Source organism: Ambystoma mexicanum, chromosome 8 (assembly GCF_040938575.1).
Source record: "Ambystoma mexicanum isolate Mex_15411 chromosome 8, UKY_AmexF1_1, whole genome shotgun sequence".
NCBI classification, from domain to species: domain Eukaryota; kingdom Metazoa; phylum Chordata; class Amphibia; order Caudata; family Ambystomatidae; genus Ambystoma; species Ambystoma mexicanum.
The window spans coordinates 1,043,513,403-1,043,801,760 of NC_090929.1; positions in this window are offsets into that span (position 1 = coordinate 1,043,513,403).

The window sequence follows — 288,358 nt, forward strand, 5'->3', positions numbered from 1 at the left end:
CACGACTTATTTCCCCCTCCTCACTGGCTTTGCTGTTGCTTGCTGTTTCTCTTTTTTCTGATTTGTCCGGTCTTTTTTCTTGGAGCGCTATCCCCCTTGTCCCTTCTGGGTCACTATTGGCAGTAGTAGCGTTACTCACTCCCGTCCGTCTCCTCTCTTTAGATGAGACTGGATTGGAGGGGGGAGATGTTGCAAGGCACTCACTTTTTTCATCAGGTTGCGCGTCTTTCAGGTCTTTCTCTCCACCGTGACTCAGCTGGCTGTAAGGATCCTGCTGGTCTGTCTCTTCCGCCACTCCGGGCTCCGGACGTACCTCTGGCTCCATTTGGCTTTGGCTTCGCGTCTGCAGTAGACTGGCTCACACCTCAGGCTCACAGCTCCGCTCACCGCTCCGCGGTGTGTCTCAGTAGAAATAGGCACTTCCTTCTGGATTAGCACAACGATGTGGGTAGCTGCAGTAGACTGGCTCACACCTCAGGCTCACAGCTCCGCTCACCGCTCCGCGGTGTGTCTCAGTAGAAATAGGCATTTCCTGCTGGATTAGCACAACGATGTGGGTAGCTGCAGTAGACTGGCTCACACCTCAGGCTCACAGCTCCGCTCACCGCTCCGCGGTGTGTCTCAGTAGAAATAGGCACTTCCTGCTGGATTAGCACAACGATGTGGGTAGCTGCAGTAGACTGGCTCACACCTCAGGCTCACAGCTCCGCTCACCGCTCCGCGTTGTGTCTCAGTAGAAATAGGCACTTCCTGCTGGATTAGCACAACGATGTGGGTAGCTGCAGTAGACTGGCTCAGACCTCAGGCTCACAGCTCCGCTCACCGCTCCGCGGTGTGTCTCAGTAGAAATAGGCACTTCCTGCTGGATTAGCACAACGATGTGGGTAGCTGCAGTAGACTGGCTCACACCTCAGGCTCACAGCTCCGCTCACCGCTCCGCGGGGTGTCTCAGTAGAAATAGGCACTTCCTGCTGGATTAGCACAATGATGTGGGTAGCTGCAGTAGACTGGCTCACACCTCAGGCTCACAGCTCCGCTCACCGCTCCGCGGTGTGTCTCAGTAGAAATAGGCACTTCCTGCTGGATTAGCACAACGATGTGGGTAGCTGCAGTAGACTGGCTCAGACAGACTTTCAACAATCGCAGGCACCACTTTTTGGATGCCGGTGTCAGCAGGACATCTTACACATGCTTTAGTAATGGAGTTTAAGGAAAGAAGAGCACTAGCACTATCTTACTTAGGTCTTTAAGTGGGCAGGGGCTAGCCCAGGCTCAGCCTCAGCAGGGTCCAGAAATCGCTCTTGAGCCTGGAATGAATACAAATATGATGAGTACTATTCTGATCTGGTAAATGTCACCATTAGTATATTTTCAGAATGATAAAAGTTTCAGTGATTTGGAATTTGTTTTTTTATTGTAAAAGCCTAAAGGGAAAATTGAATATAAAAATAAGTTTGGTCTTCACAACCAATTTAATTAAAATGAACTAATGCACAAAACTTGTTGATTACCTTCTAAAGAACCGAGGGGTTGGAACCTGCATTGACCTGTTTTGATTTAAGATACTATATTTGTACTATTTGTATATTTGTACTATATAGTTACTATATTTGAATACATTTATTTTTGTCTATTTTTTGCCAAATGGTTAATTTTATTATATTTAGAAACACCTTTTAAAATCAATTGTAACCCTTTATATGCCAGGTACGAATGCTTGACAATGTCTCTTGGGCCAGTCAGTTAGTTACACGGACCATGTGTCTTTTAAAGGTCACTGATCTCCTTGCACTTTAAGCTGCATCAGACACTTATTTCAGAAGAGGTGGTGCTAGCCCCTGACTTCGTGACTGTATATCCAGAGCATAATTTCTAAAATAAATAAGTGCTGGGGCTCAAATATTTTCTAACACGCCCATGACACGTCAGACTGGGCAGCTCCGCCTCCCACTGTTGCCACCACCCACTGCTGCTCCCCGTGCATCAGTGCTATGTGGATGATACCCAGCTCATTTTCAGGCTCCCCTCGGCCTCCTCCTCTCCTTCCCTTAACTCAGACTGTCTGTCTGCCATCCAGGAGTGGTGTGCCACCAACGACCTCTGCCTTAATGCCAGTAAGACTGAGATTCTACTCATCGGCACACCCACTCCCTCCTTCCCTGCAGCTCTCTGGCCGGCCTCTCTTGGCCCTCTTCCTACTCCCACCTGCAAGGCAAAAACCTTGGGGTCATCTTCGACTCTGCTCTCTCCTTCTCCCCTCACATCTCTGACGTCTCTAAGAAGTTACACTACCAGCTGCCCCTCCTTAGAGGTATTCTTCCTTTCCTCTCCTTCCCCCAGAAGCTCAGTGTCACCAGAGCCCTGGTCCTCTCTAGGCTGGACTATTGTAACAGCCTCTATCTAAATCTGCCTGCCTCTACTCTCCACCCTCTGCAACTTATCCAGAACAGGACTGCAAGACTTGTCCTTGGCCTCAAGCCCAGGGATCGTATCTCTCCAGGACTGAAATCCCTGCACTGGTTCCCAGTGGCTGCGAGGATTAAGTTCAAAACCCTCTGCATTGTACACAAGGCTTTCTGGGGTCTGGGGCCGAAATACTTTCAACTCTCTCTTCCTAAATATCTTCCTTCTCGAGCTCTTCGCCTTCAACTCCCTCAGTGTCAGTCGCTTCTCCAAGCAACGAGTTGGTGGCAGATTACTCTCTTCGGCTGGGGCCTCTCTCTGGAACAGCCTTCCTGCCTCACTGAAACTCAAGGAGAACCATCTCCGGTTCCGGAGGCACCTCAAAACCTTCCTCTTTGCCTCTGATTTCTCCCACCCCCTGCTGATTTCCTGACTGAAACTGCTTGGGTTACCTGGCCACCCTTTCTGATCTCTGGCCCAGGCCCCGTCATTTGCCCACTTGCACTGCCTCCCTGGCTACCCCTGCACCTGGGGACCGTTGTTCTGTATCCCTACAGTCCCCTACCAGCACTTTTGTCTGCACTTCCTTGCACTTGCCACTAGCTGGCCGTTTATTTATTTTCTTATTTATTCCACTTTTCCCATGTACTGCACTTTCCTCTCTCCCTTCCCCTGCACACTTTTCCTTTTTACCGCCTTCCCATGCACTTGCGCAATCTGAATGACACTTGGCCTAGTAGGATCGTTGTCTGTCCTACCTTTGTTCCCCCCCTTGCCTCGTCGCGCCTTGAAACACTTGTTTATAGGCGCATTATATATGCCATATCATATCATATATGGGGTTAAAGCTGCAACTCCCACTGGCTTAGTGTGCTTGATAGATGTACTCACTACGGCAAATGTGTGATTTACAAATACTGATCACCATACACAATAAATACCATACTCGTTGTGTCTTGACATGAGACAAATGTTTAAGTGTGTCTTCAAACAAAATAATAATTTACATTTTGCTCCGATTCTTTAGGTGTTTATTGTGTGACTAGCAGTTAAAATACTAAAGTTACCAAAACACCACATCATAATCAAACTGAGCCTGTGACAGTAAGTGCTGGGGCTCTGAAATAAGTGCCAGGGCTGAGCCCTGGCACACACCCCTGCAGATTAAGCAGTATATAGCCCTTCCAAAGAGTGGAGGCTGCAGGCAGACAGCATGCACTCTGCCGTGATGCTCAGCCGGGGGGATCCAGTGGGAAAGGTGAGCTACTGCAAGAGCATGTCACATTTCCCACTTCGGAGAGCAGAGTATTCACGATTAAATTATCTTTCAATTATCATTATCATTATACCGCCTATGATGAAACCAAAAACCGTCTCTATGCAGCTTTTAGATGATCCACGCCTCCAATGATTAGTGTGGTGTCACGTGACCCGTTAGTCCGGGGCACGTGACCATAGGAAAATAAAGGAATCACTGGAACTGGCGTCAGCGCGCCAGTCCTGGTTTATGCACCTCAGCAAGTGGTCGTGTCTTCCTTTCGGTCCTGCGTCCTGCGACGCACCCTGCACCAGAGCAGGCCTCCGCCGAGGCCCGCTCCTGAACACTGCTGCCGCCCACATCACCGGCGGCAGCAAACATCACACTGGCGACGAGGCCGTGGAAGAATCCACGTGAGACCGCGCCTAAATATCCTCTGACCTGAGGTGAAAGATGCATCTAATGGGCCACAGGAAGGCGTAATAGCTTTTCAGATTCCAGATGCCGGATTCCTGGGCTCAGAGGAACGGGGTTGGAGCCCAATGGCTTCATGGCACCACCCTCTAACAGATTTCAAAACTGTCACCTATCCGGCTTCGGCCCTGGACCAAAATATTGTTTTCTGATTCCTTATGCCCTCCCCCTGTCCCCCGCCAATTTTATTATCCAGCTTATAAAAATACGCGGATAAAAGCAGTTACTGCCAAGTGCGGTATTGAAGCGACATTTCCCTTAATCATATTATTGTGGATTCCCCCGTGGCTCCCACTTTTTTAATACTCTAATAATAGTGAAAGCGTATGGTATTTACTCTTCATTCAGACAGACGGCAAGAACTCCTTTTCTTTGTGAAGCTGCACGTTTGCCATTAACCAGCAGGCGGCGCTGTAACTTCGCGCCAGGTTCTCGAGCTGCTCCCGGTACGTTTCCGTGTGATAAGGGTGAGGGGGAGCTGCACGTTAGAGTGAAATGTGAGTCCCTGGCCTGTGCGTTTAATGAAGACTTCGGTTGTTGTTTTTAAAGATTAATGGGAAATTGGTACCATTTTTTAAAGATCGGCGTCGAGAGCGCTTCACAGATGAAGCATGCTGTCCCTTCAGGGGGCGCAGGATGGCTGTGAGAGCAGCGATGAAGATAGAGTCCCTACAGGAAGGCAGGCCTCATTTGCAACCAACATTACCGCCGCCGAAGCTAATGGCACCACCTCTTCTTGGTTTATGTACAATAAAGCAGGCCATATGCTTCTGGGTTCAGTTTTGCTGCTTAAAAAGACATGTTTTTCAATGAGTAAGTAAACCCATTTGTTCATAAACTGTCGCTCTTGCGTGCAATGCACAGAACATGAACTGAGATGGGATCCATGTGCTAATATCCCCGCAAAAATATCGCGATACAAAAATATTGTCATATTTTTGCGGCGATATTGACCCATGGGCCCTGCGGGAGACAAACCCGCAACTCCAGCATTATTTTAAAATGTGCGGGGCACACCCCCGCTCCCTCAAAATATCCTCTCCAGTGGCGAGACAAACGGCCATATGTACGGCGATATTTTTGGTGGGGATATTTTGTAGGGATACCCTGAGATGTCCTTGTGCTGTAGCCCTGAACATTCATTTTGAAGGGTTTAATTGAGACGGGCATTGCGACAAAACCATATTGGGGCGAAATACAAAAATAAATGAAGAACGGCTCTTGTGGTATTCTCTATGTTAGGGGCGTACCTGTCAACCTTCGACTTGCCAAGGTGGGTGACAAAAGAGGATTGTGTCTTACGCGGGTTAGATCTCCCTTAACTCATAAGGAGAGGCAAGGGGATTGGTGGGTGAGTGAACTGATTGACTCTAGTGCGATTGACACTCGCCAAAAGCAAGTGAGTTGACAGGTATTTAGGGGTAACAGGGTCATGTGTACTAGGTTTGCATTTCTGCCCACTCCAGATGTTGTAGAGTGCAAGGGCATAGAAGGGGCCATTTATACCATTACCATTGCAGGATAAACACACACGCATTCCGTGCGTGCTCTGCATGCACTCTGGAGAACATGCATGGGGGAAACCCCTTTATTCACTGTGACAGAGTTGCGTCACTCTATCGCGGGCATCACATGACTCACGTCACCATATACTTCCTTTTTCATAACAATGAAAACATTATCACATAACCAAACAGGATGGTGCAGTAACACATTGAAACTTAACATAATTGCAGCTAAACTTGAAGACGTCATACTTGTAACAGTCTGTGCCTTACTTCAGTTCAATGTTAAAACCTTAATCATTAAGCACATAGTACTTCAGGCATGATGAACGGCATCCAGACTCCCTCTGTGGATATCTCCTACCTGCACGTCCTTGGAACCCGTCCTCCACACCTGGGCTTGGATCTGGCACTTCTTCAGGGCTCCAGGCATCTTCAGGTTGCATGTCAATCTCACCGCGCACTGGACTATGGTCGACCGGGTGATTGCCCCCAAGCTCTTGAAGAAGCTGGAGTTGCGTGTCACTGTCTTAGTTCCGTCCGATGCCCACTTCTACCACATACAGAGGCTGAGGGTTTTAGGGCAGCGATATCTTTCCCTCCGGGTGGCGGTTCCTGATTAGTACATCGTCCCTCAGCGATTTATCGGGCGGCCGGAGCTTCCTCCGGATGTTCTCCCTCTCGTTCCGCCTCTGGCGGTCATCGGCTACTTGCTCCTCATCGATCACTCCCGGTTCTCTGTCTATGCCATCTGGTAGGAAGTCACGTGGGCATCTCTGGAACATGACCACTGCGGGCGCAACACCTGTTGACCTGTGTGGAGGCTCCCTTTACTCCCTCAGAAATTGTTAGAGGGATCGATGCAATGATTGCCCTGTCTGTGAGCTATCCTGAACACTTTATTCAGAGTCTGCATGAAGCGCTCAGCTTCTCCATTAGCTCTAGGTCATAGAGGAGCGATCTTCCAGTGTCTGACTCCACACTCGCTCAAGAAGGTTGCAAAACTCTCCCCTTGGAAAGGCGGGCCATTGTCGGTGCACACCTCCTCCGGGAACCCATGGGACGCAAACATCTTTTCCACCACTGGTACGATGTTCTCGAACTATGTTGACTCAATAAACCAATAAACTCCACTTCCAGGTATCAGCTCCATTCATCAATCGCCACGAGGAAGTGTGTCTATCTTCCTATCGAGCCAAAGTCCATATGCACCACCTTCCTTGGCTTGGTCCCTCTTGGCATCGACTCCATCTGGGGTTCCTTTTGCACAGGGGCTGCCGCCTGGCACCATACGCAGTTCCTCACAAACTCGTCAACTAGCAGTTCCAGATTGGGGAACCACACTTTTAACCTGAGCCGTGACTTGGTTTTAGCAGACCCCTGATGCCTGTGATGTGCCACAGCTATGACCTCGTCCACCCATGCTGACAGTACCACCATGTTCTGACCCCTTAACAGAAGTCCCAACTCAGAAGGACAACTCATTCCTCACCTTCCAGAGTTGTTCTTGCATGACCTTCGCCTCTTGAGTGCACCTGTCCAACCCCATGAGGGCCCCTTTCCAGTCTCCTTTGCTGAGAGCTTCCCGTAGTAAGCAGAAGCATTTGTCGTCGTCAGAGTGTTCTGCAATCTCCTGCACTGACATGGAGTTTGGTACATTAGACTCCACCACCATCTTCCCATGCTCCTCGACATCCTCTCTGCGTCCTCCGCATTGGACTTCCCAGGGTGCCTAGACAGATAATCAGCAGCGTTGTTTGCCCCTGGACGATATATCAGGGAGACATCATACTCGAGGAGAGCCAGCATCCATCGCTCGATGCGTGTTGGGGGCTTCAGTGACGACCTTGCTTGTATTGGTAGCAGCGGTTTGTGATCAGTCACCACTGTTACTGGCCTTCCCAGTATGTAGAGCCGGAAGTGCATGCACCCCCAGAGTCCAGCTAGGGCCTCCCGCTCTATTTGGGAGTATGGTTGCTCAGTGTCCATCAGCACCCTACTTGCAAACACTACTGGCAGGACATTTCCTCTTGAGTTCTGCTGGGTCAGTACCACTCCCTGTCCAAAAGGGCTTGCATCAACTACGATCTCAGATGCCATGGCCGGAATGAAGAATGCCATGGTGCTTTCAACCATCAGGGCTGCCTTGATCTCTTCAAATGCATTCTGTTGGAGCGGGCCCCACTGCTATGTGCATTCTTTCTTGGTCAGGTTTCGCAGTGGCTCTGACAGTGTCGCTAGGTTCCGGATGAAGCGCTGACGGTATGTTACCATACTGAGGAAGCTTCTGACCTTGGTGACTGACTCTGGGGGTATTGCTTTCTTGATGTCCTTGACCTTCTTGAGGTCCGGTGAGACTCCCCCTTGCTGGAATACAGAGCCAAAGAACTCAATCTTCTCTTTGAAGAACTCACACTTCTCCATGTGGAGAGTCAGCCCCAATGACCAGATCCTTTCAAGTGTCTTCTCCAATCTCTCCAGGTGCTCAGTTTCGGACATGTCACTAAGTGTTTTGGAAGATTTCCACAGCTGACGATACACCAAAACTAAGCCTCTTTTATCTATAAAGGCCTCTGTGGATTGTAAATGTTGTGATGTATCGCAACTCAGGGTGCAGGACCACCTGATGCTAGCTGGCTCTTAAATCCAACTTAGAGAAGAACTTTGCCTCTTGTAATTCCGCAATAATGTCATCCAGGGTGGGGGTTATATCACGTTCTCGCTTGATGGCCTTGTTGCAAAGGCACATGTCCACACAAATCTGGACGGAATCCGGTTGTTTTGGCTTGCGGGCCACCAAGATTGATGACACCCAACGGTTGGGCCCCTCCACCGTCTCAATGATGTCCATATCGACTAGCCATTCAATTCCCTTGTCCACTTGGTCCCTGAGATTGAATGGGACCCGTGTTTCACCGCCATGGGGCGGATGGATTCATCTATGTGTAGCTTGACGGGGTCCCCTTTTAACTTACGTAAACCAATACTTCCTCAAATCTCTGCAGCAGCTCGTGGATGTCTTCTACGTAGACCCCATACACAAAGCTGACAATCTTCATGGCCTAAACTGTGGCACAACTTAACAGAGTGTCTTTGCTGATGTTGGTTACAAAAAATCTCACCTTGATGGTGTTTGGCCCATGCCCCACTCTTGACATGAAGGCTCCTTTTAGGGGAAGCGGTTGTTTGCCGCCAAAAGTAAAGATCCTTACTTTCGCCTGTGCTAGCGGTGCTGGACTTGGTAGTCCCTTGTAATGTTCCTCTGCCATTACACCCACTGAGGCACCAGTGTCTATCAACACAGGGATTTCGAAGCCATCCACTGATACTGCACATCTCGCTGTCTCTTTTTCATATTTCTCAAGTCACTGAGACTGGAAATAAAGAAAGCATCTTCCTCCTCATCCTCAGGGTCTGGGTCATGTGCTTACTGATCCTCATCCTGTTCCACCTGTGCAAGTCTTGGGAAACGTCTCTGAGCAAAGGTGCTCATTTTGGCGGGACCTTGTGGTGTGGCAACGGACCCCGGATCTTTACACATGCGCGCAAAGTGGTCCATTGACCCACATCTCCCACACATGCACCCGTTTGCCGGGTACTCCTTTGCATGCAGGAGGTCTTACCCACACAATGTGCATTGAGCCGTTGTTTCCGGCCCCCTGTCTCTCCTGGGACCCATTCCTCGCCGACCCCCCCTGGCACCTTGTTGGAGTCCAATGACTCCAACTTCACCATCTCGATGGGTTTGTCCATTTTGGACGCTCTTGTGTCTGCCAAATCATAGGACCGTCCTATGTTAAGGATTTTCACCACGGTGAGCCCCGGCTCCCTCTGGATCTGTCTCCTCAGTTTCCCTTAGGCACTGTCAAGGACCGGTAGGGGGTGGTCTGTACTTCTGCTCTCTATATGGTAGAGGGGAGGCACAGAGGACCCCAGCCTAGATTCTCTATTCGGTAGCTATGGTCAAGCAATCAAGGCCTAGCTTCTCAGGAGGTGATGCAGGCTGGTTCTTAAGTACAGTGTAGTCCCCAAGCCCCCACAAAGGAATGTCCACCCACTGTATTGGTTAGACACAGTCTTTATATAATCAATATTCAAGGTTATGTACACTTATCATAATAACTCACTTTGTACTTAGGAAAATCAACAATGGCAAATATATACAATTCTAAAGTGGTACTGTTGGGGAGAAGCTGGACCCCTACCAGGGCAGTGGGGGCCAGCAGCCATACCCTCACCATCTATGGGAGACCCCAACACCTCCGATATGGCCCCCAGAAATGCAACAGAGTCCCAAGCAGGCAGCAGCATGTTCCAAACTGCGTTTATTTCTGGGCAGCAAAAAAGAAAAAAAAACACAGAGCATCGTGCACATCGCGAGTTCAGGCGCCATCTCCCCCGGGGCTGGCTTGCAAGCCAGCTTTGTAATCACACTGCAGGCTGACCTCACAGAATTGGATCAGCTCCCAGAAACCTATCTCCTCCTGCTACTGGCTGCTAAGTGATAGGTTACCTATGTAGCCCTTATAGAGAACTTGACAATTGGATATTAACCTTTTGCGTCAGTGGGTTGATTTAGCTGTGCCAGCCCCCATTACCTAATTGTAACTTGTTGCAATATGACCTTGTTCCCATAACTTTTTAGCTGAACAAGCAGTTCGCACCTGGGCTCTGGGCGCTGGGCTGCGCCATTCTTGTTACAATTTATGTTTCAAATGTTGTGCGAGTCCTTGAGAAAATGTCTTTCTTTCCCGGAAAGAAAAAAAAAGCACACTGGGTTGCCGTGATTTATTCGCATTTGTGGATAATTAAAAAATGTCTGTCTGCAGAAAGCAATCTTATCTTGAATGTGCGGCCTTGGCAGGTCGGATGTTTTGCTGAAGGCTTCTGCAGCCAGTGTTCAGTGAGGGAAATGAACTTGGCTGTAATTTTCCTGAAACATGGCTTTACACTGTGCATTTAGACCATGTTAATTCATATAGGCATTTGCAAGCCTTTAAACAGGGATTTTTGTGTTTGTAGATTCTGATATTGCAGCATTGATTCTAATGTAGCATGGAAGTTGCACTGTTGGTGAAGTTGGTGTGTTTCAGCATATTTGTCACCCATGGGTGCGCTGGGGCCTGGTTCAAATGATAAGTGCGCTCCTTGTTCTTCCTGCTGTTCTTCTATATATGCGCTTGGGGTGAGGGGGCATGGGTTTGGTCTCGATTTTCCCTCTTCAGTCCCCCCTCTGGTCGACTTTGTCGACCACACCACCAAGCAACATTCACCTCCTTCCGGTCTGCATATCTTTGTAAATTCCTTGAAGTGTCCATAATTTTCTGCATTGTTGTTGATGAACAGTACATATAGGAGTGTTCTCCTTCTGTGTTCCACCACACTCACTTCCCTTCGTACTTCCTCTGATCACAGGGAGTGGCCACCTTTATTACTGCTGGAACCATGTTGCACACCGCTATCTTAGTCCGGCTCTTCCTTTCACCATGTCTCTTATTTGCATTCCGATGTCTTCTTCTGTTGTTCTCTTGCAATGTATCTCTATCTGGCACAATGATGCTGTGCTTGGTACTAGTCCTTCCGTTATCACCTTCAATTAACCAGGCAGTCATGATGTCCTCCATTACCATGCAAGCGCTAGCTAGTTCTTTGCTTTCTCTTTTCAGATGCAGTTTTGCTGATCATTCTTTAGTATGCTGGTACTTCACCCAATCATTCTTCTGTCTCGCTCGAGAAGTAATTCCCCCCTCTTTTTACTCCTCTGTCTTTTTCTCTTCTTCCGTTGTTTTCCATCTTGGTGAATGTGTCACTCTTCACATCTTCCTTGGTCATCACCAACAAGGGCATGCTGATGCGCACCAATGAACACTCTCCTCCCCAATTCAGTGGTAGTTTCTCTTGATCTTTAGATGCATGTGCTCAATAGTAGTCCATAAGCAGTGATGTTCCTGCTTTCATCTCGCAACTTCTCTCAACCTTCTCGCATCCAGAATGATTGTCCACTTCTTGTCACTGTTGTGCTGGTAACATAACGATGGTACCTTAACAGTATACGTCCTTCTTCAGTGACCATCTTTGCTCTTTTGTCTCACTCCGTTAGGCACTTATCATATTTGTTGTCTCTTTTATTTTATTTTTTCTTCTCTCTTTTTGTTTTTCTTTCTTCTTTTATTATTTATTCATTTATTTATTTTTTATTATTATTTTTTTTAATCAATCTCAATGTTGCTGTCTTCCCTTGCAATCTTCTTCGCACCTTGGGATACATGGGCGTCGTGCTCTGCTGTAGTAATTTCTGTTGTAATCAATTCTCTTCCGGCATATGTTAAAGAACAGTCAGGACAGCTCTCTCCAGTGGTGTCCCTACCAATTTTGTACATGTGTGCATGTTGTTGGTCACTTCTGATATGTGTGTTATGTGTATGTTTTACTCCCTTTGTGTCTGCCCTTAACTCTCCTTACTTTAGCAGCAGCTTTTCCTCACCCACTGACGCCGTAACTCTTCCTGCTTAGGTTAGGGAATGTTAGCAGGGGATACAGCGGTAATGCTCACTATTACAAATAATTTTCAAATTACCACCCCCATTATTTCGTTCATCATTAATAGTCCCATCGTGAAGGTAAAAGTCCTTATTTGCTTGCCCATAACCACTTACGCTGCTGGGTCCTTGCAGTTGATGAGATGATAAAGTTGCCTGCCTGAAAATCGCAAGAAAGGCGTTAATAGTTAGTACTTGTTAGTAACCTCAAGCTCCGCGAACTAAACAATCACTAAGGGCAAAAATCAAACCTCCCCCTGGACATTTCGTGTTTTCAAAATTTCTCAATATGGGTAGGGAAAATCTTGGGCTGTTTATTCAATGGAAGCAAGGAAATATACTTCAGGGAAACATGCTCTAAGGGGTCTGAGGTTCTTGATAGGGTGGGCAATTGAGTGGGGAATGCTACACAATGTTTTAATCAGTAGGCCTCACAGTTTCTAATGGAAGATAATATTAAGGAAATTTCCTACACATTTCTAACAGCATACATACGCAACAACCTGCATGTGCGGGGAAAAGAGAAAGAACAAAACATTGTTACAGCTGTAGGTGCACAAAATGTAATATGAAACTCAATTAAACTTTGGAAATGCGTGTGTCAGTCCCTGTTCTAGTTGCTAGTGTGCGTTGGACCATAGGATGGCCATGTTTCCCTAACTCGGGAGTGTTCGTGCTATTTTGCAGTTCATGAAAATCTCTTGCGTTGGCCCTGTTGATCGTTGCTCCCTCGTTGCCAGGGTGGCCACCGCTTTGTAGGGCTTGACGCCTTACACTTCTAACAAAGTCTGTCAGGAGGGGAAAATGTCCCACTGTAGTCCATAGCCATTGGGTGTTGGTTGTCCGTTGTCTTCAGGCCTGCCCTGGGTCCTTTATATCTGGCGAGAAATGAAATGGAAGCGCTTGAGACCTGAGAATTTACATATTCTTCAATTTCTTGACCTAACCTCTCTGCACTACTCTCACACTATTCAGTGTCCTAGTGGGAGGAGCCAATGGTACACCTATGCACCATCCTGTCACCACCTGGTGGCGTTCAATGGCGGTCTGACTGTAAATTGTTACACAATTTGAAATGTACCCAGAAAATGGGTAGGCACTTAATTTATGTGAAGATACTCATTGCACACTCGGATCATATATACGCAATTTAGGTGCTAGTGTACAAATGGGCCTTTGGATCTTTATATTTACTGTGCTTTTGTTGTAAGCTATTTATAGTGCGTGCCTTTGTCCCGTGGGGCATCAGGCACTGACAAGCTAAATAGGGAAACATCAGGGTGGTAAATTTGTCATATAGGGTGGCTGTGTTTCTAAATTAAGTGCACCATGTTACTTAGTTGAGATAATCGCAGGGTTTTTAAATCTTTTTTTTTTTTTCTATGGCTCCTCTCTCACTTCTCAGGGCGTGCCTCGCAGTGAACTGCAGGTACTTTAAGCTGGTACTAATGAAATCCGCTACCAATTATTCGCTACCTGTCTCTCCCCCCTCTTTGCATTTATTTATTTATTCATTTATTTCCTCCTTTCTTTCAAACCCAACCCTCACAATTTACTCCCATTCTCTCTATCCCACCCCATGTCCACTTTTTAAACCCTACCTACTCTGTTAATTACTCATTTAGTCTAGTATTGTATTACTCCACTACTGTAATTACTGTTACATTTAAACAATATATTTCTCCCCCCAATATCTGCTCTCAAATTTTAATACAACCATCATTCTCCAGTTCGTGCAGCAATGACCTCTTTCCCTATGTGTGTTGGCTAATGCATTTGTGCCAGTGCTATTTTCAAAAGCGCTAGTGGCATTACCACTTGCACTGTCATTTTGTCGCCAAATTAATTCTGTTGGGAACATGGATCATCCACCCCTTACCCCTATTTCTCTCCTCCTGTGGTGAACTGTCAATTAAATGTAGGCCTCCCCCCTCAAGTGCACCTTCTTCCACCTTGTGTGTCTCATTTAATTGTTCTGTGTTAATCGTGTATTCATGAGCCCAGTCTCCTCACTGAAAGATGTGTGCTCAAAATGTAGCTAAATGTACTCTCTTGTGATGCGCTATCATTATGCACCCCCCTCTGTACCGTGTACCCCCATTATCCTTAAACAATCTTCCTTACTTTCAACATGTGTATGTCTGGTGTTTAACAAGTTATGGATTTCTCTGTTAATAAGGTGGTCATATCCACATCGCTCATGATGTCACAAATGTCTCTTCCCTAATGCATGGCCTAGTCGCCCCACTGTCACCCAGAAAAGAAAATGTTTTGATACCTATCACCACCCCTATGCAATTGTCCTCTGCATTATTGAGTGTGCGTGAGTGTGTGTGTCGGCGCGCGTCTCGCCCGCTCTGTCGGGGAGGTGGAGCATGAGTGTGTGTGGCAGAGTGAGTCAAATCAAGTTTGTCTTGGGCTGTCCTATTAGCGGTATAATGTCAATCTATGTCCTTTGAAAGGTTTGTTCCCCATCAGGAAGACCCCACCCAGTCATGTAACCGGTACCATTGCTATTGTGTCAGTGTGCTGTATGGGTGCTGGCTGCTGTGCAGTGCCCCTGTGTTGTGATTCTAGTCAGTCCTGGGGTAGCGGTGCTGTCATTTGTTGTGTCTGTACATGTAGTGGTGACAGTACCTGCGTTGGTGCTTGTGGTGTCTGCTGAAATGATCCCATCCTGCCCCATGTATCCTCCCCACATGGGCGGTGCATATTGTGGTGATTGTTGACACTGCTATTGTTATTCTTGTGCGTGTGTGTTGAAGCTGTTTTTAACTGCTCCTCCCATTGCATACTTTAATAATTTATTTTGTGCCTACTTGTCCTCATCTGCCTTTCTCTGCACCTGTGTCATCAAATATTACACTCCCGGAGGTTCAGAAGGGTGAGTCCCCTCTTACCTCTGCTCGTGCTGGTTCAGCATCAGCTGACCCCTCGCATCTTCCCTTTCCTTCGTGCACACAGTTCAACTGTAGCCATGTGCTTTTAAAGCTATTCCCGTGTAAGTGCTGTGTATGTGTGTCCTTAGCGATTGCTGCACGCTTCTGGAGAAGCCGCCTATGAGCAGCCATGGTCTTTTTTTAATTTACCTTCAGTACTTTTGAATCTTTGCACACTATGTTTTACTGACTTATTTCGGCATGGGAGCTGTGTGCTACACAACAGGTGAAGGGGAGTCATTTCTGTATTGTGTGATACATTTTACCTCTATTCAATTTGAAAATTTCGATAGTCCGCTGTTCAGGGAGCAAAAGTTAGAAGATAATTGAACATTTTTCAACTTCTGTGAGCCTTCTTGGCTCCGCACCTTAGCCAGTGCACTCCACGTGCAGCCCATCTTCACCAAACCATTGCCTTCTCCGGCACACCCCCGCAATCTTGCGCATGTGTCTTCCACACACCGCCTCTGGGTCACCTATTCTCCAAATCCAAAACCACACCACTATCTCCTCACCATCAAAACTTTGTGTCCTATGCATCAATCTGAAGGTGACGTCACCAAACTAAAAACACAGTGCAAATGAAAAGACAAATGTGCATACACAGAACAATAACCCATTTCTCCCAACCCCACAAAAATCCCAAAATAAAACCCCACAATCCCCACAGCTGTCTTCCTGTCTCAACTGGAACAAGGTAAACCACAATAAAACTCTTATAATTGGAATGCACACGCTGCGTCGCCTAACGTGTGATACGCTCCTCACCAGGGGACCTTAACCAGCCAACTATCTTCCGCACTCGGGAACAATCTAGCTACCTCCTGCGGGAAAACATCATCCACTCACTGAACTAAAACGCTCAATTAGCAGGGAACCTCATCTACTCATTGATCTATAACGTCAATTCATAGGAAATCCAGACCCCGTACATGAAATCACCATCCAGACCAATCAGCGCGGCACTCCTGTTCTATATGTGGGGAGTCACTACCCCACCCAATAGGCTCAAAAACACAAGAAGGGACCACTGCCACCGCCCCAATCCCAACTACAATCCACGTGCCGATCACCACCAATGCGCTGAATTTTGCGACAATGTACAATCACCCACCACCCAATTTACAATCCCTCCCTCAGTTTCTACCCAAACAAAATAACTTAACATTTCTGCAATATACTGATCAACAATGCATCATAATACTTTAAACATTTCCCCCCCTCAAAGCCCATGTTGCTAGTTGACTTACATTTTCCTATGCTGCACTGGCAGTTGCTCCGCTGCTGGACACCCCCTCAATGCGCTTCACCGGACCCCTTCTCCTGCAGGGCTCTCACCTGCCCTCAAGCTGGGTATTTCCAAGTGGCCCCCGAAGCCTTTAGCCGGTTACGCGTTTTCCGGTGGTCTTCAGGTGCAGGCGAGGGTCCCACAGCTTCCTTGAGTCGGCGGCAGGGAGTTCAGTTCAACGCAGGGCTTGCGCAGGCAGTGCTCATTTACCCATGTTACAATGAGCAATGAGCCTCACAGAGGGCACCAACTTGTTGGGGAGAAGCTGGACCCCCACCAGGGCAGTGGGGGCCAGCAGCCATACCCTCACCATCTATGGGAGACCCCAACACCTCCCATATGGCCCCCAGAAATGCAACAGAGTCCCAAGCAGGCAGCAGCATGTACCAAACTGCGTTTATTTCTGGGCAGCAAAAAAGAAAAAAAAACACAGAGCATCGTGCACATCGCGAGTTCAGGCGCCGTCTCCCCCGGGGCTGGCTTGCAAGCCAGCTTTGTAATCACACTGCAGGCTGACCTCACAGAATTGGATCAGCTCCCAGAATCCTATATCCTCCTGCTATTGGCTGCTAAGTGATAGGTTACCTATGTAGCCCTTATAGAGAACTTGACAATTGGATATTAACCTTTTGTGTCAGTGGGTTGATTTAGCCGTGCCAGCCCCCATTACCTAATTCTAACTTGTTGCAATATGACCTTGTTCCCATAACTTTTTTGCTGAACAAGCAGTTCGCACCTGGGCTCTGGGCGCTGGGCTGCGCCATTCTTGTTACAATTTATGTTTCAAATGTTGTGCGAGTCCTTGAGAAAATGTCTTTCTTTCCCGGAAAGAAAAAAAAAGCACACTGGGTTGCCGTGATTTATTCGCATTTGTGGATAATTAAAAAAAGTCTGTCTGCAGAAAGCAATCTTATCTTGAATGTGCGGCCTTGGCAGGTCGGATGTTTTGCTGAAGGCTTCTGCAGCCAGTGTTCAGTGAGGGAAATGAACTTGGCTGTAATTTTCCTGAAACATGGCTTCACACTGTGCATTTAGACCATGTTAATTCATATAGGCATTTGCAAGCCTTTAAACAGGGATTTTTGTGTTTGTAGATTCTGATATTGCAGCATTGATTCTAATGTAGCATGGAAGTTGCACTGTTGGTGAAGTGGGTGTGTTTCAGCATATTTGTCACCCATGGGTGCGCTGGGGCCTGGTTCAAATGATAAGTGCGCTCCTTGTTCTTCCTGCTGTTCTTCTATATATGCGCTTGGGGTGAGGGGGCATGGGTTTGGTCTCGATTTTCCCTCTTCAGTACCACCCTTTGTATTAGATCTCATTAAAGTGCATCAACAATACTGTAACAATGTCACACAGATCAATAGAGTGAAACCAGCAATAGAGAGAGGAGAGAAAATAAGATGGTTGAGCAATGGGCAGAATACTGGCCCCTACCACTAGACACAGTTCTGTGTGGAGACCCCCCCCACCTGGGCAACCTGTAAAATAAAGATATAGCACAAGCCCAGTCCATATATTGTTCTGCAAGTCTTATTCCCTCCTATAATGTCTTTACCCCCCCAATGTACGTGGTGGAGTCGAGTTCTTCGAAGAGGCGTCGACAGATCCTTCTTGAGCGACCCCCTTTCAAGCGGGAGTCACGGATCGTCGAGAGGCGTCGAGAAGCGTCGAGGAACTCGGCGTTCGGCGGCGGGGAATAAACGGCCCTTCTTGAATGCCTTCCCTTTCAAGCGGGAGACACGGGGCATCGAACGTCCGTCGAGGAACTCGGCGTTCGGCGTCGGGGAATCGACGGCCCTTCTTGAATGCCTTCCCTTTCAAGCGGGAGACACGGGGTGTCGAACGTCCGACAACAAACAGGGTAGAACGGCGTCGATGAGGCGGCAGCTTCGATCCAAGCGGTGCTCGTCGACGACGGAGCGTTGGCGTCCTGCAAGGCAGAGGCGTGCGGGGCACCTCGACGACAATTGTTCTGGACCGCAAAGATTCGTGAAGACGGGGGCCCAGCAAGGGCGTCGAGTCGTTCGAGTCTTTGTAGTCTTCGGGTGGCGGGAAACCCACCGGCAGGTTTCTCCTCGGCGCGTTGGTCGTCCTCGACTTTCTCCGGCAGGATAAAGTGGTCGACGGTGCAGACGAGGGAGTCCTTCGATTCAAATGTTCTTAGGCAAGGAGCAGACGGCTCCGGTTGTCGGCGGCACAGCGTCAAGTGGTTCCCACGGCTGGGCAACACAACTTCGACGGGCCTCCAGCAGTTACACAGACCTGCGAACCCTGGTCGACGGCAATGGACTTCGACGGCGGCGATGTCCGGGTGCTTCACTTCGATCTCCTCGGCGGTCCCGTCTCGGGTCGGCAGCCTTTCGAGGGTCTGACTTCCAGGGCGCTTCGGCAAAGATGTAGCGGTGCTCGATGATCCCTCGGAGCACGGGAAGAGGGCGCCTTACCAGGTCCTCTCTCGGGTTAGTCCTCGACGAATTCGCCAGCTTTCAGATCGGTCGAAGCAAGTGCAACAGCAAGTCTTCTTCTTCCAGCTGGGCGTCGAGGATCAGCAGTTCCAGTTACTCTTAGAGTGGAGACTCAGCTTCTGAACGCTTCTGAACAATTACCAGTGGTGAGAGGTCCCCAGATATACTATTCTGTCCCTCATCCACACTGCTGGCACACACTCAGCAGCCAATCATACAGAAGAGCATTCATGCAGTCAGTCAGCCAATCAGGCACACAGTGCATTCAGGCCACACTCCTCCCTTTCAGACACTCACAACAAGGAATGTGGATTGGGACAAGTACCCAGCCATTCAACACTACACACTGCATTCAGGCCAGTTTCGGGCAGGGCTGTCTCAGTCTTTGTCTCTCATGCCAGAAACCAGACAACCACAACAAGGAGTGTATATTGGTCACAAACTCCATTCACCCAGGTCCCACCCACAGGAGGTACCCATAACATACAGTCACTGGGAAGGCTCCAGTCAGTCTAGCTGGGCCTTCACAACAACACCATATATGGAACTTCTACCCAACAGCCAGTCAGGGGGAAGGGATAGAGTCAGGGCTTCCCAGGACTTTGGGAAAACAAGGTAACAGGCAATAAAAAGCAAGAGGCCACAGGGGCCATCTTGTTTCCTATCAGGAATCAACTGATCCCAATGGCAGGGCCTGGGCATCCCAAAATGGAGGACACCCAGAGCACCTGTCAAATTCAGCATGGAGCTGCCACCAGCCCATACCCTGCTTTGTGGGCCACCCACAGGTGCCCAAAAACATACACTAGGGGCACAGGGTTGTACCCCTACCCATGGGTGCCATAAGGGTATCCCATGGGTCTGTTCACCAAACCAAAAGAGAGAGCTGCACTGCCAGGAGTCCCACATGGACTCCTGGGCAGAAAACACGACAGAACACACGATAAAAAGCAGTAAAGGACAAGGATTCAGAGGCCCTGTCCCTCGGATGCATTTCCAGCATCACAGTCGCCCCCCCCCCAGACTGAGGTGGAGGGTGTCTAATCTCCCACGGGATAGACACCCTCTTCCAGACGGTCAACATACCTTCTGGAAAGGCCATCTGCATTATCGTGACTCTTCCCTGGTCTGTGCTCTATGGTGAAGTCTAGCCCTTGCAGGCTAATGGACCACCTGAGCAATTTCGGATTCTCACCCTTCATTTGCATAAGCCACTTCAGGGGCTTATGATCTGTTTGGACCTTGAAGGTAGACCCCGTAAGGTAGGGCCTAAAACGCCTAAGGCTCCAAACTATGCTAAAACACTCCTTTTCAACAGTAGCCCACCTAAGTTCTCTACCCTTGAGTTGTCTACTGATGAATATGGTAGGATGTTCTCTCCCTTTGTCATCTAACTGGGACAAGACAGCTCCAATTCCGGTGTCGCAGGCATCCGTCTGGACGATAAAGGGTCGGCTGTAGTCAGGCGCACACAACACAGGTGCCCTACACAGACTTTCTTTCAAGCCATCAAAGGCCCTCTGACAGTCTTCGGTCCAATTAACCTTCCTAGGCTGTTTGGGTGAAGTTAGAGCTGTCAGGGGTGCAGCTATGGCTCCATAGTCTGCCATGAAATTGCGATAGTACCCAGTGAGGCCCAAAAAGGCTCTCACCTGGGTTTGAGTAGTGGGAGTCTCCCAGTTCTGTACATCCTGTACTTTACTGGAGAGAGGTTGGATTTGACCCCCTCCTACCTCATGACCAAGATAGGTAACGTTCCCCTGAGCTATCTGGCACTTGGTGGCCTTGATAGTGAGGTTAGCCCTTTTCAAGGCCTGCAATACCTTATCCAGATGTGTCAAATGCTCTTCCCAGGCGGAACTGTAGACGGCAATGTCGTCTAAGTAAGCCACACAAAAGGCATCCAGCCCACTGAGCGCATGGTTGACCAATCTCTGGAAGGTGGCAGGGACATTCTTCAACCCAAAAGGCATGACCCTAAACTGGTAGAGTCCCTCAGGTGTTGAGAAGGCCGTCTTTTCCTTGGCATGGTCCGTCAGAGCTATTTGCCAATAGCCTGAGGTAAGGTCAAAGGTGCTCACAAATTTGGCAGCACCTATGATGTCCACGAGCCCATCAGCCCTGGGCAATGGGTGCGCGTCAGTTTTGGTGACGGCATTGACTCCTCGGTAGTCCACACAGAACCTCCAATCCTTGGTACCCGCCTGGGAACTTGCCTTGGGGACAAGGACCACTGGACTGGACCAGGGACTGGTTGAGGGTTCAATAACACCCAGATCCAACATCTTGGCGACCTCAGCCTGGATGTGGTTCTTGACGGTATCTGACATACGGTAGCACCTGCTTTTGACAGGCACACTGTCACCAGTGTCAATTTCATGCCTACACCACGGTGTAAGGCCTGGCGTCAGTGAAAACAGAGAGGCATACTGTTGGAGCAAAGCCCTGCAGGCCCTCTGTTGCTCTGTTGTCAAATCTGGAGAGAGATGTACTCCCTCTACTGAGCCATCCTGAGGGTTGCTATGCAGCAAATCAGGAAGGGGCTCACTCTCATCCTCTTCTTGCAATGAAGCTAGCAAGAGACATGAGACTTCTGCTCGCCGGTGGAAAGGCTTGAGCCGGTTGACATGGAATACCTGAGGGGCTACCCCAGAGGCTCCCATGTCAACCAGATAATTGACTTCGCCCATCTTGGAGATGATCCTGAAGGGTCCAGTCCACTTGTCTACCAAAGCTCTAGGCTGGGTAGGCTCCATCACAAGGATTTCCTGTCCCGGAGTCCAATCCACTTGCGAGGCTTTAAGGTCATGCCAGTACTTATTCAATTCCTGGCTGCCTTGAGATTTGCGGTTGCCTGACCCATCATCTGTGTCATCCTCCATCTGAGGCCTAACACATAGTCCCCCACTTGCCTGGCGGGACCTGGAGGGGTGGCTTCCAAGCCTTCTCTGATCAAGGCGAGGGGCCCCCTCACGGGATGTCCAAAGAGTAACTCAAAGGGGCTGAAACCAACACCCTCTTGAGGTACCTCTCTGTAAGCAAACAGCAGGCATGGCAGGAGGAGATCCCATTTCCTCCTTAGGGGTTCTTCCAAAGGCCCTAGCATGCCCTTGAGAGTTTTATTAAATCTCTCAACCAGACCATTGGTCTGGGGGTGGTAAGAGGTGGAGAACTTGTAGGTTACCCCGCACTCTTTCCACTTGGTTTTCATGTAACTAGACATGAAGTTGGATCCTCGGTCAGAGACAACCTCCTTGGGGAATCCAACATGGGTGAAAATGCCCAGGAGAGCTCTGGCAACCACCTTGGCAGTAACAGTCCGAAGGGGTATTGCCTCAGGGTACCTGGTGGCATGATCTACCAAGACCAGGATGAACCGATGTCCACCTGAAGTAGGAGGGTCAAGGGGACCGACGATGTCGATGACCACCCTCTGAAATGGTGTGCCAACCACTGGCAAGGGCTGCAGTGGGGCAATGACACTGCCTCCAGTCTTTCCAGACAACTGACAAGCTGGGCAGGTCCTGCAGTGGGACTCCACCTCTACTCCCATCCGTGGCCAGTAGAAATGGGCAGAGAGCCTCTGCTTAGTCTTCTTGGTCCCAAGATGACCAGCCAAGGGCACCTCATGCGCCAACTGCAGTAGGAAGGGCCTGTAAACCTGGGGTACCACCAACCTCTTGAGGGCACCAGGTTCAGGCTTAGTGGGCTCACTAACAAGGAGCTCACCCTCCGAATAAATCCGGAATGTCCTAGGCACTTCTCCTTGTGCCTGGGACAGGGCCTGTTTCCTCAGTCCCTCGAGAGAGTGGCACTCTCTCTGTCCCTTAAAGAAGTCTGCCCGGGAGGGTCCCCCTTCAGCTAACAAGCATTGAAGGTCTGGATGATCCTCCGGGTTGAGAACCTCTCCCACAGGAGTGTCTTCTGTCTCTTCTCCCACATGAGTTGAGTTTGGGTTTTCCACTGGACCCAGCCCGTCCGGAGCATGGATCCCAATGGGTGCTGTCGGAACAGCAGGAAGAGAAGGTGTTCCCTCCACAGAGGTGGCCTTCTTGGTCTTCCTTCTTCTTGCCTTAGGCCTCGCCTTTGGCTCAGGTACCTGACTCACAGCCAGACCCGGTGTCACCTGTGACCTAGTGACTGCAGCAGCAGTCATGGGAAGACCATCCGAGATCAACCCCAACTCTACTAGATCATTTCCTAACAGAATGTTAGCAGGGACATTGTCGTGAACCAGGACAGGAAGCTTTGCTGTCTTGTCTCCCATCATGAGTGTGACTAAGGCTACAGGCGATAATTTGGGAGGCCCACCAGCTAACCTGGTGGTTCTCAGAGGAGCACCTACATAGTCCTCTGGCTTGAGCACGGTCCTGTCCACCACTGTCATGCTTGCCCCAGTGTCTCTCAAACCAGTAGAAGGCTGGCCATTCAAGAGGACACTTCTCAAAAACCTACGGGTGTTCTGTGGGATAGTCGCCAGTACTTCTGCATACTGGTCCCAGGCCCCAAGGGACACTAAGGAAATCTCTACCGGAGCACCAAATGTGATCCCGGTAGAGGAGGGGAGGACAGTGGCCTCCACCTCAGACACGGGGTAAGGGTAGGTCAGGCTGACAGCCTGTACTCCAAGTGCCTTACCTTTACACTTGGAGTCACCCCTTCTGTGACCCAGAGCCCCACAGTCCCAACAAGTGCCAGGAGTGCGGGGTACGGTACTGGAACCACTGGGAGCCTGCTTTGCAGCAGGTGGACCACTACTCTTATTCCCACCCACAGATGACTTATCCCCACTAGATTTTTGGGTCATGGGAGAGGAATGTTTAGTTTTACCCGACTGTGACTGCTTGTGGGACTCCTCAGCTTTCTGAGAGGCCCCCTTTTCTTTGTCCTTGTCCTTCCCACTGGAGTCCTTAGGGGACACCCGGTGGGAGACCCACTTGTCAGCCAACCTAGCCAGCTTAAAGGGGTCCAAAATGTTCTGGTCAGCCACATACCGACGCAGCTCTGGTGAACAGGCTTCAGAAAAATGCTCAAAAAACAAGAGGTGGGACAATTCAACAAAAGTCTTAACCTTGTATCCATCAATCCACCCCATCATGTTCATGTGCGCAGCACTCACCCAGTCAACCCAAGACACATTCTCTCTTTTCTTAAAATCCCTGAACCTTTTAAGGTATTGGGTAGGTGTCTTGCCAAACTTGGCAATCAAAGCAGACTTCATACACTCATACTGACCCCTTTCTTCCACACTCAGCTTCAGAATACAGTCATATCCAGTTTGAGGCACTCTGCTTAACAAACACTTAGCCCAATCTCTTTTATCAACATCATGAATCGCATAAGCCATTTCAAACGCTTCAATCCATTGGAGGATATCTGAACCCTCCACAAATAAACCAACCAAATCTTTCATAAACTTGGTGGCTGGGGACCTGACACTCTCACTGGTTTTAGCTGAAGTCTCCACTCTAGCTTTCTCTAGCTGGATTCTCTGACATTCAGTGTCCTGGCTCTTGAGTTCAAGGTTCTTATTTCTGAGTTCAAGATCCCTATTCTTGAGCTCCATTTGTTGAGCCAACTCCTCTTTCTTAAGTTCAGCATCTATTTCCAACTTGTGGTATTCAAAGGCCAATTTCATCCTTAATAACTCAAGCTCCAAGGAATTGCTGGGGTTTGGAACAGAGGCAGCAGGAATGGCGGCATTCCCAGAAACAGATTCAGCAGAAACCCCAGGGGCAGAGTCTTCATTGGTTGCATTCCCCCCTCATCAAGAGTTTCACCATCAGTCTGGTAGTCCACCAGGGCAGCTATCAGCTCAGCCCTAGACTTAGCCACAAAGTCTAACTCCCTGGCTTCACAAGCACTCTGGAGAGCCTCCAAGCTCATCCGAGTCAATTTGCCATTTGCAATAGACTCCATTGTTTGTAATGCAGTTATCTTGTACACAACTAAACCTTAATTTAATAAAGTGCAGATATTTTGTAAGTGGCACGGTTATACACTGATTCTTAAAACCATAAGCATCCCACCGCTGCCACCAGTGTAAAGGACCGGTAGGGGGTGGTCTGTACTTCTGCTCTCTATATGGTAGAGGGGAGGCACAGAGGACCCCAGCCTAAATTCTCTATTCGGTAGCTATGGTCGAGCAATCAAGGTCTAGATTCTCAGGAGGTGATGCAGGCTGGTTCTTAAGTACAGTGTAGTCCCCAAGCCCCCACAAAGGAATGTCCACACACTGTATTGGTTAGACACAGTCTTTATATAATCAATATTCAAGGTTATGTACACTTATCATAATAACTCACTTTGTACTTAGGAAAATCAACAATGGCAAATATATACAATTCTAAAGTGGTACCACCCTTTGTATTAGATCTCATTAAAGTGCATCAACAATACTGTAACAATGTCACACAGATCAATAGAGTGAAACCAGCAATAGAGAGAGGAGAGAAAATAAGATGGTTGAGCAATGGGCAGAATACTGGTCCCTACCACTAGACACAGTTCTGTGTGGAGATCCCCCCACCTGGGCAACCTGTAAAATAAAGATATAGCACAAGCCCAGTCCATATATTGTTCTGCAAGTCTTATTCCCTCTATAATGTCTTTACCCCCCCAATGTACCTGGTGGAGTCGAGTTCTTCGAAGAGGCGTCGACAGATCCTTCTTGAGCGACCCCCTTTCAAGCGGGAGTCACGGATTGTCGAGAGGGGTCGAGAAGCTTCGAGGAACTCGGCGATCGGCGGCGGGGAATCGACGGCCCTTCTTGAATGCCTTCCCTTTCAAGCGGGAGACACGGGGCGTCGAACGTCCGACAACAAACAGGGTAGAACGGCGTCGATGAGGCGGCAGCTTCGATCCAAGCGGTGCTCGTCGACGACGGAGCGTTGGCATCCTGCAAGGCAGAGGCGTGCGGGGCACCTCGACGACAATTGTTCTGGACCGCAAAGATTCGTGAAGACGGGGGCCCAGCAAGGGCGTCGAGTCGTTCGAGTCTTTGTAGTCTTCGGGTGGCGGGAAACCCACCGGCAGGTTTCTCCTCGGCGCGTTGGTCGTCCTCGACTTTCTCCGGCAGGATAAAGCGGTCGACGGTGCGGACGAGGGAGTCCTTCGATTCAAATGTTCTTAGGCAAGGAGCGGACGGCTCCGGTCGTCGGCGGCACGGCGTCAAGTGGTTCCCACGGCTGGGCAACACAACTTCGACGGGCCTCCAGCGGTTACACAGACCTGCGAACCCTGGTCGACGGCAATGGACTTCGACGGCGGCGATGTCTGGGTGCTTCACTTCGATCTCCTCGGCGGTCCCGTCTCGGGTCGGCAGCCTTTCGAGGGTCTGACTTCCAGGGCGCTTCGGCGAAGATGTAGCGGTGCTCGATGATCCCTCGGAGCACGGGAAGAGGGCGCCTTACCAGGTCCTCTCTCGGATCAGTCCTCGACGAATTCGGCAGCTTTCAGATCGGTCGAAGCAAGTGCAACAGCAAGTCTTCTTCTTCCAGCTGGGCGTCGAGGATCAGCAGTTCCAGTTACTCTTAGAGTGGAGACTCAGCTTCTGAACGCTTCTGAACAATTACCAGTGGTGAGAGGTCCCCAGATATACTATTCTGTCTCTCATCCACACTGCTGGCACACACTCAGCAGCCAATCATACAGAAGGGCATTCATGCAGTCAGTCAGCCAATCAGGCACACAGTGCATTCAGGCCACACTCCTCCCTTTCAGACATTCACAACAAGGAATGTGGATTGGGACAAGTACCCAGCCATTCAACACTACACACTGCATTCAGACCAGTTTCGGGCAGGGCTGTCTCAGTCTTTGTCTCTCATGCCAGAAACCAGACAACCACAACAAGGAGTGTATATTGGTCACACACTCCATTCACCCAGGTCCCACCCACAGGAGGTACCCACAACATACAGTCACTGGGAAGGCTCCAGTCAGTCTAGCTGGGCCTTCACAACAACACCATATATGGAACTTCCACCCAACAGCCAGTCAGAGGGAAGGGACAGAGTCAGGGCTTCCCAGGACTTTGAGAAAACAAGGTAACAGGCAATAGAAAGCAAGAGGCCACAGGGGCCATCTTGTTTCCTATCAGGAATCAACTGATCCCAATGGCAGGGCCTGGGTATCCCAAAATGGAGGACACCCAGAGCACCTGTCAAATTCAGCATGGAGCTGCCACCAGCCCATACCCTGCTCTGTGGGCCACCCACAGGTGCCCAAAAACATACACTAGGGGCACAGGGTTGTACCCCTACCCATGGGTGCCATAAGGGTATCCCATGGGTCTGTTCACCAAACCAAAAGAGAGAGCTGTACTGCCAGGAGTCCCACATGGACTCCTGGGCAGAAAACACGACAGAACACACGATAAAAAGCAGTAAAGGACAAGGATTCAGAGGACCTGTCCCTCGGATGCATTTCCAGCATCACACTCTTCTCATGTGTCAACAACACATACACTTACATTCCAGCTAGGGTCCATGTGCCTTAACTCGATTGGGACTAATGATGTCCCCTTTACCCCCAGCAATGTCTCGAAGCAAAAGATCAACTTTCGAATCTGTGGGTCTATCCCCAGATTGTGATTCACATGTGCATTTGCTATCAGAGGCTGAGGTTCTAGCACTAACCCTTTCATTAGTGGGAGTTTGGGGTTTAGCTGCTGGGGGTTACAAATCTTTAATTAAACTATCATGTTTAGTAGTAAAAGGACTTAATCATACTTCTCAAGCACTAGAAGAGTTGCTCCTTGATAGCAAAGTTATTAGAAAAGCAGCTTTGCAAAACAGGGCTGGCGTTGATTATCTATTGCTGAAACATAATTTGGGTTGTTACGCAGTTGAAGGTATGTGTTGTTTTAATCTAAGTGACCATTCACAATCCATTGAAAGTCATATTCGAGGTTTGAGGGACTTCATTTCCCAAGTGTCTCAAGATCATACTGGGAATTGGTGGGATTGTTTATTTTCATGGATTCCTCATATTGGGGGTACACTGCGTTACACCTTTGCTTGCATTTGTATAATATTAGCTATCATAATAGCTGGTTATTGTATTCAATGTATTCCCAACTTAGTTCTGATGTTTCGTCGGTTTCAAAGACCTGCTCCTCTACCAATGGGCTATGGAAGGTAAATATCCAAGGGTAGTTTGTGATGCTTGAGCCAAAACATGACGCTGGTGCGCAGTACATTCTGGGGGCACCCGGAGCCATAATGGATATTTATTCCATGCCCCAGTGGAAGCTGCACTTGCTGAAAAACATGTTTTCAACGTTATTCGTTGCTGAGACTGGTATGCGTGCCTCAGCCAAGAACACGGCGCTGGGAGAGCTAGGATCCACAGGTGCCGGCTGGTACCCGATAAGAAGGTTTGTTATCGTTTGCTATGCCTGCGCCAATGTTTCAAGATGTGTTATGGAATTGTTTTCTGTGGTGCTTTAGAAGAGAGAAGCGCTTTGCTCCTTGGGGTTACTGTCGGTTGACCTGGCCGGCAACCAACGGTCACTCATCAATGTGCAAGCGCTAATGCCAGAAGGTTTGAGAAATTGCCACCCCTTTTGAGGAGGGCATATATGCAGAGCCCTGGAAAGGTCAGGCGGGAAAAGCTCAAAGACCTCAGTCGGAGGGGGATGCCTTGTTCCGAAATCCCTGTGGCTTGTTGTGCTCTCGGCCTGGCTGTTACCGGGGTCTTTCAGCCGCTTCTGGAGAGATGAGGAATTCAGTTACGCCCATGGTGATGTATTCTTGCTAACTTACTATCTTTTCTGTGATTTATTCCTGTGTTATCACTTATTGCTTATGTATGTTTAACTATGAATAAATAGCCGTATAAGTGCTCCTTATCCTCTAATTGCGCGTGTGGGTGTAAGTCATTGCTTCGTCTGCCTGCGTTCAAAGTATTTGCTCTGCAAATGTACTGGTGATAAATAACTGTCCGTGTACTCTTGGCGAGCAATACACCGCCGCAACTCCCTGCTCAATATACTTTAGAGTATAGTGAGCGGGGATTGTGGGGGAAACCCCTGCAGCCTTCCGCAAAAATAAAAAAAATAAAAGGACCCTGCAGCGCCGGTTCCTGATCACACAAGTGTAGGGGCTCAGGGTGAAGAAAAGGTAAGTAGGGTTTGTTTATGTTGGGGGTGGAGGTGGGGTGTGGGTGGGGGTGGGTGGGTGTTTGGTTGTGTAGGGGTTTTGAATGTGCGTTTGCATGGGAAATGTACGAACCTTTTGTGGTTCGTACATTTCACGTGCAAACTTTTCCATTGCAGGAAAAACAGCCGCCGTCGGATCACGTAGATCCTCCTAACACGTGATGAAGAACTCAAAACAAAGGCTATACATTAGAGCTTGAGTTAAGATAGTGGTGCGCTCACACTCCCTTGAATGTCCCAGAACAGTGAGCAGACTAAAAGGTGAACTACAAACGATAGACCTCGGCTAGGGATCAGATCGATGAAATGCAATGGACTAATTTAATTACAAAAACAAAGAATACGTTGACGCAGCTTGAAAGCCTAGGTTTTGTTCTGTTTGCATGCTGATAAGGAGCCAAATGTCCAAGGTTAGATAGGGTTGGCAACCATGCACTTTCATACACAATGTTGCAGTTATTAGCCTGCTGCCATATTCTCTGCTATAATCAGTATGTGACATACGTAGAAGTAGCCCAGGGTGTGTACTACGGACAAGAGGCAGCCAATGAGATATTAACCTGTATATAATTCTATAAGTAGATATGTTCCCCTAATCCAATCCCTCCCGGCGATAGGTTTTATAAAATGCTACGTAGGATGACGTCATAAATGACATATTTGAAAGTATATAAACTCTGTACAAGAAAAATTATGTGTGACCATTGAGCATCTACTTTGATGGCTGTCCTATCACCCTGCTTTCTTTCATTGAGATTAAAGCAGCATTTTATCATCTTCGTTTGGTCTGTCCGGTTATTTGGTCTGTGACATTTACTGATAATTCCATCAAGCACATAGAAGATGCTTCAAAGTGTGGTTAATGTTCCAGTCACTGAATTACCGAGTACTTGAAATATTCAGAGTCCTCTAGAATTAACTAACAACATGCCACACCTCGTGACCCTGCTCACCAACGACGCTGCTCAGAGGTCTCCCCGATGTGACACCCCTTCCCGTACACATCAGTCCTGGTCCCTCACAGAAAATCAGACAGAGGCTCAACAAATCAAACTACTTCATAATGAACGCCAGGTGGCGAGCAAGAGAACCTATGCTCAAATCTGGGGACAGTCGCTGTTGTTATGTGTGACTATTCCCATTCTATTGCTCTTTTAAGAAGGGTCATGACTGTCATGGCCTGAGATAATAAAAGGAGCCTCTGCATGCAGGTGAAACAGAACGGCTGCAGACTCCAACAATGGATCTGTTGTCTCCATCTCTCACGTTGGGCCTGCAGGCCCAGGGACCCACCATCTAGGTTGCTACCGACATCCATGGTGCCCCTGGTACCCAGGCTGTATCCCTATGGTCTAACAGGGTCCCGCCCTGTAACCAGCGTAAGTCCGAGTGACCCCGGCAACCCCAACAGCCGGCCCCACAATCGCTGTCAGGAACCAACAACCGACACCAGAAAGAAAACGAGCCTTCCATTTGAGCCCTTGCCCTCAAAGTTGCGCGAGGAAAAGGTATCACGGTGGCAGCTAGGGGACCATAGGGCAAAAACCACTGGAAATATGGCATACATCATAAGTCTGAAAGGCAGAAGGGGGGATAGGGGATAAACAAAGACCAACCCCCACAGATCTATGAGGAATTTGCTGCAGACAACAATATTTTCAACCAGACGAGGAGTATTCGAGTCTCAAAGACACCAGATCAGGGACGTCATTTGGTTGGCCGCCAAGGGTCACACCTGTGACCCCCTGAGGTCTCCATTGGTACCCATTTTGTTCTTTTTTTTATTGAAGCTCCTGGGCTGTGGCCAACGCCATGTGGCTCCTTGTTTCTGGAGTGGCTGGCTTTCTTGTTCAGGCCTCTTACAAAATACAGAGAGTTACACAAGTGTAACACTTTGACCAGTGACTCTAAATAAGAAAGAATAGAAATAACAAATAATTTGTCTTTCTGGAATTCTGTACAGTAATTACTAGACTCATTAAAGGTTTCTTCAGGCACACTTCAGGGGGTGAGTCACTGATTTAGTCTGTTCTTGAACACCTCAAATTCACAATGCAGACAAAAACGTCCAAAAAGCATTTGGAGTAGAATACGCATCCATTGCGGACTGTGTATTTTGCTTTTCGCAAGTAGCAGTTATACCATATGGTTTTTGCCGTTGTCTCTGTTATGATCATTACAAGGCATTCCATCTCGGTGTCCTCGATCACTTGACAAAATCCTTGTGCCTAAAATCTTGTGTACAGTGTAGAAATGTTTGACCATAGCACATAAAGTGGCCCTTGAAGTAGCTCCACGCATGCTTGACATGTGACAAACTTTGCACGAGACCTTCAGATGAACTGGCCTGCTGTTAAATCACAGTTACCAGTTTAATGGTATCCGCTACAGAGTGTAATTTGCTTTCTGACTTTGAGAACATTCAGACATGTAATTGCTTATTTTACTACAGCCAGTAAGATAGCTATAGCCGGTAAAATAGCTCATTGGGTTGAGCGCACGCTGCTGCCATGTGTGTGATCTGCTGGCTGCAGGTTCGAATCCCGGCAAGGCCAACTCAGGCTTACATCCTTCTGAGGTTGATAAATGAGTACCAACACATGTTGGGTGATATTGTATGCATATTTGTTTTATATAAAGTGCTTTAGCGTAAGTGCTATATAATGCATCATCATCATTTGGTCTTGGACGTCTCCTTGCATTCACAGTAATTTGGTAATATCGGTCTATACACACTGATATTAACGATGCAAATGGTGATCTATTCTTGTATGAAATGTATATCACATTAGAGTGATATCATAACCATATTTTTCGTAGTGTATTTAGGAACAATGCAATGTGATGCCACTTCCTGCTTTGCCAAGGGCTGAAAGGTTGTGATCCATCGCTTCCTGTGATGTCACTTCTGGGTGGGGTCAAATGACATCACTTCTTGCGATGTCATCAGAGGTCAAGGGTCGTGTGATGTCACATCCGCTACCCCTGGCATTTGGTGAAATGACGTCACTGCAGCAGGTCAAAGTCCTGAACAGGGAAGAGTGGGTGTCAGACCTGCCACCATCATCAAAGTCTTAAGATACAATCCACGGAAATGCAGTCAACCACCAGTGAAGTTCTAAAACTGGTTAGGTAACTAAATAGAACGTGGCTCTAGACACCCATGCAGTGACCAGCAAAATCACTACACTGAGAGGGCGGCCTAGTTTTCATTGCAGTGGCACCTGAGCCACAGGGAATGACAGTACTGTGTTGTGGTGACGTGAGTCACGGGATGTCTGCGATGAAGTGAAGCAATCCGTTGTGGTGAATAAGGGGGATTCCCTGTGCATGCGCTCCAGAGTGCAGGTGGAACCCAGACGGTATGCACGTGTGTTTGTGTCTATGTGGGAGTTGGGGGGTACCATCCTGCAAGGCTGTTGGGCCTCACAACAATGGCACCGAAGAGGTCGCTCTCCTGAATCCACATGTGCAATGCAATCAGCCGTGCTGCCAGAGGGGTTGGAGCACTGGCTTGGTTTGCAGCTGTGAAGGCACGCGGAGGGAAGGTGAGACAGGCCCTGTAATGCTGTGTGAAAGGAGGTTACGGCTTCCCAGTTAAGTAAGTGCATGTGCGCCTTCAACAAAGATTTTAGAGCACCTGAGGGTGCATTTTGGAGAACAAAAAGCAAATAAACAACAAAAAAAGAAAGGAAATTGTGTTCTCCTCTTTTTCTCCTAGTGGAAGAGGAGTTTTGAGAGTTTTCTTTACACCTTCATCCTTAATTTGTTTGACTCTGTCACTGGGCACATCTTGCTTCACTGTCACACTGTGTTGCGGCCCTTGCTTAGAGGAGGGTCCCTGTGTGCACAGGGTGACATCACAGTGCACAATTTTACGCCAGCATGGGAGATGAACCCGCAGCAGCCGCAGCTGCCCCAGCAGTGGCACTGGTACATCGCCAATGAGGGCACTGGCTCCTGTGCCGGAATTTAATGCCAGCAGTCCTCTGCCCCAGATGGAACCTGTGGCTGAAACGCCTGGAGATGTACTAATCTAGGGCTGAGCTGATAGCTGCCCTGGTGGACTACCAGACTGATGGTGAAACTCTTGGTGAGGGGGGGAATGCAACCAATGAGGACTCTGCCCCTGGGGTTTCTGCTGAATCTGTTTCTGGGAATGCCGCCATTCCTGCTGCCTCTGTTCCAAACCCCAGCAATTCCTTGGAGCTTGAGTTATTAAGGATGAAATTGGCCTTTGAATACCGCAAGTTGGAAATAGATGCTGAACTTAAGAAAGAGGAGTTGGCTCAACAAGTGGAGCTCAAGAATAAGGACCTTGAACTCAAGAGCCAGGACACTGAATGTCAGAGAATCCAGGTAGAGAAAGCTAGAGTGGAGACTTCAGCTAAAACCAGTGAGAGTGTCAGGTCCCCAGCCACCAAGTTTATGAAATATTTGGTTGGTGTATTTGTGGAGGGTTCAGATATCCTCCAATGGATTGAAGCGTTTGAAATGGCTTGTGCGATTCATGATGTTGATAAAAGAGATTGGGCTAAGTGTTTGTTAAGCAGAGTGCCTCAAACTGGATATGACTGTATTCTGAAGCTGAGTGTGGAAGAAAGGGGTCAGTATGAGTGTATGAAGTCTGCTTTGATTGCCAAGACACCTACCCAATACCTTAAAAGGTTCAGGGATTTTAAGAAAAGAGAGAATGTGTCTTGGGTTGACTGGGTGAGTGCTGCGCACATGAACATGATGGGGTGGATTGATGGATACAAGGTTAAGACTTTTGTTGAATTGTCCCACCTCTTGTTTTTTGAGCATTTTTCTGAAGCCTGTTCACCAGAGCTGCGTCAGTATGTGGCTGTGGCCAGAACATTTTGGACCCCTTTAAGCTGGCTGGGTTGGCTGACAAGTGGGTCTCCCACCGGGTGTCCCCTAAGGACTCCAGTGGGAAGGACAAGGACAAAGAAAAGGGGGCCTCTCAGAAACCTGAGGAGTCCCACAAGCAGTCACAGTCGGGTAAACCTAAATCTTCCTCTCCCAAGACCCAAAAATCTAGTGGGGATAAGTCATCTGTGGGTGGGAATAAGAGTAGTGGTCCACCTGCTGCAAAGCAGGCTCCCAGTGGTTCCAGTACCGTACCCCACACTCCTGGCACTTGTTGGGACTGTGGGGCTCTGGGTCACAGAAGGGGTGACTCCAAGTGTAAAGGTAAGGCACTTGGAGTACAGGCTGTCAGCCTGACCTACCCTTACCCCGTGTCTGAGGTGGAGGCCACTGTCCTCCCCTCCTCTACCGGGATCACATTTGGTGCTCCGGTAGAGATTAGTGTCCCTTGTGGCCTGGGACCAGTATGCAGAAGTACTGGCGACTATCCCACAGAACACCCGTAGGTTTTTGAGAAGTGTCCTCTTGAATGGCCAGCCTTCTACTGGTTTGAGAGACACTGGGGCAAGCATGACAGTGGTGGACGGGACCCTGCTCAAGCCAGAGGATTATGTAGGTGCTCCTCTGAGAACCACCAGGTTAGCTGGTGGGCCTCCCAAATTATCGCCTGAAGCCTTAGTCACACTCATGATGGGAGACAAGACAGCAAAGCTTCCTGTCCTGGTTCAGGACAATGTCCCTGCTAACATTCTGTTAGGAAATGATCTAGTAGAGTTGGGGTTGATCTCGGATGGTCTTCCCATGACTGCTGCTGCAGTCACTAGGTCACAGGTGACACCGGGTCTGGCTGTGAGTCAGGTACCCGAGCCAAAGGCGAGGCCTAAGGCAAGAAGAAGGAAGACCAAGAAGGCCACCTCTGTGGAGGGAACACCTTCTCTTCCTGCTGTTCCGACAGCACCCATTGGGATCCATGCTCTGGACGGGCTGGGTCCATTGGAAAACCCAAACTCAACTCCTGTGGGAGAAGAGACAGAAGACTCTCCTGTGGGAGAGGTTCTCAACCCGGAGGATCATCCCGACCTTCAATGCTTGTTAGCTGAAGGGGGACCCTCCCGGGCAGACTTCTGTAAGGGACAGAGAGAGTGCCACTCTCTCGAGGGACTGAGGAAACAGGCCCTGTCCCAGGCACAAGGAGAAGAGCCTAGGACATTCCGGATTTATTGGGAGGGTGAGCTCCTTGTTAGTGAGCCCACTAAGCCTGAACCTGGTGCCCTCAAGAGGTTGGTGGTACCCCAGGTTTACAGGCCCTTCCTACTGCAGTTGGCGCATGAGGTGCCCTTGGCTGGTCATCTTGGGACCAAGAAGACTAAGCAGAGGCTCTCTGCCCATTTCTACTGGCCACGGATGGGAGTAGAGGTGGAGTCCCACTGCAGGACCTGCCCAACTTGTCAGTTGTCTGGCAAGACTGGAGGCAGTGTCATTGCCCCACTGCAGCCATTGCCAGTGGTTGGCACACCATTTGAGAGGGTGGGCATCGACATCGTCGGTCCCCTTGACCCTCCCACTTCAGGTGGACATCGGTTCATCCTGGTCTTGGTAGATCATGCCACCAGGTACCCTGAGGCAATACCCCTTCGGACTGTTACTGCCAAGGTGGTTGCCAGGGCTCTACTGGGCATTTTCACCCGTGTTGGATTCCCCAAGGAGGTTGTCTCTCACCGAGGATCCAACTTCATGTCTAGTTACATGAAAACCATGTGGAAAGAGTGCGGGGTAACCAACAAGTTCTCCACCTCTTACCACCCCCAGACCAATGGTCTGGTTGAGAGATTTAATAAAACTCTCAAGGGAATGCTAGGGGCTTTGGAAGAACCCCTGAGGAGGAAATGGGATCTCCTCCTGCCATGCCTGCTGTTTGCTTACAGAGAGGTACCTCAAGAGGGTGTTGGTTTCAGCCTCTTTGAGTTACTCTTTGGACATCCCATGAGGGGCCCCTCGCCTTGATCAGAGAAGGCTTGGAAGCCACCCCTCCAGGTCCCGCCAAGCAAGTGGGGGACTATGTGTTAGGCCTCAGACGGAGGATGACACAGATGATGGGTCAGGCAACCGCAAATCTCAAGGCCAGCCAGGAATTGAATAAGTACTGGCATGACCTTAAAGCCTCGCAAGTGGATTGGACTCCGGGACAGGAAATCCTTGTGATGGAGCCTACCAAGCCTAGAGCTTTGGCAGACAAGTGGACCGGACCCTTCAGGATCATCTCCAAGATGGGCAAAGTCAATTATCTGGTTGTCATGGGAGCCTCTGGGGTAGCCCCTCAGGTATTCCATGTCAACCGGCTCAAGCCTTTCCACCTGCGAGCAGAAGTCTCATGTCTCTTGCTAGCTTCAGGGCAAGAAGAGGATGAGAGTGAGCCCCTTCCTGATTTGCTGCATAGCAACCCTCAGGATGGCTCAGTGGAGGGAGTACATCTCTCTCCGGATTTGACAACAGAGCAACAGAGGGCCTGCAGGGCTTTGCGCCAACAGTATGCCTCTCTGTTTTCACTGACGCCAGGCCTTACACCGTGGTGTAGGCATGAAATTGACACTGGTGACAGTGTGCCTGTCAAAAGCAGGTGCTACCGTATGTCAGATACCGTCAAGAACCACATCCAGGCTGAGGTCGCCAAGATGTTGGATCTGGGTGTTATTGAACCCTCAACCAGTCCCTGGTCCAGTCCAGTGGTCCTTGTCCCCAAGGCAAGTTCCCAGGCGGGTACCAAGGATTGGAGGTTCTGTGTGGACTACCGAGGAGTCAATGCCGTCACCAAAACTAACACGCACCCATTGGCCAGGGCTGATGAGCTCGTGGACACCATGGGGGCTGCCAAATTTGTGAGCACCTTTGACCTTACCTCAGGCTATTGGCAAATAGCTTTGACGGACCATGCCAAGGAAAAGACGGCCTTCTCAACACCTGAGGGACTCTACCAGTTTAGGGTCATGCCTTTTGGGTTGAAGAATGCCCCTGCCACCTTCCAGAGATTGGTCAACCATGCGCTCAGTGGGCTGGAAGCCTTTTGTGTGACTTACTTAGACGACATTGCCGTCTACAGTTCCACCTGGGAAGAGCATTTGACACATCTGGATAAGGTGTTGCAGGCCTTGAAAAGGGCTAACCTCACTATCAAGGCCACCAAGTGCCAGATAGCTCAGGGGAAAGTTACCTATCTTGGTCATGAGGTAGGAGGGGGTCAAATCCAACCTCTCTCCAGTAAAGTACAGGATGTACAGAACTGGGAGACTCCCACTACTCAAACCCAGGTGAGAGCCTTTTTGGGCCTCACTGGGTACTATCGCAATTTCATGGCAGACTATGGAACCATAGCTGCACCCCTGACAGCTCTAACTTCACCCAAACAGCCTAGGAAGTTTAATTGGACCGAAGACTGTCAGAGGGCCTTTGATGGCTTGAAAGAAAGTCTGTGTAGGGCACCTGTGTTGTGTGCGCCTGACTACAGCCGACCCTTTATCGTCCAGACGGATGCCTGCAACACCGGAATTGGAGCTGTCTTGTCCCAGTTAGATGACAAAGGGAGAGAACATCCTATCATATTCATCAGTAGACAACTCAAGGGTAGAGCACTTAGGTGGGCTACTGTTGAAAAGGAGTGTTTTAGCATAGTTTGGAGGCGTTTTAGGCCCTACCTTTCGGGGTCTACCTTCAAGGTCCAAACAGATCATAAGCCCCTGAAGTGGCGTATGCAAATGAAGGGTGAGAATCCGAAATTGCTCAGGTGGTCCATTAGCCTGCAAGGGCTGGACTTCACCATAGAGCACAGACCAGGGAAGAGTCACGATAATGCAGATGGCCTTTCCAGAAGGTATGTTGACTGTCTGGATGAGGGTGTCTATCCCGTGGGAGATTAGACACCCTCCACCTCAGTCTGGGGGGGGCGACTGTGATGCTGGAAATGCATCCGAGGGACAGGGCCTCTGAATCCTTGTCCTTTACTGCTTTTTATCGTGTGTTCTGTCGTGTTTTCTGCCCAGGAGTCCATGTGGGACTCCTGGCAGTACAGCTCTCTCTTTTGGTTTGGTGAACAGACCCATGGGATACCCATATGGCACCCATGGGTAGGGGTACAACCCTGTGCCCCTAGTGTATGTTTTTGGGCACCTGTGGGTGGCCCACAGAGCAGGGTATGGGCTGGTGGCAGCTCCATGCTGAATTTGACAGGTGCTCTGGGTGTCCTCCATTTTGGGATACCCAGGCCCTGCCATTGGGATCAGTTGATTCCTGATAGGAAACAAGATGGCCCCTGTGGCCTCTTGCTTTCTATTGCCTGTTACCTTGTTTTCTCAAAGTCCTGGGAAGCCCTGACTCTGTCCTTTCCCCCTGACTGGCTGTTGGGTGAAAGTTCCATATATGGTGTTGTTGTGAAGGCCCAGCTAGACTGACTGGAGCCTTCCCAGTGACTGTATGTTGTGGGTACCTCCTGTGGGTGGGACCTGGGTGAATGGAGTGTGTGACCAATATACACTCCTTGTTGTGGTTGTCTGGTTTCTGGCATGAGAGACAAAGACTGAGACAGCCCTGCCCGAAACTGGCCTGAATGCAGTGTGTAGTGTTGAATGGCTGGGTACTTGTCCCAATCCACATTCCTTGTTGTGAGTGTCTGAAAGGGAGGAGTGTGGCCTGAATGCACTGTGTGCCTGATTGGCTGACTGACTGCATGAATGCCCTTCTGTATGATTGGCTGCTGAGTGTGTGCCAGCAGTGTGGATGAAAGACAGAATAGTATATCTGGGGACCTCTCACCACTGGTAATTGTTCAGAAGCGTTCAGAAGCTGAGTCTCCACTCTAAGAGTAACTGGAACTGCTGATCCTCGACGCCCAGCTGGAAGAAGAAGACTTGCTGTTGCACTTGCTTCGACCGATCTGAAAGCTGCCGAATTCGTCGAGGACTGACCCGAGAGAGGACCTGGTAAGGCGCCCTCTTCCCGTGCTCCGAGGGATCATCGAGCACCGCTACATCTTTGCCGAAGCGCCCTGGAAGTCAGACCCTCGAGAGGCTGCCGACCCGAGACGGGACCGCCGAGGAGATCGAAGTGAAGCACCCGGACATCGCCGCCGTCGAAGTCCATTGCCGTCGACCAGGGTTCGCAGGTCTGTGTAACCCCTGGAGGCCCGTCGAAGTTGTGTTGCCCAGCTGTGGGAACCACTTGACGCCGTGCCGCCGACGACCGGAGCCGTCCGCTCCTTGCCTAAGAACATTTGAATCGAAGGACTCCCTCGTCCGCACCGTCGACCGCTTTATCCTGCCGGAGAAAGTCGAGGACGACCAACGCGCCGAGGAGAAACCTGCCGGTGGGTTTCCCGCCACCCGAAGACTACAAAGACTCGAACGACTCGACGCCCTTGCGGGGCCCCCGTCTTCACGAATCTTTGCGGTCCAGAACAATTGTCGTCAAGGTGCCCCGCACGCCCCTGCCTTGCAGGACACCAACGCTCTGTCGTCGACGAGCACCACTTGGATCGAAGCTGCCGCCTCATCGACGTCGTTCTACCCTGTTTGTTGTCGGACGTTCGACGCCCCGTGTCTCCCGCTTGAAAGGGAAGGCATTCAAGAAGGGCCGTCGATTCCCCGATGCCGAACGCCGAGTTCCTCGACGGACGTTCGATGCCCCGTGTCTCCCGCTTGAAAGGGAAGGCATTCAAGAAGGGCCGTCGTTTCCCCGCCGCCGAGTTCCTCGACGCTTCTCGACGCCTCTCGACGATCCGTGACTCCCGCTTGAAAGGGGGTCGCTCTAGAAGGATCTGTCGACGCCTCTTCGAAGAACTCGACTCCACCAGGTACATTGGGGGGGTAAAAACATTATCGGAGGGAATAAGACTTGCAGAACAATATATGGACTGGGCTTGTGCTATATCTTTATTTTACAGGTTGCCCAGGTGGGGGGATCGCCACACAGAACTGTGTCTAGTGGTAGGGGCCAGTATTCTGCCCATTGCTCAACCATCTTATTTTTCTCTCCTCTCTCTATTGCTGGTTTCACTCTATTGATCTGTGTGACATTGTTACAGTATTGTTGATGCACTTTAATGAGATCTAATACAAAGGGTGGTACCACTTTAGAATTGTATATATTTGCCATTGTTGATTTTCCTAAGTACAAAGTGAGTTATTATGATAAGTGTACATAACCTTGAATATTGATTATATAAAGACTGTGTCTAACCAATACAGTGTGTGGACATTCCTTTGTGGGGGCTTGGGGACTACACTGTACTTAAGAACCAGCCTGCATCACCTCCTGAGAAGCTAGGCCTTGATTGCTCGACCATAGCTACCGAATAGAGAATCTAGGCTGGGGTCCTCTGTGCCTCCCCTCTACCATATAGAGAGCAGAAGTACAGACCACCCCCTACCAGTCTTTACAAAGAGCCATCCTGTTGGATGTTTCACATGATTTAGATGACTGGCAGCTATCTCTGTATGATTGCAAGACATAGTAGTGTTCACACTGATACATGTGTTTGGAACTAGGGAACACAACCTTTTGTCAAATGCAGTTTGATTTTCCTGTTTCGTTAAATTCAGCTGTTGACATTTGCCAATTTCATTTGGTCGACAGGTCATAAAATAACACACATCGGCTTGAGTTATATTGTAGCTTATAATTTGTGTCAAGTTTCTCCACTTGCGATCTGTTTCCTGGCAAAACCTGCAGTACTCGTAGACAGAAAAGGACTGTCTGACATCAGAATCTTGTACCGCAGAATCATGGTGCAAGATGCCAAAAATGTGCTTTAGAACCGGAACTGGTGTGGGCACCGCTACTAAACATGTAGTCCACAAAGCTTCAGCATTGGACATGTCAGTAAGGCAAAAGTGCGTAATGTTGAGTACCTGTTGTGCCAAATATGTCCACGTATTCTCCATTTGGGTAATCATTGGGGAATATCTTTGTCTTCCTAAAGACATCTCTTGTATAGCTGGTATCAACGTTGTTTGCACTTGCACCTGACATGTTTGCCGCATTCCACGAATCCATTTCTTCGGTCTGGCTGGCTTTTCGGCATTGGCATAGGGCTGCTTTTGCACATCATTGCTCATCATCATCAGTTTCCCATGGATCGCTGGCACAGATGTGACATTTCTCATGGGTAGCAGCATGCCATTTGACTCTCCCAAACGGAGTACATTTAGTGCCACAATTACACCAGCCAGACACAGGATCTACAAGGCAAACCCAGAAAAGAGATATCAGTGTTGTAAATCACTCTCTTAGGTAACATTTGTCTGCAGGCACATACTGCCATTTTTCTTTGCCGGGTTCCATTACAAAGACTACCTGGTCTTTGCCTGATGCATTAATATCCGCGGGCACCGGTGGGCCACTTAGTCTTTCGACCCACACCTTTGCACCTGGTACCATACTGTCTGAAGAGCCAAAACCACGATCCCCACGAGTAGGTAACACTGTGGGAGCCTCACCCCTTTTGATTATGGACACCTTAACAGGAACAATAATCAACTGGGCCACCCAATCACCCTTATGAATCGGTAACACTTGGTCCCCACTATTCATTAAGATGACTTTGATCTTGCCTTGGTAATCGGTGTCAATGACCCCTCCCAGCACTTGAACTCCCTTCAATGCTAATCCAGATCTAGGGGCAATCCATCCCATATGCTCTGGAGGAATTTGTACTCCAATCCCTGTTTCAATCACAGCAATCCCTCTCGGGTCTGATCTGATTTATTCATGAGAATGCAAGTCTACCCCTGCTGACTCTGGAGTTGCCCGATAAGGAGCTAAAGAACCCGGGGTAATTTCCCAGTACAATAGAGTCTCTATAACTGAGTTGGGTTGAATCTGTAAAGCAGGAGTCATTAGTCGCAGCAATGGAGTCTCATGGTTATTCACAGGCCTATTGTTTAGCACTTGCACCGCATCAAACACACAATCACGCGAGCCTGCTAAACTGCCAACTCCAGATTTGCGCAGCTGTTCTTTCAACAAACCATTGATCCTTTCAATTAATCCTGACGCTTTGGGGTTATAGGGGATGTGGTAAAGCCACTCAATACTCTTTTCCTGACAATATTCCTGAATTAATTTGCCTTTGAAGTATGACCCATTGTCACTTTGTATTTCCAAAGGCACTCCGTAATGCAACGTGATCTGATCTAACAACTTAATGGTGTTCAGTTGTGTAGCACGTTTGCTGTGTAGCACGTTTGCATGGCAAGACAATCATATATCCAGAGTGGTGTCCAGTCATTCATTCGAAAACAAAAAGATCGAATGCAATACATTCAAGTCAAAAGGACGGAAAAAAAAGACAGAATGCCATTTTTTAATGTATTTTTTTTCGGGGTTTTGGTATAGGTAGAATGAATGGTTTTTGGCCTAAAAACAGGGGTTTTGGGAGGGACCCCCCAAAAAAAAAAGAAAAAAGAAATTCAGTCTTTTTCCCCCCAGTCTTTTTGACACGAATGTATTGCATTTCGATCCTTTGTATTCGATCCTTTCACCCATAACCATCCACAGTATGTATCCACAATGGTACATGCATACTGGCAGACTTTGCTGATTGGCAGAGGACCGATGTAATCAATCTGCCAAATTTGACCTGGTAACTTTCCTCTTCGCAACGTGCCCTGGACAATCTGAGGGATAGGCCTTTGCTGTTGGTGTTGGCACACCAGACATTGCAAAATGATTGTTTTCACTACCTCTAAAGGAATACTGATTCCTCGAGCTTGTGCCCACCTGATAGTAGCCTTTTCTCCAAGATGCCCACATTTCTGGCGAGCCCACTTGGCCAAACCCTCCAAATCGTCTTCCTGAGCATCCGCATACACAGATGAAATCTTGGTGTGTTCTTCTGCAACAGAATTTAACCAACGTTCTAATGAATCTGTAGCACAATAGCACAATGCGCATCCACATGATACGCAGTGACTTCACTTTGTGATAACATTTCCGCAATATCTTGCCACAGTTCTTTTCCCCACAACTCTTTTGAATGAATCTTCCACCCATTCTTTTGCCAGGTTGGCAGCCACACCGCCAACCCATTCGCGACTGACCATGAATCTTTGTACAAATGACATCGACCAGGGGTCTCTTGTTTCAATGCTTGGTAAACCGTGTAAAGTTGTGCAAACTGGCTGCTCTTCCCTTTCCCTAATGTTGTCAAAATATTTTTAGTCTTGGGATTCTATGACACCACTTTCCAGTATCGCTTGGTACCCACATATCGAGCCGAGCCATCTGTAAACCATTCATGCTCTGTCTGCTCTACGGTCAGATCGCCATAAGGTACTTCCCATTTCACAGGAGACTCGTGTTTCTCAGACACTTCCGGTGGTATGTAATCTGAGGGTGGTATGGTGCTTACTTGCTCATGTAATTTTGCAAGAGCTCTGTCTTGAATATCCATTTGATTATGCTGGCTTCTTGAGCGTGTCCCATTCTGTGTGTTTTAGGAGAGCTCAACACCCATTGCATGATCGGGATTTCCGGGCTCATCAATACATCATGCCCCCCTGTCATTTGCTCAGTATCGACCAGGGCCCAATAACATGCTAGCAACTGTTTCTCGAACGGAGTGTATGAGTTAACAGCATCGGGTAACTTACGACTCCAGAACCCCAATGGCACACATTTCCTGTCCTGTTTCTGCCACACACTCCAGTTAGCGTAATTGTCTTGCACAGACACATTCAATTCCACTTCGACTTCCTTCAATAGCCGTAAATCAAGCACCTGCTGCACTGTGTCTTTCGCCAAATCAGATGCTTTCAGCTGCTCCTCCCCCCACTGAAACTCATATTTCTTTCGTGTCACTTTGTAGAGGGGGACCAGTATCTGCCCTAAATGGGGAATGTGCTGTCTCCAAAACCCAAACAGCCCTATGAACTGCTGAGCTTGCTTTTTGTTCATTGGAGTGGTGAACTCAAGTATTTTCTGTCGGGCCTTTGGCACCATCTCTCGATGCCCATTATGCCACTGAATCCGTAAGAATATCACTGTCTCAGCTGGCCCATGAATTTTGTTCGAGTTAATCCCCCACCCTTCCTTCTTCAATCCTTCCATAATAACTTTTAACTGGTTTTGCACACTTCGCTCATCCTTGCCCAGAATCAAAATATCATCAATGTAGTGAGAGATTTGTATGTCAGGTTTACATGGTATTTCGCTAAGTGCTCTGCCACCAGCCGGTGACAGATGGTCGGGCTATGTATGTACCCCATAGGTAACCTCGTGAAGGTGTACTGATGCCCATTCCAAGAAAATGCAAACTGCTCTTGGCACTCTTCAGCAATTGGCACAGAGAAAAATCCATTGGCTAAATCTACCACTGCATACCAGGTCCCCTCAAACGTTTGGACATTCGCAATCAAGGTAATGGCATCTGGGACTGCGGGCACTAAGAGAGGAGTGTGTTTATTTAACTCACGGTAATCCACAGTCATCCTCCAAGACCCGCCCCCTTTTTTGACAGGCCAGAGCGGGTTGTTCCACGCAGTTGTAATAGGGCGTAAAACACCTGCCTCTACGTACCCTTTGATGGTGTCAGAAATGTCCTTATGCCCCCCGGGAAGGCGGTATTGTTTCATCGCTACCCGCTTGGTCGCCACAGGCACCTGCACTGGGGGCATCTTCAATTTGCCTGTGGTAATGGGTGTGCAGGTCAATGCACTCACCCCAAACTGATACATTTTACCTCCAAGTCCCAAAGTCAATCCTTCTAGAATGTCAAAGCCAATTATGTACTCGGGTATCGGGACAATCAACACTTGGTATTTTTGCCTAGACAAATTGCCTATTTTCATATCCACTTCTGTTTGTACTGCGGGGGTCTCCTTCCCCTCTAGACCTGTAATGGTAAAGTGTCTGCCTTTGAATCGTGTTGGATTTCCATGAAGCAGAGAGGCCTCCGCCGGGTGTCTGGCAATGCTCGCACCCCTTGCGTATTTCGCGCCCCCAAACATTTTTAACATTACCATAGGGCCGCATATCAACTTTTATGCGCGCGGACGCTGCCGGAGCTTGGCTGTAACCCTAGTCAAATTTTGGCTGTGTGTAACCTGCCTCTAACATTGCACTCACCACCTTCCTTAAATCAGCATATGTTGGCTGGTACGGGGAAGGAAAGAGCAAATACTTTGAACGCAGGTAGACAAAGCAATGACTTACACTCACACATGCAATTAGAGGATAAGGAGCACTTATACAGCTATTTATTCATAGTTAAACATACATAAGCAATAAGTGATAACACAGGAATAAATCACAGAAAAGATAGTAAGTTAGCAAGAATACATCACCATGGGCGTAACTGAATTCCTCATCTCGCCAGAAGTGGCTGAAAAACCCCGGTAACATCCAGGCCGAGAGCACAACAACCCACGGGGATTTCGGAACAAGGCGTCCCCCCTCCGACTGAGGTCTTTGTGCTTTTCCCGCCTGACCTTTCCAGAGCTCCGCACATATGCCCTCCTCAAAAGGGGTGGCAATTTCTCGAACCTTCTGGCATTAGCGCTTGCGCATAGATGAGTGACTGTTGGTTGCCGGCCGGGTCAACCGACAGTAACCCCCGGGAGCAAAGCGCTTCTCTCTTCTAAAGCACCACGGAAAACAATTCCATAACTCATCTAGAAACCTTGGCGCAGGCATAGAAAACCATAACAAACCTTCTTATCGGGTACCAGCCGGCACACGTGGATCCTAGCTCTCCCAGTGCTGTGTCCTTGGCTGAGGCATGCATACCAGACCCAGCAACGAATAACGTTGAAAACATGTTTTTCAGCAAGTGCAGCTTCGTTTTAGCTCAAGCATCACAGGGGGACAACCCCTGAGGCCCCTTTTTTGGTTTTTTTTCTCGGGTGTGCTGCGGGGGTGTCCCCCGCAATACACCGCTCACGATACCACACAGTATGGTGAGCAGGGTGTTGCGGGGGACACCCCCGCAGTCCCCGTTTTTTTAATGTTGGGTGTGCAGTGGGGGTGTCCCCTCCAAACCCCGCTCACTATACTTTATAGTATGGTGAGCAGGGTATTGCGGGGGACACCCCCGCAGTCCCCCTTTTTTTAATGTCGGATGTGCAGCGGTGGTGTCCCCTCCAAACCCCCGCTCACCATACTGCATGGTATCGTGAGCAGGGTGTTGCGGGAACAACCCTGCAGTCTTTTTTTTTAACTTACCTTCAATTAATGCTACCACGAAAGGTTCGAACATTTGGTGTTTGAACCTTTGGTGGTAGCATTTATAAGACTTTTTGTGCGTTCAGACTTTTTTTTCGGTCCGTTCGTACAATTCCTGTTAGAAGACCATTATTTCTTCCATTTCAGTCTCTCAATTACTGCTATTTGATAATATTAAACAGGGTGTCATTACCCCTTCTAGCCTTTAGAGACTTGCTCACTCCACTTCACATAGGATTTTGCCTTTATATTTGTCCAACACTTGGTATCTGCAAATGTCCTTGTCTTTCCTAATCTTAGCAGAAATATATCTGACGCACATGGTCTGTTCATTCGGCTTCCTTTGTGCCTTGCACCCATCTCTCGAAATAGCCTCCTTGACTGCAGGCCAACGTACTCCATTATTCTTCACACAAAAACAGCTTCTTCATTAATTCTTCAACTTGCAATCCTAGGCTAGTATTCTGAGGTAGCTGGGTTTATTCTTTAGTAGGCCGTCATCCATTTCCTTCCAATGGCCGTCCTAAACACTGTGTATATACCTCTTTTTTAGCAAGTTTCCATATGCTTTTTCTACCTTGTGATACAGTGTATTTACAGTTATTGAATAGCAAGTTACTTCATCTTCTTATTTGCACGATTACTTCATGCTTTAGTTACATCATCAGTCTTAAATATGTTTATATTGTTTCAACATAGGTTTATATATGTTCTTCATGACATCATTTTGATGTCGTCAGACGTTTACTTAGCGTTTATCCATAATTACCATAGCGGTATTCTGGTACTTTGGCAGTTAGCATCCTTCTTGGTAACTTCCTTCCACTGTCTCAACGTAAGGGTATCATCTGAATGGCTGTCTGAGTGTATATCGTCTTTCATGCAATCAACGCAGTATGGACATGTTGCATACGCTCATGCATGTGTTTTCCCGATTGTAGCTCTTCATCTGCTACTCCAACAAGAAGGTGGTGAGGGGGCGGGGACTAGAGAAGAGGCATTCACCTGCTCCTCTTCACTGCAAAACTAAAACTTTGCCAGTGAGGGTTTACCGATTTACCTCCAGCCATGTGCTGGAGGTAAATCAGGCCCCCACTGCTAAAAAACAAATGTATTTCCGGCACCGATTTGACTGGTGCCGGAAATACCAGCATTCCCCTCCATGGAGTCCGATGGGAATTCATGGAATGGGAAATGACCACCCTTTCCACCACCTCTAATATCCCGGAAATTCCAGGATATGAGGCGGCGGAAATGGTAGGTCAGTTTGCCGGTATACCGCCCAAATTACCAGCAGGATACCGGCATACTTGTAATGAGGCCCAATGGCTTTAGCTAAAAAGCACCTAAATATAACACAGTGGCTATACTCACAAAATGCAGTGGAGAGATGGTCCCTGGAATGCCCCTCTTGACCACTATAAGCATGACAGCCCCAAGAGTAAGAGATGCAAGATGCCAGTTGCTGTTTGGACAGCCCCCAGGAGGACCAGTGACAAATACATATGCAAACCGATATTCTCTCAGACAGCCATTCAAACCTTATCCAGCTACCTCATCATGGATACAGGTGCCCCAACACTGATTTTGGTTCCAGATGCCTCGATGGACTTGATCGACTAATGACAAATATCGAACTGCGCTGTTGTCATTAGAGACACCACAACATAGCAACATTAACCATGAAGCAAACTCACATCCATGCACAAAGTTACATGGACACACACGTGCACACATGAAGAACATGCTTACACAGTTCTGTAGATAGAGGACAGATACATAAACATACTGTTGAAAGCCTTTATTGTTTTCTCTCATTAGCCAAACGTAGAAACGCAGAAACGCAAGGCAACAAGAGATGCAAAGCAAGCTTGCAGCAGCTTATTGCAACTAAACACATGGAACTACAGGATTGTATTAGGAACCTGGAAGAACCAACATGCTACTAACCTATAAGAAGAATGGCACAATATAGACATTTGGAATCATAGTATAAACTACAGTAGAGTTACATTAAGTCACAGGCCAGCCCATTCCTAAAATCAAGGAGCCACCTGAAAAACAGTGGATAAAAATCCTCACTAATTGTAGAACAGAAAGCTCAATTTCCCAGTCTTCACCCACGTGGTGTAGCCGAACCGAACAGTGGCAATTTACCCGTGGTGAGAAGAGGAGCGGTTCACAGCGATGCAGACACCAAATGATACATATATTGTTTTACAATGATGCAACCCTCCAGGCACTCTCAAACGCAAAGTGGTAATGCTGACGGCAACAATGGGCCTAATTACGGGTCCGGTGGAAACAGTGCTGTTAAAACCGGCAGTTAGCTGCTGGACCCGTAATGATTTACCGCCACTTGACTTGCCGGAATCACAAGGACATTACAGCCCCGGGGGTCTGGTAAGTCTGGTGCCTGTAAAGTGTTGATCCCCATTACTGTGGCGTCCCATAGGACTCCATGGGAATGGGGACCACGGAAGCACTAGCACCATTAATAACGGTGCCGGTGCTTCCGTGAAACTCTGCGGACGGGTGCTGTTCTGTCTGCCAGGTCTGACCATGGAGGGCGAACGGCACCCGCTCGCAGACTCATAGTTTGCTGATCCGGAAACAATGATGCCGGTAAGCTTACTGGCACCGTTGTTTCGGACAAGAAAACTTGTAATGAGTGCTATAGTCTTTCTCATCACCTTAAGAAGGTGCACTGAGCGCTGAGAACAGAGCTGGGTCCCAGGCCTGGGGAGATCAGCTCCAGCCAATCAGGGAACACAAATCCAGGGGTGGATGGCAGAGGGCAAGGGCCAATCCTGTGACCCTGCAAAAATGTAACACATGGTTTTTGGGGAAGGTTCAGGCAAGCCACCTGACATGCGAGGGCAAGCTGAATAACCTCTATATGTGCCAGCTATAGGTGATACCACCCCACTCACCCAATCAGGTGGGCTCTTAGGTTTTTGGGGAAGAGCCCTGATTTGTGATGTCAGAAAGTGACAAAAGCCCCTGACACAAGCTAGCTCAGGGTTTGTGATTGCTGGATAATTATTTCCTGTAGGATCCCTGTCTGTTATGGAAAATAAAGGACAGTTCTTTGCTGAGTCCTCCGTTTGTATGCCGGTGGATGGTTTGTTGGGCCATGGGTGCTCTGAACGGTGATTGCGTAGTGTGAACCCTGGTCCTCTCTGGCATACCTAGCTAACAAGTGGTAGCAGAGGGATGGTTCCCTACACCCGTTCTGCATAGAGCTGCCTCTTCTGTCGCAGTGCCTGGAAGACTGTAAGGCGCCTCACAGAGCCCAAGTGCACATGAGAGGTGCACAACGTGCAGAGGCCATCAGGTGCCATCTTGGAAATATCTTGCCCGTGGCCCCTGAGGAGCCCAGCATACCAGAAGAGTGGTGTGGCAGCCTTGGGGAGAGCCGGTGGCCGAGCAGCATCAGTGGATCACAGAGTGTAAGTATTGACACAGGGCCACAGCAATGGAGGCGGATGGTAAAGAAATGTTGGGTGTGGGAATGTGAGGAGTATTGTTGAGTATCATGAAGTATGGTAGGAAAAGGAGTGGAGTTAGATGTCATTTCTGTGGTTAGGGAACATTCGGTCCTGAGGTAAAAGGTTCAGGTGAATAGCCTAGACTATTGATTTAAGGGTACGAATGACAGGAGTTATGTAAATATTGGGGATGAGTCTCAGTTCGGTGAGCATCGAGCCATTTACCCCATATCTTTCCAAATTTACGGGGGCAACCCCGCGCATTGTAGATTCGGCGTTCCAGAGCTGCGCATCGGTTCTGTTCATGGCTCCAACGGTTTGGGTTTAGTGGGTCTGCAGAGCCCCAGTTTGCGGCAATAAGCCTTTTCCCCACACCCAGCGCCACTGCAAGAAACATTTTTTCATACTTTGTCAAGTCCACTTCTCCCCAGATGACCCAGGAGTGTCATTTTAGGGTCTACAAGAATTGGCATCGCTAGGATGCTGGAGATTGTATTAATGCAGTCCCCCCAGAAGACTTGTAATACTTGACAGTCCAGATCATGTGGTAGAGGGTGGCCGGCTCACGCTTGCATCTAATGCATGTCTCATCCTCGGTCCCTCCCCATCTGGCCATGGCTGTACGTGAGTGATATGAGCGGTGGAGTATTCTAAGTTGTATTAGTCTGAGTTTGGCTTCTATCCCAATCTCACGGGGGGACATTAGTGCATCTATCCAGTTATCTGGTTCCAGATTACCCAGGTCTCTTTCCCACCTTTCCTTCAGCCTATCGAGTGGTTTAGCCCCAAAGGAGTTAAGGGCCTAGTAGAGGGTGGAGGTGACTTTGGAGAGGATTCATTGCGGGAGAACATTAGTCTCTATGGGGGGTGGTATGGTTGTTGTGTCTGGGAACTTGGTGCGTATGGCATTAGCTAGTTGTGCGTGTCGAAACCGGTCCATAGGTGCCAAGCTAAATTTGTCTTGCATGTATCAAAGCTTAGGAGGCGGCCCTCTAGGATCACGTGCGCTAGTGTGGTTATCCCTTTTGTTCCCCAGTGTTCAAAAGAGCCCATTTTCACTATTTCCGGGAGATATGCATTGTGCCATATGGGTTGGGATATTGTTGGTTAGAAAGTTAGTGTGCATCTCTCCAGGCATGACGGATGTGACGTGACATTCTCGGTAGTGTCGGGAATTGGTTATTGGTAGCATACAAGACCTGTAGTGGTGGGACTGAGAGCATGGTCTCTATTTTAATGCGGATGTGTGGTAGTGTGGGGTCTGCGTGCAACCAGTCATTTCACACCCCTATCTGTGACTCTAGGTAAAATGTGTGTATACAGGGTAGACCAATCCCTCCCTCCCATACTGATCTTTGGAGTGTATCGAGGGCGATTCTGGGTTGTTTCCCTCCCCATAGCTGTGTGCGGAGATTCCTGTCAATGAGTGTGAATGTTTCCTGGGGGATGGGAAGCAGGCATTTTGGAGAATGTATAGGAGTCTTGGGAGTGTCATCATGTTAAACAGCGCTGGGCCCATTAGTGATAGGGGGAGTGATTGCCAGTGGGAGACATCTCTGTTAAACCTCTCTAATACAGGTTGTAGGTTGAGTTGAAGGAATCCATCTAGAGTCGGGCCGATGCGTATGCCCAGGTATTTAAACTCCCTGATACAGACATGGTAGGGGCAAGTCTCTGGGATCGCAGACTCGCCTCCCTGGATCGGGAAGAAAATGGTTTTGGCCTCATTCACCTTTAGGCCGGCAAAGGTTTGGTCTTCCTTAAGGATAAGGGATACAGTCGGGCATGGGGTAATCGGGTTACTAAGGTACATAAGGAGGTCATCTGCGTACAGCGAGAGCCGATCCTCCCCTCTCCCTGGCCAGGCGAATCCAGACCAATTTCTGTTTGATCTAAGTTCAGTTGCTAGTGGCTCGATAGCGAGGAGGAAGAGAAGCGGAGACAGGGGGCACCCCTGCCTGGTTCCTCTGCCCAGAGGGAATGGTCTGGAGGATTTGCCGTTCACCCTCACAGTGGCTTCTGGGAATGCATAGAGGAGTTTAACCCACGAGATGAAGCTTTGCCCGAAGTTCATTCGGGCCATGATTGCCCATAGGGCATCCCACCCCACGCAGTCAAATCCCTTCTCAAAGTCCACCGCCAGGAGGGCCAGTGGCGACGGTATTTCCGCGGCTCTGCTCAGGGCAAGTTGAGCAGTCTGTTAGCTAGTGCCCTGGCGAGGACCTTAGCTTCTCCATTGATCAATGAAATAGGGCGGTAGGAGGCATATTCTTCTGGGGGCTTTCCAGTTTTATGTATGACTACTATGCACGCCCTCCTGAGGTCCGGGGGAAGTGCGCCTTGCTCTTTACTATGTAGGAACATGCGGTGCATGTGAGCCGATAGTGTGCCACCTAGGCATTTCCAGGTCACCTTTAGGAACCCGTTGGGGCCTGGAGTTTTCCCATGTTGGAGTTGTGCGAGCGCCTCCTGGATTTCGTTCTCAGTAATTTCGGTGTCAAGTTTGTTGCTGTGACAGTTTCGGGATCTCAATCTGGTCAAGGAAGCGAGAGGGCTCTAATGTGGGGTGTTTGGTTGGTGGAGTATAGAGTTTCTTATAGTAGAAGGCAAATGTTTCCACTATGTCAGAGTCTTCCATCAACATCGTCCCCTCCGGAGATCTGATAGCTCGCACATGTCCTTTGCTTTGTTCCCGTTTCTCTAACCAGGCCAGGGTTTTATTTGCCTTGTCCCCTTTTTCATATATTTGGCTCCGGACCAGCCAGTGGGCCGTTTGCGCATTATCCAGAGCTATGTTGCTGAGGGCTTCCTGAGCTGTGACCAGGGCTTCCTTTGCATCATGGGTGTTATGTGCAAGGAGTTGTCGTTCACGTTCTTGTACTTGCGTTTCTGTCTCCCTGATCTTTTGGGCGTGTCGTTTCCGGTGGGCAGATACTGCAGAGATGGCTTCCCCTCAGAGGGCGGTTTTATATGCCTCCCATATCGAGATCGGACATTCCACTGAGCCTTAATTTAATTCGAAGTATTCTGTGGTCTTTTTCTCAAGTTCTTCCGCGATTTCTGGAAGCCGCAAGTGGTATGTGTTCAGGCGCCAGTTGCTATCCGGGTGTCGGCAGGCATTTTTCATGGTTATCAGGAGTGGGGAGTGGCCCGAGATGCCTCTTGCTAGGAATTCAGCTGATAGAAGCCTATGGGTTGTGTTACGGGGGATGAAAGCATAATCAATTCTTGAGAATGACTTGTGCACATTGGAGAAAAAGGAGAAGCTGGCCTCGTCGTTGTGCGGTGATCGCCACGTGTCCGTTAGCCCTCATGCCTCGGTGAATGCGAAAAGCGATGTCGGGCGAGTCGGCTCCCAGCCTTCCTATGGGACCTGGCGACTGTGACATCCATCACTTCGCTAAAGTCCCCTCCTATGACCCACAGGTTGGCTTCCTACTCCAGGAGAAAGTTCTGCAGTTCAACCAGTAGTTCCTTCGTGAGCGTGGGTGGGGGTAGACTGCGGCCAGTCCCCATTTCTCACCCGAGATGTCCACGAGCAGTATCACATAGCGGCCCGAGGGTCGGTCCGTACTTTTCTGACCTGCAGGGGGACTTGTTTATGGATGAGTAACATTGTACCCCCGGCGCTTTTAGTGAATCCAGCTTGGTAGGTGTGCGGGTAATTGGATCTTCTGAAGAAGCTGTTTCCAGTGCCAATCAGATGTGTTTCGGTAAGGAGAACTATGTCTGGTGAGTATCGATTGAGATACTGGAGCACCAATCTTCGTTTCACACTGGAGCCGAGGCCATTGACATTCCAGGACAATAAGGAGAGCTTGTTGGTGTTTGCTCTATCTGCGTGGGTCTCGTAGTGGGGCCTCTGGGAGGATTAGTGGTGGTTTAGTGTGTTTTCGAATATCCAGGAGTATTCACCGGAGGGAGACATCTGGACATTGCCATGTGATTGTATGACAGGTAGCTGGATAGTGCGGGTCTCATTGGCCCCGCCAGTGGGCGGTTTATGATTCCTGTGCCAGTGTACGTAGGTGTCTTGCCTTCTCATCCTGTGATTCTGGTTGCCTACACCCATAGAACCCGGACTGGGGTAGTGCTTACACTGCATGCTGAGCGGCTGCCGCTAGATTAAAGTTCCCATGGTGTTACGCTGTAGGTTGGGCCCCGTGGGGTAGAGGCCTCATCCATTCTCTGTGGTGCTGTTGGCAAGATGCTCTGTGGTTTCGGCATCCGAGCCCACCGGAGATAAAGGGGGCGAAGGCAGCCCGGGCCTGGGTTTCTGTGCGGATGGGCCTGGGGGTGCGTGTCGCGCTCTAGGATCATTGAGGATTTGTGTTTCGAGCTAATCCCATGCATCTTTGGGGTTGTGGAACAGGTGAGTGGTGCCCTCATAATGGACTTTAAGCATTGCCGGAAAAGAACAGAGCATACTTAATTGATAACGACTGGACTTTCTTTTTAACTGAGTCAAACGTCTGGCAGGCTTTTTGGACTTCCTTGGTGTAATCAGGGTAAAACCCCACTCTGTAGCCGTTATATGTGATTGGGCCAGAGCCCGTGCTCTTTGAAGGATAGCGTCACGGTCTCGATAATTCAGCAGGCGTGCAATTATCGTTCTAGCTGGGGCACCAGGGGTAGGTCGTCCAGTGGGCACCCTGTGTGCTCTTTCTATGGAAAAGAACCTGGATTGTTTTTTTGGAGCGAAGACATGAGTTAGCCAGTCTTCCAGGAAAAGTTCGGCGCTGGGGCCTTCTTCCTTCTCCGGGATCCCTATAATCCTGAGATTATTGCATTGCGCCCTCCCTTCACTGTCCTCAGAGTGGTATTCAAGCTGGGTAACTTTTTGAGTGATTGCGGCTAGTTGCTGTTCCAGTCGGCAGACCGTGTCTTCTGCGTCTGATACTCTTTGTTCTGCTTCACCGACGCTAGCCGACAGGTTGCGTAGATCTTGGCGAATGGGGGCCACCTCTGTGGATAGGCCTCCAATTTTCAGTTCCAGAGATGTTCTCAAGTCCCCAATCGCTTTCATGAGGTCAGTCAGAGAGATAGGAGGGTTGTGGGGCTCCTCTCTGGCACCTTCCTCTTCTGGGGTCTGAGTTTCCCAGCGGGGGGGGGCCCAACAGTGTAAAGGTCCATTCTACTTTGGAGGGATTGTCTTTTGACCTTTTCTTTTCCCATATTGCTGTCAGTGCACCCGGTATGGCGTCAGGTCTGGGTATTTCAGTTGACGCCCCAAGGAGGGTTGGTGTTGGAGTTGGGGGGACCTTGCGTGGCTCTAATTTCTATGCCGCCAGCCGATAAGGGGTGTCCACGGTTGTGTCTGCATACAGGCGGTGTCCAAAGCTGTAGAGTGTGCACCCCCTGGGTATGGATCCCTCCTCTGAGGCTGCCTGTCTCGTTGGGATGGTGCTTAGTGTATTGGGGGGTATTCGACCCTTTAGTGATGTTGCCCCACAGGAGCTGCTCCACAGCCAGTCCTCGCAGCCTCCAGCCCGTGGCGCAGTGAGGGAGGGGGAGTCTGGGTGTCTGCCATGGTCGCAGGGTGGTTATGTTGGTTGGGAGGAGGGTTGGCCCCAGTCACTGCCCCCTCACCACACCCTGAATGTATATAGTCTCTATGCAGGGGGGGTGGGTCTCCCCGCCGGCTCAGGGTGATACCCTTCTTGCTCTCACAAGTGCGGCACAGTCCGGTGCTTCAGCTATGTTCAAGGAGGGGCGAGCCAGATGACCCCAGCCAGTCTTGTAGGCTTCGGTGTTGGTGCGGTCGAGGGGGGGGAAAGGAGGTGGCCCCCACCTCCTCTGCACGTACCTCCTCGGCACCGGGCCACCTCTGGCGTTTCCCTCACCGGCGGGGGAGCATGGCACAGAGATCCTGTGTCATGCCGCGTCTCGACGTCGGGTGCTGCAGTCTCGCTGGTAGGGGGGAGCCGCTGCGTGGAGGATATTGGTGTTGTGGGCCACCCGCGACCTTCGTGGAGCTCAGCAGCTTCAGCCGGGGGCACACTGCATACCAGTCGCTGAAGGGGGGTTGCGGGGCGCACGTGAGCACAGGATGTTCTGGTGTCCTGCAGGCGCCGGTGCCAGAGGGGAGCAGTCGCCTCCTGCCGCCTCTTGTCGCAGGGTGCACCAGTGTGGTCCGTCCCTCATGACCACCTCGTCCTCTCCGGAGCCTCAGTGCTGGTAACAGCCCAGGGGCGAGGGGCAGATCGACCGTTCAGCAATGGGCATGTGGCTCACGCATGCGCAGTCGGGATAAACCACTTTTGACGACAACTAAGGAAGGGATAGGCAGGCGGAGCAAGGGCACAGCAAGAAATGTGACAGGGAGCAAAGTTACTGAGGAGACTGAGCTTCCATGATGATTTTGGCAGTGACTTGGGAGACTCCGAATCAGATGATGGCTTGGTAGGGAGTGAGAATGAGGGAGTAGGGCAAATTGATCATCAGTCGGCAGGGAAAAGTGCTGATCGGAGCTCCACGTGGGGATCAGACAAAGACAAAGGGGGAGTGCGGGGTGACAAGGACGAGAGACTATGACAGTCCAGGGCTGCATTGCACAGCCTGGATGACGTAACCCCATATGTGCAAAGACTTAGGGACCTTCCAGCACGAAGGAGGGGAGAATTGGCAAGGACATTTGCAACCACCAAAGACACTGGGAGACTGAATGGGGCAGGGCTGTCACAGTTCCCCTTACTTGAAAAGGGAGGGGGGCAACCTCAGTAAATACCCTGAAAACTTTTGAGGTGTAGGCTACCTTTGTTGACTGCTGTTGTGGGGAAATGGATATACAAAATGGAAAGGATAACAGCAGGACAATAATTAGCAGTGGGGGATGTTAAAGGTTCACTTGTGGTGGTCCTCGGATAGTCTGCTGATGACGTATGGAAAAGAGCGGGGTAACCAGGACTATAAATACAGAACACAGCGCATGATGGTTCTCCATTTGTTAACTGCTGAGCAGCTGTATGGCAAGCTCTACGGACGCAATACCCAGACACAGCAAATATAAGTGCAATCATGGCATGCAGAATGGGGGAAGACAAAGACCCTTCCCAATATATTCAGGGTATTCAAGAGTTATGGTGCCTTGAAATGCGAGAACCGTGGGATAAAAGAGTGGCATTATTGTAACATATACTATGCAAAGGGTTACCAGAACAGGTGCAAAGGCAACTAAAGAGGTTGGTGGGGATGGAAGCAAAACCATGGTCAGAAATAGAGAGCAGGAGGAGGCAAAGATAGTAAAGAAGAAGTTGTCTAAATAAGCCATGGAAGGAGCAGTGTTAACAAGCGTGGGAGGTCAGAACACACTGCAGATACTGCGCACTGCCACCGGTGGGAGGAGGGTTAATGGGGCGTGGGGATGAGCAGCATGGGTTTCGAGGAAGAGGGGGCCACCAAGGGGACAGGGGTATGTTCATCAAATGCAACTGAGCCAAAGGGGATTTCCGGTAGGGTATGAAGGATATGGGCAACAAATGCAGCAGTGTCCAGAATGGTTCTATCAGAGACAAAAAAGAGGACCACCCCAGTGCTGGGTGTGTGGACAGCTAGGACATATCTCTAGGGTATGTAGAAGCAAAGGGGATGCTACAGAATGGGGGAATGCCACAGATTGGGGGCATGTAATACCAGCCAACATACCCAGGGGAACAGAATGAGGTATATGCCCCAAATCAGACTCAACAGCAAGGACAGATACCAAACGCATATCCGCAGACACAACAGCCCATGACACAGACACCACAAATGCAGGCGCCAGTGCCACAATATACACAGAGACCACAGATACCGGTGATGCAGAATAACACGCAGCCATCATACACGGCACAGCCAAATGAGGGGACACTGGCACGCACAGACTCCATGACGACGACTCCCATTAGGAAACTGGGGGTTACTGTAGTGGGGGGCAACCCATTCTTAGTAAATGGAATGTAAATATGCACTCAATAGGACATCCCACAGATGGACTTGATGTGTTCCAACCCAGTGGAGGAACCACGCATAGGGGTGACGATAGGTGACAACATTTTTTCCTTTCTTGTAGACACATGGGTGACTAGATCCTGCATCCAGGAGGGAAAGTATGTATGTCAAGCAACGCCATGAATTCTCAAGGATTCTCTGGCGTGACGGAATTGGTTCCATTAACAGACGATATTGCACTTTCTATTGAATATCATGACTTAGCTCTACCCTTACTGTATTCCCGACAGACAGCAGTAAACATAATGGGGAGGAATATCATGTGCAAACTCAACATGACCATCTCATTCACTGACAAGGGGATAGTGTGTTCCACACCAAGGATAAACCTTCTACACGTGAGAGAGATTATTCAAGCTTAATGTGGACACAAAGTACAGAGAGAGGTGCCAGCAGACGAGGAATTATTCCGATATGGGACTGAAATAATAATAGCATGGCTCCCAGGCATTCAGGGAAAAATGTCCGCATTCCAAATGAGTACTTGTTCACGCCAGAAATACCAGTTGATGAGATGGAAGGGATGGTAGTGCCACAAGAATTAGAGGCAGTAATAGTGTGAGACAACTGGATATCAGTACATGGCACAAATGACACAGGACGACCATGGCGATCCGTGATTGCTGTGGGATAGGGATACAGGTTGACTACTGTTACAGATGAAGAACTTTTCAAAGACAACCAATCGGATCCCGAGATAGTATTTGAAATCAGCATCACATACTAGGTGAAAATACATTACAGAGAGGTACCACAAAAAATGGTGATGATGCTACAAGCACGGCCGACATTTCTCGAGGAAGATTTGGCAAAGGTCCCCAGCATCTTATGGACCACAAGTCCCTATGATGTGGGGCTTTTGAAAGGGATAGGAGCAGTAAATATAAAGTTGAAGCCAGGAGCCATTTTACCAAGAGCTAAGCAATATCCCCTGTCAAGGGAGGCAGATGATGGTATGTATGAGACCATTACAGCACTAGTGAAGCAGGGCATCCTAGTACCATCAGAATCAATGTGCAACACTGCAGTGTACCCTGTCAAAAAGGTGACAGGGTTGTGGCATTTTATACAGGACTTGCAACCTCTGAACCACATTGTAGAAGCAGAGTTTCCTTTAGTTCCGAATCCAGCGACAACTTTGTGTAGCTTTCCCACGGAAGCTACCCACTTCATGGTCATAGATTTGAAGAATGCGTTCGTCTCTATACCATTACACCCAGACTCACAGGACTTTACTTCATTTCTATATCGAAATAAGAAGTGGAAACATACAAGACTTCCTCAAGGGTTCTGCGAATCACCTTCTATATTCAACAGAGTACTTCAAATGGATTTAAGAAATGTAGAATTAGAGAACACGGTTATACAGTACGTAGACGACAAATTGATTTGCAGCAAGACAGAGACATAGTGTAGAGATGACTCTGTGCACATGTTGGCAGTATTGGCAGACAAAGGATACAAGGTAGACAAGGCCAAATTACAATATTGCCAGAAAGAAGTGTTGTACATTGGACAAATTATATCACAAGATGGGCGAAAAGTGACACCAGAAAGAGCAGAAGCAATATGCAGGGCAGCCAAACCCACAACCACAAGACACATGCAGCAGTTTCTAGGACTATGTAATTACTGCAGTGCATGGGTATTCGAATACAGCACTTACACTAGGCCTTTATTGAGTGCACTGAAGGAAGCACAATGAGGGGAGAAGACAATACAATGGACCACAGAAATGAATGAGACATTTAACAAGCTGAAGGAAGCAATATGCACAGCTCCAGTGTTAGGGATCCCAGGCTATTAAAGCGATTTTGTCTTATCCTCACACTCAAATTGAGTGGTCATGACTGCAGTACTGACACAAAAGGCAAGCATGGGGCACAAACCCTTAGCATATTACAGTGGGAAAGTAGACCCAGTTGAGTTTATGACCCTTGGAATGTGCATTTATAGCTGGATGGGATTACAGCAGATTAATGCCGAGCCCAAATAACTGGACAAACTCAAAAAGATGGCAAGTTACTGTTTTATTAACAATGATATATAACAGGGAGGTTACAATGAACATCAGCAGACGTACACTGAGTCTTTCAGTTCTTTCTTCAAAAATACAATTCCTATACTTCATTATACATCAGAGTGATGTCTTACTACGTGGCAATAGTAAAAACCTATCAGGGTTCGGGATTGGTTAAGGGAAACATCTAGATATACAATCATGTAGGAGCTATGTTATTGGCTGTCCTTTATCAGGTGGAAAACATATGCCTACCTCTTCAAACATGTAATTTCAGCAAAATCAGATACACAGTGTTTCATTGGTCTCTTGAGCTATAAGGCCCTTTGTTATATGGACTAATACAACTGGTTGGCACGCTTGTTCCATGTCTGGAACATTTGGTTAATTTAGCAGCATGTACGCCAAGAGAAAGTTGCAGGGAGATAGGACATGAAGCTACCTCACTACCCAATTAGCCCATCATCTCTCATCCCCCATGCCTTCTGCCATGAAATTGTCTTTGTACTTGGCCTTGCAGAGTTTTCTCATCCTGGGAATGAACAGGACTGAGGGCACTCGCTATTGTGTCTGGAACTCCAAGTTCAAACTCTATTTGCATTCTTGAGTCAGAGGTATTCTTCCTTTCCTCTCCTTCCCCCAGAAGCTCACTGTCTCCAGAGCTCTGGTTCTCTCTAGGGTGGACTACTGCAACAGCCTCTTTATAAATATGCCTGCTTCTACTCTCCACCCTCTACAACTCATCCAGAACAGGATTGCGAGACTTGTCCTTGGCCTCAAGCCAAGGGATCCTATCTCTCCAGGACTGAAATCTATGCACTGGCTCCCAGTGGCTGTGAGGATTAAGTTCAAAACCCTCTACATTGTCCACAAGTCCTTCTGGGGCCTCAATACCTTCAACTCTCTCTTCCTTCTCAAGCTCTTCCCTCATCTGCCTCCAAATCCCTGTAGGTCAGTCGCTTCTCCAACCAACATGTTGGTGTTAGATCTCTTTCTTCCGCAGGGGCCTCCCTCTGGAACAGCCTCCCTGAAACTTGAGGAGAACCATCTCCGGTTCCGGAAGCACCTCAAAACCTCCCTCTTCGCTTATGCTTTCTCTCCTCCTCTCCCCTGCTGAACTCTTGGCTGACACTGAAACCGCACTGGTCACCTGGCCAACTTCTGATCCCGGGACCAGGTCACCTCCCTACCAGTTGTACACCTGCACTGCCTCTCTGGAAACCCCCACACTTGGGGACTGTTTTCTGTATCCCTACAGTCCCCTACCAGCATTTGACACCTGATGTCTGCATTTACCCTTTCACTTTCCACCAGCTGGCCGCACTTTTTACTTATTGCTTTTATTTATTTTTTACTGTCAATCCCATGTACTGCACTGTCCCATCATGAAAAAGTAAGTCAAGGAATCATTTTTAAAAAAAAATTAAATTTATTTTATTACAAACGCACCAAACATTACAACTTTGAGGACATTTGCATACAAGTCTGCTAAATTATGTTCATACATCAAACATTGCGGTCCTCCCCCCACCACCCCTTTAACTCGAGCCCCTATTTCCGTGCCGCCCGCCACTGTATCTCATTTTAGTCACTCGTCTCCTTCGTATTATCCTCACTGAGGCACGCCTGGGGGGTACCTGCCATTGTGGTCACCAGTTGCCTCCATTCTATCAGGGGTACCACTTCTTCCTCCCCTCCTCTGCTGATTGCTTCATACCAAACTGTTGTTTCTGCATTTGCCCATTTCAGGAGGTCCGCCCACCATGCCTCTATTCTGGGTCGCTGGGCAGCCTTCCAGCACATTGCAATTCTTCGTTTGGCCAGGATGTAGGCCAGGTCTTTCATTTGATTAATGTGCTTCAGGTTGCGCGGTCTGGTGAACACCCACAGCATACATGCCCATACTGACTCCACCTCCAATACAATCCCCTTCTCTGCTAAGCATAGCTTAATCTCTGTCCAGAATCTACCCACCTCCGGGCAAGCCCAGAACATATGTATCAGCCCAGCCTCCGCCTCCCCACACCGTGGGCACTTTTGTACCGTAGGGTTCCCAAACCTAGCGATCCTACTGGGGTTCATATATGCCCTATGGGTGACATATAGCTGTATCTGCTGGAGCCTTGCATTGCGGGACACCTTCTTGTGGTACCTTTTAACTCTGTCCCATTGTCCGTCTAGCAAGGGTTCTCCCACCTCCTCCTCCCAATCACGCCTCAGATGCAGCACCTCCTTACCCACCCTGGGCATCAGTAGCTTGTATATGCGAGATATTTCATGCCCACCCTCCGAAATATCGTACATTGGGGGTCATTACGACCCAGGCGGTAAGTACGCCAACTTTACCACCATGGTGTAAACTATGTTTACACCATGGTGGATGGCGGATTTACCGCCACATTCCAAGGTGAGTGGGGCGGTAAATCCCCATTTCCCATTTTACCCTTCCCCATTCCCATTTTTGCCCCATAGGGCATAATGGGAGTGGGGAAGGCGCTAATTACGCCACCGTAAATTACGGTGAAGTAATTAGCACCAAGGCGGTTTAGCGCCATGGATTTTAACGGCTGCTAAAAGCAGCCGTTAAAATCAGAATCAGGCGTTAAGGGTTAACGACGGCGTTAACCCTTAACGCCTGAGTTGTAATGAGGCCCATTGTCTCAATTGCCGTATCTGGTTGCTCGGTTAGCACTTCCGCAGGCCATCTGTCCTGCACCCGTTTGATGACTCTTGTATAAATAATATGTTGGCCTATGTGCACCCCGGTATCTTCCATCGACTTTCTGAAGTCTAGTGCCTCACCCTCTTGCCATACATCCCCAAATGTCACAAGCCCCATTGGTTCGCAATATTTATGGATCGCTATTGTCAATTGCGGGTCCTCCCCGCATACCGCTACCAACGGCACCTGCGGGGAGCATGGGGCTGGAATTCCCACCACCTGCCACGTTCTGTTCCAAATTTCCCAGCCCAGTGTCAAGAGTCTTGCCCTCCCCTGCACCTTAGATTTTGGCAACCACACCACTTCCCTCAAGTAGTAAGGGGAGGAGTCCTTGTACAAAAGCCTGGTTTCAGCGGTCTCCTCTTTGGACAAACATTTAGCCACATACTGAAGCTGCCCTGCCAGATACTAGCTCAAACTTTGGTAGGTTTATGCCCCCTTTGTCACTTGAGTTTTGCAACTTCTATAAGGCCACCCTATTTGTAGTGTTGTGCCAGATAAAGCCCCTGCATAAGCTGTGGAGTTTCCCGAAGAACCGTTTAGGGAGCATATATAGAATGTTCATAAAGAAATGCAGTAGTCTCGGCAGGACCACCATCTTGATGAGCGCCTCCCCACCCATCATGGCTAGGGGCAGCCTAGACCAGAACCCCATGCTGTTCTTAATGCCTGCCACTGCCGGCTCTGTGTTGTGTTTGTGTTCGTCCTCGGCCGAGTGGTATATATCGATACCCAGGTATTGAAAGGTCCTAGTCTGCCAGGGAATCGGCAGGACCGGTAAGTGTTTTGGTGGGGCCTTTCTGTATCTCCCCAAGGGGAACATGCTCGATTTCCTAGGGTTCACCGCTATACCCGAGAGTGTGGCATAATGTTCCATCACCTCCAAGACATATTGCAAGTTTTCCTCTGGGAAGCGCAGGTATAGCAGGATATCGTCCGCATATAGTGATATAAGGTGCGTCCCTCCCTTTGTGGGGATACGGATCTCCCCATACTGTTGTCTGAGGCAGATAGCCAGCGGCTCCAGAGCAAGGATATACAACATGGGCGACCAGGGGCATCCCTTTCTCGTGTCCCTACTGATCTGCCATTTGTCCGAGATTATGGCGTAGGTTTTAAACCTAGCGATTGGGGAGCTATATATTATTCTGACCCAACTCAGGTACCCCGGCCCCATGCCATATTCCCTCAGCGCCGCCAGCAACCACGGCCACCTCACTGAGTCGAACGCTTTAATGGCATCCAACGAAACTATTGCCATTTCGCCCGGGTCCCTTTCTGTCTGCTAAATTATGTGGTGGAGTCTCCTGTGATTGTCTGTTATATTCCTGCCTGGGACGTACCCTGTTTGATCGGGGTGGATCAGTTTCCCTATGACATGTTTAAGCCTGTTTGCCAAGGCAGCCGTAAGGATCTTGCTGTCTTGGTTAAGCATGGACAGGGGTCGGTAGGATCCGCAGTCTGAGCTTGGCTTACCTGGTTTTAAGAGTGGGATTATCACCGCCTCCCTGAGGGACTCCGGCAGCCTCCCTTGTTCAAACACCTCGTTTAACATGGCGAGCAGTGGGGGGAGCACCTCCTGCTTGTACGTCTTGTAAAATTCACTCGGGAGACCATCTGACCCCGTGGCCTTACACGTGGGTAGGTGCTGTACCACCATGTCTAGTTCTTCAAAAGTGATTGGGGCATCTAGGTCCTCCCGCTCCTGGTCACTAAGCTTACGCAGTCCTATGTCCTCCAAAGTTTCCTGGGTCTCCTGCCCCGTCTCCTCCCCCGTATCCTCATATAGGCACCTGTAGAATCTAAGAAACCCCTCGTTGACTTCTTCTTGGGTATCCTAGGTCTGGCCATCTTCATCCTTTATCTCCCTGATCACTGAGCCTGGCATTTCATTCTTGTATAGCCACGCCAGCAGCCTGCCCGGTTTATCTCCCCATGCCTGTTGCCTTTTGATGTATCTTTTGTAGTTTAACTTACAGAGCCTGTCCCAGTGCCCACTTCCAGCCTGTTGGAGTAGGTTTGCCCTTGCCGTATCTTCCTGTGAGGTACTCCCCTTCTGTATTATTTCTTCCAGCTTCCTCTCTGTCTCCTGTAGCTCCTGCTCTATGCCCCCTTGGAGCCCTCTGGACTTAGATATGGCCGCGCCCCATACTACAACTTTGAACGCCTCCCATAGGGTCCCCTCCGACTGCACACTACCAGTGTTAATGTCAAAATACTCGGTAATAGCCTCCCTTAGATCCTATCGGAACCCCGAGTCCTGCAAAGCCTCTGCTCTGAGTTTCCCCGTCGGGATTCTCGCCCTGGGGGCTGATGCCTCCACTCCGCCACCAAGGGGGAGTGATCCGAAAGCACTCTGGCCTTTTATTCCGAACTTATCATTTCCCCAGCTATCCCCGAGGTCAAAAACATATAGTCCAGTCTAGTGTATAGGTTGTGGGGGGGCCGATTAATGCGAGTACTGCCTGTCCTCCGGATGCAGCAGTCTCCATATGTCTTCTAGCTCAAAGTCCCGCAGGAGGGCAAATAGTGCCTTCGCTGCTGTGGTGGGCCTCTCTAGTTTCTTGTCGGACCTGTCCATCCTGGGGTCTAATGTACAATTGAAGTCGCCTCCCCAGATGGTAGCGCTGCCCATTAGGGGGCTAATTTTATCATACAGGGCCCTGTAATAGGCCGCTGTATCTTGGTTGGTAGCATATGTGTTTACGATGCTCTCCTCCCTGTTCTCCAGCATCCCCCGCACCACTAGCATTCTTCCATCTGGGTCTGGCATGGATTGAAGCAGCTGGAATGGTACATGAGGTGCTACCTACGTGACCACCCCCCTCGCATACGCTGAGTATGTGGCTCCCATGGTGGTCCCCCTCCACTTTCACTTGACTAACTCTAGTTTGTCCCTGGTAAGGTGGGTCTCCTGTAGTAATGCTATATCCACTTTCAGCCTTCTCAGGTACATCATCACTTTATTCCTTTTCAGATAACTGTTGAGACCTCTTACATTCCACGTTACAATTCTGAGACTATCCGTAGCCATGCGAGGTATGTACCGCCTCCTCCCTCCCCGGTCAGCATGACTAGCCCGCCCACCTCCCCCAACTCAACTGTTCCCCACTGCACACTTCCCCTTCCCTCCCACCCCCCAACCATGCCCCAACTAATGCCCAGCTCCATCCCTGGATCTCAGGCTCCCCCGCATTTGGTCCCGCCTCAAAGTGCCGAGGTCGGGAACCCGGCAGGGTGTCACCAATATTTTGGTGACCTAACTATTGGGGTTAAGAGTGCTTCCTATTTGTATCCTGTTAATTACCATGATACATTGTGCAACCTCCATAATCACAATAGAATTTGTCGCCATGAGAATCAACACATCTCTACACTGTATTATAATCAAGTCCCAGAGTCACAATATGTACAGCACCTCGGTCCCGGGATCGGGCATCATTTGCCCATGTCATCCTTCTTTCGGCCGTCCGCACCCTCCGGGCAATTATGGCCGTCCAACCAATCTGTCGCGCCCTCCGGACTCTCGAAAAACAGAACTTTGGATTTATGGATCACTTTCAGCTTCGCTGGCTACATCAGCATGTATCGCATCCCCGCCTCACGCAATCTTCTCTTCACAGTCCCATAGTTCAGCCTCCGCCTCTGCACTTGAAGTGTGTAGTCGGGATATGCCGAAATGGTTGCAGAAGCCCTTTGTATGGTGCCCCCTTCCGGAAATATTCCAGTATCTTCTCTTTGTCCCAGTAGTTCAGTATCTTGCCGATGATTGGTCTTGGGGAGGTTTCAGGGGGGGGTCTCCTCTTGAGCGCTCTGTGTGCTCTCTCCACTGCGAAGCCTTACGTGAAGACCCCAACTCCTATTTCCTGCAACAGCATGTTTTCAACATAGTCCGTCGGGTTAGGGCCTTCTTCCCCCTCCGGAAGGCCCACTATGCGCACGTTGTTTCTTCGGGCGCGCCCTTCGGCCTCCTCTGCCCTGTTCTCCAGGTTGGCCACCTGCTGCCTCAGGATGTGGATCTCCGAGGTGTGAGAGGCCCGGGCTGTGGTGTTTATGGTCACTTCTTTCTCCAGCTCGTCGGTGCGTGCCGCCATTTCCTGCACGTCCAATCTGAGCAAGTTGACCTCCTCCTATACTGCGCCAATTTTGAGCTCCAGCGCTGCCTTTAGTTCGGCAGTGGCTGCCTCTAGCTTGCTTTCCCACGTGGCCTTGAGGTTTGCAATTGCTTCTAGGATCTGCCGGTCAACTCGCGTCGGAGTGGTGTCCTCTGGTGGCATCTTTTCCTTTGGTCTCGCCCCCTCCGCCTGTTGCGGGGTCTTGGTGAAGTCTTTCATTGTGGGCTGCTTCCCCCTGGATTTGGGGAGTTTGGATGTCATCCTGCCGTCTGTCATCCCCCCCAGTTTAAGGTGAGATTTGCTGTCGTAGACCCAGGAGGCCCCGCAGTCTTCCTAACCAGCCACCGGGCTAGTTATACGTTGGGGGCCCTCTGTTGGCCTCAGCTGCCTCTCATTCTCAGGCGGGTGCTGCGGCCTTATTTACAGCTGCTTTCGGGGCCCCTCGGGGGTGTCCTGTATCTATAGCGTCGGATCCACAGAGCGCTTGTGCGCCGCCGGGTCTGTGGAGCGCACGTGCACTCCCGTTTCCATGGGCCCCCGTGTCCTATGCGCCGGGCACACGGCGATGAAGGGCAGGGCGAACCTCCCCCATTCATGCGTACCCGGTCCAGAGCCTCAGCTGAGGCGGCCGCTCCTCTACATTCCGCAGCAGCACAATTTGGGCGCTTCACGTTGCCACTTGGCCGCTTCCCCGGCTGACAAAGGATGCTTCCCCTCAAGGTGCGCAACAAGCCCTCCTTCTCAGTCTTCCCGTTCCTTTGTTCGGCGAGCTCGCACAGCCGGCATCTTTAATTCCGAGCGCAGTCCTCCACCGCCAGCACAATTTCCGCAGTAGACGCTCTAATACTTGATGAATTTTGAGCGGAGTTCCATCATTCGATGCAGCTAGTGTTCCCACTGGCTCCGATCTATCTCAGGTAGCAAATGTTCAGGGTTAAGGTGCCCATACACCCAAGGATCATTACGGATCGGCAGGAGACAGTCAGAAGCACGTTTTACACCATGGCTGCTTAGCCACGCCCCCGTCAAGGAATCATTGATATGATATGATATGATATGATATGGCATTTATAACGTGCCTATACACAAGTGTTTCAAGGCGCAACGATTCAATACTTGTAGCTAGCCTACATGATAACTTCATCTACCTTGCATTTCAGCATCTGTACATTCTTCATGCTCCTGTTTTCTGCAGCACTTTAACATGTAACCTTCTTCCTTTACACTTGAGAGTTCACTCGATTATTTACTCGATTATTTACTTGATAATTTGTCCTCTAGAATCTGCACATCATCTTCATTCAGTATCTCGGGATGTCATGCACACTTTCTTATTTCTTCATCAGTTCATTTTCTTAGCTCTTTCTCATATTCCTTCAGGGAGTTCCTCCTGTAGGCTGTCGTCAACTTGAGGGTACATTCGATATGGTTGTCTCAATGGATACCTTCTTCCTTATGCTCGCTGTATTATTGGTACAGTAGCTGAAGTTAGACAGGGCATGGTTTCATGACTCCAATACAGGGGACCTAGGGGGGTAGGATCTCCTGCTGAAGTATATGTCTGTACACAGTCATGAGAGGACACTATGCATGTGTACAGGCATTGGCTGCCACCGCATTCGCAGGAGACATATCAGTGAGTTTTACCATGGGATGAAGCACCACTCTTTATGTGTAGCATGCTCTCTTTGCAATACTGGAAAGACCAAAAAGTACATTGACGACACAAAGAGCTTCAGGTTACGAGGTGTAAGGCCACGGTGTAAGGCCACGGGTTGAGGTTACGAGGTGTTACCATGGCTACCGCCACATTTATCAGCACAATCAGCAGAATTAGTGGCTTTAATATTGGCATTGGCGCACAGCAAAGGAAAGGAAGTGACAGTGGCGGTCATTACAACCTTGGTGCTAAGTGCACCAATTTTACCACCATGGTGTAAACTATGTTTACACCATGGTGAATGGCGGATTTACCGCCCCATTCCAAGGTGAGTGGGCCGGTAAATCCCCATTTCCCATTTTCCCTTCCCCATTCCCATTTTTGCCCCATAGGGCATAATGGGAGTGGGGAAGGCGCTAATTACGCCGCCGTAAATTACGGCGGCGTAATTAGCACAATGGCGGGTTAGCACCATGGACTTTAACGCCTGCCAGAAGCAGACGTTAAAGTGGGAATCCGGCGTTAAGGGTTAACGCCGTCGTTAACCCTTAACGCCGGGGTTGTAATGACCTCCAGTGTATTCGGATTCAGCCTATATGACATCCCAAGTGCATTCTGGGCTGTCACGTTGGCTGAACAGGGGCTTCAGACATGCTGATGGGTCACTGGTGCAGCACGCACTCCTATTGGGCAGACTGATAGAAGCACTCCAGTACCCACGGCGCATAGCAGTGGCAAAGTGCCAAGCACACATGAGGGGGAGGACCCCATCTCCAGGGGTAACGTTGCAGCAGACGCGGAAGAAAAACACTCTGCCTACTTTGGGGACATTTTAGAAATGGATACTTCGTACCCGGTGCACAATTATGCATGAACAATGATACTAAAGGAAGGATACAGCACATTACCAGTGACACAGATTATGGAATTGCAGAGAGCTGCACCCAGGGAAGGAAAAGAGCTATGGATTAAGAGGGGATGTACAGTGTCTCTGACAGACGCCTTATGGTGGCAAAATAACACAGGAAAACTGATAATGACATTCTCGTTATTGCACACTTCACTGATACAATTAAACCATCCTACCCATATAGAGAAGCATGTGCTTGCTGCTCATATTGGAGAGGACTGATTCTGTCCCAACTTGACTGAACACGTGGCTGAATTCATGACTGATTGTCTAGTGTGTAAACAATTTACAGCAGGTAATATATTAAGAGTAGTGAGAGGAGCCATACCTTGCCCAATGGGTCAATTCCAGCACCTGCACATCGACTATGTCGACATGATCCAAGTATATCAAGAATACAGCTACATTATAGTGGTTGTATGCCAGTTTTCCCGGTGGATCGAAGTCAGTCCTTATTCCCAATCTGATGCCCGTACAGCAGTGAAATTCCTTATTTAGGAGATATTCCTACGATGGGGCGTGTGTGAGGTCCTGCTGTCTGACAATGGCCCTCACTTCGACCAATGAGATGATCCAGCGCATCACAACCTTGTTAGGAATACAACACAAATTATCATGTGCCTATCCCCGCAAGCAATATAAAGAGAAAGAAGAGGTCAGTAGAAGTGAGTAGAGTGAAAAGGGAGAATTACTTCTCATCAGCATCAGAAGCATCACTTGACAATTCACCACCTGAACGTCGATTGTTCAGTAGGACGGAGATGTTCCTTGCATCATTAGTTCCAGCTGTACAGACATGCACAGATGCAAAATGGCTCCAGATTACGAGGTGGGAGCTAATGCAGACAATGTATGAGAGTGGCTATACTCAAATATGCTATACTCAATATGCAGATACATATAACCCTGTGGTTATACTCACAGAGTGCAGGTTAGTAGGGGAGTGGCTATACTCAAATATGCAGCTACATATAACACAGTAGTTATACGCCCAGGCAGCTGGGTTTAGATAGCGATGAGTTTTAAGCAGGGCTTCAAAGTGGCTATACTCAAAGAATGTGGCTAAGTATGATACAGTGGATATATTCAAGAGTGCAGCTAGACAGAGGCTTTTCGAGGAATGCAGCTAATTATAAAACAGTGTCTATACTAAAAACTGAAGCTAAGTATGATACAGTTCCTGTACTCAAAAGGCAGTCAAATATAACACAGCGGTTGGCTATCCTCTCAAATGTTTTACATTGGCTAGACTCTAAAGTTCAGGTAGTTACAAGACAGTGCAAAGAAATCATGAATAAAGAACTGGCTATGCGGCCAAATAGATGCTGTCTCTTACCTGGAAGTTATTGCAGACAGTTTTTAGGGGTCTGGCTATAGCGCCCAGGGCGACCAGGCAAGCAGGCGAGGGAGGTGCCCTGGGGAGGTGCCCTGGGGAGGTGCCCTTTGCTTTTGGCCCTTTGCCGGCTACCCGGAAAAGGCAGCCCTGCGGGCTCCTATAAAGAGGCTTCTGTAAAGAGGAGAAGGATGGATTCTTAGCCATTTGAGTTAATTGGTGAACTCTCCCCATCGGAGGAATGGTCCTTTGCCTCTTTTAGGCTCACTGGGGATTCCTGGTGTTGCGATCATCGTGCCAGCTTTTGGCAACATGGCTTCTGTGGCTGTGAAGTGGACAAACATGACTTTGTGGTACTTGGACAAGTTGCCTATCATAAAAACCAATTTCAATTTGGTAAATTGCAGAAGTCAGCGTTCACCTATGGGAGGTGGCAATCTCTGGCACCAGTTATTGGATACATACCTGAGAGTCATATCTTTTTTAGATTGTCTTTCGGCTTCACCACATTCTGTAGGCCTTATACGCCAATTACCCTTTCAGACAGCGTTTTTACAGGTATTTCTTGGTACTTTGTGGGAATAATCCTTCTTATTTGGACAGCTGTTCCTGAACAGTCACAATGGCTGAAAATCGTGTTTTTGCTCTCGGAGTCCTGAGAGTGGTTTCCTGCAGAACATTTTCCTGCAGAACATTTTCCTGCAGTCCTGTCGCTATAACTCACAGGAGTAGTTGTAAGCAGTATTTTTTGGCTATTTCTTTAAACATTTCTGATATGTTACGGCTTGTGTGTTGTCACCTCTACCACCGTTTTCTCATGTTCCTCTGTGAGCACAGCTTCACAAATCTCCCCAGAAATGGCTTACCTTGGATGCATGGATGGAAGGTCCACCATTTTTTGTAGCCCAGGGCAGAATTCCAGAGAGAAGTTTTTCACCTGTAACCACAGGATCTATTTTCTAAATTGTGTGTGTGGGTGTGGGAGGTGTGGGAGTGTGGGGGCATCTTGGCCCTGACCTTTGTTGAACGGGGATGAGCAATTTGTGACCTATATTTACCTTGGGGGCATTGCCTTAGCCATGTGGGTGTAAATGTTTGATAAAAACCAGAAAGACTGTAGCCCGCTTTTCAATATCTGCGTACCTTTGTTGGTATGGTCAGTGCCTTGCCAGTGTATGCAACTGCCTTATGGTGACCTTTCATGCTGATTTGCACTAGGACAATACCCCAGCCACATGGACTGGCACCCACAAGGATTTCAGTGGACATGTGCATGTAAAGGTATGCCATTGTTATTTCATGGAGCAGTATGTCTGTAGTTGCTTGAAATGCTACATTTTAGTAGTCTCACCAACTACCATCCAGCGAATAACTTTGTCAGACTTTGCATTGGTTGAGTGTTTGTGGCCGGATGTGGGAAATTGCATCTGAAATAGTTGTCCTTGCCTAGGAAGTTCAGCAGTTCAAACACTGTTTGAGGGATTGGGTGCGTGCAGCTTTCATGTCTTTGACTTTTTTGGGTCAAGTTTTACACCTTCCTGACCAAAGACACACCTAAATAATTAAAATCTTGATTACACAGACTAACATTTCTTCCTACACAGCTTTAGAGTGCATCGGTTGGTTCTTCAGCCCTTAGCATGGCGGTCATCCTTGGACTTGGAGGACACTCAGATATGTTTGCTGACATTCAGGACTCTCACAAGCTGAGCTAATATACCTGTCACAACTGTCAATATTCACTTCAGTCTCTTCTGACCCACTGCCCTCCTCCAACTTCTCACCTGTGGAATTGGTATCCGAGTTGTAGTGGACAAGGCTCTCTCTGTACGGGAGCTGAGGTGTTGTCTGAAACCTGTCGCGATTGGAAGCCACAGTGGCCACCTGTAAGCTGTAGCCCTGTGGTCTCTCCACCGAGACAGGCGAAAGTTTGGGGGAAAAAGCCCCATTGCCAGTAAATCTTTGTCTTTTGTTCTTCGGTCTTGATGGTAGAGAAATAAGGAGGAGCTCTGGGGAGGACTACTCCATGCAAGGTAAGTTGTATCCGAATACAGCAATCAGGTGATAGTTGGCTGATTGAAACAGTCCCCAGTATGGAAGAAGGAGGGAGAAGTGACCAAGAAGAAAGTACTGGAAACAAAGAAGGAGGGGAAGTAGAAAAGGATAAGAAAGGCAATAACTAGCCGAGAGGGCGGTAGAGAGAAAGAACGGCGGCAAGAAAATTGCCAGAGCGCAGGGAAAGGCGAGCATAGGAAGAGAAACAAAGAGGTGGGGACGGAAAGAAGGGTACCCGCACTGGAGAGAAGGAAACACAGAGCGCTGGAATGCAAGCACAGGAGAGAGCGGAAGCGAGTCTCCGACGTTGCAATGCACGGCTAGTCGGAGGAAAGGGAATAATGTACCTCCCAGCCAGCCGTGTGCTGACAACGGGTGAGAAAAAGACTAGCCCGCCACCACACCGCGGGAGTTACGTGAAAGAACATTCAATGGCCGCCCCAGCAAAACCAGTTCCACTGCTTCCAGGACCCCGGGCGCATGACAGCACCCTTGATTTAACACCACCGCTGCTGCTGAGGAAATGGAAAAGCTCAGTGGGTAGTTAAAGTTGTGATGGCTCGCACACTTTTATGACGTTTCAGTTGGTCATAACATGATTTGAGGTCCAATTTTGAGGAAAGCTGTACAATATGTCAGCGATGATGTCCTCAATCGTCAGTGTTATGTGACAATCCTAATTGATAGCATTGTTCAGCAGCCTCTTATCAATGTAGATTTATACTTGTCCTGGCTGGTTAATTTGGGAATGAGAGGCCTCTATTATTCAGTAATCACATTCTATAAATAACTTCCTGAAGTCTCACAAAATGTCTTCTCAGTATCCCTCAGGGTTGATATAAGCCTCTCCATTGCTAAAATATGCACCAATTTACCACCCTATCATCCCTCAAGGCCACATTGTAAGCAGACATCTTCCTTGCATTCCCGCTCAAGACTCTTCGATTGAAGTACTGCTCCCTTACCTGACAATCATCAGCAGATTCCTGACTCAGGACATCTTCCCCTCAAGCCTCAAAACCGGACAAATCTTTATGCTTCTCAAGGAACTGACAGTGGACCCTAACGACCTCAGCGACTACTGCGTCATGCCCCATCACCACTTCCTAAGTAAGATAATTGGGAAAGCAGTAGCTACACAACTCCTCCAACACACCGAAGCCAACAACCTTCTTCAGTCCTACCAATCTGGCTTCAGACCCAGATAGATGACAGAAACAGTTACGATCAAATTGATCGACAATACCTTCAAAATCCTTGATAACGGGCATCTTTGCCTGCTAGTTCTCCTTGATCTCTCAGCAGCATTCGACACAATCGACCATCAGATAGTTGCTTACATTCTACACCGACGCATGAGAATCAATGAGATTGCCAACAGCTGGTTCAAATCCTACCTTGCTAATCGTCACCAGTTTGTACAAGTGGATTCTTCCAGACCACCAACTCTACCAATCACATGTAGAGTCCCGCAAGGATCCATCCTCTCACCTTTCATATTTATTCTGTACATGGAACCACTCTGATCCCTCCTAGCTACACACAACATCCACATTCACCAATACATAGATGACATGCAGCCCTCCCGTCAAGATATCCGTCATCAAAGACATCAAAGACATCCACAGGCTCAAGGCCTTGCTCACATTGATCCAGTCTGGATGTCCAGCGCTTGCCTGAAGCTTAACCCCTCAAATACCAATTCCTACTGCTGACCGACAACACCGAACACCCCGGCATTCCGACCTGGCTCTATGCAATGAACATTGAGGGCTTCACACTCTAACTGCCCACTTATGCCAAGTCTCTTGGATTTGACTTCTGCAGACAACTCTTCTTCAAGCAGCACATAGCAACAAAGACACAAAAAGCTTGATACCAACTTTCTGTTCTGTGGAAAATCAAACCATTCATCCCAGAAAACAACTTCAGATCTGCTGTCCAAGTTTTGGTCCTCTCATACATGATGGTGGCAATGCCCTTTTGGAAAGCCTTCCAGCAACTGCCCTGGCACTTCTGAGATGTGTCCTGTATGCCGCAGCATGACTCATCAAAGAACGCAAGAAACGTAACCACATTAACTCAATCTTCATTGAACTGAGCTGCAAGCACGCATCACCTTAAAATCCTGCTGCATCATCTACAAGGCTGTCACCCGAAGCTCCCAAGCTACCTCATTAAGAAACTTAGCATCTCCAGAGGCCTTTGGTCCTCCAGAATTAAATATATGTGCAGACTTGAACACCCCCACTGTAGGAAGGAAAGAACCAAAAGACAGGCCTACTCTGTGTATGCCAGACTCAAGAGCCTGCTCCCCATCAACACCAGACTCGACCCTTCACTTCTACATTTCAGGAAAAATGCTCAAGACCCTCCTCTTCAAGAAATGGCTCCTCCCTAGCACCTAGGTCCACACATCCTCCACTCCCCACCCAACCTGAGACAGCTGATCTACTCCCCTGTTTCCTCTCATGGGTGTTTATAGACTACTTGCTGCCAAATTGCCTGTGCCCCGACGTTGTTAGTTTCCCGCTGCCTAGGATCTCTTGTTGGGAAGGAGAGAGGGTCTTCTCACCACCCTAGGTGATGCTGAGTGAAAAACAGATGCTAGAGAGCACATCCAGGGAGTAGGGGATTGGGGATACACACAAAGGAGGGTGCACAATCACGTTAGTGCATGCATTAGAGGCTACATAGTAGATGCAAGTGTGAACATCATCTTAGTTAGTGGCAGCCATTTAGGAACATTGGCCCAAGCATGGCAAAAGGCAAAAGGGTTAGCATCAGATCCCCCGTCTGAACACGGACATCACCCCCACTCGGGGCTGGTTTCAGGGATTCATAAACCCTTCATTGTCCTAGAAATTACAGGCCTTTGTGCCCTGGGAAGTATATGCTCTGTAAGGTCATGAAAAGGGAGCAGAGAGCTCCTTGGCATCCCACAGAATAGTTAGCAAAGCCCTCCTGTCCCCAACCATCTCCACACAAGAAATACAGCTTTGCATTGCTTTAAAAGATAAAAACCCCCATACCACAGTACCATCCAAACTGAGACCACCAACCATAAAACTGTTACACCCCTCGATTGATCACTGAGATCAGAAAGCAAGGCTATCTTGCCTTCCCAATTGGGTCACATGATTTGTGCAGCGAGGTTCAGGGTGGTTTCAAGTTATAGCCTAAAATGAAGTTGGAGGGCCTTGGAAGTTGCTGACTTGTCTGGTAGTGAGTGAAGTGTGTGAGTTAGCGTGACTTTGGCTCTCCCCCGTAGCCCATCTCTGTGCCTGCCAGGCACACTGTTACAAAAATAAAATAACATTGTTTTTCTAAGTAGCTACTTGATTGTCAGGCCAATTTTACCGCAGATGACGAGCCCAGCAGCACCCACGTGGACGAAGATGGGCAGATGAAGATGTATCAATGGCCTGGCATCCCTTATGGGCAGACCTTACATGAATAGGGCTCCACCAATTAGTGTTGTAGAATTGTACTGTATGAAATTACGTCATCAGTGAGGTTGTTTGTGCTTATAACGTGTCGCACATGTCGACGCAGCTCAGCGGCAGCAGAGGTCTTTGCTGATGCACTTCTACTTTGAAGAAATAAATACTCGTTATCCTTGCAAGTGTTGTCCTGGGCCTTTTTCCCTAGCGGGCTGTATTTTTTCTGGTGTGAGCATATAGGGGAGTGCCTTCATTTGCTGACCCCAATGTGCTCCCAGCGACCCCTATGCCTGCGGATACTTCCGGGCCGCTTCTCCAGAGGGGCCGCGCCCACCTGCAGTGACCAGTCCCAAAAAACGCATACTGTCCATTGGTGTGAATGAGCCCCCTTTGAAGAATTCCTGTCTGCCCTTCGGAGCAGGTCACCGTTCCGGGTAGAGTGCAGGCCTGTATTGCAAGTGATAACAGGTAGGGGAGTAGTATATGGGGAAAAGTGTGGTGTGCGAGTAGGTAGAGCAGAAGGTTGTTTGTATGGTTTAGGTGTGGTTTTTATTTTTATTATTGTCTTTTTCAAGGAGATGTTACAGAAAGGAAAACAGGAGTGTAGGGAGCCTCCCTAATTGAGGGGAGAATGGGGTACCACTTATTTGGTGTAACAGAGGAAAAAAGGAAATTAATAGGAGCCCTGCATAATTAGTGGGCTTGGATATATTAGTGGTTGTTGTTTTAGCTTGTTATTTTAGCTTGTTGTTTTAGTGTTTTATGATTTCTGGATACGGTGAAGGCCCGAGGGGGGGTGTTGTTAATAGAGTGTCTTTATTTGAGTGAGTGGAATGTGACAACTGGGTGTGCGCGAAAGGGAGGGGAGAGAAATTAAATTGGGCTGACAGGGAGGAGGGGACAGTGGACTGATTTTTATTTACTGTTACAATTACAGCGTGTGCAGAACACGATTAGAAGCATAGGGGCATTTTAGAGTGCACACGTTGCTATAATGGGAGGGGAGACCCCTCTAGAATACATGTACAAGGCCTTGTCCTTGTACCGGGAGAAGATGAGAAATACCATAAGCACTGGATGGTAGAAACACGAGGGGGGATGCCCCGCTCCTTGTCAGAGCTGGGCATTCACAATAAGGGAATTTTGGAGCATAATGCTACATTCAAAGCAGCTAAGTATAAAGGCAAGCAGCTACAGAACCAAAAGGACATTTTAGACTTGTGGAAAATAATTGAGGATGTGGAAGACCCCTACGAGGGAGGGGCATGGAATACCCAAGAAGGGGATACACCAGCATAGAGGGGCGGGACACAGGCAGAATATAAGGGAATATATCCGTGGCAGCTAGCCCACCAACTGGGTACACTAACCCAATTTATATGCCTACCCCAGCCACAGCCCCACCACCCCCATACATACTTACCCAAGTAACCACCCCGCCCCAAGATTGCAAATGGCAGAAGTAGTTAGAGGAAGCACTAGAATCAGTGCAAGTCGAGTTGCCGTGCCTACGTGCAGCACAGAGTGAAGGGAAAGCAAAGGGTTAGGTTAGATGAATGGAGGGTGAGGGAGATCTTGTTCAGATTGGATAGCACAGTAATAACGGATGTGCACATCGAGAAGAAGGAAGGAGAGGGTGGGCAGGCAGGCAGCACAGGATATGGGACAGTGAGGTCCAATAGAGGACCAGACAGGGATCCGGGAGAAGATGGGTGGAGTACTGTTGGTGAGTATGAGGGTGATGGTAAGGAAGAGGCACAACGGGCACCCGAAATAACACTGCAAGTGGAGAGTTTGTGGAATGAGAGAGTAAGGATCAGGTTTGACCATATGGCAGTAGCAAGATAAAAGGGGAAGTGCCGGAAGGAAGGAGTGGAAGAGAACAGGATTGCAGATGCCCCTGACACACAAGGGCGTGGGTAAGGCACAGTTATGTGCCTTGGGAACACATGGATAAAAACAATTCGATCAAAGCACTCCTGCCTTTAAGAGCTGGGCGGGAAAGTGGATAGATGCATTTGAGAAACAGACAGCGTGCGTGCCACTGGCCGTGGGTGATATGAAAAGCTTGTTGGTGGTGATCGCGAGAGATCAGGCTGGGGATGTGTGGATTAAAGCGGGGTCCCGGGGAGTGAGGTTCGATGATGATGCGCATTATGGCGCACCGTTTAAGAACATTAGGGTGCAGGTGTGGGACACGCTTTGGCAGATGTTCCCTGATACACCAGACTTACAGCCCATCATGCAATACACTATGGGTGACATGAGGACCCTCACAGTACACAATTAAGGTTCAGGAGATGTGGAGGGTGGAGACGGGGGACCAGTGGGACTGATTAGTTTCTCTTTTTCATTTTGTGATCAAAAGAGGCTTCCCGAAGGAAGTGCAGAAGGCACTAGATAAAATAGTGGTATTGAAGCGAAAGGGTGGGCTGAAATTCAGACAATAATAATACACCACTGCAAAGGAAAAAAAGAACTTGAAAAGGAAATAGCTCAACAGCTGCAGGCAGACGAAGCAAAACTGTTACAGAGAAAGTTGGCTAAAATAGCTGCAAAGGGTGCAGTGCCCACACCTGCACAAACAGAGACAACAGGGAGCACAAAAGCACCTGCAGATGTCAGAATAGCTGTATTTTGGCCAGGAGGAGGAGGACAAGGACAATGGGGAGAGGGGTCTCAACATCTTGGCCCGAGTGACAGCAAGGAGGACAAAAACGCAGGAGAGGTGGGTTTCCATGGTGATTAGGGTGCTATTGGACATTTCACAAGTGAATGCATGAGTAGAGCAGGAACAGGATGTACCCCATATACCGGCTATGACCCACCAACTCAACCCCTGCAGCAAAGCAGCAAAGCAGCAAAGCTCAATCCCTCCAGTGCCAACTTCCATATCAGCTGAGATAGAATTGGCATACATCCAGCTCCCCTATCGACCCCCCTGGATGCTGCCACAACCTCAACATGCACAGATGCCAAAACCCGCAAATAGTCCAGCAGCGCATGCCCCTGCCCAATGCCCAACACAGAGGAAACATGTCCACACATGACGCCGTGCCTAACGGCACCATCACACTCCATCGGGGGGGCCAGTGTAGTGGGGGGAACCCTTTTTCGTTCCCCGTGACAAATACATACATTGACTCGGACAGCTCAAAGCGAGCTCATGCTGTCCAGTTCTATCAATGACTGTCTTTCCTGATGAGGAACCCTTGGTGGGCGCAGAGATAGGAAACAATCTCTGGCTGAAGCTAGTGACATCACAAGAGAAATGTCTGACGTCCAGAGATACTGGCTGAAGATGATGTATGGATCCTATAGAAACTAATTACGAAGTATCGAATCAAGGGAACTTTCAAATACAAAAAAACAGATTACATGTACACAAAGTGCTGCAGAGAATCAACCGTTCAATAATTGTACACTTAATTTTCATTGTTGAAACGGGTGCCGCAAAATCATGCATCAGTGAGGGAGATTTTCCACTATCGGGCAAAACTCTGGACACGCAGGGCTTCTCTGGAGCTGTCTCCATGGTTCCATTTACTGAAGAGGTTGACATCAAAATAGGGGGGAAGGTGGTTTGGGCCCCCCTACCATATTCTGAAAGCTCTCCAGTGAACTTGTTGCGGAGGGACCTGCTCAGCAAACTAAACATGACTATTTTGTTCACAGAGAGTGATATAGTTTATGCCACACCAGGGATGTGTGCCATAAGAGCGATGGTGATGATATATGCAATGGGGGAGAGGTGGTTGGTCACGGGATTCCCATGTACCCAGACATGTTTGTGTATGGAATACCAGTGCTTGTGGATGCAGTGCCTCAGATTGGCAAAGGTTGTTGGCAAGTGCCCATAGACTTCATATTCCATCCTATGATGTCCCTGGAGTTGGCAGCAGGTACAATACTGTTGCTAGAATTGCAAGGTCTGGGGTTTCTGCATAAAGGATTGTTGTGATAGGGACTGACCAGGATGGGTGCAAGTGGCGCACAGTGCTTTGCATTGACATCACAGTACCCCTGAGGGAGGTGACTGACGTAGAATTGTTTGAAGACAGGCCAGACGATGGTGAGATTGTGTTAGCAATCTGTATCTCCTGTGAAATTATGGTACAGTACTGAAAAGGTCCAAAGTCCTCTAATGGCTCTTGCAGCCCCACTCTCCTTCATAGAGGCATATTTGGAACAGATGCCTGAAAGAATGTGAACCACTAACCCCCATGATGAAGGGCTCTTACAGGGAGTGACCCCAGTACACATAAGACTGAAACCAGGGGCAGTACTGCCCCGAGTGAAACAGTATCCACTATCAAGGGAGGCGGAAGAAGGAATTAGGGATACCATCAATGCCCTACTCAACCAAGGTGTAGAGGAGCAGCTGCATGTCTCTGCAGGAATCCCTTCCCTCCTACATCAATATGTTGGAGACCTGAGATTGTGCCGTGTTTGACACCAGCAGTTGTGCCAATACTGCAACGTGTGTTCAAAAGAAGATACCCATTGAGACAACCCTACCAAATGTATCCCTGAATTGATGACAACCTAAGGGAGGAACTCCCTGAAGGAATATGAAAAGGAGCAAAGAAAGAAGCTAGTGACATCACAAGAGAAATGTACAACGTCCCGAGATACTGGCTGAAGATGATGTATGGATCCTATAGAAACTAATTACGAAGTATCGAATCAAGGGAACTTTCAAATACAAAAGAACAGATTACATATACACAAAGTGCTGCAGAGAATCAACCGTTCAATAATTGTACAGATGCTGAAACGCAAGTAGACTAAGTCATCATAGAAGCTGAATTGAATGCAGGCGAAGCCGCCATTGAATAGAAGCTGGACATCGGTATCATGAATTCAGTAAGCCAGGACCCACGGAGAAGGAAGAGAAAACTATGTTGCAGAAAGAATCAGCTGATTTGTGGAGCTGCATGGCAAGGTTGTCTGGCCTGGAGTCAAGACTGAAGCAGCCAAGGTCGGCTATGTATTCTGGAAAGGAGCGAACGTGTGATGGATGAATCATCCCTTGTTAAGGCGCAAAGAAAGAACACCAAGAGTGCCAAGTTTTATTCATTAAAGACTTTTAAAACCTGCAAAATGGACCAAATCGTAGTCTCCTGTCGAGTGACCCAAGGATGAAACTAGAGTTCGGACCTGGAGTCCCAGAACACAATAGTGAATGCCCGCACTCCCATGTATTCTGAAGACAAGGATACTTCTGCAAGGCCAAGTTCAAAGACAATCTTCATGGCAGAAGGCTTGAGTGATGAGAGATGCTGGGCTAATTGGATGGGGAGGTAGTGCCATACCCTATCTCCTTGAACCTGGGTCTGGGCATATGTGCTGTTAAGTGAAATGAATGTTCCAGGCATGGCACAGGCGTGCCAACCAATTGTAATAGTCCACATAACGAAGGACCTTATAGTTTGAAAACCAATGAGAAACCATGTATCTAATGTTTCTGAAGATTACATGTTTTAGAGGTAGGCATATGTTGTCCAGCTAAGAGTGGGTGGCTTTAAGCTAATCCTGATCCCTAGTAGCTTTTTTATTATTTGCCATACATAGTATGACATCACAGCTGATATATTTTTGAAATATAATTTTTGTTTTGCGAAAAGATCACTGAGAGAAATCGAATGTACATCCATTGATGTTCGTTGTAATTTCCTGTTTTAGATAATTGTTAATAAAACAGTACTTTGCCATCTTCCTGAGTTGGTTCGGTTATTTGGACTCTGAATTATTCTGTGTGATCCCATCCACTGCATGCACGTTCCTAATGGGCCTTAAGCCTACGTGGTACCGGTGCGGATGGTTCAAAAGATCCAAACTAGTTTAGCTCCAGATTTTCAGATGATCGGGCATCCTCTGCCATTAGCTGGAAGATCGCAGAGTTTCCTGTGGAGAGCGGCCAAATAGAAAAAAAATTGCTAGAAGAACCGAGACGGTGAGCAGGTCCCCCGTTGAAGAAATCCCTGCCCGGTTTCCATGGGTGCTCTGTGGACGGAAGGCAAAGTGGTCGAATTGGAGGAGGAGTCGATACGAAGGCCTTGAGTTGATTAACAAATGGTGAGTATACTAAGGGGAATGGCAAATAAAGAGATTGTGATAATTTTTTGTAATGGAAAATAATTGTAGAGATAAGAGAGACCGCCTAAAGACTCCTAATTCAAGGGAATCAGAAGGAGACATTTCAAACTCCAGTGGGAGCAGGGTGAAATATAAAACGCTTAGTCAGGACTGTGTAAGGTAATGTCTCAAAACCTGTACAGGGAAAAAAATAAAGGCGAGGGAAAGGTGATCACAGTGTTTTATAAAGTGTAAATGTTTGACTAGTCTAAAAGTTGTTTGTTGGGAAAAAATATTGAAGAACGATAGAAATTATGAAAAGTTGAAAAAATAACAGCGAGGAAAGATAAAGCGAAGTAAAACGATTGGTGTCAATCAAAAGAATAGATAGGCCACTGAAACGAGAGGATTGAGCAGCAATTGATGGTGCTTGCTCATATTTGTTGTTTTAAAAAAAACTTTGAGAAGTGGTGATTTAAGCCAAGGTAAAAGGTTTATTTAACGGCCTGCTATTGCCAGTCAATTGAGACTTGTCATTATGGGGGATACTCCTCTCATGTACCTATGCAAGACATTGTCAAAACACATGCCCAAACTCACACAGTACAGTGCAGAATGGGTAAAGGGCACAGCAGATAAAATGTTCATGCCGAGGCCACAAGGGGGATCATTGTCAAGAGTGGGATTGAAACACATGACCACATACTTGCACGCTGCATATAAAGGGAAGAAATCAGAGAAGCGATTAGTGATTTTAGAGCCCTGGAAGATATCAAGAGGAAAGAGAAGACCCGCCACCTGGGGAGTGGATGCTTAATCACCTTCCCTGCGTGAAGGAAGGTGAGTGTGCTTCTCCATTGTTGCCATCCGACTCCATTTTAAGTAGATTTTGTGGCCCAAGCCCTATGTGACTGCATTCTTCACCCCATCACTGCTGTAGAATCCCTTCCTTGTTTCCCTCTCCCTTCCACCTCCCACCCAGCCCACCGTGCCCTGATTGGCTGATTTACCCGTGATACCAGGATCTAGCGACCCGTACTGAGACTGCTCTCCTCTTTCCCTGCATGAAGGAAGGTGAGTGAGCTTCTCCATTGTTGCCATCCGACTCCATTTTAAGTACATTTTGCGGCCCAAGCCCTCTGTGACTGCATTTTTCGCCCCATTACTGCCGCTGCATCCTTTCCTGGTTTCCCTCTCCCTCCCTCCTCCCACCCCGCCCGCCGTCCCCCGATTGGCTGATTTACCTGGGATGCAGGGTCTAGCGACCAGTACTGAGACTGTTCCCCTCTTTCCCTGCGTGAAGGAAGGTAGTGTGCTATTCCATTGTTGCCATCAACTCCATTTTAAGTAAATTTTGCGGCCCAAGCCCTCTGTGACTGCATCTTTTGCCCCATTACTGCTGCTGCATCCCTTCCTGGTTTCCCTCACCCTAGCGCCTCCCACCCCACCCACCGTACCCTGATTGGCTGATTTACCCGTGATACCAGGGTCTAGCGACCCGTACTGAGACTGCTCCCCTCTTTCACTGTGTGAAGGAAGGTGGGTGTGCTTCTCCATTGTTGCTCTCCGACTCCATTTTAAGTACATTTTGCGGCCCAAGCTCTCTGTGACTGCATGTTTCGCCCCATTAATGCTGCTGCATCCCTTCCTGGTTTCCCTCTCCCTCCCGCCTCCCACCCTGCCCACCGTGCCCTGATTGGCTGATTTACCCATGATACCAGGGTCTAGCGACCCGTATTGAGACTGCTCCCCTCTTTCCCTGTATGAAGGAAGGTGAGTGTGCTTCTCCATTGTTGCCATCCAACTCCATTTTAAGTAAATTTTGCGGGCCAAGCCCTCTGTGACTGCATTTTTCGCTCCATTAATGCTGCTGCATCCCTTCCTGGTTTACCTCTCCCGCCTGCCTCCCACCCTGCCCACCATGCCTTGATTGGCTGATTTACCCGTGATACCAGGGTCTAGGGACCCATACTGAGACTGCTACCCTCTTTCCCTGTGTGAAGGAAGGTGAGTGTGCTTCTCCATTGTTGCCATCCAACTCCATTTGAAGTAACTTTTGAGTCCCAAGCCCCCTGTGACTGCATTTTTCCCCCCATTACTGATGCTGCATCCCTTCCCGGTTTCCCTTTCCGTACCACCTCCCACCCCCCCACCGTGCCCTGATTGGCTAATCTAAAGGTCATAACAAACCCTCCCAAGGCAGCCATCTGCCCGGCAGCCCCTGCGGCTAAGGGCGGCTTCTACAAGGGTGGCTCCAGGAGGTGTCAGCAGATGTCCGCAGGTGAAGCCAGTAGCCAGCCGTCAACCAGCACCAACCACTTAAGTAAGTGTGGCACGGGTGGGGAGCAGAGCAATCACTTTACTACAGAAACCCCTACCACCCTACATCAACATGAACCTACCCCTGAACTGTGACTACTTGCGTGTGCCATACTTAGACAGACCTGTGAATCTGAGCATGCACCTCACCGGGATCCAGTCAGGAACATTAGTCTGCATCTAAGCCGTTAATGATAGCAACAGCCTCTTAAGACTGTGTCACTCCTAGATAGTGTGGCCAAGCGACACTGAGTCTGCACTTAAAGTTCACTGTGTTAAATTCTGCATCTAGAGATTGTGGTCAAGCGACATTGAGTTTCACTAAAAGTTCATTGTGTTGAATGCTGCATCTAGAGATTGTGGTCAAGCGACATTGAGTTTCACTAAAAGTGTATTGTGTTGAATTCTGCATCTAGTGATTGTGGTCAAGGGACATTGAGTTTCACTAAAAGCTTATTGTGTTGAATTCTGCATCTTAAGACTGTGTCACTCGTACATATTGTGGCCAAGCGCCATTGAGTTTGCACTAAAAGTCTACTGTGTAGATCTCTGCATCTACATATTGCCAAGCGGTCAAGCGACATTGAGTAAGCACAAAAGTTCACTGTGTTGATCTCTGCATCTAGGGATTATGGTCAAGCGACATCGAGTTTGCACCAAGAGTTTATTGTGTTGATTTCTGCATTTTAAGACTGTGTCACTCCTAGATATTGTGGTCAAGCGACATTGAGTTTCACTAAAAGGTTACTGTATTGAATCCTGCATCTAGAGAGTGTGGTCAAGCGACATTGTGTCTGCATCTAGAGAGTGTGGTCAAGCGACACAGAGTCTGCACCAAAAGCTTATTGTGTTGAAATCTGTATCTAGAGATTGTAGTCAACCGACATTAAGTCTACACTAAAAGTCTACTGTGTAGATCTCTGCATCTATATATTGTGGCCAATTGACACTGAGTTCCCACTAAAAGTTTACTGTGTTGAATTCTGCATCTAGTGATCGTGATCAAGTGACATTGAGTTTGCACTAAAAATGTACTGTATTGATTTCTGCATTTAGAGACTATGGTCAAGAGACATCGAGTTTGCACCAAGAGTTTTTTTGTGTTGATTTCTGCATCTTAAGGCTGTGTCACTCCTAGATAGTGTGGTCAGGCGACATTGAGATTGCACTAAAAGTTCACTGTGTTGAAATCTGTATCTAGAGATTGTGGTCAAGCGACTTTGAGATTGCACTAAAAGCGTATTGTGTTGAATTATGCATCTTAAGACTGTGTCACTACTAGATAGTGTGGCCAAGCGACATTGAGATTGCACTAAAAGTCTACTGTGTTGAACTCTGCATCTAGAGATTGTGGTCAAGAGACATTGAGTTTGCACTTAAAGTGTACCCTCCTGAATTCTGCATCTCAATCCCCCACTACACCATGCCATGACTCCCCACCACCCATCTAAATCCAAAATGAGAGCTCCACTCTGGTGCGCCTCCCACCTCCCTCCCCTTAAACTCTCCCCCCTCCTGTCCCAAACAAACCCATCCTCCACCCACCATCGAGAACTCACCACTAACCCTCACCATGGCACCCCGCACCCTATCCAACTCCCAATCCAGAGGAGCCTGACGGAGCTCCAAACATCCAAAAGCCTCTGTTTCTTCCATCCACTCCTCCCACCCCCTGCGATCATACCCCCCTTGCACTCCCAATTACCTCAGAGTCCGCACCCCCATCCCATCACTGAAATGCCCACCCGCACGCTCAGATCCAACCCGTCATTCCCCCGTCCCCTGCCCTATCCTCCCACCGACACCAGCCAACATCCCCCCGCCATATCCCTTCCCCTCCCTAAAAACTGCACGTCTCGCCCTGGTAAAAACAGTGGCCTCATCTTCATCACCCTCCGATCCTCCCACCCTCTCGCACACACTGACTGCACTGAAATCCCTGAAAAGTAGAAAATGAGCCCGTTCCCCTTCAATGAATCTACTCCTCACCCCTCCTACCTCAACCCATCCCCACAATCTCTCATCCCCCACCATCACCACACTCACCCCTACCCTCACCCCGCTTCCAACCCCTCTCCCTTGACTTCTCCCCCAGCACACCTGGCAGCCCGAGTCCCTTGAGATTCACACAAGAATCTCCAGTCCCAAATCCTTCCCCGCCCTCTGACCAACAGCCCACCTGCACCCGCCATCCTAACTCTGTCTTCCCCATCTCACATCCTCCTCTGCCCGCATACTCTTCCCAGCCTCCATCGACCTGACCACCACATTCATCAACCAGAACCTGCTGTCACCCTACCCTGCCCCTTTCCTTCCTATTCCTGGCCCACCAACCTTGAATGGAACACTGACCTTGAATGCCCCACCCCTCACACCCTCCCCCGCCACTCCTGCTACACCCCATACCCACACACCTACAACCTCCAGGACAACTCCCCACTCCGAAGTCAGATGCATCCTTTAGAATGTCCGCTCTGTAGCAAAAAAACAGACACAGCATCTTTGACCTCCTCTCCTCTGACAATCCTGACCTGGTCTTTATCATGGAAACCTGGTTCTCTGACAACTTGCCCCTGTTGCTCATGAAGCCTTCCCCCCTGATTACTCCCTCATCCCTCTCAACAGACCCTCTAGAGGAGGCGGCGTAGCAGTCCTTTTCTAATCTCACTGCTCCGTCTCACTCGTCGACTCCTAGACATGTACTCCATCTTGCAAATCCCTTCTCGTTAAACTTTCACTGCCCGACGTTCCACAGCTTCCTAATCATCTACAGACCTCCCGGTTACGACAGACATTTCACAACCAACGTCTGTGACTCTATAGCCCCCATCCAAGTAAACCACCCCTCTCTGAATCTACTGGGAGATTTCAATATCTGGCTAGACATTCCCACCAACCCCATGACCCATTCACTGGTCGACAGCATTGATGCGCTTAACTTCTCCCTTCACATGAACGGCCCAACTTATTCTAAAGGACACACCCTAGATGCTCTCTTCAGGTCCCACGACCAGATACATCTAGCCCCCCCTTACCACTCAACTGGTCAGATCACTTCATCGTCCCTTTCTCCATCCTCTCCCCTGCCTCTGCCCCCACATCTGAACCAATCGCCCTCCTTTACCGCAAATGCTGGAACAAACTTAAAGATCCTCCCTGACCTAGCCAAAGCCCTGCTTCACAGACCCCCCACTACTATCCCCTGTGATGAATCTTTAACTGTCGGCTCCTTTGGCTCATGGCTCAATGACTCCCTAATTCCGCCCACCCTCTCATGCCGCTCCTCCTCACGCCTTGGACTTTTTCCCAAATGGTTTACTCCTGAGCTGAGGATTGCCAAATAACTAAATAAATCCCTGGAACGCAAATGGCGAAAAAGAACAACCAATCCCAGAAGATCCACCTTCACCTTGCACCATCGAAACTATAAAGCTGAAATCCGAAAAGCCAAAAAAGCCCACTACAACAGTCGAATTCTTAACTGTGGAAAACCAACCTGTACCTCAGCCCAATCTACCCCATCTCAATCACTCTGCGACTCGCTCTGCACCACCGCTCTTGACAGAACAATTTCCCTTAGCAACAAACTGGACCTCCTCTCCCCGCCCCAAAATCCATCCACCCTATCAACCACCACCCCTCTTGCCGCAACACCGACTTTACCCACTTTTGACTCCTTCAAACCAATCTCCAGAGACACATTTCTCGACCTTCTCAATGCTCGGAAACCCTCTGCCCCGCCACAGTCCTCAAAGAAATATTCTCATCTACCTGTGTAGGAGAGTACACAAGAATCATCCTAAATGACCCCCCAGCCTTGGAATCTTCCCTGATGCCTTCAAAATTGCACATGCCAAGCCTCTTAAAAAAAAAACATCCCTCGACCCCAAAAATTACCGCCCCATCTCGAACACCAGATTCCTTGCAAAACTCATTGACCGAACCGCATACTCTCAACTAAATGCCTCGAATCCAACAACTTCCTTGACCCCGCCCAATCAGTCTTTTATATCAAGAGGAGTATGAGGAAATTGAAGAACGGGCACAAGAACAAAGAAAGTATGACAATAGACAAAGAGTGATAGAAGAAAGGGAAAGAGAGAGGAGGGTGAACCACAAAGACTAAGGGACAAAAGATAATAGAGATGAAGAGAAGAATAGGAAAGAAGGGAAGGCGTAAGGAGAGGAGAAGAATGAAGGCAAGAGGAAGAAAGAATTGGAAGGGATGCAAGAAAGCGAAGGGAAGTAGATGAAGAAATAGAACAAAAAAGGAGACAGCAAGGTTTTGATGCCAGTCTCATCCGAAAAGAACTAATGAGGCAGAGCCCAGAAATACGATGGGACAGAGTGGAAGAGATTCTTCAGAGAAAGGAAGTAACGCCAGAAGTATCTAGAGTATCGCTAGAAGATGAAAGATTTGAGGTGGAAAACATTGGAGAAAGGATCAATAAGTTCTATCAACAGTTAAGACGAGGTAGTGAGTATGGAACTCAAGGGAATGGTGAACAATCCCCAGTACTTCATAGCAAAGTGAGGAGGGAAACCTGTTCAGTGATGAACGCCAGGCATTGTCATTGAGCAGGCTGAACTTAGACCAGGGTGAGGGGTCTGGTAGTCACACTAGTTGGGGCGTAGATATGTCAGATGAGGAAAGAGAGTCCAGTATTGAGGCAGATGGAGGGAATGCGTGCGTCCCTGAAGGATGCCCGCAAATGGATAAGGAAGGGAGATGGTCAGATCTGGAACAACCTTAAGATAGAACGCCAGATCCCATAGTATATCCTGACCGTCCCCGAAGTCCACCATATATAAGCAGGTTAAGGTTGTTACTGACAAGGAGACAGACAGGGACGATTATCCCTGCCATGGATAGATTAATAGTGGGATCCGACTAGGGGATGGGGTTCACACAATTCCGCTTATTATAGAAAGGGAGAGCAAGACCGAAATACATTCCATGGCCACAGATGGACAAGGATAACTTAAGATGCAAGCTCCCTAGTTTGACTTCAGGATCTGGGAAATGGATATGTGAATTTGAGAAAATGACAGGAGGAAATATGCTGGCCATAGGGGACATAAAAGGCCCCTTGGCAGCCATCCTTGGAGAGAGGGCTGATGACATATGTAAAAGAGCGAGATATTCAAGTATGACTGCACAAAACACATTGCATGATGGAGCGCTGTAGAATAATTGTCGAGCAAATGTTTGGAGGGCTCTCAGGGTACAATATCCTGACACATCAGAAATGGGTGCAATTATGACACGTAAAATGAAGGAAGATGAAGATACTATTGCTTACATTCAGGATATTCAGGAGAAATAGCAACTTGAAACTTGTGAGCGGTGGGAAAATACAGTGGCACTATTTTACCATATTTTATGTCAGGGGTTGCCTGAGCCAGTACAGAGGCAGATGAAAAAACAACTATGGATGGAAGCGATGCCATGGGCGGAGATACAGTTGACGATAGTACACCATTCTCGGTTATTACAAGAGAAAAACAAGAAGAAAGATGAGAATAGGAAGATCGAGGAAGCCAAGTTAGTTCAGAAAAAGTTGTCAAAATCTGCCATAGAAGGGGCGGTACTTACAAGCAGAGAAGGATTGGGAATGCAGGAAACGATAGGTACATCACAGGCGAATAATTTGTGCCCGATGGACCAAGGTGGGTATGGGTTCATGCCACCAGGCAGAGGTATGGGTTATAGAAGAAGAGGCGGATTTCAAAATAACCAAGGTCGGTTTCAAAATACACAGAATGAGAATCAGAGTGGTCAGGGAGGATATAACCAAGGAGGGATTAACAGGAGGGTTCCACCAGTATGTTGGAATTGTGGAATGACAGGACTTATTGCGCACGTATGTGGGACCCAAGGGAATGTACAAAATGGCTAATTTTCCAGAGGGGGGACAGTTTATCCTCCACCATACAGCACACAGACCAGAGAGGGATTTGTCCAAGATCACACATCGGATCAGGACAAGTACCGCAAGTACACCAGGTGCAAAAGCAGGGACAAGTACAAATGAATCCGCCACAAGGGCAGTCGCAACAAACCCCTATGCAGATACAGCAGTATGCAAATACAGTACAAATATTGACACCTTGAATAGGAGGTGTCACTGTGGTGGGAGGAAATCCTTTAACAGACACGGGGATGAGCTTGTATCCACAATAGGACAGCTCAGAGGGTGACTTGATGTGTTCAGTACTATCTGCGACACCAAACCCCCAAAAGGAACCAACGGTTGATGTTACGATATGAGGCAAATCCTTTTCTTTTCTTGTAGACGCTGGAGAAACTTGTTTGTGTATACGAGAGGGAAAATATCCATTGTCAGGCATTGCCATGAATGCTTAAGGGTTCTCTGGAGCTAGAAGTCGAGTTCCTTTTACTGATGAATTACCAGTCTCCATAGGAGAATGCCACATGTCTGTTCCTCTGTTATATTCACGACAGACACTGGTTAACATTTTAGGAAGAGACTTAATGACGAACCTTAACATGACAATTTCATTTACGGATCAAGGAATAGTGTGCTCCATTCCAGGAATACACTATTTTAACATGGGAGAGTTCATACTGGCATTTACAGGGCAAGTGGCTCTGCGAGGTGTTCCACTAAATCCAGAGCATTTTCTATATAGGGTAAGCATTTTACTAACATGGCTACCTGGCCTGGTAGGAAAGATTGTGAGGATACCTGATGAGCTTTTGTTTAGACCACAAATACCCATGTATGAGGAGGGTGGACAGACTATTCCTATAGAGTTGGAAGCAGCTATAGTATGAAAAGAAATGGCAATGCTTGAAGGAGCAGACGATGAGGGTAGACCATGGAGAATAATTATAGCTCTTGAGGAGGGGTACAGATTGACTGACATAACTGATGACAATATGTTCGGAGAGGACCAAAGCAATGACGAAGTAGTGTTCTTCATGAGAATTACATACTGGATAAGGACCGGAAAAGGGAAGTTCCACAAAGAATGGCGATATTGTGACAGCGACCAGCATTCTTTCAGGAGGATCTTGAAAAAGTGCTGAGTGCCCTATGGACCACAGGCCCTTATGACGCAGGTTTATTGAAGGGGATAGGGGAGGTTAAAGTAAAGCTTAAGCCAGGAGTAATTTTACCCCAAACAAAACAATACCCCATGCCTCGAGAAGCTGATGAAGGTATATTTCAGACTATCTTAGCACTAATGAAACAGGGGATTTTCGTGGCATCAGAGTCATTGTGTAATAACAGTGTATCAAATTAAAAAATCTAAAGGAGGGTCGTGGAGATTTATCCAGGATTTGAGACCTCTTAACAAAATTGTAGATGCTGAGTTTCTGTTAGTTCCTAATCCGGCAACAATATTGTGTAGTATCCCAGTCGAAGCTCGATACTTCACAGTGATCGATTTGAAAAATGTGTTCTTCTTGATCCCGTTGCATAAGGGCTCCCAAGACTTGACTTCATTTACGTTTCACTAAATAAGACTAAAACACACTTGTTTGCCTCAAGGGTACTGCTAGACCCCATCAATTTTTACCAGAGCTATACAGATGGATCTAGGCAATATGGATCTAAAAAGTCAAGTGATAAAATACGTAGATGACTTATTGATTTGCAGTAAAACAGAAGATGAGTGCAGACAGGACTCTATCCAATTAATGACTATTCTAGCAGATAAGGGATATAAGGTGGACAAAGAGAAGTCCAGTACTGTCAAGAAGAGGTATTATACATAGGTGAGTTCATTTCACATGAAGGAAAGAAAGTGGCACCTGAGAGAGCTGAGGCAATCATGAAAACATCAAAACCGAACACAATGAGACAGATGCAACTGTTTCTAGTTTTATGCAATTACGTTAGACCATGGGTGTTTGATTATAGTACGTATACAAGGCCACGTCTGCAAGCATTAAATAAAGCACAAGTTGGTAAAACAAAACTAGATTGGACTGAAGAAATGGAGGAAGGATTTGAAGAATTGAAAAAGCAATTTGTACAGCCCCAGTGTTAGGAATTTCCACTTATGGTGGGGAGTTGTATCTGTTTTCACACACAGATGGGTCATTAATGACAGCAATGCTTAGACAAAGAACCACAGTAGGGTATAAACCTTTGGTGTATTACAGTGGGATTTTAGACTGAGCTATGAGAGGACACTTCTCTTGTAAACAATCTTTGGCAGTCGCTGCGTTTGCAATTGAGAAGTCCACAAGTATTGTCATGGGCTGCTCTATGACCCTCTTCGTGGAGGATGCTCTATTTGCACACTAGGCTTGACTTAATTTATGTTTTGCCAAAAACGACTGAAACATACTAGGCTGCCTCAAGGATACTGTGAGTCCCCATTGATCTTTAACACAGTACTATAGATGGATCTACCAAATATTGATCTCAAAAGTGCGGTAATACAGTACATAGATGACATCTTGATTTGCAGTACTGCAGACGATGAGTGCAGACAGGATTCTGTTCAGTTGATAACTATTCTAGCAGAAAAGGGATATAAAGTAGACAAGGAGAAGTTACAGTACTGTCAAGAAGAAGTGTTATATATAGGTCAGTTGATTTCACATGAAGAAAGGAAAGTGACACCCACGAGAGCTGATGCAATTATGAACACCTCAAAACCAAACACAGTGAGACAGATGCAACAGTGTTTGGGTTTATGCAACTATGTTTGAGCCTGGGGGTTTCATTATAGCACATAAACAAGGCTACTTCTGCAAGCATTAAAGAAAGCGCAAGTTGGTAAAATGACTAGAATGGACCAAAGAAATGGAGGAAGGATTTGAGGAGTTGAAAAGAGCTATTTGCACAGCCCCTGTTTTAGGAATTCCCAATTATGCTGAGGAATTTTATTTGTTTTCGCACACAAATGGGACAGTTATGGCAGCAGTACTTACACAGAAAACCACATTGGGGTACAAACCTTTGTGAACAATCTTTGGCAGCTGCCGCGTTCGCGATAGAGAACTCTACAAGTATTGTCATGGGCTGCTCTATGACCCTCTTTGTGGAGCATGCTCTATTTGCCATTCTAGAGAAACCCAAGGGCACATTGACATCCCAAAGAGCTTCAGCTTATGAGGTAATGATTTCCAACCCGGTGATTGAAATTGTAAGATATAAAATAGTGAACCCAGCCACATTCATAGCTGAACCCATAGAAGAAGGTGATCATGTGCATGACTGTGTCAATTATGTTGAATTTTATGATGATATACCCCATGTAAAGGAGAATGCTTTAGCGGGAGAGGAGATTCTTTTTATTGATGGTTCTTCAAAAATGTATCAGACTAGTTGGGAAATGCATTCACGCACTGCAGTTGTAGGACACAGATTAAATGGAGAATTCGAAGTAGTAGCAAATGCAAGTCTACCGTCACATTTTTCAGCCCAAGTGACAGAAATAGAAGCACTTACAAGAAGTGAGAGTGTACAGTGACTCCGCCCATGTGACATCAACCGCACATGCAGGGTTGGCACGTTGGAAGAGGAGGGTCTACCTCACACTGATGGCTTATTTGAGAGACTAATTAAGGCATTACAACTCCCAGTAGCCATAGTGGTCATTAAATGTGCAGCGCATACTAAGCAAACAGATTTTTATCTCATGAGGAATCAAAGCTGCAGACGTAGAAGCCAAAAGGGTTGCATATTCTCCAGAAATTTGGAGTTTTGATAATGAGAGTATTAAAGAACATTCCATTATAACCATGTTAGTGCAAGAGTGGTTTAATAAGTTGTTAATAACCCAATTAATAGAAATACAGGGAAGCGCACCACAGGAAGAGCAAGAACTATGGAAGCGTAGGGGATGTTCTTTATCTCCCCCGGAAGCATTATGGTGACAGGACAGCACTGGAAAGCCGGTGATGCCAGTACATTTATTAAAAGTCACGCTTGAACAGCTGCATTACCCTGCGTATTTAACTAGAGAAAGTCTTGTTGCTAATATTGCAGAAGACTGGTTAATTTCTAATTTGTTGGAACACGTTGCATTATGGTGAATTGCACTGTGTGTCAAATGTTTACTGCTGGGCATACACTGACAATGATTAGAGGAGTAATACCTCGATCGAATGATCTGTTTCAGCATTACATATTGACTATGTCGATATGATGCAGCCTTGTAATGGATATAGGATCTATTAGTGGTGGTGTGTCACTTTTCTAGGTGGATTGAGGCATGTGTACATACACTGATGCCACTTGCGCATGAGGTTTTTAGTGTGCAAAGTATTCCCAAGGTGGGGTGTGTGTGAAGTATTAATATCTGATCATGTGCCACATTTTTTCAATGAGTTATTCGAACAAATAGGGCTTTTATTAAGTATAAAGCACTAGTTCTCTTCTGTTTATCACCCGCAAGCAAACAGGAAATGTGAGAGACTCAACATCCTCTTCAAAGAAAGGATTGCCAAGATTAAACTGACTTTGAAAAAGGGATGGCTTTATTGCCTACCCCATGCCTTATATTCCCTTTGGAATCGGCCAGGATCAGACCACCACCTCACCCCGCATGAACTAATGACAGGACGTGGAATGAGAATGGCCCTTATATCTCCATCTAGGATTAGGAATGATACTGATTTAGTGTTAGCTAAAACCTTAGGTCATGAGGTGCATGATTATTTGACATGTATGACTACCAGTTTTTCTTTCATTTCAGATCAAGTCAAGCATCAGGGGGGTCGGTTAAGAACACAGAAGAAGATAATTAGACAACCGATCCAAGTGAACTATTACCAACACGTAAGTTATATGTTGGGGATCTAGTCCTGATTAAGAATTTTACAAGGAAGTGGCATGAGCCACGTTTTCATGGCCCATTCTGTGTTGAAGAAGTGTCCCCTTCTGCAGTTAAGGTACAAGGAAGAAGAGCTTGGTTGCACTTAAGCAACGTGAACATTTATAAAGGCAAGACCTTCCCTCCCACCGTTGCTGATCCTGAAGCAAGACAAGAAGACGAATTTCTGTGTGTGAAGACCCGATCGATGACTAAGAAGAAGGATGATAAAGCAACGATTGATTGATACGTACTCTATTTGGACTGGAATTCAGTAGACACTCCTTATATATGTTTTAGCAGAGAGTGCAAGGAGTTCCTGTCATTTTGAAATGAACTTTTAGAAATATATTGAAGCAGAGAATAATGCATCAGAGTTATGCATAAACATCAGTTCTTGAACAGAAACTGGAAAAGGGATCAGTACCCATATTCATTTCGTGGACAATATTTGCTTTAAGTGATAAAAACACATGGTACCTGCCGACAGTGACGTTCGTCGGCTTGTGGTTGCTGTCTTTGTGTTCATACTTCAACCTTATTCACACTTTCTTACAGGATCATAAAAATGGTCTAGTGATAAGAAGACTCCTTATTCCTATAATTGAACAAATTATACAGTTGCAGACATAAAGAAATGTGATGATTGTATTAAAAATGATTAATGAAGAAGATGGTATGATCATAGAGGGTGAACAAGTTCAGCAAGCAGTAGGATGGTGTAAGAAATGATTGCCCAGATTTTTATGCATGATATATATTTGCATGATTGTTCTCGTTGTCTTTCTGTTCCTCATCTTTCACAGTCACAATTATCTTAATGTTTCTACCAAAGAAAGAGATCTTATGATCTCTATAAGTGTATTGGGAGACATAAAAGACATGAAAAGGAAGGCAATGAAGGGATAAATAGATATTTAGATAATGCAGCTCACCTGGGGATAACATGTGGTACCAACACAAGAAAAAGGTAGCGGAGAGAGCATCTGATGAGGATGAGAGTTGCTATGTCTGCTCTCTCATCCTCTCATCCTCTATGCCATGAATACAGTAAGGACTTTCATTTCGAAGGAGTTTTCAGAACATGATGCAAAGTGCCTCAGCCATATTGCAGCATGTACTACTCGAGAACATTTTCAAGGAAGTTGGGCAACCTTGCGATGGAGATCAAAATGATAGTTTCTGTACCAGGATGACTGTATCAAGACCACACAAATGGAAAAGGAGCCTGGATGGAAGAGCAAGATGCTTTTATATCCTGCTGCAGGACAGGGCGAGGTGATGATTGAAGAAATGAAGAGAATGCATTGCCCTGATGTGATAGAAATAGCAGGATCACCTGAATGTTGGGAGCAAACTCAAATGTAATCTATGGATGAGCGCATACCAAGAAGGGATGGGAAGAAGGAATGGTATCCTGTGCAGCTCATCCTCTGAAGATGCACTATTTATTTATTTACTTATTACATTTATATAGCGCGCAGGCAGCCCAGGGGCATTGTGGCGCTGTTACTTGTAAGGAGACTTAGTTACACTGGGTACAGGTAGTGCCTTGGGTTACAGTAAGGCAGGGACCTGTGATCGGCTATAGGTGGTATCATACAACATAATACATCATACATGTTATTCATGAGAGCTTGGACATATGGTGTTGGTTAGGTGAACAGGGTAGTTTTCATGGCTTTACGAAAAGCAGTCAGTGAAGGTTCAGATCCCAGGGAGGTGGGAATGGTGTTCCAGTGTAAGGCAGCAAGGTAAGGGAAGCTGGAGCCCCCTGCTCTGGCTCTTTTTACCCTAGGTACTGAAAGCATGTTTGCATAGGGTGACCTAGTGGGTCTTGTGGAGGAGACCAGGTGGATTCTCTGGGATAGGTACACTGGGGCTGCGAGGTGGACGCATTTGTGGGTGATGCTTAGCGCTTTGAATATGAGCCTTTCCTTTATGGGGAGCCAATGGGACGCTTTTCTGGCAGCGGTAATGTGCTCTCTCTTGGCAATGCCTTGTGCAGCACCTAGGGCACTGTTCTGGATTACTTGCAGCTTCTCAAGGTTTTTGTTGGAGGTCCCTAGGAAAAGAACATTACAGTATTCTAGCCGCAAACCAGTTATGGCTCTGGCTATGTTGGTGCATGTGTCTTTTGACAGAAAAGGCCTGATTGCGTTGAGGAGTTTTGCATGGTAAGCAGCAGATGAGGCGATGGCGTTTACTTGTCTGGTCATGGATAAGTTGGAGTCTAGATAGACGCCTAGTGTTTTTACCATGTCTAGTACTGGGATTCTGATTGAGTCAATGGTAAAGTGACTAAACCGGGTGTTAAGTTTCTTGAGGGTATCAGGGGAGCCTATGAGTAAGAGCTCAGTTTTGTCAGAGTTAAGGCAGAGGCCGTTGATAGCCATCCACATTTGGATTGTGTTATATATGTTGTTGAGAGTTGCGCAGTCAGTGTCATAGTCGCCTGTCAGTGTGAGAAGGATCTGAGTGTCGTCGGCATAGTTGGTATAATAGATGCCCATGGCGTCAAGGATGAGGAAGAGGGGGCGGGTGAAGATGTTATAAAGGGTAGGGGAGAGGCAGGAGCCTTGGGGCACCCAACATAGCATGATGGTGGGTGACGAAGTGGCTAGGTCAGAGAAGACCTGCATGGTCCTGCCTTGGTGGAAGGAGGTGATCCATGTGGTGGCTTCTTGGGAGAAGTTGGCTGTGGAGGTGAGGTGATGGCAGAGGATGTCGTGATCTACAAGATCAAAAGCTGCCGAGAGATCGAGGAGAAGGAGTAGGACAGGTTTGCCTAGGTCCTTTGCATCATCCATTTGGTTTTTGAGGTCGAGTAGGGCGGTCTCTGTCCCGTGCCTAGTGCGAAAGCCGGATTGTCTCAGTCCTAGGAGGTTGTGCTCTTCGAGGAAGTGCTGGACCTGCAGGTAGGCTGCTTTGTCTAGAATCTTGAGGAGGAATGGGACTGTGGTGATGGGGCGGTAGTTATTGGGGGAGGTGGGGTCAAGTGTAGTTTTTTTTATGAGAGGTCGGACCCATGCTTCCTTGAGGCATGAGGGGACTCTTCCTGTGGTGAAGGAGGCATTGACGAAGGCTGTTAGGAAAGGAGCCAGGGTGTCTGCGCAGTCTTTGATGATGGAGGCAGGGCAAGGGTCACCTTTGCAATTTGAGGGTTTTATGTTTTTCATGATGTTGATCATGTCTTTCTCCTGGATGGGTTTGAATGAGAAGGTGGGTGGGGCCTCTGTGGGAGAGAGGAGGGGTGGGGTTGGGGAGAGGGCATGGGGGGTGGAGAGCGCTAGTTTGGTGTTCAGAATTTTGGCTTGGAGAGAGCTAATCTTATTACGCATGGCTGTTTGGATGTCATCACACCATGCTTTATCCTTGGTGAAGTTTTGGGGGGTGGGTGTAGGGGTCTCAAGTTCCCTGAGTATGGCGAACATTTCCTTGGTGTTCGATCTGGCCTCAGTGATTCTGTCTTCAAATGATTTAGCTTTGGCTTTGATGATGGCTTTCTTATATTCATTTGCAAGGGATTTGAAGTTAAGTTTCTCTTTATCATCCTGAGATGTTTGCCATTGAGCTAGTGCTGCTCGTTTAGCTGTGCGCAGTTTTAGAAGGTCTTGGGTGAACCACGCATTGGTGTGTCTAGTGGGTTTGGTTTTGCGCGGTTTAAGTGGGGCGATAGCATTGATTGCTGCCGTAATAGCAGTCTCGTAGTTTTTGGCCAGGGTTTCTGGGTCTTTGGAGAAGGGGGCTCTGAAGGCAGGTCCCTGTAAGAAGGGTATGAGTCTTTCTTTGGTCAGTTGACGGGCACATCTTGTGAGGGCTGGTGGTAAGGGTTGGGGGGTGGGATGTGGTTGAGGTCGTGGGGATGTTGAAGGTGATGGTGTGGTGGTCGGACCACGGGGCGGAGGTATTGCCTGTGACTGTGAGGGGGCAATTGTGGTGGGCGATCCAGTCTAATGATCTGCCTAGGGCTCATAAAGCTCACCTGTGAATTATGGAAGATAAGCTCTCGGTCCTGCTACTTCTGGCAGGGGCTCGTCAAATGGGATCTAGTTCCTTCACTGATCCCTGATAAGTATTAGTCCAGTCCAGCTGCGACTATGCTTCTCCTTATGATTGGTAAGTCTTTCATGAGCTCTTGTGATGCTGTTCGTTCTCTTTCATTTCTGTATATGTTGCTCCTCTTTATGCCCGCAATAAAGTCTCTCTTCTGTTTTCTTCCCTTAGATGGAAATGCGGCCTCAATGCAGCTGTGAGACGCGAGACGCGGCCGGATGGAAGATGGATGCAACCGCAATGCTCGACAGCAGGTAAGTGATGGTTTAAGGGAAAGCACAAAGTATGGCAAAGCGCAACCTTAAACTGACTGTTTTTTCGATGTCTAACCTTGTCTTCTGTTTTTCCTTGCAGGCGCTTCTGTCGACGATGGAGCGTGTCGTGCTGCAGTGCCAAGATGAAGATTTCGGCATTCCGGAAAGTGTAATGATTAATACTTGATTCGCCAAAGAGATGTACAGGTAAGAACAGCTTCCTCCATTTGGTAAGTATGTTGGCAGGAAGCAGGATGTCCAGGAAGCAGGATCTTCAAAGGTAGTCTGACCTCAGGCGACGGTGAGCGTTACGCTGCTTGCAAGTGCAGAATAAGGCGAAGCGTCTTTCTTGAGGATCGGAGCAGCTTATATAGCTGAGATCGTGGGCATGCCCATTAGGGCCGGCTTACCAGCCACACCCTGCCACTCCTAGAGAGTGAGCACGTGCAAAGGCAATCCATTAGCAGCCACACCCAAGAATACACTTGGGGCTGCTTAATGGATGGAATGTTCAAGGTTAATGCATCCTGCTTAATGGATGGAATGTTCAAGGTTAATGCATCTGAAGTGCTATGTCCATAATACAGGTCTTTTGGTGTTAAATGGATGTTCTTGTTTACTTTTGTTCATGAGCCTCTCCTGTGCATGCAACCCCTGCATGCCTGTGCCCCTGACTTCATGACCATGACAGCGTTTTAGATGACCTGTTTCCAGAGGCAGCTATGACTCCTGAGCTAGAACCATCTTCCGATGAAGACAAGTTGTTTATGGACGTAGCTAACGCCTGTGAGATGGAAGCTGCTGATTCTGAAATGTGCAATATGGTATGTAATAAAGCGTGTGTGTGTGTGTGTGTGTGTGTGTGTGTGTGAAAAAAACCTGTTAAAAACACATGTTCAAGAATTAAACTTCCATCTTTTTTGAATTGCAGAAAATGGCAGATAAACTTGACAGCGCTGTGAGTCAGAGCTCTTCATTCAATCCTGTCAACTTTTACTATGTGTGCTGTTCAAAAATGATCGAAAGTACAGCAACTCAAGGTCCTAATAATTGTAAAAAAGGTGCCTGTTTAAAACACTTTGAAAGTTCTGATGAAGAAGAAGAAGATGAAACTATGACCTTTTTGGAGTCTTTAACGGTTCAGACTTTTGTGGCCTGTGTAGTGAAAATATGCTAGAAACGTGACTATTACCGTTGGTGATATGGGCATAAATGCAAAGACCCGCAGCAGGATGCTCATGATTGTTTACTCCCCCATTATCATGCTAGATCAATATGTCAGATGTGTTTTATATTAAATTCATATAACGTTTTTCAGATGCTTAAAGGTGTTTATAAAGCCATTGGGATGTGTGTACATGCTAGTGTGGAAGGGGGTCTATGAAAAACATTCCTAGAAATATACACATAACGCAATCCAGAGAAAGAAATAAGATCTTTACAGATGGCCCGTCCCGTGGTTTTTAGAAACCGAGTAGCCTGTTTAATGCAAAAAGACTTTTCTAACCTATACAGTTTTGGGAAGACCCATAAGGAGTGCCTGGTACGCCGGAATCTTTCTGAAGGAGAAAAATACAATAAGCCTGCTCCTTATATGTGTACATTTGTTTCTAGGGTAGAGCTTCTGAAGGACAAGCCATGCGTGTGGAGCGTGACCTGAAGCCTGGATATATATGTGTGGAAATACTGTTATACGCTATGCTGAAAGAGAGAATATCTGAAAACGTCCCAGATACATTGAAATATCTACGGGAACCTATAACCCGACGCAAGAGGATTTGTAAGTGCGAGGTTTATAGGTTACATCTGTACAATCATCAGGTCGCCTCTGGTGAATGAGTATGGGCATGTATACCAATACGATGTGGGATCTTTATACCTGTACCATAGAGCTGTATTGCAGCAGAACGTGGATGAACGGTATGTACACTACTTCCGCGTTAAAGGTTATATATTACAGGCCCCGGAACTATCTGAATTTTTAAATGCCATGAGTGTCTGGTGCATGCACAGTTATAGACGTGGTGTTCGGGAGGGCGTGTATAGCATGATTTATAATGCTGCAAAAAATTATCACAGCTGGTAACCCTGCGTCAGACCCTACATGTATGATACCCGTTATAAAAATATAATGTCTTCCCCCAGCCTGGTCTATGGTTATTTTTTTGTAGTACTTCAATGGATAACAACACATGGTAAAGAATGCATAAAAGCTATTATGATAAAAGTGGAACTGGGAGTTATGGGGGTGTTGATGTTCTTTATTGAAAATTACAACATGATAAACACCCCGTTACACAAGGAGCTGTTAAGGCTTGGCTATCTGGTCAAGAGAGATATACCCTTCATAAAAATGCTAGAACAAGCTTTAAAAGAAGAATGATCATGGTATCTGACCGTGACCGACAGTGGCAGAACAATGGTGCATGATGCATCTTGACGGGGATAGATCAAAATATGCTTTTGCCGAGGTCTTGAGGGATAAGATTGGTTCAAGAGTGACAACTGCTTTCAAGCTTATCTTCAGCAAGGGGCGAGTACCTGTAAAATTACAAGCTGATGCCGGTAAGGAGTTTTTAAATAGACCGCTATAAAATCTTCTAAAGCAACACGGCATGCATCATTTTATAACACACAACAAGGTTAAAGCAGCTGTTGTTGAACATCTTAATAGAATCTTTTATAGATGTGTATAATGTCAGCTATCACCGGTCCATTAAAATGACTCCAAAGTCTGGAATGTCTGAAAACTCATTAGCATCGTGGAGAAACCTGAATGCTGAAAGGTTATCTGAGAAGATAAGAAAACACCCTTTCACATAGGGGACACATCAGAGTATCCAAGTTAAAAGGTGTCTTTACAAAAAGGTACCATGAATCCTTTACTGATGACATTTTTATAGTGCCAAAAGCATCTGTGAAAAAGGGGGTATATATAGACCAGTTGACTTAGTATTCATACAATGATACATGTGATAAGGGCGGAGGACCAACCTTATTGATTACTTGGATCGGGGGTAGCAGCTAGTGAGAACCCCCCCCACAGTAACCATCCGCCCCTGCACCAGTAAACGGTTACAGGAGAACAGGGCTCCCAGGGAAACCCTCTGGGGTAGAAAACTCTGTAATCTTCTCTGGGCAGCTTACTTCCTTCTGTTGATGAAGCGCTATCTGCAGGATTTGTGCTGAAGAGGAATCCTCAAATGTTGTGAGTATGGTACATGGAGACTGAAAGGTGATGAAATAGAGGAAGAGATTAGCAAACAGAGTGAAGCATATGAAAAAGGAATGCTACTGGAGCATATGCTTATGTAAAAGTCCACGGAGGAAGATCACGAAGATGATATAGTATGAGAGCAAAGGGCTGTAGTGTTGAAATGACATAGAAGGAAATTCAAGAGTCTAGCCCTACCTAGCCGATGCAGGGCAACGCAATTCTGGATTCACAGTGTTCACAGAGCTCCAGCGTTCCTTTTCATGCTGCTGGAGCCGTGCAAGAATGGGAGTGGAGTCTCGGGGGACCCAGATAGTGAGGTTATAAACTGCAGACCACCAAGTGTCTGCGAGAAAGGAAGCAGCCAGTATGAAAATGCGAGACAGAGAAAGTAACCGTTGCTAGGATACAGAGCAATACGTTCCTACCCCGAAGTGGACAGGAAATCTGAACGGTCTGCCTTGAAAGGGAGAGCTGCAACATGGGCGACGTGATTCTACAAAAAAAGATAGATTAGAAGTCACAAGTCAAAGAGAAACCAAAGGACATGATAGAGAGTATGCAAACTTACAGAGCGTTCGCTAAAGCAAGTAGCAACGCAGTGAAATCTGATCCTCATAGCCTGAAAAGCATTATCCTATACAGGGGCTGAGCTAAGGGTTTTGGGAACTCTGAATATCTGCAACGCTGCATTCACCAATAGGCGCCATCTTGGGAGATTGCACAGGGCAGAACTCACCTGCTTCCACCTATGCCACAATGAACAACGGAACCTATTCCGCATGACATAATTTCTATACTGAGGAGTTACAAAAGGTGGCTGTCTATCCCAAACGTCTTTATAGGGTTGAGAACATTTTTCAGAGTAAAGGTAAGATACCTAAGAAACAATACCAGGTAAAATGGATGGGATGAAACTAAACATGCTCCTTAGACAGGGGAAAGACAGCTAATACATGGTAATCATGAAGAATTACGGGGAGCCGCTCGTTTATAGGGATTATTACCGCAGGCAATCCTGCTATGACGATCAACCCTTTCTTCCAAGGAGTGCCTGTTATTGTCATGACCTACAGAACGTGCCCCTTTTGGACTTCCTGGTCCTTGTCTCAATGGGGCTTACACTCCCTGGTACTTCCAACATGGCCGGCCAGCGTGAAACACCTTCCTCGCTCTACACATTGGACGTAGCGTGTTCTATTAATAGACCATGCCCCCCGTGGCTCTGTGCGTCGCAATGCTATTGCGAAGTAGCGACCAGACGTGTGCTCCGTAGCTTGCGGTATTGTTTCCCTGATTCTGTCCCTACTAACTCCATTCCTAGTCCCTCTCCTTTCCTTATTACTTCCTGGACTCGTGTGCTGTGTAGTGCACTTTCTTAATTTCCCAGATTCCTGGATCGTTGCATCCCGGAACTTTGAACACACGCTGGAGTCGGAAGAGTCTCGTGCAGCCTTATTCAATACCCGATCCGTCCGCAAGAAGGCATCGACCAAGAAATCCAGCAAAGATCGGACTCAGGTGAGAAGGGGGGGAACTCCTTGACAGTTTGAGACGCCACCCGACCGAACTCGATATGGACATGGAAATGGCCGTTCAGGACCTGATGCGTGGCATGCAAGAACTATCCACCAAGGTACAGAATCTCAAGGTGGAAAACGCTGCTCTCAAACAATTGGTTCTATCCCGTGATTCTGCCACAAAAGAAAGTGTGTTGCTGGCCGGCACAGTTGACAAATACGATGGGTCGGCAAAAACCCTTCGTGGATTCCTGGATTCATGTTTGGTCCACTTTACTTTTAAGCCCTACTACTTTTCGACTCCCAGGGCTAAAGTGGGTTTCATAATTTCTCACCTTTCAGGAAATGCATTAACCTGGGCTATGCCCCTCATTAATTCCAGCAATGCTCTCCTAGATGACTATGATGGGTTCATACAGGCCCTTAAAACCATGTTTGATCGCCCAGAGCAGGTCTATAGTGCCCAGGAATGCCTGTTAGACTTTCAGCAGGGATCCCAGGATATGCTCACCTTTGTAACCCGATTCAAGCAATTAGCCAAGGAAGCTGATTGGTCCCCTGAGGCGAGTTTTACCCTCTTCAGGAGAGGACTGAATGAGGAGATTAAGGATGAGTTGGCCAGAGTGGCTCGCCCAAACTCATTCCAGGCACTAATGGACCTTGCCATGCAAATAGACTTTTGAATCCAGGAAAGGAAGGCTGAGAAGAAGAAATCCAGAGGAAATCCTCTGAGGGTGTCCTTTGAGAGTACCAGACTAAAGAGATCCAGCTTTCAATAAACCATCACCAAGAGCGGATTAGAATCGGCATCATTAAGTCAGCTCATTACCCCATGGTATTGGGGATGCCCTGGTTACAGAAGCACAATCCGTACATCAATTGGACAGCAGGATCACTATTCCTAGGCTCAGAGTTTTGTATGTCTCACTGTCTATTCCTGGATCCCTCTTTGACACCCCCTAAGGAACCACCAAGAGACCAGCAAACACCACTCATGGTTTCCAATATCATACAAGTCCCTGAGGCCCATCAGGGATATGCTGATGTATTTTCAACTGCCATAGTCCAGGCCTTACCCCCTCACAGACCTGAATACTGCACCATTGATACAGATCCCTCAGCAGTGATTCCCTTCAGCAGAATGTTCATCCTTTCCGAACCTGAGAAAAAGGCCCTCCGATGGCACCATAAGACCTTCAAAGTCTCCAGCGGGTGCTTCGTTGTTCTTTGTTCCCAAGAAGGACACCAAGGAACTCAGACCTTGCCTCGACTATCGTGGCTTAAATCAGTACACCCTCAAAGACCGGTACCCATTGCCCTTGATCTTGGATATCCTGGAAGCTGTGAGAGGCGCCGTAATTTTCCCGAAGTTGGATCTCCGGGGTGCCTACCATTTGATCCGTGTCCGGGAAGGATACGAATGGAAAACCGCTTTTAGAACACCCTTTGGTCACTATGAATATCTAGTCATGCCCTTTGAACTAGCTAATGCCCCCACAGTTTTTAAACTATTCATGGATAGGGTCTTCTCTGACATATTATTCCTTTTTATCATTGTCTATCTGGGCGACATATTGATCTTTTCCAAGGACCTTCTAAAGCATGAAGAACATGTAAAGGCAGTATTACAACAACTCTGTGAACACAAACTTTTAGCCACACCCGAAAAAATGCTTGTTTCACATTACTTCTGTTCACTACCTAGGATTCATCCTTAGCCCAGAAGGAATTGGTATGGACCCTTCAAAGGTAAAGGCCATACTGGCATGGCCCGCTCCCACGTCCGTGAAACAGGTTCAATCCTTCCTGGGGCTTGCCAATTTCTACCAGAAGTTCATATTCACCTTTTCTGAGATCGTTCAGCCGATCGTTGCTCTCTTGAAGAAAGACACCCCCTTTATCTGGTCTACACCGCAAGATAAGGCATTCCAATGTTTAAAGGCAGAGTTCATGCAAGCCCCCATCTTGGCCCAACCAGACATAAATCGACCATTCCTAGTGGAAACGGATGCCTCTAACTATGCCATAGGAGCGGTGTTGAAGCAGGAATTTGAGGATAAACTGGAACACCTCATTGCTTACCTTTCACGAACCCTGACTCCCAGTGAGACACACTACTCCGTCCTGGAAAAGGAACTGTTAGCCATCCGCCAAGCCTTCACTGAATGGTGCATCTACTTCTGGGTGCTAGACATCCAGTTCAGGTCCGCACGGACCATTGGAATCTTCAAATTCTACAGTCATTGGAGTGTAGGAACAGTCGTCAGGCGCTTTGGGCCTACTTCTTTGCCCAGTACCAGTTCCACATCACTCATGTTCCCGGATCACAAAACCTGATTGCTGACGCTTTATCTCGACGTCTTGACTATGTAACTACTGAAGATAGGGCCTACCCTAAGATGTTTCCCCACACGATCTTTGTAGCTCAAGCAGTCAATCTCCTGGAAGAAATTTGAGTGCAAACCCAATCCTCTGATCTGTGGAAGGATATTTCAAGGAAGAATCAATGGAATCTAAGAGTCAAGGAAGGATATTTATTCAAGGACAATGCACTGGTCATTCCCACACAGAAATTACAACAAATAATAATATACCTCTGTCATGATACCCTTCACTCTGGACATCGTGGCATAACCAACACCCTCCGCCTCATACAAAGACAGTTTTGGTGGCCTGCAATGAAGACCGACGTACAGCAGTACATCCAAGCTTGTGCTATCTGTAGTCAAAATGAACCTGATAACAAGAGACCGGCGTGTCTTCTACTGCAACCTACACTGCCAACAAGGCCATGGGAATTCATTGCTACAGACTTCATTGTGGAATTACCACCTTCCCGAGGATACACGACCATCATGGTTACCATTGACTTGTTCACTCATATAGCTCATTTTACACCCCTGTGTAAGCTACCATCCTCGTCCGAACTTGCTGTAATCTTTCTGGAACACATATTCCGTCTGCATAGACTTCCTTCCAAGTTCATATCTGATCGAGGACCTCAATACGTCTCACAATTCTGGAAACATCTCTGTCGCATTTTGGGAATCCAACGCGCCCTCTCATCAGGTTATCATCCCCAAACCAACGGGGCCATAGAACGTGCTAATCAGACCCTGGAACAGTATCTTCGATGTTTCGCCACCAAGGTTCAGGATGACTGGTCGCTCCTGATACCCGTGGCTGAATTCGCCTACAACAATTCCGATCATTCAGCACTTAAGACCAGTCCCTTTTATTGTAGCCAAGGTTTCCATCCATCGGTTCTACCCTCTGTTCTCCCTTATCCCACACCGGTACCAGCTGTCGACTCCTGGATCGAAACCCTCATCAATGTACACCAGGAGGCCAGAGAAAACTTAGAGAAGGCCAGAACACAGACTAAGAGGTATGCGGATTCCAAAAGAAGACCACAGCCTTCTTATGCAATTGGTGATCAAGTCTGGTTGTCCTCGAAATTACTACCCCGACATCTACGGCCAAACAAATTGGCCCCTCGGTACTATGGTCCATTTCCCATCAAGGAAATTATAAATCCATTCTCATAACCGATCAAACTACCAGACTCCTGGAAGAAAATTCACCCAGTTTTTCACACATCCTTATTAAAACCCTACATCCAATCCTCCCAGAAATCCTGCAGACCCCCTCCTCTGCTGGTCAACAACCAACTGGAATATGAAGTGTCCCGAATGTGCGACTCCAGGTATAAACGGGGTCAGCTTGAATACCTGGTTGAATGGAAGGGATATCCTCCTAGTGAGAGAACCTGGGAACCACTTTCTAATCTCAAGACCCCTCGACTGCTCAGAAAATTACACCCGGGCAAACCTGGAGGAACGGGTCTTCGGAGGAGGCATGCTGTCATGACCTACAGAACGTGCCCCTTTTGGACTTCCTGGTCCTTGTCTCAACGGGGCTTACACTCCCTGGTACTTCCAACATGGCCGGCCAGCGTGAAACACCTTCCTCGCTCTACACGTTGGACGTAGCATGTTCTATTAATAGACCACGCCCCCTGCGGCTCTGTGCATCTCAATGCTATTGCGACGTAGCGACCAGACGTGTGCTCCATAGCTCGCGGTATTGTTTCCCTGATTCTGTCCCTACTAACTCCATTCCTAGTCCCTCTCCTTTCCTTCTTACTTCCTGGACTCGTGTGCTGTGTAGTGCACTTTCTTAATTTCCCGGATTCCTGGATCGTTGCATCCCGTCTCAAGAAGGCATCGACCAAGAAATCCAGCAAAGATCGGACTGGATCGGATCGTGAGAAGGGGGGAACTCCTTACAGTTATATACAGTGTGGGTCTAGGAAGTATTTTCAGAAGTCTTTTTCAGAGGGCCATGCCCTTCCTGCGCAAACAGTTTAAATTAGCCAAGCTTCATATAAAAACAGCTGCTACAAATATTGCTAAGAATTTGCTGTCTACTGCAACAGCGTCCATCGCAAATCGTTTCAACCAACCAACACAAGAGGGTTCTGGCTTGGTTTACAAGGGTAAAACCCCAGCAAAAAGAAAAAGGAGAGCTTCGTACAGACGGGGGCCTCCGAAGCTGCATAAAAAACACAGATCAACAACGAGAGCCGCTCAGTAGAGAAAAAACGCATGCCAAAGAACAGATGGAACAAGAGAAATAAAAACAGACCCAACATCAATATTTCCTAAAAGATGGCCTTCATCCACTGTGCCTCGGGGGAATGTGTGAAGTATCAAATTATTCTGTTAAACTGGCTAAGCCTGTTAATTTACAAGGATTGTGGGCAGCGGGTCTGATGGAGATTCAGTATCCCCGTGGGACACAGTGGACAAAAGAGAGCCCTGGTATACCATCAAGCGTGGAGAACCTGCTGAACTGGTCACATGGATTTTCCTTGTGGCTTTTAGCCCACCATACAAATGCTGCAAGATACTATCAACAAAACGCAGCGCTAGAGATATACAGCTGTTTCTGGATAACGTGCAGAGGGAAGTATTTCTAAGATCTGCTGATTTTACCACAGAGTTTATGTGTAGTGGGAAGCATTCAACATGTAAAAAGTAATAAAGCTCTTGACAGAACACGTGCTGATATTGATGGTGGATTTTACAGTGTCATGATCTACAGCAATATAGTAGAATATCAAAGGGTTGGTGACTCACATGCCCTCCTAATGAGAACAGCTCAAGAAAATACATATATACAATACATTAAACATGATTATATCCCTGTTTCTAAGTGTCATTTTGACACCATCAATATACAGATATGGGACGATCAAGGGGAACTGGTCTTATTTAAATACGGGAAGATTCTAGTGAAACTACACGTGTGCCCTAAACAGGAGAAAGACCGCTAGAAAATGGTAATCATGAAGAATTACGGGGAGCTGCACGTTTATAGGGATTATTACCGCAGGCAATCCTGCTATGGCAATCAACCCTTTCTTCCAAGGAGCGCCTGTTATGTATGGTGAGGGTCTAGGAAGTATTTTGAGAAGTCTTTTTCGGGGGGACATGCCCTTCCTGCGCAAACGGTTTAAATTAGCCAAGCCACATATGAAAACAGCTGCTACAAATATTCTAAGAATTTGGTGTCTACTGCAACAGCGTCCATTGCAAATCGTTTCAAACAAGCAACACAAAAGGGTTCTGGCTTGGTTTACGTGGGTAAAACCCCAGCAAACAGAAAAAGGAGAGCTTCGTACAGACGGGGGGCCTTCAAAGCTGCATAAAAAACACAGATCAACGAGAGCCGCTCAGAAGAGAAAAGGCACGCCAAAGAACAGATGGAACAAGAGAAATAAAAACTGACCCAATATTAATATTTCCTAAAAGATGGCCTTCGTCCACTGTGCTTCGGGGGAATGTGTGAAATCGAAACTTGACCTGTTTGTCATACCCCCAACACAGACGAGCATTGAAAACTGTTTTTTCATGGAAGTTGCGCCCCTCGCTGCACTATCTCCTTTGGCGCCCATAGAGTTTTACATATCGGGCTCAACGGAAACATACCAGGATTTGAATGACCCTTTACTTTACCTATCCTGTAAAATAACAAAAGCCGACAGGACAGCTATTACAGCTGCTGCTCAGGTTGCCACGGGTGCCTACCCCGTGGCCACACTTTTCAATCAGGAGGACATTACTCTAGGTGACCGCCTGATTACACAGAGTGACAACATATACGCCTATAGAGCGTAGATAGAAAGCATTCTCGACTACAGCAATGATGCTTTGAACACTCAACTCACTACAGGGCTTTTTTATAAGGACACACCAGGGCACATAGAGTATTATGCTCTATAAGGTGGAGCCAACCCGGGCTTTATAAAGAGAGCAACATATGCAGCCGGTAGCAGACATTATGATTTACTAGGGTGTTGTAGGAATAACTGGGGGCTCTGAATAACTGGGGGGCTCTGAACAATTGGGGGGCTGTGAGTTACAGGGGTTTATTAGCTTAGTATGCACATGTAGTGTTAGTGGGCTTTATACAGAAACAGAGAAATAGAAAGTGCCTTCTGTGCCAGGGCATACAAAAAAACTGCTAAGCCTGCTCGCAGACGATGTCAGCAACTGGACTTTAGAAAGGCATGGTGGGGTGCAGGCCCACATCCAAGGTAATGTATAAGGTGAGTTGTGTGTGGTCATGGTCTCCCTCACAGACTCACTTAGTGGGGGTTGGGGGGAACAGAAGAGAAAAACAATAACGACACTACTAGGCCATGTGACATTAGCATTGTGTAAGTGCAGTAACATGAAGTGCATGGGGAGGTGGTAGTCTGGGCGAGGGATGGGATAAGGAAGGGGTTCAGCATGAAGTGCAGGAAGGCAGTGCCCCATGAGATGGACGAGTGCCAGGGGAGAAAGGGATGGGGTGAATAGTGTGAGGATGAGGATGGACCAGACTCAGTGGCTAATCAGGGAAGGGAGCCCGGGGGCAAGTGCTACTGAGGGTGTGCAGGGGAAGACTGGTCAAGGGAAGGCCCATCCTGGAAGACTCGTAACGGTTACAGGCAACCAGTGGAAGGTAGAGGCTAGTAAGGGAGGGGGAGAGGGAAGTAGGAAGAGAAAGGGATGATCTTGAGAAGATTCTGGATTTAAGGATAGCATGATTTGGACCTTTCTTAATGACCACCCTATTATGTGAGCTTCCGGTAAATGGGCTGTGTTTTTTCTATCTCTCCCCTCACCCCAATACACATTGTTAACAGCCAACCCCACTGCTTATATAGTTTCCATTGAGCAGCAACTGTTATGCTTTTTAGTTTGGATATTAAGTGGCACTTTAGCATCATCTATAAACCGACACTACTTCAATAGAGTACAGATTGGGGGAATTGACTTGTGAGGATGGGCAAAAAGCTTGTATGTGTTTGGTTGGGTGTTTCCCCACCCATTGACTGCCCATGGGAATTGCTGCTCGGTGCCCCTGGCACAAAACACCTCCTCTTGGAAACTCTTTGAATTCCGCTTTAATAATATTCGAGCCTTAGCATCAAACTTTGCCAGACAGTGTTTTTTCAAAGCAGTCTTCTGAGAGTTAATTGGAGTGTAAAACACACTACTTGTGGAATAAAAATGTCTTACCAGGTCTGACTTCTGATACTCAATTTATAAGCACTGTGCATGTTCTTCACCAAAGTCTTAATCCAAGCATTGGCAAAGCCAAGAGTATTGGGTTGTGTACTAGTATTGGCCATTTGCCAGGCACCGCTATTAAGATGTCCAGGTACTAGTTCTATGTTGCACCTGATATCATCAATTGCCAGTTAATACCACCATGGCAATGTCTGGCTGGTGCCTTTCCCATGCATACACAAAAGCACAGACTGTTGGCATTGCCAAAGCTTGTTAAAAAGAGCCCTGCACCACCATAACAAAGCTCCTATTCCACACCCACACAACACTTTGGGGTGTGGGTGAAAGTGCCCCAATCTGCAGGACTGATCTTAACCATTTGACTGTCGCATGGGTTTGTGCCTACTACTTGGATTCTAGTATGCATCAACATGTGTTTACTCCCTCTGTCCGCAAGGCCATCCCCACCTCTGGTCCCCTGTGATGTTCTGTTCTGCCCCCCCCTTCTCGCATACCGGAGTTGCCTGTTTTGCTTGTTTCTTCTACCCTGCTCCCCCCTCCAATTATCTCCCCTCCTACATCCAACCTCTGCAGGAGTCTGTCCTGATACATTTTGGTTTCACCATCAACGCCTTTTGCCAATGCTTGGATTTGACTTTTATGGACTTCAATGACTCACGGTGTGTCACCCTTTCTCAACTCTCATGCTGGACTTCCCCTGCATCTTGTACTCACGGGGGCCCTGAATCCTGCTGTTCCCTTCTTCATCTTGATTCCTGGCTTGTATTTGCTGTTCTCTCACAATATTGTGTGTTACTACTGACTTTTGCAATTGTATTCGCTCTCCCCTCTTACTTCTCCACTTTTTCACTGCTCACTCTGTTCTCTCCTCCCCTTTCTTTCTCCCTTTTCTTATCTCCGCCTCTCCTCCCCTTACTTTCTTTTATGCACTTACTCTATCAGAATTGTCCATAACCTAGTATGATAGCAACCTTGTTTGTCTCCTCCCTCTCCCCTACTTGTCCTCCACCTCACCCCAGCACTATCTGAAATGCCGTCAGGCCTAGTACGTTAGTCGCTTGTTGTGTTCCTCCCCTCCCTTTCTGCACCCTTCAACTTCACATTTTGTTTATCTCCGGCTATTCCAGAAATGTTATCAGGCCTAGTACAGTAGTCGCCTGTCTGTTTCCATTTCCTTCCCACTCTCCCCCTCCCTTCCCAATCTATGTCTTAGCTCTTGCACTATCTGTAATGTCGCCCGGCCGAGTACGATAGTTAATTTCACATTCTTATTGTTCATGGCCTGTAAGAATGTCATTGTATTTTCCCTTGTTCCCTCCCTTTCCTTGAAGCGCTTTGAAACACATTGTGCGTAGACGCTATATAAATAAACTATCATATCATATCATATCATATCATAAACACATGCAAGCAGTGACAAATGCAGCCAGCGCGCACCGATGGGAAATGCACATACTCTGGGAACACAGAACACATGTTTAAAAGAGTTCAATTTCAGAATAATATTCCATTTGACTGAATTTGCACTGAATTTAATAACTAGCATTCTCAATGAATCCCATTTAACAAACTGAATCCCATATTCGCAACATTGAGTGCAAAATGAGTTTACATGCAAATAAATGTTCTGAATCCAAATTTGAAAGGCATGTGGCTCTGTTCAAGGAGATTTTTTAAATGTGCAGCATAGCAGGAGCTTGTGGAAAATTGAAACATGTGCTGCTAAAGAAGGCCATTCCTTCTTGAAGCGAAAGGAAGAAGATGTTACATTTGTAGTTTAGCAGGACAGTCATTTTCAATGGGAAAAACACTCAGCAGGTCGGATGATGTGGGCATGAGCTAGATGGGAAGTGGTTCCTTTTGAGTGGCAGTGAGAGGTCATAAAAGGGACTGTGAGTGGGTGTGAAGGCAGACACTCAGGAACCTCCTGGGAGAGACAAGTAGAAAGCTTTCTGAATGTTGAGCTGAGACGGGCAGCAGGCTGGCAAGCTCTCAAGCTGAGGGCTGTTCACTGGGTTTATCTGCGTGACCCCGGTTTCACTGCCAAATTGGAACAGAAGTATCACCGTCAGATCTAGGTAATATACAGTTAGAATTTGAGGAGCAAGCAGTACACATGATAAGCAGTTAGATAGAAAAGCAGATTGTTTCATGTCCAAGGTTTCTCAATATTTTATGTGTAGGGGTTTTAAATGTTCATGAAGGCATTTCCACTGTTATTGTTTTTCTTTCTCAAATTGAATTTCCTGCCAATTTTCTCGGGACCAAAGTCGGTTGGTAAGATTGTGCTCAGCTAGTTCTATTAATGTGTGCGAACAATCTAACGAAAAGCATTTCGTATTATTATGTACACATAGTTTGTATGGCATGATGTAATTATCTGAACAGCTTTGAATCTTATTATTACATAAAAGTAGAGATTTGGAAACATGCTGGTTGTGTTTTCATTACATGACTGCATTTATTAGCACATGAACTGAGATTCCACGAGTATAGGCTTATTTTACCATAGGTGGTAATTAATTTTTACCATATGTGGTAAAATCTGAGGTAGGTCATGGTTTCTGCCTAGTAACTGAGTTTAGGAGTGTATGATGTATGTGGATACAATTATTTGTTTATGATGTCATGTATGTTTTGCACTTTGGCTGTTAGACCATACATCAGCATTGTAAATAAGGTGCTGAGAGGTAGAAATACCATCACATACTAAGTGTAACAAGTCCAGTATCTGATACCGTGAGTAACCCTGGGATAAAAAGGACATTTGTTGGACCATCTTCTTTGGAGATTCTTACCACTGTAAAGGGGAATCCACCAAAGAACTATAATAAGAGACATACCACAATAAGATACCACTATTTACCACAATTATCAAATACCACAAAATTAGGTGTAACTCCTCCAGAAAATATATCTAACATATTTGGTGAGTTGGGAAATGTAAAACATTGGGAAATGTAAAACAGTTACTGGGCATGGCATTGCATTATAGGCATAGCCATACTATGCACTTAAAAATAGTGAATTAGTGCTGTGAAGTGGTGCAGCGCTGTGTGCTCATTTGAATCACACAACAGTGACACCATGTCTTAAATTGAAGCTGATTTCCAGATCTGGCAATCTATCTTGAGGCAAATCCTTTTGCCCATGCAGTTTGGTCTTCAGAAAATGCAACAATATGGAAAGACAGAATTTGCGGGGAAGTGGAGAAAGAACTGTTTGAAAATATTTTTGACTAAAGGAGCATTGTGCAGGTATGCCTTATGAGGCTGTTTAGAGCACCAGATCGAAAGGGGGAGAACAATTGCATTATAAGAGTACGCGCCAAGTTAAGGTTCTTATTGCACAGGTCTTTGAAAATGCAAGGAAATGATACTGAGGTAATTAGTAAGTTACAATGCAGTTTGGATGGTGCAGTTGATCATATAGAACAGTGCAATACAGAATTACAATCTAAATGCAGCAATATAGCTACTATATTGGCTCAAAAAGAGAAACAATTTAATGAGAGTGAGCAAGAATGTATACACTTAAAAGGGATTGTAGATGCAATAAGACAAGACAAATATGATGTCATTTCAGAATTACAAACACTTTGAGAGCATAACATGAAAAAAGATAAGGAATTCTGCACTGTTGAACAGGAAATAGTTACATTGTTGTAAGAGAATGATAAGAAGGACAGCACATTTGACCAGTGCCAGGCACAAATAAATGAGTTGCAAGCCGTGATTAACAAGATTAGGAATGAGAATTGTAATCTCTGTCGGAATGACTTCATGGACTTTGCCAGAATCTAGAACAGCAACTATTCTGTCTAAAATTTCAGGAAAGGTGACAAGGCACTACATTCAATGGAGTTGAAGGTTACCCCAGCTATGCTCAAGGGAACAATGTTCCAATAGCTATTCCTGAGGCCAGACCTGATTACAGCCTAGTGGTGGGGTATAAATCACCAGCAAATGGTTACAATCATTCCTGCCCACAAGAGAATAGAAATGAGGGACAGAATAACGCTCACCAAAATCCACCATGTAGGCCTATCAAAATCATGAAGGCTATCAAAACTTTGATTAAACCATTCAAAAAGGGAGGCGACTGTTGCATGGAAGACCATTTAGGAACAGTCCACAATATATTTAAAGCTCTCCAGATACCTAGGGAACAAAATAGACAGTACTTTCACCTATCGCTTGATTCAGCAGCTGCTAGAGTTATTTGGGGTCTCAATGAACAGGAAAATGTGTCATGGGCGGACTTTGAGAAAGAGGTGAGACATCAGCTTTCACCTTGCCAGGCGATACAATATGAAAGCAGCGTATAAAATGACTCTAAAGCCAAATGTGTCCCATTCGCAGTTCCTCCAAGATTTAAAAGAGCATTTTCACGCTTTGATGTGGCCCTCAGTCCTAATTCTGTAGAAGTTAAGACTGTATACTTTTATGGACTCCAAAAAGAAATTGTGTCCCAGTTAATTCATGAATTTGACAGGGAAACATCACTAGAATGGATAATAGAACAGGGGAACAAACTATATGAAATAATCTATGGTGAGAGAGAGAGAGGAAGGGCCTAAGAATAAAGAGACAAAACCGAAATCTAAAGAACACACACAAGCAATAATGGTGGTAAAATCTGCAAAAATGCTGCTTGAATCAGCCCAAAACCCAGACAAGAAACAACTTGACACCAGTCAAAGGGGCATGCCGACACAGAGGACGCCACCACAAACTCCTATGTTCCAATCTGTTGATCCCAGCAATAAAGAGTCTTACATTAGCCCTATATATCTGGGCAATGACCCAAGTGGGATTTCGTCCCGACATGTCTGACATAAATAACAATCAAAGTCAAATGTACAATGGCCCGTATCAGACGCTGGGGGCTCAAAGTCGATTTGATCCTAATATGATGGTGTATGGCCACCAAAAAAGACCAAGGTATGTGGATAGATTAATTGAAAATGGAAACCAGCATAGGGGACATTTCACACCAAATGAAAGACAAAATATGAACTATGTCCCTCGCCATTATAACCAATCACCACCACCAGTCGACCATGGTCAAAGAATGGTCACTCTGCGTTCTCCACCTTCTATGTCCCATGATTTCAGAGGTGACACAAATGGAAATAAATCTCCTGAGAGGTACCAGAGTAGGCCCAATCAGGGTGAATTTAACCAGTACCGACCCAGGTCAGAAAGAGAAGACTCCAGAGACATGGAGAGGTTTCAATGCCTAGAGACCCAAGTCAAAATGTTGTCCGAATGAATAGGAAAGCTCTGTGCTATTCGAAAACAACAGCCAGTGAGGTGCAGAATGCCATACGAGTGATCTTGTGCGTTATGACAACAAGTGACTATTTAATGGCCCCTGCATTGATAAAAACACAGAAGCTCATGAATCACCTTTGTATAATGTTCCTGAATTGCCTGCTGATTCAAAAATAAGAACACAAATGAATGAAAGTGAGACAGGGAATACCAACACACGCAAAAAGTGAGTGTGGTTCAATTAGAGTTGAATTAGACTATTAAAGTGTGTGAAGCTGAAGAACAAAAAGGGGAAAATGAACAGGAAAAACCTAAAGAACTGAGAGACAGATTTAAAAAAGAGCATCCAATGTGAAAATAAAACACAAGATGAAGATAGTCAGAATATTGTTGGGCTCCAGGCAGGAAAAAACAGTAGCTCCAAAGGAGGGTGCAGGTCAGTCACCTGAGGAGTATTTTGAACCACACATATTTCAAGAGACAGAAAGGACAGGCAACATACAAAACACAGATAAGTTTCATGTCCCAGAAAAGTTGCAGTGTGGAGATATTAGATAATTCGATATTGTGTAAACATGAAATACATTGTTTCAAGACAATGCTTTGTGGTAGGATTCAAAGTCTGGGAATTTAACACCTCCTAAGTTCCTCTGGAGCTTAAGTTTTTTTAGAGCAATTTTCTGTGTTTTATTATTCCATAGGAATTTGAGGAGAATAGAGTCTATTTTTTATAGAAGGCTTTGTTGAAGGAAATGGGAATCATAGACAACAGATATGAAATTATTGGGGCAATCATCATTTTGATAGTATCAAGCCTGCCCCACCAGGTTAGGAACAAGGGAGACCATTTAGTAACCAGACTTTCAATATTGGATCGCATGGTTACTCTGATTTAACTAATATTTAATCTTCCAGGTTATTTCACCTACTTGTCTTCATTGGTTTTCATCTAATATCTTCTAACTGGAAATGTTTTGATTGCTTATCTTATGCTACTTGGTGGAATTATATATGCTACATTTAAAGAATAGAAAAAGGTTGCACCACTTCTCTAATTAACGTACGTAAATATGATCAAAAGTGGAGTCCACTGATCGAATATCTTAATGCCTCCTCAGCAGTGTCCTTTTAATTTGTTGCCTCAATTTATTTTGTCTGTTCTTCCTTCTCCTCTTGTGTCTTGTATTGTCCTGTCTGTTTTGTTCTTCTTTTGTGTTTTTTTGTAGTCCTTTCAGATATATATTTTTCATATATTGCCTCAATAAATTCTTACGTTAGACAGTGTACCAGTGGGCAGTTGTGTCGCCACTCAAGATAACTTATTCTTGGGACAACTAACTAAAATAATCATTCTTGGTTTTGTGGATAACACAGATTTTTCCGGGGATTGCGCCAGCTATCCTTTTAATTTTGAACATTACAACATTAACTATTCTGCTCTTTTTAAAGACGGGTTTGTTATACAGCGTATGTAATGCTGTAGTGTTTAAAATTAAAAGGATTGCTGGCGTAATCCCTGGAAAAAACGGTGTTATCCACAAAACCAATAATGATTATTTTAGGTAGTTGTCCCAAGAATAAGTTATCTTGACTGATGAAACGACCACCCATTGGTGCACTGAAGATTTTCAAGGATGTCCTCTCACAGGGTATTTTAAGTTAGATACTTGTAGAGCGCCAGATTGAGCGAGTCTGACCGTGGGTGACACATTGACCCTTTTGATAAATAATCTCGCTGATACTATTACCAGTTTATAGGCTTCTGCATCATCGCTGTTAAGGCAGAAGGAATCTTTATTTCGAGAGAGTTTAATTTTCAGATCAACACCATTCACCATAAGTTTCTCCTGGAAAAATAGGTCCTTGTGTAGATGCCCTTGTAAATCAACATTTCTGCTACCTGCCGCATACGCTGCTCTCTTTATAAAGCCCGTGTTGGCTCCATCTAGAGCATAATCCTCCATATGCCCTGCTGTGTCCTTAAAAAAAATGCCCCACAGTGAGTTGAGTGTCCAAAGCTTCATTGCTGTAGGTCAGAATAATTTGCATGTACGCTCTATTGGCGTACATGTTGTCACTCAGCATAATCATGCGGTCGCTTAGAGTAATGTCTACCTGATTGAAAAGGGGGGCCACGGGGTAGGCAACCATGGTGATCGTAGCTGTGGCTGTAATGGCTGTCCTGTTGGCTTTTGTTATTTTAGAAGATAGTTAAAATAAAGTCCCATTCAAATCCAGGTATGTTTCCATTGAGCCCAATATGTAAAACTCTATGGGCACCAAAGGAGATAGTGCAGCAAGGCGCTGCAACTTCCATGAAAAAACTGTTTTCAATGCTCGTCTGTGTTGAGGGTACGACAAACAGGTCTAGTTCGCATTTCACACATTCCCCCAAGGCACAGTGGTTAAAGGCCATCTTTTAGAGAGTATTGATGTAGGGTCTGTTTTTATTTTTCATGTTCCGACTGTTCTTCGGTGTGCATTTTCTCTTCTAAGTGGCTCTCGTTGTTGATCTTTGTTTTTATGTGGCTTCAGAGGCCCCCTTCTGTACGAAGTTCTCATTTTTCTTTTTGCTGGGGTTCTACCAACAGAAACCAAGCCAGAACCCTCTTGTGTTGGTTGGTTGAAATGATTTGCGATGGACGCTGTTGCAGTAGACACCCCATCCTTAGCAATATCTGTAGCATCGGTTTTCATATGCGGCTTGGCCAATTCAAACCCTTTGCACAGGAAGACCATGGTCCTCCAAAAAAGACTTCTGAAAATACTTCCTAGACCTTCACCATACATAACAGGCGCTCCTTGGAAGTAGGGTTGATTGCCATAGCCGGCTTGCCTGAGGCAATAATCCCTATAAACATGCGGCTCCCTGTAATTCTTCATGATTACCATGTTCTAGCTGGCTTTCTCCCATATAGGGCACACGTGTAGTTTCACTAGGACCTTCCTGTATTTTACTGAGACCAGTTCTCCCTCATCGTCCCTTATCTATATATTGATGGTGTCAAAATTACACTTAGAAACAGGGATATAATCAGGTTTAATGTATTGTATATCAACAATGCCGTTATTTTACCTTTGACTTGAGCTGTTTTGATTAGGGTGGCATATGAGTCACCAACCCTTTGATATTCTACTATATCGCTGTAGATCATAAGACTGTATATTCTGTCTACAGCTTTATTACTTTTTTCATGTTGAACGCATCCCAGCACCCTAAAAAGTTTCCTGCTACACATAAACTCTGTGGTAAGATCAGCATATCTTAAAAAAACGTTCCTTCGTGCATTATCTAGAAACAGCTGTTTATCTGAATAGCACCCCATGCTTGCGAGCAATTGGTTGATAGTGTGGTGGATAGTACAGTACACATGTTTGTATGGTGGGGTAAAAGCTGTGCGGAAAGCCCACGTGTAACAGTTCAGCAGGTTCTCCACGCTTGATGGTATACCAGGCCTCTCTTTTGTCCACTGTGTCCCACGTATGGGAATACTGAATCTCCATCAGATCCGCTTCCCACAATGCTTGTAAATTAACAGGTTTAGCCACCTTAACAGAATAATTTGATATTTTGTTGTTGGGGAATGTATCTAAAGAGGCATTACACGGCAAAGTAATATAAAATCCAATGTTTTCCATCTTTTCAGGGAGCGCCTCTGCTTTTTCGATCCTCTAGAGTTGCAGCATTGACCCAACTGTTACATTTTTCAGGCATTCCCATCCATTTTACCAGGAGTTTCTTCTTAGGCCTCTTACCTTTACTCTGAATTATTTTCTCAACCCTATAAAGACCTTGGGAGATCATCGGCCACCCTTTGTAACTCCTTGGTATAGAAATTACCACTTACAACTTCCCCAGCATAATCAGTCAACTGGTATATGTATAGCCCCTCTTTTACAGAGGCTTTTGCCACTATAAAAATGTCATCAGTAAAGGATTGATGGTACCCTTTTGTAAAGCCACTTTTTAAATTGGAGACTCTGACGTGGTCCCCTATTCGTAAGGGTGTTTTCTTGATCTTCTCTGATAACCTTTTAGCATGCAGGTTTCTCCACGCTGCTAATGAGTTTTCAGACGTTAAAGACTTTGGAGTTATTTTAATAGACCAGTGATAGCTGCAATTATACACATCTATAAAAGACTGTAATATATCCACATAGCGTTGTGTGTTATATGCTGTGAAATGCCTCCAAAGTTTAGATTTCACGGTTCTATTAAAATGTTCAACAACAATAAACTTGTTGTATATTATAAAATAATATATGCTGTGTTGCTTTAGAAGGCTTTTGAGGGGTCTATTTAAAAACTCCTTACCGGCATTAGTGTGTAATTTTACAGGTACTCGCCCCGTGCTGAAGATATGCTTTAAAGCATATGTCACTCTTGAAACAGTCGTATCTCTCAAGACCTCAGCAAAAGGATATTTTGATAAAACCTCTATCACCGTCAAGATGTATCGTGCACTATTGTCCGCTTTTTAAAAGGACTTATATCCACTAAATCATCCTGCCACTGTCGGTCTTGGTCAGATACCGCGGTCATTCTTCTTTAAAGCATTTTGTAGCATTTCTATGATTGTTATATGTCTCTTGACTAGAAAGCCAGGCCTTCACAGCTCCTTATGTAACGTGGTGTTTAACACGTTGTAATTTTTGATAAAGAACATCAACACCCCCATAACTCCCAATGACGCTTTTATTATAATAGCTTTTATACATTCTTGAACGTGTGTTGTTATCCATTGAAGCACTACAAAAAAATAACCGGAGACCAGGCTGGTCGAAGACATTTAATTTTTATAACGGATATTATACATGTAGGGTCTGGTGCGGGCTTACCAGCTGTGATGTTTTTGCAGCATTGTAAATCACGCTATATACGCCCTCCTTGGCACCACGCCTATAACTCTGCATGCACCAGACACTCATAGCATTTAAAAGTTCAGATAGTTCCGGGGCCTGTAAAACATAACCTTTAATGCTGAAGTAGTGTACATACTGTTCATCCACAATCTGCTCCAATACAGCTCTAGGGTGCAGGTATAAAGATCCCACATCGTATTGGTATATATGCCCGTATTCATCCACCACAGGCAACCACCAGATGCTGGTATAGATTTTACCTATACACCTCGCACTTTTACAAATCCTCTTACGTTGGGGTGTAGGTACCCATATATATTTCAATGTATCTGTGGTGTTTTCAGATATTCTCTCTTTCAGCATAGCGCATAACAGTTTTTCCACACATATAGGTCCAGGCTTCAGGTCACACTCCACACGCATGGCAGAAGCTCTACTCTAGAAGCAAATGTGCACATATAAGGAGCAGGCTTATTGTATTTTTCTCTTTTAAAAAAGGTTCCGGCATACCGGGCACTCCTTATGGGTCATCCCAAAACTGTATAGGTTAGAAAAGTCTTTTTGCATTAAATGGGCTACTTGGTTTCTATTAACCACGGGACCAACCATCTGTAAAGATCTAATGTTTCTCTCTGGATTTCAACGTGTATCTTTCTAGGAATGTTTTTGATAGGAGCCCCTCCACACTAGCATGTACACGCATGCCCGTGGTTTTATAAACACCTTTAAGCATCTGAAAAACTTTATATGAATTCAACATAAAACATATTTGACATATTGCTATAGGATGATAATGCAGGAGTAAACTATCATGAGCATCTTGCTGCGGGTCTTCGCATTTATGGCACTAATGGTAATAGTCACGTTTCAAGCATATTTTCACTACACAGGCCGCAAAAGCCTGAAACATTAAAGACTCCAAAAGGGAGATAGTTTCATCTTCTTCTTCTTCATCAGAACTTTCAAAGGGTTTTAAACGGGTGCATTTCTTACACTTTTTATGAGTTGCTGTACTTTTGATCATTTTTGAACAGCACGAAAAGTATTGAATGAAGAGCTCTGACTCTCAGTTCTGTCAAGTTTATCTGCTGTTTTCTGCAATTCAAAAAAGAAAGAAGGTTAACTCTTGAACATGTGTTTTTAACAGGTTTTATTACACACACGCACACAGACACACACACACACACACACACAGACACACACACAGACACACACACACACACACACACACACACACACACACACTTGGTGCTGTGCAAGCGTTCTCTGGAAGTCCGTGTGAACGCTTACACAGCACCAAACCGCCGGATCCGGCCTGTCATGCATGCCTACAATGATGTTTTTCATTGGTGCTTACTAACCAAGGAATAAACAACCTTAATATGACAAAAACCTGACTCGTCCATATATCTGAGTAACCTGCCTAACAGTAACCACCGGACCACCTTATCCTACCAGCGCCCTACAGGTCCACAGTTTGTCAACCTCACAAATCTTCTAAATTATCGGGAACCCCTGAGTTGGTTCCCTGACAAACCAGAAGTTAGGCTGCAGGCCTGACACAGTAAACAACCAAAAAAGAAGTGCGCAGGAGTGAGGGAGTCCCGCTTTCCAAAACTCCACTTATTCTTAGAGTAGTAGCTGTAGCGCTTCATGATTCCAGGTATTGCTGGCGCTGTGCAAGCAGGTCCCCCCCCAGGCTTAATGAGCGGAGTGTACCTCCCTCCGAAACACCCTCTGTATATATACACCCTTCTTGTCACACCCCTAAAGCTGCCACCGCACAGACATCATCTCAAGAGCAGCAGGGCACACTAACAAAAACTGCGACACTCTTCCGGGTCTTTGAGGGAGATATCCGTTTCAGAATGGTCATGCCACATACCCATAACCTACAAGAGGTGAGTTTTTCAGGTGATGCGCACTAGGATGCTTCCGGGATAGGTCACTCATCATGTTTGGACTTACGGGGGACAAAAAGGGGCATTCTTCAGGACTATGGGCTTTGTGGGGACCTCACAGGTAGCACCTATGATGTCACGTCCTGGGGAACACAGCCGCTAGGGCCCAAGTTCCAGTTAACCACCACTAACACACTTCCGGGATAGGCCCTCCGCTAGGGGAGGACTTCCAGGTCACACGCATGATGTCACTTCCGGAGCGGGACTTCCGCTAGGGCAGGACTTCCCGGGTAACGGGGCGTTCCCACATGCCAAGCTTTATTGCTGATGAAAGGTCTCATTTTATACTACTAAGGTGGTAGGAATTAAGGTTATGATCGATGGCAAACCTGAACCAAACGCCAAGGAGCTGATTTACGAAGCTGTCGTGAAATACATAGAAGCCGACATCGTAGCATTTGAGGGAACAAAGTTCCTGTATCCAAAGAATCATAAGAAGTACTTTGGACAATGGGTCTATTGTACCCCGAATGGACAATGTAACTACATGACCTGGAATGTAGATGAGCATGTCAAATCAGCAGGCACCCTGAGGGGTAGACGGGTGATGAAGATATGGACACCAAAGAAACATATCTTTAAGAGAAAATACCAGGCTGTGGAAACAATTCAGGAGGTGGTCGAGCACTCGACCAGAGGGGGTAATGTAGTCAGCATGATGGAAACTGTCATTAACATTACAAAATGTGCCATTAAGCGCTAAACTAAGACATGTTATTGTTATGTTGTAAAAATGAGTTGTGATCATTAGCAAAGAGGTGGTGATCCAATCACCTATAGGAAGGAGTGTTCCTGGTGAGTGGCCCCAGGATAATCATCTAGTTACCAGTGGGTGGGATGGGTTTTGGGGTTTCACCAGAGACAGAGAAATTGGTCTCCTGAAGGAAGCATAGTTTAGGAAATGTAAAACATTTGACAGCAATCAAGAACCTATGAGGAACAAACTAAGTGGCTTAATTACTGAAGGCGAGCACCCGCAACACCCTATTACACCAGTGACAATCAAAGGTAGGCTAGGGTCCTCCGCAAAATACCCCTATCTAAAACAATTAAGAAATTTAAAAAAAAACACACGTTCAAGAATGGACCAATGAGATTAACACAAGGAACACACTCGGTATCCCAGGACCCTGCTAGGTCGATAGAGAGTATTCCGCTTTCGAAGTCCATGATCTTTATTAGGTAGCCACGCCCATGCTCATTCGAGTGTTTTGCCTGAGAGTTGTGAGACAGCAAGACACTGCGCGTTAAGCAGAAGGAAACAATGGTAAGAATCAGCCTTTTTTCTCTTTAAGAGGTAGCTTTAGTGCTTTAAATGCACGCGAGGGCTGCAAAGTCCTTAAGGTTGGTCTTCATACGGAGACAACACGTGTCTCAGTACTCCTTAAAGTTATATGCGCGTGAACTCTAAAAAACCTAGGAGTCTGTATATAACATAAAAAGCGTGGCGTGACCACTTATTCAGAGTTTTTCCATTGGGCGGGTATAGATGAACCATTCAACCATACCCCGTCTGTAAATAAGGGAGCCATGCTGATGCTCACCTGAGTGTACCGTGTGGCGAGCAGAGACAGAGCAATATAATGCGTACTGAACAGTATATAACAATGATAAGAAACCAATCCTTTTCTACCCTAAAGAGCAAGATTGAGCACATGCATGTCTGCTCCGGAAAAGAATAGAGGGACCCACAGGCCGTGATTGTTAAATCAAAAAATTTAATGATTATCAGAAACAGCCCGTGTTGTCGGGCATCAAATATGAGACAAGGGGAACATAGTGAACAGGAAGAGTGTGGGCAATATGTATGCCAAAATGGGAAAGTGGAGCCACACTGATATGAACTGTTTGGCTGGTGTTGAGCATGGTTTGTGAAACCTGAGAGTTAACTAGGTAGATGGTTCCGCCGATACGGATAAAAATGGTGAGAACCCTTAATACATTATACTAGAGGTATCAGAGAATAAGAGCTAGGAAGTTTGACAAAACAAATGATCCGCTTATATTCCGACAATTGTGCGAATGCGCAGTAATGGATGTATAGAGTAATGTGATTTTGTCCTATATATCCTTTTTAGGAATATGGAATGCGCCACTGTGGAGCCTGTGATTTACCTGTGGTAACAGAGATGACCATTCAAGGATTCTAAAATACGAGGTGAGATGACTATAGAGTCGGCTATCCATTGGAATGCCCTTTAATGGACTGATCTACACATATAATCTCTGTGTTGCATTCTAGAGACGTTAAAGGCCGTTTTTCCTGTTAAAATTGAAAACCAGGAAGATAAATGTGGAAGGTGTGACTCATGTGCTAGAGACCTTCAAACCTGAATCCTGTATCAAGTAAGCAGGTGTGTTTTAGAGCACACAGCCAGGAACATAATGTTGACGTGTCCTTGATTATGTGTATGAGGAAGGCTTGTTGAGTTGCTGTCCTCCTTTTTTGTTACAGTTTAGGTGCAGAGAAATCCACTACCACTGTAGGATAAATTCCATCGCTGACATGCGACTCCATAATTGTTTGTGGAGGTGAGTGGCAGCATGTATATACATACATTGAGATACACACACAAGATGTATCTGTGTCTAGAAAAATAAGAGATCAGAAAATTGACAAATCATGTATTGCTTATTTGTAGATAGACGTGTGGACGACATCCCACACCTTTTAACATCTCGGAGTGGTTGCAACTGAACCATCCGTCTCCTGAAGAAGGTCGCCTACATCGATTGCCCCTAATCAAGACCCTATCCCTTGACGACCGAAAGATATGTAAAGTTAGATTAAATAAGCATGACGCTATTTGATTTTGGGTGTTAGCACTCACTGAAAATACAAAGGAGTGTTGTGATTGAGGTAAAAACATGAGTATCTAGGAGGATTTATTACATTGTTTGTTTGAAAGATTGAAACATTGAGTGAGATTGTGTACGAATAATGGAATCAATGGTGGTATATCAATGTGGATGTTGAGAACAATAATAACAATTTGTGAAGATTTCATATAAATAAATATATATTTTGTTGACATAAGTTGGTGTTGTCAATATTAAGAAATGTTCTGATTTCATATGCCATGGTCCATTTTTTGTTGTTCAATCTAGAGTCTGACATTACCTCGCTCTCTGGCATAGCGTCCTTGAACTATGGTGATGTGATGGGCACACTTAGCGCTGTGGGCCAGCAGCTCACACCTGCATGCCAGCACACAGTGCTGCATGAGCAGGTCCAACTCAGAAACATTTATATCAATTTTACCTAGGCCAGGTTGCTGCCAGGGCAGCCACTGTGTAACATGCTGTATGTTGAATAAAGTAACAGGGAACTGCAGCAAATGAGACTCAAGAAATAGAAGTCATAAGCCAAATGTAGGCAGCAGCACATTAAAAGCAATATGAGCTGATTTGGACCATTTCATCATATGACCGTATTATTGATAGGCCAGATTAATGTCTGTCAGTAGCATTTTGGGCTCATAAGAATGACAATATGTTTTTATATTTGACAAATATGTACGTTACAGTGATTTAAGCTTCTGAGCAAGTAATGCACATTTGGCTTGGTGCTCATTTAATAATTTACCACATCACTCAATTTAACAGTGAAATGTCTGCGAATCACAAGACATATATAACCATGTGGACACTTGTCTTGCTTGAGTAGTTGTCCCTTCTAAATGGACCCCCCACAGAGAAAGAATAAATTGATGTATGCGATTTGGCTGTGGCACAATTGTTCGTGGCCAAATTGACTATGGTCATTTTTGGCCACAAAGAAAATGTTGCTGTGGCCAAATCGGGCCAAACTTAAACTCCCCACCGCCCAATACACTCCCCCACCCAACCCCTACTTACCTTTTTGAGATCTGTTCATCTTCTCACCCTGCAGCGTCAAATCCGTCCCTCCTCCGTGGGTCGGACCCGACGCCGCAGGGTCCGCTTTTCATTTTTTTTCTTTTTCCTCCTCCCTCACCTCCAAACCTCCTGAAGCAGGCGACACCCCTGCTATCCCCAAAGGCCATTACAACCAAACATTGTCCCCCGTAAGCCCCGCTATATATGTTTGGTAGTGATTACCCAAGCTGATCGTTTACAATTGATCGAATGATACTGGCTGAATTCAGCCGGATTTACCATATGATCAATTGTAAATGATCAGTTTAGGTACTACCAGAAAAAATAGGGTGGAACAGTGGGTGGGAGGGCAAAGTTCATGATCCTTTTTTGAGGGGGGTAGGACACCCTTAACCCCCTTGGTACTTGCGCCTATGCAAGTACACAAATTGCACACATGCATGTTGTTGCTAGCAAGATGCAAATAGACTACAAGATAGCTGAGCAAGCTAAAGGCCTGCCTTAGAAGTCCATGTTTAGTATGAGAGACACACGTTCTGTTCTCAGGAGAGCTGCCACAGCCCTTCACCCTTCCAGTCGGTACATTGAGTACTATTACATTGGATTATGATAACATTGATTATTATGGTCTGGATAATTGCCTCCCTATGCAAAGGCTGTGTGTCCTATCCCCAAAGTGTTCCCTTTCTCTTCAAAAGCATGATCATTCCTTAAAGTTCAGCGTGAACACTCTTCCACCATTATGTTTAAAGCTTTTTGTAAGATGGCTAAGTTTAGAAATAATCACTATGAGCCTCCACTGTCCCTGCTCGCCCTCAATAGGAACACAAAACTGTATAGGAGCAACTGTATACCTCTGCAGGCGACCCCACCCCCTTCCTCCTATATGTTGTAGACATGAGACTTTTCCGTATTTGACACCAGCCATTGTGCCAATAATGCAGCGTGTGTTTGAAAGAAGACCCCTTTTGAGTCAACCTTACCAAATGCATTTCCGAAAGTGATGACAACATAAGGGAGGAACTCCCTGAAGGAATATGAGAAAGAGCAAAGAAAAGAAGCTAGTGATGTCATAAAAAGTATGCACAACGTCCTGAGATACTGACTGAAGAGGATGTATAGATCCTAAAGAAACTAATGACGAAGTAAAAAATCAAATGAACTCTCAAAGTATAAAAATGAAAATTACCCGTGCATAAGGTGCTGCAGAAAATCAACCCTTGAATAAATGTACAGAGGCTGAAACGCAAGGTAGGCTAAGTCAACATAGAAACTGGCTATACGTAGTGAATAAAACGCAGGCGAATTCGCCATTATATAGAAGCTGGATATTGGTATCAAGAATTTAGTAAGCCAGGACCCATCAAGCAGGAAGGGAAAACTGTGTTTCAGCAAGAATAAACAGAATTGTGGAGCTGCAAGATGTAGTTGTCTGGCCTGGAGTCAAGACTGAAGCAGCCAAGGTCAGCTAACTATTCTGGAAATGAGTGAACATGTGGAGGATTGATCTTTTTTTGTTAAGGTGCAAAGAAAGAACAGCAAGAGTGCCAAGTTTAATTCATTTAGAGCATTGTAAACCTGCAAAATGGATCAAATGATGGTCTCTTGTCACATGACCCCAGGATTAAAACAGAGTCCGAACTTGGAGTCCTAGACACGATAGTGAGTAATCTCACTCCTGTGCATTCTCAAAGACAAGGATACCTTGCAAGGCCAAGTACAAAGACAATGTTCATGGATGAAGGCATGGGCGATGAGAGATGCCGGGTGAATTGGGTGGGGAGGTAGTGTCATGCCCCATCTCCTTGCAACTGGTTCTGGGCTTACATGCTGCTAAATTAACCAAATGTTCGAGACATGGCACAAGCATGCCAACCAATTATATCAGTCCATATAACGACCAATGAGAAACTGTGTATGTAATGTTTCTGAAGATGACATGTGTTAGAGATAGGCAGATGTTGTCCACCTGATAGTGGACAGCCGATCACAATCCTAGCTCCTATAAAAAAAAGTATACTTAGAAGTTTCCCTTAGCCAATTCCAACCCTTGATAGGTTTTTCACTATTGCCATGTAGTTTGATGTCACCTCTGACGTATTTCTGGAGTAAAACTATGTTTTGTGTAAAGATCATTGAGAGATTGAGTGTCCGTCCGTTGATGTTCGTTGTAAACTCCCTGTTTTAGATAATTGTTAATAAAACTAGATCAGCCCAAACACATTGCTTAAATAGCCCCAGATTTAAGCTCCAAAAGGCAGGCGGCACAAGCTTCCCTGTGCTTGCTGCTAAACTCTGGAATGCACTACCAACTGGTCTTAGATCCGAACCATCCTTTCAGCGATTCAGACACAGCGCCAAAACTTGGCTACTGGCCAAAGAAGTCTAAAACGTCAATTTATTACTACACAAATGCACATACTGCCTGTATAATCTGCACAATTTCAAACCTTGTAAATACGTTATAATCCTGTATATTATCAGTAACTGTATTATAATGTCTGTACTACCTGTAATGTTTACCTATGCTTACCATGCCTGTAATACTTTGACTACTTTCTAACCATGTCAAGCACCTGGATGCCCCAGGGCCAGGCGGCGCTATATAAATAATAAACTAAACTAAACTACACTAAACTAAAACAGTACTTTGCCATCTTCCTGACTTGGTTCTGTTATTTGGACTCTGAATTATTCTGTATGATCACATCTATTATATATGCATGTTTCTAAAGGGCCCTACGCTCACAACCATTGACATACTCGCTTCTAAGCACAAACTATATAGTGATAGTGGCAAAATAGGCTTTCTCAACATACTGGACAGATACAACACTGGCTACTCAATGCAAGCTTCAGTCACACACAGAACGTACAACACACACAGTAGTATTTCAAGCTTCACACACACAGAGAAAATGTATACTCTGGTCAGCAGCAAAGCAGGCTTACGTCATACAAAGAACATGTACTGCATGGGCAGCAGCACTTCATACTATCATCCTACACACTGAACGGGTATAGCATGAGGCGTAGCGGTGCAAGATTCCCTCATACACACACCTAGCATGCACAGCATTGACAGCAGCACTAAACGCTTCCATCACATACAGTGAACTTTGACAGCATGGATAAAGAAAATAGCTACACACACACACACAACACGGGAAGGACAGGTGCAAGTATCCCTCACTATAACACAAACAGACAGCATGGGCAGGGCCAGAACAAGCTTCCCTCACAGATAGAAGAGGCACAGCATGGGCACAACCAGGGCAAGATCAACTTCTGAGCCAGAACCGGATAGCTGGTGCCAGTGTAAGCACCTTTCACAATTAGAATGTGTAGAGCATGGGCAAGGTCAGTGTAAGCTTTTCTCACAAACACTCTAGCACAAGATGCACGGGAAACCACAATCCCATCTAGGCTCTGTGCTCCACCACATCAAGTGAGCCGCACAGTGATTTGATGCATGCAAACCACTCTAGTCCCTTAGGGTACGCCACATGCTCCCGGTCGCTCTAGCCCGCATGCCCAGTTGTATCTACCGTTCTCCTTACTGATCACGGTTGCAGAGAAAGATTTACACGCAGGATGACTAATCTAGTCTAACATGACATGCCATATGCTCCCAGTTGCTCTAGCCCGCATGCCCAGTTGTATCTACCGTTCTCCTTACTGATCACGGTTGCAGAGAAAGATTTACATGCAGGACGACTAATCTAGTCTAACATGACATGCCATTTGCCCCCAGTTGCTCTAGCCCACATGCCCAGTTGTATCTACCATTCTCCTTATTGATCACGGTTGCAGAGAAAGATTTACATGCAGGACGACTAATCTAGTCTAACATGACATGCCATATGCTCCCAGTTGCTCTAGCCCGCATGCCCAGTTGTATCTACCGTTCTCCTTACTGATCATGGTTGCAGAGAAAGATTTACACGCAGGACGACTAATATAGTCTAACATGACATGCCATATGCTCCCAGTTGCTCGAGCCCGCATGCCCAGTTGTATCTACCGTTCTCCTTACTGATCACGGTTGCAGAGAAAGATTTACACGCAGGATGACTAATCTAGTCTAACATGACATGCCATATGCTCCCAGTTGCTCTAGCCCGCATGCCCAGTTGTATCTACCGTTCTCCTTACTGATCACGGTTGCAGAGAAAGATTTACATGCAGGACGACTAATCTAGTCTAACATGACATGCCATTTGCCCCCAGTTGCTCTAGCCCACATGCCCAGTTGTATCTACCATTCTCCTTATTGATCACGGTTGCAGAGAAAGATTTACATGCAGGACGACTAATCTAGTCTAACATGACATGCCATATGCTCCCAGTTGCTCTAGCCCGCATGCCCAGTTGTATCTACCGTTCTCCTTATTGATCACGGTTGCAGAGAAAGATTTACATGCAGGACGACTAATCTAGTCTAACATGACATGCCATATGCTCCCAGTTGCTCTAGCCCGCATGCCCAGTTGTATCTACCGTTCTCCTTACTGATCATGGTTGCAGAGAAAGATTTACACGCAGGACGACTAATATAGTCTAACATGACATGCCATATGCTCCCAGTTGCTCGAGCCCGCATGCCCAGTTGTATCTACCGTTCTCCTTACTGATCACGGTTGCAGAGAAAGATTTACACGCAGGATGACTAATCTAGTCTAACATGACATGCCATATGCTCCCAGTTGCTCTAGCCCGCATGCCCAGTTGTATCTACCGTTCTCCTTACTGATCACGGTTGCAGAGAAAGATTTACACGCAGGACGACTAATCTAGTCTAACATGACATGCCATATGATCTCCATCGGTTTTAGCCTGCACGCTTAGCTACACCCATCTCTCCCATTCTCAACTACTGAAGCAGAGAAGGATTTGCCCTCATATATATATTGAGTGACTTCCTGACAGAGGCCCCGGCATCTCGCCTGGAAAGTGTTCCTTAAACCACCCGTGCAGCACCTTAAGTCCCTGCACCATATTTGGAAAAAGAAGCAGAGGAACAGATGTATGACCACCCGCCCGCCATTATTAACAGTTCCTCTGTCTTGAGATTGGAGTTTGACCTCCATTTTAATTACCCTTGTCAGACCAGTTCGTTTTGGCCATCTTGTCTCCAAGGGGTTCATGACCTTAATGGTCAAGAAGAAGGTATGCTAAATCAGTCGTTGCCGAAACGTCCAAGTCGAGGGACAGCAAGTCCACCATGCCCCCTTCCCATACCTCGTACTAACAACTAGTGACGTCGACCAAATACAACCTCTATCTTGCCTAGGAAGAACTAATCGAAGAATATAAACTTAGAGAAATCAATACACATGATTACCACAGCTGAAAACATGGACACATGGACAAAATTATAGCATTTGGGTCATCAATATATACATTTATATATACATTTATGTTGTTTATGTGATTGCACACACACTAAGAACACACATTTTCTGTATGTCTGTGTGGATTGAAACACTGTTCTATGTATTATATAAGTGCAGATTATACCTATCACACTGCCTGTAAAACAAAGAAGTATATGATGGTTGATAAGAACGAAAGAACCTTTTGCTACCTTCATGAACATACCTTCATGTCACTATGTATAAAAACTTGCTGTATTAAGTAATATGTTTTTCTGTATTTGAAGAAAAAATGAACTAACAAATAAAATAGAGATAATGGAAGAGGTGGGCAAATAAACAACCTCCCTCCCCACTATCTGATTTTACGAAAGATAAAGTGATTATTCTTTTGTTGATGCTTAGTTTTGGGAATGTATGGAATATTTATTGTGAACCGTTATTTGAAAATTGATGCACAATCTATGCATAAAGAAATGAACAGTTAGTACACTCTTTTTAGTCACAATATATTTGCCATATGTAGGTCCTAACACAGAAAGGGTTTCCCTTTAGTCACACTGGTATATAGAATTGGCCTGGGCACGAATGAAAAAGTGGCCCACAATCACAAATTGCAATTAGTTACTTTTCAGAACAGGCAGTTTGAGTCCAACCCAAGGAAAGCACATTTGCTTAGAAACATTGGTTAAAACTAGTTTAATAACTCATGAAACTGGCCCACTATGGCCAAAAAACTGTCCTCCTCTGGCCAAAAAACTGTCCCACACTATAAACATGGTCTGGCAATTCGAGCATTGCCCTAGAGGCCAGTCTGGGCCTGCGAACATGTAGATATCCTGCAAGGCCAGGGCAAGCACAAGCTTCCCTCACCAGCTGGTACAGGTGCAGTATGGGCAGGGTTGGTGTAAGCTTCCCAAAGAAACATGGACAGCATGGGCAGGACCATGGCACACAACCCTCACAAATGAGTACAGGAACAGGGCCCTCAGGTCAGGTCCAATACAAGCTTATCTCATAAATTGGCACATTTACACGATAGGCAGAGCCATCACAAACATCCCTTACAAATGGGTAAGCGTACTGCATGGCAAGGGCCACTTTAAACCTCTTCTGTAGACTGAACGTGTACATCATTGTGTTGGGAAGCGGGGCCGATCGTTTAAGGCCCCAAGATGTTTCAGATGCGGCAAAGGCCCAAGACTGTGAGGTAGATGCTTGGGGAGAGTACAGGGTGCGGGGGGAGTTCATAGGAGGTGTATTTAAGGGTATGATATAGTGAGAGTGGATGTAGATTGCATTAGACACAAAATGCCATTCTGGGAAGTAGCAGCCATTTTTAATTGAGGCCTGATGTCGTGCTGCAGAGATGACACTAGGCCCAGGCATGGGGCAAAGCGATATGTGTGTGAATGCGGGAGCAGAGTGTAGCTGGAATGGGAGGGGGGCAGGCCAGGCTCACACCGATCCATAAACCTCTCATTGTTTCGTATCGTTGGCACATGTAACCTAGAAAGAATGCGCCCTGCAAGGCCCTGAGGGGGCCGACAGCTCCCTGCGAGCAGTTATCCCATGAGAAGGAGTGCTCGAGCTTCTAACCCAGCCCAATAACAATTCCGAGTTATATTGCTCAAATGCCACTGTCCCAAGACCCTAACAATCCAGGGCTTCAACCTGTCCAAAACACCAGACCATAAAAATGTTTGACCACCCATTTGTCATACAGATCACAATAGAATGTCTGAAGCCCTTGTGATTTGTGCTATGAGGTGCCGGGGGGGGGGGGAGTAACACATTTAACGGCAGGGGTAGGAAGACTTGGAATAGTGCTGATGCGTCTGGTATCGAGCTGGGGTTTGCTGAGAAAAGACAACCTCGAATATAGCCTCTGTGCCAATGTCTGCGGTACCAGGTGGACATTAGGCCACTGATAGGGCAGGCAGCGAATTTCAGTCTTAATTGGTAATTATCAAGCCCAGCACCTGATGACATCGCGAGAAGAGCCCATGTGTAAGAAGATGGACAAGATAAGCTGGGACCAATGACCTGGCATCCCATATGGGGCAGGCTGCCTATGTATAGGGTCATACCAACCAGCTTACTGGATTTGTACCTTATGTGATGTACGTCATTGTGATGCTTTTTGCCCTTGTAAGCTGCCGTCCATGTTGGTTTCGTTAGAGCGCCCTCTGGCAGCAGAGTTCTGATTTTGCATGCTTGACTTTTTATGAGGATAAACCTTGTTCTCCTTGCAAGAGGTGTGCAGGGCTTTTTTCCCCAGTGGGTTGTATTTTTTCTTGTGTGAGCATTGAGGGGCTTCTCTGCATTTTGGTGACCCCAACGTGATCCCAGACTTTTCTGCACAAGACAGGGGCTTCCAGGCCGCATCTCTGGAGAGGCTGCACCCACCTGCATTTACCAGTCCCAAGCGTGCAACCTCCAGTGGTGTACAGGAGCAGTTTTCAAAGAATTCCTGTTTGCTCTTTAGAGCGGGACACGGCTGCTAGGAAGGTGCAGGCCATTATTGGAGACCCCATGACAGAGGAGCTCAGTCAAACACGCAGATGTAAGTACACCTCTTGCGGGCACCAACAATGAGGGCGTGAATGGGGAAACAGTGTTGGTGAAGTGGGCGCGATAGGGGGAGTAAGGGCAAATAGTGAGTTGGTATGCGATTGAGCAGAGATGGCAACATGATGACTTGTTATGGTTTATGTTTTATTTTGTATAAGGATTTTGTTATAAGAATACAAAGAGAGAAATAGAAGTGTGGAATCCTATCCGAGCCAGGAGAGAAGGTGATGCCATATTGTTCATACATGATAGGATGTAAATGTATGGGCTAGAGGTTGGATTCCTGTGCCCAATATATCTTGGGTGGGGGAATGATATGAACTAGTGGTTGTTGTTTGAGCTTATCATTGTAGTTTGTTGTTTTAGTATATTGAATACTGTTCATGTAATTGGTGGAAGCCGAGGGTGGGCCTGCGGAAGAAGCACAAGTGTGGAGTGAGGGAGCATGTGCGGGGGTAGGAGTAGACACAGGGGGTGACTTGGGAGCGGAGACGAAGAACTGGTAGTGACATTATGACAAATTGTGTATAATTTATACCGTAAAAAGGTATTGGACATAACACTCATTGATATGGGGGTAATGTCTCCATTGGAGTGTATGTATAGTGCTTTGCCATTGTATAAGGACAACATTGAGAAGTACCACAAACAGTAGTTGGCGAAGACACAGGAAGGGATTCCCTGCCCATGGCAAGAAAGAGCAAGGTACAAATGACAAAGGGATATTGGACCACATGTCCCCGTTCCTAATGGCCAAATACAAAGATAAAAAGCTTCAAAGGAGAAAGGAGTCAAGTGCTCACCAAAGGGGTTTTGTCCAAGTAGTATTCTTTAATACGAGAGAGGTGGGCAGGCAAACCTGAACTGTGGTTTATGAGTGATGGTTGTGCTCAATAACCGCAATGTGTTATGAAATGTTTCAGAGGACAAGGGACTGGTTCCAACCATACATAGGTGTGCAAAATTATTTAATGGGTCGTCAGATGGATATGCGTTTAACCCAGGCTTGTCCAGAGACAGGAAGACAAAGGGACAGGGAGGTTCTAGCTATCCCTGCCTCTCCTATAGGATGTACCTAGTATGTGCTGGTGCGCCACCTGTATATCATTGGATAGAATAAGGAAAGAAAGAAGCGTACTCATATTTTTCTATGGTCAGAGAGCCATGGTTATACACTTCTCACAGTATAGCTTTGGTGAAATTGGAATTACCTGCTTGTCGAGCCTTGATTTGTTAAAATATCGAAGAGATAGGGATAGAGCATTCTTAGAAAGCTGAGGGTATCCTCACTCCCCCGTATCCTCTTCTGAGGTGGCCAGGGAAATGCCATCGCTTTTGGATCCTGACCCTGAGGATGGAGAAGCGAGGGAGGATCACCTAAGGTGAGCGTCTTTGAGGAATGCGAGTGGGGTACCCACAGGGGAGACATGGAATCCCCCTTTCCCTATAGACTATCAACCTAACCCTCCCCCAGTCTTTGTAGGCTACTGTAAGCCAGCTCCCCTCATCCCCTCATTTTACATCTGATAGTACTGAGACGAGGAAGAAGCGACTAGGCATAATGAACACTAGTAACCTAGTTCACCACTCTAGTACTGGGATGAGGAAGATGCCTGCCGAGTACTGTGAGGGTCAGACATGTCCCTTTAATTATAGTCAGGCAAGCCCACATCTGCAACTGGTTAAGTGGTTGCAGGTGTATACATGGAGAATCAGAGAACAACACAGAGAGCAACAGGGAGAGCTATGGTGGAGAGACCAGCAGGGGACCCTTTCTGAGAGGAGGCAGCCATGGTGATTGATTGATTGTTTATTTATTATGTGCTCATACACAAGTGTTTCAAAGCGCAACTATGCATGGGAGGGGAAGACATAGGAAAGACAAGACAGATGATCTTACTAGGTATGGTAGATTCAGATCATGCAGATCAGAGCAGGAAGTGCATGGGGGCAAAAAGGACCAAGTGCGTCCAGTCAGAACATGGGTAAAGTGCAGGGAGATACCACTCTCATGGGTTGTAACCGAAGTGCAGTAGTGCTGTGGCAAGTGCAAGGCCAGGGGGCAAGGGCAGGAGACTGGTGAGGAAGGCTTGGGACCTGTGAGGCTCTGAAGGTACCACAGGCAGCCAGTCAGGGAGACTGATCAGAAGTATAGGAGAGAGAGCGAGACAGCAGAAAGAGGTGGTTAGAGAGAAGTAGGAGGTGAAGAGGAAAGTCTTGAGGAGTTTCCAGAACTTAAGGAGATCCCGCTCAGGATGGAGAGAGGCAGGGAGGCTGTTCCGAAAGGAGGCACTTTCAGTGGAGAAAGATGTCCCCCCAAGTCTCGTCTTTCTCCAACCCATAGAGGGTTGGAGAAAGACGAGAGGAGGGCTCAGGAAGGAGAGTATTTAGGAAGAGAGCGTTGAAGATAGAGTGGAGCCAGGCCCCAGAAAGCCTTGCAGACAATGCAAAGGGTCTTGAACTTAATCCTTGCAGTCACAGGGAGCCGGTGAAGGCATTTCAGCGCCAGAGAGATGCAGTCCCTGGGTTTGAGGCCAAGTCTTGCGGTTCTGTTCTGGATGAGTTGAAGAGGGCGGAGGGTAGAGGAGGGCAAGTTGAGAAAGAGGCTGTTACAGTAGTCCAGCCTAGAGAGGACCAGTGCTCTGGAGACGGTGAGCCTCTGGGGGAAAGTGAGAAAAGGTACAATACCTCTGAGAAGGTGCAGGTGCAGTTGGTGGTGAGACTTTTTAGAGATGCTCGCGATGTGGGAAGAGAAGGAGAGAGTGGAGCAGGAGAGTACCCTTGCCTTGTTGGTAGGTAGAGGCGCAGGGCCAAGGGAGGCCGGGCCATAGGGAAAGAGGAAAAGCGGGAGAAGGGTCCTGATGAGGACAGTCTCTGTCTTACTAGCATTCAGGCAGAGGTTGTTTGCAGCGCACCATGATTGAATGGTGGACAGACAGTCAGGTATGAGTGAGGAGGAGGAAGAAGCCGAGGGTAGCTTGAAGGAGAGCTGCGTGTCATCTGCATAACACTGGAAGTTGGAGGTAAAGGTGGCTATCATATGGCCCAGCGGCGTCACGTAGCCATTGAAAAACTAGGGTGATAGGTTATATCTGCCGGCCAAGATCCCGGAGGACCTTTGAAGCCCAAGGCGAGAGAGGCCGTTAGGCTGTCACAGGTGTGGAAGCTTCTTTATGCAAGAATGAGCAGTTGGAGATGCAGACGAGCTGGACAGAAGAGAAGACACCGTCTGCATCCCTGCAGAGGCAACATAGTTACCAATGTGTGCAAGACTGCAGCCGGCATGCGAACAGGACTTGCAGAGGCTGGTCTGTTGACAGGAGAAGCAGAAGGAAGCAGCAGGAGCCGTGAGAAGAAGTCTAGGACCGATGAGTGTCGGGGAGAGCCACACGAAAGCCAGGGCGATCCTAGCGGGCTGCGGATGAGTAACTAAAGCATCGAATTGAATGAAAACTTGAAACCACGCCAAATTATGTATATTAAATGCTGAACTCAATTAAAACCCGAAACAGAGGTCGAATTATGCATATTGAATATCAAACTGATTGAAAACCTGAATTTAAGTATATTGAGTACTAAATTAAATACAACTTTATGGGCAAAGCAAATAGCAGAAGATAGCCAAAGGGAAAATGCCCATGTGATAGCAACATAAGGAAAAGAAGGCAAGTGTGAAAGAGTGCCATTGAAAGGTTGGGGCATGTATAAAACCACTTGAAAATTAACTTTATAAATGGATGCAGTGCGGCAAGGCCGAAGACTGGCCAGAGGAGTGTGACACATTGTGGCAAAGCTAAGGGGCTAACTAGGAGAAGCCAGAAGATTGTAAACCTGCACATAAAGCCAAGAGGCCAACAAAGAGGAGCTAGGTGAATGTGACTCTGAATACAAGGGCAAGTACAGAAGAACCTGTGGGTGTTGAAGAACCTAGGGATCCTGGTTGCACGCCCTGTGTTGGGTGTACCATGTGGTCTGATAACTGTGCCTAGACCAGTGAGCCCCAAATTGTGAAAACCAAAGACATTGTGAAACAAGCCAAGGAGAAGCACTGTACGCAAACTGGTGTTGCAATCCAGAAGGAGGGTTGGTCGACCTAGAGTTGTGTTGAACCTTTTGAAAAGACTAAGGGGGTCATTCCGAGGTTGGAGGTAAGGGATTACCGGCGCCTGTAAGGGCACCGATGGCGGTAATCCCTTACCTCCATATTCCGAGTTCCCTTTGTGGGTCCCTCTTTACCTCCTGCTTTTAGCAGGAGTAAATTACGGGACCCGCAAAGTGACCTTGGAGTGAATTACGGCACCGTAATTTACGGTGCCGTAATTACCTCCTTCCCCATTCCCATTGAGCCCTATGGGGGCAGAAATGCGGATGGGGAAGGGCTATGGTGAATGGGGAATTACCGGTCCATCCAACCTTGGAATGGACCGGAAATTACTCCATTCACCATGCCGGTATTCCATGGAGTAAATAGCTCCATGGTTGCCAACCATGGAGCTATTTACTCCATGGTGTAGTCCTAACTCGGTATGAGGGCCTAAAACAAGTATAAGTGGTTGAATTAAAGTGTTGGGTAAGGGAACCCTGAGACTTGAGGAACTGCAAATATTGTATTGCGAACAAAGCCTCAGGACCCTTTTTGTTGGAACTGTGTTGCATTGAGCTTGGGGAAGGGAACCCAGAGCTTTTCGTTTGAACTTTGTTGCATCGAAATTGGGGAAGCGTACCAAGAGAATTGTGTGGAACTATATTGCCTTGAACTCGGGAAAGGTAATCTTGAGACTCTTATGGAACTTTCTTGAACTTGGGGAAGGGGAGCTGAAAAGGACGCTAAGAGTGGGAAGAAGCTTAGAACATTTTGTTGAACATCTGCTCTCTCGCCCCTGCCTTAGCTGACTTTTGCAATCACTCATTTGGCACAGGCTCTTTTCCACTACCCTTAAAGCACTCTCTTGTGCTCCCTCTCCTAAAAAATCTGTTTGCTGACCCTTTCTGCCTTTCCTGGGCAAACTCCTGGAAACATTGGTCATCCCCCAACTGGTCCACCATACTGAATCTGTTGGCTTTCTCCACGACTACCAGTCTGGATTCAGAGCATCCAGAGGTATGGAAACTGCTCTCCTGAACACCAGTGAAGACCTGTTCTCAAATCTTGATTCCAACTCCCCCTCCATTGTCATCCTCCTCGATCTTTGACATGGTTAACCATGCCACCCTCATTAATCGTCACCGAGATACTGTTCTAACTTGATGGGTCCGACTTGATGGTCGTGCAGTTATGTAATGCCTCCGTCCCCAAGTACCGCTCGAGCAGAATGTAAAATACTGCCCTAACAATCTTTGAGGCCACAGGTGGTAGTGTCGTCGTCAGCCTGGTATCGGGAACGCCGGAAGGACCCCTGAGTGCTGTAAGGCAAAGGGTTATAATCAAGGAAACACTCAAAAAGGCAATTGGCAATTGGCAGAAGGAGTAAACAAGATGCAGTGACACCAGCTTACCTAAAAGGGGTGGAGTGTAGGTAAGAAACCTATGCAGGGGAACCCACAGCAGGCTGGGATGATGTAGTTGGCACTCCTGAAAGCACTTGGTGGAGCAAAACTGGATCCGTGGCAAAACGTGAAGCAATCCGAGGGTTGCAAAAACAGAAGGGGAATCCAAAAGCAAGTCCAGAGTACAAATAGGTGTCAGATGTCCGGGAAATCAGAGAGCACGCCAGAGTCCAAGGGTAATCCAAGAGCAGTTCCAAGAAGCGTTCCAAGGTCGAAGCAAGGAGAGAAAGAAGAAGCAAAGGTAACCCCTGGCAGTCCTCCGTAGAAGTAGCTGTGAAACAAAGAGTCTTGTTTGCCGGTTTCTTTTGAAGCGGCGAGCGGTATCACGTGACGCATCACGTGACTGCTCGCGCACGTTGCGTGGAGCGCAACGCGGCCAGCGATTGGGGCTGCCGGTACGTCCTGGTATCCTGGCGTCGCCGGCTGTGCAGGAGGCGCCATGGCAACCGCCAACGTGGAAAAGGGCGAAAAGAGGCGAGTCCGCCCAACATGGTATTCCGCCTGCCGTGCTTCCCCCGCTGGTGTGGATGGGAAATACGACGGCGAGAAGCGCCTGATGAGGGAGACAGGTGTGAGGGGGGAAGTGAGAGATGGGTTGTGTGAGAGGGCGTGACAGAGCCCCCCCTCAAAGGCCCACGACCGCGTGGGCTGGAAGGATGCTCCCGGTGAAACCGGGCCACCAGGCGAGGAGCGTGAACATCCCGGGAAGCAACCCAGGAGCGGTCCTCAGGGCCGTACCCCAGCCAGTCCACTAGATACTGCAACCCGCCCCTGTGTATACTGGAACCCAGAATAGCCGGCACCTCAAATACATCGGGGGACGAGACAGAGACCGGGGCAGGAGGGGCAGCCAATCGGGTAGGACCAGGGCATGGTTTAAGCAGGGAGACGTGAAAAACCGGGTGGATCCGCCAGGCGGGGGGCACCGCCAGGCGCATAGCCACCGGGTTCAGGACTTTGACCACCTCATATGGACCCACAAAGCGAGGGAGAAGTTTGTGACAGCCAGGGATATGTAAATGGCGGGTAGAGAGCCAAACCCGGTCCCCCACCTTGTATGCAGGCGCATCCGCCCTCCTCCTGTCAGCAGCGGGTTTCATGGAGGATTGGGCCTCACGCAGGTGGACTAATGTTTGGGCATGGACTGAGACCAAATCCCGAGGGCAGGCCGAAGCGGCGGGGGTATCAGAAGAGGAGAAGTCCGGAATGGGAAGAGTACGGGGATGTTGGCCATAGAGGGCGAAGAAAGGTGAGAACCCAGTAGCAGAGTGCAATGTATTGTTATAAGCAAACTCGGCGGGATGCAAGAGGTTAAGCCAAGTGTCCTGATACTGTAACGTTAGGCAGCGTAGATACTGCTCCAATGTCTGATTGGCCCTCTCGGTTTGCCCGTCGCTCTCTGGATGGTAAGCAGAGGAATAATGAGCATCAATACCCAACAGAGAGGTGAGGGCCCGCCAGAAACGGGAGGTGAACTGTGTGCCTCGATCGGACACCAAAACATGGGGCAGGCCAAAGAGACAGAAGACAGACCTAAAGAAATGCTTGGCTAAGACCGGGGCTGAGGGTACCCCCTTGCATGGTACGAAACGGGCCAGTTTGGCATAAGAGTCGACAACGACCCAAATAGTATCGAAACCCTATGTACGTGGCAGGTCGGTAATCAGGTCCATGGAGACCGTGTGCCAGGGACGTGGAGGAACCGGGAGAGGAAGAAGAAGACCCAAAGGTCGGCCCCTGTGTGACTTGCCCTGGGCACAGACTGAGCAGGTATTGACGTAGTTCTGTATGTCGCATTTCATAGTCAACCACCAACACCAGCGTTTGAGTAGTTCCAAAGTACGATGCTGCCCGGGGTGACCATTAATGGCAGCATCATGAGACCACTCCAACGCCAGGTTCCTGGTTTCACTTGTGGGAAGAAATAGCTTCCTGTGTACAAAGGGCAGCCCATCCTGCATAACCGGATCCCATTCTGTTAGTGACTGTGGATAGCGGGAGACCCACTGTCGTATGGTGGACTGTAATGAAGGTGATGGTGTGCAGACACAAACTACATGAGTCTCACTCAACAAGGTTTCAGGGAAGGATGGGAGAACCTCCCCCCCAGGGGAACGAGACAGAGCGTCTGCTTTCCCATGCCCGACACCAGGTCTATGTTTGACCATGAAGTCGAACGCGGCAAAGAAGAGATGCCAATGTACTTGTCGGCTGTTTGTACATTTCAGGGAGGCAAGGTCTTGGAGATTCTTATGATCGGAGAACATCACCGTCTGGTGTTTTGCGCCCAGGAGGTGGTGTCTCCAGGTCTGTAGAGCGTCCTTAATGGCTAATAGTTCTTTTTCTGTGACTGTGCAGTGCAATTCGCTTGCCGTGAACTTACGAGAATTAAATGCAACCGGATGCAAACGACCAGTGGCAGGACATGGTTGGGACAGTACAGCTCCTAGTGCATAGGAGGATGCGTCTGCCTCGAGGACAAACGGGAGTTCAGGGTCAGGATGTTGTAACACCGGAGCAGTGGTGAACATAGTTTTCAGAGAGTCAAAGGCGTTTTGTTGTGTCACGGACAAGACATAGGGGACTGAAGGGCTAGTGAGCGCAGTGAGTGGTGCTACAATAGAGGAGAACCCAGCTATGAATCGTCGGTAAAAGTTGGCGAAAGCAAAAAATGACTGCAGTTGCTTGAGTGTGGTCGGAATTGGCCATTCGTTAATTGCCCAGACTTTGGACTGATTCATAGAGAGACCCCCGGGAGAGATATGGAACTCCAAGAACTCAACCTGACTGGTGTGGAAAATGCACTTCTCGGGTTTAGCAAACAGTGCGTTGGCTTGAAGATGCAACAACACTTCCTTGACATGCGTGATGTGTTCATCGAGGGAGAAAGAGAAAACCAATATGTCATCTAAGTACACTACCACGTAAGCGTTCATGATATCGCCAAATATGTCATCCATGAAGTGCTGAAACGTAGCAGGAGCATTACAGAGGCCAAACGGCATAACTGTGTACTCAAACAACTCTTGTCGTGAGCAGAAGGCCGTCTTCCATTCATCTCCCTCCCGCATGCATATGAGATTGTACGCTCCCCGCAGATCCAGTTTGGTGTAGATCGTGGCATGAGTGAGTTTGTCTAACAATGGGGTAATGAGAGGTATCGGATAGCGTTTTTTTACCGTGATGGCGTTCAAACGCCTGTAATCAATGCAAGGACGGAGATCCCCTTCCTTCTTTGGCACAAAGAAGATAGGACTTGCAGCTGAGGATGTTGATGGGCGAATGTGACCCAGACGCAGGGCCTGCTGTATGTATTCTTGCAGGACTTGCTCTTCTGTCTGGGTTAGGGAGTAGATCCGCCCCTTTGGGATGGGGGCGTCCGGGACTAAATCAATGGGGCAGTCGTAGGATCGATGCAGAGGAAGACCTTCCGCAGAGCCTTTGTCAAACACAGCCCGAAATTCATAATACTCAGGAGGTATGTTGTTCGTGACCGCCCCTATCATGTGAGTGTCCTGGGAGTCGGATCGGTCTTCTATGGCTAAAGAAGCGACTACCCCTAGGATGTCTGCGGTACTGGAAACCTGAGGTGTCTCGAGCAGGCAGTAGTATTGACACGTTTCTGATTCAAAGGAGACCTGACCCGTGCCCCAGTTAATCAGAGGATTGTGCCTCTTTAGCCAAGGAATGCCCAGGATAACACATACTGAGGCGTGGCTATGAGATCAAATGACATGGTCTCTCTATGGACTTCCTGTATGACTAATTCCAACGGGGCTGTCGGTTGTAAGATTGGTCCAGAGGCTAGGGAAGCCCCGTCTACTGCATGAACCGGTTCGGCGTGTTTCTTTTTGATCAGAGGTAGGTTTAGCGAACTGGCTAGCGCTATATCTATAAAGCAGCCTGTAGCTCCAAAGTCGATCAATATTTGTACTGCATGGGAGACTCCTGCAGCTGGGTTTAAGGAAGCTTGTACCACCACAGGTCGGACGGGACCAAAAGCTGGATCAGAGGTATTTTGTATAGGACTCGCCCCAACCCCTGATCTCAAGGGCGAGTCTTCGGAAAACCCGTAACTTTGTTCCTTGGCCGGCGGGGACACTCCTTTACAAAATGCCCGTTGAGACCGCAATAGAAGCAAGCGTTGTCCGCCCTTCTGCGCTCTCGTTTGGCATGAGTAATAGGACTGCGTACCCCGCCGATCTGCATGGGTTCAGGTAAGGTGCCAGATGAGGTTGAAGGTGAGGTATGGGATAACCCTGCTTCCCCCTTACGTTCTGCCCGCCTGGCGTCGATTTGCAAGGTCAAATCAACTAGGTCGATATAGAGTGAGGGAAGAGAAGGCACCACAGATAAAGCATCCTTCATGGAACCACACAAGCCCCGATAATAGATCACTGCTTTCTTGTTCTCTGGCCAGGAAGTCTCAGTAGCGAGTTGGTTGAACTTGGTAATATATTCAATGAGAGTGGATCGGCCTTGAGTAAGATCTAAGAGTTCCATGTCTCTGGATTGGGCTTTATATCTAGTGTCAAAAACCTTGGCCATTTCTTGGGTCAATAACTCGAAATCGTACAGAGCAGGATGGTTGCCCACCAACAATGGGTTAGCCCATGTGGCTGCCACACCCGACAAATGGGAGAGAAGAAAAGCCGCCTTAGAGACCGGATCAGAGAAAGCCTGGGGTCGGCATAAGAAATGCAGTTTGCACTGATTTATGAAGGTGCGATATTTCAAGGGATCCCCCTGATACCTCACAGGGGCTGCTAGAGGAAATGGGGTCTGAACCACCACAGACGGGGCTGGCAGAGTGGGTGGTGTGACGGGAATCGTGTTTTGGGATGGGGCAGCATCGCCAAACTCGGCGTCAACAGGTAAGGGATGTCGTGTGCTTTGCATGGCATCAAGACGGTGGTTCAGTGCAGTGGTGGCAGAGGCCAGGTCAGTGCGGAGGGCAGTGGTAGCAGCTGCCATATCTGTCCTAAGCGATGTCACTGCTTGCATTAAAGCAGTCACAGGGTCCCCGGTTGAAACATCCATAACTGGACGACCATAAGGCTTCACAGTCTGTTCTAACTTGATGGGTCCGACTTGATGGTCGTGCAGTTATGTAATGCCTCCGTCCCCAAGTACCGCTCGAGCAGAATGTAAAATACTGCCCTAGCAATCTTTGAGGCCACAGGTGGGAGTGTCGTCGTCAGCCTGGTATCGGGAAAGCCGGAAGGTCCCCTGAGTGCTGTAAGGCAAAGGGTTATAATCAAGGAAACACTCAAAAAGGCAATTGGCAATTGGCAGAAGGAGTAAACAAGATGCAGTGACACCAGCTTACCTAAAAGGGGTGGAGTGTAGGTAAGAAACCTATGCAGGGGAACCCACAGCAGGCTGGGATGATGTAGTTGGCACTCCTGAAAGCACCTGGTGGAGCAAGACTGGATCCGTGGCAAAACGTGAAGCAATCCGAGGGTTGCAAAAACAGAAGGGCAATCCAAAAGCAAGTCCAGAGTACAAATAGGTGTCAGATGTCCGGGAAATCAGAGAGCACACCAGAGTCCAAGGGTAATCCAAGAGCAGTTCCAAGAAGCGTTCCAAGGTCGAAGCAAGGAGAGAAACAAGAAGCAAAGGTAATGCCTGGCAGTCCTCCGTAGAAGTAGCTGTGAAGCAAAGAGTCTTGTTTGCCGGCTTCTTTTGAAGCGGCGAGCGGTATCACGTGACGCATCATGTGACTGCTCGCGCATGTTGCGTGGAGCGCAACGCGGCCAGCGATTGGGGCTGCCGGTACGTCCTGGTATCCTGGCGTCGCCGACTGTGCAGGAGGCGCCATGGCAACCGCCAACGCGGAAAAGGGCGAAAAGAGGCGGGTCCGCCCAACATGGTATTCCGCCTGCCATGCTTCCCCCGCTGGTGTGGATGGGAAATACGACGGCGAGAAGCGCCTGATGAGGGAGACAGGTGTGAGGGGGGAAGTGAGAGATGGGTTGTGTGAGAGCGTGTGACAGATACACTCGGCATCACAGACCAGGCACTGGCTTGGTTGACCTGCTTCTTATCAAACCATCCTTCCAGGTGCAACTGGGCCCTTTCCTCTCCTCCACCTTACACTCTACCTGCGGTGCCCTTCAGTGCTCCATTGTATCGCCATGGTTTTTCAACATCTACCTTGCCCCTTTGGCCCACTTGAGCTCCATGGTCTCCCCTCACTTTCAGCTCTCCTTCAAGCTTCCCTCCTTGTCCTTGCTTTCTTCCTCTCTCATATCAGGTAGTCTGACTGCTATTCAGGCATGGTGACAAGCTAATGATATCTGCCTAAATGCCAGTAAGACTGAGATCCTTCTCATTGGGGCGCCTGCTCCCTCTTTCCCTCCCACTCCCTGACTGCCTTACTTGGGTCCCCTCGCCCTCACCCTCTTGTGAGGCTAAAAACCTTCAGGTCATCTTTGACTCTTCCAAACCATGGGCCCTCTTGCCCATACACTTCCACCCACCACTTCTCCTGTCCCCCAGAACTTCTTGCTGCTGCACTTGTACAAACCGAATGTTACAAGGCCTAGTGGGACCGTTACTGGTTTGAACCCCCTTGTTCCCTACCCTTTATTTGTCTTGCAGCGCTGGAAATAATGGGCCTCATTACGAGTGCAGCAGTAAACTGCCAGTGCTACCAGCGGGTTGCTACCAAACTCGAAACACTGTTCTGCCACTTGATATCCCAGTGCCCCGGGACATTACAAGTCCCGGTGGCCCGGGATATCAGGGGGCAGAAAGTGTAAGTCTGTATACGGGAATGGGGATATGGAAGCACTAGCACCATTGCTAATGATGCCGGTCTTTCTGTGAAAACTATGCAGGTCAGATAGGCCGAGAGCAATAGCCCCTGGAGGGATACTTGTAGTCTGGCGGTCCGGAAATCGTGCTGGTATGCTGCTCATGTCTTGACGACTTGTCAAGTATCCAAGGTTGGTAAGCAAGAAGCCAACCAATTAGAAACCCAAATGTTATGCCGCCCATGAAGTAAGGTGCCAACCAATTACCTGTTGTAAAGATTACATAGTTTAACATTTATCAATATAGGGGTGGTCTCAGGAGAAGCCATCAGACAAGTATAACCCAATTAAATGTTTGAACCATATAGAGTATATATAGTCACCACCAAAACCAATCCGCATTCCTCATAGGTTTTTGTAAACTGATAACATGTCATGATGTCATTTATGATGAAGTTGGACTACTTAAATTGTTGTTTGTATGAAGATCCCTGCTTTATTTGGATGATAATAAAGCTGGATTTAGACTCGCGCTTTGTCTACTACATCTGTGAGTCCAGTTTGGGTTGACTTTCCTGGCCCGTATTAACAAGCAAACAGCCAAAAGAAAAAACTCCTATGCAACTACGAAGCCAAGGGGAAGTATAATTAAATGTGTCTTTGCTTCTGGAATATAGATTGTATTAAATAGATCCCATGATATGTACATTGGGAGATCCCAGGACTCCTTCTCTGTGTAATGCGCAAGTACAGAAGAATCATTTTGGTAGCCAAAATGATATGTAATGGAAGTTATTTACTGAAGTTATTTCCTGGTTAAATCACCAAGTAGTTTAGTTACTGTCACTGAATGACTCAAGACAGAGGGGAAAGGGTGATTAATTTCTGCCCATTTTCCCACCTTTAAATTGCCTGTTGAAAATGACAATTATACACTTTTACACAGTGAGGAGGAGTAGACAAAAATTCACTATCCTCTCCTCTGGTGATGGACAGGAGAACATGTAATTCAGGGCTTCTGCCCCACCCTCCTGTCCAACATTGTAAAAGTGAGAAGCATTTTCCAATTAGGCAGCCATACTGCCCTTATTCCAAGCAGGTATATTAAGAAAAAAGTATATATAAATTGAAGATAACAATAATAGGTGAAAGGAGTACACATACACACATTTAAGTGGCATTTAAGAGATATGAAAAAATATTGACCTACACACATTCATTTCGGAAAACATAAGCATAAAGTGATGCATACAATGCACACAACATAAACAACACAGAATATAGATCCCTGACATAGAAACACTATAGCAAATGGTACTCATCTTCCCAAAATGGATGCCATAGCATGCATTACAAATGAATGCAGGCCTTAAGCCTCATGAAAATTCAAATGGCTGAAAACACAGAAAAATAGGGCTGTGTGGAGTTCGGACAACTAGCAACTCAAGCCAAGGTTATTGGGAACAGGGGAGAGGCCTGGGCAAATGCCAGGTGCAGTAATTTAAAAGTATTAAATGATAGTAAAATACTATTTTAGCGGTGCCATGGCAGAAAGAGATTTTTAGACTAAAAGTTGGCAGAAAGTAAGGAATAGACAAGAGATACAGGGAACCAATGAGAACGTGACAGGGAATTTAATGTCCTTGGCAGAGTCTTGCTTCAGTGTGTGTCATTTCAAAACCGCTTCTCATCCAGTTCTTAAGTTGCAACAAAATGTCCTGTGATTCATTTAGAAGGGGAAAAACATGTTTTATTCTGATCAGCATAGGATGGGGTCATTGCAAGAAGAAATCAGGAAGCGTTTATGTCCAATGAAAAAAGGCAATGCACTTTGCTTATATAAACCTAACCTATCATATTTTAAGGTTCATATTAGAACAGAACTGGTGTGTAATGTTTTCCTTCTATAAATGTATGCTTCAGATAGAAATATATGGAGACTTTCTTTTGTCAGCTGCAAACATAGTTGATTAAACAAGCGCTGCCCGGCTGACCTTGGGGAAGATGAATAATGTCTCTTTTTCTTACTGTCTTCATGTCAGGACGGCTGGAGTGGGTTATGTCTGAGAAGTGACCCCAATATATATGGTGCCCAACTGTGCGGCCTTGAACCCACTATCTTCTGATGTGCTGCACTGGAAAAGGCATGAGGACCTCACAGAGCTGGATGGGAGGCGCGAGGACAGGCTGTAGTCTTGGCAGTGCAGCGCAGACAGCAGAAAGAAGAGCAGGGTCCATAAATCTTGGTAATGTATGCATTGTTCAAGAAACGAAACTGAAGAAAGGGATTATGTTGTAAATTGTGAGTATAAATAGATATATAAGTGCGGGCAACAGGACTTGGGTTAAGAGAAAGAGAGAGATTTCCTCATTTCCTTGCCTCAAGGAGGTCGAAGGGCATAAATTATACTCCAAGTGGAGTAACATTTAGAGATACACGAGTCAAGTTCCAATATGAACAATGAGTGTCATACTTCAAGATGGGATACATTTGAGATGAGCTACTTTCACTAGAGAGAGCGGGAGAAGACGATCGTAGAATTATTGTGCACCTTTTCTTTTGGGGTTTATTAGGGACAATAAGATATTTTGTATTAGCGCTGGATATAAAGATGTCGTTTTTGACGGTGAGTAAGAGGTGTGATTCAGAGAATGGGCACTGTTTTATAGTGCTGGCCCAAATTGGTGGTTTTTCAACATAGAGATGAACAGAGGTGAATTTGAAACATGTAAATATTTTTGGAATGTTTGTTAAGCATTTTGCATTCATGTTCTTATGTTGTGTTAGCAACAGCTAACTAGTTGTGTTCATATGTGTTATGTTGTATTAATGAAGACTAACTCATGTTAAATGTGATATGTGGTCTGTTGTGCATCATAATTTTTTTTATTCAAAGGAGCAGTGAGAGTTTGGTTTATTCGCATGTGTATATATTCTAAACTAAATGATGAAAGAGTTTAGAAGAAACACAGTTTTTTCTGTTCGGAAGATCCCGGTGCAAAAATGTATAGCTGTCTGCTTGGTAGAGATAGCATTTCTCTATTTTTGCTCGCAGACTTCAAATGAGGAATGTGTGCTTTTTTTGTATGCAGCAGACAAATAAGATAACAAGCTGATTTTTTTTAAGAAGGGAAGACGAAAGCGTAAATAGGAGCAATGCTCAGTAAGTGAAAGCACTGATTGCTGAGTTTCTCACATTTTTGCAGTAATATGTATTTGAAGGGCAGATAGATTTTGCTGGGAAGGTTGTATTTGAGATGCCAGCTGAGGTAGTTACAGTTTAAATGGTTGTGGAGACAATTGAAGAAAAGATGGGAAATGTTTGTATTTTTAGGAAAGATGGATTGGGCTGGTTTGCAAGTATTTTTTAAATGATAAGTGAATGAATGGCGGCATGTTTTTTAGTGCCCAAACAGTCAGCAGGAGTATTTGATAAGTCATGCACACAGACACATGCTGACACAGAAGGAGAAGTTGTTTTATGTGGGTGCCAATTTTGATTGGGCAGTAATAATAGTAATATATTGGACTTTTAATGGGAAAAAGGGCAATGAAGTAGGTTAATTTTAGTGGTATGATCTGAGGCACATAAAAGTGCCATGTGAAAAATAGATTGGGAAAATATGAGATTGGGATTAGGATATATAAGAATTAGTAGGACTAGAGATAAAATATGTGTGTGCATGAAGATGATCATTGTAGCTTGTTGAATAACGATAGCTTTTTAAGATTTATAATTTTTTATTTTTTAGGGTGAAACAATATGCTGTTTAATAAATAAAATATAATGATCTTCTTTTAGAGGCCCCTCGAATGGGGGTCGTGTAACTAGTTAGCATGGAGGAGTCTCGTTCGTCATTGGAATTAACCAGACAAATCGCTCCACCAACTAAGAACGACCATGCACCACCACCCACAGAATTGAGAAAGAACTATCAATCTGTCAATCCTTTCCATGGCCGGGCGAGGTTTCCCGAGACTCCTCCATGCTAACTAGTTACGCGAACCCCAGCGAGCGACCTCTGAAAGAAAATACAGCAACCATACTATCAGTATCTACAAATTAAATAAATGGAATTTAGCAACTACACTGCAAAAGAAAGGGCAGTAAGCAGCACAATTTGACCGGATATAAACAATCCAGTATGCATCCAAACAGCATTTACAAATCAACTGAATGAAAAAGAAATTCAGTGACTATTTTGCAAATGTAAGGAACACAACCAGCACAATCTATTTGGATGGAAATAATCCAGTACTATTGAAAAGGACAAACAAGACCTAAGTCAACTCTGAATTCACACATTTTGACAATTCAATGACTTCGATGTGTTAAAATTTGAAATAAAATAGAAAAGGCGCAGATTCAAAAACTACAGTATTCTTCTTTTTATTTCTTAATTTCAAGCCCTGGTCAACCCGAGGGTAAACTGTAGCCTGGTTCTCTTTGCAGCCATTCTGTTTGATAAATCGACTATACATACAATATAGATTTTGTTTAGAAAACTACTTAAAACAAAGGGAGCGCCATTAGCCGCGGCAAGGCTGAACAATTCTTTATAAGCATGTCGTATATGTAGTATATTTGGAGCATTTTGAAAATTATAGGGCGGGACTAAATGAAATAATATAACACACAGTAACATGCAACTGTCAGAGCCAGGAATGAGGGGCTGTCAGGAAAAACATAACAAGATAACTCCTACCAGTACATGGAGCAACGTATGTGTGGAGTGTTTTGGTGTTTGGGGGAATTTCTGCAGAAGTCATTACATTTAACTTTTTAAGTCTTTCTTAGATCTCTATCAATATGCCTATTGGAGGAATCTACCTTTACTAATTTTACTGCATTCCGCGCAGAGTGTGTGGAGTGTTTTGGTGTTTGGGGTGTGCGGGGTGCAGAGGGTGAGGTCTTTCCTTGGCCTTTTGAGTAAGCTTTCTAGGACCGGCAAGCAGTGGGTTAAAATATTCTCCCTCCTGCCTCTCCAGGCGATCTGCCTTAATATGCAACCAACTGGGTCACACTCGCCGACAAGCACTCAGACTGTTATTCCTTCCTTTGTGATAAGCATCCCTCCATTGACTCCTTGATCGTTCGTTTGATGCAGCACTTACATTCCCTACGTGAAAACCAAAAAATAGTCAGGGTGCGGCCTTCGTGGTGGGCCATCTAACATGGGAAAGCGTACACACAGCCTGTTAATCAACAGTGAGAGCCCCAATGAAGCGCCCTGTCCCAAGAAAAACAGGAACGTTAAAAAAGATAAAACTAATCACTGGTTAAAGCGGCTATCTCACAACCTAAAATCACAGGATTTCTTACCACGACATTTCAAAAAAAGGTAGCAGGCGCTCCTCTCCAGAAAGAACAAGGCATGATAACCTGTTCTGAGATGAGAGTTTGCAGCACACACTTTTTGCTCACTGTACCTTTCACAGATGGGAAATATCCATTTGCATATCAGTCTTTGTCCCGCCCACATGGGCAGTCCAGCACCAAAATGCTCTGGCAATTCCTCTCTGAGCAAGAGTACCACCAGCAACCCCATACACGTGTTTCAGCCTTGTTGGGCATCATCAGTGAGTTGAAGCTGTGTCTCTCTAAGCACAGCGAGCAGGGAGTCCACGTCTGGTTGCCCCCAGGTAACTTAGGGTGACAGTTGCGCCTACTGAACTAAGGGAAAACCCACTGGAAAAACCTTGCCGGGAGAAAAGCTCCCCCTTTTGCTCTCATTCTTTTGACAATAATGGCTCTCTATTTAATCTGTGTCGTAGTTTGAGTAGAAAGTCTTTGGGTGCTGTGGCGCTGCCCATAGTGACGGGCTTTCGCGGCGGCGTGACGTAGCACGCCGCCGCCGAATGTATAAATAAAGGGGCGTTCCCGGCCGTGAGCAGAGCGACCGGGAAGCCCGAACCGAAAGACTGTGTGCGTGTGTCCTTTCAGGTGGGGGGGCTTACGGGAACGCAGCGGGGGGCTCAGGACCGCCCCCCAACAGTGGCGACAAGCGAGTGCGGATGCCCGGGCCCGGCGGTGCAGGCTTCTGAATTTTTCTGCATACACGGAGCGCCTGGATGCTCCATTTTACGCCGTGGCTGCGGCTCGTACACGCGGCCGACGGCCATTTTGTCTGACAGGCCGCGGATGTTCTCCGAGCTCCGGTTTGGAGGGGGAAGTGAATCCGGGCCTAATTTTTGGCAATTCTGCTTGCAGGCAGCTTGATCTGCACACCCATGTTTGGATTGTGGATTTTTATGTAGTTTTGGTGCAACTATGTCGTGTGAAAGCCAGGAGAAGGGTTATTATGGCTGGACCTGCTTAGCCTACTCCATGCTCATGGCTTAATTTTTGGGACACCTATACATTGGTGGATGCCAGCGGATGGAGACAGCAGTTTTCTTCATCCCCTTCATCATCAAGTCACTGTGGTATCTTCTTCATCCTCTTCATCATCGGAGAAGGCTGTGATTGAGAGCCATTCACGCCTGCATGCTGTGTTCTTGGTCCTTGGAGCTGGTGCCCGTCCCAGGTGAGCTGTCAGGCTCGTAGTGTGTACCTGGTTTCGGATTTGACTGTTGAATGCACTCACACGGTGGGTGGTGAAGGGTGGCTGAGTTGCGGCCTCCAGTACAACTGGTGGGGGTGCCTGTGCGCTCAGACCTATGCGTGACTCTGAAGACTCGGATGACGGGGCAGGGGCTGCGCTGATTCCTAAAAAGCCTGGGCAGCCTCCAATAATTCCAATGCAACAGCCGGTACCGGCTCCACAGTTGCCCCTGCAAGGACCTCCCGCAGTGTTGCCAGCTGCCCAACCTGGAATCCCCATCATGGCTCAGGCGTGAGCACCTGCGGCCCACGTTGCTCTGCAGCCCATTCCGGAGTTTGATGCATCGGGGCCACCTTCGAGCATGGGCCCCCAGTGGAGGAGATGGATGAGTCACCTTGACATGTATTTCAGGGCCTCTCAGGTGACGGACGATGACAGCAGAGTGGCCACCATGCTGTATTCCGCAGGGCCTGCGGTCCAGGAGATATTTGAATCCCTCACACCTGCTAATGCCTCCTATGATGCGGCCAAGGCGGCACTCCTTGCACATTTCCTCCCCCATGCTAATGTGGACTATGAGAGATTTGTTATGCTGTCGGCCAAACAGAAGGATGACGAGACACTGGACACCTTCTATGGTCGTTTGCGCCGGCTCTCCCTAGGATGTGCGTGGACGGACGCAGAAGACATGATGCGCACGATGTTAATCCAGGCATGCTCCTCCGGCAAACTCAGGAGGCAGGTCCTCAGAGAGCCAGGCATCACTCTGCCCCGCATACTGGAGCTCGGCCGGTGCCATGAGGTGGCAGAGGCTCGGGCCAATAAGATGGAGGCAGGATCCCGATCAGTGAGATCGGAGGAGGTGTGCGTTGTGTGGCGAGGTGGCAGAGGCATGAGATGTCCTGGTGGAGGACCCCCCGTGCCAGAAGTGCAGGTACGACCTTCCTCACCCGACAGAGTGTCCGGTGGTGGGAAAGACCTGTGGCAGATGTGGATTGGCCGATCACTTTTCAAGGGTATGCCGTGCAGCCCTGCCTGTGATGGTGCCGAGAGGCCAGCCACGGACGTGGATTCCACGCCAGAACCCGCCGCCAAATGTGGCCCAAGTGGATCAGGGAGAAGTGGATCCCCAGGTGGAGGGTGCCGAGGAGGAGGACGAGGAGAACATCTTCTTCGTCTCGAGTGTGGAGATTCTGAAAAGGAAGAGCCGGAGACAGCCCAGATGTGTGGTGGAGGTAAACCACTCCCCAGTCCCGGTGCTCGTGGATACGGGGGCCTCCGTAAATGTAATGGCCAGAGGACATTATGACACGCTTGATCCCCTCCCGGGTCTGGACACACCGAAGGCTCGCATCTTTGCATTTGGAGGGCTGGAACCGATACCACTGGATGGTGCCTTTGTAGCCTGTGTTGAACATGACGGCTCACAGATCAAGGCTTGCTTCTATGTGACTCCTGTGAGTGACAACACCCTGCTCAGCTGTGCCGCTGCCGAGGCCCTGGGGATTGTCAGTTTTGCCTATTCAGTCTATTTGGAAGACATCAATGATCTCCTAGACAAGTACGCAGCACTCTTCAGTGGGATCGGGAAGATGACCGGCGAACCGGTTCGGCTTCACATTGATGAGTCGGTCCAACCGATTGCCCTGAAACATCGCAGGGTACCGTTTCATCTGAGATAGCAAGTGGACAAGGAGCTGGACAGTTTGGTAAACCTGGACATTATCGAAAAGGTGGAGGGCCCAACCCCCTGGGTGTCTCCGATAGTGGTGGCCAGAAAACCTAAGCAGCCTGATTCGGTCCGCATCTGTGTCGACATGAGGCTCCCTAACAAGGCAATAAAACGGGAGCGGCATCTCACGCCCACGATCGACGACATAATTGCGGAAGTACAAGGGGCGCGGTTCTTCTCGAAATTGGATCTCCGAGCAGGTTACCACCAGGTCGTTCTTCACCCTGAGTCCAGGTACATAACAACATTTACCACCCACCGGGGGTTGTACCGATACAAGAGGTTGAGCTTTGGAGTGTCATCTGCCGCCGAGGTGTTCCAGAACATCATCAGGGGCCCCCTGGCAGATCTCGAGGGCGTCCTCAACATTAGCGATGACATTCTGGTGTTCGCAAAGACAGAGGTAGCCCACATGAGGAGGCTTGGTAAGACCATGCAACGACTCCAGTCACTGGGCCTTACCCTGCTAAGGAAAAATGCGAGTTCATGCGCACCTCCATTGAATTCTTCGGCTTCGTGTTCAAGGCGGGAGGGGTATCGCCCGATCCAAGAAAGGTCCAGGACATCAAATCGGCACAACCTCCCGAGTCGGTGTCAGATGTGAGGAGTTTTCTGGGGATGGTGACCTACTGTGGACGTTTCATCCAAAACCTCGCCTCAAGGTCGGAACCACTCCGGGCCCTGACGAAGAAGAAGTCAGCGTGGCACTGGGGCCCACTTGAGCAGGCCGCTTTCGAGGACATCAAAGCTGCCCTCACGACGGAAGACACCATGGCATTCTTCGACCCAGCCCTGGAGTCAGAGATCGTTGTTGATGCCAGTCCTTTTGGCCTGGGGGCCGTGCTAACTCAGGTGGATCGCAACGGGGGAGTTCGGCCAGTGGCATATGCCAGCAAGGCACTATCAGAGACTGAGCAGAGGTACTCCCAGATCGAGCGGGAGGCCCTGGCGGTGCTGTGGGGCTGCAGCCATTTTCGACTCTAGGTCTTGGGTCGTCCGGTGATGGTGGTAACCGATCACAAGCCGTTGCTTCCAATCCTGGTGGGGTCATCGTCAAAGCCACCGGCAAGGATTGAGAGGTGGATGCTCGCCCTCCTTGAGTATTCTGTCACCCTGGTGTACCGGCCTGGGGCCAACAATGCGGTGGACTACCTGTCCCGCCACCCGGGGTGTGCGGGGGAGAGGGGCACAATGTCTGTGAAGAAGAGGCTGACAGCCATGTACAGATGGTGGTGGAGGCGGCCACACCAAACGCGATGCCGCTGGCGGAGCTGGAGGCCGCGGCGGCCCAAGACAAATGCTTTCAAGTACTGAGGCACTCGATGCAACACGGCTCCTGGAAGTCCGTCCTCGAGGCTGTGGCCGGGCAGACACATGAGGCCAGAACGACGCTTGAGCAGCTGTGGAAAGTGAAGGACGAGTTGTCGTTTTCGGAGTCGGGCCTGCTGCTCCGCGGTGACCGGATTGTCGTCCCCCTGTCAAAAGTGAGGGAGGTCATCACGTTGGTACACCATGGACACCAAGGCGCGGCCAAGACCAAGGCGCGACTCCGGTTGAAGGTCTGGTTTCCCGAACTAGAAAAGAAGGTTGATGACTTTGTAGTGACATGCGTGTGGTGTCAGGCAGCCTCTCCTCTGCAACGGGAGCCAGCAATAGAAGTGATGCCCCGAGGCACCCGGCCCTGGGAGGTCGTCCACGCGGATTTTGGATCGACGTCGGTGGGCACCCACTTCCTGGCAATTGTCGACGAGTACTCTAGATATCCAGAGGTGGAGTTTGTCGAATCCGTGGCGTTTGACCATGCGGTGGTGGTGGTGGAGAAGATCTTTGCGACCCACGGTTTTCCCCACACCCTGTGCTCAGACAATGGGGCTCCTTTCCAAAGTGAGCGGTTCTCCGAGCTAATGGAGAGCTGCGGGGTGCAGCACAGGAAGGTGTCACCGCTGTGGCCCCGAGCCAATGGCGATGCGGAGAGACTCATGCGGACTCTTAATAAGACATTCCGGATCGCCCAGGGACAGGGTCAACCCCTACAACGGGCCCTGTACCAATTCCTGCGGGTGTATCGAACCACCCCGCATGCCTCGACTGGAGTGGCTCCCGCAGAAGCGCTGTTCAAGAGATGTCCCCGAGGTCTGCTCCCTGAGGTTGGGGAGAAAGAACCGGGAGTGATTGACAACCAGAGGGTTGCAACGGAAAGGCGAGTGAGAATTGACCAAGAAAACCTGCGACGGGGTCTCCGGCCTCAACGGCTTGAGCCGGGAGACGAAGTTCTAGTCCGCAACCGACACCCCCATGGGAAGCTCTCACTCCCCTATGAACCCGAGCCTTTGGATGTTGTGGCTGTCAAGGGATCCATGGTGACGGCTTCGGATGGGCGATCTGCCGTCACCCGGAATGTGAGTTTCTTCAAGAAACTGGGTGATCCCCGGACTGAAACTCCGCCTGAACCTGACCCACCAGAGGACCCCGACGCTGGAGATTTCCGGGACGAGACCCCGACTCCCCAATCCGGGGAGCCGCAGCTGAGGGACACCACGGGCCGGAGGTAGGCAGGAGGTACCCCCAGAGGGCTGGGCGAGGGAAACCTGCTTACCTCAGCGAGTATGATTTTGGACACTTAGCATGTAAACTGTGATGAAGGGATCCGGGTGGTTGACAATAAAGGGGTGTTGGGTGTGCAGTGGTGGTTTATAGTATAGCTGTGTGTTAAAAGTTATGATCATTAAAAGTGCTGTTGTTGTGGTTCCTCCCAAAAAAGGAGGAGTGTGGCGCTGCCCGTAGTGACGGGCTTACGCGGCGGCGTGACGTAGCACGCCGCCGCCGAATGTATAAATAAAGGGGCGTTCCCGGCCGCGAGCAGAGCGACCGGGAAGCCCGAACCAAAAGGCTGTGTGCGTGTGTCCTTTCAGGTGGGGGGGCTTATGGGAACGCAGCGGGGGGCTCAGGACCGCCCCCCAACAGGTGCCACAACGGCTAGTTTTAATAATGTTATCAGATCTAACCTGTCTCCCAGCCCTAATCTTGAGCATCTGGTATCTTCATCACAATCTTCGAGCAGTGGGAGCAATAGCGAAGATGAGGTCTCCATCTCCTCTTATACCAATTCTTGTGGCTACAACGCAGAACAGACTTGCCTCTCTTCTCAAACAAATGGGAATCTCTCTAAAATGGATGCCTTATTGACTCTTTGTACAAATTTTGGAGCGGAACAGAAAGAGTTGAACTCCATAGTGGCCAAAACGGTTGACGTTATCCTTGATGGTAATGCTAATCCCTCAACGCCCTTCTCTGCAGACATTGAGGTATCGCAGTCATCACCCTTGCCTAATATCGTTTTTTCTTGCCACCCTTCGACATCGGGTGTGCCGACAATAGTTGACAGGGTTGATTTAACGGGTCCTTACAAGGACTACATCAATGTTCTTTCCAACGGGATACCTATTCCCCAGTCCACGCATGTACCATTAACTGACCAATTTCCGGTTGGCATTAACGCAGAGACAGGGGAAGATGCTCTTGAGACACTATGTAATGAGATATCGATGATTAAAAGCCATGCTATTGTGGACAAAAGACGTTGCAGGAAACATCAACCAGTACGTTGAATCCACCAACAAGATAAGCAGGTGATAAACTGCTCACACACAACCCACTGCACAACAGTCATTGTTGAAATCATCGCTATTGAACTCTCGTGAAACCACCTTCACTAAAGTTCAAGGAGACGGAACCACTAGACAAGTGGTGTTGCAGGGCCCCATGGACAAATGGGTTGCACTAGCAGCTAACTTTCTACAAAGAAGGTCTTGATCCCATCCCAGCCTGTCCTGCAATTCATGTGCAGGATATAACATTATCAACTAACCCCAGGCCTACTGAACAGTTTGCCACCTTTGCTCCCTCTGGTGCCCCTTCGCGATCTTCAGCCCAACCACGCCAGCTCACTATGGCTGCTTCTCTTGGTGCAGCTTCCTCAAATACTACGTTCCCTTTACCCCTCCAGTGTCTGCAGCCCATTCTGTCACTAATCATGGCCCTCTTCAAGAGCCAAATAACTCTTTGCCACTCACAAAGTGGGTGAAATTGGAAGAGTTCTCACCTGAGGTAGACAGTCCCTTCCTTAATCACTCACTCTTGCTAGCCACGTGGCATAACATTCCTCAGCTATCATCTATCACCAGTGAAGATACATCTCACATTGGGTTATAGGTCAAAGATTTGAATGCAAAGGATCGAATGACAAAAGGGTTGAATCAAAAGGACCTAAAACAAAAGAGTCGATTATTTTTTGGGATTTTTTTAAAACATTTTTTGGGGCGGGTCCCCCCAAACCCTCTTTTTTGTGGTAAAAACCTCTTTTTTTCCAAAAACGAAACCCCCCCCCCCAAAAAAATCGACCCTTTTGTTTTAGGTCAAATTGACTCCATCCTATGGCATTCAATCCTTTTGGATTCAAATCTTTGACCGGACACCCTCACATTGAGCTCCCCAGAGCAGAGAGTACTACCACCTGGGCTTTAATTGAATGTGTGTCCCCGGGAATAGTATCGTTACTCTGCACTTGTGCTTGAACTTTCATAAAATGTAGGACTCAAGCTCATGGTTTGCCGTAAGCAAACTGTTAGAGTGGTTGACCATCCAGGCCCTTTTTCAGCTATTCCAATACAACATAGTCATAACATCATGCTGACACACCCTACCGAATGATGAAGATTGCACTGATAATTCCAAATCTGGCAGAGAAATTATCTGTTGGGTTCCCCACTCTCTAGATCAAGATAATTATTGACAATATACCAAACAGGACTCTATCAAATGGATTTGTTGGAATACACGTGGCTATTACAAATTTCTAACTCACCCCCAGGGCATAGCCCTTATTGCATCTAGTGAAGTGTTCATTCTACAAGAAACCTGGATGACTAATGCCTTCATTCTTGATGGTTATACCATTCTTCACCATCCTGCTAGCCTTGCAATAGGAGCTCAATCCGTTTTTAATTGAAAATCCTTCTGTGCTGAATCTATTTCTCTGTATATTCTGTCTGCCATTGATCTCCTTTCTTCTTTCATTTAAACTTTGATTATGAATGTTTATAATCCTCTAGGTGGGTTAGCCACCAACAAAATCCAGTGTTCTATTGATAAAATCATCTTAATTGGATCCAATTATGCCCCAATGGTACCATTGTCACTGCGGGTGATTTAAATGACTCCTCATTAGAACCATTGACCCCATCATATACGAATGACTCTCACTATGATTTGTGTTGGGCTGCAAACGTTTCACTAGTTGGGGCTGTTGCAGGATGGGTCAATCTTCTTAATACATTTGACTTGTTATGTCTGAACCACAAACCCAATAACATAAGCAAGGAATTCCATATGGGGACCAATGGGAAAAGCTTTTCCTGACCGGATTATATTTTTGTGGATAGGAATTTTTGGGAGAGCTGCAGTACATTGTCCATCACTTTTACCCTTCTTAGCGACCACGCCTTTCTATCTTGGACTTATAAACTCCCCTCCGCAACATCCCCTATATTAATTGCCATATCACTGTTGATGCTCAAGGGAACCATATTATCTGGAGCAGCAAGAAAGTTTTGAGCATGACTAATTTTGTCCATAAGAATGAGACGTCTGTTTTACAGTGGCTGGGGATGAACAATTGGGACCTCCTTTCCCTGATGCAATTATTGAGAAAGCTGTTACATCTAGGCCACCGGGCAGTAACTGGTACCGTTCACAAACATTACATAGTAATACAGCATGCCAAGAAGACACAACGCAAGATGTGTTCCCTTATCATTCATAATCCTTTACTTAATGAATGAGAAAAAGAAACTCACGACTACTGCACATACACAATATAAGAACTGGCTCAGAAGCTGCACATTTTCCATTGTTAACGCTGATTGGAAATTTCTATTTGGTCTTCTCAGAAATAATTATATATATATTTTTTTGTAAAGTTTTATTAATTATTCAAACCAAACAATACAAACCAAACACGCAGTGCATTTTACAACAATTCAATTGTTAAATACTTAGGTCCTCATTAGGACTCCGGCGGAAAACCATGGTGCTATTAGCACCATGGTCGTTGCCGGAGTCCGCCATGGCGGAATGGGGAATTACCACCCCATTCCAAGGTTGGCAGGGCGGTAATTCCCCATGCCACCATGGCCCTTCCCCATTCCCATTTTTGCCCCATAGGGCATAATGGGAATGGGGAAGGCGGTAAGTATGGTACCGCAAATTGCAGTACCGTACTTACCTCGAGAGTCCCTTTGCAGGCCCCTACTTTAACGGCTGGTCTAGACCAGCCGTTAAGGTCGGGTCCCGCAAAGGGACCTCGTAGTAAGGCGTTAAGGGTTTAACAGCGCCGACACCTTTTACGGCACTGTTAACCCCTTAACACCTGGGTCCTAATGAGGCCCTAAATCCTGGTCACTGCTCCCCCATCCCACCCCCTGTATGAGCCTTTTGAAATGTTGGCATATCGCCAGAAATTGTATTAATGGGCAGTCGGTTTTAGAACTAAATCCAAGTTCCGAAACAGTGTGTACCAAGACTCTCCTAGTGCTATAGTATGATGCTGGAAGTCCTCCTTTAAAGGTCTCCCTTTATATCCTTTCAGCTTCTTTTCTCTCTGACCTTGAAAGTGACAATATTATCCTTATAATTAAAGCTCTCAAAAGCTCACGTGCTCTGGGCCCTGTATGCTTGGCCAGCGTTATCTGAAGGAAAACTCCCAATTTTGGGCCCACATGCTGCAGCGCCTTTTTATAACATTCTAACCTCTGGTGTTATACCTAAGAGTTGGCGGAAATCAATTCTAGTGCCCGTCTTTAAAAAGGGTAGTCATGGTAATCCTTGACTACACATTTATGGCTATGCTAGACACAAGCCAGAACATTTTCACAGCTATCCTTTTGAAAAAAACTTTCCTGATGGGTCTCTGATAGGAGACTGCTTGCCCCTTACCAAACAGGTTTCTGCAAAGAGCACAGCACATGCATAACCTATGAGTCCTCCATTTTGTTATGGCCGCTTGTAAGAATAATGCAAAGAGTAAACTCTACTTTTGCATTATCGTTTTTACAAAGGCGTTTGATATGGATTCCTGCTCACTCTTATGGCTGAAATCAATGGACTGGAGTACAGATCACTCTCTACTATATTTTATATCTGCACTGTATTCCGAAACAAAGGTGGTGATGTGTATCAATCGGGAGGCGACAGTTTCACGTGAAATTCCTACTAACATCGGCTTGAAACAGGGCTGTCTATTAGCTCCCCTTCTCTATAATCTATATGTGGCTGATATGGGCATTGCCATTGATGCCGCTCGTAACTTTCCCCCCGTATTGGTAGCACCCCAGTTTCATGGCCTGGATATGACGATGATACTATTTTGTTGGACAAAACTCCCATTGGTTTGCAGCATTCGATTGATGCCTTGGCATTTTATGCCTCCAAAATTCATATTAAAGTTAATGTTATCAAAACAAATATTCTGATTATTGGTGGTAAATCAAAAAATAAACAGTCCAAGCATTGTTGGCTGCTTAATTACGTTCCCCCTGAAAAGATGGATAGATATATTTATCTAGGAACCCCCATTGGTTTATTTCCTACAGGTGATTTGTATGGTCATTTTTATATTACCTAAAATTCTAAAGAAATGGTTTTATCTAAAGAAATGTATTGATAATAAAGGTGGCCATAATGTTAAGGGCCTGACCCTTATTTATCAAAGGAGTATCCTCCCTGGAATACTTTATGGCCTTGCAGTCGTACCTGAGGACAAACTGACTTGGGTGGGCAAGTTTGATGGCAAGCTTCTGTGCTCGATCTTGGGAGTTCCTTTCTCCGTACCAGTTGAGGCACTTGAGTGCGAATTGGAAGTTCGTTCTATCTATTCTCTTTGGCTTTCACATCTTTGCAGCCTTTTTCTTAACATTATAACATCCCCTTTTAACTGATCTACTAACTGGCCTATTGGCAATCCATACGATATACTGCACCTAGTCATTTTACAAAGATTGGAATTGAGCTTGAGGATATGACACAGTATTCTAACTTTATATCTATTTTAAAGAACAAGACTAGGACCTTTTAACATTATATAGAACATTGATTCCCTAATGAAAAAGAAACTATACATTATATATAGCACACAGAGTTTCAATCGTAATTCCCCTAGATTTTATTTGACCAAATGTTGTTCCTCTCAAACTTTTACGTTATAACATTTTACCAACAAGTTAACACACGGGCAGATGGTTAAATTTACCACATGAGGAGCGGTCTTGTCGCCTTTGCATTTGACAGTGGAAACAGCACATCATCTCCTCACCAAATGTTCAATATTGATATAATTGACAATTCCTTCCAGTGTTCCAAGAACAAGTGAACAATACTATAGCCAAGCTGAAAGCCTCTAGCTGTAAAGGGGATAACTTCCCAGCCCATCTGGTCAAGTATTGTGTCTCCTCCCTTACTCCCATCATTACCAATTTTGTCAATGCCTCTTTCAGTATTAACTTGGTCCCAACCAGCATCAGAGAAGCTTGGGTCACCCCGCGCCTAAAAATAAAACACCCTTGACCGCACTGTGCCCACCAATTACTGGCCAATATCTACAGTCCCGTTTTTACTAAACATCATAGACAAAATAGCATACTCACAAATTCAAACCCACCTTGTACAAAACCATCTCCTGGGAGCTAGACAATCAGGATTCAGGTCGAACCACAGCACGGAAATGGCACTTATTGACCTAAAAATCCAGATGGACACCATTAGAGACTCAGGAAAACTCTGTATTCTACTGCTGTTGGATTTATCTGCAGCTTTGTACCTCGTAGACCTTGATAAACTATGTGCCACTTTACCCAAAGATTTTAGTTTCTCAAAAATGCTACTCTCTGGGTAAAATCCTTCCTAGCCAAATGCACATCCAGAGTCTCCATTGGCAATGATGCCACCGACCCAATAGCAGTCCCCATTGGTGTACTGCAAGGCTCTTGCCTCTGTCCAACCCTTTACAATGCCTACACAAAGCTCCTCTTCTCGGCATTAGACGATATGGGTGTCATCTACACTAACTTTGCAGACGACACCCAGATCCTTATTCCTATCTCTGGGAATTATGACTAAGACACTCTGATCATTAATAAAGTTTATGTCATTATCCAAAATTGGATGTCCCTAAATAGCCTATGCTTCAACGATGAGAAGACAGAGATCCTCATCGTCGCCTCCCAACACCAAATAGGCTCCCTCCACCCAGACTACTCAGCAATCAATATAGACGGCACACTGATTCCAGTACTCAAACAAGTTAAAACGTTAGGAGTATATCTAGATGCCAACCTCACTATGGTCAAACATATATCGGCGCTTGCTTCCACCACATCATATACTTCCAAACTAATCACCTTAAGCCGCCAATTCCTTTCACCTACTAACTGTATTACCCTGGCCAGAGCACTGATTCTATCAAAACTAGATTATTGTAATGCTCTACTACTAGGAACCTCCAATACTAACCTTAGCAAACTTCAACTAATGCAGAACAAAGCATTACGGGCAGCATTAGAAATAAAAAAATCTGACCACATATCCAACACCAGAAGGGAGGCTCACTGGCTTCCTATTAAAGCCGGAATTATCTTCAAAACATTATGTTATACACACAACTACCTCGCCAATAAAGCCCCGATCTACATCAATAACATCATTAAGAAAAAGAAAACACCAGTAGGACTCTCAGATCCAACAACAATGCACTCTTGGAGATCCTGCAGTTCAAATGTTCCAGAGCAGGAGGCAGCAGCTTCCAGGTCCTTGCTCCCAAACACTGGAACTCCCTCCCTCTGAACATCAAAAAGGAGGAATCCTTCCCAGGCTTTAAAAAATCCTTAAAAACGTGGTTATTTAACCAGTTCTAGCTGAGTCAAGCCGTTCGTCCCAGGCTCTCTCAGTCACACTAAGGTCTACACAACCTTCACTGTGGGACGGACTTGGCTGGACTGAACTTGTAAATAAATATGCTTGTTGTATTGCCTCATCCTATGTATACCAACAATTGTTGTTTCAAAAACTATCTTGGATCGTTATCCATTTGCTATTATGTAATTAACCATGCCCAATTCCGATGCTAAAGATGTCTGTAACTACACCGCGATACCTCAGGGTCTGGGCGTGTAATAAATGTAATAAATTAATTAAAAACATGTTTTTTATCTGAAGAGCTACTCCAGTTACATAATGAACATTAACTCTTTTGAAACGGATCACTTCTGGAGTAGCATGTTTAGGAAGGAATCAATTGTTATCTGTGCAGCCGCCTTTCATGTTTGTAAAGCGGCTCTAAATTTTATTGTCTCCCTCTGAGGAAGTGTATTGTTGCCCAGGTTACATCACATATATATATTACTACTTTAGCCTTAGTTTTAGTGTAGTCTTCATAACCAATACCAGTTTTAATTTGCTATTAAGTTATTTTTTGCAAGCGTAGTAAAGTACGCTGAGTATTCTATTGTGAACAATTTGTGATAATTATGGTTCTAACTCTGGTGATGATTTCTGTGATAATTTTCAATTATTGAATCTATTGCAACGTCCTTATTTTATCACACTTTAATTCCTCTTATATTTCTATATTTGTAATGTGTTCTTTTTAAATACATGTGCTAAAGTTTTGTATATTTATAACCAAAGCACAATAAAAAAAGACAATATTCCCACAATGCAAGCATAGCTCCAATTTAAGCAACACTAACCGCATGTCGTGCTAGCACAATATAGGAAAACATAGAGTGCTTGTCATTTATGTAGTATATTTGGAGCATTTTGAAAATTATGGAGGAGGGACTACAAGAAATATAATGACACACAGTAACATGCAGCTGACAGGGCTAGGAAAGGAATGAGGGGCTGTGATGATAAACATGATAAGAGAACTCCTGTCAGCATATGGGGCAACGTATGAGAGTAAGTAACAAAATCATTATTTTGTATAGATGTGTGAGTAAAAATATTGATTTGTGTTATAGATGAAAACATTGTCATTTATGGAGCTCAAGAGGAATTTGTATATGGCCTTATTGGAGTATAGTGTAGTGACACAGTTGGAAGGAACCTCATAAGAAAAGGTAAGTACTAGTGGATGAAAGAGGCAGATGAGCAGAGAGAGAAAAGGTAGGTATCTGTGGACACGGAGTGTGTGTATCTCATTAATTATTATCAGAGAAAAGATGACACAGGTAATTACAAGTGAAAGGTAGTGAGAGCTACAGTGGTTTCAAACTGATAGCATTTATCCTAAGTAGAGTGTAGTAGGTGTAGGTAAAGTATAGTATATATATAAGTATGGCAATATTTATTGAAGAAGGTAGAGAAGACCCTTGGATATAAGAAGGTGGAGTAACCTTATTATGATTATGTCATTGAAAATTATTGCAAATATATATATATATTACACGGCCATAGGAAGAGCCCTTTTTGGGTGGCTTATAACTTCGTTCCCCCTGGACGAATCCACACCAAACTTTGCAAAAAAAGTATATGGCCCACTCTGAATTTTGCAAAGTTTGGTGAGGTTTGGTGCAGGGGGGCCAAAGTTATAGGGGGTCCCAATTTTTTTTTTCCCATAGACTGAATGGGGAAAAAACTTTGCTCACGCCTACAGCTCAAACTGCTGGACGGATTTTCACCAAATTTGGACCAGGAGCAGCGGTTTGGTCCCGAAAGCGTGCTTTTGCAAATTTGGTGAAAAACCGTCCAGCAGTTTTTTGAAAAATGACCAAAGAGTAGGTCAGAAAAAATTAGTGATATCTGTGTCCACTTCGTGGACACACTTCCCTGTTCGCTACGCGGACAGGACAGGGATTGGGCAAGCGGGTTGGTGGTGTCCGCGGACATGTTACGTGCTTTCCCATTGGCTGCAGTGCTGCGTGCAGTGCGTCGTATTTTCAAGACGCCCGCCATCTTTGTTTGTGGTTTGCCTGAGAGCCGAGGAGCGGGATCTGCCGACTGCTAGTAAGTGTCTTCCTTCCATTCCCCCCACCCTGATCATGCCCGTGTCTTCCTCCCGTTCCCCGCACCCCCAACTCATGCCCCGTGTCTCTCTCCTGTTCCCCCCACCCCCCGCTCATGCCCGTGTCTTCCTCCCGTTCCCCCACCCCACGCTCCTGCCCCGTGTCTCCCCTGTTCCTCCCACCCCCCGCTCATGCCCCGTGTCTCCCTTGTGTTGCCCCCACCCCTGCTCATGCCCCGTGTCTCCCCTGTTCCCCCAACCCCCGCTCATACCCCGTGTCTCCCCCCTGTTCCCCCCATCCCCGCTCATGCCCTGTGTCTCCTCTGTTCCCCCCACCCCCGCTCATGCCCCGTGTCTCCCTCCTGTCCCCCCACCCCCTGCTCATGCCCCGTGACTAACTCCTGTCCCCCCACCCTCCGCTCATGCCCTGTGTCTCCCTCCTATCCCCCCCACCCCCCGCTCATGCCCCGTGTCTGCCCTGTTCCCCCCACCCCGGCTCATGCCCCATGTCTCCCTCGTGTTGCCCCACCCCCGCTCATGCCCCATGTCTCCCTCACGATTCCCCCGCCCCCCGCTCATGCCCCGTGTCTCCCCTGTTCCCCCAACCCCCGCTCATGCCCCGTGTCTCCCCCCTGTTCCCCCCACCCCGCTCATGCCCTGTGTCTCCTCTGTTCCCCCCACCCCCGCTCATGCCCCGTGTCTCCCTCCTGTCCCCCCCACCCCCTGCTCATGCCCCGTGTCTACCTCCTGTCCCCCCACCCTCCGCTCATGCCCTGTGTCTCCCTCCTGTCCCCCCCACCCCCCGCTCCTGCCCCGTGTCTGCCCTGTTCCCCCCACCCCGGCTCATGCCCCATGTCTCCCTCGTGTTGCCCCACCCCCGCTCATGCCCCATGTCTCCCTCACGATTCCCCCACCCCCTGCTCATGCCCCATGTCTCCCCTGTTCGCATCCACCCCCCGGTCATGCCCCATGTCTCCCCCCTGTTCCCCCCACCCCCCGCTCATGCCCTGTGTCTCCTCTGTTCCCCCCCACCCCCGCTCATGCCGCATGTCTCCCTCCTGTCCCCCCCACCCCCTGCTCATGGCCCGTGTCCCCTCCAGTCCCCCCCACCCACTGCTCATGCCCCGTGTCTGCCCTGTTCCCTCCACCCCCGCTCATGCCCCGTGTCTACCTCGTGTTGCCCCACCCCTGCTCATGCCCCGTATCTCCACTGTTCTCCCCACCCGCCGCTCATGCCCTGTGTCTCCCTCTTCTTCCCCCCCATGCCCCGCTCATGCCGCATGTCTCCCTCTTCTCCCTCCCACCCCCACTCATGCCCCGTGTCTCCCTCCTGTTCCCCCCACCCCCTGCTCATGCCCCGTGTCTCCCTCGTGTTTCCCCCATCCCCTGCTCATGCCCCGTGTCTCCCCTGTTCCCCCAACCCCCCGCACATGCCTTGTGTCTCCTCTGTTTCCCCCCACCCCCGCTCATGCTCCGTGTCTCCCTCTAATACCCCCCCTTGCTCATGCCCCTTGTCTCCCTCCTGCCCCCCCACCCCCCGCTCATGCCCTGTGCCTCCTCTGTTCCCCTCCACCCCCCGCTCATGCTCCATGTCTCTCTCTTCTTCCCACACCCCCTGCTCATGCCCCATGTCTCCCTCCTGCCCTCCACTCCCCGCTCATGCCCTGTGTCTCCTCTGTTCCCCCTCACCCCCCGCTCATGCCCTGTGTCTCCCTCTTCTTCCCCCCACCCCCCGCTCATGTCCCGTGTCTACCTTTTGTTCCTCCCCACCCCCACTCATGCCCCGTGTCTGCCCTGTTCCCCCACTCATGCCCCGTGTCTCCCTCGTGTTGCCCCCACCCCCCGCTCATGCCCCGTGTCTCCCCTGTTCCCTACACCCCCCGCTCATGCCCTGTGCTTCACCTGTTCCCCCCACCCCCCGCTCATGCCCTGTGTCTCCTCTGTTCCCCCACCCCCTGCTCATGCCCCGTGTCTCCTCTGTAATCCCCCACCCCCCGCTCATGCCCCGTGTCTCCCCTGTTCCCTCCACTCATGCCCCGTGTCTCCCCTGTTCCCTGCACCCCCCGCTCATGCCCTGTGCCTCCTCTGTTCCCCCCACCCCCTGCTCATGCCCCGTGTCTCCTCTGTTCTCCCCCACCCCCCTCATGCCCCGTGTCTCCCCTGTTCCCCCCACTCATGCCCCGTGTCTACCCTGTTCCCCCACCCTCCGCTCATCCCCCATGTCTCCTCTGTTCCCCCACCCCCGCTCGTGCCCTCTGTCTCCCTTGTTCCCCCCACACCCCGCTCATGCCCTGTGTCACCCCTGTTCCTCCACCCCCCGCTCATGCCCCATGTCTCCCTCATGTTGCCCCACCTCCGCTCATGCCCCGTGTCTCCCTCATGATTCCCCCACCCCCCGCTCATGCCCCGTGTCTCCCCTGTTTGCCCCCACCCCCCGGTCATGCCCCATGTCTCCCCCCTCTTCCCCCACCCCCCGCTCATGCCCTGTGTCTCCTCTGTTCCCCCACACCCCCGCTCATGCCCCATGTCTCCCTCCTGTTCCCCCCACCCCCTGCTCATGCCCCGCCTCTCCCTCCTGTCCCCCCCAAGCCCTGCTCATGCCCCGTGTCTGCCCTGTTCCCCCCACCCCCGCTCATGCCCCGTGTCTCCCTCGTGTTGCCCCCACCCCTGCTCATGCTCCGTGTCTCCCCTGTTCTCCCCACCCGCCGCGCTTGCCCTGTGTCTCCTCTGTTCCCCCACCCCTGCTCATGCCCTGTGTCTCCCTCTTCTCCCCCCCACCCCCCGCTCATGCCGCGTGTCTCCCTCTTCTCCCCCCCACTCCCCGCTCATGCCCCATGTCTCCCTCCTGTTCCCCCTACCCCCTGCTCATGCCCCGTGTCTCCCTCGTGTTGCCCCCATCCCCTGCTCATGCTCCGTGTCTCCCCTGTTCTCCCCACCGCAGCGCTTGCCCTGTGTCTCCTCTGTTCCCCCACCCCTGCTCATGCCCTGTGTCTCCCTCTTCTCCCCCCCACCCCCCGCTCATGCCGCGTGTCTCCCTCTTCTCCCCCCCACTCCCCGCTCATGCCCCATGTCTCCCTCCTGTTCCCCCTACCCCCTGCTCATGCCCCGTGTCTCCCTCGTGTTGCCCCCATCCCCTGCTCATGCCCCGTGTCTCCCCTGTTCCCCAAACCCCCCGCACATGCCCTGTGTCTCCTCTGTTTCCCCCCACCCCCCACTCATGCCCTGTGCCTCCTCTGTTCCCCCCCACCTCCCGCTCATGCCCCGTGTCTCTCTCTTTTTCCCCCACCAGCTGCTCATGCCCCATGTCTCCCTCCTCCCCCCACCCCCGCTCATTCCCTGTGTCTACCTCTTGTTCCCCCACCCCCCGCTCATGCCCCGTGTCTCCTCTGTTCCCCCCACCCCCTGCTCATGCCTCGTGTCTGCCCTGTTCCCCCACCCCCGCTCATACCCCGTGTCTGCCCTGTTCCCCCCACCCCCCGCTCATGCCCTGTGTCTCCTCCGTTCCCCCACCCCCCGCTCATGCCCCGTGTCTCCTCTGTTCCCCCACCCCTGCTCCTGCCCCGTGTCTCCATTGTGTTGCCCCCAGCCCCGCTCATGCCCCATGTCTCCCTCATGTTGCCCCACCTCCGCTCATGCCCCGTGTCTCCCTCATGATTCCCCCACCCCCCGCTCATGCCCCGTGTCTCCCCTGTTTGCCCCCACCCCCCGGTCATGCCCCATGTCTCCCCCCTCTTCCCCCACCCCCCGCTCATGCCCTGTGTCTCCTCTGTTCCCCCACACCCCCGCTCATGCCCCATGTCTCCCTCCTGTTCCCCCCACCCCCTGCTCATGCCCCGCCTCTCCCTCCTGTCCCCCCCAAGCCCTGCTCATGCCCCGTGTCTGCCCTGTTCCCCCCACCCCCGCTCATGCCCCGTGTCTCCCTCGTGTTGCCCCCACCCCTGCTCATGCTCCGTGTCTCCCCTGTTCTCCCCACCCTCCGCGCTTGCCCTGTGTCTCCTCTGTTCCCCCACCCCTGCTCATGCCCTGTGTCTCCCTCTTCTCCCCCCCACCCCCCGCTCATGCCGCGTGTCTCCCTCTTCTCCCCCCACTCCCCGCTCATGCCCCATGTCTCCCTCCTGTTCCCCCTACCCCCTGCTCATGCCCCGTGTCTCCCTCGTGTTGCCCCCATCCCCTGCTCATGCTCCGTGTCTCCCCTGTTCTCCCCACCGCAGCGCTTGCCCTGTGTCTCCTCTGTTCCCCCACCCCTGCTCATGCCCTGTGTCTCCCTCTTCTCCCCCCCACCCCCCGCTCATGCCGCGTGTCTCCCTCTTCTCCCCCCCACTCCCCGCTCATGCCCCATGTCTCCCTCCTGTTCCCCCTACCCCCTGCTCATGCCCCGTGTCTCCCTCGTGTTGCCCCCATCCCCTGCTCATGCCCCGTGTCTCCCCTGTTCCCCAAACCCCCCGCACATGCCCTGTGTCTCCTCTGTTTCCCCCCACCCCCCACTCATGCCCTGTGCCTCCTCTGTTCCCCCCCACCTCCCGCTCATGCCCCGTGTCTCTCTCTTTTTCCCCCACCAGCTGCTCATGCCCCATGTCTCCCTCCTCCCCCCACCCCCGCTCATTCCCTGTGTCTACCTCTTGTTCCCCCACCCCCCGCTCATGCCCCGTGTCTCCTCTGTTCCCCCCATCCCCTGCTCATGCCCCGTGTCTCCCTCCTGTCCCCCCCACCCCCTGCTCATGCCTCGTGTCTGCCCTGTTCCCCCACCCCCGCTCATACCCCGTGTCTGCCCTGTTCCCCCCACCCCCCGCTCATGCCCTGTGTCTCCTCTGTTCCCCCACCCCCCGCTCATGCCCCGTGTCTCCTCTGTTCCCCCCACCCCTGCTCCTGCCCCGTGTCTCCATTGTGTTGCCCCCAGCCCCGCTCATGCCCTGTGCCTCCTCTGTTCCCCCCACCCCCCCGCTCATGCCCTGTGTCTCCTCTGTTCCCCCCACCCCCTGCTCATGCCCCGTGTCTCCTCTGTTCTCCCCCACCCCCCGCTCATGCCCCGTGTCTCCCCTGTTCCCCCCACTCATGCCCCGTGTCTCCCCTGTTCCCCACCCTCCGCTCATCCCCTCTCTGTCCCCCCATCCCCCGCTCGTGCCCTCTGTCTCCCTTGTTCCCCCCACACCCCGCTCATGCCCCGTGTCTCCCCTGTTCCCCCCACCCCCCGCCCATGCCCCATGTCTCCCTCGTGTTGCCCCACCCCCGCTCATTCCCTGTGTCTCCCTCACGATTCCCCCACCCCCCGCTCATGCCCTGTGTCTCCGCTGTTCGCCCCCAACCCCCCCGGTCATGCTCCATGTCTCCCCCATCTTCCCCCCACCCCCCGCTCATGCCTTGTGTCTCCTCTGTTCCCCCCCACCCCCGCTCATGCCCCGTGTCTCCCTCCTGTTCCCCCCACCCCCAGCTCATGCCTCATGTCTCCCTCCTGTCCCCCCCACCCCCTGCTCATGCCCCATGTCTGCCCTGTTCCCCCCACCCCCGCTCATGCCCCGTGTCTCCCTCGTGTTCCTCCACCCCTGCTCATGCCCCGTGTCTCCCTTGTTCTCCCCACCCGCCGCGCATGCCCTGTATCTCCTCTGTTCCCCCCACCCCTGCTCATGCCCTGTGTCTCCCTCTTCTTCCCCCCAACCCCCCGCTCATGCCACGTGCCTCCCTCTTCTCCCCCCCACACCCCGCTCATGCCCCGTGCCTCCCTCCTGTTCCCCCACCCCCTGATCATGCCCCGTGTCTCCCTCGTGTTGCCCCCATCCCCTGCTCATGCCCGTGTCTCCCCTGTTCCCCCAACCCCTTGCACATGCCCTATATCTCCTCTGTTTCCCCCACCCCCGCTTATGCCCCGTGTCTCCCGCTAATTCCCCCCACCCCCTGCTCATGCCCCATGTCTCCCTCCTGACCCCCCACCCCCCGCTCATGCCCTGTGCCTCCTCTGTTCCCCCCCACACCCCGCTCATGCCCCGTGTCTCTCTCTTCTTCCCCCACCCCCTGCTCATGCCCCGTGTCTCCCTCCTTTCCCCCCACCCCGCTCATGCCCCATGTCTCCCTCCTGCCCCCACCCCCGCTCATTCCCAGTGTCTACCTCTTGTTCCCCCACCCCCCGCTCATGCCCCGTGTCTCCTCTGTTCCCCCCACCCCCCGCTCATGCCCCGTGTCTCCTCTGTTCCCCCATCCCCTGCTCATGCCCCGTGTCTCCCTCCTGTCCCCCCCACCCCCTGCTCATGCCTCGTGTCTGCCCTGTTCCCCCACCCCCGCTCATACCCCGTGTCTGCCCTGTTCCCCCCACCCCCCGCTCATGCCCTGTGTCTCCTCTGTTCCCCCACCCCCCGCTCATGCCCCGTGTCTCCTCTGTTCCCCCCACCCCTGCTCCTGCCCCGTGTCTCCATTGTGTTGCCCCCAGCCCCGCTCATGCCCTGTGCCTCCTCTGTTCCCCCCACCCCCCTGCTCATGCCCTGTGTCTCCTCTGTTCCCCCCACCCCCTGCTCATGCCCCGTGTCTCCTCTGTTCTCCCCCACCCCCCGCTCATGCCCCGTGTCTCCCCTGTTCCCCCCACTCATGCCCCGTGTCTCCCCTGTTCCCCACCCTCCGCTCATCCCCTCTCTGTCCCCCCATCCCCCGCTCGTGCCCTCTGTCTCCCTTGTTCCCCCCACACCCCGCTCATGCCCCGTGTCTCCCCTGTTCCCCCCACCCCCCGCCCATGCCCCATGTCTCCCTCGTGTTGCCCCACCCCCGCTCATTCCCTCACGATTCCCCCACCCCCCGCTCATGCCCTGTGTCTCCGCTGTTCGCCCCCAACCCCCCCGGTCATGCTCCATGTCTCCCCCATCTTCCCCCCACCCCCCGCTCATGCCTTGTGTCTCCTCTGTTCCCCCCCACCCCCGCTCATGCCCCGTGTCTCCCTCCTGTTCCCCCCACCCCCAGCTCATGCCTCATGTCTCCCTCCTGTCCCCCCCACCCCCTGCTCATGCCCCGTGTCTGCCCTGTTCCCCCCACCCCCGCTCATGCCCCGTGTCTCCCTCGTGTTCCTCCACCCCTGCTCATGCCCCGTGTCTCCCTTGTTCTCCCCACCCGCCGCGCATGCCCTGTATCTCCTCTGTTCCCCCCACCCCTGCTCATGCCCTGTGTCTCCCTCTTCTTCCCCCCAACCCCCCGCTCATGCCACGTGCCTCCCTCTTCTCCCCCCCACACCCCGCTCATGCCCCGTGCCTCCCTCCTGTTCCCCCACCCCCTGATCATGCCCCGTGTCTCCCTCGTGTTGCCCCCATCCCCTGCTCATGCCCGTGTCTCCCCTGTTCCCCCAACCCCTTGCACATGCCCTATATCTCCTCTGTTTCCCCCACCCCCGCTTATGCCCCGTGTCTCCCGCTAATTCCCCCCACCCCCTGCTCATGCCCCATGTCTCCCTCCTGACCCCCCACCCCCCGCTCATGCCCTGTGCCTCCTCTGTTCCCCCCCACACCCCGCTCATGCCCCGTGTCTCTCTCTTCTTCCCCCCCACCCCGCTCATGCCCCATGTCTCCCTCCTGCCCCCACCCCCGCTCATTCCCAGTGTCTACCTCTTGTTCCCCCACCCCCCGCTCATGCCCCGTGTCTCCTCTGTTCCCCCCACCCCTGCTCATGCCCTGTGTCTCCCTCCTGTCCCCCCCAACCCCTGCTCATGCCCTGTGTCTGCCCTGCTCCCCCACCCCCCTCATGCCCTGTGTCTGCCCTGTTCCCCCCACCCCCAGCTCATGCCCTCTGTCTCCTCTGTTCCCCTACCCCCTGCTCATGCCCCGTGTCTCCTCTGCTCCCCCCACCCCCGCTCATGCCCGTGTCTCCCTCGTGTTGCCCCCACCCCCTGCTCATGCCCTGTGTCTCCTCTGTTCCCCCCCACCCCCTGCCCCGTGTCTCCCTCCTGTCCCCCCAACCCCCGCTCATGCCCCGTGTCTACCTCTTGTTCCCCCCAATCCCCACTCATGCCCCGTGTCTGCCCTGTTCCCCCCACCCCCTGCTCATGCCCCGTGTCTCCCTCGTGTTGCCCTCACCCCCGCTCATGCCCCGTGTCTGCCCTGTTACCCCCACCCCCTGCTCATGCCCTGTGTCTCCCCTGTTCCCCCCACCCCCCGCTCATGCCCTGTGTCTCCCTCACGTTTCCCCCACCCCCGCTCATGCCCCGTGTCTCCCCTGTTCACCCCCACCCCCCGTCATGCCCCGTGTCTCCCCCCTTTTCCCCCCACCCCAGCTCATGCCCTGTGTCTCCTCTGTTCCCCCCACCCCCCGCTCATGCCCCATGTCTCCCTCCTGTCCCCCCACCCCTGCTCATGCCCCGTGTCTCCCTCCTGTCCCCCCACCACCTGCTCATGCCCCGTGTCTGCCCCGTTCCCCCCACCCCCGCTCATGCCCCGTCTCTCCCTCGTGTTGCCCCCACCCCTGCTCATGCCCCATGTCTCCCTCACGATTCCCCCACCCCCCGCTTATGCCCCGTGTCTCCCCTGTTCGCCCCCACGCCCCGGTCATGCCCCGTGTCTCCCCCCTGTTCCCCCCACCCCCCACTCATGCCCTGTGTCTCCTCTGATCGACCCACACCCCGCTCATACCCCATGTCTCCCTCCTGTCCCCCCCACCCCCTGCTCACGCCCCGTGTCTCCCTCCTGTCCCCCCACCCCCCACTCATGCCCCATGTCTGCCCTGTTCCCCCCACTCCCGCTCATGCCCGTGTCTCCTTCGTGTTGGTCCCACCCCTGCTTATGCCCCGTGTCTCCCCTGTTCCCCCCACTCTCCGCTCATGCCCTGTGTCTCCTCTGTTCTCCCCCACCACCCGCTCATGCCTTGTGTCTCCCTCTTCTTCCCCCCACCCCCAGCTCATGTCCCGTGTCTACCTCTTGTTCCTCCCCACCCCGCTCATGCCCCGTGTCTGCCCTGTTCCCCCCATTCCCCGCTCATGCCCCATGTCTTCCTCGTGTTGCCCCACACCCCGCTCATGCCCCGTGTCTCCCCTGTTCTCCGCACCCCCCGCTCATGCCCTGTGCCTTCTCTGTTCCCCACACCCCCCGCGCATGCCCTGTGTCTCCTCTGTTCCCCCACCCCCTGCTCATGCTCCGTGTCTATTCTGTTCCCCTCCACCCTCCGCTCATGCTCCGTGTCTCCCCTCCCTGTTCCCCCCACCCCCGCTCATGCCCCATGTCTCCCTCGTGTTGACCCACCCCCGCTCATGCGCATGTCTCCCTCACGATTCCCCCACTCCCCGCTCATGCCCCGTGTCTCCCCTGTTTGCCCCCACCCCCCCGGTCATGCCCCATGTCTCCTTCCTGTTCCCCCCACCCCCCGCTCATGCCCTGTGTCTCCTCTGTACCCCCCCGCCCATGCCCCGTGTCTCCCTCCTGTACCCCCCACCCCTGCTCATGCCCTGTGTCTCCCTCCTGTCCCCCCACCCCCCACTCATGCCCCATGTCTGCCCTGTTCCCCCCACTCCCGCTCATGCCCGTGTCTCCTTCGTGTTGGCCCCACCCCTGCTTATGCCCCGTGTCTCCCCTGTTCCCCCCACTCTCCGCTCATGCCCTGTGTCTCCTCTGTTCCCCCCCACCCCCCTGCTCATGCCTTGTGTCTCCCTCTTCTTCCCCCCACCCCCCGCTCATGTCCTGTGTCTACCTCTTGTTCCTCCCCACCCCCGCTCATGCCCGATGTCTCCCTCGTGTTGCCCCCACCCCCGCTCATGCCCCGTGTCTCCCCTGTTCCCCGCACCCCCCGCTCATGCCCTGTGCCTCCTCTGTTCCTCCCACCCCCCGCTCATGCCCTGTGTCTCCTCTGTTCCCCCACCCCCTGCTCATGCTCCGTGTCTCCTCTGTTCCCCCCCACCCCCCACTCATGCCCCGTGTCTCCCCTGTTCCCCCCACCCCCGCTCATGCCCCATGTCTCCCTCGTGTTGCCCCACCCCCGCTCATGCGCGTGTCTCCCTCACGATTCCCCCACCCCCCGCCCATGCCCCTTGTCTCCCCTGCTCGCCCCCACCCCCCCGGTCATGCCCCATGTCTCCTCCCTGTTCCCCCCACCCCCTGCTCATGCCCTGTGTCTCCTCTGTTCCCCCATCCCCGCTCATGCCCCGTGTCTCCCTCCTGCTCCCCCACCCCCTGCTCATGCCCCGTGTCTCCCTCCTGTGCCCCCCACCCCCTGCTCATGCCCCGTGTCTGCCCTGTTCCCCCCACCCCCGCTCATGCCCCGTGTCTCCCTTGTGTTGCCCCCACCCCTGCTCATGCCCCTTGTCTCCCCTGTTCTCCCCACCCGCCGCTCATGCCCTGTGTCTCCTCCGTTCCCCCACCCCCTGCTCATGCCCTGTGTCTCCCTCTTCTTCCCCCCCACCCCCCGCTCATGCCGCGTGTCTCCCTCTTCTCCCCCCACCCCCCCGATCATGCCCCGTGTCTCCCTCCTGTTCCCCCCACCCCCTGCTCATGCCCCGTGTCTCCCTTGTGTTGCCCCATCCCCTGCTCATGCCCCGTGTCTCCCCTGTTTCCCCAACCCCCCACACATGCCCTGTGTCTCCTCTGTTTCCCCCCACCCACGCTCATGCCCCGTGTCTCCCTCTAATTCCCCCCCACCCCCTGCTCATGCCCCATGTCTCCCTCTTGACTCCCACCCCCGCTCATGCCCTGTGCCTCCTCTGTTCCCCCCAACCCCCGCTCATGCCCCGTGTCTCTCTCTTCTTCCCCCACCCCCTGCTCATGCCCCATGTCTCCCTCCTGCCCCCACCCCCGCTCATTCCCCGTGTCTACCTCTTGTTCCCCCACCCCCCGCTCATGCCCCGTGTCTCCTTTGTTCCCCCCACCCCTACTCATGCCCCGTGTCTCCCTCATGTTGCCCCCACCCCGCTCATGCCCTGTGTCTCCTCTGTTCCCCACACCCCCCACTCATGCCCTGTGTCTCCTCTCTTCCCCCTCACCCCCCGCTCATGTCCCGTGTCTCCCTCTTCTTCCCCCATCCCCTGCTCATGCCCCATGTCTCCCTCCTGCCCCCCACCCCCGCTCATGCCCCGTGTCTACCTCTTGTTCCCCCCACCCCCTGCTCATGCCCCGTGTCCGCCTTGTTCCCCCCCACCCCCCGCTCATGCCTCGTGTCTCCCTCGTGTTGCCCCCACCCCCCACTCATGCCCTGTTTCTCCTCTGTTCCCCCCACCCCCGCTCATGCTCCATGTATCCCTCTTCCCCCAACCCCTGCTAATGCCCTGTGTCTCCCTCATGTCCCCCCCACCCCCCGCTCATGCCCCGTGTCTGCCCTGTTCCCCCCGCTCATGCCCCGTGTCTCCCTCGTGTTGCAGCCATCCCCGCTCATGCCCTGTCTCCTCTGTTCCCCCCACCCCCTCTCATGCCCTGTGTCTCCTCTGTGCCCCCCACCCCCGCTGCTCATGCCCCGTGTCTCCCTCTTCTCCCCCCCACCCCCTGCTCATGCCCCGTGTCACCCTGTACACCCCACTCCCCACTCATGCCCTGTGTCTCCTCTGTTCCCCCCACCCCCCGCTCATGCCCCGTGTGTGCCCTGTTCCCCCCACCCCCTGCTCATGCCCCGTGTCTCCCTCGTGTTGCCCCCACCCCCCACTCATGCCCTGTGTCTCCCCTGTTCCCCCCACCCCCCGCTCATGCCCCGTGTCTCCCTCTTCTTCTCCCCACCCCCTGCTCATGCCCCTTGTCTCTCTCGTGCCCCCCCCACCCCCGCTCATGCCCTGTGTCTGCCCTGTTCCCCCACCCCCTGCTCATGCCCTGTGTCTCCCCTGCTCCCCCACCCCCTGCTCATGCCCTGTGTCTCCCTCCTGTCCCCCCCACTCCCCGCTCATGCCCCGTGTCTACCTCTTCTTCCCCCCACCCCTGCTCATGCCCCGTGTCTCCCTCCTTTCCCCCCCACCCCGCTCATGCCCCGTGTCTCCCTCCTGTCCCCCCACCCCCGTTGCTCATGCCCCGTGTCTCCCTCTTCTTCCCCCCACCCCCTGCTCATGCCCCGTGTCACCCTGTTCCCCCCACTCCCCACTCATGCCGTGTCTCCTCTGTTCCCCCCACCCCCGCTCATGCCCCGTGTCTCCCTCTTCTTCTCCCCACCCCCTGCTCATGCCCCGTGTCTCTCTCGTGCCCCCCCACCCCCGCTCATGCCCTGTGTCTGCCCTGTTCCCCCCAACCCCTGCTCATGCCCCGTGTCTCCCTCGTGTTGCCCCCACCCCCCACTCATGCCCTGTGTCTCCCCTGCTCCCCCACTCCCCGCTCATGCCCCGTGTCTACCTCTTCTTCCCCCCACCCCTGCTCATGCCCCGTGTCTCCCTCCTTTCCCCCACCCCGCTTATGCTCCGTGTCTCCCTCCTGTCCCCCCAAACCCCGCTCATGCCCCGTGTCTATCTCTTGTTCCCCCACCCCCGCTCATGCCCCGTGTCTGCCCTGTTCCCCCACCCCCCGCTCATGCCCCGTGTCTCCCTCACGATTCCCCCACCCCCGCTCATGCCCCGTGTATCCCCCCTGTTCGCCCCCACCCCCCCGGTCATGCCCCGTGTCTCCCCCTGTTCCCCGCAACCCCGCTCATGCCCTGTGTCTCCTCTGTTCCCCCCACCCCCGGCTCATGCCCTGTGTCTCCTTCCTGTCCCGCCCACCCCCTGCTCATGCCCTGTGTCTTCCTCCTGTCCCCGCCCACCCCCCGCTCATGCCCCGTGTCTACCTCTTGTTCCCCCCACCCCCTGCTCATGCCCCGTGTCTGCCCTGTTCCCCCACCCCCCGCACATGCCCCGTGTCTCCCCCATCCTCCCCACCCCTCGCACAAGCCCCGTGTCTCCCCTGTTCCCCCCACCCCCCGCTCATGCCCCGTGTCTCCCTCGTGTTGCCCCCACCCCGCTCATGCCCTGTTTCTCCCTCTTCTTCCCCCCACCCCTGCTCATGCCCCGTGTCTCCCTCCTCTCCCCCCAGCCCCCGCTCATGCCCCGTGTCTCCCTCATGATTCCCCCACCCCCCGCTCATGCCCCGTGTCTCCCCCCTGTTCGCCCCCACGCCCCCGGTCAAACCCCGTGTCTCACCCCTGTTCCCCCCAACCCCCGCTCAAGCCCTGTGTCTCCTCTGTTCCCCCCCACCCCCGCTCATGCCCTGTGTCTCGCTCCTGTCCCCATACCCCCTGCTCATGCCCCGTGTCGCCCTCCTGTAAGCTCCCACCCCCCGCTCATGCCCCGTGTCTGCCCTGTTCCCCCCACCCCCGCTCATGCCCCGTGTCTCCCTCGTGTTGCCCCCAACCCCTGCTCATGCCCTGTGTCTCCTCTGTTGCCCCCCACCCCCGCTCATGCCCTGTGTCTCCCTTTTCTTCTCCCCCACCCCCTGCTCATGCCGCGTGTCTCCCTCTTCTTCCCCCCACCCCCTGCTCATGTCCCGTGTCTCCCTCGTCTTACCCCCACCCCCGCTCATGCCCGTGTCTACCTCCCGTTCCCCCATCCGCCGCTCATGCCCCGTGTCTCCCTCCTGTCTCCCCCACCCCCGCTCATGCCCCATGTTTGCCCTGTTCCCCCACCCCCTGCTCATGCCCCATGTTTTCCCTGTTCCCCCCAACCCTGCTTATGCCCTGTGTGTGCCCTGTTCACCCCCACCCCCGCTCATGCCCTGTTTTGTTCTCTTTATACCCGCCTTCCCTTTCCATGGCGGCTATCTTGGTAAAAGAGTTTTCTTCCTACACCGGGACGCCCGGTTTGGGAAGAAAAATCTTTTTTTTTTACCACCTGGGCTTCCCACTTTGAGGACCTAAGATGCTAGTGGTCTTCATCTATTGAAAAGGATGTTATGGTTAAGTTGCACTAATAAAAACCTATGAAATTCAATGAAAAAACTTTGTTAAAGGGACGTTATGGTTAAGTTGCGCTGCTAAAAACCTATGAAATTCAGTGAAAAAACGTTGTTAAAGGGACATTATGGTTAAGTTGCGCTCCTAAAAACCTATGAAATTCAGTGAAAAAAACTTTGTTAAAGGGACGTTATGGTTTCAAGTAAAACCGAAAAACCCTTGAAATTCGCCAGTTATGGTAAGCTAAGCAACCATAACTCGCGCCACCACTGTGCGCTGCTAAGACTAACACCCACGACATCAAAGATGACATCACAGATGTCATTGATGACATCACTGATGACATCACATGTCTGGCTCACTCTTTTTTCTTTTGCTGACATATCTAGGCCACATGGTTTTCTTCAGTAACAGTCAGAAACTAAAAATGTTATTTTATTTGTAGACGTATCCTTCAAGTAGGTTCTTACAGTAATTCCTTAGAGTCCAGTCACATCATATGAAACATATACATACGGGAAGATACAAGCTTGAAAGACAGCAATCCTTTTTGTGCATAAAGATAATCAATAGACTTATTAGCTCTTTCTGATAATTCTGTTGTTTTTTATGGCTGTACTTTCCCTGCATATGGTCATATTTGTATACATTGCACTCGCACTACTTTCCTTAGGGTCCAATCACATCAAGTGATACATATACTTAGGGTAAATAGCAGCTTTGAAACAGAGCAATCATTTATTTGCATGAAAATAATCAGTTAAGTTATGAATTGTTTCTGCTACTACTTGTGCTTTTTTCATAACTTCACTTTCCCTGTATATACCCATATTGGTATGTGTTCTTGTCTCTTTGTGTTTTGTCTATAGTAATGCACTTATGTAATACATGAGTGTTATTACCTACTTATTACATATTTCACAGTACACAAAAATCTATTAAGTAAGCAATTATCATTTCATTATTCAACATATTAACATTAGGAATATTATACCGTCATCTTGTATGCTGCACACACTGCCTATGTTTCTGCATGAGTAGCTTAGTATACTAGATAGAACCCCATAATAGAATGCTATTTATATCAATGCATCGTTCAATGCACTAATTAGGTTATGATATTTATTGCAATGATCCTTGACACTTTTTTCGCAACATTATAATAAGAATCTCTTGTACACATATTTCATGAAAAGTGCATACACATGTGATGTCATCAGTGATGTAATCAATGACATTTGTGATGTCATCTTTGATGTTGTGGGTGTTAGTCTTAGCGGTGCACGGTGGTGGCGCGAGTTATGGTTGCTTAGCTTACCATAACTGGCGAATTTCAAGGGTTTTTCGGTTTTACTTGGAACCATAACGTCCCTTTTACAAAGTTTTTTCACTGAATTTCATAGGTTTTTAGCAGCGCAACTTAACCATAACGTCCCTTTAACAAAGTTTTTCATTGAATTTCATAGGTTTTTATTAGTGCAACTTAACCATAACGTCCCTTTAACAAAGTTTTGTCATTGAATATATATATATATATATATATGCTTAAATATATTCGATATGTTTTAGTAAAGGAACAAATACATACTGGGTTATAAAAAAGTGATAGGCAAACAAGGTATATGCATTAGTCATACTTGCCTACATTTATGTAGAACACATGCTTATTTTCAGCATCAACGACAGTAGATATATTAGAGAAGGAAGGGCAACAATAAGCATTCCTTATATCTCGCCAGGACAAACACAGCAAAGAGAGAAGAGACCGCTGTCCTGCAGCATCAGAAGAAGGACTACAAAAAGAAGAGTACAGAGAAAATGTTCATCAAAATAAAAAAAGCTAAAAGCAGGCCTGACATTGCGTTTATACAAAAAGGATAAAGCACGGTGCACCACCGCCTCTATTATAAAAAGATAAGGACACGCTCTACCTAGCCATAGAAAAACAGAGATGTCTCCAGCACCATCATGTCAAGAAAGTATGCAGCAATAAGGCCAAAGCCCTACATGCAAAGACAGGAGAAGGCTTACTAAATTGGAAGTACAGTTTTGTTTTTTAGTATATCATGACTTTTGCCTCCATTTGATCTGTACAGGAAGTGAATAACATTTTAGTTATGGGTGCGCCAAGAAGGAAGAAAAGGAGCAGCAGAAGAGGAAGAAAAAAACTGTTGTGCCTTTTTTATCATTGTTGTTTGTGTCTTGTTGGATGTGTTGCTTTTATTTTATGGTTATAAAAGAAAAGGGGTCAGTTTATTCCCAGTAGTATTAATGATACAACAGTTTACAATAAGTTCTATTAATACTAGAGGAGACATTTTTCCTTTTTCAATTAAGAGAAGCGTTTGGAGATGACATTTGAGCCCAGCACGGCACTGAGAGGAGCACAGTGGGTTATGAACTTGCGAAAAGGGGAGGCGGAGTGGCGGCGAGTGGCAGTCCTGCAGCTTGCTATCATCACTTTAGTCTTTCTACAGTGCTAGCTTCTACTGAGAGGCGTGTTTTCAGCCACTTACTATAAAAACTCATTGTCTCCGCGGAGCGGACGCGGAGTGGCGGCGAGTGGCAGTCCTGCAGCTTGCTATCATCACTTCAGTCTTTCTACAGTGCTAGCTTCTACTGAGAGGCGTGTTTTCAGCCACTTACTATAAAAACTCATTGTCTCCGCGGAGCGGACGCGGAGTGGCGGCGAGTGGCAGTCCTGCAGCTTGCTATCATCACTTCAGTCTTTCTACAGTGCTAGCTTCTACTGAGAGGCGTGTTTTCAGCCACTTACTATAAAAACTCATTGTCTCAGCGGAGCGGACGCGGAGTGGCGGCGAGTGGCAGTCCTGCAGTCATGCCAGGCAAGCCGGCTAAGCCTGCAAGGACGGCCACTCCACCAACCACACCAGTCAATCAAGTGGTCGACTTGGGCCGCTGTTTGAGAAGCTCAACGGCCACTACAAGAAGCACAGCACCAGTTTTCACAGACTTCTTCATCACCCAGAATCAGCCCTGCACTTCTTCCACCTCTAAGAACACACACCAACGTTCCCTAAAAGGTGCAGCGATCATAACCTCTGCACTACCTAAAACACCAACCCCACTTTCTCGAGAAAAGAGAACACCAGTACGACCTTCCAGTCGTCCCCTGCCCTCGCCCGAGGCCATACCTCCGCCCTCTGAGGCGTTGATTGAGGCTCCGCTTTTCGACGACGTCCATCCACCTTCAAGCCAAAGCCCGGAACCAGCTGCGACGCCTGCCCACCCGCAGCCTCCTTCAGTCGAGACCGGAGCTCCACCGTCACCCGGAGGGGAGATGGCGTTGAGACCTCTGGACGGACTGACGGGCGCTCGCGCCGGTACGGATGCCGTGGCCGAGACGTCCGTAGCGGCCACCTCCGCCCAGAAGGGGAGCGGGCCCTCGTTTGCAACGGACTCAATGGTTGGGGGCCTTCAAACCGCGCCTCCAGAACTACAGCTACACGAAGCAGCGCGCAACACGGCTTCCCAGGAGGGAGCACAGTTCCAAGCGCCGCCCCCCACCGTACTAACGGTAACAGCCCAGATTCACAAAAGTGCAATGCAAGCCTCAATACAAGAGGATAACTCACAGCCTCTACTTGCTGCCGAATTGAAATCTCCATCACTCGCCATTCCAGACGGCAAAGGTACAGTGCTAAACCAGAAAAAAAGGTCACGACTTGCAAGTGCCTTCTCAACTACAAAAAAAAACACAGTTCAAAAACAGAAAAAGAAAACATCAAACCCATCGACGAAGCAAGCGACCAATACTAACCGCGGAGAAACAAATAAGAAAAGCAGATTGGCTTTAACAAAAACCTTTATAAAGACAACAAAGAAACATCAACAACCATTAAACCTTTTAACAGACTTTTTTCTCAAGCACCCAAAGGTCCTCCAAGGAATACGTCAAGAATTGACCGACGAGGAAATCCTAGAAGCGGCCAGCGAATGCTCCCCTCCTACCAAACAACGTAGACTGAGCCGGCAACACCAACCCTCTTTGTTGTCTAATCCTAAAGGAACAGACAGCCCTACGCAACCCCAAACCAAGGAAAAGGGGCCATGCGCAGACATACTCTCAGCTGCAACCGTTGCACTAACAACTGCTCCACAGTCCACGGGCCTAGCCCCCAACAACGCACCCGACATAATGCCTGACAAAGCGCCTGGGCGCACAAATAACACTGCCACTACCACGGACGCCCTGGTCTCAGAGCGGGTAGATAGTGAAATACTGCCCAACAACGAGAGTGAATCTGCCCCCCCAGACTCGAGGGAACCGGAAAGAGAGCTTCACAAGACAACCTTAAACTACTCTACGGTTTGTCAAAGCATAACCCTCACCGGTGGAAGTCCATTGACTTCCCAAACCCTACCTCAGGATTTAATTTCTAAAGAAATCCACATCCCTACAGTCGTGGAGTTAACCAACAAGAACGAACCAGCGAAAACGTCCCTTCCTGAGGCATGGGACCCCCACAACAGAACAAACAAACCTCCAATCGACAGCCTACGGAACAAGACGTCCTTTCAACCGCCTAAACCAAATCCCCCACTTGAGAGAACCTTAGACTCTTTCTACTCAAACCTCAACAACTACAACACTCAAAGAAGACTCTCGCTTGACCACCCAACCAGATCACTAAATACAGATTCCACCCCCACCCGCCTATTATCCCCTTCACGAAACCGTTCTTCTTCTCAAAGTTCCACAGCCTTAAAAGATCCCCCGCCTAAAAAACTCGACATGTGTACCCTGATGTCGGCCCTGACAATCGCCCTCGCCCCCTTTACCAAACTTTACGAGACAATCGGAGACACCCTGAAAGACCAAATCTCAATCCAGGCGGCAATGTCAACCAAACTGACTTTCCTTGAAGGGTACATAATGGCCCTAAACCCGAAACAAAAGCAGGAGTACACCTCCAGATCTCAACCACCGACATCACCCACAGTCACAGGAAAGGATAGCACAACTGTAGTGGTCTCGCGGCCAAATCATACCCTGCAAAAATCTACAGCAACTCAAACAACAGCATTAATCGACCTAACTATCACGTCCAACTCACTAATTAGGACTGAAAAACCTACAATAGACCCCTCAAAGAGCACTACACGACCTACGACAGCTCCAACCTTCAAACCAGTATTTCTATTCCAGGCCCCGACCAGAGGGAAACTCTCACCATCAGTAAAACTCCCGAAGACTCAATCTCCCTCAACATCCAAACCAGAAGCAAAGCAAAGGCTGATACGCGAAGAAAACGACCCTACCAACCCCTCGCCAAGAGGGGCCCAGGCATCTTTAGACCAAGAAGACCTGATGAACTTAACACAGCACTTAACAGAGAGGTCGACACTCAACTCAATGAACGAAACCTACATACCAGACCCAGCCACGTCGCCTACTGACAAATACACGAGGCTTAATCCAGAAGACTCTGATTCCGATTCGCCATTTCTCACCCTGGCGAACCGTAGAAAGTCAGCCATCAGGAGACAGGAAGACATGAAAAAGCACTCTTCTCCTTACCCTAACTACAACTCTAATAAAAGATCCTCTCATCAACAGAGAGAAGCTAGAAAAAGTGGAAACCGTCCGAGCAACTCGAAAGAACATCACGAAGACACCAAACGCTCTACCCTTGATCCTGTTCGACTACCAAACCACCCGCAAAGACCCATAAACAGATTTCATACAAACAACAGAACTATCAGAGATCCTTCACAAAAAAGACCTCAAATTAGATGGATCCTCAAGCTAGCGCAAATTCAAGAAAACCGAGACAGAGTAACTCTGAATAGAAGAGGAGTCATCGACCTCTTCAGCTATATCCCAAAACTACGCGCAGTCAAATCTGCGGATATTCGAATAGTAGATCCAAGCCACATTCACCACAAGGCGATTTCCCACCTATACATCTCCTGCTCGTCTACGAACAAATTACTCAGATCAGCGGCTGAAGACTTGTTAACACTGGGCTACTGCCTAAGAGAATCGACAAGGAAAATAAAAACACTTAAAAATGAGGCGCCGACGCTTATTGCAAACTCCTCTAAGAGAGAACTTGAATCAAAGCAATCTAGTCAACACCAACATCGTCTTACAAAAAACGACCGAGAGAACCATCCACAGGAAGAACCTGCCAACCCGACCACTCATAAAGTGCATTTGATGCCACCCATAAAACAAATTGCCCACTTGACCACGTTAGGCGGCCATTCTTCAAACACGCAGCTCCCCCATGCTCCTCAAAGAGACAAGTCTAAACAAAGACAAACGGTCGATCCAATGAAAATCCAAAAGACGGTACAAAACGAGCTCTACTCTAACGTGGCCAAACCCACTCCAGCCTCCACCCTCGAGACAGTATGGTAATGGCTTCCTAAGGCCCTGAAGCCCCGGCGGATAAAATAGCCATCAAAACCCAAGCCCTACCGAGACATCACCAAAGACACGCACAGCTTGACGAGCGACCGTATAAAGTTGTGCTCATGGAACACCAGAGGTTTTCACCATTTATTCTCCCAGAGCTCCATAAACTGGCACGAATATGATATTATCTGCCTTCAAGAGACTTGGCTTCTTCAACCACCGACTATAGACGGGTATGTGACCAACATAGTCGCGGCCAAGAAAGGTTCAACAGGCAGACCAACCGCCGGCCTACTTGTAGCGATTCGATCTTGCCGAGGCCTAACGAACATAGAAAAACTAAAAGAGTCTGACAATACGTTAATGATGAAGCTAAACTGGTCCCCGACTGCAGAGACCCTTCCAACTAAACCAAAGCCGATGATCATCATTACAGTATATTGGAACCCGGCCACGACAAACACCTCTAAATTCATCAAAGAAATGGAACAAGACATTGATTGGATTCTTCTAAAACATCAAGTAGACCACATACTTATATGTGGTGACCTCAACATTAAGTGTCACAACCCGGAAAATCCCCCCGCTGGCAATCCGAAAGGCCCTTCCACCGACCTAAGGGCGTCCAAATGGCAGAAGTTAATGGAAGCCAGAGCCTTCTCAAACCTCGATCATACCTTCCACGACCCAAATAGATATCCATCTTGGGAGAGAGCCAACTCAAAATCAACAATTGACTATATCTTCGTCTCTCGGCCGCTGCTAAATTTAATAACATCATTCAACGTCCAAAGAACAGAGGAGAGTGACCACAACCTTCTAGAAACCACCTGGGTCTCGATAGCTCCAAACAACATCTCGATGCCAACCAGCCTCGAGTTAACAACGCAAGGCACAAGATTGATAATGACCAAAAAAGCAATAACCTCCTTAATTGCTGCCTACAAAGACCTCACCCCACGAAATCAGCAGTCGACGACTGACTATACTCCGCTGTTGACAGTATATAGAGTTCCACGTGGAACGACCAGCCAGAACCCTCCTCAACGGTCTCACACCTTTGACAAACTAATACAAGGAAAAAAGAAAGAGTTAAGGAGAATCAAAAGACTTGCCCTAAAAAGCAAAGACCCCGCAACGCAATCAGCCGTCCCTATAGCTGTTAAAGCCTACAAAAACTGGCTGAGAGGCCATCGACACAACGTATACCAACAAGACGCTGAAAACATCCTCACGGCAATAAACGGCAATCACGCGAGAGACTTTTGGGCCCTCATTTATTCAGCGTCCCCAGACACCCTCCCCGATCAATTAAACAGGATTGCGGCCTCAGTTTGGGAGACCCACTTCGAAGCTCTATTCAAGGAAACAGACCCCGTTCAGGGCAAAACAATCGAAACCAACTCGCCATGGATAGACATTACTGACCAGGAAGAAATCCAAATACAAATAAAGAAGCTAAAACCCTCCCGCGCTCCTGGCCCAGACGGGATAACAAACCTAGATCTAAAAACCCATCCTGAAGCGTGGTCCCAGCTTCTGAGCATCATCTTTGCCCGTTGTGTAGCATCTAGATCCATACCTCCATCATGGACCAAAGCGAACATTGTTCCAATTTACAAAAAAGGAAATAGGGCCGACCCAGCCAACTACCGCCCTATAGCCCTCCTGGACTCAATAGGCAAACTATTCGGATCCCTTCTCTTACAGCACTTCACTAAGTGGGCCAACAACGCCCCCTGTCATGATAACCTCCAAACAGGCTTTAAGAAGAACCTGGGCACGAACGCCAACATCTTGATACTAAATACGCTGAAAAACAAGATTCTTGAAGGCAAACCCGCACTTTACATCACGTTCGTAGACCTAACCCAGGCCTTTGACAAAGTGGATCGCGCTAGACTATGGCAGAAATTAACGACCTGGAAATGCCCACCCGAGATTCTGAACCCAATCAAAGCTTTACATTCTGGTACATCAATGAAGGTGAGGCTAAACCAACAAGGGTCACTTTCGGGAGAGATAAAAACATCTAGAGGCGTTAAGCAAGGTTGCCCGCTAGCTCCTGCATTATTCTGGACTTATCTAGGCGACTTTCAAGACTTTTGGAAACAAATCCGTTCGTTCCCTCCAAAGCTAGGAGGTACCCAGATTAGCCGCCTGCTGTATGCCGACGACCTCATTCTATTAGACCATACCCCTATAGGTCTCCAACGGCAACTAAACAACCTACAAAGGTACATGACGGAAAACAACTTAGAAATCAATGAGTCCAAAACTAAAATAATGAAGTTCCAAAAAACATCTAAGAAAACAGAAAAACTCCATCTCTACCTTGGCTCTACTCGAATCGAAATGGTCTCTAGCTTTAAATACCTGGGAGCCACGTTTGATTCATCCTTAAAGGACAAAGCAATGCAAGAATCCCTCATTGACAAAGTCAAGAAGTTATCTACACAGGGAAAGGCAATCGACCTCAAATTCGGTCGCTACTCCTTAATCCCCGTAAGAGACTTCTACAAAAAGAAGGTGATTCCCTCGGTCACTTATGGAACTGACGCCATGCTTAACCTTCCGACAGAGTTATGGCCAAAACTGGAAGCCCTGTTCTGGAGGAAAATTCTTGGCCTCCCTAAATCAACCCCAATAGCTTCGATTAGGAGAGAATTAGGCCTCCTATCTCTGGGAACCTCCGTCGCACTGAACAGAGTCCAACTATACAGGAAATGTATAACGCCTGGGTCGCCCCACGCTTATCAACTGATAAACCAGGAACTTGAATTGAAATCGTGCAACTCACTCCAGAAATGGGAATCAAATATGCACAATCTTCTATATCTGGCTGAAAGTAGCAAAGAAGAACTGATAACCAACCCTACCAAAACCTTGAAAAAAATAAAAGAGTGGGACTGGATACAAACTATAGAAACCGCTAACAAATATAAGCTCACCAGCCACCTTCCCCCTTTTTTCAACAAGCTGGACTCACTGCAAACTTATCTCAAACTCTTTCCAAGTAGACGAGCGCGTCTATACTTTTTGAAAATACGTTTGAATCTTCTGGCAACAAACGAAATCTTGGCAACCAGAGGGCTATCAGAAACTAATCGTTGCCGGTATTGCAAATCGACTACAGAAAAAGAGACAATTCGCCACCTCCTCTTGAATTGCTCAAAGACACGTGACATCCGTGCCATTTACTTGAAGAGCATCATCTCTGACTTTGTATCGTTAGACGAGGGAAACTGTTGGAACAAGCTGATTGCAGGCGACAAACCTGGTTGGGCTCTAGCTACGGTTAACATCATGCAACACATCATCAACTCGACACCTCCTTAAGAAGTTTCGAACCTTAATCCCCGCCCACCTACCTCCTACAGACGGGTCTAAACTGGCGAAATCGCCAAAACCTTAGAACTCGCCTTCACGGTGCCGTTTGGTGAGACTTCGTCGTTCCCATCGGACCATCTCGAACGACCCTTCTTCATCCATCATCGACATGGTGAAACATCTATTTTCTTGAACATTAGACATTGTCCTTGAAACTTCCTTCAATACCAACTACTTGTTCCTTCTTTTTTGTAAAAATCCGTAGTGATTAAATACAAATAAAAAAAAAAACAAAAAAAAAAAAAAAGGGGAGGCAAGAAAGGGTAAAACACATGTGTGTGCTTTCTTGTCCCATGTCACAGGCACACCCAAGTACAGCATAAATGAACAAATGTGATACTTAAATAGGCACTAAAGGTAGGAGGAGCAGCAATTTGACTAAATTACCAGCAAAACTAATTTAGTAGCAAATGTTTAGAAGGTAGTAATATTTCAAAGAAACAAATGCATTGAAGTAGTACGGTTTAGGGTTTAGGAGGGAGTGATATTAATAAAAGGTACTTATTTTTTAAAAACTCACCCAGTTTTTTATATTACAGTTGGACAGAGAGTACCTGCACTTCAAATTACCTATGCAACCGAGCCATCGAGCAGGGAGGAAGGCCGTAACCATCATACAATCTTCCATATGTTGGTTTAACCCCACAACATTCCAGGAAATAATCTGGGTTGTGACCATTAATTGACAGGAGTGCTCACCCCGTCAATCGATCTCCCTCAGAACAGACCCATTGTGATCAGAACAAATTCGGGACCCCAACACTATGGGTAAAACCCCTGGCATCGGAAGCAGGTCAGCCCTCTGGGTAGAAGTCGATTGGCGGCAGTGCGCAACCTGATGGACGTGGAACGCAATTAAAAACACCAGAGAACAGGGCAGTTATCCCAAAGGTCCTCTCCAAAGGAGAAAGCAGAGGTGGGGGGCACCTTCAGCAGGAATAATATTCCTTACAGTGCTTATTTTTAAGGCCCCTACTACCTGTAAGGGGCCCCTTCACACCTTAATTGGAAATGTAGGTTGGACAAACCTAGGGCATGTAAAGGAAATAGATATTTCTAGGCTCTTTGGTGACAGGGCCCTCTGCTCCATAGTCAACAGACCCTCCGAATGGGTGCCTGAAACAAGATAAACCTCTATGTAATCTCTTCCAGAAGTGCCCAACTTGTGCTCGCAGGACTGGATTTCTGCTCTGATCATCGAATAGCAACCACGGTTAGTTCGCAACCAGTGGATCACCTTGTTGATCAGGCTATCAGTGGGTTCTGAGAAAGCGGATTTCACTCTCGGGACATTCAATAAGAAAAAAGAACGGCAAGGTTGCCTTCACATTAGAGGTCCTTGGTACAGGAGGAGAGCGATATGACCTATTTGGGGGATGGTTGGATTAATGAGCCTTGATCACCATCACCTGAACAATATTGTTCAAAAACCCCCTTCACCAATCCTCTTGGTTATGGGTGGTGGGCTGTGCAGAGTTTAAATGGGGAATACAAGGGTTCGCCAAATTCGTGTGGGACATGGCCTTCCTACTTTCTTCCATCAATATCTGGCCCTCGACCAGTGTCTTCACCACACTCTTTAGGTTATCTAGTTCTCTGTATAGTGCACTCATGTCAGCTTGGATCCTCCTTGCTATAGATTCCATATGTGTACAATTTGCATAGTTGAAACCTGGGTTAGATCAATATCTACGGGACACCTGGCCAATCCTCGTTGTCCAGTCAGCGTCCTCCTAGGATTAGCAACATGGCCTGTTAGTGAATCATCCAGGCCAATAAGCCTAGAAGACTCTGGACTGGGCAATCTCTACAATCAAGTGAGGACCCATCACCTGGCAAGCCCCTATTTAGTTTGGGTACCTCATAGCCCAGAATTATCTTCCCCACTGCCACCAGGGCAGGCAGAGGGGTATTTGAGTTGGTCAAACTTTAATTAGCGAGCTTCTGCATAGTCGCCAAGGGGATTAATGCTTTTGGGTTAAATCCAGGGGTTGGCCTGATGGTAACTTCAGAATTATCCGTTTTTGTACCTATCTCTAGAAGAACCCCATTGTCTGGTGCAACACAATTATTTGCTCTGGCAGAAACAGCCTGTCTCCCTCTCCTCTGTTTCATTAAGGTAGCTTTTCCCCTCGGTGCTAAGCATTCAGTATGGTTAGACAGGACCACTGGCTCGATATTGTATAATAAGGAGGGTATTTCTTCAATAATAGCATCAGCCTCCTCAATGCACGAGGTCGAGACAGTGGCCCTTTTAAAAAGTTGAGGGTATGAGGGGTTTTGGCAGCCTTTCGTTTAAAACTGTAGAGAGAATAGAGTCAAAAGCTACCCTTGTCATTAGCGCTCTGGTAGTTTTCTATGGTAAGCAGTGGAGCTAAAGTATCGTATGTCAGTTTAGCTCATCCAAGGAACACAAAGGAGTGAATTTATTTACAAACATAAAAATGCAATTTATTGATTTCTCAAAAACAAATGTTTAAAACAGCGACATATGCCATTTTAGGCACAGGAAAGAACATTGTATACAAATCTCAAGTGATTATGCATATAGGTGGATTAGTACAACTGAAGTGACTGTAGTTTCGTGTGTTGCTAACAAATGAGGCAACACGTAACCGTTGTTGACACACATAAATCAGGTGTTTCTAGTGCGGTGAATGGATTGAGCTGCCAGCGGTTGAAGGGATGGAAACTGCTGGGAGTTGCACCGGACTGTCTTCAGGACTGGGAAAACTTGAAGCACAATGGTGCTAGAAGAGTGCCAGGCACCTACAGATAGTAAGATGGACGGGAGGTTGGTATTAATACACAAAAGATATTTGCAGGGTGTGTTCACAAGGAGACACTGCGAAAAGAATACATACCTAGGGTAGTGGGAGGGTCATGGCTGAACGTCGTTAGATGGCCAGTTTGTAGAATATATCTCTGGCGAAAAGATTGAGGTCCTTTGAATGGATTGGTGGTCTTTGCAACGATTTAGAAGAGCCCAATGTGATTGGTGTTTTAAGCTAGTGAATGAATAAATCGTGGATCAATCGCTAAATTACCTGGAGAGGCTGGAAAGGGATCCAGGTAAGATAAGATGAGAGAGGAGTTCTCTATCTGGGGTATGGAATAAAGCCGTGGTTTAACTGTGGAGGAAAGTGTAAAATTAATCATGGAGAAAATATGCTGCATGGGTGAGCAAGTTTACTGGCATGACGGTAGGGTAGAGTAGGTGCGAGTCTATTCACAAGCTGGTGCATGGAAAGGTGCTAATCAAAGTGCTCGATATTGGTCAATTGGTAGCGAGACCAGTGTGGCTATGGCTAGATCGATTGGGAGACGGTCTGAAATGAAAGGCCCCTTGTGTGTGACCTGGAAGGTAAGAGGCAGCTGGAGAAACCTGTGATTCTTCAAAAGTGCCATTTTTGACCGTGCGGCTGGTGCTGGTGATGCGAGACTGCCGTAATGCGAATAGAGTCAAAAAACAGGGCAGGCTACGCGTTGAATTGCTGTGTGGTGCAGATGAGTGTAGGATACACTCGGTCAAACGAATAACGGGACCTTCAATAGGTGTCTATGTGTCGAAAAAAGGGGGATTAAAGTGTTGTTTAAGCAGCATGTTTCAAAAATGCATTTTTTCTTTGATATCAGTTTAAATTGAAAATAAATTGTATCACATGTTGACACGTATATATCGTGAAAAAGTTACAGAAGAGTGTTTCATACAATGGATCGGTATTGTAAGTCATGGTCGTGTATACCTTATAACATGGTCATGTATACCTTATAACATACAGTATGGAGGGCGTACCGGAACATGCACGTACATAAATTGGTAGGCACTCAGTGGCTAAACCCGAACAAGAAAGGCACAACAATTAAACAAAATGCAAAAGAAGACAGGAACATTACTTTCTGTAAATATATATATACCATGTGACATATATTTTATTTTACTTGTTAGGTGGCAGTATGAGAAATATTCAGCAAAATGTGCGCGTAAATGGTTCATAATGATATGAGCCCAAGGATGAAAACCGCACTTTGCGGGTTTAGGGACAAAAAACATGGACATTTGGTAGGGGTTATATGACACAGTGGATGTATCTGTACTGAGACTAGGTTAGGTATAAAGGGGACTGATTTTGGGTCCAGAAAAATGGGGCTAGTCCGCAAGTGTGTAACAAAATACATCTGCACAAGATAGTGTATTAGTGTGGCACAGAGATTTTAAGGTGAGAAAAGGAAGTACGGACCATATTGTTATGGCGCTAGATTTTAGGAATAGGTCACTTATTGAAGAAGAGATTCCATTCAATGGATATATTTAGGCCGTCTTTGACCGAGTCTAGGCGATATATCCACTTCTGTTCGAGTTTGCGGAGTGCTAGATCTCGGTTACCTCCACGAAAAGGGTTGTTGACAGTTTGTAAGACAACCCAGAAGATGTCATTATGGCTATGTTGTTTTTGCTTGAAGTGTGCTACTAGGGGTTTGTCATCAACTAGATTTTTGACACAGGAGCGATGTTCGCAAATTCATTGTTTGATCTCTCTTTTGCATTTGCCAATATAGATTAAGTCACAGGGACATTTTATGGCATAAACAGACCATTTTGTTTTGCAATTGCTGAAGTTCGGAAAGGTCCATCTAGTGTCTTTTAGATCAATATATTTGATGTTGTCGATCAGAGAGCACACTGAGCAATTTCCGCATCTGAAGTTGCCTTTAACGGGAAGGAGATTCCACAGTGTGGTCTGGCTTGTCTTTTCTTTAATCTTGTCTTCATAAGTATGTGCTAGACGATCTTTTAAATTTCTGTTGCGCTTGAATGCAAATCTAGGTTTTTCGGGTTTGAAGACCTCTGTGTGGAGTTTGTCCCAGTGTTTAAGAATAGTCTTCTTGATGGAGTTACTGAGGGAAGTAAAGGTTGTTACGGAGGTCATCCTTGTTGTGTGTGTTTCTTTAGCTATTGGTGTCAGGCACTGTTCTCTGTCAGTGTGTTTGGCTCTTCTGCGGCTTGGCGTATGACGTGACTAGGGTAAACTCGTTCTTTGAGTCGCAGACTCAGATCGTTGCCCGTGGTTTCGTATTCTGCATTTGTGCTGCAGTTTCTTCTCAGTCTGAGGAACTGCCCGAAGGGCAAGTTCATCTTTAGACCTGTTGGATGGAAGCTACTATAATCCAGGAGGGTGTTCTTTGAGGTGGGTTTTCTGTAAAGGGTGGTGGCTAGACAGTTGTTGGAGTCTTTATAGATGTAAAGATCTAAAAAAGGTATATTGGTGCGGTTGTGATCCACTGTGAATTGAATGCACAGATTCTGTTTGTTAAGCCAATCTTTGAACACGAGGAGTTGTTCATAGTTATCTTTCCAGGTCATAAAGACGTCATCAATGTATCTACACCAACAACCGATAGAATTTTTGAAAGGGTTGGAGATGTGGTAGATGGATTGTTGTTCGAAGGAGTCCATGAAGAGATTTGTGACGTCTGGGGCAAAGGTTGCCCCCATGCTCGTGCCGTGACATTGCTGGTAAAAGGTTTCTTCATAAATGAAGTAGTTTTCTGTCAAAGCTAGCCTTGTGCATTCTAAGAGAAAAGAAGTTGGTGGTTCGAGGCGGGCTCTTTTATCTAGGTAAGTGGACAGTACTTGTATGCATTCCATTTGCGGAATGCTGGTGTAGAGTGACTCCACATCGAGGGTCACTAGTAAATCGTTTCTGTCAACTGTAATAGTGCTTAGCTTCTTCATCATTGCCGTAGTGTCCTGTATGTAAGACGGCATGCGACTGATGAGGGTTCTGAGGAAGTGGTCAATGGCCCTCATTACGACCCTGGCGGAGATCGTGGTGCAAAATGCACCATGGAGCACGGCGGAAAGCTGCCGATACCGCCATGGGGGTTGGCAGATTTACCGCCCCATTCCGACCTTGGCGGGGCGGTAAATCCCCAATCCCCATTTTACCCTTCCCCATTCCCATTTTTGCCCCATGGGGTATAATGGGAGTGGGGAAGGAGTTAATTACGCCACCGTAAATTATGTTGGCGTAATTAACGACGAGGTCCCGTAGCGCCATGGTTTTTTCCGCCCGGAAAAAACGGGCGGAAAACTCACCATGGCGCTACGGGATCTCGTAGTAGGGCGGACGGGTCCGCCGCGAATAACGCTGGCGTAGACCCACTCCGCCAGGGTCGTAATGAGGGCCAATGTATATTGATAGAGGTTCCAAAACTGAGCCGATTCCGGCGACTATTGGTCGTCCTGGAGGGATCTCTGTGTTTTTATGTACTTTTGGAAGTAGGTAGAATGCTGGAATTATTGGATGATGGTTTACTAGGAATAGTTTTTTGTCCCCATCTATCCAACCCTCTTGCCAAGCATGGCACATCAGGCTTTCGATTTCTGACAATAGTCTGTTGGTTGGGTTAGCGGGTATCTGCCTGTAAAACTTAGTATTGGATAGTTGTTTGGTCACTTCGTTATTGTATAGGAGGCGACTCCAGAGGACAATGCCACCACCTTTATCTGCTGGTTTTATCAAGAAGCTACGATCACCTTCTAGTGATTTGAGGGCCGCGCGTTGTTGTTTAGTGAGGTTGTCGGTGTAGTGGATTTTGTTGTTTCTGGACATTTTGCGCATTTCTAACAAGATTCCGTTCTCAAACGCGAGGGTCTCGGTGCATACCGTAGATGACAGAGGTGTGAAGGATGATGGTGGTTTTAGTCCTGTTGATTGTGGTGCTTCTTTCTCTGGGCTATCTTTGAAGAAGTAGCGAAGCCGAATGGTTCGGAAGAATTTTCTTAATTCTACTTCTTTGTTGAATCTGTCTGGTTGTGTGCTTGGTATGAAGCTTAGCCCTTTGCTGGGGATGTCGATTCCGTCAGAAGATAGGATGTAATCACTCAAATTGAAAATCGGGAATACCATGTCTGTGCTGGCGGCACCCATTGGCGAGTTCACATTTGGTGAGGCCCTTGAATTTTCGGCTGGCTGCGTTTGCCGCGCCCCTGAAAAAACTGTTGTTGTTGGTTAGCCCCTGCCTGCCCGCTGGTTGTAGAGTCTGAGTAGCTACTGTGTGAGCTGTTCGAGAAAGTCACAAATTTCTTATTCCTTCGTGGATTTTGTCTATTGTTTGATGCAGCTTTGTTGTGTTGGTCATAGAAGCCAGCTACTAGGTAGGGATAGGTCTTGTCTTCCTTGTAGTTTTTATATCGTTTTGTAATTTCCAAAGTTTTTTGTCGATTGTGAATTTCTTGAATTTAGTTATTTCTTCTTCTATTTTTTCCAAATGGGTCTTGATTTCTGAAATTACACAGTCTGTTTGAATTTTTTCCTCAAGGGTTTTCAGTTCTTCTTTTTTGCTTTTGGTTTCTTCTTCCGCTATCTCAATAAGTAAGATAATCCAGTCGCGTGAACATTTGTTACCGACTCCGCTGAATTTTTTCATGAACCTGGGGTTGTCGAGGAATACTCGTGGTATATTTCGTACCTGTAAGCCCTCTGGTATCACGCCAGCTTTTAGATATTCAAGCATAAATTGGCCATGAGACTCTGTCCGAATTAGTTTTTTTCTTTTTCTGTAACAGGATGTCTAAATCATTGGGGCTTGGATTTTTGTCTTGTCCTACTGGTGTTGTTGTTACACCTAAGAGTGAAGGGGTATCTAATCATTTTTTATAGAGGTCGTCAGAGAAACTGACAATATTGACACTATCCATTAAGTGTTAGTGAATGAATACGCCCTACAACCAAAGGGGTTGTCCAAGGGGATGTGTGAGATAAAGGCAGGGAACCCTCTTTTTTTGAAGTTGGCTTGACTCCAGAGGGTTAGGTCAAAACTGTAGAGAGAGAATAGAGTCAAAAGCTACCCTTGTCATTAACGCTCTAGTAGTTTTCTATGGTAAGCAGTGGAGCTAAAGTAGCGTATGTCAGTTGAGCTCATCCAAGGAACACAAGGGAGTGAAATTATTTACAAACATAAAAATGCAATTTATTGGGGCGTGGCCGGGAGCCGACCGTGTGGCATGGCTCCTTAAGTGCTCCTGGATGGCCCCGTCGTCAGAGTAAATTCCCCGCAGACTGAGGCTCCTGCCGCGCTGGTCTTCGATCCTACAGCACTATGAAACCCTGCTGCATCAATCGAGCGGGGTCAGCAGTGATTATGTGCAGCCTCCAAGCTTTGTGAGCCGTGTTTGCTCCCGCCGGACCTGCGTTAGAAATCGAGGATGGCGAGCGGGCGCCCGTAACATTCGAGGCCTCGGTGGGGGAGGGGCGCCCCTCCGCTCTCATCTCCAGCACCCTGCGCGGCCTGCAGGCAGGCCTGGGGGAACCCTCGCCCCCAGCCCCCGCCGGACAACGCCGACATCTGTTCCCCATGCGGGGCCCCAGCAGAATCTCTGCAGGACCCATTGGCCAGAGCCTCCACCATGGCCCGGACGCATCACTGACCTGCGGCGGACTCCCAGCGACAACCAACGGGACCCGGGGCACAGCTGTGCAGCGGGACTTGGCTCGCAGCCTCGAGCTCTCCGGGGGCGCAGCCCCCCCCGGCCAGGGGGCTTCCGCCGGGCCGTGGAGCGGGGCCTCTCGCGTGAGCTTCATCTCCGGGTATGTGTACCCGGCGCTGCGTCTCCCGCCTCTGCACGCAGTCGAGTGCGAGCCGGGTCTGATTCGGAGGGCGCCCGCTCCGGGTCGGCGTGGCTCCCGCTATGGGGGGCGCCTGCCCACGAACAACTATCATCTTTCCTGCGCTAGCCAGACTTGAATGCAGCATCTCCCTATACGCCTAATCGCTGCTCTGGAGGACTGCGATTCAGAGGCTCGGGTGCTTACCTGCAGGAGATCTTCCCGGCATTTGAGGCGGCCCTGTCACTCCAACCTCCCATCTGGATTCCAGCGCTTCTGTTTGGAGCCCTCTGCGCATCGCCCCAGTGGCCCCTAAGCCTAAATCTACTCCAGGGGGAGCATTATCGCCTAAAGCAGCACCCTCGCCTACTAGCGCACAGCCTAACATCAGCAGCCCCCTGAAGCTAGGGGCAGCAACACCTGTGCACACTGCCCTGTTCTGGAGATCCATAGGGTAGCGCCTGGCATAGCTATCTCCACCTCTGGCAGGCAAATCAAAGCTCACCTAAACCATCTCCGCTCTGCTCTGGACCTGCTAATCCCCGTCGCCTACGCCTCTAGCCGGGGGCCGAGGGGTCTCAACCCCATTTACTCCGCCAATCACTTCTCCTCCTCACCTGCAAAGCCTGACCTCCCGGGTCCTCCCATCAGCACCGCAAAGAACAACAGGTCGCTGGGCAGCCCACAAAACCATTTTGCGCTCATCCCCATCGCCTGCACCTGTTGAACTGACCTTCAGCGAAGTGGGGCTTCCCATTCCTCCTCGGCACCAAATCTGCTCAGCTGGGCTAGGCCTGGCATCTCTGTGCGGACTATTAGACGATACTTCGGCAGCTGCCCTCATCCGCTTCCACCACTCGGCAGAACCATGTGGAGGAGTGGAAAAGCGGCGAAACAAGCAGACATCGTAGCAATGATGTCCAACTCTGGCCAGAATAAGGTGAGCAAAACCGACCCTACCACCACAGTGATCCCCAACACCCTCCCTTCACCGCAGCATCCGCAGGTCGAGCATTTCGCCACCAAAACAGACTTAAAAGACCTTCTAGTAGCCCTCACCAAAGAGATCCAAAAAGGAACAAAGGAGGTCACCAAAAAGGTCGCATCTCTAAACAGAAGAGTGGAGGAAGCGGAAAAGCGCACTGAGGAGCTGGAGAATGGCCTGTGTGACAACACCTTGAAACTGGAGTGCGGCTTAAATAGAATAGCAACCCTGGAAGCCAGATGCGACGCACTCGAGTCCAAGCAGGAGGACAGTGAGAACCGCTCCCGGCGCAATAATATTCACATCCGCGAAATCCCCACTTCAATCACCAATGAAGATCTCGAGAGCTTTGTTAAAGACCTACTTAGGTTAATTATAACTCTTCCTGACAGCGCCCCACTGGAAATCGACAGAGTCCATCGCACAGCGCCTAGGCAAGCCTCATCCTCTCTGCCAGATGTTCTCGCCCGGATTCACTTTTTCAGGGTTAAAGAGGAAATAATGAGAGAGGCCAGGTCCTCGAAACAAATCACTTTCAGAGGTGCAAATATTGCCCTATTCCAATACCTTGCAAGCATAACCCTCCAGAAAAGGAGAGCCCTTCGTAACCTCACAGAATGGCTACAAGAAAAGAAAATACAGTACAGATGGGGTCACCCCACATCTCGGTGCTTCGAATGGGAGGGTATGCGCAAGCAAATCCGGAGCCCCAAGGAGGCGGGCCAATTTCTGGGAATAAGAACAGCAGACGAGGACTCTGACCATGCCACCTGCTCTCAATCCAAACCCAGCTCGCCTATATCCAATCGCTGGTCTCGTGCTAGTGGGCGGCATAGGCCACGGGGCCCCCGGAAGCAGCGTAATCCGGACTGATCAGAGGCCCTCACATGTCTCCCTGTTGCCGGCCCGCCAGATCAATGTCTTTCCCCACTTGGCGATCCCCTGCGCCTTCCGATTTCCTTCAGCTCCCTAACCTCCCCTCATCTTACACGGAAGGTACTGTGCCAACTCCTAGCACCCTGGGGGACACCAATAGACTCGCACTCTGGCGCACAGCCTCAGGCCCTTGTTCTCTACACAGCCCCTAGGTTTATCACCCCACGTCCAGGGCGGTTTTTCTGTTCATTTAGCGGGATGCAACGCCCGACGACGGGGTCCACCAGTAACCCCACGAATGAGCTTTATGGTCTCATTCTCACAGTTTTGGGGGAGGGTAGTTTTGAGCCAAAGGAACTGTTTAACCCCCCAGAAGCCCCAATTAATGTTTATAGTTTTACTCGTAGACATCGGTAATTGTAGCACACCATTGCGCTCCCTCAGGAAGACTCCAAAGCCTTGCAGCCCTTACATAGATCACCCGCACAACACTTGCTTCGTACCCAGAACGAATAGGTCCGAATAACGTAACGTTAGGGAGGTCCGCATCCTGACCTGGAATGTCCAAGGTCTCAACTCCCCCAGGAAGCGCAAATCGGTGGAGCACAGGCTGTCGGCTTTAAACGGGGATATAGTAATTCTCCAGGAGCCTCATCTCTTGGCAGCCGACGAACACCGAATCAAATTCAAGTGCTTTAAACAGGGCTTCTTTGCCTCTAGTGGTGAGAAAAAGCGGGGGGTGGCGGTCCTACTAAGCGACAAATTCCCTCTATCCAACCGCAAAGTCAATAAGGACCCATCGGGCAGATACCTTTTCATCCGAGGCCTCATTGTAGACAACCAATCACAATTTCTGGGATCTACGCCCCGAATTCAAATCAGGACAAATTCATAGATGAGTTACTCCCCCCCTGTTATTACCTTTCACCACAGGGTATCTCCTAGTCGGGGGGGATTTTAACTTAGTCCCTGATCCCACAAAGGACAAGTCCCTTCCCCCATCCCACCCTGACTTTTTTCCGAGCCCTTGCATTTGCCAGATTTCTTAAAGAGTCGGGCACGGTCTATAGCCAATCCCGACAATCACAATTACACGTTCTTCTCAAATGCACACGGAGGTCACTCCCGAATTGACGTACTACTGGCCACCAGCACCTTATTCCCATGCTTTAGTAATATCGAAATCCACACAAGAATGGTGTTCGACCATGCGCCCGTCTCGGCAGACCTCTCTATATTGGGAGGCCCGGACCCCCCTCCTAGGTTCTAGAAACTTAACGACACCTTGATATTAGATCAGGCGATAAGGGGTGAGGCAGAAGAAGCATTGGTCAACTATTTCAAGGAAAATCAGAACCCCAAAACCTCAATTAGGCTGTTATGGGAGGCCATGAAACCAGTCAAAAGGGGGGTATTTATTAGTGCAGTCTCCGAGCAATTTCGAGTCTCCAAAATCCTCACACAAGCTCTAGAATCCAAACTTTCCTCCCTAGAAAATGACCTTAAGACCCAATACTCTAGAAAGGTGGACAGGGAGCTAAAAAAGGCGAGAAGGGCTCTGGAGATGCACTGGGCCGACCGCACGGCGAGGGCTCTGGCATATACGAAACAATTCTATTATCACAAAGGTAATAAGGCGAACGGGTTGCTAGCTTACAAATTGCGAAAAACCCACACCAGAAACAACATTGTTAGCCTTAAGGGGTCAGATGGGCTAAGCAAATTCACTACCTCAGACATATTCGAAACCCTGTTGGACCACCATGAAGCGGTCATGCAAGGACCACCCACCTCTCAGGAGGTTAGAGCCCAACAGCAGTGCTATTTGGAATCTCTTCACACCCCCACGATTTCTTTCCCCCTAGACTCCCTGGAAGCCCAAATTTCCTCAGAGGAAATTCTAGAAGCCATCAAATCGCTTAAGAACACCGCCCCTGGCCAGGATGGGCTCACGCCTAAGCTTTATAAATCATTCACTCACATCCTGACCCCACAATTAGCAGTACTATTCAACTCATTTCTATCTACAAAAAAGGTAACACATTCCATGGCCGAATCAACTACCATCTCACTGCAGAAGCCGGGAAAGGATCCTGAGCAAGTGGCCTCATATAGGCCAATTGCCCTAATGAACACTGACAGTAAAATCTATTCCAAGGTTCTAGCGGCTAGACTAGCTAGGATTCTCCCCAAGCTAATTCACAAAGATCAAACAGGCTTTATCCCGGGCAGAGGGACTCATGATAATATCAGGCGTACACTCAACATAATCGAGTCCGTGAACAGAATGAAAATTCTGCTCCTAGTAATTTCCCTCGACGCACATAAGGCGTTTGATCTAGTGAACTGGGACTTCATTCAGAACACTCTTTCTCATATGGGCCTTGGTCACAACTTTATAACTTGGTTAATGGCATGCTACGTACACCCATCAATGCAACTCCGTGTCAATGGGAGGAAATCGACGAGCATCCTTCGTGTTTGCCCTATCGATGGAGCCGTTTGCCGCGAGAATCCGCCTTAATCCCAATATCAAGGGGGTCATGATATGATATATGATATGATATGATATGATAGTTTGATATGATAGTTTATTTATATAGCGCCTATACACAATGTGTTTGTATGGTGGGCGGGACTGAACATGAAGTGTCGCTCTATGCCGATGATGTACTTTTCACCATCACCGATCCATCCAGCTCGCTGCAACCTCTACTCGAAGAACTAGAAGCATTCAGGGCATGTTCCGGGTTCAGGGTGAACTATGATAAGTCCCCTGTCCTCCCGATTAACCTCCCAAGGCGCCTGGGAAATACCCCATGTCCCGATTTGCCAATCCCGTGGGCTCACACCTCGTTGGAGTATCTGGGTGTCCAAATCCCCAAATCCAGCTTGTTAATCTACAAACACAACTTCCCTCAGCTATTTAAAACGCTACGATCAGACCTGAAGCGGTGGGATAAATAGGAGATCTCGTGGCTGGGCAGGGCTGCCGCAGTAAAAATGGACTTACTCCCCAGAGTGCTATATCATTGCCATGCGCTCCCAACTCATATCGCGGAAGCGGACCTTGCCGCTTTACAGCGCGATATTATGAAATTCATTTGGGGAGGGAAGAGACCCTGCATCGCCAGGATAATCATGACCCGCAGCCGACAACTTGGAGGTCTGGGGGTCCCGGATATCGCTAGATATCGGCGCGCAGCTCAACTCGCGCACGCCTTCACATGGACTCGACAGGGGATCGCCCAGCCTGGCTGCAACTGGAAGAAGCATGGTGCACGTCCCCCTTGTCAGACTTGCCTCACATCCAGTCCCAGAAAGCCCCACCTGCAGTGTCTCCGCTTCCAGCAACTTGCAATACAGTGGACAGTTGGAAAGCTGCAAATAAAAAGTGGGGAATCAAAAGCTTGTTGGGCCGCTGACCCCAATCTGGGTCAACCCGGGCTTCTCCCCCGGCCTTTGCTTCCGAAGCTTTGCCAAATGGTCGGAGGGCGGCCTCCATAGAATCTCAGACTTTTTAAATAAAGGCCAGCCACTCTCCTTTGAGGACTGTAACACGAAGTTCAACATCACCGAGGAGGAACGATTCCGGTATACACAGATCCGGCACTGGATCTCGCAACGCTCCATCAGAGAGCGAGGCTCCAGGGACTTAACACCCCTCGAACTATCATTAACGGCATCCCCTCCAAGCGGTAAGATCTCCACCCTCTACAAACTCTTAGAAAAAGCCAACCCCGAATCGAAGGAAAGGTACTTGCTGAACTAGGAGCGGGACTTGGGGCGCCCCCTGGACCCTGAGGCCTGGGACACAATTTGGTCAAGACTCCACAGGAGTACCCAGTGTGTTACTAATAGGGAAGGGGGATATAAAGTATGCTTTAGGTACTATATTACACCATCCCAACGGCATAAAGCGGGCGTGAGGCCCTCACCAAACTGCTGGAGGGTGTGTGAGCAAGAGGGGTCGCTTTTCCATCTCCTATGGGACTGCCCTAAAGCGGCACACTATTGGAAGGGGGTTCTGACGCATATCCGAGCAATAACAGTCCTCAATATCCCGTGGGACCCTGGAATAATTTTACTGGGAGACTCGGGGGAAGGGGACCTGCCGATGTCAGGAAACGCAGCCCGCCTATGCACTCATCTACTATTGGCGGCCAAGATCGCCCTCGCCTGTCTTTGGAAGCACCACGAGGGCCCCTCCATCCCGCCATGGTGGGCTAAGTGTTGGGACATTGTTGTTGCAGAAAGAGTCACTGCAATTCGCCTGGGCAACCTCAATCCCTTCCGGAACACATGGGTCCCATTTATGGACTATGCAGACCGTTATCCAGCCCTCACACTAAAACCGCCTAGTGTCCGCTGGCTGAACTGAACCCCACATGGCTATAGCCCGGCCCAATATAGAAATATCCCCCTCCATCATCGCTTCCCTACCAGAATATTGCTACGAAAGAGTTGCATGCTAAACTTCACCTTCTAATGTCTATTCTTCCACTGTAATGAACTGTGTCATCACAATCGTGTGCTAATTCCGTTGTCTACTGTTCAATTTGTTTCCTTCTTTTCACTGTTATTGATTAATATTTGAATAAAATGTATATATATATTTTTTTTTAAATACAATTTATTGATTTCTCAAAAACAAATGTTTAAAACAGCGACATATGCCATTTTAGGCACAGGAAAGAACATTGTGTACAAATCTCAAGTGATTATGCATATAGGTGGATTAGTATAACTGAAGTGACTGTAGTTTCATGTGTTGCTAACAAATGAGGCAACACGTAACCGTTGTCGACACACATAAATCAGGTGTTTCTAGTGCGGTGAATGGATTGAGCTGCCAGCGGTTGAAGGGATGGAAACTGCTGGGAGTTGCACCGGACTGTCTTCAGGACTGGGAAAACTTGAAGCACAATGGTGCTAGAAGAGTGCCAGGCACCTACAGATAGTAAGATGGACGGGAGGTTGGTATTAATACACAAAAGATATTTGCAGGGTGTGTTCACAAGGAGACACTGCGAAAAGAAAACATGCCTAGGGCAGTGGGAGCTTCATGGCTGAACGTCGTTAGGTGGCCAGTTTGTAGAATATATCTCTGGCGAAAAGATTGAGTTCCTTTGAATGGACTGGTGGTCTCTGCAACAATTTAGAAGAACCCAATGTGATTGGTGTTTTAAGCGAGTGAATGAATAAATCGTGGATCAATCGCTAAATTACCTGGTGACGCTGGAACGGGATCCAGGTAAGATAAGATGAGAGAGGAGTTCTCTATCTGGGGTATGGAATAAAGCCGTGGTTTAACTGTGGAGGAAAGTGTAAAATTAATCATGGAGAAAATATTCTGCATGGGTGAGCAAGTTTACTGGCATGCCGGTAGGGTAGAGTAGGTGCAAGCCTATTCACAAGCTGGTGCATGGAAAGGTGCTAATCAAAGTGCTCGATATTGGTCAATTTTGAGCGAGACCAGTGTGGCTATGGCTAGAGCGATTGGGAGACGGTCTGAAATGAAAGGCACCTTGTGTGTGACCTGGAAGGTTAGAGGCAGCTGGAGAAACCCGTGATTCTTCAAAAGTGCCGTTTTTAACCTGCGGCCGGTGCTGATGATGCGAGACTGCCGTAATGCAAATAGAGTCAAAAAACAGGGCAGGCTACGGATGTAGGTGCCTACTATAGTTATTGGACAGTGATTACCAAACAGAGGAACAGAGGTTATTAACGCCGAGTGAAGCGGAGCTTACCTCTGCCGGAGAGCTGTGTAGAGGACTCCCGATGTTGTCTGCTACTGACGCATGCGCATGGAGGCACGCTGCGTATAAATGTATTGTGTCGGCGGGGCTCGCTCGAAGCGCATGCGTAGGAACATGTTGCAAGACTCACCTACAAAATTCACGGCATACAATATAACAATGGAATAATCGTGACCAAAGCTAAAAAAATCAATAAAGCAACTAAAAGAACAACAAACAATAAAATTGCAATAAGAACAGATTTTCATGGATAAACAAAATTGAACAATTAGTAATAAAAATGTCCAATGGCAAAAACAAAATAGAACAAATTTAGAATATATTAAAATGTGTTAAAAATGGCTAATTAAGTCACAGGTACAGAGATAATAGCACACACAGTTTAAGAAATTCCCAGAAAGCAAATAATTAGTAACCAAAGAGGCTGGGAAAAACTGTGAATAAGCTAAAGACAACTCCTAATGCATAGGCAACACAAATGTCAAGCATGATGACAAGTAACAGATAATAGCCCCTGGGGTTCGCATATACTTGTTTCAACTTGGGTTGCTTTCAAGTCGGATGATTCATAACGCTCCCATATCCATATCCATTAGGAAAAAAAAGTCCAGATGGGAGCAACGCCACTGCATGGAAAGCACAGACCACAGACTTAATGACAGTTAGTAATCAATAGCCAGTGGCCAAGGGGCTTCGAGCAAAGCAGCAACCACAAGCAAAAAAAGGCTTAGAGCGGTCTAGGACTCCTAAATACACTCCAACATCCAATAGAAATGCAGCAGAGTTACAATTAAGTGTCTGAGTATATATAAAATAATTGCAGCACAAGTTGCGAGACATTTTCCTTACTTGGAGAAACCTCAATGGATTTTTTGTGAAGTTGCATTAGGGGTACGATGAGCTTTGGGATACATGGCTAATAGTGCAAATGTAGTCGAAAAGAGGCCTGCTGCACCCAACGGCCAATGGCACACAACAACCTCCCTTTGCAGCCGGGCTTTGCTGCTCTGGGTCTGCTGGCTGCCTTATGAGTAGAAGAGGGAATGGCGTCCGCACACACCCTCAGACGGTGCTTCCTGGTCCGAAATGAAACTCTCCAGGCTCCCGCGGCACACAACAGCTGCCATTTGCGGCCAGGCTTTGCCGCTCTAGAATGGCTGGCTGCTTTTTGAGTATAAGGGGGCGTGGCCTCCACATACCCTCAGACGGGGCTTCCTGGTCCAAAATTAAACTCTCGAGACTCCTGCAGCACACAAAAGCCGCCCTTTGTAGCCAGGCTTTTCCGCTGTGGGTCTGCTAGCTGCCTTATGAATAAAAGGGGGTGTGGTCTCTGCACACACCCTCAGACGGGGCTTCCTGGTCATAAATGAAACTCTCCAGGCTGCCGTGGCACACAACAGCCACCCTTTGCAGCCGGGCTCTTTTTCTTGTATAGTGTGTGTCTTCATGTCAGGATGGCTGGAGTCGGTTATGTCTGAGAAGTGACCCCAATACAACTGTAATGCAATGGAAGTGCCATTGAAGGGAATCTAGCAAACATACATGTTAAACAGACATTTTCCTCTTTGCAAACGATTTACATGCAGGAATGTCAAGTAGCATGTCTTTCAATTGCGGTTTCTAGAAAGCTGTTTGAAATTCTGACATGCCTATTGAGTACATAGGTGAGTTATCTATTTTCAATAAAGAAGCAGAGAAATGTAGGTGGGCAGTGATGTTCTGATTTAGTTTGTTTTTCTATAAAATGACAACTTTATCCTAAGCCCTCACACACTTTTCATCACATGGTTGCTGAGCGCTCAGTGTAAATCATATGAACATATGATGATGCTTGTGGTTTAAAAAGCCTACTTTCAAGTTAATGCCATGTTGATCATTCAAGTGACCAGTGCATTGATCATTCTTCATTGCAGTAACCATTGACATTAGGATTCCATAGATGTATAATGTGTTTATAATTAAATTGATTTAATTATATCTATAGTTATTAATAAATAGACCATCTGTGCAACCCTACGTGTTTCTTGTCTCAAAAGGGGAGGGAGGCCGCAGGGAAACAATATTGTTATATTGGGAGTACCAGATTCAAAAAAAGAACTCTATTCAATAAATATAAATTGTGTGTGCCTGATTTGGGGACGATGGAAAATTCCCCCAAACCAGTTGCCTTCTGATTAAAACATCCTACAAAAATGGAGGTTCCACTGAGATGTGATTTCCAGGCTTAGTAGTGGCATTAGAAAACAAAAATTTTTACTCAAGTTGTGCAGAGCCCACAAATGCGCGTGGGCGCTTTTGTTGCATTTGACTTGCATTGTATTCATACTGTAGCCTCATCAGGAGATACTAAGATGTGCACAGAAGTCTAAAGCTGTGTAGAATAGGTTAATGTGTTTGAATTGGGATTTGGAAGTGACTGAGTGACAGCAGTAAATTAGGAGTAAGAAATGTTTTAATTTTTCTGTTTAGTGAGAATTGTGGAGGTAGATTTCTACATTTTAAACAGAGAGAAATCTGACATAGAAATGCCTGTGTTGAAAGCCCATACTCTTTCAAAATGATGGGTGGCCACACATATTGAAATAAGGAAGACAGAAATGATGGACAGAGTGGCATCTGTGGGTTTAGCTATTTGTAATGAAAAAGGCCCATTACATCAGTCTGTACAGAGGCTATACAGGACTTCAACGGTCAAAGAAGACAATTTTAAACTGATACTCCTCTCTGTAGACCTGTATTTCCATCTTCAATTGCTGAAAGGTAAATTAGCAGACTGGGATGTTCAGATTAAACAGTGCCAAGACGCAGCCCAGAATAATTCTGAGGAGCTGCTGAGGGCCAAGCAAATGTGTAATGAGAAATTGAAAGATATTTTGGGTTGGCAAGAAACACTGAAAGGAAGTCAGGTTTCAGCATTGTAACAACATAATGTCATTGTTCAAATGTAAGCTGAAATGAAGACAAATTGTGATGAGCTGCAGAAGCACAAGGCACAGGTTTCGAGTCTCAGGGACACTTATAATCAGTGTATGGAGGCCCAAAATAAACTTCAGGGAAAATATGATGACCAGTCTATATATAATAATGGTCTGTTAGACAACATTATGACACTGACACAACAGATCGTGGAATTAAAACAAGAAAATTACAAACTAATTCTTAAAGGAGTTGAGTCCCAATCTGAATTTTAAAAAACATGTTTTAAATGTATTTATGTATTTTATTGTTTCAACCTTCCAAAGTCACAAAACATTTTTGCAGTTTACAATGCTTCAGCCAGGCAATCTCAGCCCAACTACAGCAACATTCCACCTGTTAATCCCACCCAATACACCACAACCTTATTCCTCACCCTACCCATCTGATTTCCCTCTTCTCAGAACACAAAGTGCCTTCAACATACCACCTATCCTATTCTACCCTCTATTCCTGCGTGACTATTCCTGCATGGTCTGTCACCTCCTCATAGTGTGTACTATAAGTCTGATCGCTGATATGGGGATCACACTTCAGGGTGCTTATCATCAGAAGGGTAAAATAATGATTGTTTAAGTATGTTTCATGCCATTACTGTGTTCTCCCCTCCAGCTTCACCTCTACCCCTTGATTTGAACCAGACTTCAGATTCTGCCAGCTCCACCACTTTAGGTCATCCACCCAATTTGCTGTTTTGCTGTGCCCACTGTCCTTCCCCGAAATTGCCATCCTTCACTTTGCCAGCACAAACACCAAGTATAAACATTTTGCTATATGCTTCCTAGACCTCCTGTCTCCCCTGAGGTGTGCTCCTAGAAGGCATACTTAACAGTGAGTAGGGGCAATTTGTTATACCCAGATCCGTCAATGTGCTATATAGGTAGCTCCAGAACCTTTGTATTATGTGTAGCATTTTGATTGGTGAATCAGTATTATTTTGCCCTTTCTTGCCGGTGTTAGGTAAAGTTATCCAGTACCTTATATTGCGCCAGTTTAAACATAGAATTTTTCAAGACTATCCGAGGATAGTCAAGCATCTGTTCCCATGTTTCATCTTCCACATATGAGCCTAAATCCTGTTCCCATGCAGACTTAATCTGAAGGTCACCTACACTATTCAGCGGAAGCATCGCCTTATTCAACCGTGACACTAGCCCAGGCCCTCCTGCTATCTCATACAGTTTAGTTAGGAGTGTGTCTGCTTTAGGTTCCTTGTGTTGTGTTAGCCACTTCCTTCCAGCGAGCCGTATTACATCCGCATACGTTAAAATTTGGCCTACAGGCAGCTCACTTCTCCCTTATATCTGTAAATAGTAGCAATCGAGTCCCAAACTAAATTTGATTAAATGGATCGTTTTAGTGTCATAAAACAAAATAAATATAATCTCACAAAAGAATGTGATGCTCTAAATCGTGAGATACAGCAACTGATTCAGAAATTCAATCAGCACATGAAAATGAGGATTTGAGGCTGGTCTTTTCCACAGAACTAGCCAAAGTGAAAGATGTACATTTGCATCTACCAGACCAATTGGAACAAATAGAGACTGACCTGAAATAGGCAGCACAACAAAAAGAGTCCTTTGAAAAATACATTTTGCAACAGTGAGAGAAAAATCATGAAATCCCTAGCCTAATTCAAATTTGCCAGTGCGAGAATGCATTTTTTCAACTGGAACGGCAAACTAAAAACAACTTGTTAACTTTCCATAACAAAACGCTGGAGCTAATGAGGCCAGTATGTGTGATTTAAGAGAACAATTAGTCCACTTTAAGCAGAAAATGATTATTGAGATAGAAATAAATGATAAATTATGACAGGAAGTAAGGGACAACAAAATGCCTTACAATCACCTAGAAGACAACAACAAGAGACATGTGTTTTGGACAGGAGGGATTATTCCCTTCCGCCCAAAGGCCTCATTCCACCTACCTAATACCTCCCATATGCATGCTGAAGGACATAATATGCCTGATCCCTCTAGAGAGCAAGGAGCTGCGAGGTGTCTAACAGTCCCTATCCTACATACTTCTGATCAGGAAGTAGAGCATTCCTTATGAGACATAGATGACTTCTCACCCTTACCAGTGAGAAGGGGTGACTGTGCCCCATTCAGCATGTCAGGAGCGGACAGGAGTGGAAATGAAAACACATCTAGACCTGATGAAAAATATGAAGAGGAATTGAGAGACCTGGAGCTGCAGAAAATGACCCTGCAGAGAAATCATCTATCCCACTTGGCTGAGATAGAAAAACATGTCTCTTCCCAAAGGGGGGGACTGTGAGGACTCATCTATGTCATAAAGGGGAATGGACAGTGTTTATTTTCTACCATCAGAGGAAGAAACCCACTATTATCCGAGTTCTAAAAAGGAATCCTGGGAAGTTTCAGAGAAAAGAACAAAGTGGGGAGCCTGTGGCCCATGCATCTAAAAGGCATTCTCAAAATCAGCCTAATAGGGTGGGACACAGATGACACCAAGCAATGGGGTTCCAGCTGTGACTCAAACTCTGAGAGAGAGCAGACTCATGTTCAAAAACGCAGGAAGGGCAGATCATTATCATCTGTGGGGATTTTAATGCGAGAATATGATATGATGTGGCATTTATAACTCGCCTGTACACAAGTGTTTCTAGGCGTGACAAGGAGGGGGAACAAAGGGAGGTCAAAATAGTGATCTTACTAGGCCTTGTCATTCAGATTGCGCAAGTGTGGTGAAGAGGGAAGGGGAGAAATGCCAGGGGGAGGGGAAGGGGAAGTACAGTTAACTCACAAGTGCAGCTAGCGGGTGTTACACTCACCTGGCTCCCACAGGGGCGTCGATCTGAACTGGACAGCTGCGGCCTCCACCAATGTGACGCGTAGTGCCGAGATGACGGACTGGACTGGCCCACCTAGCTTCGTTTGCTTGGCCCATAGGAATATTCTTCTGCAAATGGAGAAAGGGAATTAACCACCCGTGGAGTTGAGCGTTAACCCTCCCCCACTGCCGCTGTTCTCCCCACTGATCACCTTTGATGTCCCCTCTTATAGTCTCACCTGATGGTTTGGAAAGATGAGCTCTCCATCCTGCATTGAGCGCAGGGGCGCATTGATAACCAATTGCTTCACTGGCTCGAAGGAATTGGTGAGTTCCAGAACAATATTGACTCTGTGATTCCCGGCAAGACGCCGTAAGTATGTAGTTCGTAAGAGTTCAAATGTCTGACTTTCACTCATATCTGATTCCTTGCAGGTTGCAGCTTGACCCTAGCGAAGAGTCCATCGTGGCAACCGGTAATATTCAGGTAAGGATTTGTATTATCCAACACAGTTCGATAAAATAATGTCAATATGTAACCTGTTGCTTTCTCCTTTATTCAGGTGCTGAGAGAAAATATGAAGTCTCAGGGAATAATGCCTCCGGCGGTAAAATCAGGTAAGTCTATTGTGGTGAGGAGGTTTCCCCTTGTTTGTCCCTTTGTTTCACCTTGCTGTCCTTTTGTTTCCCCTTAGGGGCCGGGGTTCGGCGAGGATGCAGTGGAAGATGCGCCGACCCGTGAAGAGGAATAGTACCCCCGGTGGTAAAATCAGGTAAGTCTATGGGGGGTAACTAATATTGCCTCTGTGTATTCCCTTGGCTCACCTTGCTTTTCTTGTCTTCCCCTTAGGTGCCGGAGTGTGGCAGGAGCATGCAGAAGGATGCGGTGGAATGTGAAGATGCTGCGAAGGCCAGTGAGTTCAGCGTGGCGCTGCTGCAGGCGAGGCGATGCGCATAAAATAACTTCTTTCTTCCAGCTCAAAAGGCACGATGGATCGGGAATTCAGGTAAGGATCAAAGGTATTGCTCTTGTTCTAACCTTTTCTCCTTCTCTCCCCTTTTTCTAGGAGCTCCGGACTCGTGGCGGGCGTGGCAGAAGACTGGATGCAGACTTGCAGGCACGGTGAGCGTTACGCTGCTGGATGCAGAATAACGCGAAGCGTGTGCTGCTCTTCGGGCGTGGTTTAAATAGCCTCCAAAGTAGTGCCTGGTCTGCATCAGGCGCCAGGACTGACTCTCCATATGAGCCTGGCGCCATAGGCGCCAGGACTGCACCCAAATAGCCCCTAGCAGGGGTTGTTGGGTTTGCTTAGTATAACTTGATGTCTGCTTCCGGGGTTGCTGGACTTGGTCTGGGTCCCCGGGGGTAGGAATCATGACAGCACTCCCCCCCAAGGCCCCTCCTAAAGTCGTTCTTCCCTGTGGTTTCGGTTTGTCTGGGAAATTTCGGTGGACTTTTTTCACCAATCGGGGTGCATGAACGTGGTCACTAGGTTCCCATGATCTTTCCTGTGGACCGTAACCTTTCCAGTCCATTAAATAAAAAAAGTTTTGACTTTATCAGCTTGGAGTCCAGGATGTTCTTAATTTCAAATTCGGGTTCCCCGTCTACAAGGATGGGGTCTGGTGGCTTGGTTAGTCTTGTCCCTGGTTGCACGGGCTTCAAAAGTGACACATGAAAGACGGAGTGAATTCGCATATTAGCAGGTAAGTCCAACTTGACAGCCACTGGGATGATAATGGCCTTAATAGAGTAAGGTCCCAAATATCTGGGGTTAAAGGTCCGTGTTCCCTTTAGAGGTATATGTTTTGTGGCTAACCATACTTGGTCCCCTATCTGGTATTGTGGAGTATTACTTCTATGCCGATCAGCATCTTTCTTGTATTTTTCTTTCACCTTTTTTAAATGTTCAGTTGCTTCCTTAAAGGCTTGTGTAATCGTAGCGTGCAGATGGTCCACTGCGGGCATTTCAAAGTGTTGGGGTGAGTCAAAGTCTGAGGTTCGAGGATGGTGCCCATATAAGGTATAATAGGGGCTTTGTCCAGTTCCAGAATGTACTGACTTATTGTATGCATATTCGGCGATCCAAAGAATGTCTTTCCAATTACTCTCAGTCTGATGTAACATACAACGCAGGTATTGTTCGAGAGTCTGGTTGGTCCTCTCCGTTTGACCATCGGTTTGGGGGTGGTGACTGGTCGATAACCTCACATCGATTTGTGCCAATTGACAACATTTTTTCCAAAAATGTGAAATGAATTGACTGCCCCGGTCAGAGACCAATACGGACGGAAATCCGTGTATGCGAACAATGTTTTCGAGGAACTCTTTGTCCAGGATTGGAGCTGAAGGAAATCCCTTTAAAGGAATAAAGTGGGCCATCTTGGAAAAAAGATCCACAATAACTAGAATGGTGTTAAATCCATTGCATGGGGGTAGATCAGTAATAAAGTCTAACGATAAGGTGTGCCATGGTGTAGGCGGAATGTCTAAAGGTTGTAAGAGTCCACCTGGTTTTTTCTTTTGACTTTTGTTTTGGGAGCAAATGCCACAAGACATCACAAATGATTTAATATCATTTCGCCAGGTGGGCCACCAGAATTGACTCTTAATCTTAGCTTCAGTTTTTGCAATACCTGGGTGCCCCTCCATTAGGGTATCATGATAACGGGAAATGACTAGCTCTTGTAGTTCCTTATGTGGCAGAAATAGCCGCCCTTGGTAATAAGGCAGGTCATTGGTGACAGAGTATTCCGGGCCTTTCTATCACCAGTCCTGCAGGGCTGTAGGATCTAAGAGTTGTTGCATCTTTACCTGAATGTCCTCTAGTGTCTGTAGAGTTGTCATGCCAAGAATCCTTTCTTCGGAAATTATAGGTACTGGTTCTGGGTTCACTTCTGCCTCTCCCATCCCTATTCGGGATAAGGCGTCTGCTTTACCATTCTTACAACCTAGCCGATAGGTTATCACGAAATCGAACTCGGCAAAGAACAATGCCCATCGGAGTTGGCGTGATAATTGGGCCTTGGCTGCCTTTAAATACTGTAAGTTCTGGTGGTCGGTGATTACAGTAATAGTATGCCTGGCACCGAGAAGATAGTGCCGCCAAGCTTTGAAGGCGGATTTAATGGCTAATAACTCCTTGTCGGTAACTGCATAGTTTAACTCGGGTGCCGAGAACTTTCTGGACCAAAATGCTACTGGGTGAAGCTGGCCAGTTTCAGGGTCCTTTTGAGACAGGACAGCTCCCATGGCTAGATGGATGCATCAGTTTCCACTCTGTATGGAAGTTCAGGGCGCGGGTGCTTTAATACAGGTGCAGACGTGAATTTTGCTTTCAGCTCTTGGAAGGCATTTTCAGCTTCTTCAGTCCACATAAAGCGTTTATTTTTTCGCAAGAGTGCTGTGATGGGATGTACAACATGTGAAAAATCCTGGATAAATCTGCGGTAGAAATTGGCAAAGCCAAGCATGCTTTGTACTCCTTTAACTGAACTTGGTGATGGCCACTTAAGAATTGCATACACTTTTCGTGAGTTCGTTCAGACTCCTCTTGGGATCAGGATAAACCCAAGGAATTCAACTTCTGTGGCATGAAAAACGCATTTTTCCAGTTTTGCATATAGTTTGTGCTGGTGCAATTTCTCAAGGACTGCTCGGACATGCTTCACATGGTCAGATTCTGAAGAGGAGTATACTAGAATATCATCGATATATACGACAACACAAACGTCAATGAGTTCACGAAGGACATTGTTCATGAAGTATTGGAAGGCTGCTGGTGCATTGAACAACCCGAAAGGCATCACCTGGTATTCGAATAACCCATACTTAGTCCGAAAAGCAGTTTTCCATTCATCGCCCTCTTTTACACGTACCAGATGGTATGCCCCCCGGAGATCTAGCTTAGTGTATATGCAAGCGTCCTTCACTTGCTCTAGTAGTTCAGGGATCAGAGGCAATGGGTATCGGTTCTTAACAGTTATCTGGTTCAATGCGTGGTAGTCTATGCATGTTCTGAGGTCACCTTCCTTTTTGGGCACGAAGAACAAAGCTGAAGATGCAGGGGACTTGGATGGGCGAATGAAGCCATTAGCAAGGTACTGGTCTAAGTATTGTCGTAGGTGAAGGTTCTCAGGTTCCGTAAGAGCATAGATCCTGTTACAAGGGGGTTGTGCACCGGGTATGAGATCGATTTGACAATCATACGATATGTGAGGTGATAAGGTGTTTGCCTGTTCTTTTTGGAAGACATCCTTGAGTTCTCCTCGAAGCCCTCGATGAAATAACGTGATTCGTTTTACCTCAGGCCATCCAGTTTCCACTATCAACCTATTAAAGGTCGCTATGTAGGATAGAAGTTCCTGGTTACCTTGTCGTAGGGACAAAAGTTTGTTATCCAGGGCCTGTCTTTCGGAGTGCTGGGCAAATAGTCTTTCCATGCTCATTTGAAAGCCCTGAAAATCCTGAAGAATTGGGTCATCCTGAGTAACTAGTGGAATTGACCAATCAGCTTCACTGCCGCTGAGATATGACAATACGAAGGCTACCTTGGCTTGATCATTTGGGAAGGCTCCGGGTCTGCATAAAAAGTGCAAGCGGCATTGGTTCATAAACACGGCGAACCTTTTGGGATCTCCGGCAAAACGTTCGGGCGGAGCTAATGGAATACTTCCTGGTAGGTTTAGTTGCACAGTGTTACTCGATGACACAGGAGCTGGATTCCCCCCGGGACCTGGTAGGGGTGCTTGTCCAGCCTGGCTTTGCAGTAGTTGCCTAGCAAGGTCATCAGTTCGCTCCTTTGAGAAAATCAGTTCTCTCCTAAGAGCATTGGTTTGTTGATGGGCGGAATGCACTTCAGCCCTCAGTTCCCCTAGTAATTGAGCCAATTGGTCAGTTTCTGAGGTATCCATAACGCCCGGGTGGGAATTTGTGGGTAGGCTTCGCGTTCTGTTACGCTCACCTGGCTCCCACAGGGGCGTCGATCTGAAATGGACAGCTGCGGCCTCCACCAATGTGACGCGTAGTGCTGAGATGACGGACTGGACTGGCCCACCCAGCTTTGTTTGCTTGGACCGTAGGAATATTCTTCTGCAAATGGAGAAAGGGAATTAACCACCCATGGAGTTGAGCGTTAACTCTCCCCCACTCCCGCTGTTCTCCCACTGATCACCTTTGATGTCCCCTTTTATAGTCTCACCTGATGGTTTGGAAAGATGAGCTCTCCATCCTGCATTGAGCGCAGGGGCGCGTTGATAACCAGTTGCTTCACTGGCTCGAAGGAATTGGTGAGTTCCAGAACAATATTGACTCTGAGATTCCCGGCAAGACGTCGTAAGTATGTAGTTCGTAAGAGTTCAAATGCCTGACTTTCACTCTTGTCCGATTCCTTGCAGGTTGCAGCTTGACCCTAGCGAAGAGTTCCTCGTGGCAACCGGTAATATTCAGGTAAGGATTTGTATTATCCAACACAGTTCGATAAAATAATGTCAATATGTAACCTGTTGCTTTCTCCCTTATTCAGGCGCTGAGAGAAAATATGAAGTTTTGGGGTATAATGCCTCCGGCGGGAAAAAAATGTAAGTCTATTGTGGTGAGGAGGTTTCCCCTTGTTTGTCCCTTTGTTTCAACTTGCTGTCCTTTTGTTTCCCCTAAGGGGCCGGGGTTCGGCGAGGATGCAGTGGAAGCTCCGCCGACCCGTGAAGAGGAATAGTATCCCCGGTGGTAAAATCAGGTAAGTCTATGGGGGGTAACTAATATTGCCTCTGTGTATTCCCTTGGCACACCTTGCTGTTCTTGTCTTCCCCTTAGATGCCGGAGTGCGGCGGAAGCATGCAGAAGGATGCAGTGGAATGTGAAGATGCGAAGGCCGGTGAGTTCAGCGCGGCGCTGCTGCAGGCGAGGCGACGCGCATAAAATAACTTCTTTCTTCCAGCTCGAAGGCGCGAAGGATCGGGAATTCAGTTACGGATCAAAGGTATTGCTCTTGTTCTAACCTTTTCTCCTTCTCTCCCCTTTTTCTAGGAGCTCCGGACTCGAGGCGGGCGTGGCAAAAGACTGGATGCAGACTTGCAGGCACGGTGAGCGTTAAGCTGCTGGATGCAGAATAACGCGAAGCGTGTGCTGCTCTTCGGGTGTGGTTTAAATAGCCTCCAAAGTAGTCCCAGGTAAGTATTCCTCCCCAGCCCAGCCCCACCGGAGTTAAAAAAAATAGTCCCTTAGGTAAAGTAGTCCCTTCCAAGCCTCCTTTGGCTTGGAGCTCTTGCAGCATAGTCTGCATCAGGTGAGTTTGCAGCATGGTCTGCATCAGGTAAGTTTTAATTTATGAGCCTGGCGCCTATGGCGCCAGGACTGACTCTCCATATGAGCCTGGCGCCATAGGCGCCAGGACTGCACCCAAATAGCCCCTAGCAGGGGTTGTTGGGTTTGCTTACTATAACTTGATGCCTGCTTCTGGGGTTGCTGGACTTGGTCTGGGTCCCCGGGGGTAGGCATCATGACAGCGGGTGGCTCATAAGTGCAGAAGGGACTGTAGGGTTGCAGATACAGCCCCTTTAGTGCTGGGGAGCCCCGAGGCAGTGCAAGGGCAACTGGACATGCAGGGGGGTCAGAGGGTGACCAGGTGACCAGTGTGCGGAGCAGTCAGGAGCATCAGCAGGGAGAGGAAGGGAGGAAGAGAGAAAGCAGAAGTGAAAAGGAAGGTTTTGAGTTGCTTCCCGAACCAAAGGTGGTTCTGCTCAAGTTTGAGAGGGGCAGGGAGGCTGTTGCAGAGGGAGGTCCCAGCTGAGGAGATAGATCTACCCCCAACTCTCTGCTTGGAGAAGCGCCTGACCCTCCGAGAGTTGGAGGTGGATGAGCGGAGAGCGATAGCGGAGAGCTTGAGAAGGAAGATGGTTTGGGAGAGAAAGTTGGAGGTAGAGCCGTCCCAGGCCCCAGAAAGCCTTGTGGACGATGCAGAGGGTCTTGAACTTGATCCTTGCAGCCATGGGGAATCGGTGAAGAGATTTCAGAGCTAAATCGGAAATAACGATGGGCCCCACACACCTTTTGCCATTCAGGGCCCTGCAAATCCTAGGATCATCCCTGCATCCATGCCAACTGGCTGACCTTCCTGAATATGCAGGAGGGGCCGTGAAACCTTACTCTGGTTACAGGCCACAATGCTGGAGGGGAGAGGTCATGGCCACTAGCGGGTTGGGTTTAAATTGAGAAACAACTCTGAAGCACTAGAGTGAGAGGGACAAGAGACCTCAACAGATGAGGAAGGTGACAAGCGAGGAGAGCTGGAGGTCATGGGGATTCAGCACTCCCAAAACAACACTGCAGAGCCTCGAACGGAGCTGTGCTCCTGCCATCCCCTCATTACCGCATGTTGATGGATCATCCCAAAATGGGACCCGTTGGCTTCTGCTGCAGCTGGCAGCGATGACTGCACCCCTCTAAGATCTGCCTCGGGAGGCGTCGCACATCGAAAAAAGCCTGTGCATACATTCTTGTGGCAGCTTAAAGCCAATTAAAATGTAGAAATCCAGAGTAGCGTTTGAAAAATGCGGGGATTCATTTACTCGCCGCAGTATTAATCTGTGCAATTTAGCACGTTATCCTTTGCTAAAGCCGAATGCAGTAGTGGGAGGCGGTGTGGTGGAATTCCCTGGCATCTTTCAGTGTAAATGCTGTAATTAGTCCCAACAGGCTACTGAGCATCAACAGGATAACACAGAGGTACTGGCACCGCCTCTGCAATAGTTCAGGATTTAAGGAGCAGGCGAAGCTTCAAGGCAGCCACTGGAGGTACTCTCACACGCCATCTCAGCAACTCGTCTGCCATGCATGCTGTTGAATGGCAATGAGAACAAGCATTGGCAAAGCCAACCGTGTTGGCTTTAATATAGGCCTGGGAAAGGCCTTTGTACTGCGTGGTCATAAGGTGGCAACAGCTGGACATGGTGTGATTCCCTGGGGACATGATAGCAGTTCCTGGCAAATGCCTGTCTAATACCTACACACAAGCCACAACTGTTAGCTTTGTCAATGTTTGTTTTTAATATTAATAATACTTTAGTGCAAGGAACGTATATAAATAAAGTGGCCGAAGTCACACTTGACCAAAACATTTTTCTTACACCAGGAGTATATTTACTGCAATTAAGCAATTAACTCTCAGCACTCTGCTTAGAAATAACACTGTCAAGCCAAAGTTTGAAGTTACTGCTTGATAGAGAAAGCTCCCTGAGATCCCGGGACGATGGATTTTGGGTGGGGTGGGGGGCAGGCTGTGGTTGGGAATGGCAATAACGACTAGTAGGGCCACGGTCAGTCAATGAGTTTGTAAATAACCAAAGAACACACACAGGCCTTGTTTCACCCTCACATGGCACCTGTCTCTTAGCTGTACTCTAATGCAATAGCTTCAGCTTGTAGGTGGCCCTTTAGTACCACCTAATAGCCACAATTAAACAGGTGGTCTACACTTGCCTGCTTTCCCTTTGGGACTAAAAAGAGTTTTTGTAGGCGTTCTTTCTCCCTTCTTCCTTCCAGTGCGTTCCACGTGCAATAGATTTGGCACCCTTGGTGCCCACTGTCCCCTCATCACAGTATGCTCAGCAGTGCCATTTGAGAGGCACAAAGTGTGTGCAAGGTTGGATTGTGAATGGGAGCGTGCGCAGTGTCCAGCACTCGTGGCGCAGTCCGACTGCAGACTGGGTTCCTTGATACATGCAATGAAATAAATGGGTTAACAAAACTTAACATATGTTTTAAACCACTTCAACCATTTCCTGCAAATGAATCGTAACACTTGCAGGTGCAGCCGCCCCCCCCCCCCGTCCCCCGTCCCCCGTCCCCCGTCCCCTTGTAACGCAATTCATTTAATTGTAAAGTTGTTCTTGGCTTCTGCTAGTGCCCACATACCTAACAACGTGGCATTGGATTGGCCCTTCGTTGTGTCGCGAGACCTTTCAGGGCGCAACAATTCCAAGCCTCTCATTGACCACCTTCGCAATAATCAACGCGGAGTCCGTGTAAATGGCTCATTGGGCTCCCTTGCATTTCCATGCAAATATGACGAAAGCCTCCCCTCGGGCCACAGAGTGGAGAGGATGCAGGATCTTCATCGTGGGCTCACTGGGAGTAGGTATTGCACATGCCACTTGTTTGACATTTTTACAGTGTTGTGTGGTTGGTGCAGGTCAGTTTGATTTGATTTTAATTATTTCTAACGCGCAAAAAATGTCCTGGCAGTCTGAACTGCATCTGGGCGCAGAAGTTGCAGGGATATTATGAGAGTAATCGGCATTCTATACCTGTCAGTGTTGAATTGTTGCTTGCTGTCCCCTTGCTGTTAGGCCCCCCTCGCCCTGTCTATCCAGAGGTGGGCCGTCATTGTGAGTTGTGCAGTCTCAGTGCTCAAATTAGCTCATGCAGTAATTCTTATTACCTCATGCGGCAATCTGAGGTGTTCCACACGATTGGCATTACTGATGGGTGTGCTGCGTCTGCACGAGGTAATACTGAATGAAGCAAGAGGCATTTTGGCAGCAATTTTGGAAAATAAATAAAATAGCCACTTGCAGGCACTAGTCACACAATATGGCAGTGGTCAGTGAAAACTACAAGTCCCAGAAAGCAATGTGCATAGCTGCACATATACACACACATACACACACAGCAAATATGGCGTCCCCAAAGGTCAGCCTAATTGGAACTTGATTTGATGCACGCTGGGGCGTGCCTCACACTGCAGGCCACAAGATATTCAAGAAATATTTTCTGGATTTTTGTAGACACAAAATAAAGCATGGTTTGTCAAGATGAAAACATTAAGTTCTCGAAGTTTGTCAGGATTCAGCAAAGGTTCTTTGTCCAAGAAACAGTTTATGCCTCTCGCTCCCAGAGACACCTCATTGTTTTCATCTGTCTCCTTCCATCCATCTCACTTTTTCATGAGCCAGAACAGTTCAATGATAGTACAGATATTTCGTTGGTCTCCATCGATCTCCCTTGTCCAGGGACGTCATTTCACCAAAAAGCCAGGGGTAGCGGTAGTGACATCACACAACCCTTCACCCCCTGATGACATCACAGGCAGTGATGTCATTTGACCACACCCCGAAGTGATATCGTGGGAAGCGATGGAACACGACCTTTCACCCGTTGCCAAAACAGGAAGTGACATCACAGCATTGCACACTACGAAAAATATGGTTACGATATCACTATAATGTGATGTACATTTCATGCAAGAATGGATCGCCATATGTAGCGTTAAGATCAGTGTGTATAGGCCCATATTACCAAATTACTGTGAATGCAAGCAGACGTCCATGACCATGATATGTTATTATATAGCACTTACGTGCTTTATATAGAAAATAATATACACCCAATATCACCCAACCTGTCATGGTACTCATTTATCGACCTCAGAAGGAGTAAAGGCTGAGTTGAGGCGTTTAAGAACAGACTAAATCAGTGACTCACCCCCTGAAGTGTGCCTGAAATAAACCTTTAATGAGTCTAGCAATTATTGTACAGAATTCCAGAAAGACACATTATTTGGTTTCCTATTCTTTCTTATTTCGGGTCAGTGCTGACTTGTGGCACTCCTGTTCTTATTTTTCTTATATTTTTTTTTTTTTAAAGTGCCTGAACATGAGAGCCAGCCACTCCAGGACCTTGCATTACAAAAAACGGAAGAAGGGATTTTTTTTTTTTTTTACAGAGGTCGCAAGGGAGACCACAGAGGTCGCAAGGGAGACCTCAGAGGTCGCAGTTGCGACCTCTGGCGACCCCCAAATGACGTCCCTGCCCTTGTCCCAGATTCCTTAGAATGTGTGTCCAGGAATCCACATAGACTTACTCTGACCTTCCTTTGAATTCTAAATAAGCCCTTCCTCGGGGTTCTTAACAGGCTTCATCAGTCTTTCGTTCCAACAGCTGAAGTAGGCTTTGTCAACGCCTGAAGCCACGCACACTAAGTCAAGCTTCATTTATTATGCTAGGGAGACCCTGTAGCTGTTGAATCTTCCATTCATACAATGGGGGGAAGCTTGATATCAGCATAACATCTTACCTTGGTCTTCCAGGATTGTTATGGCTTGGTTGGTCACAACTGTCTGTCCACCTATACCCACAAGGGATCCCAGGAGAAATTGGGGAAGAATTGCCTGTCAGACCCTTGGGGGTTTTGGTGGTGGTGGTGAAGCCTCTTCTCCCGGTGTTTATGAACAGCATGGGCGAGTATTTGCACCAATTATATTGTTTCTTGTTGCTCTCGTATGCCTAGAATGGCAAATAGACTATATTGGTATTTTCTCCAGGCTTGACCCTTCCTTCCACCTTCCCTACCTAGCCTCAGGACGTTACTTTGGGATTGGGTGGTGACGCCATACCCATGAGTAGGCTGAGGAGGCTTCAAATGTGTGGCAGTAGGTGCTGTTCTGTATTAAAATTGTCTGTTCGGGTGTTAACTTCACACCCTCTCCCGACATCACCTTGGATGTGGATTTGATAACTCCGAGTTGTCCTTGCTTTCAGTACATGTGACGTGGGTGTTATCACACACGTTGTACTAATTCTTCATGCAATTGTGGTCTAATACATCCAAGCAATATCACAGGTTCCAATCATATAATTGTTAACAGTTTGCGCTTAAAAGTGAAGTTCTTCCCCCTATTAGCATCATGCTTGGAATGCACATGCTAGATCTGCTTTGCGGGTGATTGAATATTAGTACCCGGCGCGCCAACAGTACGGGAAACTCTTACTTTCGATTGGTTCATTTGCGAGCCTTACCATAGCATAACTCCTTATATGCAATGGCGTGTCCCTCGCGCGGCCCTATTCCTTCCTTCACTTGCTGTAGTTCGGCGCCATTTCCTCAGACGACTGCATACTTTGCACTTTTACTACTTGCCAGCGATCGCTTCTACATCCAACACCTTTTGTTGTGAAAACAAAAACGAAGCACAAAACACCTTCCTAATTGTGAGACATGGCAACCTCTGTGCCCGCCTCGCAGTTTTCCGGAGCCCCAGCAGCAATCAACGTTTCCATTAACGGCAAACTGACAATAGAGGAATGGCTGAAAGAGAGCACCTCAGAAAATGAAGAAGGACCAACCACTATAGCAGGTTCATTACTATGGAACAACTGGTGCCCAAAATAGCGCCCTGTTGATCCATAGTAGTGAAGCCGTACGCGCTTTCTAGTCTTTTTAGAACGTGCGCGTACTGTGACTGCCGCCTTCAGAAACGGCACATAGAAATGGAGAAAAAAAACCATCACCATTACTATCCCAGGGCTTTAAACCCCTCATTAATCTGCCATCAAACATGATCAAATGATCATTCTCAGGGACTTCAACATATGGTTCGAAGAAGAGAGCCCCAACTTGCAGAAAACCTTAACCAAGCAACTCAAGACCATGAACCTCTTCGACAGATGGTGAAAGGAGTGACACACACACAGCAGGACACACCCTGGATGCAATCTTCGCCAAAATAAACCTGATCACAACAGCACCGCCCATCCAAATACTATGGAGTGACGACGTCTTCATCCCATTTGTGATCCAAATACCATCAAACCCATCTAAAAATCTGCTAAAATACCCACCAATTTGGAAAAGAAACTGGAAAACCATCAAGAACAGTAACCTAAAAAAACAACTAGAAACTGTGAAGCCGAAGGCCATATCATTAGATGCGACAGACATAGATGGAAAAGCAAACCTGATCCAGAAATGGATTGCAGAAACAATAGATGCTATCCGCATGGAAAAGCACCCCATCCCTTCAAGAAATAAAGCAGTTGCTAGATGGTTAAACCCCCCACCTAAAAGCAATGAAGAGAACTAACTGTAAACTAGAACATGATTTGAGGAAAAATTACAAACAAGACAAAAGAGTAAAATACTGACTACGAATTTGAACATACAAATCAGAAGTTCTCAAAGCAAAAAATACACACTACGACGACCAGCTCAGAAAAGTCACCAACACCCAAAGACAGTTATTGATCATTCTAAATGAGATGAGAAACCCACCCGGAGACAACAACTCACCAGTACCCTCCCAAAATAAATTAGATTGGTCCTAACAGGGGGAGTTCAGTCCGAACTGCTATGCCAAATCCCTTCTGCACGAGACTACAAGCATCCCCAGACATGTTTCAGCCATGTTGGGCATTATCAGGGAGGACAGTTTTGGGGGGGGAAGTGTCCATCCAGTGTACTGCTATTTACCTTTTGGCTATTATCAGGGCTATGTTTATAAATATCTTGTTGTATCTGTTCACCTTTGAGATCGGCCAAATCCCCAGTAATCCCCCTTTACGTTCTAACAGCAGACGCTTTGCCAGGCATTCCTTGACTTCCTTTACCACTTCCCGCCAAAACTGCTGTATACTTGGACAGGACCATAACATATAGTAAAACGTCCCTGTGCAGCCTTTGCGGCAAGAGTCCTCCCCACCCTCCCCAGCCTTTTTAATCTTTCCCTGGAGTAATGGCTACCTCTGTGGGGTGTTGCTGCACCTCTCTCCAGTCATCACTGTCTATCTCTCCCAGGTATTTCTCGCCCCTTTGTTTCAAGTCATTGTGTTGCTAGATAGGGCCTTGTGAATGGATGATATCTGTTTTCTGGTGATTTCTCCATTGAATATGTTCCTTTCAAGAGGTGAGGCTTGCAGCAGCTCTACTCCTCCTTTAATGTGGGGAGCCAGTGCATCTTTTAACTGCGGGTATTTGTAAAAGCTGTGTGTGTCTAGGCCTCGCTATGTTCTTAAATCAGACACAAAACATTTAATAGCAGGTGCAAGGTTTCCTTTTGTAGGAAAATGCTTAAGTAGGGGAATCGTGTTTCTGCTGTTTTCAGCTTTAAGAATAGACCCCTCCTATCCTTTGCCCATGTGACCCGGTAGTGAATATATTTTTCCAAATTTATTTTTAGCCTGCTTGTCTCCCAAATTCCACCAGCATAGCCATTTGTCTAGGTATGGATCTTTCTGGGTTGGTTAGGTACAGTAAGATGTCATCCGTGTACAGTGGTTTTCTCTCCTCTTTGCCCTCCGGCTATTTTAAGCCCTCTAGGACTTGGTCCTGCCGAAACCATTCTGCCAGTGGCTTTATTGCTATAAGTAAGTAAATAGCATGAGTGATAGGGGGCAACCCTGTCTGATCCCCCTTTCTAATCTGAACCTGTAGAGTGCCGTTCACTTTAACTCTAGCTATTTGGTTTGTCATATAGCAGTCTCAGCAACCGGTGAATCCCAAATCCCATTTTGTCCTGTATGTCAAACGTGTATTTCCATTCAATGGAATCGAAAGGTTTTTGTGCGTCTAAGGATAGGATGTTTAATGGGTATTGTAGGCATTTGACCATTCCAAGGGTCAGGTGGAGTCTACTGATATTCATCCTCCTGGATCTTTTTGGTATAAACCCACACTGATCTTCCTGGGCTATCTCTGGTAGTATTTGTTTTAAGTCTGTTAGGCAGAACCTTAGCCAGAATTCTGGTTTCTGTACTAATTAGGGATATTATATGCTCTTCTTGATTCAGGAGTTACTCCGTAACCAGTCAATCTTCTATTCATGAATCTGTGGAGACTCAGTACCAATTAAATTGTCCCATCGTGGTTATTGTGGACTTAGTACAAGGCTAATCTTCCATTCATGGTCGTAAGGGGAGTCAATTCAGCTTTAACTTTCTGTTCATGTCTCAAGGAGCTCTCATTACCTCTCACTTATCTCATGCTCACAGAGGGTAGACCCTTACCAGGTTTTCCTGTTCTTGAGCATCCAATAAAGTAGTTCATGGTCACCGCTTTTTCCAGGGTTCACACCGTTTCCACAGTTCTTGAGTTGCACTTAAGTATTACACCTTTTTTCAGTATTCATCACATGGTCCAAACGGATATTCCCCGACTCAGGGATTATGGAAAGGTTGCAACAGGTCCTCGCTCTGGCCTTACAGGTGAAGAATAGGAGATATACAGGCTGCACACCTGTCAACCCACAAAGTGCACATCAACTGCCTCAAGGGGAGATGATTACAGGCTGCTGCTGTTCCCACAGCCACTCCACCAGGATGTGGGAAATGGGGTAGAGATGTTGCGAGGTGGCTGGGCAACTAGGGTGTTGGGTAAAGGTGGTGTGGAAGAGACATAGGGTGTTGTGTTCGGGAACTGGGGTGTTGTTGGGTTTGGATGGGGTTTGGGGGATCAAGAGTATTCGGTTTGGTTAGTAGATGAGGTTACCTTGCATGGAGAATATGTATTGTAACATTACAAATGTGTGTAAATTGTTATTTGTGAATTATATTGTGACAGCTGATTGTTAAATAATTGCCTCCGTTGCTTTAGAAATAATTATCGATGATTTCCTACAGGTGGTTCACCCATCACAGCCACCTGGCTGTAAATGTCTTTGTTTGTCCTATGCTGGCATTGGAACATAATGCCTTATGCATATGTTATGGAATGATTATCTTGCCAACCTTTTCTGCACTGGACTTGAGTGCACTGCCTCGTCTCTCCAAGGACCACACTCGAGCCTTGAGTAGGCTGCATGCCCTCTCAATAGTACTCTGCGTCCTGACCTCTTCTTTTTTGTAGTGATATTCATGTTTGCTCTGGGGTCCTGGATAGGTGTCATTAACCATGACAACAGCAAATATCCCGAGGCACGTGCAGAATGTGTAATGGTATGATGTACGGGGATACATACATGTGTGTTAGTTAATGCGTGTACTTCAGACATCCAATGAATGCGTTGTCATCTGTGCCTGCCAACATCTTCCCAGTGCACGTCCTTCCCTCTTCACCCACCAGCAGATACAAATGGTATCCAGTCAATATGTCGAATTTTTTTTTTTTGTCGAAATACCAAAATGTCGAACCGAAAAGTGCCGAATTTATTTTAAATGTATTGTTTTTTATTTTATAGGGTTTAGTTTTGTTTAGTTAGCAAAAAAAAGATGTTTTTTTTTTAAAAAAACAGGGGGTCCGAAGGGATCCGCCCCCCCCAAAAAATGAAAAAATAAAAAAGGCATTCGAAATTTTTTTTTCCGGCACTTTTGGTTCGACATTTTGGTATTTCGAAATAGTGATTGTCGGGAAACTCACTAAACCAGATACTACATGGGTGTGTCATGGGAGAACATGGTGGAAAGTGTAGGGGGGAGGGATATCTGGGAACATGGCTGGAGTGATGGTGGAGGGTATGTGAGCAGGAGTGAGTGCATGTAGGGAGCATGGTCGTAGTTGTATGTTTGAGTTGGTTCTGATCTTGGCACAAAGAAGGACGTTTTGAAACGTACCTAGGATCCATCCAGATTTGCCAATGTGGGTCTCCATGACACTGGCAGAAGGCCGCTCCTCAGAATCATGCCATCGTTTGCTTATCCAGGGAACTGGCTGCGGTAGTGGTTGGTGGTGAGGTCTGTTGCTTCTGAGTCTGGAACACTTGCTCTTTTGCCTGCAACAGGATCAATGCTGTGAGCATGCAGTCCAGGGCAGCTACTATGTTTGGGAAGGCAGCAATGCTGCAGAGTGTGCCTTTGATCACATTGATAGGGTGGTGGGAAATTATACGTGCTCATGTGCACAGACCCCTTTCTCACACTTTTAAGCTGATATACCTTTGAACTGTTGTGAGGGAATAAGGACAGAGCCCTTTTAAGGGAAAGGGCTCAAGACTATTGGAGAGAGCGGGAGGCGGGAGGAAAGGGAGGGGCAAGGGAAGAGGAGTGCAGTTGTGTAACGGAGGTATAAAGGGACAGTTGAAATGGAGACTGGCTCCTGCATACTCATTTAATGTGCGTGGTACGGCCCAAGCGGGGGCCAACAACTGGCGACGAAGAGAATCGAACACCCACGCTGTGCAGCTGATTGCACACGCGGCGGAGGACGGATGCTCAAAGGAGAGTGCCTGCAGAACGGGAGGCTAGTAGGCCCAGCAGACTGAGTGCCACCCAGCGAGGAGGGTCTGAAGAACCCAGCAATACAGGATCCAGCAGAGCACACTGCAGTGAAGGTGCGGCACGCATGGCCCACGCTGTGCAGCAGAAGAGCGGAGGCGGTTTATCCAGCAGTGCGGCAGGCAGCGTCAAGCAGTGACGTAGAGCCCAGCAGAAGGTCGGGTGCAGACCACCCAGCAGTGAGGAGTGGCACACAGCAGTCTCACGCGGGAAGAGTACACCACAGAAGGTATAGCCCAGTGATCAGCGGCCACTGGACCAGCAGGAGAGGGTCCCTTAGAGCCCTGCAGAGGGAGAGCACAGAGTATCTAGCAGTGGAATGGAGGGTCCAACAGGCCCAGCAGACCAGCGACAGACCAGGCGAGCCCTGCAGAGCTGCAGGTACACACATAATTTCACCTGAGCGGGGGAGACAAGAAGAGAATGCCCACAGAGAGGAGAGCAGCAGCCATGGGCGTGAACAGGAAAACAACCTGTCTGGGACCTGCAACAGCCAGGAACTGACGGCATGGAGGAAATCCACGGTGGACCGCTAGACCCAAAGACCGCCATAAGGGTAAGCAGCCCCGCCCGCCTGACCTGCACGAAGGTGAGCGGCACACACTACGCAGCCCGACAACCCAGCAGCGAGGACTCCCAAGCAACCGGTGCACAAGGGCTCATACCAAGCTATAAGGGGAGACCTAGAGAAAAATAAAAACAACGATGAACACATGTCAAGTATAGCCATACTACCCGAATGCACCAACAGGGACACGACAGCACCTGGCATAAACGGCCTGACTGCGCCGCTACACATTCCCGGCAAGCCAGTCACTTGCCCACATGCGGAGCCATGGCAAGAAGCTCCCCCAGAGCAAGAGCCCCTACCAGCAGGCGGGGTAACCCAGCACCCACTCGCCACCACAACATACGTATGCCAATGGACACGTGAGGAAGGACAGAAACACCCAGCACCTGGCAATGCTGCAAACAGCACATCTACGGAGAGGAAAAGGGGCCTGGGAAAGCATAAGGAAACACCACCGACAGCCCCACCCAAAACCCCACAAAGGGATGATAAGAATGCAGTGCTGACACGCACCACACCTTGCAACACTGGACCCTAAGGGAGAAGATACGCACAACTAGAACAAGTAGCCTGGAAGGGCGGCGCCAACACAGACCACAAAGGCCAGTGGCCCCTACAAGACCTGCATGCCACTAGCGCCCCGCACCACATGGGCCTGATACGGCTGCTTATGGCCCTACAATTGAACATCGCCAGCAAACCCAACAAAAGCTCATAACACCCGCAAGTGACCTGAAAGATCAAACAAGTCTGGTCACAAGACCACATACAGTGCCCACCTCTGCAGGGGAAAGGGCTCAAGACTATGAGAGGGAGCAGGAGGCAGGAGGAAAGGGAGGGGCAAGGGAAGAGGAGTGTAGTTGTGTAACAGAGGAATAGAGGGAAGGTTGAAATGGAGACTGGCTCCTGCATACTCATTTAATGTGAGTGATACGGCACAAGGGGGGGCCAACATGAACTGATTTAGACTTCCTCGAATTCATTTGGGTTATAAAGACTTAACTCTTCCGCTTGGTGAATGGTCATAATCTCGCAAATCAGCTATGGTACCCTCATTTGACCAAGCACTTTACATTTATCACCCACTGGCACTGCTGTTCCTAATCAGTCAGATAGCTAGGAACAGCCTCAAACTGTAAGGTGTTGGCCCCTCTCTGCTCCTTGCAGCTGCTTTCACGAATGTCCCCCGAAAACATTTCTTTGGGGCATTCCAGTCCCCATCACCATTCCGCAGAATGAACGCGAGGAATCCCTACATGCATGCAGGAACACCTCATGAAATTGACCTGTCACTGTAAGCTTGTAGTGATTCCTCGTTCTTCCCCCATTGTGCATGTCGCAGTGAGCATGCACATGGCAGAGATGGCACGAGCCGGATACCACTGGCACTCCCCCCCAACCTGATTCTCAATGTTATCATTGCCACTTCAACTGGATTCTGCTAGTGCAGCAAAAGTGTGCCCTTTCAGAGGAGATTCACTGATGCCATTGGCATTGAAATATTGAAATCTCAGTTTATTGCCACATGAGCACTACCACAAGAGATCAGTCCTTGCCATGTGTCTTGCAGCCCTCCGTAGGGTAATGTGTAGAATGTGTGGTGGAGTAGAATTTGTAGGCAAGTCCATTTTGCTCATAAGCTTTACTCCTCTACAGAATTATACCTACAGAGAACCAACACCCTGCCCCCTTCAGCTCTAGCCAGAAATGGCTGACTATTCTTGGGGTCCGTCACCACTCGTATGTACGTTACACTCCCTTGGCCCTCAAAGCACGCTGAAAGTGATGTTTGCTTACAAATCCCATGCAAAGAAAAAACATAACTTAAACCTGAAATAATAGCATGGCTCATTGGGCTCTCCAACAAAAAAGTACCACCTAGAGCAGGGGTCTGCGACCTTAGGCTCTCCAGACTAAAACTCCCATGATCTCTCACCATTGACAATACTGGTTAGGGCAGATGGAAGTTGTAGTCGGAAACATCTGGGGAGCCAAAGGTTGCAGACCCCTGGGTTAGCATCTCATGAGCATTAATGGAGTTATGGTATTCTCTAGTCTAAAGGAACTTTTTTGTGGAATTTGTAGAGAATATTTCTAACAATATCCCTATATACATTTTTGAGCCCCAAGATGTGGCTGCAAGGTAGAACAATGATGATGATACGTAATTATAGCTGTTACTATTATCCATTTTAAAGGTTATCAGTTAATCAAACTTAGAAGGATGACGGACAGAGCTGGCCCTTCTGGGATTCAGACTTGCAAGCAGTGGCAGCCACCCAGCTGAAAAACAAATTAAACCAATGATCAAAACCATTGATTGTAGCCCTTTGCAGACTTCTCAGAGGTGAGAGGACTTTGTCCTTCCTGTGATTATTGATACATTGGATGATACGTGTTCTACAGCAGAGGTATTTCTGTTTGTTTCCAAATAAAAGGTATTAATTACCCCATGTAGGGAGAGAACTGTTTTTATTCAGCCTTAGCCATTAACATTCATCAAAACAGCAATACATTGGATCTAATATACTTTAAAAACCACAAAGGCCTTATTTTACAAATGGTCCCTCCTTAACAAAATTACAAAAATCAGAAATAAAATTTAAATCATTAAAATTCATAAATAAATTCATAGCACTCATAGTGTCCCCAATTCCCAAGTTGACAAAATGATTTTTAAACCACATTCTTCTCACACCAAGCGGGGCAAGGCAGACCAGCAAAAAATAGAAAATATTCTCGTCATACCCCAGGAGCATTTTTTGTCCACACAGCCCAAGGCATTCTCGCTAGGAGCGGTAAAATATCTAGGCGGACCATTAATATTATTTTTCTATGCTGCAGGTATCTCAGGGAATTTACAGCGCATATCTAGTGTTTAGAAAAGAACCCACATAAAATGCTACTAATGTTAAAGAAAAAACCTGCGTCCTCATGTAAGCAAGTTCAAGTTTCGCTGCCATGTCCCCAAGTATAATCTTCAATTCAGTAAGGGAATTTATTTGGCTGAGGTCAATGCCCCACTTATTAACGTGTTCCTGTAATAATACCATGAATATTTTTCCTTGACTGGCGACGAGAATATTTCACACATTACATTTAATCTGATGATCGGATTAGGGATATCAAATAATTTGGATTTAAGGTACAATCCCCAATAATGTACACTCAGCAAGGACTGCAATACTTTTTACACCAAGTTCTGCTCTTAGAGCATCCCCAGGAGCACTAGGGCCAACCACTGTCATGTTTCGGAGGAATTTATTCTGCACAGCGTCTAGTCTGCTACAGTTAGAATAGCCCAATAATTCACAGATATACAGTACAGAAGCATGTATTTTAATTTCCAAGACCCTTAAACATTTGTCCATTCTTTTCTTTCCATATTTTTAATAAACATGACTCAACTCCCTAAAACCTGCTTGGGGTCGAAATAGTGTCCTATTAATATGGTGGGACCAATTGCAACTTTGGTGGAAAAGCATTCCTAAATAATTATACTCCTTCACCACTGAGATACTGGCATTATTTATTGCCCATAAAAACTTCCTTTTTGAGAATCCAAATTGAACTATTTTTGTTATTTCCAGTTCAATGCTAAATTGTGCTTGTTAAAAAACGTAAGTGCATAATTTAGTGCCTCTTAAAGCCCTGTGTGTCAGATCGATGAGACATACATTACCATGCCATATTTAGCCCCATTAATGGTGGAAGGACTTGTCCGTGCACATGAATTGGATGGATCAAAATCCGATAAGAATAAAATAAACAAGAGTGGAGCAAGCGGGCAACCTTGCCTGATCCCTTTACTAGTAATACATTCTCTTGAATATCTAACTGCACCAGTACATCTTACAACAGCAGAAGTCTCCGCATATACGAGTTGAATAAGTGTTAGGCGATCCTCTGCACACCAGTCCACTCCACATCAGAACACTGCGCACATTCCCCCAACATCTCCTCTCACGGTTCGAGGCTCAAGTGATTCGGTGAACCCAAAGGACCGAAAACACCGTACCAGCTTTGGTGTACGGGCTCGATTGCAACCCTTTCTGCATTGGCAATTGCCTTGGAGAACATATAGCAGAAGGGGCGGCGTTACGTCTTCACTTCGGTCACGTGATCCAGTGTGGCGTTCCTCACGTGACCTTGGTGGACGTCACATGACCCAGAGACGTCACATGACCCAGAGACACACAGTATAAAGGTCTGAGAGACAGAATGCTCATTGCTTCTCAGCTGTCTTCAGACCCTGTTTGGCGTTACGAATTGCTCCTTGTTACTTTGATCACGGAACTCTACCTCGGACTCCTTCGGACACCCCTTTGTACCTTTGCTTGGAACTGTTTACCTGTTGCCGGATTTTGGACTTCACCTCGACTTGTCTTTGGATCATCCCTTGATACCTTGCTGAACTTCTACGCCATTTCCCTTCTTGGGATTCAAGTCAAGCCCTCTCTCCTACAGGTGGCTAACCCTACATCCACGCTCACCTGCGGTTCTACTATTCCAGGGACCGCCGCATCATCTGAGTCTCGAACCTCTCTACTAGGTTACCTGGGTTTCCCCAACACCAGATAGGTAAGACTCTTTAGATCCTATTGTTTACCTGATTGTATTGTAATTGCCTGGTACTTAACCTCGCTCCCTTTTGACAGCAGCATCGGTGTTCCAGAGGTTCCGTGGATCTGGGAAGACATCTCTCACCTGTGGCCTCAAAGGTCGCACAGCGGGTTTCTATTAGTTCCCCTGTGCGTCACTTGGGGACGGAGGTCTCATCGGTCTACACGACTTTCAAGTCAGAACAGACTTAGAAGCCGTTTAGTCGTGTTTGACGATGCAGGGATCCACGGAAGAACACGGAAGAACCCATAGCTGCCTTAGTCCAGGCAATTACCGTATTAAGGGCAGATATGGCCGCCGCGAACACGGTGATTCCATACAGAGTGTTCAGCATTCCCTTCCCGCAGACCCTGAGTTTGGAGATGCTAGCTCCTCAACTACACCCCCTCCCTTGGCTACTACTACAGTCCCAACTCCGGTGGTCCTCCCAACCCCTTCCCCCCTGGCTGCTCCTGAACGCTATCAAGGTGACCCCAAGAAATTCAGAACCTTTGTTAATCAGTGCAAGTTACATTTCTTATGCAGACCTTTGGCCTTTCCTACTTCCACTGCTAAAGCCGCTTTGGCCCTTTCCCGTTTAGCCGGGACAGCTGCCGCTTGGGCTAATCCCCTGCTGGAGAATAATAGCCCAGTCCTTTATGACTTTGATCTGTTGGTTCTAGAAATGTCTCGAGTATTCGATACCCGACACAAGGCACAGTCTAGGGATTTGGAGTTGTTAGAATTAACTCAGGGTAGAAGGACTTTGATAGACTACATCACCCGGTTCAATCAACTAGTTGCTGAAACATCATGGCCAGAAAACAAGCGGGCGGTGGTCTTTTATAGGGGGTTGAGTAACATCATGAAAGATGCTTTAGCAGTGATCCCTTCTGTGCCCACTCAGTATCAGGAATTGGTTGATCTCGCCCTGCAGATAGATGCACGGCGATCGGAGCGTAGAGCCGAATTGGGGGTCTCTTCCCATCCTACTCTTGCTAGTACTCCTGCTCCCAGTACAGAAGAACCTATGCAAGTGGGAGGTTTACGTAGTCCTATTACAACATCTGAGAGGGAACGTAGGAGGGTGGATAATGCATGCTTTTATTGTGGCACCACTGGACATTTTGTGAAAGAGTGTCCTCGACAACCCAAGAAGAGCCAGGTTTTTTGGACAGCTCGACCTTAGATCCGGAGAACAGGTCGAGTGTCCCGTCATCATCTCCGGGTACCCCTCTTGCCTTTGCTCGTGTTCAGCCCATCTCTGTAAAGGCTACTCTATGTCCCTCTACAGGCCTTCTTCATGCAGTCAATATCATCATTGATTCAGGTGCTACTGGTAATTACATAGACATTGATTTGGCCCATTCCCTCAACCTACCTCTAGTGGTAAAAACACGACCTGAACATGTCCAAGCCGTAGACGGCTCTGCGTTAGTTTCTGGTCCTGTTAGACACCAAACTGCACCTCTCTTGTTGAACATACAAGAAATTCACACAGAGACCTTAAGTTTTGATTTGATTACCACACCTCAATTCCGTATCATATTAGGGATTCCATGGTTACGTGAACACAATCCGCTGATCAATTGGCAGTCAGGCACTGTGCTCTTCGAGTCCGAGGTCTGTCAGAATTATTGTCTCCCGGTCCATCAAACCACTGACACACCTTCTTGGGCCTTGGGAGCCTTAGCTCAACTCACGCTGACTGTTGACGATCCAGAGATTGTGCATTCTCATACTGTTGGGGGCTTGGTGTCTGGGATTCCACCTGAGTACAAAGCATTCGAATCAGTTTTCGATCGTGGCTCTTCCGAGGTACTTCCTCCACATAGACCATATGACTGCCCAATCGAATTACTCCCTGATTCCACTATTCCTTCGGGCAGGATCTATTCCTTGTCCCCTTCGGAGGAACAAGCGTTGAAAGAGTATGTACAGAACGCCCTTCGTTTAGGACATATCCGCCCCTCTACTTCACCAGCGGCAAGCCCTATATTCTTTGTACCCAAGAAGGAGGGGGATTTACGTCCTTGTGTGGATTATCGGCGTCTTAACGCTATCACAAAAAAAGATAGATATCCAATCCCGTTAATCACACCACTTCTAGATCACTTATCACATGCTTCTATTTTCACCAAGCTTGACCTATGCGGCGCATACAATTTAGTGCGCGTTCGCGAGGGAGACGAGTGGAAAACTGCTTTCTATACTCGTTACGGCTTGTATGAATATCTAGTCATGCCCTTCGGCCTATGTAATGCCCCGGCCACATTCCAACGATTCATGAATGACATATTCAGGGGTATTCTGGATGTATACATGGTTGTGTACTTGGACGACATCTTAATCTTTTCTCGTAGTCTTGATGACCATGTAAAGCATGTCCGAGAAGTACTATCCCGTCTGAGAGAACATTCCTTATTCGCCAAACCTGAGAAATGTCAGTTCCATAAAACGTCTGTTGAGTTTCTGGGTTTCCACATTACCCCTGGGGCGTTATCCATGAACGAATCTAAGGTCAAAGCAGTATTAGATTGGCCAGTACCTCAAACACACAAGTCCTTGCAGGCCTTTTTGGGATTCGCCAACTTTTATAGACGTTTCATTTCTTCCTTTTCCACAATTGTTGCCCCGCTCACGGCTCTGACCAGTCCTCAGGTACCCTATCGTTGGCAGAGAGAACATCAGGAGGCTTTTGAGGCTTTGAAAACCGCCTTTACTACCGCACCGGTACTCCAGCACCCCAATCCTGATCTTCCGTTCATAGTTGAGGCGGATGCCTCTTCTTTTGCTCTCGGTGCGGTACTGTCTCAAACATGTCCTACAACAGGCAAGTTACACCCAGTGGCATACCATTCCCGTAAGTTTTCCAGTACTGAGACTCATTACACCGTTACGGAGAAGGAACTCTTGGCTGTCATGGATGCCTTTCGTGTTTGGCGCCATCATCTTCTGGGGGCTAAACATCCCATCACTGTATACTCAGATCATCGGAATTTACAGGATCTGGCTTCATTGAAGTGCATTAATAGCAGACAGGTCCGATGGCATATTTTCTTTTCCTCTTTTGATTTTCATATTATGCATTGTCCTGGCACTTCACATGGAAAAGCAGATGCCTTGTCACGTTCCCCGGGGGGGTCGAGTTGCCAACCTTCCCTGACACTGTTCTCGGAAAGAGTCATGTGATTTGTCTTTGTACACCCTCATTGTCATTATTAGACTCGGTCCGATCCTGGACTAGCAATCATTCCGATCAGTTGCGAGAATGGGACCCAGTGTATTCTGATGGATTACCGTTCGTACATGAACGTCTGTTCCTTCCCACACCTGACACTCGTAATCTGGCCCTTGAGTGGTCTCATGATGCTCCCTTTAATGCCCATCCCGGTCAAGAGCGCACTTTAGATCTTCTCAAGCGTTGGTGTTGGTGGCCCTCTATGAAGCGCGATGTAGAATGTTATGTCAATTCGTGCGCAGTATGTGCTCAGGCTAAACATCGAAGGGGTCGACCGGTTGGGTTGTTACTTCCGCTTCCGGTACCTCCCAGGCCCTGGCATACGTTGACTATGGATTTCGTTACCGATCTCCCCAAGTCGAAAGGCTTTGATTCCATCTGGGTAGTGGTGGACACGTTCACAAAAATGGCTCGTTTTGTTCCTTGTAAAGGCATTCCTTCGGCCCCGGTCTTGGCGGACTTGTTTTTTGAACATGTGTTCATGTTATTCGGCCTTCCTTCGGTCATTATATCCGATCGAGGATCACAGTTCACCTCTCGGTTCTGGAGGTCGTTGACGAAATTACTGGGCATTGATACCAGGTATTCTTCGGCCTATCATCCTGAGACCGATGGGCAGACCGAAAGGACGAATCAATCTATGGAGCAGTACCTTCGCTGCCTTATATTGCAACATCAGACCTCCTGGTTGGCCGTTTTACGGCTTGCTGAGTTCGCGTACAATAATGCGGCTCATTCAGCTACTGGTTATTCTCCCTTTTACGCCCTCTACGGCCAACATCCCAAGGTCTTGCCGGTCCCTGATGCTTCTAGTTCTTCGAATCCTGCGGCCACGACATGTCTTAGGGATCTGTCTGCTGTACATGCTAGTACTGTGGTTCATCTCACTGAAGCAAAGGCTTCTATGAAGGCCCGTGTGGATGGCAAACGTCGAGCTGCTCCCCCTCTGGTGGTGGGTTCTAGGGTCTGGTTGTCTTCACGTCATCTTCGCCTAGTGGGTTGCCGGAAATTGCTACCTCGTTTTGTCAGCCCGTATGTGATCTCTCAGGTTGTGAATCCGGTGGCTTTTCGTCTAGTGCTTCCTAGTTCTTGGCGTATCCATCCTGTGTTCCATGTCTCCCTCCTCAAACCTTGTCCTGATTCCGTCCGTCTTCGAACCCCTGTTGTGCCGGTGTCCCTGACCTCTCCTGATGTCTTTGAGGTGTCGGCCATTTTGGGGTCCAGATGGTTTAGGGGTAGGCTCCAATATCTGGTGGATTGGAAGTGTTACGGCCCGGAGGAGCGTTCATGGGTTTCCGCCTTAGATCTGAACGCCCCTCGGTTGGTGGCCCGCTTCCATAAGGATCATCCGTCCTGCCCACGGGGTCGTGGGCCGTTGGGGGGGGGCTATGTTAGGCGATCCTCTGCACACCAGTCCACTCCACATCAGAACACTGCGCACATTCCCCCAACATCTCCTCGCACGGTTCGAGGCTCAAGTGATTCGGTGAACCCAAAGGACCGAAAACACCGTACCAGCTTTGGTGTACGGGCTCGATTGCAACCCTTTCTGCATTGGCAATTGCCTTGGAGAACATATAGCAGAAGGGGCGGCGTTACGTCTTCACGTCGGTCACGTGATCCAGTGTAGCGTTCCTCACGTGACCTTGGTGGACGTCACATGACCCAGAGACGTCACATGACCCAGAGACACACAGTATAAAGGTCTGAGAGACAGAATGCTCATTGCTTCTCAGCTGTCTTCAGACCCTGTTTGGCGTTACGAATTGCTCCTTGTTACTTTGATCACGGAACTCTACCTCGGACTCCTTCGGACACCCCTTTGTACCTTTGCTTGGAACTGTTTACCTGTTGCCGGATTTTGGACTTCACCTCGACTTGTCTTTGGATCATCCCTTGATACCTTGCTGAACTTCTACGCCATTTCCCTTCTTGGGATTCAAGTCAAGCCCTCTCTCCTACAGGTGGCTAGCCCTACATCCACGCTCACCTGCGGTTCTACTATTCCAGGGACCGCCGCATCATCTGAGTCTCGAACCTCTCTACTAGGTTACCTGGGTTTCCCCAACACCAGATAGGTAAGACTCTTTAGATCCTATTGTTTACCTGATTGTATTGTAATTGCCTGGTACTTAACCTCGTTCCCTTTTGACAGCAGCATCGGTGTTCCAGAGGTTCCGTGGATCTGGGAAGACATCTCTCACCTGTGGCCTCAAAGGTCGCACAGCGGGTTTCTATTAGTTCCCCTGTGCGTCACTTGGGGACGGAGGTCTCATCGGTCTACACGACTCTCAAGTCAGAACAATAAGCTGGAGTAATACTGCTGGTACTCCCAATTTTTTCAATTTTCTCGACAGAATTGCCCTCTCTAAGGATTGCTAGATCTAAGAAAGCGACACATGCAGTTCCCTTCCTGATCTTGCTATACTTTTCTATAATTGTATTCAGGAGAAAGCAGTGATACAGTGTTATAAATCCTGTCCTAAACCCAGCTTGAGTTTCAGGAAGGATGTTATTAATCTCGGCCCATTCCTCTAACCTTCTAAGGATACAATTTGTAAAAATGTTACTTGTGCTGTCAAGAAGAGAAACCACATTGGGAATCATTTAATGACCTCAGTGTTTATACCATCTTGGCCTGGAGCTTTACCTCCCCTAGCTGCTGTTAGTGAAGCAATAACCTCTTCTTCTGAGAATTTTATACTATCAGTTAAGGGTTGTCCGGAGCCTATCCCAGGGAACTCAGCCAAAGAGGAATTAAATAATATACCCGAGAAATTGGTTCTCCATGCTTCCGGTTTAATTGCTATAATTTCGTTTTTTTTGTCCCTCGATGTTTTCCCTTTAGCTATCAACCTTCAAAAACCAAGAGTATTATAGTTTCGCACCATCTGATCTAGAAGATCCCATTGTTTCTCTGTATGGGCAGTCTTTTTTTTGTTCGCATATATTTTTATATTTCATTTTTAGGGCGTATAATTTCCCCACCTTCAGGGTCCTTACCCTGGTTTCCATGCACAGTCTTTGTTTAGCCACCCTACACTCCAGTACTAACCATGGGTCCGCTCGTCTTCTACTAAATATGCTAGGTGCGCTGGTTTGTCTCTTTTTAAGAGCCTCCACTACATTTTGGGTTAGGAGCTCCAACCTACCAATAACCTTAGATTTCTCCTCATTGGGTTTTTCAGGATAGCTGCTTTTAAGGGACCAAAGTTAGTATTATTTAACATACTTTCTAATCGGTCCTTATTTAAAATAATTTTTTTCTTTATCTGCATCTCATCATTTTCCACCTCTGAACCAGCAGCTAGAATCTCCCACTTAATAACTAGAGGATTGTGATCGTTCCTGGGTCGTTTGATAACTGTAAAATCCACAATATTTCTATACGAGAAATAGTTTACCAGTCCATAATCTATCATGAGGACCGTTCTCACAATGTAAATGTTGGTTTCGGGTGGAGTATCGCCGGGGCATCTGCCATTTAACTCCGCCAGCCATAGCACTTTCATAAAGTCATTATCAGGCGTCCCCTAGAATCCTGTGCTGGTAAGGATGCACTGCGGCTTGGGCTGACGCAAAGCTTGGTTAGAGTGAGCTGATCCTCGCCTAGAGCTTCCATTCCCCATAGTTTTGCATTAAAATCTCCAGAATCAGGCAATTGAGATTTTTATCATGGGACAAAAGATTACTAAAAGTCATTCCCATTTTATAGATGTTCCTAGATGCCAATTTTGGAAGAATGTAAACATTTATAATGCAAACTTTCTCCCCTAGACCTCACTCTATGTCTAAAGAAATTATGATATAATCTTTGCTGTTGCTATCATATCTTTCTGCTTTATAACCAAGGCGCTTACGTATCAGGGTGGTAAGACCTGCCGTCGGACTACCTGGCCCCAGTTGGCTTGCAGCAGCTGAAAACACTTAAAACTCTTTAAAATACTTCAATAAACAGCTCTCGTGGTCAGCCAGGTTTCCTGTATACAAATTATATTGTGGTCTTTAAGACATGCTATCCACTCCGGATCCCCCAATTGATTAAGTACTCCAGCCACGTTCCAGCTGACAAAAGTAATACACGTATTTAATGCCAAGGGACAGCTATCGTGGATGATAGTAAAAGAGATATTAGGGGCAATTCAGCAGTGTATGTGTAATATACCCATACACGACTAACGCGCCCAAACTGAGATTCTGTCGTGAGTTGGTATAAGAGTAGAGGCATGAATTTGTCTCAAGTTAAATTCTAATTCCACCATAGGCTGGTCCATAATAAGGCAACTATTAGAGTAAGCAATCTGGAGATCCATGGGCTTAGGCTGCGTGAATCCGCCTGGCCGTTGACCTGCCATATTCATATTCGCACAGGATCCAACCATGTATCATGCAAATGACATATATAATGCTTTGTGTCCTTATAGACCTCAATGCCCCTGTGAGACAATTCCTCACTACAATTGATTAGACATGTCCTGGTTCACTTGCGCATTTTTGAGATTTCTCCACAGCGACGGCTTCATTCCACACGCTGTTTGAAGACGGGATCTCCAGCTACACTTTGATTTCTTCTTTGGAACGATCCACTTACCTGCAAGTACAAGGCTTGACTGATTGACGCACACACCGGATCCTGACATGAATCACATGTCTGTAGCCTCCCAGCTTTGATACATCGGGTCTCTAACTCATCCTCTGCTCGACTGGTTCCGGGACCCCATGGAGGCACCAGCATTTTGGAACCACGGTTCCATACAGTACCTGTGCTAATTTGGCACGGGCCCTCTCCTTGGTCACCCTGACCATTGGAGCTTTTTTCTACTTTCCCCCTCTTCTCTGTTCAGAGCGACATCCGCAGGTCCAGATGAAGGTAGCCTTCACTGCCCGCCGAAACGTCTTATTGGACACGTAATTGCTATACGGCCCATTTTTCAAATCAGCAGGAATATAACCACCGACGTTGACCTAGGATTGGTCTCTTGATAAACTCCCACCAGTTGACCCTCCAAGTCATCAGGAGGACCTGACCTCTGGCATTAGTTTGGAACCACACATGCCCTGGGCTCCAAACCCGAGGACCTGACAATCGGTCCTTTGGCCGAGGCCACCAATACATCAGACTCTGGTGGGGGTCGCATTTGGTTGCTTTGCCCTATCACACAAAATCAGGATGTGTTGGGACTTTGCTTTTTGTTGTTTTATTTTCCTCATTTTGTTTTTTCAACTCATCATATAGACTGTGGATTTAATCACACATTGTGTGGATGGTTTTTTGTTTGAAAATGTTTATTTCTTGTCAAATACCATAATGTATGTTCCATAGTATTTGATGTAATTCACTGTGCATTTTAATGATTATGGTTTCGACTTTTGAAAGTACCATTTTTTTGTAAATGCTCCTTTGGGAGATCATGTTTATTTGTTAAACAATAACTGTATAATTAAAAATAGCCATTAAGCTATCACAGCAGTTTTCTCTATATATTTTCTTTTGCTCCAAGGTAGTAACACTCGATGCTCCGGGGTAGCCTGAGATATCAAATTAATTAGATATCCAGAGCATTTGGGTTCAACATTTATTGTTTTATAGGCGTACTAGTTTTCAGCCTTTGTTTGTAGAGTACCACACGAAAAAACAGTGTGTGTAAAAAGAGCAATATTTTTGATGGGATATGGTCAGTTCCTTGTTTGTATAACAGCAGTTTTGATGCCCTTAACCTGACCTTCCCAATACTTAGGGTTTTCCCTCCAGTTTACCTGCGAAGAGGATTAGCCACCGCAAACCTGACATTAGAACTTCCACAAAACATACAATCAGACAAAATCCAGGTAACAGTATAAATATTGAAAGATAGGTCCTTGACGCCTAGTATTAAAGCTAAGGCCTTAATTAATCAAAAAAGGAAACAGTATTTCCTCCTGAAGAGCCCTCCTTACAGGACAGTGAAATGCGTGTAGAGGAAATATATATGAGCGGAAGTATATATGCAGAAATATATACAAAAAGAGGAAACATTTATATGAAGCAATATATATAACTAATTGTGGAAAGTAAACAGAGGAAATAGAGGAAATACAAGAATTGAAGAAAGTTAACAAACTGAAAACAACAAATTAAGGAAAGTAAATAAAGAGGAATTTAAATAGTGCTCAGGCCATCAAAGAATTTGATAATTTCAACTTTCAAGAGTACAATAAACACTCAAGAAGTGAAAACAGGTGAAAACAGTACCAAACCTGTAAACAATCAAAGGAGCCAAATCTGTACCGTCAAGAACGGAACATAAAAAAGAAAAATGGAATTTGAACATAATGAAGAGATAAACTATAACTATTGAGAAAATGTATCACTAGTGGAATCTTATTCTCTTTACTACCTTCAAAGCACTAATTAGCTCATTACTAACAAAGGGTTTTTGGTGCAAACTGTTGACCTTAGAATCACTTACTTAAGGCCTTAATTAAAGCTCTTTTGTAGGACTTCTTATTTCTGTGTTTTCGGCCTTTGAAACACAGGCAATATTTTGATCTCGCCAACCTTCCAAAATATCATTTATGTCTTTCGGTTTCCGTATAGATTCATACTTTGCCGGGGGAAGTGTAGGATTGGCGTCCTGCCCTGTATCGGAGCTTCATTCCTTTGTCGCTCAAAACTATTAACGTCTATCGTTTCTGCTCCATTATATGTCCTGTTTCTGTCAATTACCCCCAAGTCTCTCAAACTGGGAACTTCCTCTTTTCCGGGTCTTGTTCTTTAGCACCTGAACAAAGGTAAAGTATGTTTGCTGGTACCGGGGTAGGGGGATTTTTTGTTTTGTGGGGCGTTGCAGTCACATTTTCCACATCAATATGGGATTTTAAAAGTGTTTGTGTAGACGCATCCTCTTAAGCACACCAGATCGTCTCTCTCTTTCAGTAACATCCTTGGGTGTTTTCATATCAGCCAGATTAGCAATAATGGAGTCTAACCATGAAACATCACCTGCTCGTTGCTCCTGGATTAACCGCAAGTCACTGCTCATGTCAACTAGAGACAAGTTCAGCAGTGCTAGCCACTCCACCAGGTGACTTTGCAACAATCCTGGCTGAACTATGTTTGAGTTGGACATGGTTGACATGGGCAAAAACGATCCACCCAACTCAGCTGGATTGAAGGAGCATTGTAAAGTACAGTCTGGATCTTCTGCCAATATGGCAGATTCGTGCATATCATCTGCTACATTGTTCTGGGCTTGGATAGACTCATAAGCCGATTGAGCCTTTCTCCCTGCTTGACTAGAAATGGATATAGCAGGGCCATTATCAGAGGCACTATCAGTCTGATTTCTTGTATTTGACAATTCAATTTGATCAATTCGGGCATGTTTAGGATTTTCCATGCTATCCCTTATAATCCTAGTGATGCAAGGGATTTGGGCATGTTTTGGCACATTTTGATTTGAGGCCAGGGGGGCTGCTAAAGGAACAGAAACTACATCTGTGACTGAGCATGTGCCGGGACCTGGAGACTGGAACTTAGCCAGCTGGGCAACATCTGGCTTGGTCTGTTGCAGGACATATCCACTGCCTGAAGCACAGAAAGGATTATCCTGTTGGAGACACTTCTCCTGATACAGGCAATCAATATACTGCTCCAGTCATTCCAATTCTTCTGCGCCATTCAACTGAGAGCTATCTGAGATGATCAGGTCTGTGGCAGAGATGTCTGTTCTCTTTGTAAGCTCTAAGATCTTTACTATGTTTATTGGCGCTTTTAGTAGCTGCGCTCGCGTCCCTTCCAGCGAATCGAGGGATGGCTCTGCTAAGGCTGAGGCTGAGGTTGGGGCTATTGGGGCATTACCAGTGAACACAGGATGCCGCTGTGGATTCTGTAAATCCTCCACCTCAGCTTGGTCCCCTTCTGATGGTTCATCAGGGTCATCAAGGTCGACCAGCCTCAGGCCAGATATTTTTTCGGGTGCTGCTTTGGAATTGGCATTTAATCCATGTTTGGACCAGGTCGATGCTCCTGCAGGGTTACTATGTCAGCTAGTCTTAATAGAGGCTGTCTAGTTTGGCTCAGCAAAACCCAGTTTCTTAATACGGGGGAGTCCTCATTCGTCTGAGGGCAAGGGCACGCAGACCCTCTATTGTTAGCTCCCCTGGTATTAGTAATTCTAGTGTGAGATTTACTGGGCACAGAATGCATAGGTTTTGAAGGCATACTGAACCTTCTCCTCCTGCCGCTCACTAATTACTGATCGCAATTACTGCAGCCTACCCAGAAAGGCACACTAGCACACTGAAGCTGCCACTGACACACCGGTCACCCGGCACCATGTAGCTGTGGGTCTAATCAAAGGCCCCAAGCCAACCAAACTGAAGGGTCCACTGGAAACCTCAAACCTTCAGACTGAAAAAGGCCTATTAAGGCAGACTGTGGGGGTTCTGCAAGTAACACAAGGAAGTGCAATGTGAAAAATCTGCCATTACAAAAGGAAAATCAGGCTTTTAATTCATGGTGAGAGAAGAAAATCAAAGGCCCCATTCACATGAATAGCAGGATTTGCAAATAATGACACGAAAACGGCTTTACATTGGCGTTTGCAGTTTGAAAGCAAGACATGAGAAAAATGTTCCCCGGCTAACATAAAGATGTCAGGGAAAGGACCTAGGGCCTCATTATAAGGCTTGCGCTCCCGTAATGAAGGGGGCCGGTACGGGTCTGGCCCTCTTCATTACGGGAGCGCGTATTACGAGGTTCCCTTTCTGGGACCCGGACCAGACGTCTGGTAAAACAAGACGTCTTTATGGGTCCCGCGAGTGGAAGAGGGACGTAACAATGGGACACTTATAATGTGCCCATTGTTACCTCCTTCCCCATTCCCATTGAGCCCTATGAGGGCTCAAATGGGAATGGGGAATGGTTCCTGCAAGGAGGATTTACCGGGTCCTCCTATGTCAGAATGACCCGGTAAGTCCCCATTGCAGGAACCCCATAAATGAGCCCGGTTTGGAGGCAGCCATGGAGCTGTTAGCTCCATGGCTGCCTCCAAACTCGTAATGAGGCCCTTAGTGTGTGTTAAACAAGATGTAATATATATTATGCTTCACCTGTAATACTGGCAACAAGTGAAAAGAAAATCTTTGTTTGCATTAGTCACATGAACATCTCATTTAGGACCGAGGCAGATCCTTTTGGCTTGTTGTTAGGCAGATTTCTCAAATGTCTTCCCCCACTGCAAGCCTGGTTTGTGCATCCCCATCACTTACAACTGCAATAAAATGTGGCCTGCCTGAAGGGCATTGAAAACCAAGTTTCCGTAAAACCGTTGTCTCTGAAGACAGTTTTGTGCAGCCCAAATGTCCTAGCCAGTGTAGGAATGGAATGTGGGAGGGGATCTATGGCCCTCATTATGACCCAGGCGTTGGACCATGGTGCTAATAGCACCATGGTCCATGCCGGTAACTTTCCGACTCCGCCATGGCGGAATGGGGAATTACCGCCCCATTCCGAGGTTGGCGGGGCGGTAATTCCCCATGCCGCCATGGCCCTTCCCCATTCCCATTTTTGCCCCATAGGGCTCAATGGGACTGGGGAAGGCGCTAATTACGGCACCGTAAATTACGGTGCCGTAATAGGCTCCTAAGTTCCTTTGCGGGTTGGTTTTTTAACGCCTGCTAAAAGCAGGCGTTAAAGTGCCACCCGCAAAGGGACCTCGTAATCAGGCGTTAAGGGTTTAACGGCGCCGCCACCTTTTACGGCGCCGTTAACCCCTTAATGCCTGGGTTGTAATGAGGGCCTATGTGTTGCTAAAGCCTCCCAAGTAGTTACCACCGGCAGCCACCAACTTCAAACATCAAAGAGGCTAATAAAAACACAGTCCAGGAAGCTTTGGTCACATGATGGCTAGGAATGGCAAAATGCCTGGAGGAAGGAAAACTCATATTTGCATATATGAATATTCCCCCTTTTTTTAAATGGACTATACCTTATGCCTTTTTCTCAGCAACCATAAGTCACACAGCCTGCATTTGTCATTTTTTAGATAAATTTCAGGTGATTTTGTTGAAATAAAATTAATCCACCTGCGATTTAGGGAATTGTAATGACCAGCTAAAAGGTGTTCCTGGCTGCTCTGAACATGCTACGAATTTGAGAGTTTCCAAACTGGTGGAGGGTAAAATTAGGAAGGTGGGAGGAAAATGCATGTTCCTAACGATTATGCTTTTTCTAAACACAGCAGAAAATTGCCAAACGCCTGTGCAAAATGATGCAGATTTGGCTGTCATTTTACTTAATTCCCCATGATTAGCTGAATCGGAAAATATATACATAATGGTAGTTACTAGTAAAGCACAAGGTTTTGCCACATAACTATTTTTTGCCAAAAAGTTGACATGGAAGCAAAAAGGGATTTCAATTGGTAGTTGCCATATGTCTGTTCCAGGCTCCTAAATCAGTCCCTAGAGAGAGGCTGGATTTGGGAGGAGAGAGAAGGGTAACTGTCCAATCCTGGTTGCAGGAACTTTTACAGGGCACTGCCCAATATTGAAATCTTGATGGTGTCATCACTGGTATATACCGTGGATGCACTATGAGTGTGGGGACAGAGCTGCTAAAAAAAATCTGACAGCCGCAAGGAAACACCAGAGGAGACTGCTGAAATTGTATCTGGGTGGAGCTGCCTATTGCTGGGGAGGCCTAAACAAGCAGACTCAACCTTATGGTGTAGAGCTGGGGACCATCCTTGAGAGTAAAGTGACCAGACTTCTGCCCTGTCCGCCAAGAGGGCCTTGAAATGCAGCTGCCTTTATTTATTTATTTTATTTCTTATAAGGCGCTACATGCCTTTAGGACTCACAGCGCTCCAAGAGAAGAGGAGTGAAGGAAGAAAAGAGCAGAAGTGGAGGAAAGGACATATTTCTATTCAAGTAGATTAATCAGTAATGTCTTTACATTTTTCTTAAACATAATAACCGATTGAAATGTTTTAATATTCAAGGGCAAGACATTCCATTCATTGGAGCATTGAATTCGAAGCTGCAATCGCGAAAGCTTTTTAGGCGAGTTCAGGGCTGACTGAGCTGAAGAGTGGCGTAGCAGTCTGCTGGATGATTTTCTCACTAATCCTTTGGTGAGATAATGTGGCGCATTTGAATTCTGGCATTTATATGTGAGAGAGAGAATTTTATGTCTAATCTAATTCTCTGCTTCACCAAAAGGCAATGTAATTTCTTCCTGAAGGCTGTGGTCCCATCTGGCCAGGCCAAAAACTACCCTCACGGGTCCATTCTTAGCAGTTGGAAGCTGAGTTAGGTTTCCTTAAAACATGCTGATTAGTAAACTATTACAGTAGACCAATCGTGAATTTATTAATGAAGATGCCAGGAGGGATCTGTTTTTAAATAAGAGATATGGCCTAATCTGATGCAGCAATTTAGTTACATGTCCACATAATGAGCAGATCTGCGAAACCTGTTTATCATTGAGATATTGGCATCCAACATCACTCCCGGGGTTTGCACTGATTTGATGACAGGGATTATGTTACCTGCCACCTCAAAAGAATCATATTGATGGGTGAGTTTCTTTAATCGAGGACCGGAGGCTAAGATAAGTAGCTGCGTTTTAGAGTCGTTAAGTGCTAATGAATTGTGTGCCATCCAGGCTTGGATTTCAAGATAAACAAGATCCACGGTTGCTACATCCTCTTGATAGTTGCCAGACAGCTCGAATAGGATCTGGGTGTCATCCGCATAATTTGAAAATTGGACACCCAGATCATCAAGGAGATCAAGAAATGGTCTGATGCAAATTTTTAAAAGCAAGGGAGACAGGCAGGAGCCCTATGAAACACCACAAGTGATAGATGTAGGTTTAGCTTGAGCCCTCTCGACTGCCACTCTAGAAATTCTAGGACCCAGGAAGGATGCAATCCATTTAGCTGCACTCTCTGAGCAATTGGAGACCGTTAGTAGTCCACTATGTAGCAGACTGTGATCCATGATGTCAAACGCTGCCAAAAGATCTAATAGTAATAGCAGCGGGGGATGCTTTCTTTCTTTGATTCCAATGATGTTTGACTTAAGATCCAGAAGAGCGGTCTCCGTGCTGTGCTGGAAACGAAAGCCAGACTGATTTGGATTGAGAAGTTTATGTTCCTCAATGAATTTCTGGAGCTGTAAGTAAGCCACTCGATCTAAGATTTTCAACAGATATGGGACGTTAGTAAGGGGTCTATAGTTCTTAGGGGCTGTGGGGTCAAGGGTGTCATTTTTCAAAAGGGGAGTCACCAATACCTCCTTAAGAGCTCCAGGTACTACGCCCATCAAGAAAAAGGAGTTGATCATTTTAGTGATCCATGGTATCAAAAGGTCCATGGATCCATTTAATACATCAGGAGGGGAAGAGTCCCCTAGGCAATAAGTGGATTTCATGTTAGTGATAATCTCTTTGATCTCTTCTTCGGTGCAGATATGAAATTCAAATTTCGGAAGGGTAACCGACAAGGTATTATTTTGACAATTCACATTGATATAGTCTTTTTTGGTGTCAAGATTGGCCAGTTGGTTAAAAATAGCTAGACGATGTCCAGCAATTTTGTTCATAAATTCATCCTGGATTTGTTGACACCAGACAGAGTCCTTAGAAATAAGAGGAAAAGAGGATGTATGATTTTCAAAATCTCTAAGAATTTGATATAATTCCTTTGAGTTGGATTTAGCATTATCAAGGCGAGCATTTTATGTTTTCTTTTTAGACTCAATTATGGCATTCTTATACTTTTGGGCCGATTTTTATTTTTTATTTTTCCAAAGTAATCCAGCATGGGCTCTTCCTCCATTCTCGCTCATATGTTCTTTTTATTTTTCTTGCTTCCACAATCTTATCACAAAACTAGGTTTCATTGGTAGTCTCAGCTTTCATCATCTTCATTTTTTTCTGGGGCCTAAGTATTGATGGTATTGTTAATGGCAGATGATAAGTGACTGAATTACTCGGACGTGTCTTCATATGAATCAGTAACACCCAATTTGGTGGACACCAGAGAGGAGAAGGCAGTCAGTGTGACCTTTTTGATACTTCTACAAGTGATCACAGACCTGGAATTTGTATTAAGTCTTAATGGAGGGCTTGGCAGTATAATCGTGTTAACAAAAAGATGATCCGACCAAGGACATCCTAGGGTGCTAATAGTGGTGTTCTGGATGTTATGTGATGGTATCCGGTCTAAGGTATGGCCATCTTGATGTGGTGGTACCTTTACCAGTTGGGTATAACCTATCACCTCCAACCAGGATAGGAGAAAGTGTTATGGACTTGATCTTGATGGTCGTGTAGATTAGTAATGCCTCCGTCCCCGAGGACCACACAGACAACAAGATATTCAGTGCCTGTGCGGTCTTTGAGGCCACAGGTTGTTTTGTGAGCCGTCAAGTCTGGAACCGGGAACAGCCAGAAGGACCCCTGGAGCACTGCAAGGCAATAAGTGATTATCAAACAATGTGCGTCTTGTACAATGAATACCCAGCAAGGAAAGAGAGCACTGCTTACCTAAGAGTCTAGGAAGTGTCACCCTGAAGGATAGTGGGGCCCGTGACAGGGCTTGAACTTCCAGTAGCAGAGGGTAAGGGGTTGGTGTGCGAAACTCTGTGGATGGGCGCACACCGTGGTTTGAGGCAGTCCAGGTTATGCAGCCAGGCGAACGCCTTGCAGAGGCCGGTGGCCAAAGTACCAAAAACAAAAACGAAATCCGTGGGTAGTCCAAATCCAAGTCCGAGGTCTTGAAAAAATGCAAAAGCCACGGTTCAAAAGTGCCAGGGGTTAGACAAAGCAATCCAGTAGACAAATCCGAGGTTGTGACAGAGTTCAAGCCAAAGTTCAAAATGCCAAGAGTTAGACAAAGCAATCCAGTAGACAAATCCGAGGTCGTGCAAAGATCTTAGGAGCAAGGTTCAAAACAAGGAACAAGAGCTGTACAGTACTGTAAGAGTTCAGCTGTGAAGCAACGCTTCCGTGTTCCTGGACGCTTTTGAATCATTGGGAGAATTCACGTGATGCGTCGGAATGACACGTGATGCGCGTCACGTGATGCGGAAGCGTTGTCGCCACGTGACTCCTGCCGGTGCTAGCCCCCTCACGTGATGCGTGATCATGTTGGCCCCCTCACGTGACGCGAGGATCGTCGCAAACGATGTGGATTGTTGCGGGCTGCCAGTGGGAGTCTCCATTGTAATTGCCAGTGCTGGGATGGCCGGTAAACCCCTGGTCCAAACAGTATCCTGGTATGGCGGGTAAGAGGATGCAGTCTCCGACTGCCAGAGTGCATATGTGGGATCCCCTGATGGTGTTTGGCAGAGGCCGGGCGTGCGGAGGGAGCAGGGAGAGGGTGTGCGGGGGAAAGTGTGACAGAAAGGCGGCAGAAGTATCTGATGGATCTTGGGCCCATACGTTAAAATCATCCATAACAATGACAGGTGAATTCCCTTTGCTATTCAATACACCTAAAAGCTGTTCTTCAAAAGATGGAACAGAGTGTGGAGGTCTATAAAGTATAATCATAGCGAGAGAAATGTAAGGGTTAATTTTCAATTCAATCATGAGGTATTCACAGCCATCCAGATGATGAATTTTGGAGTCATAACAATTAAATTGCTCTTTCACCATGATTGCTGCACCCCCACCCCGTTGGTCTTTACGATCAGCTCTGAAGATTTTATAATCATGGGGCGCTGTGTTATTTACAGCTATCCGAGCTGATTCAGATAGCCATGTTTCTGAAAGTGCTAACACATCAGGTTTTTGTAAGCGGATATAGTCAGCAATCTCAAAAGCATGTTTAACCAGAGAACGTGTATTTAGTAAGGATAAGGTAAGCTGGTTAGTGATTGGTGTATTATAGTAATTGGCAGGGAGAGAACTGATGGTGCAGTTAGCCTTGCTGAGGGACAGTTCCTTTATAAGAGGAGGCTGAATGTTTGTTGCAGATTCTAAGTCAGTTGTTAAAGGAGGTGCGTAGTCGGAGGGGTGAAACAGACTTTCCTCACGTTGCATCAGGAAGCAAGTTCTAAAACAATGGTGACTATGAGAGACGCGGTAGTGCCGGCAACTTCAGGCTTACTTTAGGAGGCAGGAAATAAATTTGAGACAGAAATACGATGAGCTCCAAGGGTTCACCTCACACTCACCTCACAGAAACCGGCACTAACCGGCTTAGTCGCACCGACGTAGTCGCGCTTGCAAGCAAAATAAAATGGGCGACGAACTACAAAACTCTGGTAGTTGTAGTTGTAAATCGGAGCCTGCAACGTGAATCAGAGAACCATGCTGTTTTAAATCGCTCGGTGCAAAAGAATGTAAACAATGCGCTAACAAAGGCTACAAGTGATCTAAGGCAAATTTAAAAGTAGGATTAAAGGTATTTTGAAATAAATTATTTCAAAAATACAAATAGCAGCAGATCTAAAATGAAACTAAAAGCAGTAAAACACACGCAGGAGCATGACTAAAATCAATATGGAATCCTTTCCTGAACTTTAAACAAAGTATTTCAATGTGAGTAGAATTGAGCCAATTGAGATCAAAGGTGGGGAGACTGCTTGACTTAAATCCTTTCTCTTTATATTTTTACCTGGGTGGGGACAACTGTGTTGATCCTTAGCCTATTAAACAAAAAATATTAATTTCATGAATTCTCCTTGGCAAAACACCACAGGTGACTTTTGTTAAAATTTGACATTAACAAAGCTCATTCCCAGTTTGTTTGTTTGTTTGTTTTATTTATTTCTAAAGGGCACCGAACCCGGAGGTATCTGGGCGCTTTGGAGCATGTTACCAAGTGTTACAAATAGGCATAATCACAAATTACAGAGAAGTACATTAATAGAGCAGTAGGATGCGGGCAATGAGCGGTGATATGAACAACATTAGCAGTACAGAGAACAGTAGAGTGCAGTAAGTGATTTTAGCGGTAGTATGCCCCTGACTTTATTAGTTTGTATCTGGGGACTACCAGGCAGGAGGTATTTGTATACCTGGTGACACGTGCTGAAGATCTGATGGTGAATTTCTCAGTTAGGTAAGGTGGGGCAGCATGATTCAGGGATTTATGCGTAAGAGACATAGGGGGTCATTACGACTTTGGAGGCAGCCATGGTGTTATTAGCACCATGGCTGCCTCCAAAGTCGTGTCCGGGTTCTCAGAATGGGGACTTACCGGGTCATTCCAACCTTGGAGGACCAGGTAAGTCCCCATTCTGAAAACCATTCCCCATTCCCATTCGAGTCCCCATAGGGCTCAATGGGAATGGGGAAGGAGCTAATAACGGGCCCGCAAATAGCGGGCCTTTTTATTAGCTCCCTGGTCCCTTAGCGGCTCCCGCTAAGGGCGGCTGGTAAAACCAGCCGGCCTTAGTGGGACCTGGCTAAGGGATCTCAGAATGCAGCGGTAAGGGGTTAACAGCACCGGCATCCTTACCAGTGCCGTTAACCCCTTCCCGCCGGCCTCGTAATGATACCCATAGTTTTAAGCTGAATCTTATCTTTGATGGACAGCCATTTATGCTGTCTTCTTGTCTCCTAGATATGTTCTCTCCCTGAAATACTCAAAGCAGTCCGAAGTGCATTATTTTGCAGGATTTGTAGTTTGTTAACAATGTACTTACTTGCGCCTAAATAGAATCGGTTACAAAGATCCAACTTGGATCGCATGAGGGCTCTAGCTAAGGTGAGACAGCTCTCATTAGATAGAAGAGGTTTGCAAGCCCTTATCAATTTACCAGTGTAGGCTGAGGCCAAGGCCGTGGCGTTGACTTGTTTATGTAAGTACAGTGTAGAATCTAGATAAAGGCCTAAGGTTAATAACCTCTTTAGGCACTGGGATGTTGTTCCCATCGATATTCAATAGTCATAATCTACATTAAGTTCATTCAGGTTAGCTGGAGAGCCTAGAATCAAGAGCTCAGTTTTATCATCATGCAGGCAGAGGCCATGGGTGGCCATCCATGCCTGAATGATTAGATACATTTTATTCACTAGCCGTACATCAGTGTCATAATTACCCGTGAGAGGGAGGAGGATCTGGGTGTCATCTGCATCGTTAGTGTATGTGACACCCAGATGATCCAGATCATCGAATAGAGGCTTCGTGAAAATATTGCGCATGGTCGGTGACACGCAGGAGCCTTGCGGGACTCCACGTGTTATGGGAATTGGGTCAGCTGCTGCCGACGGTGAGAAGACTCTCATGGTCCTATTGTTTAGAAAAGATTGGATCCATGTAATTGCATTCTGAAAGAAGTGAGATGCTGTGGCGAGGTGATTGCATAGTACATTGTGGTCGACCAAATCAAACATGGCCGATAGGTCCAACAGTAGTAGCAGTAAAATGTTTCCCTTCTCTTTGAGTTCGTCAATCTGGGTTTTTAAGTCAATCAGTGCCGTTTCGGTACTGTGTTGCGGTCTAAAGCCAGATTGCTGAGTCCCTTGAAGATGGTTGGTCTAAAACTATTCCTGGATCTGCAAGTATGCAACCATGTCCAGTATCTTCAGTAAGAACGGAACCGTAGTGATTGGCCTGTAATTAGTGAGAATGGTAGGGTCCAGAGATTGTTTTTTAAGGAGGGGTAGAACCCAAGACGCCTTTAGGTTACTGGGTACAATACCTGAGGTAAAAGAGGTATTGATTAATTTGGATATGAATGGCAGCAGGTCTCTAGCGGCATCTTTAATTATTTGAGCCGGGCAGCTATCTCATTGGCACCTTGATGGATTAAGGGATGCAATAATTTGTTTTACCTCCGGCACCGCAGTATCTGAGTTTTGTAGGTTTAATTTTACTTTGAAGTGTGGCAATTTTATTGGTAAGAGCATTCTGAATGTTAGTACACCAGAGTTTGTCCTTTAGGCAAGGATCCGTAGGGGGAATGGGCGTCTCCCTTTCTCTGGGGATAACGAAGAGCTCTTTAGTGCTAGAACTAGCTTGATTAATTCTGTTGTTGTACATTTCACGTTTAGTTCGAAGTATCTCTTCTTTATATTTTGCAGATAGATTCAACAGGTTAGTTTTGTGCTATGTAGAAGGGAGGTGTTTCCATAAGGTTTCCAGTTTTCTTTTTTACGCTCGTAAGGTTTTTAGCTGTGCAGTGAACCATGATTTCAGGTGAGCTCTTGGTTTACCTTTGCACATTTTAAGTGGGGCGATGATGTCCAAGGCTTTGGTCATTCTGGAATTGTAGGCATCTACTAGCATATTTGGGTCAGTAATGTCCTCTAAGGAATTCAGGATATGGACCACATGTGGCAGGATGGCATCCGCCGTAATGTTCCGTTTGTTCCTCATAGGGCATGAAGGCGCTGTTAGGTTGGATTTAGTTTTAGGGATATTATCTGAAAGAGTAAATAATAATAGATAATGGTCCGTCCATGATTGAGGTACAATTGATGTGATATCAGTATCACAGTTGAGATCAGCTACCCAATCTAATGTCCTCCCTTTGTCATGGGTAGGCTGGTCCGTAAGCGTGTTAGCTACTACTAGTGCTTGGTGATCGTTAGGGTAATTAAATCCTAAATTGAAGTCTCCTAGTAGTAGTATTTGAGAGGAGGTTTTGGTATTTTCCGCTAGTAGTGTCATCATGTCTTCCTCAAAGGTACCAATGGGCCCTGGAGGTCTGTATATTAGCTGAAGAGTTGGGGTGAGGGAATTAGAGACCTGTATTTTGGCTTTGAGTCATTCACAGGATGAAAATGTTGGTGCAGCGGCTAATCTTAAGGCTAACTTGGAGTTTGCAATGATGGCAATGCCGCCACCACTAGAATCAATCCTGTCAGCTCTTATGCTGGAGTAGTTATCAGGTACAGCAAGTAGGAGTGAGGGGCCTGCTGCTGCATGCAGCCAGGATTCTGTTATTGCCAAGAAGTCAAGGTTTTCAGCTATGATTAGGTCAGCAACATCTGTCGCATGAGCCACCATTGATCTGGCATTAATTAATGCACCCTTAATGGTTTGTAAGGTGGAATTAGTAGGAGTGGCACTTAATTTATCCTGTTTCAAATTCTTATTGTGGTTATTCAAGGTTTTGGTCAGGTCTTTACTATATGCAACTAAGTTTTTGGGAAAGGTCGAGCTATTCTTGTTTTTAGTAGGTAGTACATTTTTAAGAGAGGCGTTGAGCAAGGGCTTGTGACGAGTCGGGAGTCTAGAGCGGAGTCTGTTGTTTCGGTCTTTGGTAGAGCAGGGTTTGCGGAATGTCAATTGTATATGGAGGCAGTTGGTGCCCTGTTAGGTAGAGACAAATTGGGGTTTGCACCACTCATAAGTGCTATGTTAGGAGGCTTAGAGTCTAGAAAAGCTTAGGTAGAAACTTGATAGGCCTTATTGATGAGTCCAGGTAATTGTATATAAGCAAGGGTAGGAAGGGTGTAGCCTTAATAGCCTTGTAACAGGGAATTGGTATTGTTCATGGTTGAACAGTATAATACAAAGGTGTTGGGTGTATAGTTGCACGGTGTTGGTTTGAATCCAGGAATAAGCCTATCAGAGGTAACAGTAACAATAGCAAGGCATTCATGTTATAAGTGAGCAGCTGGTGCGTGGTGGAACACGTGTCTATGTCTAGTCAGATTCGATACTGTACAGTAACAGTGGCATGGAACATAGGGCGATTACTGACGCAATATAAGTCTAGGTATGAGCAAGGCAACCTCTGATCAGTCTAAACTCTAGTGCAACTGAGAAGTATTAGAGCAGTATAACTCTTGGTGTGAACTAGGTGATAGTTAGGCTACAGAACTTCTAATGCAGGCTAAATAATCATGTTATCATCCAGTTAAGCAGTATTAGAATAACATGGCTCCTCGAGTGAGCTCAGCATCAATCGGGGTACGTAGGATCTGATGCACACTAGGCAGCATAAGAACTAGTACAATTTGAACCCTATTAGGACACCTGATAATACTTAGGCATCAATAAAGAAAAGTCCTAATGCAAACATAGTTGTGTGGCAAGTTGCAGGTAAGATTGTAGTAATGACACGTTAGTGATCGATGTAAGACCGTAGATATTAACTCTGAGGCTCGTGCGTAGATGCAGTCGTAGTCATGCTAGGTCAAACCGGTACATGAATTAAAGGGCGAACAACTGTAGAGAGAAGGTACTAGACATCAAGCAACAATGTAGAGACCATACAATGGGCCTCATTACGAGGTGGGCGGTAAGGGATTACCGGCACCGGTGCCCTTACCGGTGCCGGTAATCCCTTACCGCCCTACTACGAGGTCCCTTAGCGGGTCCCTTCCTTAAGGGACTTCAGAGCTAATAAAGGTACCGCAATTTGCGGTACCGTTATTAGCACCTTCCCATTGAGCCCTATGCGGGCTGAAATGGGAATGGGGAATGGCTTTTTCAATGGAGACTTACCGGTCCCGCAAAGGTCGGAATAGACCGGTAAATCCCCATTGAACGGGACCGGACACGGTACCGGTATTTGAGGTAGTCATGGCGCTTATAGCGCCATGACTACCTCCAACCTCGTAATGAGGCCCAATGACGTAATGTACAGTAGGTGCAATAGATCTGTTATAGTTGGAGGCCGACTAGCGAACTCTGTAAACGAATGCAAAGGCACGCTAGGCCTTTTGATTGAAGAGGATAGGTGTAACAAGCAGTAGGGTGTGAACAGACTCTTTGGGCCTCATTACACGGTAGGCGGTAAGGGATTACCAGCACCGGTAAGGGCACAACTGGTTTTACCAGTCGTTATGGACGGGATCCACTAAGGGACTTCAGAGCTAATAACGGTACCGCAAATTGCGGTACCGTTATTAGCTCCTTCCCCATTCCCATTTCAGCCCCATGGGGGCTAGTGCATGTTGATGCACCTCTGTTTCCAACAAGAAGGAAACCTTTTAGCAGCATTCACCGCCTCACCGACGATTTACTGAAGCATATTCTGCATTTGCCATGGGGGCTCAAATGGGAATGGGGAATGGTTCCCGGAATGGGGACTTACTGGGTCCTCCAAGTCAGAATGACCCGGTAAGCCCCTATTCCGGGAACACGGACCCGGAATGCGGTAAGGGGGTAGCCATGGCGCTAATAGTGCCCTGGCTACCGCCTACCGTGTAATGGGGCCCATTGTCTCATTCGGTATGCAGGCGAACAACGTGCAAGTAGCCAAGTAATTACGAAGATTATAGTACAGTTTTTCAAGTTTTAGTCATATAGTATCGAGATTTAACGGGCACGTTAAAAGTACTTATTACCCTATGGGTGGTGGGCAAGGGGACCAAGGTGGCTGGGCCCTTGGCTCCTCCGGCAACGACAGACAAAGACAGGAGGTAGCCTTGTGTCGGGGGCCTTATGGAGGAAGGCCGGTTCTCGCCATCCAGTGTGGCTCGTCAGGTAAAATAGGTCGCACGGGCCTTTCGCGGCGTACGAAGTCGGATTCAAGCGTTGCCTAGCAACATGTAAACAAGGTGCCGGCGGCCATTTTCAGGCAGCAAAATCACGGCAAATGCAGAATATGCTTCAGTAATTCGTCGGCGAGGCGGTGAATGCTGCTAAAAGGTTTCCTTCTTGTTGGAAACAGAGGTGCATCAACATGCACTAGCCTGCTGTAAAATAATCTCACCCACGGGTGCGCCTGCTGCAGGTGCCGGATCGGGCTTCTCCAGAAGCTGATGCGAGTATGGAGAGATGGGCTCCTGCTCTTCCCAACGGATGATCATGATCTGGGGGCATCAGGCAAAGACAGGAGTTGGCCTTGTGTCGGCGGCCTTATGGAGGAAGGTCGGCTCTCGCCATCTGGTGTGGCTTGTTGGGTAAAGTAGGTCGCCCGGGCCTATCACGGTGTACGAAGTCGGATTCAAGCGTTGCCTAGGAACATGTAAACAAGGTGCCGACGGCCATTTCCAGGCAGCAAAATCACGGCAAATGCAGAAAATGCTTCAGTAATTCGTCGGCGAGGCGGTGAATGCTGATAAAAGGTTTCCTTCTTGTTGGAAACAGAAGTGCATCAACATGCAGTAGCCTGCTGTAAATAATCTCACCCGCGGGTACGTCTGCTGCAGGTGCCAGATCAAGTTTCTCCAGAAGCCGATGCGAGCATGGAGGGATGGGCTCCTGCCCTTCCCAATGGATGATCACGATCTTGGGGCATCAGCCAAAGACAGGAGTTGGCCTTGTGTCGGCGGCCTTAAGGAGGAAGGTCGGCTCTCGCCATCCGGTGTGGCTCGTCGGGTAAAGTAGGTTGCAGGAGCCTCTATTGGCCCTCTTCCTGCTCCCACCTGCAAGGCTAAAAACCTCGGCGTCATCTTCGACTCCACACTCTCCTTTTCTCCTCACATCTCTAACGTCTCTAAGAAGTCACACTACCAGCTGCACCACCTCAGAGGGATTCTTCCTTTCCCCTTCTTCCCCCAGAAGCTCACTGTCTCCAGAGCTTTGGTTCTCTCTAGGCTGGACTATTGTAACAGCCTCTTTCTAAATCTGCCTGCTTCTACTCTCCGCCCTCTGCAACTTATCCAAAACATGACTGCAAGACTTGTCCTTGGCGTCAAGCCCAGGGATCGTATCGCTTCAGGACTGAAATCTCTGCACTGGCTCCCAGTGGCTGCGAGGATTAAGTTCAAAACCCTCTGCATCGTCCACAAGGCCTTCTGGGGCCTGGGTCCTCAATACCTTCAACTGTCCCTTTCTAAATATCTTCCCTCTCGAGCTCTCCGCTCATCCGCCTCCAACTCCCTCAGGGTCAGCCGCTTCTCCAAGCAACGAGTTGGTGGTAGATCTCTTTCTTCGGCTGGTGCCTCCCTCTGGAACAACTTCCCTGCCTCCCTTAAACTTGAGGAGAACCATCTCCGGTTCCGGAAGCACCTCAAAACCTTTCTCTTTGCTTCTGCTTTTTCTTCTCCTCTCCTCTGCTGACGTCCTAGCTGAAACCTGAACTACACTGGCTACCTGGAGACCCTCTGATCTCGGGCCCATGTCCTTCCCTTGCCAGCGTCTCACACCTGCACTGCCCAGTGGGCAAACCCCGCACTCGGGGACTGTTGCTGTATCCCTACAGTCCCCCTACCAGCCCCTTACACCTGATGTCCGCACTTACACATACACTTGCCACATGCTGTCCGTTACTTACTTATTGCTATCATCTTGTACTGCACTGTCCCTGCCCCCTTCCCATGCACTTGCGCGATCTGAATGACACCTTGCCTAGTAGGATCGTTGTCTGTCCTCCCTTTGTTAACCTCGCCTTGTCGCGCCTTGAAGCACTTGTGCATAGGCGCGTGATAAATGCCATATCATATCATATCATCATATCACGGTGTACGAAGTCGGATTCAAGTGTTACCTAGCAACGTGTAAACAAGGTGCCGGCGGCCATTTTCAGGCAGCAAAATCACGGCAAATGCAGAAAATGCTTCAGTAATTTGTCAGCGAGGTGGTGAATGCTGCTAAAAGGTTTCCTTCTTGTTGGAAACAGAGGTGCATCAACATGCACTAGCCTGCTGTAAAATAATCTCACCCACGGGTGCGTCTGTTGCACGTGCCGGATCCAGTTTCTCCAGATGCCGATGCGAGCATGGAGGGATGGGCTCCTGCCCTTCCTAACGGATGATCACGATCTGGAGGCATCAGGCAAAGACAGGAGTTGGCCTTGTGTCGGGGGCCTTATGGACGAAGGCCGGCTCTCGCCATCTGGTGTGGCTCGTCAGGTAAAGTAGGTTGCAGGGGCCTATCACGGCATACAAAGTCGGATTCATGCATTGCCTAGCAACGTGTAAACAAGGTGCCGGCGGCCATTTTCAGGCAGCAAAATAACAGCGAATGCAGTAAATGCTTCAGTAATTCGTCTGCAAGGCGGTGAATGCTGCTAAAAAGGTTTCCTTCTTGTTGGAAACAGAGGTGCATCAACATGCACTAGCCTGCTGTAAAATAATCTCACCCACAGATGCGTCTGTTGCACGTGCCGGATCCAGTTTCTCCAGACGCCGATGCGAGCATGGAGGGATGGGCTCCTGCCTTTCCCAATGGATGATCACGATCTGGGGGAATCAGGCAAAGACAGTGTGCACTGAAAACTATAGACTGTAATTTAATTGGGTAATCCTCTTGGTCCAGCTTCCCCAACACTGGCCTTTAAGTGGAGGGAGGTCTGAAATCCAAAATTCTTAAATCATCACAACATTTTTCTGTCCAGCTTCCCTAACACATGCCTTTAAGTGAAGGGGAGGTCTGAAATCCAATATACTTAAATCATCCCTATTTTTTTCTGTATGGCTTCCCCAACATAGGCATTTAAGCGGAGGTTGGTCTGAAATCCAAAATTCCTCAATCATCACAAATCACACTGAGTTTATTTTAAAGCAAAAGTGTGGGTGAAATAATAATTGCCATATGCATTTGTACAAATCTGTAAACCACACTGCATGCATTATAAGCGTGCAGGAAAAACGAAATTGCACAGCATGGCATATGTCATTGATTTTGTTCATTGACCAGTTTGATTATTTCTTGAAATGAAATCTGTAGAAAGTAAACAATTGATTGGGGTTTTTCCCAACCAACTTGTGTGATTTATTTGTGTAACAAGTAGTTTGTGAGCCACGACAAAGGTGGCGTGTGTCTTTTTAGTGTGATCTCCATTATTTATCATTTAAATAAATACACAGATATTTCCTGTACACTGGCATGGTTCTTAGGCTCATTGGTAGCCCAGGGGGAGGGATCCAAGGGGTATTAGATGAATCAGAAATAGGGCTGAACAAAGAACTGACATTAAACCGTTTATTGTGTGACACCTAGATTGGGGAGGGAAGGCACTTCCTTTGTTGGGGGTGGCCTCTCAATAAACCCTTCCAAATGAGGGTCCATGTATTGATTACGAAATGTCCCCCCCACCCCCCTAATTTTCCACAGGTCCGATCTAACCCCTTGGTAACCTATCATCCCAAAACGTTGATCACTGTTGTGTGTGTTCTCTGCCTACTCATTATAGATAGAAACCCACTCTTGCCAAAACTTGTTCTTTTTAAGATCGTTTTTCTATGGAAATTCTCTTCCCTCCCTTTACTATCACATTTTCGACCTCCACTGTCTCCACCTTGTTATGTCTCATGCCTCAAACACCTCCTCCCCTTTCTCCATCAACCCCACTGTATAATCCTTTGTGTGCGTGTGTCGTTCTAATTGTTAACCCCCTCCTCACTAGAACCCTCCTCCCATATCTTGCATGCTGTTCTGGAACTGTCCCTTCTCCCATGTGCCTAATTTCTTGTATTTCTTGGAGCCCTTTACCTGTTCCTTTTGTCCGCTGCTCTGTTGTTTTTCTTTGCGATTTTCCATGTGCCCCTGTTCTGTTTGTATCAGCAGCCATTTTATCTGTCTTCTGGGTAAATACCGGTTTTGTTTTAAATACATTTATATCAGAGCTCCACCAGCTTTCTAGGAGTTTGAGGTATTGTGGAGGGCTTGCGCTGGCTGGCTTGCCTTTTTGGAGAGAATAATTAATTTGCTGTCAATTTGGTTAGATGCTTTTCGCTGTGCACAACCCTTCCTTCTTGCTCAACCCTCTGCCGCCCCTGCCGGTTTTAACTGGAGAGACACCGTGGCAAGATCAACCCAGCCCTTCATCTTTCTGCACTCCAAGGAAGATAAGATAGGGAATCACTTACAATGGCATGTCATGAAATGGATGACTTTTGGGAGGCGCATGGGCCTCCTGATAAGGCGGCAAGATGACATATGACTTTCACATTAATATCAGTCATAAATCCCCTTCTGAAATAATGACTGCACTTGCAAATTCCGCTTGCAGTGCAATGGGGGAAATGGGACTAGATGCCGGATGCCGAATGATCGGTTGGTGGCAGGCTTTGATAGGGCTCTGGTGACCCTAACAGAGTGATGAGAGCTCAGTGCACTCCTATTGCGTCTTGCTCAATAATACACTTGACACATTGCGGAACTCCAATCAGAGAAATTTTGAGGATGCATGTTTTTAAAATCCCCCAATGACCTGTGTTGGATACACTTGTTTTTTTTTCTAACCAGGGGAAACAATTTAATATTTGTCCACCGGGGGCACAAAAATGAGGGAAAATTAACAGCTTTAACCTAATGATCATTCTGTAGAAAAATGCTTAGAATACCGGTCCCATTTAGGCACTGGACATTTAGTAACTCTGTCTACCCCCGCCATTTCACTGGAGTTTGAACACCATTCATTTACGGTCTATTTCAGCCATCAGAAGAATGCAACGCCCACCAGTGCTCTAACCATGACCCTTGCACGTGCATCAATGCTGGTGACTCTTGAAGGCACAGACTGATGCTGGATGGCTTGCCTTGCAACGGCCAACTGCTGTATCCCACCCACAATGGAAGACACTACAACGCTCAGAGGATACAACCTCTCGAGCAATCAGTGGATCCCTACACTTATTGCGACTTTGATGGATGAGAGTGTTTATGCTCTGAGTGTCCTCTGGTCCACATCCATGTACAGATCCCTACTTCCTCTCTTACCCATATCATGAGTCTGGCATCCATGGCTGGGCCTGATAGAAGGACCACAAATAACCCTGCTTCTCATAACACCTAAATACATGGCAGGTGGTGATGTGTCACCTAGGGATAGTCAGACATATAAGCGTCTGGGACTACTCTGTTGAGGGTAGTCCACTGTGACTGTGTTTGGTGGGTTCCACAGAGTTAACTCTTGCCACTGCAGCATAGTGTGGTATACTCAGACATGCAAAGCACAACTATACTTGGCAACAACACAACTTAATATGAGCAGTAACAAGGGAACTTCCTATCCGTGATCAACCCCTGTTTCTATTTTGGGAGCATCTCATGTGCCGTGGATCATGAGCTCCATTGCTGTAATGTTAATTAAGTTGACTTGACGATGGTGTAAGTCACTTCATGACTGGGTCAAGCCTGGGGTGGATGGAGATTGTTTGTGCCACACTGATGAAGGAAGTAGAAGACAAGGGGGGCAATGGTTGATGCAGACCAGGGATTTAACAAACATCTATACCCCACTCTCCATTCTGAACCCTTAATAGTCTATCCTTTTGTGTTCATATCATGGCATCCTATCATGGTAGCCCCTTGTTTTACAGTGCTTCGTTGCTTCACTTCTACGGTTGCGCCATATAGCACCCAACACACAGAAGATAGCCTTTCCGTCAGAAGGTCAAAGGGCAATGACACCAACATTGCGATCCGATGGTGGGGGCCCAATAGCTTACTACCAGGGTAGACTTCCGCTACTGGCCTCTGTAATGGCCCCTTCATTCGCTCAGTGCAGCCTCCTCAGGGTGGATCATTCCCACCTGTGGCAGAGCATGTGAGTAGCTGGGAAGTCAGCCTTCTGCATGAGATCACCAGCAGCGATCCAACATGCACAACCCTTGCTCCTAAGGGAACTAATCCCAAGGAGACACTGCCCTTCTCCCTCCACACACGGCTCTTCCTCATCTCACAGAAGTAATCGCTCCCGTATAGTTTGACGATCGATGTCGCTCAATTGCACCAGATACTGTGACTGACCATGCCAAATCCCCTGTAGAATTGAGTACCATTATCTGGTGTGCTTAGTATAATCTTTAATTTGTGTACACCTAAAAGAAGCTTGTAAATCCCTTTATTATTTGTCTTACTAACTTTTCTGTGTATGCAAGAGAGCATTTTCCATCTCGCGAATTAAGTATGTCAAACTGTCTCTACAAAAAGTATTTCTTTGCTTGCAATTCGGCCACAACTACAGGCTTTCAAAGGAGGTAACTAAGACGGCCCTGCAAGTAATTTGTAGCATAAACACTTTGACTAGCCGCCCTATAAATCCCCTACATTACACTGAAGAGGCAACATGTTACTCAGAAGATACGTCCATGCCAATCCATACTTATAAGCAATAGATCCATCATTCAGAAGAAAAAGATCCCTCCAGACATCCTTCCCTATTGGAAGGTGCCCCTTCACAGGAGGATATCACTCTCTTGCTCTTATAAAGTAGCAAATCACTCAGAGGGGATGAACACTGCAGCCGGTAGCCATATTCCCACCTCACGGAACACATCACACTAGCCTTTACTCCCTCTATTGGTTCCCAATCACTCAACAAATCCAGTTTGGGGCAGCCCCCAGCATAAGCAAAGCAATGTATGGCGAAGGCACCGAGGTCCTCGTGGCCAAATTCTCTTCCCACACTTCTTCAATGGATTTCCACGGATAGGGAGGTTTCATCACAGGAGATATGAGCGAAGCCAAATCCACAGGGGTGTCATTTAGGGGTCACCAGGTGTCGCAACTGCGACCCCTGAGGTCTCCCTTGCTACCCCTGTGGTCTCCCTTGCTAGCCCTAAAAAATGAAAAATAAATTAAAAACCGACGTTTTTCTTTAATGCAAATTCCTGTGGCTCTTTGCTCTTTGCTTCTGGAGTGGCTGGCTTTCTTGTTCAGGCTCTCTTAGCAGTGACCCTAAATAAGAAAGAGTAGGAATACCAGATAATTTGTCTTTCTGGAATTCTATACAATAATTGCTAGACTCATTAAAGGTTTATTTCAGGCACACTTCAGGGGGTGAGACACTAATTTAGTCTGTTCTTAAACATCTCAACTGAGCCTTTCATCCTTCTGAGGGCAATAAATGAGTACCAACACAGGTTGGGTTATATTGTATGTATTATATATAAAGCGCTTAAGCCTAAGTGCTATATAATAACACATCATTATCATTTGGCCAGGGACGTCTGCTTGCACTTACAGTAATTTGGTAATATGGGCCTATAAACACTGACCTTAACGTTGCATATGGCGATCCATTCTTGTATGAAATGTATATCACATTATAGTGATATTGTAATCATATTTTTCCGTACTGTACTTAGGAACAACACTATGTGATACCACTCCCTGTTTTGTCAAGGGGTGAAAGGTTGTGGTCCATTGCTTCCCGTGATATCAATTCAGCATGCGGTCAAATGACATCACTTAGCATTTTTGCCCTGATCACTTCCTATGATGTCATCAGAGGTCAAGGGTCTTATGATGTCACTTCCGCTACCCCTGGCATATTGGTGAAATGACGTACCTGCAAATCCATCAAATTCTTTTGGCCGAATTTGGCCACAAATATATGTGGGGGATCAGTAAAGGTAATAATTAAGGTTGAGTAACAAGGGGGGCTGTGGGAGTCTCCCCCCGCATGTATTTGTGGCCAATTGGCTTAAAATAAAAAAAAATGGATGGATATGGATTCAACCAAATCCCCTCGATGAAATCACAGAACCCGATCGCCATTCTACTGATGCCAGATTCCTCTGCATCCCAAAGATCAGGAAACTGAAAGAAGTAGCCTGAGATTCTTTCCTTGTCGATACTAAGCTGTAGATCTCTCTCCTGGCATCACTGCATCTTGAAACCAACCATCTCAAATGTGGTGAAGCTCTTAAGACCTGGCTTTCCCACAACTAGCTGCCTCCCTTTGCCTCCTGCCTATGTGATGTCCATCCTCTTGTCCATGCACACTGAGCACGCTGCAAGCATGAACATACATAGAATTAAAAGGAGGCACTGCACTATTCAGAACCTCAATAGAAGGACACCCCTACTCAGAGGAGATAACCACTGAACCCCACAATCATCACAAGACACCACTTTACCCAGAGGAAAGGAAATCATCACAGCTCTCGTCAATGAAAAGGTCCAATAATTCCCTTCTGAAGCACTGAATAAGGGACAGTGGGCCAGCATCTTCTGCGGGCGTGGGACAGGTGCAGCCTTTCAGGGCAAAATGTTGGCTGTCCGGGTCACGTGAGCTTTAATATGAAGTGCACCCCCTTCTGTCCTGTCCTAAAGCCTGCCCCTGTTCCTTCCTGCTTTCTCCCTGTCCATACAGGGCCCAGCCCCGCTGCAATCCGCAGACTGCAAGGTAAGGTGCGGCGTGATCACTGGCCAATGAGCTGGGGACCTCTGACTCTAGGAAGAACCTCAGAGCCTGAACACTGACTATCTCACGCCAAGCTGTTCATGTCTCATCATCTCAAAAGCACTTAGCTTAGTGGGCTAAAGCACCTGCTGAGGTGCTTGCGTGCCACCTCTCAAGGTGTGCCATGTCAGGCGTGAGAAGTATCTGTTGCCCTTTGCTTTCTGACAGGTGCATTTTAAATCTATTTAAAAAATCTGATTTCGGCCCCAAAGTACCAATGAATCAAGGTGGAAATGGCATTACAAGGCATCACATATTTTGAGGAACAAATGGTTATTCTTTCCCAATGGCCAGTTGTGATAGAAATGCCACTTTGAATGTTCTTAAGCCCTGCTGACATGTGCCAGCTCATTCAAAGTATGTTTAAAGTATGTCTTAGCCTTTCTGAGACATGGCAATGCTACCCTCGACAATGTACGCCACTACACCCATCCCATCCCTCCTGCCCCCAAGCCCCCTCCCCCCACATCTCAATAAGTGCTGATGCTGTGGGAAATCAAAATAATGTGCAACTCAATGTTCTTAAAAATACCCACAACACAACCTAGCACCCACTCACTCCCATGAACAGTTTGACCCACCTTATGAGTAGGGTGACCAGACGTCCCAGTTTTGCCAGGACTGTCTCAGTATTTGGTGCTCTGTCCCCCTTTCTCAATATAATGTTCCTATTGGAAACTGCAGTGGTCCCGGTTTTTTGTAGTAGGTCTTCACAGTTGGCAGGCAGGAATGCACAATCTCGCACAGAAGAAATGCTGCATTTTACAATTTAAGATAGTGTTAGTTTGTGATAAATTAATTATAATGTGTGCTTCTTTGAACAGTAACACTTAAACCCCCTTCTTCTCTAAACGCTACTGAAGCCTAGTGCCTTGACAGCCACTTTTAAGAGTTAGTCCTACTTTTATGTCGGTTGCCCTGTCCCGGTTTTTTACTTTTTAAATCTGGTCACCCTATTTATGAGGAGCGTGCTGCGATACGGCCCGGCCGCACCCAGCTACACCAGTTGTGCACGTCGGCGTCAGCGCAAAGCTTGACCTCTAGCAATGACCTCTGCTGGAGAGAGACCCCCACACCCAGACCCGATTCCTGATGGCTAATGTGTGGCTGCAGGGAGACCGTGTCCGCGGTAGAGTAAAAAAAAAAAAAACGTGAGCACGCTGGGCCTGGGGAATTCTCTGGAAATCTAATCTTTAAAAAAATGTTGTTTGCCCACTTAATCTGTGCGTATTTTATTACTCCCCTCGTAGACTGGTGACATGAAAGAGGCATTAATTCATTAAATGCAACAATCACACCGACTGAAGTTTAAATGTTAATCGCTTTTTTTTTTTACTTAACATTATGTGATCCGTTAACATTAATATTTAATTTCATGCCGTCGAAAGATTAATGCCGATGTTTATTTCTTTAAAAAGCCGCAGACGCTTCAGGGTAACGCGCGGCTCAGCTGCATTTCTGAAAACAAGGGATCGTGGAGACATATTCATGCTGGAATAATGCGGGCCTCGTTATCTCTCCCCCCCCTCTCTCTGCACCACAATCTCTCTTGTTCCCTCCCCTTCCTCCTTCTGCCTCCATGTCACCTCCCTCATCTCCCTTCTCCCCAGCTTTGTGTCTCATTATTCGAGCTGTCCATGCCCTGGCTCCCCTTCTTTTTATGATTTTATGTGGTTATTTACATAGCTCTTCATCTGCCCTTTTTCCAAAAGAGGGATGCGAGGGTAGACAATGGGAAGAGCAAGAATGTTGGTATACCTATGGACAAATGCCCAGGTTATGGAGGTGTCGACATATAGGAGGAGCCCAGAGAATAGGGCAGCGTCCCCCTTCCTCCCCACTGGGTAAGGGGGACATAGGGGGCGAAAGCCAGCGAAACTGAGTGTTTTGCCCGGGAAGAGCCGGAGGGGGCGGGAAACCCGCAAAATGGGACAAGAAGCCCACAAAAGAGCAACAAAAGAAAGGGGCGTGCCTCTGGGGATCAGAGCGGCTCAGACCGCTGGCGGCATCATCTTTTCGGCATCATCAGAGGAGCAAGGTCGGGAGCCGTTTTTTCTCCCACCCACCCTGCTGGAGGTATCGATGAGGGCTCGGCTTCCTCCGGCAGGGGCAGGCGGGACGCAGACAATAATGATTGGGGGAGCTTTGGCCTAGAGTGGACTTTGTTGGAAAATGGGGGAGCCAAGGTTTGGTGATTTAGCAGTCGGCTGGTCGCCGAACCTGGAGAGCAATTTGCACAAAGTTTGGTTATTGCAGTGATGATAAGCCTCTAGTGTTTAGTAACGTGCGACAATAAATCTGCTGCCTTTTATGTCAACAAAAGAACAATGTCTCCATCTGCCCTTTTTCCAAAAGAGGGATGCAAGGGTAGCGAATGGGAATAGCAAGAATGTTGGTATACCTATGGACAAATGCCCAGGTTATAGGAGCACTATCTCTACTTCTACATCTCATTCTCTCCTGTCGACCCCTTTTCTCTCTCGTCTCACGTAAAATACCCTCACACAGCCTAACCCACTCACAGGTGCACAACGCCATCGAGCTAATCAGGCTCAATGGTGTTACCAAAATATTTGTTTGTTAGTCAGAGAGGGTGAAGACGCCTTTTCTGAAACTGGTGCCTTTAAAGTGTTACTGTGGTCGTGCAGATACATTTCTTTGCACAAACACAGCAAAACTTTAAACGTTGCTAGTTTCAAGAAAGGCTTCCCTCACCTCTCTGGCTAACAAACATCAAATGCACACATCAGCCCCCTCCCCATATAACAACTTTATGTGTTCTTTCACACCTGAGGGGAAGGGGCGGATGCACACTCTAGCTTTTTGTTATGCATAGACATGAAGGAAGCCTTTTCTGAAAGTAGCAGTGCTAAAGGGTGTTGTGTTTTATCTCATAATGTATGCCTGTCTGCAAGGAGTGTGTATGTAGTGTATGTGTGAATGAGTGAATGGGTGTATGATATATGGGGGGGCTGGGTGCGCATGTAAATGAGTGAGTGTATGGTGAATGGGTGTATGATGTATAGGGGCTGGGTGCGCATGTAAATGAGTGAGTGGTGAATGGGTGTATGATGTATGGGGGCTGGGTGCGCATGTAAATGAGTGAGTGGTGAATGGGTGTATGATGTATGGGGGCTGGGTGCGCATGTAAATGAGTGAGTGTATGGTGAATGGGTGTATGATGTATGGGGGCTGGGTGCGCATGTAAATGAGTGAGTGTATGGTGAATGGGTGTATGATGTATGGGGGCTGGGTGCGCATGTAAATGAGTGAGTGTATGGTGAATGGGTGTATGATGTATGGGGGCTGGGTGCGCATGTAAATGAGTGAGTGTATGGTGAATGGGTGTATGATGTATGGGGGCTGGGTGCGCATGTAAATGAGTGAGTGTATGGTGAATGGGTGTATGATGTATGGGGGCTGGGTGCGCATGTAAATGAGTGAGTGGTGAATGGGTGTATGATGTATGGGGGCTGGGTGCGCATGTGAATGAGTGAGTGGTGAATGGGTGTATGATGTATGGGGGCTGGGTGCGCATGTAAATGAGTGAGTGTATGGTGAATGGGTGTATGATGTATGGGGGCTGGGTGCGCATGTAAATGAGTGAGTGTATGGTGAATGGGTGTATGATGTATGGGGGCTGGGTGCGCATGTAAATGAGTGAGTGGTGAATGGGTGTATGATGTATGGGGGCTGGGTGCGCATGTAAATGAGTGAGTGTATGGTGAATGGGTGTATGATGTATGGGGGCTGGGTGCACATGTAAATGAGTGAGTGTATGGTGAATGGGTGTATGATGTATGGGGGCTGGGTGCGCATGTAAATGAGTGAGTGCTTGGTGAATGGGATGTTTAAGAGAATGAACGTGCAATTGCGTGTGTGCCTATGTGTAATGCTGGGCTGCTACCATTTCATATTTGGGCCCCATGCCAGACAACCCTTGGGGTATAACAGAGGGGGTAGATGCTCCAAGTTCACCACTCCTAGTTTAGAAAGTGGCACCTCCCATCACTAGTTAGCCCCCCCCAAAATGTTGGTTTCGTTGGCCCCTGCCGACTCACCTTACACTCCTAACAGCTTATACTACACACTCAGACCATCTTGCACATGGCAACTTTACGTCCACAACCTTGACAGAGCTAGGCGAAAGCTGGTATCTTTACCACTATCACCCACACAAGCTGGCAGTTAATCTCAGCCTGGCAGCACTGTGGTTAATCAAATCCTGGCCTCTCCCTTCCCTTCGGCATACCGCCAAACCACATAGAACAATGCCAGGACTCAGGGACTTCCGGATTCCATTCATAAACATTTAAAGTTTAGGATCTGCCTCTGTCTCCCTCTATCCCATTCGCAACTCAGAGGTGCGCTGTTGCACACATTACACTCTCTCAACTGGCCACATCTCTCCTTTCACTCTCAGGGGTGGACTGGCCCATTATACCGGTAGGCCTCTGCACCCTGGCCCCTGGGCCTCTTGTGTGGTAACCTATTTGATTTCCAAATCTTCTCATAGAAAAAGGGTTAGGCTTGCTGAAAATGTGTAATATGGCGCCATATTGAATATTATTTCCAGGGCCTCTTTTGATTTCCAGTCCACCCCTGTTCACTCTCCGTGCCCTCTGTCACTCACACACAAACTGACATACACTCTCTCCACTGGCCATTGGAGCACCTCCCCTCTGCCCCATTATCACACACATTTTCCACGGCCCCTCTTTTCCTTTCCATCTCTGCCTCCTCCACACACTTTCTCTTTTGCCCACCTCTTCACGCCCTCCTCTCGCTCTCTCTCACACACACGCACATCTCTAATGCCGCACCTCTCCTCCCGCTCTCTCTTCTTCCTCTACCCCCTTACTTTGTGTCCATGACACTTCCTACTCTCGTTAGTTCTCTTGCAGTGCCTGTCCTTCTGCTCCAGGCGATTCTCCTTTTCATCACCGTCTCACTGCACACCCCCATGTCTCTATTTCCCCATCATTCGATATCCCCATCCTCCCCTCTATTTCTATTCTCCTTCCCTTCTTCATTTGTCGCTTCTTTCTCTTTCCATTCAACCACCCCACTTCAGTTGCTTCTCTTCCTCATCTTCCTCATTGCTTAATACTCAAGCAATTTGCACACAATGGGGGGTCCCCCAGATGAACCATTTACCAAATAGTTCGATGATCCAGTTTTTACTACAGCTGGGCCCTATTCCATGAGTTATTAAATCACCTCAAAGAACAGTACACACAGAGGAAGGTATTGTTGTTATATTAAAAATGTATTCCATCATTTATTACATAGGCCATTGGTGCTACGGTTACAAGCTTAAAAATGACCAATAAGGTCTATTTATGATAATGTTGAAAAAATCAAAATACATATATCAATATAGAAAATGCATGCATGCATACGTCAACATTTTTGTGAATGAATCAATTAAAACTTAGGTGACATGGTATGGGAATCAATTTTGAGGAAAACCCTGGCAGAGAAACTATCTTACTGGCCCTGTCTGTCCACCGATGTCACCTATTTTATATTCTAAAAATCATTTATCTTTGAGGTGATTTAATAACTCATGGAATAGGGCCCAGCTGTAGTAAAAACTGGGTCATCGAACTATTTGGTAAATGGTTCATCTGGGGGACCCCCCATTGTGTGCAAGTTTTGCTACTCATTCGTCCCCTCGATGCCTTTGAGTACTTATCCCTTATGTGGTAAGTAATAATACTTAAACAAGCCATTGCACCCAGGGCCATCTTAAGCATTTTTGGGGCCCTGGGCATGGACATCTTTGGGGCCCCACTCCACCAAACCAAAGGAATTAAGTGATCAAGAATATCTGGTGGCACCCTCCCCCCACCGTCAGCATAACCCATAGGTAGATATGCAGCCTCGCAGCATTCAAAATAATCATGTTTACTCCTTTTAAGTCCCCTTACCTTCTTCATTCTTGCTCTAATCAGAATGATAAACAAGTAGCATTTGAAGGCCAACATTAGCAATCTACGAAGAGGTTACTTCTCTTCTAGTATAGAAACAGGATACTTTTTATCAATAGCATCCGGGAAGGTATGCAGCCTGTAGTATTAATGCAGGACTGTATGTAAAAGGTACATGTAACCCAGAATAGGCAGATAACTCACATTAGCTGCCTCAGAAAATGCAAAAGTGTTCAAGCATGGATAGAGTAGACCAATTGTAAGGAAGGAGAAAGCTACACATAGCATAGCATGGATAGTGAATGCAGATTAGAAGCTACCAGGAAGCTGTCTCTATCCAGACAGACTGAAATTAGAAGTGGGACATGGTTTTCAAATAGTGTTGCCATTAGAGATCAAGGGAACAAGTGCCTGTGGTGTGCAGTATAGCAATGCTCACTATTATCATGGAAGCAACCCTATAGCCAGTGAAACCATGAGTGAGGCTTTTATGAACATCATACCCTGAGAAGGAAATCACTCTGAAGGGCTGACAATTTTGAAAGGTTTATGGACTGGCAATTCTGAGAGGTTTAGCAATACAAGATTAAATGAGAGGCCCAGGATCACACATTGCTTAAGGGATGAAACTGGGATTTGTGCCAACTCTGCAATTTCTGCATTTGAACACTTCCTTTTTCAGCTCTTCCCATGTACTAAAACAATTTCATTTTATAAAACTGACTTGCAAAGTATACAAATCACATTTCCAAACCTGACCATTTTTAAAACCAAAATATTACAGAAGGGTGTTACGCAAAATGGGAATGATTCTAGCTTCATTCTCTCCATCATCAAGGGAGGTATATAAGTACCAGCATACCAATCGATGTGATTTAACAGATTTAATCTAGGCATGTCTTTTGTACTTTTAAGCTTGTAATATTTCCAAAACAATGGCTTGTGAAATTGCCATTCATAAACGTGTAGAAAAACCTTTGACTTTTATACAAAAAGCAAATCATGTTTTGTGTCAAACGAGCAGACCTTAAAATATGCTTGCCCAAGGCCTACAACATCTGCTCTGCTCTCTCCTGTCTAAGAAGAAAGATCAAGTAATGAGCTAAATGCAGCTCAGTAATGCAAGAGATATATGATTTGACCAGGATCACTGTATTGTCTGCTGGCAAAGCCAGGATACAAGCATGAACACTTTGTTTCCAGTCTTTTATTCACCTCTTGGACTAATAGTTATGCACCTCTTATGCTGCAAAACCAAGTACATATTCAGGTAAGTTTATAAAAATTCAGACACAGGAAAGGTTCAGCCAGCCTTGCTGGAATGTGCTCTTCTAATCTTTCATATGAACCCATATCTCGGCAATGAGTGCTTAACTTACTGAGCTAACCTCTGAGCCATTATGGCACTCAATTTATCAATATGGGTTTCAACTTTGGCTTTTGCACACGATCAACATAATTCCCACAAGAAGGAAAGAATGCTACAGAAGTTGTGTTGTACAGAACACACAAACTATGTATTCCACAGAGAACACAGAAAGAATTACATGATTAAGGCAGAATGTACTTGTCAAAAAAGACAGGCAATAGGTTTAGCGCCTCAGCAGCATGCCACGAAATCTCCTGGTGTGTGCTATTTAAGTCTGGTGAACAATGGAATCTTACTTTAGATCAGGCAGCCTTGTGGGGGGCCCCTCCAAGGTGGGGGCCCTGGGCAAGTGCTCATTTTGCCCTCCCATAAAAACGTCTCTGATTGCACCCTCCTCCCTCTATCTCCCTCCCTCCCCCTATCTCTTTCTCTGTCATCTCTCCCTCTCTATTTGCAATCCAGTTCCCTCTTCGTGTCTCCTCCCCCGCCACCTCACCTCCCCCTTTCCCTCTCCCTCTCTGCTTCAGCCACCTCTCCCTCTCTATTTGCAACCCTGTTCCCTCTCCGTGTCTCCTCCCTGCCACCTCACCTCCCCCTTTCCCTCTCCCTCTCTGCTTCAGCCACCTCTCCCTCTCTATTTGCAATCCAGTTCCCTCTCCGTGTCTCCTCCCTGCCACCTCACCTCCCCCTTTCCCTCTCCCTTTCTGCTTCAGCTACCTCTCCCTCTCTATTTGCAATCCAGTTCCCTCTCCGTGTCTCCTCCCTGCCACCTCACCTCCCCCTGTACCTCTCCCTCTCTGTTTCAGCCACCTCTCCCTCTCTATTTGCAATCCAGTTCCCTCTCCTTGTCTCCTCCCTGCCACCTCACCTCCCCCTTTCCCTCTCCCTCTCTGCTTCAGCCACCTCTCCCTCTCTATTTGCAATCCAGTTCCCTCTCCGTGTCTCCTCCCTGCCACCTCACCTCCCCCTTCCCCCTCTCTCTCTCTCTGTTTCAGCCACCTCTCCCTATTTGCAATGCAGTTCCCTCTCCGTGTCTCTTCCCCGTCACCTTACCTCCCTCCCTTTTCCTCTCTCTTTCCCCTCTCTTTCTCTGTCTCAACCACCTTTCCCTCTCTATTTGCAATCCTGTTCCCTCTCCGTTTCTCCTCCCCGCCACCTCACCTCCCTCCCTTTTCCTAAATAAGAAGCTCAAGGGGCCTTAACAGGAACACTGATTAAACATCCTGCACAGTAATTTATGCAGAAGCAAATTCCCAACAGGAATTCGGTCTCTGGAAGCCTGTTGTGAAATAATTATCCTGAATGACATTGTAAGGCAATTTGCAATGATGCCGCCATCGACCGTACATCACTGAGCCCAATGCCTTGGAAGCATTCCCCGAGGGCAGAGCTGTACTTACCACTGAAGTGCCACCAATTGCAGCACCTCTGCCGCCGACCACCCGACTAGCTTACTGGTGTTGGCATGCACTGTTCGTCCGCCCGCCCGCTCTGAGCTGAGTGGGCAGCACTCTGTTGGTGCATGCACCCGTATTTCCGGGTCCAGGGGCCTAGTTGGGGTATACGGCCCGGATAAGAAATAACAGTCCGGCATTGCAGTGTTGCACCCACCATCTCAGCCCATATTGGCATGGGACGTCTTTGGGTTCTGTGAAAGCATGCTGTGCTAGTAAATATGTGCTTGCCCATCTTGGCCTTAGTGCGGGTTCAGTGCTATGTGCATGTACAGATATGATGAATGCATATAAAATAAGCTGTTTTAGCTGGTTAGTGTGGCCTGTCCACTGGCCCCCAGTGTCCATGGGCATGTGGAAACACGGCAGATACATTGAACACCTCAAAGACACAAGTTTTAGCAATCAGCCATATCCTTTTGGCAACTCCTCCACTGGGGAAGCAGCTGTAGTGACTATGAGCCTCATCACGGGTTGGGCGGAGCGGTAGAAGCATTGAGCTGGAGGTAAATCGTGTCACTTTACACCCGTTTTTCGGTGCTATTACCACAGCACTAATAACGCCGCAGAAATGGTGCCCAGAATGCCCCATTGGGACCCAATGGGAATGGGAAATTACGGCCCCGGGAACTTGGCAAAGCGCTTTGCATTGGGTGTTATCCCGGCAGAATTACCGCCGGGATACTGCCCAACTTGTGATGGCGCCCATATCCTCTGTTTGGGAGTTTTACTTAAGTCCACCTAAGGTATGACTATAGAAAACTCTCCTTTTAATGTACAGGGCTCCAACTCTTAGTATAGGCCTGGCCTACCCAAAAGGTCTGGTGGCTATGGCTGAGCAGCCAGGCTTAGTCTAAGAAGTAGAAGGGCTATAGTGTACTACAAAGACCTTTGAGCACACAAGCAACCAAGAAGACACATACATGCTTGCAATTATGTATGGATATATTCATTTATTAAAGAAACTAGGCAATGTTAGGTTTGCTAATCAGTTCAGGTAAATAAGAGAAACTTTGTACATATATACAGTAGGTCTTTTGCTGTTATAACTCTATTCAATGGTAAACCTAAAATATAATTTAGGTTAGAGAAAGAGTTTCTTCATGTTATCATTCATCAACCAACAATCACAGTGTTAAGATGGCCCAGTAAGATACCAAATTACTCAAAGGACTTGGAGTCAATCCAAACTGGCTCAAAGACGAAGTAGACAAAGTTCAAGGCCTAATTCAGCGTTATTATCAACCAAATAAAGCAGAAACAGCATACAAGCATGAATATCTTATTTCACTTTGCAAGTCCCTTACAAACAACGATTGAAGTAGTCCATATTCGTCATAAATGATGTCATCACATGTTATCAGTTCACAAAACCCTTCGGGGAATAGGGATTGGTTAATGGTGTGGCTACATATACACTAGATACAGTTCAAACATTTAATTGGGTTATACTTGTCTGATGGCTCCTCCTGACACCACCCCTATATTAATAAAGGTTAAACAATGTCACCTCTACAACAGGTAATTGGTTGGTACCTGAATTCATGGGCAGCATAACATTGGGGTTTCTAATTGGTTGGCTTCTTGCTGACCAATCTCAGATACTTGTCAGGCCGTTAAGACATGAGCCAGACAAGGGTTAAGGGGAGAGATGCCCATAGACTGTTCATTGTTCATTAAATAAGTTACCCTCTCTCATTCCTAGGCCATGAGACCAGGCAATCGCTTTGTATTTGACCTTGTGCAGCGCTTTGTGTCTGTGTGTATGTGTAGGGAGTACAGCAGATGCATATCTGTGTTAGTTTCTAATGAATAGGTAGTGTTCTTCAATTATGAGTCACGTGTGATGGGACCATGAATTAAAGGAATGGTTCGCCCAAAAAATTTTATTTCAAAAATAGATAGACAATATAAAAAAAAAACGATTGGCATTTTTTTTTTCAAAGTCCCTATGTAAAATTTTGAGCAATTCAAGCTCAAAGATAGCACATGGGGGCATCCATTTTGTGAAATGGATGCCCGCCGCTGTGCTCGCTTTGGCTTTTGCGGCACTAATGAAGGAAAAGCCAGCCAGCTGTAGTAAACAAAAGCTACCACTGGGTGGCTTTTCCTTCATTGGTGCCAGGACTCGGAGGACGCGGACCGGAGACTACAGGCAGAAAAGCTGCAGCTGCATCTCGGTAAGTGCTATTTATTTATTTTTTGGGCTGGAGGAGCCCGGAAAACTTAGAAATAAAACCGCAGCTTTAAAAACATTGTATTTATGTTTGCGGTTGCTTTTGAAGCGACCGCAAACATAAATACAACGTTATTGTGTTTGAAAATGCTGCGGTTTTTCTTTCTAAGTTTCTCAGGCTCCTCCGGCTCGGCATCTTGGAAATTCCATCATCAGCTCGCCTGCCAGCGTTTACTGCACTGTCATGATGCCACGTTGATCAGGGGATGCCATATTGTGGCACTGGGAGTGCTTCTAAGGGGATCCTGAGTTTCAAATCTCTCAGTGATCTCTATATGGGAGTTCACTCACAGATCTGAAGGATCACAATGACCGCTCATCAGAACAAGGGGTAAGTGGGAACTGGTCCTTCACTGCATGGCACTCAGGAGGGCAGGCAGTATAGGTGTTGTGGGTGTGGATGGTGTCACTGTGTGGGGTGTTTTCATTGCATTGGCCTGAGGTAGCTGGTCCAGCTGCATGTGTGTGGGAACACATGGTGATTGGTGGCTGGAGAGTTATTGCTTGCATCTGTTGCATGACACTCAGGGGGCACATGTTGCAGTGTCATTGGGTGCATGAATGTGTAGCCTGCTCTGTCCTTCTGTTGTCTTCGTGCACTGAGGCATGCTGCAAGGGAACATGGCTGCTGATTGTATAGAGAATAGTACTGCCTGATACCTGCACGTGACACATCAGCATGGTAGGCTGGTTTGGAAGCCTATGGAGGGGAGGAAGGATACATTCCTGGGTAGAGCTGGAGCAAGCTCACAAGGGGACAGGTGTGAGGTGAGATGTGCATCTTTCTTGTAGTGAACTTGGAATTATATCAGTCTGTATCACTATATTATATGTAGATGTGTATTGCAATTGTAATTGTTGTGAGGGAATGGGGTGGCCATTCAAGGTGTATATTGTTGTGAGTCACACATAGGGTGGTCAGGGCAGTCATCACAAGTGTTAGTTCCTGTTTTAATGTTGTGCTACTTGTGTTCTCCTCTGTGTTGTTGGGGGTCTGCATGCACTATTGTGGTGGTCATGTGAAAGGGGTCAGGGATTTCATTGCTTGTGTTGTGTGCTTTGGTGTGTGCAACATGGACACTGTTGCTTACACTTGATATGACTGTGTCAGTGTCTGTTGTAGTTGATTTTAAGGCTATGGCCACACACAGTTTGTCACTTCAGACACACATTCTCATGGTGTTGTTATGGGCATGGAGGATTGTCCCCAAGTCATCATTGAATGGTACCAGCGATGTGACTTCACTGTGTGTGATCCACAGGGGCTGGTTTTCATGAGAAATATGTTTGCACAAGCTGATTGCATGCAGCTTCTCCCTGTGCTCTTTGGCCAACCAAGGGCAATGGTGGTGCCTGTGCCTGGGGGTTATGACCCCCCTACATATCGACTTGTATGCCACACTGTGAGACAACATTGTGCTGGACACATGCTGCCACAATGATTTTACTTACTACTGGTGGGGCATACCTGTTCTTCCTCCAGACAGACCCTCACCGACATCCTCTTTGTCATTCCTCGCCAGACCTATAGACTCTTCATATGGTCTTTGTGCTATAGCCTTTCTCTTCTTCTCCCATTAATGGTGCCACTCGGTGGGAGGCCCCCCTGGCCTCCTTCCACTCCTCTAAGGTCATCATTAATATTTACCTGAATGGCACTGTTTTCGTCCAAGGCCCTCAGGCCAACCTTCTCCTCTTTGGTAGACATTTCCTGTGCCTCATCAATTTCCATTCTTCTCCTGCTGTCCCTTCACTCCCTTCTTCTGCTTCTTTGCCTCCCCCCTCTGCCTCCTCCTTGGCTACCTTATCCTCTCTTCCTTCCTCTTCTGCCCCCCCTCGGACTCCTACACCTCTGCGGGGCGTACCTCTGATTTGTACTCCTGCCCAGAAATCTTTCAAGGTTGGCAACATTCTCCATATTGCCACTCTCAACTCTCGCTCAGCTGTCAAACACTCCTCTGACATCTGCCGCCTCCTGGAAGAACTTGATCTCGATGTCCTCGGTCATACCGAGACATGGTTCATGGCCAGCTCTGTTACAAGCTTTGACACTCTCCTCTCTGATGTCTACAAGATCCAATCCGTGCCCAGATCCAACCGTTCCGGAGTGACCTGTTTGAGGATAGGGCTTAGTTGCCCCACCTGATACTAGAGACCCTATCACTCCCTTATACAAGTATAGAACTTATACCTAGATGTTCCCTCAAATCCAATCACTTTTTCCTATTGGTTTTTTAGTTTGCCACGTAGGATGACGTTAGTAACCACGTAGGATGACGTCAACAATGATGAGTTTTTGCTATATAAGATGCTTTTTTATAAGATTAATTGAGAGAGCGAGAGGATCAAACAAATTTTCGATGTTCGTTGTAACTCCCTGTTTTAGACATTTGCAAATAAAACAGCTTTGATTTGCCAACTTCCTGAGTTAGTTGGATTATTGATGTTTGAGTATCTTCCACATCCCCATCCATCTCAAAGTATTGCTACCTCATATTAAAGGGCTGGGTCGAGAACCCCGGTTCACTCTGTTCGGCCTCCATTGTCCCACTTCCTGCTCCCACCTGTGAGGCTAAGAAACATCAGGGTCATCTTCGACTCCACACTCTCCTTTTCTCCTCACATCTCTGACTACTCTTCGGTTCCCAAAGCACCTCAAGACCTTCCTCTTTGCTTCTGCTTTCTCTCTTCCTCTCCCCTGCTGATTTCCTGGGAACATCCAATCCCTCCACCTGAACAGGCGCTCACCGGTGGTGCCCGCGCTGCAGGAGCAGCCCCGAGAGATCCCTCACTGGTCTCATTGCAAGATAAGCTGCTGAGCACATTTGACGAGTGCCAGCAAGCCCCTTCATGCAAATTGATCCGCAATCTGCTATACTTTATTTTGAGCATGATCTTCCTCGATATATCATTCCTTAAGACCCCACCTGCCTTGTGATGCACAGGCGCTGCCTCATCTCACTGCCTACGGAGATTAGCCCATTTCTGCAATGGAACGCGTGCCTTCTCTTAAATGGCAGCCGTGTTTCCCCGTGCCTGACCCAGCTACAACCACCACCTCTGCAAGAGCCTAGCTGTCCCTGGATTGGCTGTGGCAACCATCATTAGCCTAACAGCCCATGCTGGCAGGCGAGCGCTGGCCCACCAGAGTCAGGCCCCGGAAGAAGGCTCCTGTCCTGAGCCTGTCATGAGCCGTCCAGAGCCCAGGGCCAGTTATTATGCCGATCCTACATATGCCCGTAAACCATAGCAATACTGAGGTGACCGTGACTTCCCCCACACCAGTTCCAGCACCTGCAGCCCACCCAACATCCGGGTAAGGAAGAACCCGCACCGCCAAGACTTTCTGCGGTAAGAACGCTGAATACTGCCTTGCTGCACGCCCGCACTAGCAATACAGCTGCTGGCCTGTCTTGACACTATCTGCCTACCAGTGATACCCTGTATACTGGCTTGCAGTCTGCCACGGCACGTCGCACACTTTGAACTGATATCTAGCCCAAATGTCTTTAACCTGTATGAGCCGTTGTGTAACCCAACCACATTTAATTTGTATGATTTTATATTAAGACTTGCTCCTATAGCCCACCACTCAATGTCGCTCTAGCCTAATTGCTGAGTGAATCCCACTGCACATCTGAAAATTGCTCTTGCCTCATTATGCTGTTCTTAGCCTACTACTCAACCCGGAACTTTCCTAATGCTATCCAGACCACTGCTTAACATTATGATATGATATGACATTTATAACGCGCCTATACCCAAGTGTTTCAAGGCGTGACAAGGCAAGGGAGGGGGAACAGAGGGAAGACAGACAACGATCCTACTAGGCCAGGTGTCATTCAGATCCCGCAAGTGCATGGGAAGGGGAAGGAGGAGAAGTGCGGGGGGTAAGGAGGGAGAGGACAGTGCAGTACATGGCATAAAACAATAAATAAACAATAAGTAAAAGTACGGCAAGCAGGTGGCAAGTGAAAGGGTAAGTGCAAACGTCCGGTGTCAAGAGCTGGAGGTGGCACCCTACGGATACAGAAAACAGTTACCAAGTGCAGGGGATTGCCAGGAAGGCAGTGCAGAAGTTCGACTGGTGGGGGAGGGGACTTTGGCCCGAGATTAGAGGGTGGCTAGGTAACCAGTGCAGTTTCAGTGTCAGCCAGGAAATCAGCAAGGGAGAGGAGGAGAAAAAGCAGACGCAAAGATAAAGGTTTTGAGGTGCTTCCAGAACCGAAGATGATTCTCCTCAAGTTTCAGGGAGACAGGGAGGCTGTTCAAGAGGGAGGCCCCAGCCGAAGAAAGAGATCTACCACCAACTCGTTGCTTGAAGAAGCGACTGACCATGAGGGAATTGGAGGCAGATGAGCGAAGGGCATGAGAAGGAAGGTATTTAGGAAGAGAGAGTTGAAGGTATTGAGGCCCCAGGCCCCAGAAGGCCTTGTGGATGATGCAGAGGGGTTTGAACTTAATCCTTGCAGCCACTGGGAGCCAGTGCAGAGATTTCAGTTCTGGAGAGATACGATCCTTGGGCTTGAGGCCAAGGACAAGTCTCGCAGTCCTGTTCCAGGTCATTGTTTCAGGTCAACTATCTGCACAGGCAGCCATTGTACTTATGCACCAGCTCATCTTAGTTTAGCCCTCTGCTAATTCCGAACTAGATTATTTACCCAATGACCCACAGCTGGCTTAACGCCCAACTGATGTACCCTGTGTCAGCACCCCTAGGCATCCTACCAGAGAGCCCGCTCCAATGCCAATGCATGTCTCACCAGACCATGGTGCTCCCCCCTCACAGATGAACGAGCCACCCAACAACAGGATTAGAAACTCACAGCAAAAAAGCTACTGCCCGATCCACTTGCTCCTGACAACCATTAACCTCCCTTCCTCTTCCACAGTGTTGCCCCCGACCAAACCAGGCCAGCCCACCTCCACACCACCCCTAATCACCTTACACTCATGCCCAGCTACAATACAGACTGCACAGAAGGAGCATTCATCATCTACAAGACAGGCTTAGCCCGGCTGCTCTGCCCCAGTCACTATACGTTGCCAGGCCCAACGCCATTCCTCCCCAGCACTGCAGCCTTTTCTACTACTCCTCCACCCCACTCCCAGACCCTGCCACTCTTGGGCAGTTCGCAACTTGCACACCTGTCCTCCAGAACCCCACACATCAACGTCCAAACAAGACCTATTACTGTAGCCAAGAGAAATTACAGACTCTCCGCACGCACACCCCATCACCATCCTCATACATAAAAACAGTGCCCCGTCCACACATCCATTCCACTACACTGCCCAGTCCACACATATCTCAGAAGGACACCAATGCACAGCAACCCATTTTAAACAACACACCTATACAAAACATACCTAACGCCCCCACAACCTCCCAACTGACCCATTAGACACAGCCCCCAGCATGCCAAAATCCGCTCATCCTCTACTTGGAGCTCTACTTAATGTCAGATCCCTTGGAGCCTACGCCACTGACATACACAACTGCATACTAGAACATAAACTGGACTTCCTGGTCCTCACTGAAACATGGCTCCATACTACCTCAGGGCCACAGATCACACTAGCCACCCCCTCCGAGTACACCCTCCTCAGAGCAGACAGCTCTCATGCCATAGGTGGAGGAGTGGCCATAATCCACAAAACCTCCCTACAGTTCAGGGAATGTAAATTTTATATGAAGCCCTCGCACTTAAGTTAGCCATTAGCCCTAAGATAACTATCAATTTCCTAGTAGTACATAGAGCACCAGGCACCCTGAGCAACCCCGACCTAGACCTACCTTTATTAATCACTCCCATGCTCAAACCCAAAACCAAGTACATCCTTCTAGGAGACCTCAACCTAGGCTTTAATGATCCTTTGTACAATAAAGCAATGGCATGCCATAAAGCATTTTATGAGATGCAATTCTCCCAAATAGTCAATGCCCCCGCCCATTCTAAAGGCAGAACGCTTGATTGGATACTCACCCTGAACACCATAGTAGACATCCTCAAGATACATTGGACAGACCACTACCTTATTAACTTTAACATCAACCTAGACACAGACCCTATAACTGTTATGCCCAGCCCAGCACCCATCCAGGTCAGAAACGCATGTAAACTCACCCCCGAGAACCTCAACCCCCTTCTCAACAACTTGCTCAACACCAAACCACTAACTAGCGCCAATGCCGAAAGCATCTCAAACCATTATCACCAAAGCCTCAAACTCGCAATCAACGAAGTAGCTCCTCTCAAAACCAAAGTGCCCAAACCCAAACGCAGTCCCCTTGGTTCAATGAGGAACAGATAGAACTCAGAAGGAATAAAAGAGCCTTAGAACATTTAATCAGAAAAAATAACTCCACCGAACTCAAAATCAAATTGCAGCAATTAGCCAAAACCTACAAACTCTCCCACAAAGCTGAATCACTAAATAGCTGTATCTCCAACGCAGCCTGCAACACCAAAGAATTATTTACTTCATCAGGGAATTAGAATCCCCCATCCAACCCATCAGCCCTATTACTATTAGCAAAGCATGGTGTACAGGATGCCCTATCCTCCAAAGTGAACACCCTCTAAAGCAAAATAGCCTCACAAAAAAAAAACTCGTAGAGCTTAACGCCACTCCCTCCTATCCATCTGTCATCAGCACTAGAACCGACGTACCTGTATTCCACTTCACACAAGTCACCAACGACCAAGTCCTCAAAACTATAGCATCCCTAAAGTCTTCCAACTGCAAAGGTGACAGTTCCCCCGCTAAAGTAGTCAAAGACTGCGCCATCACTCTATCACCCATTATCACCAAATTTGTTAATGAATCATTCAGCTCCAGAGAAATATCAGCGTCCATTAAAGTAGCTCGGGTCACACCCCTACTCAAAAAACGTCTCTAGACGCAGCAATCCCCATGAACTACAGGCCCATAACAACAGTGCCATTCCTTCTCAAAATAATAGACAAAATAGTATACACCCAAGTTCAAACCCATCTAGAACAGAACCACCTGTTAGGAGACAGAAAATTAGGCTTCCGTCCTAGCCACAGCACAGAAACCGCCCTACTAGACCTAAAAAACCAAATTGACTCTATTAGGGATTCTGGTAAACTAGGCATTTTACTTCTTCTAGACCTCTCTGCGGCATTCTACTTAGTCGACCACGACAAATTATGCCACACCCTATCCACCAACTTCCATTTCTCCAAAAAAGCCACCTCCCGGAGATAATCCCTCCTGTCGGACCGCACCTCAAGAGTTCCCCTAGAGGAAGAAGCAGCTCATCCTATCCCCATCCCACTGGGAGTACCACAAGGATCCTGCCTCTCCCCAACACTATACAATGCATATACAAAACTGCTCTTTGCAGCACTAGATGCTATGGGAGTAATTTACACAAACTTTGCCGACGACACGCAAATACTTATTCCCATCACAGGTAACCTCGAACAAGACACGGACCACATCAACAAAATATACTCTCTTATTCAAAACTGGATGGCTAACAATAGCCTTTGTCTTAATGGAGAAAAAACTGAGATTCTCATTATCGGTACTCCAACCAGACTCAGCAAACTCCATCCTGACTACACCGCCATAGTCATAGGTAGCACCCCCATCAATATCTCCCACAAAACCAAAACCCTAGGTGTAAATCTCGACTCCAATCTCACCATGAGCAACTATGTTAGCACTCTTGCATCTTCCACTGCATACACCGCCAAGCTCATCACCTTAAGCAGACCCCTTCTCTCCACTGATAACTGCCTTACTCTTGCTAGGGCCCTCATTCTAACCAAGCTAGACTACTGCAGTGTTCTACTACTAGGCACCTAAAAAGAAAATGTATCCAAACTACAACTCCTCCAAAACAAATCACTCAGGGCTGCCCTAGGGATCAACAGAAGATAGCACATCTCTCAACACAGACGGGTTGCCCACTGGCTTCCAGTACAAGCGAGAATCCTCCACAAAACTCTCACCATCACCCATAATTGTATCTCTGACACACCCCCAACCTACCTCAACCTATGTATCTCCCGCAAATCCACACCCAGAACTCTCAGATCCAGCGCCAATACACTCCTCCAAATCTCACACTTGACCACCGCCAGAACAGGCAACACCAGCTTCCCCATAGCAGCCGTGCACATCTGGAATTCGCTCCCCACCCACCTCAGCAACAAATCTTACTTCC